Source organism: Chlorocebus sabaeus, chromosome 8 (genome assembly GCF_047675955.1).
Source record: "Chlorocebus sabaeus isolate Y175 chromosome 8, mChlSab1.0.hap1, whole genome shotgun sequence".
Taxonomy (NCBI): Eukaryota; Metazoa; Chordata; class Mammalia; order Primates; family Cercopithecidae; genus Chlorocebus; species Chlorocebus sabaeus.
This window is the reverse complement of record NC_132911.1, coordinates 148,829,247-149,117,604: the sequence shown is the minus strand read 5'-3', so window position 1 is coordinate 149,117,604 and position 288,358 is coordinate 148,829,247. Positions and strand designations below refer to the sequence as shown.

Below are 288,358 nucleotides of genomic sequence, written 5' to 3'. Positions count from 1 at the left end.
CACTTGCTGGTTTTTTTGTTTTGTTTTGTTTTGTTTTTAGATTATACAACTATCTCTAACAAGTGGTTGCTCCACAGCCTGCTTGAGTTCCGCTCTTATAAAAGCTTCTTACTTTTCTGCATGACTAGGCTGCAAAGTTTTCAAGCTTTTACACTATGCTTCCCTTGTAAGTAAAAATAAGTTATAACTTACTTTTTTTGCTCCAACATGTGAGCATAGGTTGTTAGAAGCAGCCAGGCCACATCTTAAATGCTTTGCTGCTTAGACATTTTTCCAACAGAAACCCTAAATCATCACTTTCAAACTCAAACTTTTATATATCCCTAGGGCATGACCAAAATTCAGCCAACCACTTTGCTAAGACAACATGCATGACCTTTGCTTCATTCCTAATACATTTCTAATTTCCATCTGAGACCTCCTCAGGCCAGCCTTCACTGTCCAGATCACTATCAGCATTTTGGTCACAACCATTCAACCAGTCTTTAAGAAAATCTCAACTTTCTCTCATTTTTCTGTCTTCTTCTGAGTCCTACAAACTCTTCCAACCTCTGCCTGTTTACCCAATTACAAAGCTGATTCCACATTTTCAGGTATTCTTATAACAATTTTCCACTCCTTTGTGCCAATTTTCTGTAGTAAGCTATTTTTGTATCACTATAAATACCTGAGACTGGGTAATTTATTTTTTATAAAGGAGGTTTAAGTGGCTCATGATTCTACAGGCTGTAGAGAAGACAGCACTGGCAGGCACTTCTGGGGAGGCCTCTGGAAGTTTACAGTCATGGCAGAAGTTGAAGCAGAATCTTGTACATCACAGAGAAAAAGCAGGAGTGAAAAACAGAGGGGCGAGTTGTTACATGCTTTTAAATGACCAGATCTTATGGGAGCTCACTCCCTGTCATGTGGATAGTTCCAAATGGTATGGTGCTAAGCCATTTATGAGTAATCCATCCCGATGGCTAAATCACCTTTCACCAGGCCCACTTCCAACATTGAGAATTACATTTAAATATGAGATTTGGGAGGGAACATACATTGAAACCCTATCAGAGGAGTCTTTATGTTTTTTCAAATATAAGATGATATCATCAACAAAAATGATAATTTGACTTCTTTTCCAGTTGGGATGCTTTTTATTGCTTTCTCTTGTCTGATTGCTCCAGATAGAACTTTCAGAATATGTTGAATAACAATGGTAAAAAGTGAATATTCTTGTCATCTTCCAGATTTTGGAGGAAAGATTTTTAGTTTTTCCCCACTTAGTATGAAACTAGCTGTGGGTCTGTCACATATGACTTATTATGTTGAAATATATTCATCCCATACCCAGTTTTCAAATGGTTTTTTATTATTAAAGAATATCAAATTTTATCAAATAATTTTTTAGCATAATGGAAATGATTATACAGATTTTTTCCTTCATTCTGGTTTTTTTGTTTTGTTTTGTTTTTTGAGACAAAGTCTTCCTCTGTCACCCAGGCTGGAGTGCAATGGCATGATCTCAGCTCACTGCAACCTCTGCCTCCTGGGTTCAAGTGATTCTCCTGCCTCAGCCTCCCAAGTAGCTGGAATTACAGATGCCCAGCACAGCGCCTGGCTAATTTTTGTATTTTTAATAGAGATGGGATTTCGCCACATTGGCCAGGCTGGTTTTAAACTCCTGACCTTAGGTGGTCCGCCCACCTCAGCTTCCCAAAGTGCCAGGATTTCAGGCATGAGTCACTGCACCTGGCCCCTTCATTCTGTTTATATGATATATCACATTGATTGATTTGCATGTTGAACCATCCTTGCATCCCTGGGATAAATTCCACTTGATCATTATGAATTACCTATTTATGTATTGTTTAATTCAGTTTGCTAGTTTTTTTGCAAATTTTTGCATCAATATTCTCAAATATGGGCCTGTAGTTTGCTTGTTAAATGTATCTTTGTCTTGTTTTGATATCAGTGTAATCCTAGCCTCAAGGAATGAGTTTGGAAATGTTCTTTCTCTATTTTTCAGTCTGGTCCTATAGACTTTTTTTATTATGACTTTAATTTTGTTACTTGTTATTGGTCTGTTCAGGTTTTGGATTTTTTTCTAATTCACTCTTGGTATGTTGTGTGTGTCTAAGAATTAATTTCCTCTAGGTTTTCTAATTTGTTGGCAAATAATTACTCATAGTAGCCACTAATGATCCTTTGATTTTCTGAAGCGTTACTTGTAATGTCTCCTTTTTCACTTCTGATTTTATTAATTTGTATCTTCTCTGTTTTTTAGTTAGCCTAAATATTTGTCAATTGTTTTACTTTTCAAAAATTCAACTTTTTGTTTCATTGATCTTTTGCATTTCTTCATTTTAGCTTTATTTATTTCCACTCTGATTTTTATTATTTCTTTTCTTTTAATTTTGAGTTTGGTTTCGCCTTTTTATTCTAGTTAATTAAGATGTATTGTTAGGTTATTTATTGGCAGCTTTTCTGCTTTTTATGTAGACACTTACAGTTATAAATTTTCCTTTTATAATAGTACCTGTTTTACTATATTCCATAGGTTTTGCTATGCTATGCTTCTATTATCATTTGTTTCAAGAAATTTTTCCATTTTCTTCTTAATATTTTTACTAACCTACTGATCATTCAAGAGCATATTGTTTAATGTCCACGTGTTTGTATAGTTTCTGAAATTCATTTTTAAATTGATTTCTAGTTTGTTCCATTGTGGTCAGAGAAAATGCTTAATAATACTTCAATTTTTTGAATGTTTTTAGACTTGTTACTTAACATATGGTCTATCCTTGAAAATAACCCATGTGCGGAGAAGAAGAATGTGTATTCTGCAGCTGTTGGATGAAATTTTCTGTAACTATCTATTAGGTTCATTTGTTATATGGTGCAGATTAAGTCTGATGTTTCTTTGTTGATTTTCTGTCTGGAAGGTCTATCCAATGACTAAAGCAGGGTGTTGAAGTGTCCAGCCAGCCATTATTGTATTGATGTCTCTTTCTTTAGCTCTTATTAATATTTGCTTCATTTATCTAGGTGCTTTAATGTTGGGTGGATATGTATTTCCAATTATATCCTCTTGCTGAATTGATCTCTTTATTATTATATAATGACCATCTTAATATCTTCCTACAGTCTTTTGTTGAACTCTATTTTTGTCTGATATAAGTAAGGCTACTTCTGCTCTTTTTTGGTTTCTATTGGCATGGGATAACTTTTTCCATCCTTTTATTTTCAGTCTAAATGTATCTTTATCTAAATGTATCTTTATAAGTAAAGTATTTCTTTTTTTATAGGTCACAGATCATTGTCTTCCTTCTTTATCCATTCATCCACTGTTTGTCTTCTGATTGGAGTATTTAGTTCATGTACATTCAATGTTATTATTGATAAGCACTTACTCCTACTATTGTTATTATTTTCTGATTGATTTTTGTCCTCTCATTGTTCTTTTCTTTCTTCCTGTCTTCCTTTTAGTGAAGGTGATTTCTGTAGCAATATTATCTAATTTCCTGCTTTTTACTTTTTGTACATCTGTGGTATGCTTTTTGATCTGAAATTACCATGAGGCTTGAATATAATATCTTATAACACATCATTTTAGACTATGGACAATTTAACATTGATAGTATAAACAAAGAAACAAGCAAAGCAGCTAATAAAAACTCTACAGTTTAACTCCATTACCATTCTTTTAAACTTTTTGTTGTTTCTCTTCCTTCCTTATTTTACTGTCTATGTCTTGGAAATATGTTGTAGTTATTTTTTATTGGTTTATTGTTTACTCTTTCTATTTGAGATTTTTGCACACCATAATTACCATGTTATAATATTCTGTGTTTTTCCATGTGCTATTACTAGTGAGTTTTGTATCTTCAGATGATTTCTTATTGCTCACTCACTTTTTTCTTTCAGGTTAAGAACTTTGTTTAGCATTTCTTGTAGGACAGGTTTGGTGTTAATTAAATAGCTCGGTTTTTGTTTGTCAGGAAGAGTTCTTATTTCTCCATCAAGTTTAAAGGACTTTTTACCAGATACATTATTCTTTTTTTTTCCTTCAGCTTTTTTAATATGTCATGCCACTCTCTCAGACTGTAAATTTTCCCCTGAAAAGTCTGCTGTCAGATGTATTGGAGTTCCACTGAATGTTATTTATGTCTCTTCTCTCGCTGCTTTTAGAATCATTTCTTTTTATTATTATTATTATACTTTAAGTTCTAGGGTACATGTGCACAATGTGCAGGTTTGTTACATATGTATACATGTGCCATGTTGGTGTGCTGCACCCATCAACTCATCAGCACCCATCAACTCATCATTTAGAATCATTTCTTTATCCTTAACCTTTGGGAGTTCAGTTAAGTGCCTTAAGGTGGTCTTCTTTGGGTTAAATCTGCTTGATGTTCCGTAACTTTCTTGTACTCGAATGTTGATATTGAATGTTGGGGAATTGTTTAATATTATTTAATATTATTTCTTTAAATAAATGTTTAACTGATTTCTTTTTCTATCATCTTTTAAGGCCAATAACTCTTAGATTTTGATTTTGAGGCTATTTTTTAGATTCTGTAGGCATGCTTTATTTTTTATTCTTTTTTGTCTCCTCTGACTTTGTCTTTTCAAATAGTCTGTCTTCAAGTTCACTAAATCTATCTTCTCCTTGATCAATTCCTTTAAGTAATTTTGATGAATTCTTCAGTATGACAATTGCATTTTAACTTCAGAATTTTGGCATTTTTTAAAGTTTCAATCTCATTGTTAAATTTATCTGACGGAATCTTGAATTTCTTCTCTGTGTTATATTACATTTCTTTGAATTACCTCAACCAGCTACTTTGGATTTCCTGTATGAAAGGTCACATATCTCTGTTTTCCCAGGATTGGTCCCTGGTGCCTTTTTTAGCTTGTTTGGTGGGGTCATGTTTTCCTGGATGGTCTTGATACTTGTAGATGTTCATCTATATCTGGGCATTGAAGAGTTCAGTCTTTATTGCAGTCTTCACAGTCTGGGCTTGTTTGTGCCCATTATTTTTGGGAACACTTTCCAGGTATTCAAAGAGACTTAGGTCCCAAACCCAATAACACAGTAGTTTATGCAAACACATAGGGGTACTGCGTTGGTGGCCTTGGATTAACATCAAGAAAAATTCTCTTGATTTATCAATTAGAGACTCTTGTTCTCTTCCCTTACTTTCTCTCAAACCAGCAGAGGCTCTTTCTGTGCTGAGGCATGTGGAGCTGGAGTTGGGGTAACAGCCCCCCTGTGGCCACTACCACTGAGACTGTGCTGGTTCACACCTGACGTAGGCACAGAACTTGGTCTCACCCAAGGCCCACTGTAGCCACTACTTGGCTACCATGTAAGTTTATTCAAAGCCCTAGGACTGTATGATTAGCAGATGGCAAAGCCAGCCAGGTTTGTGTCTCTGCCTATAGGGCGGCAAGTTCCCCTAGCCATGAGTGGGTCCATAGATGCTATCTGGCAGCCAGAGATTAAAGCACAGAATCTTCAAAATTTACCTGCTCTTCTATTTTACTGTAGCTAACCTGGCACTTAGGGTGTAAGACAAAGTATTTTCTACTCTTCCTTCCCCTGTCTGCAGGCAGAGGAGCCTCCTCCATGACTGCCAACACCACTGGCCCAGTGGGGGTTCTGCCAAATCATCATCAATTTCTCACTTAAAGCCCAAGGACTCTTTGGTTAGCTTGGGATAAATTCTGTAATGCCTGGAACTTGATCTTTGGCCCAGGACAAGTGCAGAAATGCTGTCCAAGCCCCTAGGCCTGGACTCAGGGACTCTAAGAACCTGCTTGGTGCTCTACGTCACTGTGGCTGAGCTGGTATATCAGGTGCAACGCAGAGTTCCCTTTACTTTCCCCGCTGCTTTTCTCAAACAGAAGAAGTCTTTCACCATAGCTACCACAGCTGGAAATGTGCTGGGTCACACCTGAAGTTGACAGTTCTCAGAGCCCAGTGCCCACGGTGTATTGCCTGGGTATCACTGTTTTTATTCTGGGTACAGGGGTTCTTCAGTCAGCAGGTGAGGAATTCTGCCAGGTCTTTACTGACATGGTAGCACTGACTTTAATGTTAAGTCCCTCAGTCCCTGTGCTCTCCGTCTCCCAAATTCACAGGTTTCTCTGTGTTGTGTGGCTGCTGCTGGGTGGGGAAGTGGTGTTGTGAGCACTCCCTTAGCTGTTCTGGCTGCTGTCTCAGGAGGCCACATTCTCCCCACCGTCCACATTCCACTGGCTCCGAGCTCAGTTCAGAGTATGACTTGCCTAACAATTGAAGCCTTTGTGGCCTATATTTCCCCTTCAGTTCTCTTAAGGTCCAATATCACGTCAACTCATGATGGCAAGGCTTGTAAAGTCTCAAGTGCCCAACACTGAGATGGAAGATTTTCCTCTTGTTAGGGCCAATCCAATTTCTCCCTCTATTGGCAGATGTCAGCTGAGTATAATCTGGTTCTGCTTTTTATTGTGACAAGGTAGTACTGAGTTTATTGCAAAGCCTCACAAACTGGGCTCTCCCTCCCCTAAACACACAGTCTCTGCACCATGTGGCCACTACTGGTGGTTGGAAAAGAGGTGGCATTGGTGCTTCTAGATTGTCGGTTTTTTGTCTTCTCCAATGTCTCTTTCAGTGATGTGAAGTTAATGCCAGGTACTGTGATTGTTTACCTAATTCTTGGTCCCTTTGACAGTGCTTCTTGAATGTAGTGAGTTGTGAAAATTTGGTGTTTTTGTGTGGGGGATGAGTGTTGTAGGCTTCTATTCTGCCTTCTTACTCTGTCTCTGCTTTAAATTTTTTAGATTCAGGGAGTACGTTTTCAGGTTTGTTACGTGGATATATTGTGTGATGCTGAACTATGTGGGATATAATTGATCCCATCACCAAGGTAGTGAGCATAGCACCTATAGTTTCTCACCCCCTGCCCTCCTCCTTCCCTCCTTCATCTAGTAGTTCTCAGTGTCTATTGTTGACATCTTTATATTCATGAGGACCGCAAGTTTAGATCCCGCTTATAGGCAAGAACACATGGTTATTTGGTTTTCTGTTCCTGTATTAATTTCTCTAGGATGATGGCCTCCAGACGTATCCATGGTGCTGCACAGGACATGATTGTATTCTTTTTAATGTGTGCATAGTATTCTATGGTGTTTATATAGCACATATTTCTATTCAGTTTATTGATTCACACATAAGTTAATTTCATGCCTTCCCTAATGTGAATAGCAATATGAGGAATATACAAGTGCATGTGGGTTTCTTTTTGTAGAATTTTAAATTTTCTTTTGGATATATACTCAGTAATGGAATTGCTGGTTGAATGGTACTTCTGTTTTAAATTCTTTGAAAAATCTCCAAACTGCTTTTCACAGTGGCTGAACTAATTTACATTCTCACCAACAGTGTATAAGCATTTGATTTTCTCTGAAGTCTAACCAGAATTTGTTATTTTTTAACTTTTTAGTAGTAGCCATACTGAATAATACTGATGGTATCTTACATTGATTTGCATTTTTCTGATGATTAGGGATGTTGAACATTAAGAAAACCATGTCACTAAAACACTGACAAGGGACGTAAGCAGACACTTCTCAAAAGAAGACATACAAGTGGGATTCTTATTCTATCACAATAAGCTGCCTTTCCTTTGAAAAATACAAAATCAGACCATTTGAAAATTCACTTTAATTTTAGGGATTGACCGCGATTTCCCCTTCTCTATCTCCTTTTCTCATTTGTGATTTTTTTTTCTGATCATTATGAACGCACTCAGCAGAGTAACCTCCATTCTTAATCTGAGTGAATTGTGCTGATGAGCTGGTCAGCTCTCTTAAAATCACCAACAAAAGAGTTTTAAATTTCCTAGTTGGTAATACATTTTCAGCATGCCACAGGATACTCTTAGAGCAATGACTTCTGGTCCAGGCATTATGGATTATGATGATTAGTCCTCTGGATTTCTATAAGCTTTGAAATTAAGAGGTATAAATCTAAAATAAATTGGACTTCATACTATTTACACATTTATTGGGTTTGTTAATTATTCCATAGGAAAACAAATGAAAGACTTTTGTAGAATTCAATGCTATGTTACCATATTTAGGGTTACAAGAAGGGAATTATATTGATGTAATTGACAGACTGAATTAACCTGAGTCATTACATGTGATATTTCTAGGTTTTCAGTGGTACTGACATTCTTTTCAATATGTTCATGCCTGGCTTGGGTTTCTGGGGGAGAGATGAGTAGCTAGTACTACCCATCTAAAACATAATGTCCATTAGCTGGAATAATGGTGTGATAAGATAGTCTTCAAGATGATGCCCTCAATTTCTTTCCTCCCTGCATGCTCATGCTGCTCTTTACATTGACAGGTAGAGTCTAGTCTCCCATTTCTTGAATCTGTGCTGCTCACAATGACTTGCTTTACCAACAGGACGCAGCAAAAGTCATACTCTAGGACCTCCAAGGCCAGGTCATAAGAAGCTGTGTAGTGTTTACCTGTGTGTCTTGGGACCAACTACCATGTCGTGAGGACTCCAGGTGACATGGAGAGTCAGACAGGACTACACACAGTAGCCAATGTGCACTGCCAGCCAGGTGAGTAACCACCACACACAGCAGCCAATGTGCACTGCCAGCCAGGTGAGTAACCCGTCCAGGCTCTTTAGCCTAGCTGAGCTTTCAGGGAACTTCAGCAGCAGCCAACCAACTGCAGCTGCAAGAAAGACTCCAAAAGAGAACTTTTGTAGCGCCTGTCAACCCACAAAACCATGAGAAATAATGTTATTTAAAATTACTAAACAAATAATGACAATAAACAATATTAAACAATAAATAATTCCTTAAGTTTTGCAATGGCTTACTATTCAGCAAGAGAGACCTAGAACAAGTACTAAATATTGCACAATACTGAATACGTGTAAGTTTAGTTGTGTAATATACTTCTATATTTTAAAGCCATTGACATTTCTGGACATATGTAAAAGTGAGCAGTGATTAAATGGTTCCCAAGAGAAGTTGTCTGTTGTATCTCAACATCATCATTTATCAATAGAAGCTGTATTTTGTTTTTGGAAAACATACATTTTAATGTTTATTTTTAAAAATATACTAACAATTGTTTAGAAAGGTATATGCTATTTTGAAAAAAAACTTGAGAGAACCAGAAAGGTGTAAACTTTAAGCCTCTAATCACACTTATATGCTATTTAACCCATAAATCCAAAGTCTGATGGCAAATATGTTTATGTAACACTGATATCTGGATAAATAAATTAAACAGTTTTATTTTTACATGATAGGCCTTATAATTGGTATGATGTTGAGATGGCTGCAGTGAATGGGCTCATCACCATAATAATATTTTCTCTTTAATACCTTTTTAGAACATTAAGTAACAACCAAAGTGTCTGAAACCAGGTTACACAGCAGGAATAAAATCAGAGTGTCTGAAACCGGGTTACACAGCAGGAATAAAATCAGAGTGTCTGGAACCAGGTTACACAGCAGGAATAAAATCAGAGTGTCTGGAACCGGGTTACACAGCAGGAATAAAATCAGAGTGACACTTAGGTTGCAGCAGCAGGACTGGAATTCTTGCTGTTGGGGTTGGTGGTAGCAAACTCAATCATGGGTGGCTTCTGCTTCATGCTTAGATGGTGCATTGGAACATTTCCTGTTTAGAACTTTCTAACACTTCCTGACTAGAGCTGTTTAAAATAGAAACAAACCCCTATGATTTTGAATTCAGCCAATTTATTGTTATAATTTGTTCATATGTTTCTACTTTTTAGAGTGTGGCTTTCTTGTAGACAGGAATTGTATCTTGTACCTCTTTTTCTTCAGCAGCTGTGTGCCTGGCACCTAGTTGAATTGTCAGGTTTGTTGAATAAGTGAAGTAAAATTATACCAGAGGTAAAGTATCAGTTTTACTCAGAAAACATATAGCTAAGTAAGATGTATGAATCAATTCACTCACTTCTTTAACAAACATTTATTAAGTGACTACAGTATGCTATCAGCTAGGAATATGGCAGTAAACAAGTCTCACCTTGTCTCAATGGATCCAGGAGTCTCTAGAAGCTTAATTCTTGCTCAATCAGCAATTCCTTTTCACTGAAGACTTGACAAGAAGGTTTCAGAAGGCAAGAGTGTGTGAACCCAGCAGATGTTTGTGATGCACCTACTGTGTGTCAGGAGCTGTAGTGTCACAGGGTCTGCCTGTGTCTCCTAGGAAAGGTGAAAACTGAGGACAATATTTTAAACAACAAATAATACCAAGTATGCCACGTGATGGAGAGGGAAAGTGCTGGGTCCCAAGAGTATAACAGGCACTGAGCCTAGCGTGGGGTCCAGGTGTCTCTGGCATGGTGCCCTCCTAGGTCGTGGTTGTCCCTCCTTGTTGCTTCTGCTGTCTTCTTCAGCTACATCTGTTTCTCTGCATTTCCTCATTTTACAGTGTGTGGGACGCAGTTATCTCTGAACAGGACTAGGCAACTGTACTCCTGTTATGCTGTGCTTGATGCTCTGCATTGATGTACACTGGGCCCAGGTTTCCCTGGTGGACTTCTTGGGCCATTCTTGTCATCTGGCTCTGAAGACTTTGTTCACAGAAGTGCACTTGCCTGATGGGGAAGCCAGAGATCTGGGGCCCTCTGCTGAGGCCACTCTCACCTGCGTATCTTCCCTGACATACCTAACAGATGAAGCTCAGGTGAGTGATGCACCTCAGGCCAGTGTGGACATGTACAATTCTTCAAGCTCCAGCTTCAACTCTCTTTCTTATTGCTCTCTTAGGACAGTGTATTTAGATGGAAAAAATGAAAATTCTGTTATTAGGGGATAAGATTAAAATTAATCCCATCTATAAAAAAGGAAATAGATCATTTGTGAACTGTAATACTTTATTTTTAGTGAGAAATCACCTTAAAACTTGGAACCTGGATACAAGATAATTACTTCATTCCGCAAACGTTTAGTAGCAAACTCTATGCCAGGACTGTGCTAGGTACTAGGGATACATGGTTGAATACAGAGTATAAGATGCCTTGGAGTGTCAGGTAGTTTCATATAAATGACTCATGCAGTCTACAGACAGTGTGGTAAAAAGAGACTTCTGAGATGCACAGAGGACAGACAATAAAGGGTCATGGAATGGTGGATAAATGTGTTTGGACGTTTCACTCAGGGCTGTTGAAGTTTTTGAAGGTCAGTGGCCTCAGGGTTTTGGCATTTTCAGGGCCCGCTAAGTACTTTGTTTCTAAGCTGGTTATTGGCCACCATTACTGATTATCAATTGGCTCTGTCTGATTCAGCAATCCCACTACTGGGTACACAAAGGAAAAGAAATCAGTGTATCAGAAAGATACCTGTACTTGTATGTTTGTTGCAACACTATTCACAGTAGCACAGATATAAAGTCAACCTAAATGTCCGTCAACAGGTGATTGGAGGAGAAAATGTAGAAAATATACACAATGAAATACTATTCAGGCATAAAAAATAATAAAATCATAATTTTTGCAGGCACATGGGTGGAACTGGAAGCCTTTATTATAAGTGAAGCAAGCCAGACACAGAGTAAACGTCCTATTTTATCACTCATAAGTGGGTGCTAAAAGATGTGTAGGTATTGATGTAGAGAGTGGAATGATAGCGGAGACTCAGCAGGGTGAGGGGATGGACGGGGTGAATAGTGAGAAGTTACTTAATGGGTACGATGTGCATTATTCCAGTGATGGATACCCTAAAGGCCCTGACTTCACTATGCCATCCATGCTGACAGCAAAATGGCACTTGTAACCCATAAATTTATACACAAAAATCTTAGACCTCTCTCTCTTCTCTCATAAGCCTCAGAGCTCAGTGATCCCCTTGGATCTCCTCAGCCTGCTGAGTTTTGACTTTCCTACCTGAGGTGGTTTTGGGTAGAGATAGGGGAGTGTTTCAGGAAGATGCTCTCCAGCATGCTGCTCATCTGTAACATAACTCTCAGATACTGTTCCCACAGCTGGAATCAGTACAATATTTTGACTGAGGTATTGGAAAAGCCTATGAGCATGTTATCATTTGAATATATGAGTAATGTAAAATTTAGACAGAATTTTATTTGAAAGGATTATTTATAAAATTTTTAGTTAACTGATTTATATTGTGGTTATTTCAAACAATAAAAAGCAGGTTGTTGTGTTGTAAGCTAGAAATATTTACAATAACACATGGTCTTGATTATCTCACATGATGAATTGAAGATTAAAGCAAAATAATTTTATCTTAGGGAACTTTGTGACAGTTTCTGTTTCACTGTGCCTAATAATGACTTCAAACTATTGTGCATATATAGAGAACTCTTGACTAAAGAGACTTATTTTGACTATTGCGCTATGTTGCTTTTTGTAACTTTTTAAGATCTAGAGGAACATACATTTAGTCTCAGTTGACCAACTAAATGTTATGGAGTCAGCTTCTGCATTATGTGCTGAGCGTTGAAGGAACAGTGGAGACAAGGCTGCTGCCCTCGCAGAGTCTCGGGGAGAAAACCTGATGGAGTGTGTCAGGGAACACACTGGGAGCATCCCAGGATACCAAAAGCGCACACAGATAGAACACCTGCCTCAGAACGGGGGAGGGTCAGACAAGGAGAGGTGTCAGGAAAAACGAGGAAAGTTTAATCTGCAGGAATAGAAACACACTTGAGAAATCCACCGGGAATGAAAAGAGAATGGTTGAGCAGCAGCAGATTGTCAAGAAGGAAATCAAGAAGGAGCAGTCAAAGAGGTTGATAGAGAACCGGGAGAAAGAAGGTGACACTGAAGCCAAGGGAAGGAAAGTGTTTCAACATTTCTGGGAAAAAATGACATGCTCTATCTTAACCTCGCTGTTTTATGAGTCATATAGCCACATTCCAGGTTCTGAGAAGCCCAGCACTAAGGATGTTTCTTTTGGTTTGCTTAACCCAGCATTTGCCAGAATAATCTGGGCTCAGTATGAGAGTGTGTGTGTGTGTGTGTGTGTGTGTGTGTGTGTGTGTGTGCCTGTGTGTTCCACTAATATCTCACTGGGGCTAGTGCTCTATACAACATAGTTTTTAAAACACTGGTTTTATCCATCCTATGTTCAGCTGCGGCAACACCTGCAAAGGTCAACTTTGATCATGTGTCTTAGATACTAAAGAAAACAAAACAAACCAATTATTAAAGCCCACCCTGCAGTGGCTCCTCCCTACCTGTACAATGGAGCCCACCTGGCTTGGCGTGGGTGCCTGTGCTGACCTGGCCGTGCTCCTTTGGCTCCCCTTTCCTCCTGGAGAAGGTAGGGATGCTCTGAGCCTTGGCCAGCATGGAACATGTGTCCTTCTCCTAAAGCAGACCATGTTTTCCTGAGTCCACTTTAATCCCTTTTAAGGGTATAGATCAAACAATGTATATTTTCAAGCCTCTCCTTGTCTCCCCTTCCAATCTCCATACAGAGATCTGACCTTTCGTTAAAGCTTTTGGTCAGGTATCACCCTGTATGCAGTTTTCCTGCCACTTCTGCAATGTACATACTTTACTGGTACATTAATTGTGGGGGAAAGGAAGAGAGATCCAACTGTTACTGTGTCTATGTAGAAAAAGGAAGACCTAAGAAACTCCATTTTGATCTGTACTAAGAAAAATTCTTGTTTTGAGATGCTGTTAATCTGTAACCTTAGCCCCAACCCTGTGCTCACAGAAACATGTGCTGTATTGACTCAAGGTTTAGGGAATATAGGGCTGTGCAGGATGTGCTTTGTTAAAAATGTGTGTGCAGGCAGTATGCTTGGTAAAAGTCATCGGCATTCTCCGTTCTCTATTAACCAGGGACACAATGCACTGCAGAAAGCCACAGGGACCTCTGCTCAAGAAAGCCTGGGTATTTCCCTGGTTTTCCACCCCAAGACAACCTGAGAAATGGCCTCGTGGGAAGGGAAAGACCTTACAGTCTCCCAGCCTGACACCCGTAAAGGGTCTGTGCTGAGGAGGATTAGTGCAAGAAGAAGGCCTCTTTGCAGTTGAGGTAAGAGGAAAGCATCTGTCTCCTGCTCATCACTGGGAATGGAATGTCTCAGTGTAAAACCCGACCATACATTCTATTTACTGAGATAGGAGAAAACTGCCCTATGACTGGAGGTGAGACATGCTGGTGGCAATACTGCTCTTTACTGCACTGAGATGTTTGTGTAAAGTTAAACATAAATGTGGCCTACGTGCACATCCAGGCACAGCACCTTTCCTTAAACTTATCTATGACCCAGATTCCTTTGCCCACACGTTTTCCTGCTGACCCTCCCCCACCATTACCCTATAGTCCTGCCACACCCCCTCGCTGAGATAGTAGAGACAGTGATCAATAAACACTGAGGGAACTCAGAGACCAGCGCCGGTGCAGGCCCTCACTTGCTGAGCGCCGGTCCCCTGGGCCCACTTTTCTTCCTCTATACTTTGCGTCTTATTTTTTTTCTCAGTCTCTCGTCTCCACTTTGTGAGAAATACCCACAGCTGTGGAGGGACAGGCCCCCTTCATTAATTATGCCATACCAGCTCAGGTTTTTCATTTATATATCATTTTATATCATCTTCTTTTTTTCTTAGAGCTTGGTTCATTTATTTATTCAGCCTTTCCACAATATAATTGTATGTCATATAACTTTATATTCATTTTCATTGGTATTTATATACCTTTCTTGTAAAAATGGAGACTTTCTAAGTAGATCTTCATTAATGTTGAAAGAACAAAGTTTTAAGTCTTGGTCTCAGCCAAAAGGAGTTCCCCGCATATCCAGGAGGGAATGAAACACCTGCATTGTTGCGTTAGACATTCTTACAGAGAAAGAGAACCATGTCAAACGGAAAATTGCTAACTTTGCCTCAGGGAGACCAGGTTGATTCACTGAGAAAGTTTGAATTGGTTTAGAAAGCATGGTTCTGAGTTTTCTAGGAGAAGGAGATAAGTTAGGGTAGGGCATAAGAAGTAATGCCCACATCAAAAAGTTAGAAAGATCTTAAATTAACAACCTAACATCACAACTGAAAGAATCAGAGAAGCAAGAAGAAATCAACCACAAAGCTTGCAGAAGACAATAAATAAATAAAATCAGAGGTGAACTGAAAAACATTGAGACATGAAAAACTGTTCAAAAGATCACTTAATCAAGGTTTTTTGAAAAAATTAAGATAGATAGGCGCTAGCTAGAATAATGAAGGAAACAGAATTCAAATAAACACAATCAGAAATGATAAAGGGAATGTTACCACTGATGCCACAGAAACAAAAATAACAATCAGCAACTACTATGAACACCTTTTTGTGTGTGTAGACACACAAACTATAAACCGTAGAAGAGATGGATAAATTCCTGGACACACACATCCTCTCAAGACTGAACCAGGAAGAAATTCAGTCTCTGAACAGACCAATTATGAGCTCCAAAAATTGAATCAGTAGTAAATAGCCTACCAACCCCCCAAAAAAGCCCAGGACCTGATAGATTCACAGTCAAATTTTAACAGATGTACAAAGAGGAGCCAGTACCACTCCTACTAAAACGATTTCAAGAAATAGAGGAGAAGGGACTCCTCCCCAACCTGTTCGACGAGGCCAGCATCATCCTCGTACCAACGCCTGGCAGTGATACAACAAAAAAAGAAAGCTTCAGGCCAGTATCCTTGATGAACATCCATTCAATAATCCACAACAAAATCCTTGCAAACCGAATCCAGCAGCACATAAAAGGGTAATTCACCACAGTGAAGCAGGCTTTTTCCCTGGAATGGAAGGTTGGTCCCTCGTGGGCAAATCAATAAAATGTGATTCATAACATAAATAAAACTAAGACAAGAACCATGTGATTGTCTCACTAGGTGCAGAAAAGGCTTTCAGTAAAATTCAATAATGCTTCATGTTAAAAACTCTCAACAAATGAGGTATTGAAGGAACATACCTCAAAATAATAAAAGCCACCTATGACAAACTCACAGCCAACATTATACTGAGTGAGCAAACCCTGGAAGCATTCTCCTTGAAACTGTCTCACCACTCCTGTAGGACACAGTATTAGAAGTCCTTGCTCGAGAAATCAGACAAGAGAAAGAAATAAAGGGTATTTAAATAGAAAGAGAAGTCCAACTACCTCTGTTTGCAGACAACATAATTCTCTTATCTAAACCCTATAGCTGTTACCCAAGAAGCTCCTTAAGCTGATAAACAACTTCCACAAAGTTTCAGGATAAAAAAATCAATATACAAAATTTGCTAGCATTCCTATACACCAGGAAAAGCCAAACTGAGAGCCAAATTGGAAAGGCAATTTTATTCACAATTTCCACAAAAAGAATAAAATACCTAGGAATACAGCTAATCAGGGAACTGAAAGATCTTTACATGAAAATTACAAAACACTGCTCAAAGAAGTCAGAGAAGACACAAAGAAATGAAAAATTATTCCATGTTAATGGAGAGAAGGAATTAATATCATTTAAATGGCCATACTGCCCAAAGCTATTCCTATTAAACTACCAATGACATGCTTCATGGAACTGGAAAAAGCTATTTAATAATTCATGTAGAACCAAGAAAGAATCTAAGCAGCCAAGGCAATCCTAAGCAAAAAGAACAAAGCTTGAGGCATCACATTACCTGACTTCAAACTATACTACAGCACTACAGTAACTAAAACAGCATGATACTGGTACAAAAACAGACACACTCACCAAGAGAATAGATATCAGAAATAAGATCACACACCTACAACTATCTAATCTTTGACAAAGCTGGCAAAAACAAACAACAGGGAAAAGACTCCCAATTCAATAAACCGTTCTCGGATAACTGGCTAGCCATATGAAGAAGATTGAAGCCGGACTTCTTCCTTACACCATATACAAAAATCATCTCAAGAAGGGTTAAAGACTTAAATGTAAAACCCAAAACTATAAAGTCCTGGAAGACAACCTAGGCAATACCATCCTGGACATAGAAACAGGCAAATATTTCATGATAAAGTCACCAAAAACAATTACAACAAATGCAAATATTGACAAGTGGGATCTAATTAAACTTAAAAGCTTCTGCTCAGCAAAAGAAATTATCGATAGAGTGAATAGACAACCTACAGAATGAAAAAACATTTACAAACTATGTATCTGATAAAGGTCTAGCATTCAACATAAGGAACTTAAATAAATTTACAAGAGAAAAACGCTATTAAAAAGTGGCCAAAGAATTGTCTATTCATGTCCTTAGCCTACTTTTTGATGGGATTTTTTGTTTGTTTGTTTGTTTTTCTTGCTAATTTGTTTGAGCTCATTGTAGATTCTGGATATTAGTCCTTTATCAGATATACAGATTGTGAAGATTTTCTACCATTCTGTGGATTGTCTGTTTACTCTGCTGACTGTTCCTTTTGCCGTGAAAAAGCTCTTTAGTTTAACTAAATGCCACCTATTTATCTTCGTTTTTCTTGCATTTGCTTTTGGGTTCTCAGTCATGAAATCCTCACCTAAGTCAATGTCTAGAAGGGTTTTTTCAATGTCATCGTCCAGAATTTTTATAGTATAGTCCTATAATCCTTTTTTTATTTCTGTAAAGTTGGTAGTAATGGTGCCACTTTCATTTATGATTTTATTACTGAGTCTTCCATCTTTTGTTCAGTCTATAGTGAAAGGTTTGATCTTTCAAAGAATCAACTTTTAGCTATGTTTATTTCTGCTGCTTTCCAACCTTCTAATTTATTGATTTATGCACTAATCTTTATTATTTCTTTCCTTCTTCTAGCTTTAGATTTAGTCTTTTTTGTTTGTTTGGTTTTTTTCTACTGCCCTTAGGTATAGAATGAGGTTACTGATTTGAGATTTTTTTCTTAAATGTAGTTGTTTATATTCATACATTTTCCTTTGAACTCTACTTTCACTGTATTCGATACATTTTGGTATATTTTGTTTTTATTTTGTCTCAAGATGTTTTATAACTTCACTTGTGATTTATTCCTTCACTCACTGGTAGTTTAAGAGTGTATTGTTTAATTTCCACATATTTGTGAATTTTCGAGTTTTCATTTTTTATGTATCTGTTGTTTCTTCCATTGTGGTTGTAAATTATATTTGGTATTATTTCAAGCTTTTTAAAATGATTTGAAAGTCATTTTAGGACCTATTTTGCGGACAGATATGGCCTATCCTAGAGAAAGTTCCATATCCGCCTGAAAAGAATGTATATTCTGCTGTTGTTGGGTGGACTGTTCTGTATATGTGTATTAGCTCTAAATGGCTTATACGGTTGCTCAAGTCTTCCATTTCTCATGAAGCTTCTATCTGGTTTTTCTATCCATTAATTAAGATGAGGTATTGAAGTGTCCAACTACTACTGTAGAACTGTTATCCTTTCAATCCTGTTAATTTTTTCAGCTTTGCTGAGGTATAATAGAGAAATAAAAATTGTACATATTCAAGGTGTAAAGTGTGATGTGTTTATATCTATATGCATATTCTGAAATGATTACCAAAATGTAGTCAATCAACGCGTTAATTACCTCAGATAATAGTTACTTTTTTGTGTGCATGCGTGGGATAAGAAAACTTAACTCCATCCCCGGTGACTGCAGAGTGGCCATTCCAGCCGCTCCAGGCTCCAGCAGAGGAGGAGCGGGGCGGGTCCAGTTGGGGGCCAACAGGCCTGGCGCGCGCGCATTCCGGAGCCCACCCAGACCATGTTCCGCAGCCTGGGCGCCCAAGCTGCAGTCCACTCTGTGTGCAGGCAGCAGCCGCCTGGCAACTCCCGAGCCTGCTCGCGCTCCCAGCATCGCAGAACCAGGGCCAGGTGTACCGGGGGCCGCGGCCAAGCCAGGCATTCTGCCCGGCGGCGGCGGCTGCACAGGGGCGAGAACTGAGAACCTGGCGCTCAACCCCATCGGGGTGACTGCCTAGTGCCCATGCCAGCAGCCCCGAACTCCCTGCGGTGGAGGAGTGGGGCGGGAGGCACATCCTGGGGACCCTCAGTCTGGGCGCGCTGGCTATCCGGGGCCTCCTAGGCCATGCCCCTCCAGCCCGCCCGAGCATCCAAGCTGCAGCCGCCTTCTGTGTGCAGGCAGCAGCCTCCAGGCAACCCCCGACATCTCAGCCCGCACTCCCAACATCTCAGAACCAGATGTCCCAGCGGCTGCGGCCAAGCGAGGCGGTCTGCCCTGGGGAGGCTGCACAGGGGCGGGAACCCGCCCTCAGCCCCATTCCCGGTGGCTGCAGAGGGCCCCTGACTAGCGGTCCCGAGCTCCGGCAGAGGAGGAGCCGGGCGGGGGCACCTGGCAGGCCCTCAGGACAGGCGCACTCGCGATCCAGAGGCCGCCCGGGCCATGCTCCGCCTCCCTGGCGCCCAAACTGCGGGCGCCCTCTGCCTGCTCGCAGCGGCCGCCTGGCCACTCCCAAGCTCGCTGGCGCTCCCGGCCTCGCAGAACCGGGGCCGGATGTCGCCGCGGCTGCGGCCAGATCTGCCCGGCGGCGGCTGCACCGGGGCGGGAACTGGCCCTCAGCCCCATCCCCGGTGGTTGCGGAGGGCCCCTGCCAGTAGCCCGGATCTCTCTTCAGAGGAGGAGCGGGGCGGGGGTCACGGCCAGGCGGGCCCTCAAGCCGCGCGGGCGGCGCGCGTGTGATTCCGGGACGTCTCGGGCGAGCCCAGGAGAACCCGCAAGCCCGCGGCGCCTGCGCCCGACCTGCACCCGCCCCCTGCCGGCCTCCCGCTGCGGGCCGCGCGGGCTTGGGAGCTGCTTCCGGCTTCCGCGCGGACTCTGAGCTGCAGGCGCGCGCCTAACGGCGTCGCGGGGCTCCCTCGGTCTGAGAGGTCGGAGGCTGCGTCTGAGAAGTCGCCCCATGAGGAAGCTCTTCAGCTTCGGGAGACGCCTGGGCCAGGCGGTCCTGGGCTCCGTCCACCACGAGTAGGCGGGTCCCGGGTCCCACACCAGGGACGCGGAACTGCGGAAGACCCACAGGGCGGCCATCAACTGCGACGCCGCGGAGGTGCAGCTGCCTGGCGCGCAGGAGCCGGGACGTGGATGCCCGCGACAGGAAGGACAGGTGGCGGGAGCTCAGCCCGGGGTGGGAGGGGGTCCCCAGGCCCGGCTTCCCCGCAGGTCCTGGGACGGGGGCCTTGGAGGGCGCGGGGCACCCTCTGAGCAGCGGAGCCAAACGGAGCCTCAGCTGCTTTCCATCGCTGGCGATTCCCTGCCTGGAGCTCTTGGTGGAGAATTTGAGTGATTTAATTCACAAAGTTGAGCATATACACGTTTAAAACATGGGGTCGTGGAGATGCCTAATGAGAACTCATTCCCATGTGAAAAATACCATGAGTCATGTTCAGTAGGCGAGAAGTTCTCAGATAAAAGCCTGGGTCGGTTTTACATCCGAATCCACCCATGTAGATAGGCTGTTTCCTGGGGCTTCTCAGAGGGACACTTGGAAGTGGGAGGTGGGTTCCTTGAATGGGAAGACTCCGTTTTCTCAAAACATGAGCTCTTTCTATGTTTATCAGTTTTACATAAACCGAATGAAAATATCAAGGATTTATCATTTTTGCATGACATCTGCTGTCTATCTTACTATTGTGATGACATTTAAAAATTTTTGTAACGGAGTGAAAAAGACTTGCTCCTCTAGATACCAAATGTGCTATTAATTCCCACAATTGTTTACTAACAGCTGAAAAGACATAAGTACATGGGACAGAATGGAAATCCAGAAACACTGAAATACATGTAAGATATAGCTGTAAGGACTGATAATGGTAACATTTCAGATGAGTAGAAAGGGTTGGGTTATTAAAATGCCTGCTCTTTGAGGAAAACTAATGAAATTTTATGTCACAAAAATGAGTTCCTGATGGAATACAGATTGAAATTTTTACACATGCAAAATGAGAAAAGCACCAGAAGAAAACACAAATGCTTATTTATACAGGTACATTTTACTTTGCCAAAGGCCTTCCTGAGAATGACCTCACAAGCAGGCATTCTGAAGGTTGATTTAGCAAACTAAAAATTAAAACCCCCAGACTGGGCGTGGTGGCTCACACCTGTAATCCCAGCACTTTGGGAGGCTAAGGTGGGCGGATCATGAGGTCAGGAGATAGAGACCATCCTTGCTAACACAGTGAAGCCCCGTCTCTACTAAAAATATTAAAAATTAGCCTGGCGTGGTGGCACGTGCCTGTAGTCCCAGCTACTCGGGAGGCTGAGGCAGGAGAATCACTTGAACCTGGGAGGTGGAGGTTGCAGTGAGCCGAGATGCTACCACTGCACTCCAGCCTGGGCTACACAGTGAGACTCCGTCTCAAATAATAATAATAATAATAATAATAAAACCCACCTATGTGTCAGAAAAAAATTAACAAAAGATAACATACTTGAAAAATATTTACTATGTATATGTTTTTACTAATATATATATAAATAGATATTCAGATGAAAAGTGTATCTTAATCCTACAGAGAATTTATTTTTTATTATATATTATTATATATAACAATATACATATAAAGAATTGTATATATTACTGATATAATATATATACACACAGATAAAAAGCACATCTTCATTTTACAGGGAATTGTTTCTAATCAAATCCACAAGAAAAGAACTCTAAAAGTGAGCAAAGTACTGTTTTGCAGCTCCACAAGTTACGTTTGTACATATGAAAAAATCCTTAGTGTTTCTCGTAAAAGAATTTAAGTTAGGCCGGGCGCGGTGGCTCAAGCCTGTAATCCCAGCACTTTGGGAGGCCGAGACGGGCGGATCACGAGGTCAGGAGATCGAGATCATCCTGGCTAACACGGTGAAACCCCGTCTCTACTAAAAAATACAAAAATCTAGCTGGGCGAGGTGGCGGGTGCCTGTAGTCCCAGCTACTCTGGAGGCTAAGGCAGGAGAATGGCGGGAACCCGGGAGGCAGAGCTTGCAGTGAGCCGAGATCCGGCCACTGCACTCCAGCCTGGGCGACAGAGCGAGACTCCATCTCAAAAAAAAAAAAAAAAAAAAGAATTTAAGTTAAAAGAGGAATGAGACTGTGTTCTCTTTATCCACAGACTGTGCTCTTTATACACATTGTGAGAATAAAGAGCAGTGGTACTTATACTGCTGCTTAAAGTTTAAGTTGCTGATGACTTTTCAAATAGAAAATTTGGTGGTAATTATATGCCCTTTACCTATCAATTCCATTGTATTAAAATACCTTTAGAAAATAGAGATACATGTACTTTGTTTTTTTCAGCATTTATGTCAACAAGAGCCCACAGAATGTGTCCTATAAATAAGTTTCAGTTGCATCCATAGGATGGAATAATATGTGACCATTGAAGGTGACAATAGATATAGAAGTATGGGAGGTTCCCTTGATGCCAGGAATTTGAGACCAGCCTGGGCAACAAAATGAGATTCTTTCTACAATTTTTTTTTTTTATAATTAGCTGAGCATGCTGGTGTGCTCCTGTGGTCCTAGCTACTCAGGAGGCTGAGGCAGGAGGATCACTTGAGCCTAGGAGTTCCAGGTTGCAGTGAGGTAATATATGAAATATATGTAATACACGATTACACTCCAGCCTGGGCGACAGAGCAAGACTGTCTCAAAAAAACAACAATCTAACAATTATTGAGTTGTTGAGTTGTTGCTTGTTCTAGAAATGGTCCTAAATACTTTACATAGATTCCCATTTAAGCATCACAGTGGTGTCCTGTGAGCTAGCTGCTATTGTCATCTTTATTTTATTAATGAGGAAAATGAAGCACAGAAAGGCTAAGCAATAGCTGGTAAGTGACCAAGTTCCAAGTAGAACTCAAGCCGTAGTTGAACTGAATCCAAACACCAAGCTCATTCTATCCAAATAAGCTGCTGTTTCATTAAGGTAGTGAGCAATAAGAGCTAATAAATATTGTACTTTCTTCAAAAGAAAATTATTTGTTTTGAAGGCAGAGGAATAACATGCTGTTCAATGTTTGCACTTACATAAACCAGTGTAGGTTTTGAGATATTGCATTATAATTTCCTGAAAACTCCTCTCGCTTTCATAGGACTGCTCTACATTTGGCCTGTGCGCATGACTGTGTGGAAGTGCTCACTCTCTTGCTGAGCAGAAAATGCCAGATTGACATCTGTGACAGACTAAACAGGATGCCTTTAATGAAGGTGTATAGTAGCCAAGTCTTTTGGCATGAAATAGATTTCACTAAATACATAGAATTAAAATGAATTTATCTCATTTAAATATAACAGGTTGGTGAAATCTGTGGAATATGTATTTTGAATTCTTAGAATTTATAGTCTAATTTTTCATCTAACACTGATAGGCTGTACATTGCCAGGAAGAGACGTGTTCCATTATTCTGCTGGAACATGGTGCCAATCTAAACATTAAGGATGTCTATGGCAACACTGTTCTTCATGATGTTAAACATTAAGGATGTCTACGGCAACACTGCTCTTCATGATGTTAAACATTAAGGATGTCTACGGCAACACTGCTCTTCATGATGTTAATCATTAAGGATGTCTACGGCAACACTGCTCTTCATGATGTTAAACATTAAGGATGTCTACGGCAACACTGCTCTTCATGATGTTAAACATTAAGGATGTCTACGGCAACACTGCTCTTCATGATGTTAATCATTAAGGATGTCTACGGCAACACTGCTCTTCATGATGTTAAACATTAAGGATGTCTACGGCAACACTGCTCTTCATGATGTTAAACATTAAGGATGTCTACGGCAACACTGCTCTTCATGATGTTAATCATTAAGGATGTCTACGGCAACACTGCTCTTCATGATGTTAATCATTAAGGATGTCTACGGCAACACTGCTCTTCATGATGTTAATCATTAAGGATGTCTACGGCAACACTGCTCTTCATGATGTTAATCATTAAGGATGTCTACGGCAACACTGCTCTTCATGATGTTAAACATTAAGGATGTCTACGGCAACACTGCTCTTCATGATGTTAAACATTAAGGATGTCTACGGCAACACTGCTCTTCATGATGTTAATCATTAAGGATGTCTACGGCAACACTGCTCTTCATGATGTTAATCATTAAGGATGTCTACGGCAACACTGCTCTTCATGATGTTAAACATTAAGGATGTCTACGGCAACACTGCTCTTCATGATGTTAAACATTAAGGATGTCTACGGCAACACTGCTCTTCATGATGTTAATCATTAAGGATGTCTACGGCAACACTGCTCTTCATGATGTTAAACATTAAGGATGTCTACGGCAACACTGCTCTTCATGATGTTAATCATTAAGGATGTCTACGGCAACACTGCTCTTCATGATGTTAATCATTAAGGATGTCTACGGCAACACTGCTCTTCATGATGTTAAACATTAAGGATGTCTACGGCAACACTGCTCTTCATGATGTTAATCATTAAGGATGTCTACGGCAACACTGCTCTTCATGATGTTAATCATTAAGGATGTCTACGGCAACACTGCTCTTCATGATGTTAAACATTAAGGATGTCTACGGCAACACTGCTCTTCATGATGTTAAACATTAAGGATGTCTACGGCAACACTGCTCTTCATGATGTTAATCATTAAGGATGTCTACGGCAACACTGCTCTTCATGATGTTAATCATTAAGGATGTCTACGGCAACACTGCTCTTCATGATGTTAAACATTAAGGATGTCTACGGCAACACTGCTCTTCATGATGTTAATCATTAAGGATGTCTACGGCAACACTGCTCTTCATGATATTAATCATTAAGGATGTCTACACAGCACTGTTCTTCATGATGATGTGTGTAATAAGGGGAGTTCACTGGCAGGAAAACTGCTTTCCCACCATGCAAATATTGAAGCACTAAACAAGGTATAGATCAGTCAACTTTCTTTTCAAAATATTTGTTTTAACATTGACATAGGTAAGAGTCAATTTTTCATATTTGGAAGATCAGGCATTTCTGAATGAATATATTTCAAAATAACTGAATTGTCTAAGATTTTACTTTAAATATTGATACTTTTAAAGAAGCATTAGCGGGCACAGCTTGTTTAGTGCACTTATGGGAAATATTTGTGAATTTTTCAAGGGAAGACTTCTTTAAGTATCTGTTTCCTACCCCAGGTGTATTTTTTTCTAATTATGTAAAACACACACACATGAAAAGAACTTACCCTGGAAATAGGCTTTATCTTAAAACTCAGAACAAAACTAAAGCAACTTGCTGCTGCTGACAGTTTTCTCAAAAAAAACTGATGTGCCTTTCAGTGCAAGGTTTAAGAGGGAAAAATGGGGAGGGAAAAGGAGAGCAATCAAAAACATGTAGGTCACTTGGAAATTAGGTAATGAGGAAAAATGCCAATAAGAGGTTTTGTTTTTTAGTTTGTTGTTTTTCCAGTTTATGTATAAAGTGCTCTTCAGCTTTGGGGTAATCATTTTTGGTTTGGTAAACACAGTAATTGAAACTTGCCTAAATGTTAATTTTTAGAGGACTCTGAGGAAACCAGATTGGCCATGGATAGATGGTGATGAAGTGAGAAACACTTCAGCAAAGGATGGAAAAAATTAGTGACTGACTTATTACCCATCCTAGCAAAAACAACCACTTAGCTAAGAGTCTAAGCTCTCCTCTCAAATCTAGAATGTCTTGGTGGGAAGGTGGGAGATACGGAACTTATAAATAACTAAATCAAGTGGGATTTTGAGTTTACTTGTCCCTGTTCTACCCATACCCAGGAAAATTAACTGGAGTATTAATAAATAACTCTACCTCATACTCTTTTCTCTTTTTGGCCACATCTCAAGCTGATAAAGGATATTGACGGTGTGGGTGAGTGATGAAACTGAAGTGATTGTCTACTGCAGTAATTCTCAGCTAGAATTGTGCATTACAGTGACCTGGGGGAATTTTGTTAAAAGTCTACATATGTAGGCTTTCCCCTGAAGATTTTGATGTAACTGAGCTAATAAAGTCTGAAAATGTATGGTTAAAAATATTTTCTTGAAGCCACACACAGTGGCATGTTTCTATAGTCCCAGCTACTCAGGAGGCTGAGGTGGGAGGATTGTTTGAGCCTAGGAGTTTGAGTCCAGCCTGAGAAACACAGTAAGACTCTTTTCTCTTACAACAGCAACAGCAAAAAAAAAAAAAAAAAAAAAAAAGAAAGAAAGAAAAAAATAAATACCTCAGGGTTTGAATGTACTCCTGATTAAGAACCACAGAATAGATAAGTGCAGTATATAAATTCCCGTATCTCAAAAACATAAGAAATCTCTAGAAGAGTTGGCATTTGATAGGTGCTACTTTCTTCACAGTTCTCCTTTCCAATGACGTTAGCCTGACTTATCTGTCTTTCTCTGCGTTTGTGACCAGAAAGTGAAAGAAAATATTGTTGGCAATATCTCTCAGCTTACAGAATAACACCTTTTCCTTCCCACCATGAATCATTCACTGCTGTTCAGAGAGTCTTTAGCAATTTTCTTGTGGATAGTCTTTCAACAGGTAAAGGCTGACCCTTTCACAATTTCATGTTCCTTTGTTACCATTCAAGTGATTATGTGTCAACAAATGTTCATTACAAGTGAAATTTTCTCATTTAGATTAGTAGCAAATCCTGAACCTTTTTTTTTTTCATTTGAAGTTGTATTATGGACTATCTCAGTATGTCTGTTAAGTTTATGGAGCTTTGGCATAATCAGGATGTCAGTTTTAAACACTGAAATCCATGAAGTCAATGAGAATACTATATAGGAATTCTTTTAATAAGTTCGTTTCAGCAGTCTTATGAACTAATTATCTATTTGGTTAACAATCTGGGAAAATGGTATACAAACAGATTTCAAATGAATAAATTTTGGGAAAATTCTTAAGGTGGGTATTATGAGTCTTAACAGCAACTTTTATTTTATATATATATATATATCAGGGGCTGATTTTTATATAAAACATGATACTAGAGAAAGAAAAAGTTTCACACGCAAATACTTGGTTTATACAAAGTCATTTAGTAACACATTCATAGAAAATATAAATACACAAAGGCTATAGTCTAACTAAATGTGGCACATAGATTTGTTTATTTGTCTCTTTAAATTGAGTCAACATGTAAAATTTAGCAGACTCATGCAGGAATCTGGACCTCAGGCTTGTCTTAAGAATCAAATCTGGTGTCCCCCAAACCCCATCACTGCTTGGTTTGCTGTGCAGAGGTTGCCCTGTGTAGGAGGCACATATTCTCCAGTTTGCCACTGTGCCCACCTGAGTACTTCACTTATGTAGGTAACCTCCTCCATCCTTATAAGTATTTGAGTTTACAGCTTCTGTTTTATATTATATTTTCATAAAGATTTCAAGATTTTCAAGATGGTGTATATTGGTTATATAGTCTATAGTTTATAAATCCCTCAATTGTGGGGTAGAATTTTAGAATTCAAAAGGTTTTTTTTAACTCTTTTTTTAAATATATATGCCACAAATAGTCATCTGCTTGTAAGAATGCCTAGAAGCCTTTTTAGGTTATTCCTGGTGAGAGTTGGCTAGTTTATGAATATTGCAGACACTATATCATTCTTCTCAGCAATGTCCCTTAAAAATGCAAGTGACTTATTGGCTTTTATTATGCTAGAAATAAGCCATATACATCAATATTAAAATTTTTATTGATAATCCATTGTAATTTCATTTCCGATTTATATTTTGCTTAAAGTAAAAAAATGTTAAATAGCAATTTAAATGGAAATCAATACAAATGGATTTAAAAAGTAAAGTTGCATTAGCATCCCAGGATTATCATTATAATTGACAATAAAATTTCTTACTGAGCTTTGCTTTTTTAATATTTGTTTTCAAACATTTTTAACCTGTCTCTCTTACACAGAATATACTGAGCTTTCTAACAATTAAGATAAAAATCTATCCTCTTGTATTAGGAGAAATCCCATGGACTATTTAATAATAATGAAAATAAGTGCATTTGAAGCCAGTCTCTTAATTCAGAGCTCATTTCCTTAGTGACCCATTTGAATCAGGAGTGCCTGACATTGGGATCTGGGATCCTGACACCATTGATAGACGTAAATCAAGCAAGTTTGTACCACCCAGAGGAAACCTCCACCTGAATTGGGAAGTTCTGGCAACTGTATCCCCGAAACTCTAGTTCCTAAAATGTTAATATTTGTCACAAAAAGTATTGTCAAATTGGGATTAGGCAAAGTTGAAGGGATTTCTTGATTGTTGGCCATATAGTACAGTTTTGTAATACTTGTCAAATGCAGATGATCATCTCATCTTTCTGTTGGGATACAGTTCTTCTGGTAAAACAAATATTCTTTGGTACATAGTTTAAGAAACACTGCTCTAAAGATAATAATTTACATCATTAATTTATTTTAAAAACCTAAAGCATTTGCTACTATGTATTAGGTTTTAGGGTTATAAAGAAAAAAGACACAGCTCTTGCCCTCAAGAAACTCTTGGTTTCAGTGGGAAACAGTGAAATAATTACAACATATTGTGCTAAAAGCTGTGATAGAATCAAGGATTTTGGGGACTTGTAAATAAAGTCAGGTTTGGAGATGATCTAAGTTAACGTGGGGAGGCAGAGGAGGGGTGTTTGCAAGGCAGTGTGTGGTAAAGCACAGAGGAGTGAAAAGGAAGGGACTGCTTTGCATTTACTTTCTTTCTATATTGTATGTTTAAATTCATAGCATCTTATAGGAGATTTTTAGTTCAGTTGAGAAATATGCAATTTTGTGAATTATAAATTGTTTTTGCTTTCTTACAGGAGGGAAATACACCACTTTTGCTTGCTATAATTTGTAAGAGACAGCAAATGGTGGAATTTTTAGTAAAGAACCAGGTAAATGTACATGCTGTTGATAATTAGTCCACTTTTTAGCCAGAAATCAAACAGAAAGCTAGACTAGTTAGAAGTAGCAATGAGTGTAAGATTCTTTCAGGACTTTTAAAGACCTTTATCCTTAGGGATCTCAGTGTTGTTCATTTTATTCCAAGTATAACCTTACATGTGAGATATAAATAGTGTCACATCTTTTACTTTTCTTTCTTTTTTTTTTTTTTTAAACAAGGTCTCACTATGTTGCCCACATTCCTGAGCTCAACAGATTCTCCTGCCTCAGCCTCCCAAACTGCTAGCCACCATGCCTGGCCTGGCTTTTCTAATTAGTTATTGGGTCTTGAAATGCCCAGTTTAGCAGAAAGTCTTGCATTGTCCCCTGGGGCTATCTCCTATGCCTTCATCCTTTGAATTTTTCAAAAAGCTAAGGGGTTCCCTAAGTCCAAGGAAGACAATCTTGCTTTACAAGTCAGAAAACTGGGGGAGAAAGGCCATTCTAAACATTCTGTGGTTTCCATTGATTCACTTGCTGTATTGCTGCCATGGTAACTGGTCCTGCAATCTGGTAATGATTGACCTTTGCCACCAGGATGGTTTTACTGATTCAGACCCCTCACTCTTCGTGGTGACTCACACACAGTTCACAGCTATGGTGTTGCCTTTATTGACTCAGATCCCTCAGTCTTTGTGGTGACTCACACACAGTTCACAGCTACAGTGATGCCTTTACTGTTTTTTTGTTTTTGTTTTTGTTTTTTTTTTTTTGAGACAGAGTCTTGCTCTATTGCCCAGGCTGGAGTGCAGTGGCGTGATCTCTGCTCACTGTAAACTCCGCCTCCTGGGTTCACGCTATTCTTCTGTCTCAGCCTCCTGAGTAGCTGGGACTACAGGTGCCCACCACAACGCCTGGCTAATTTTTTTGTATTTTTAGTAGAGACGAGGTTTCACCGTGTTTGCCAGGATGGTCTCGATCTCCTGACCTTGTAATCTGCCCGCCTCGGCCTCCCAAAGTGCTGGGATTACAGGCGTGAGCCACCGCGCGTGGCTTGTGATGCCTTTACTGACTCAGATCCCTCACTCTTCGTGTGACTCACACACAAAGCTCACAGCCACTGTGTTTTTTAGTTCCTGTACATACGTTCAGCCATTGTTCCCAGCACGCTGCTCTGCCAGCAAGGCCTCCTGGCTTTACCCACACACAGAGTAAGTAAAGCGACCCCTGCCGTAACACTAAAAACCTTATTTCTTGCCCACCTCTTAGCTAGGCTGAGCCTAGACCTTGATGGTAAGTTATCCTTTGAGACCTGTGTTCATCTTTTCTCTAGCAAATTCAGTTGGGCTTGTTCTCAGCAGTCAGGGACGTTCAAATAATGTTGCAGGAAGAGATCAGAGCTCCCTTTCCCTTTTGTTATCACATCTGTACCTTGAGGTTTTTTTCTGTCTGGTGTGGCAGCTTTTGTTAGATAGCAGAAGGCTCCACATTATCCTTCAATAGAGTTGTGGGCACCAACTTGCAGTTGGCCCCTCAAGTAATGTGTTTCCATAATAATGAAAATCTCTCAGGCTACTTGCATCTCTACTTCAAGTTTTTAAAATATTTTAAAATTCTACCTCACAGGAGGTCATTCAATAGAATTCTCTGTATCTAAAGTAGGTAATTTGGATTTAACAGAGCTAAGCTCATCCATGACTCATGAGTGTCCATGTATAAAACAGGGCTTTATACTTGTTTCAGCAGCACATATTCTAAGACTGGATCAATACAGAGCAGATAAGCATGGCTGCTGCCTAAGGATGGCACACAGATTCAGAAAGCATTCCACATTTTGCACAGTCCCAAGAAGGTCATTTGACTATTTGTTAACTAGCTCCAAGGAAACAGTGCAAGTCAGACCAAAACAGGAGACATCTAATATTGAAATTGTTGTTACTGTTATTATAAAAGTATTCATGTAAGGTGATCTGTGAAATGAGAACAGCGCTGAGTATGGGATGGTACATGCAAATATGTTGTTAGTCCAGGACTTGGAAATGAGGAAATGTTAACTTGCATCTCTTTCATGGAACCAAAAAACAAGACAAGCCAGGTTTTGTCTTGTATGTCAGTTGGAGAGGACCAAGAAGATGCAGCCTCTAACACAGACCTGCTGGCTCTGAGTTTGAGGAAGTAGAGAAGGAATGGTAGTTGTCCAAGTCAGGTTTTGACATTTATGAGTTTTCTGCCCTTGGTGTGATTGATGAGCTCAGGAATAGTGAACAATTAGGTAATTATTTTAATGAGATAATAATATATTTATATATAAATTTAGTTACAAGTTATGAATTAGCTAAAATGCCCTGAACTACAAGCCACAATGAATAGAACTGATAACCAAAATTAGCACTTAGTAACATTTTCTGAAAACTGTGACATTCAAATATTAGAACTGATGAAAAAACGCCCATCAGGTTTTGAGATTCCAAAATTGTTTCAGCAATACAGTTCAAGAATAAATTATTCCATTGCTTTACTATTTCTCTGAATATTTAAACACGTTATCTCATTACATTCTCCTAACAACCTAGTGAAGTAAGGTAGTAAAATCCTTATTTTTTTGAAAAAGCCATGGAGCCTAAGAGAAGCAACTGGTCTAAAAACAAAATACCTATGGGTTACAGAGTGAGGACTTACTCTGAGTGCAGGACACTTTCCAGGATATTAAGCTAACTAGAATTAATTTACTGAGCTACGCTTCTCTCAGTTTATGAGTACTTCATGTTTTTCTTCTTTAATCAGAAGCTTAGTAAGTTTATAGAGCCTAAAATTTTAAAGTGTATAGGACATTAGAGTTCTGATATTAGCTCTTATATTGTCTGAAATGCTTTAAGAATTTAATATATTTGGTAATTATTTTTCATATCACTATTAAAATAGTAATTTTATTTATTACATTTATTATGCATAGCATCCAACAACAAATTTTGGAACATAAAAATAAGATACTTTAAAATGATCTTCAAAACGACAGTCAAGGTAAGATTTCTTATAGTAAATTTCTCCTTTCTCTTGGTGGTCTTATTGATTTTAAAAAGTAAGATAGGCCAGGCACAATGGGTCACACCTGTAATCCCAGCACTTTGGGAGGCCAAGGCAGGTGGATCACCTGAGGTCAGGAGTTTGAGACCAGCCTGGCTAACATGGCAAAACCCGTCTCTACTAAAAATACAAAAATTAGCCAGGCGTGGTGGCAGGCACCTGTAATCCCAGCTATTCAGGAGGCTGAGGCAGGAGAATCACTTGAACCTGGGAGGTGGAGGTTGCAGTGAGCTGAGATCGCACCACTGCACTCCAACCTGGATAAAAGAGCCAAGACTCCATCTCCAAAAAAAAAAAAAAAGTAAGATTATATAGTTTTAATCATAAAAGAGCAGTTTTAAATATATATGTATATAAATTAATTTTTAAATTTAATTTCTTTAGTTTAGAATTCAGAATTAACAAGTTAGTTGTAGCTAATTCATAATCTCGCAGTATTGTCTGAAAACCATGCATTTACCTACTTATGTTCCCTGAAATTCTACATGATATTTTTGTGTAAATATAAAAAATTAGATTTTTAAGTTAGTATGTTTTATTTTCCTCTATAATCACATTATTACAAATTGGACTTGTGATGCAAATGGATCTTCTATTTAATTTTTATAATAAATGGTTTGTATTTTGTAAATAAATATTAATTATAGTTGATTCTTGAATAATAAGGTGGTTAGTGGCTCTGATCCCTGTGCAGTTGAAAATCTGAGTATAACTTTGACTCCTTCCAAACTTAACTAATAGCCTACCATTGACTGGCAGCCTTACTGATAACATGAACAGTCCATGAACACATATGTGGTGTGTGCTGCATTATTAGATACTATGTTTGTACAATAAAGTAAGCTAGAGAAATGAAGCTGTTATAAAGAAAATCATAGAAAAGGAAAAAATGCACTTACTGTTCATAAAGCAGAAGTGAATCCTCCCAAAGATCTTCATCTTCATCATCTTCAGGTTGATTAGGCTGAGGAAGAAGAAAAAAGGTTGGTTTTGCTGTCTCTGGGTTGCAGAGGCAGAAGGAAAATCTGCATCTCAGTGGGCCCCTGCAGTTCAAACTCTGTTGTTTGAGGGTCAACTGTATTACACAGGAGTCTGTGTCACTAAGAAAGTAACTCTCTTCAGAACTGGGAGCTCAACAATCCCTTTCTGATACCGTAAACAAATGGAAATAAGAACCATAAAACTGAGCCAGTGTGCACCCATACAAATAGGAGATTATTTTTGAAGATACCTACTGAATGCAGAAGATGGGAAAGTAACTCCTTTACAAGAAGCAGAAGTTATGCTACGTATGCTTATACAAACAAGGTCTATTTTTTTCCTCATTCTCCATAAGTTGGAACCTCATGAGGTATATTCACTTCTTAGAACAAGCTATTTTTAAAAATGTGCTGAACAATTAAAATATTAATTTTGTTGGAACAAGATAGTCTGTTACCAGGCTGGGCGCAGTGGCTCATGCTTGTAATCCCAGCACTTTGGGAGGCTGAGGCAGGCAGATCACTTGAGATCAGGAGTTTGAGACCAGCCTAACCAACATGGTGAAACCCCATGTCTACTAAAAATACAAAAATTAGCCAGGCACGGGGACAAGCACCTGTAATCCCAACTACTTGGGAGGCTAAGCCAAGAGAATTGCTTGAACCCAGGAGGTGGAGATTGTAGTGAGCCAAGATTGTGCCACTGCACTCCAGCCTGGGTGACAGAGCAAGACTCAAGACTCCATCTCAAAAAAAAAAAAAAAAAAAAAAAAAGTCTGTTACCATTAGGCAAAAGATGATCATAATAAATATTACATTAGCCAAACTCGAGGCTCAAAAAATATAATAAAATTATAAAAATGGTTCACAAAAACAAAAATATAACACCAAATGCATTGTACAATCTGAACTGTATAAAGACACCATTAATTTAGTACATATTTATCAAACTACTTCTATAAGTTAGGTTTGGCAAATCACAGCAGATAAGATGGAATTGAATAGTTTTTGTCTTTAAGGTACTCAGAATACAGATAACTATTTAATTTTTGTGTTTTTTTACCAGAATTTTTAAGAAAAAGTATTTTAATTCATTCATACACTTTTCCACTTAAAAAATAACTATCGTGTCTTTTGTGGACTAAGCATTTTTCCAATGTTACAAAATCCATTTAAAAAATACAGTTAGGAGACTGTGAATACCATTGTCATTTATTTACTACCTTATGTAGTGCTTACTGTGTGCCCAATGTCATCTGGGAGTTTATTGTTATAATTTATTATGTATGTATTATGTTCAGTATGTGCCAGGCACTTTTAGATTTGTGGTGATGAATGCAAGCTTCTAAAATCTGGGTCGAATTTAGGGTAAGCATGCAGAGTGAGTGGAACTTCACCAATAAGGAGGCAGAGGGATGATGCTTGGCAGAAGGAATATCTAACAAGTTGCATGTTTGACAGAAGAAGCAGCCGTGAAGAATGAAAGTTTTTTAAAAAGGAGGAGCAATTTTAAAACGTAGGATACCTGCGTGAACTTTGTAGAGTTTATGAGCAGTTCAAATTTACTAGTGCAAAAAAAATTATATGGGAGTGGTTGGTAATGAGGTGAAAATAGCTTATAGTTATTATTTATTATGTATTTATTATGTGCAGCATGTGCCGGTGAAGGCAAGCTTAGCAAAGATTTTGTTGTTGTTGTTTTACCTGTGTCTAGAAACAAGTTCAATAAAAGACTTTTAATAGTATAGAAATGAGTAGATCTTATCCTGTAGGCCAGGGGAAACTTCTCGGGTAGAATGCTTTTGGCTGCAAATACTAGAAGACCTAGCTAACAGTGGCCAAAACCATAAGAACCAGACTTCGTTTGGTTGTCCAGTGATATAATTGGATCCCACTTGTTCCTCTCTCAGCTATGATGTTGGCAGTATCTTGTTCATTTCTCCTTTCATGGTTGGCTACTTAGCAACAGCTCTAAACATGATGTTCTCACAAGATAGTATCTAAAGCTGGAAGGGCTGCTTTTCTTCACATGTGTCTATTAAATTGGGAGAAAACTCAGAAGTATGCAGGGGACTTTTTGTAATTTTTTTTTTTCTTTTTTTTTTTTGAGACAGAGTCTTGCTCTCTCATCAGGCTGGAGTGCAGTGACATGATCTTGGCTCACTGCATCCTTCACCTCCCAGGTTCAAGTGATTCTCCTGCCTCAACCTCCCAAGTAGCTGGGACTACAGGCGCCTGCCACCACACCCAGCTAATTTTTGTATTCTTCTTTTTTTTTTTTTTTTTTTTTGAGACGGAGTCTCGCTCTGTCGCCCAGGCTGGAGTGCAGTGGCCGGATCTCAGCTCACTGCAAGCTCCGCCTCCCGGGTTCCCGCCATTCTCCTGCCTCAGCCTCCCGAGTAGCTGGGACTACAGGCGCCCGCCACCTCGCCCGGCTAGTTTTTTGTATTTTTTTTTAGTAGAGACAGGGTTTCACCATGTTGGCCAGGATGGTCTTGATCTCTTGAAATCATGATCTGCCCACCTTGGCCTCCCAAAGTGCTGGGATTACAGGCATGAGCCACCATGCCTGGCCCTTTTTGTAATATTTTATTGGCTGGGTCACACCACATGCGCATTCCTAAACCAGGCACTGGGAAAGCAAATGTGATTAGCTTAGAATAATCATTTCTCTTTTGAAGCTGGGGAGGGGTATTGGGATAATAAATATCCAAATAGATTTGTGTTTCTCCAGCAAGCAACAATAAGGAACTGCTCCTGGATAGGGAGCCAGCAGTGTTTGGTCTAGAAATTCACTGGAAAATCATGAGTAGGGGAGGCATTAGATTAGATTTGAGATTTAGGGCACTCTGTTCAGGGTATAAAGCAGGGATTGGCAGGCTTTTTCTGTAAAGGGCCAAGTAGGAAATATTTTAGCCCATGTGGTCGGTCTCTCTCTCTTACTCTCTCTTTTCAAGAATGATTTAAGCAGCTGAAGGCCATGTGGTCTCTGTTGTAGCTACTCAACCCTGCCATTGTAGTGTGAAAGCAGTCATAGGTAGCATGTCAGTGAGCAGGCCCGACTGTACTCTCCTAAAACTTTATTAAGATAAAACATATGGTAGGCAGGATTTGGCCTGTGGTCTGTAGTGTGCTGACCCCTTATGTAGAGGATCAATGGAGGATAGATGTCACCTGGGAGCATATAGGTATTACTGACTAGGTATTTATTATGTTCATGAGATGACATCCACCTTTAAATGTGTGGTGATGAGTACAAGCTTCTGAAAAATGGATAGGATTTAGGGGAAGCATGCAGAGTGAGTGAAACTTTGCCAGGCAAGGAGGCAGAGGGATGATGTTTTGCAGAAGGAATATCTAACAAGCTTGCATGTTTCACAGAAACAACAGCTATGAAGCCTGCAAATTTGTAAAAAGAAGAAGGTGCAAAAGGTAACACACTGGCCGGGCACGGTGGCTCATGCCTGTAATCCCAGCACTTTGGGAGGCTGAGGTGGGCAGATTGCGAGGTCAAGAGATGGAGACCATCCTGGCTAACATGGTGAAACCCCGTCTCTACTAAAAATACAAAAAATTAGCCGGGCGCGGTGGCAGGCACCTGTAGTCTCAGCTACTCTACTCTTAACCATGTAAAGAGACTGGGAGACAAGGGAGGCTTCAGCCGCAGTTAATGCTATAGTTTCCTTGTCACAAATCCACGGAGTATACAAGCCTTATTACAAGGTTTTCACCCATCCATGATAAAATAAAATGATGGAGCTCCACTTTATTCATTTGAAAATATTGGTGTTGCTGGGGATGGTGGCTCCTGCCTGTAATCCCAATAGTGTTGGAGACTGAGATAGAAAGATCCCTTGAGGCCAGAAGGTCCAGCAGCCTGGGCAACATAGCGAGACCCCATGTCTGTTTTTTTTTAATGTAGCTGGGTGTGGTGTTCTGCACCTGTAATCCCAGCTACTTGGGAGGCTGAAGCAGGAGAACTGCTTGAGCCTAGAAGTTTGAGGCTGCAGTTAGCTATGATAGCGACATTACACTGGAGCCTGGGTGGCAGAGTGAGACCCCATCTCTGATAAAAATCAAGTCAAATAAGATAAGATAAAATAAAATGTAGGTCTTTTTCTTGGAATTATGCTTTTTAAATTTGTTTTGCTTTTTAAAAAAATTTAAGAAATGACAATAATAGTTGGTATATATAAGGCTTTCAGAAACTGGCTTCTGCCCAAATCTCCATCTGCAGCCCCTTCTCTCTCTGCCCTTTTTTCTGGCATTACTGAGCTGCTGGTAATGCCCCTGTCACCATCTCTCATGTAGACAAATACGCTCTGGGAGGCTTCTCTCCCTCTCTTGCCACTGCCTGGCATGCGCTACCTTTCCTGCCCTCTGCCTGCTTTAATCTGGTGAACCTCACTGTCTAAGTCTCCGCTCAGGCACGATCTCTAGAAAGGCCATCCCCGATGACTTTTATTCCCATTCTTTAAACCCCAGTGCTTACCACTTAGCAAGAACTCCATAAACATTTAGTAAAATAAAGACTGTGTATAAGAAGAAGATTCCTTCAGTCTAGCAGCAAGGGGGATAGACATGGAAAGACATGATGCACAGTTCAGATGGCGGAGTGACACTAGAAAACGACAAAGTACTAAGAGGTCCCCAAGGAAGGAGACACCTGTATATGTGCAGAAAGATAGCCGGATTCAAGGAGGACTTCACATAGCACTCTGAGCCTTTTTTTCTTTTTTCGTTTTTGGAAACAAGTTATTACTCTGTCACCCAGGGTGGAGTGCAATGGCATGATCGAGACTCACTGCAAACTCAAACTCCCGGACTTAAGGGATCCTCTCGCCTCAGCTTCTTAAGTAGCTGGGACTACAGGCACACACCACCATGCCCGCCAGAGTTTCTGTAGAGTCTGGGTTTCTCTGTGGTCTCCAGGCTGCGGGACTACAGGCACACACTGCCATGCCTGGCAGAGTTTCTGTGGAGTCCGGGTTTCTCTGTGGTCTCCAGGCTGCGGGACTACAGGCACACCCCGCCATGCCTGGCAAAGTTGCTGTAGAGTCAGGGTTTCTCTGTGGTCTCCAGACTGCTCTTAAACTCCTGGCTTCGAGCAGGTCTCCCTCCTAGGCCTTCCATAGTGCTGGGTTTATAGGTGTGAGCTACTGTGCCCAGCCTACATTCAGAGTCTTAAAACATGAAATAAATTTGTCAGAATAGTAGAGGAAAACATTTCAGATGTAAAAATCAGGATATACACTAATAAAGGTTTAATGGTAACAAAATTTTGCAAATTATTAGTAAATAACTCACTTAGCATATTGTTGAAAAGATACTATTATGAAGTAGAGAATAAAGTATTACTTTATATGTTTTTACTGTATTTTTAAATTTTGCTTTGTTTCCAGCAGTTTTGTTTATTTATGTTGGGTGGAATAATTTGTGGGTGACCCTGAGACTTTTGCATGGCTTGAACCTGCTGATATCTAGTGTCTCCCCAAGTGGTTTGTTGAAGTTTTAGATAATTAGAAGTATTTCTTAAAAATGTAAATATTCCAGTAAACATTAAGCTTCATTTAAACTCTCCATTTATGAAATAAAAGTATATGTTGTTTTATATCCATTTTTATAAAGATTATAGTCTTTAACTGTTCTAAGTCATTCATCTTAACATACGGATTTGTCAGCAGAACACGACTTAAAAGTGGCTTCAGAGGAAAACCAAGAAATGCTTGAAAGAAGTGAAAGTAAACAGCCACAGGTATGTATGTAGCAATTTAAATTCCTGGTTTGCTATTGGTTGGTTAGTTGGTTTTTCTTTAATAACATAGCATAGTCCAAATGAAGTGACCTTTTAAACTATCCTTTTAGAATCCAACAGATCGTAATTTCATATTTAATTTTAAAACATTTTAGCCAGTTATAAAATTTAAAATATTCTTACAGTCTGTAGTAACTCATAGCTATCTGTACCCTTGGACTTGAGGCCAGAAATTTCCAGAAGTCTCTTTGCTCTTTTATTTTTATAACCTTCCTCACGATAAAGAAAGTAACATCAAAAATGGAGTTGTATCACTAAGCTAGAGAAATTATGAACAATTGGACAGTGATGGCCACTGAGTTCAACTCCTGCTAAAGGAGGCATCATTCCCAGTGGTTCAAACTTTGCAGTTTTATGTTGCCGGTCACCAGTGCTGAGGTTAAAAACTTCTTCTGTTTTTTTTGGTCTCTGGTTGCCTTCAGTGTCTATGTTCAGGGAGAGGATGGGGTCATACAATCAACCCAACTGCCTGTTAAGAGAATTATGACTTCCAGAATGGGACTTTGGTGTCAGGGTACAAACAATAACTTTCTTATTTTAACATAAATAGTAAATGTTATTAAAATCTTTTATTCCACTGTCACTAGTGGAACTTAGAATACATTAGAACTGAATATAAGAAATAATCTATCCAGATAACACACACATTACAGTATAGCATTTGAAGTAGAATCTAAAAATTTTCTTCTCTTTCTGATTGGTGTTCATTTTGGCTTCTAATAATTTAGCATTTGCCTACTCTCCAGTTAATCTTCAGAAATATGAATTTACTGTAGGGGTTCACTATTTATGGTATGCTAAGGTCAAAATCCTTTTAAGAAAGAAAGCTTTTAGAATACTACATATCATCTGTGAACCCATTTCTGGAAGATTTCATAATGAATTAAGTTTAGTCCAAACTAACAGTGAGAGTTAAGCTTGCTGGTTCATGTTTTTCTCCTATGTTAAGCCAAGGCAAATTATTTTTTACTTCTTAGTTATAATCCAGTAACTTAGGGGTAGCAAAACATAGATTAAGTTTTACAGTTAAATTTTAATTATTTTCTATTTTTTGTTCATACTTAATTCAGAATAAAGTTAGTTTTAAAACATGCACCCTAACAGAAAAGACATCTGAGAAACAAAACAAGCAAATTAATTTTCCACTTTTGCACCTGCAAAAAAAAAAAAAAAAAAAAAAAAAAAAAAGTCTCAAGAACCAGAACTGAGTAAGAATTGTGATAAAGAGGGTATTATCTGTATATTCAAGACTTCTTTTAAAATTCATTACAAGGAAGTTCAACTGAAGATTGGTGAAAGTTTTGAAAAATCCAAAATTACTGTGTGTCCTGAGGAAGAGCTCTTACATAGCAACTCTGGAGAGGGACAAAGTTAAAGGGAGTGCCCTCTAATCTGATGAATCATATCCCTGACTGCAAGGAAGCAGATGCATCTTGGAGTGTCTAACTCTGTAGTATCCCAGGCATTGCCTAAACAGAAGGAGCCCATCACAAACATGTCTTTTCATTGCATTTATACTCTGGGTCCCTAAAACACACCTGTCAGTCATCTTCTAAGCTTTACACAAATGAAAATAAATCAGACTGTAAAAATTATAACAAACCAGACATGTAACCTGTTTCTCAGAGATGAAGAGAATTGTTGTAATGATACAGAAATTGAAAAATTAAGGAACCCAGTAGTTATGGTTGAAATGAAAGAAGATCAAGAGTTTGATATGCAAATGACAAAAAATACAAACCAAAATACCACTAATTGGAAATTAGACATTGGCCTCAGTCTAGAGATCCAAAAAGTCTTTTTGATTTGTGGTTTTCTCACTCCAAAGAAATGAGGCATGTGATACAGATAGAAAGCCACAGGATTTCTGCTGTTACAGACACTTACAAAAGCAAAAATCCAATACAGCACTTGTTCCACAAGCCATATGGAACTTAGAAGCTCTTCTAAAGCTTAGAAGATGACTGGCAAGTATGTTTCAGGGAGCCACATATGACAGTCCCACTGCTAATAGCTATAAAAGCATGAAACCTGAATGAGAAAATGTGAGTTATTATCCAATCCGTAGTGACAGAACATCAAAAGGATATCTAGAAGACTTACAGCAAGATATGCAAAGGCTTAAGAATGAGGTGGGCATGTTACAAGCAGAGTTCCTGGCTTTGAAGAAAGAAAGTTCAACTATAAAAAGAAAGAGGTTCACTTGCTACTTCTCTTTTTATAAATTATCTGATTCATTCTGGTTTTCTACTCAAGAAAATCTCATGTGTATAGTTACAGTGGGGGTTATCTAAATATGTAATTATGTGTCAAAGTAGATTAGTGCTGCTATTTAAATGACAGTTCTGGAAAACATTCTCATAATATTTGTTCATTAGTCAACCTAAGTCTCACTATCAGTCTTCCAAGTAGCACATGGCCTGGGAAAATAATTTAGCCATATACCATGTGACCTTCTGAATCAGCTAAACATCAAGAAAATTGCTAAAGAAATAAGCTCTAGATTCTTCTTCTTTTTTTTTTTTTTTTTTTTTTTTTTTTTTTTTTTTTTTGAGACGGAGTCTCGCTCTGTCGCCCAGGCTGGAGTGCAGTGGCGCGATCTCGGCTCACTGCAAGCTCCGCCTCCCGGGCCGATGCCATTCTCCTGCCTCAGCCTCCCGAGTAGCTGGGACCACAGGCGCCCACCTCTGCCCCCGGCTAATTTTTTGTATTTTTAGTAGAGACGGGGTTTCATCATGTTAGCCAGGATGGTCTCTATCTCCTGACCTTGTGATCCACCTGCCTCAGCCTCCCAAAGTGCTGGGATTACAGGCGTGAGCCACTGCGCCTGGCCTAGATTCTTCTTACTGTATTCATTTAAAGATGAATTACATTTATTTAAATGATAAAATGGTAACACAATGGGAGGGAAACAATGACTGAGAAGAGACTTGAAAATGTATCCAGGCTTGAGAGTTGCAACAAATATTATCAGCCAAAGATGTCTGTTTAATGTACTTTCATGCATGGAAGTTTATTTGTTTGACTCAAACTGTTTAAACTTATAACTCCGTCATGGTCATTTTAAATATTTTTGGAAACAAATACATATACTTTTGCATATTTTTAAAAAATCACCACTCTCCAATGTTTCTGTTGAATCACACTTTTTTTTAAATTTTTTTTTTGAGGCGGAGTCTCGCTCTGTCGCCCAGGTTGGAGTGCAGTGGCACAATCTCGGCTCACTGCAAGCTCCGCCTCCCAGGTTCACGCCATTCTCCTGTCTCAGCCTCCCGAGTAGCTGGGACTACAGGCGCCCACCACCGCACCCGGCTAGTTTATCGTATTTTTAGTAGAGACGGGGTTTCACTGTGTTAGCCAGGATGGTCTCGATCTCCTGACCTTGTGATCCACTCGCCTCAGCCTCCCAATGAATCACACTTTTATATTATGTTGTTTAATAAAATATGGTAAGTTTTGATGTGTATAATTTTATCATATAAGTAGCATAACTCCTTAGCCAAAAATTTATCATTTGACTCTATAGTAGAAAGCTGAGTTCTGTACATTGTATTCTAAAGACAAAAATCTAGAGATTTTCTTCTTTCAAAGTGAAAGCAGATGAGGCCTCCCGCTATCCTCTGAGGCATTAAATTGCTTTGCCAAAGTCACACTTTTAATTTATCTGACTAATTTGATATATTTATCTGGTAATTTATGTAATTCAGCAGTATTTAATTGTATCTTCCCTTTTGGTGCCATGAAATGCTAGGTAATGCCACCGTAGGAGCTTTGGGTGAATTATTTAATATTTCTTGGTTTTACTTCCATTATCAAGTAGATAATGGGGCTAGAGTATACAACTATACTGTAAATCTTCCAGCTATAAACTTTTGTGGTAACTGAATGTAAACTTGGGGAACATCTCATTTTCCAGGATTCTGCAGTAGCAACTCAGTAGTTTCACTCTGCTCCTTGTGTTGTGGTAAACTTTGGTCCCTCTGTTTCAGTGAGCACCTTCACTTTTTTTATATCCCAGGATCCAAATGAAAAAATAAGGATAAAAGGCAGTGGTGAAAATAATAGCTTAGTGCAGAAAAGGGAAAGCTTCTTTTCTGTTTCTGAAGCCCCACAAGGTCACATCCTCTTGATCTGGCTATTTCATGGAGAATCCAGGTGACAAAGACAGAAGACACATTTTATGCCTGTGTCTTTTTGTTTCTCTGTTTTTGTGTTGATATATTTACACCACAGAAGTAACTGTGATCTGGTGGAGAACTAGAAGTAGAGTCAGAAGCCCTGGGAAAATCCTGCAGCTTGCTTATATTTTTAACCTCTCTTTTTAAGAATTGTGATAACTAAATAAGTTCATCAATGTATGTTTGTAGAAGTGCTTAGTACAATGTCTAGATTTATGATTTAGTAAATGAAATTCTTATAACTGACTAAAAAAATTTTGAGTCAAATCACAATACAATATTATCAGGGAAACAGTACTTTTTTTTTTTTTTTTTTTTTTTTTTTTTGAGACAGAGTCTTGCTCTGTCGCCCGGGCTGGAGTACAGTGGCGCGATCCCAGCTCACTGCAAGCTCTGCCTGCTGGGTTTACACCATTCTCCTGCCTCAGCCTCCCGAGTAGCTGGGACTACAGGCGCCCGCCACCTCGCCCAGCTAGTTTTTTGTATTTTTTTAGTAGAGACGGGGTTTCACCGTGTTAGCCAGGATGATCTCGATCTCCTGACCTTGTGATCCGCCCGTCTCGGCCTCCCAAAGTGCTGGGATTACAGGCTTGAGCCACCGCGCCCGGCCAGAAACAGAACTTTTAAAACTTTGAGAAATTTTATCTGTCCAAATACACATGGAGGTAAAGCTTTTACTATAGGGTGGTGTCTGGGTTAGGTATCAGAATATAAATGCAATTTCCTTTTTCCAATATTTTAATTTAGTCAAATTACTTAATATTTTACTTTATGCTTTGAGTTTGTTCAGAGAAAGGCTTTTCCAATTCTGATATTCTTAAAAATTCTCCAGTGTGTATGCATGTGTTTTTAGTTTTATGGATTCATTGACTTCAAATAAATTTTTGAACTTTTTGAAATTTATGCTCTGTAAGGTTCAAGGTTTTGCTTCAACTTTTTCTCCAGTTGGATATCCACTTACAGCAACTTTTAATTGCATGAATGTACAGGTTGTTCTTTCACTTCAGAGATAACCATGATGTTATTTTATTGAGTGCTAGCTGAAAATTTCTTTTGTTTTATTTAGGATTTTCAAAGTTATGGAAAAAAGAAGGATGTGATATATACAAATTGCATGTTGAAGGGAGATATTGCCACACTCAGATGGGAATTATATGTAATAAAAAATGACAGTCTCAAAAAGGAAAAGGAATATATTCAGGAAATTAAAAGTATTAGAGAAATAAATGCTAACTTTGAAAAGAGTGCAAGACTCAATGAGAAAATAACAAAAAAAATGTCCCAGTGTTGTCAACAGCTTAATGACCTCAAAGCTGCGAATACAAGGCTGAATTCAAAATTGGAGAAGGAAAAACACCGCACAGACAGGCTGGAAGCTGAAGTTGAATTCCTCCATTCTAGACTGGCTGCTGCTATGGATGAGCACAATGAAAGTGTAGAAACAAAAAGCCTAGAATTCGTTTTACAGAGAGCATATAATTTTTCTGTACATAAAAAAATGAGTTCTACTATTTCTCAACTAAAAGATAAAAATGAGTTGCTTACTGGACAATTTTCTAAATCTGGGATGAAGTTAAATACCTTAAAAGGTAAGCTCCATGAGACAAGAGATGCTCTCAGGGAAAAGACATTGGCTTTAGAAAGTGTGCAGATGCACCAGAGGCAAGCACAGCATCGAATAAAGGAAATGGAGCAGGTGCATCCAAATGAGGAAGCTAAATGAGTCAATCCACCGGAAAGCACAACTGTGTAGAGGAGAGACTGTGTCAACTAGAATGTGAAAATCTCTTGCTTAAACGACAACTAGAGGGTGCTCATAAGGAAGGCAATGATAAAGAGATAGTAATTAATATCCAGGGAGGCTGTCTTGAGAGTGGAAAGAAAGATCTTCTAGAAGAGAAAAATAAGAAATTAATGAATGAATATAATTCTGTAAAAGAAAAACTGTTTCAGCATGTAAAAGAAGAAGCAGAGGAGAAGTAAGTATGAAGAAAGATAAATATTTTTAACCTTCCAGAAAGAAAATTTAAACATTTAATTGTGGCTATATGTTGAATCTAATTCAATATAAAAATAAATAGAGGAAAGTGTATTTATCATACTGTATAATTCTGTTTCATGAAACATCCAGAAAAGACATATATAGGGACAGAAAGAAGATGAATGTTTGTGTAGGGCTGGGGCTGGAAATGGGTCGTGACTGCTGATGGGCATGAGGGATTGTCCTGGAGTGATGAAAATGTTCTAAAGCTGGATTGTAGGGATGGTTGCACGACTAGTAAATTTACTAAAAATCTTTGAACTGTATGTTAAAACAGATAAATATGTAGTATGGAAATCATATTTTAACAAAGCTGTTTTAATAAAAAACTAAAAAAATATGTTTACTGTATCAGCTTGGAAACATACCTTGTTTCCAGGAAATAAAAGGTAGAGCTGACAGATGCTTTCTTTGAGTAAAGACATTGTCACCTATGAAATTGTAGTAGCTACAGAGTAATGTTCATAAGCTATGTAGTCTTATACTGCTGAGATAACAAATTTAATGTCTTTATGTTGCCACATTTTAAGACCACAATGAAGCAGATAAACGGAAATGCTTGTACCTGAAATTAGTATTTTGAAATTAAGATTCAATTAAGTGAGCCACTTTGACACTTAATTCTAGATTTCCCAGGTGAACTGAAGTATGTTGCTGTGTCTTGTGGTGCTTTTCCTTCAGTGGCTCTTTTATGTATTTTAGTTAGTATAACTTTATTTTGACTCATATTAATGTGACTTAAGTCTGAAAATATGTCAGTCTCACATTATGTATTTTTCTGACCACTTAATATTTGAAAGACATCTACTTGTTATAAAATCACAATTTGGAATAAATGTGGTAAATTTTAGCAAAAAATATTTGATTTAATGTTCCCACTGGTAGGTATTTATAATTTACTTTGAATATTTTTATTAATAATTAGCTCATAATTTACATTTTAAGTCTCAATGACTATCATTTGGATATAACTTTGTCCAGTACAAAGATACTTGTAGCGGTCTGTGATTTGTGAGTTTGACATTGAATCCCCATTTTCAGAGTAATGAGGGGTGGCAGAGTTCACGTAGAGTGGGAATGAAGTGAATACAGGACAGAGTTGTAGGAGCTGAGGTCAGGGAGGGAAGTAGAGGCCATGTTACCTAGGGCCTTGAAGGCCATTGGAATTTTACTTTTATTCTGAGATAGAAATCTGTTGGAAGGATTTGAACAGGCAACTGAATGTGTGAGGAACTCAGGTTGAGTTGGTCTGAGATGAATGAATAGCAGGCTGAATCAGTCTTGTAAGAGAATACCAATTTGGCAGGAAGATAACACCTCTGTGTTCCTCATGAATTCAGTAATAAAGGAGAATGTGTACAAATGAGGAAAAGAAAGTGAATCTATGTGTGTGGTAATAATTTTCAAAGTATGCATATTAGAGTTAAATATTAACAATTTAATAATAAAGCAATTTATAAAATTAGTAACAAAAATATTTTATCAGGTGACTCTAAGGCAACTTCAAGAACAACTGGCCAGTCACCTTAAAAATTTCGTATGTCAGAGTCTCTACTGGAAGATACATCACATTGTCATCTTAATTTGGATGAGACACGGGCTTCAAAGAAGAAATTATTTCAAGTAGGAAGTCAAGTATGTATGGAATTTAACATGTCTATAGTTTAGCTGGTTGAATAATATAAACTGTTTTAGGATACTAATTTCAGTGGACAGATTGATTTTGTATTTTCATTATAATTAATTATTACCATTTTACTACCTTTATAACGTACTAATTTCTTAAACTCTGGCTTTTATTCTGCCATTTTGAAAAATAATTGCATACCTCTTATAATATTTTCTCTTGGGAAAGTTAAGAATTATACATCATTCCTCACAGAAAATTGACTTTTTTCCTGTTAAACAGTATTTTTAGATAATTTCCTTATTGCCTTGGTGAGGCAAGCCAGATTAAGTCAGAGGAGAATGTTTAATGGAATGTTCCAGAAAGTTTTCTTATTTCTTCACTTTTGTGAATGGACACAGAAGCTGTTCCTATTCGTTTCATAGGTTCTAGGTTAACTTGTACAGAAAAGCCATCATACTGTTCTTTGAAATGCACATGCTTTAGGTTAATTTACAAACTACTTGAAAAGTTAGGCATTGCCTTCATCTCCCTTTCATTTAAAATATACTGCAATGGCATAGAAATATTCAGATCTGATAGAGTATGTACATCCAAAATAGAGAGTTGAGAAAATTATCTTGATCCTACCATTGGATTTTAAAAACAGTTTTACTGAGAGATAATTCACATGTCAGATTGTTCAGCCATCTAAAATGTACAACTCAGTGTCTGTTAGTATATTCACAGCATTGTGTAACCATCACCACATTCAATGCTAGAATATTTTCACCACTCTGAAAAGCAACCCCACATCTCTTAGCTATGATGGCAGTCCTTCTCCATGTCTCTCCACCTACCCCAGTTGCAGGCAACCACCATCTGCTTTTGTCTCCATAGATGTGTGTGGTCTGCATATTTTATATAAATAGAGTCATACAATGTGAAGTCCTTTCTGACTGGCTCTTTCACTTAGCATAATGTTTTCAGAATTTTATCCATGTTGTAGCCCATATCAATAGTTTATTTCTTCTTATTGTCAAATAATAGTCTATTTCATGACTACACCAGTTTTCCATTCATTCATCAGCTGATGGACCTTTAGGTTGTTTCCACTTTTTGGCTATTATGAAAACAGCTGCTGTGAACATTCATTTACAGGTTATTATATGGACATATGTTTTTAACTCCCTGCCATTGTACTTTATCCTCAGAGTTAATCGGGCAGATTGCAGCACCAGCACCGTTTTACCCGCTGCCCTTCCTGCCTTCTCAGTTCCTGCTCCTCTAGCCTTATCCATTCAGACCTGGCAGGCAATCTTCTCTTCATGAAGCCTTCCCTGACTGTTCCGACTCTCACTGACCTTATGACTCAGCACTTGTTGCCCAGTCTGCAGAACAACGTAGCCCTTAATTTCACATGGCTTTAATTTTAATGGAAGATAATTTTGTCTCATCATAAGTTTGCTTAAAGGGAAAATAATATATGACATACATGTCACCTATCCTTGTATAAATTAAAAACATTTTAGCTTGGCAGCTTTTAGCATAGAACAAAATACTTTATACTATGCAAATTATTTCTTGTTTTTCTTTTTCTTTTTTTTTTTTTTGAGACGGAGTCTCGCTCTGTCACCCAGGCTGGAGTGCAGTGACCGGATAGCAGCTCACTGCAAGCTCCGCCTCCCGGGTTTACGCCATTCTCCTGCCTCAGCCTCCCGAGTAGCTGGGACTACAGGCGCCCGCTACCTCGCCTGGCTAGTTTTTTGTATTTTTTAGTAGAGACGGGGTTCACCGTGTAGGCCAGGATGGTCTCGATCTCCTGACCTCGTGATCCGCCCATCTCGGCCTCCCAAAGTGCTGGGATTACAGGCTTGAGCCACCGCGCCCGGCCGCAAATTATTTCTTATTTGAGGCATTGACACAGTAAATCTTTTCTTCTAAGTGTACTTTTAGCACTTAAATATGAAATTAAAAATAATTAGTCTAATAGAGGAGAATTGTTCAATCAAATGCTCATGTTTTTCTCAGTATGAAAAAAGAATCTAAATTTGCCTTCCTTCACTATATAGCCAGAACTGTATTTCTGGATGGCTGCCAGTTTGTCAGCTGAACAGTTCTGGCTGCAGCTTGTCTTATGAATGACAGTCCAGGGTTTTCAGCTCCATGGCTCAGCGTGTCTCTGCTGGTCTTGTCGGTTATGTACTACCTACTCAATCCAGGAGGTGCTGTTTACATTGTAGTACATACCTGACTGTTGCCCACTGAGTCATACAGAGAGAAAAGTAAGCTACAAATTATACGCTCCCCCTCCCCATTTGCTGCCATTTTCAGTAGTGTGAGCTATAGACCACTTCCATTGGAATGCCACCTGCCTAACACAGTTGTCAAGATATAAAAAACAGTAAACATTATGCCAATAGCAAATATTATCTGTAGCTCACTATGTACCATGTACTCTTCTACGTGCTTCTAAGCAAATTTTATCTGTAGCTCTCTATGCACCATGTACTTTTCTAAGTGCTTCTTGTGCAGTCCCTGGTTTAATCTTCCCAATATCCCAATGAAGTAGATGGTATTATTCTACTTCATAGATAAAGAACCAGAGATACAGAAATTTAATAGTATCTGGTAGAGCTGGAATTCCGACACAGACCTTCTGGCTTCTGTGTAGATACTGCCTCTCAAACCATTCCATGGTTGGGTGAGATGGCTCATGCCAGTAATTCTAGCACTTTGGGAAGCTGAGGCGGGAACAGTGCTTGAGCCCAGGAATTTGAGACCAGCCAGCACAATATAAGTGAGACACTGCTTCTACCAAACAAAACAAAACAAAACAAAACAAAAATTAACAGTTATCTGAGGGTGCATGCCTATAGTCCTAGCTACATTGGGAAGCTGTGGTAGGAGAGTCGCTTGAGCTCGGGATATCAAGGCTGCAGTGAGCAGTGGTCAAGCCACTGCACTCCAGCCTGGGTAACAGAGTGAGACTCTGTCTCATAAATAAAACGTTTTGTATAGATTCCCATAGAAGTGAGTCAGACATCAGGCATGGAATTATTAGCCATTTTGATGTCTGCCTTGGAGTAAAACATTTAATAAGGGACAGCTTTAAACCATCTCAATCAGTAGCCTCTAACTTCTCTAGAAAGTTCTTATTTCATTAATTTCTAAGCAAGAGACTACCTGGATTAAGACGTTTGGTGGGCATCACTTTGAGATGAAGAATCTCGATTGGGAAGAAGGGAGACCTCTACTTGACTGGAGCCTTCCCAATGATATCATTGAGTGTCCCCTGGAAGAAACTTGAGAACAAGATGTGCATCATGCCATATCTCTATGGAAAGGAAATTCTTCACAAGGAAACAAAGGCAAACAATTGATCATCTGATTCTCATGGGAAAGTTTTCATTATAAAAGAAAAAAAAGGGCCAGGTGCAGTGGCTCATGCCTGTAATCCCAGCACTTTGGGAGGGCAAGGTAGGTTGATTACCTGAGGTCAGGAGTTCAAGAACAGCCTGGCCAATATGGTGAAACCTTGTCTCTACTAAAAATATAAAAATTAACCAGGAATGGTGGTGTGCACCTGTAGTCCCAGCTACTTGGGAAGCTGAGGCAGGAGAATTACTTGAACCCAGGAGGTGGAAGTTGCAATGAGCTAAGATGGTGCCACTGTGCTCCAGCCTGGATAACAGCGTGTGACTCCATCTCAAAAAAATAAAATAATAAAAAAAAAAAGGACAAAATATACTGGTCAATATCCTAAGGGCAAGACAAGCCCCCTTCGAGATTAGAAAATAATACTATATGCAAAGTAACATCAATAACAATCAAAATAGACATGATTCACTACAAAGGTAATCTGCACCAAGTAGCAACGTATGAGTGTGTGGTTGAGAATATTGTCTATAATATGTGTACTAGAAAGAAGAGGCCTCAAGAAGCAGTTCAGAGCTGGAAATGTAGATTAGGGAATCTGGGTCAAAATTTTGAGATTCTAGGAGTCCTAAGAGAATTTAAAAGAGGAATAGCAGCTGGGTGTGGTTGCTCACACCTGTAATTGCAGCACTCTGGGAGGCCGAGTTGGGCAGATCATGAGGTCAGGAGTTCAAGACCAGCCTGGCCAACATAGTGATACGTGTCTCTACGAAAAATACAAAAAGTTAGCCAAGTATCATGGCGGGCACCTGTAATCCCAGCTACTTAGGAGGCTGAGGCAGGAGAATCACTTGAACCCTGGAGGCAGAGGTTGCAGTGAGCGGAGATCACACCACTGCACTCCAGTCTAGATGACAGTGCGAGACTCCGTCTCGAAAAAACAAAACAAATAAACAGGAATAGAAAGGGATAGGACTGAACATCAGAGGTTGCTGCGTTTAGAAATAAAGTGGGGTCAGAGGAGCAGAGGGATCATTTGGTCACTACTCGCAGTTGCTACTGAGTAAAGCAGGATAGAGTCCTTCGTGACCCTTGGACTTTTTTATTGGAATTATTTAAAAATCAGATTTTGGTATAAAAAGTAAATGATGAAAAATAGATCTCTGGATGAGACCATGTGTCACAGAGTCCAATGGAAGGAGAGAAACAGGATAATAGAAAATCTGCAAAAAGTAGACAAAAGTTATGTTTTTATTATAGAAGAAAAACTTTATTTAAAGAGAAATGATTAAGGGAAAGGGAAAAACTGAAACCTGTGGGTGAATACTAACAGAGAATGAGAATATTTAGATCAGCCTGAAGACAGACGAGGATAAAAAATGTAATGGAAGCCTGTAATCCCAGCACTTTGGGAGGCCGAGACGGGTGGATCACGAGGTCAGGAGATCGAGACCATCCTGGCTAACACAGTGAAACCCCATCTCTACTAAAAAAATACAAAAAACTAGCCGGGCGAGGTGGTGGACACCTGTAGTCCCAGCTACTCGGGAAGCTGAGGCGGGAGAATGGTGTGAACCTGGGAGGCGCAGCTTGCAGTGAGCTGAGATCCGGCCACTGCACTCTAGCCTGGGCGACACAGCGAGACTCCGTCTCAAAAAAAAAAAAAAAAAAAAAAAAAAACAATGTAATGGGAACTAGATAAGAGTTTTCTAAAAATCATCTTAGTAAGATGTAATTTAACAAAACTTGGAATATCTTAAACTATTAATGACAATGTTTCTAAAGCGTCTTTAAAAACTCAAATGTAAATATAACTACTCTTAATTTTTTTTACTAATCCTTAGTATCTTATGTGTAAACACCCTCATTTTAACAAACATTTTTAGCAGTTTAAATTTCAGGAAAGATGATGAAAGTATGAATCATTTTTAGCTGTTTTACAAAAAGTGGCTATTTTTGAAATCTGTCCTTATTGGCATCAGGTTTACAAAATGTACTTTATACACCTGCCTAAATACATATTACTCATCAACTTATGAGAAATAACATTTTTAAGATAGAAGGTCTCTAGATTTTACAAAAATAATTTTAAACACTTTCTTTTTCAAGCCTGAAGAAGAAAATGAAGAATTAAGAAAATTTTTTGAGTTACTATCATCACTGGAGTATAATGTGGATCAAATAAGGAAGAAAAATCATGAATTAGAAGAGGCGGCAACTGGGTATGGTTTTCATATTGTAGAACATTTTAATAATTTATTAATTGATTTAACTCTAATTTTACTTGACTAAAACCTAGATACAAATTCATTTTATGTCTGCATTTTCATAATTAAACGAAATTATTTTAAAATGTATTTCAGAAACTCACAACACAACATTATAGGCATGCGAGTCATGGGGGCGGGAATCAGCTGAGCTGCTGGGGCAAGGTTGGGATGAAAAAATTTGTATTAAAAATATATGAAAAAAGAACACAATCTGAAATTTTTTTGAATGCGAAAATACTACACTTACTTTTTTTTTTTTTTTTTTTGAGACAGAGTCTGACTCTGTCATCCAGGCTGGAGTGCAATGGTGCATTCTCTGCTCACTGCAACCTCCATCCCCTGGGTTCAAGCGATTCTCTGACCTCAGCCTCCTGAGTAGCTGGGATTACAGGTATGCACCACCACACCTGGCTAATTTTTGTATTTTTAATAGAGACGGAGTTTCACCATGTTGTTCAGGCTGGTCTTGAACTCCTGACCTTGTGATCCACCCATCTTGGCCTTGCAAAGTTGGCATGAGCCACCGCACCCGGCCACTTATTCTTTAATGATTTTGAAAACAGTAATGACAAAGCCTTGGACATAAAATGTCAAAACTGCACTCTTCATTATCTAGTTTGAATTTTCATTTCTGAAGATATTTTTGCTGTCTTTGGTCATCTTCCTTTTGCAGTATCCTTCTCTGCTGCATTCAGATTCTTTAAAGAAGACCTATTCGTGTCATTCTTTAACATCGAAATTCATCTTGATATGTAGCTTGTATTTTGTTTCTGCTTCTTTTTCTTTCAGATATAAAACATATCACGGAAATTTTACATGGGTCTCTTTGTTGTATACATGAAGTATACATGTTATTAAACTTGTTTTACAGAAATAAATTATGTATATATAAATATATGTATAACTTAAGAGTAAAATGAGCATTCATGTTTTGATCACAGATTTTTTTTAAAAAATGGAATGTGTCTTTGAAGCCCTGAACACAGATACTTTTCTGTTTATTTACTGAGCACTTAAGTTGGTTTTCTGATTCTAATCAACATTTTTCTGTCATTGTCTTTCTCTATATGGTTCTGCCTATCTTTCATTTTGTTGACATTTTGTCAGGAAAGATCTCTAGATCTCTTCGTCAAAGTCTTTAACCCCGCCCCATTCCTTTTTTCTAAAACTACCTGTTTCCTTTTTCTCCTCAAATCAGATATTAAAGATGTTTTTCTTCTCTTTTTCTGCATTGAATGATCTCCTTGATGCTTTTTGGGTGTACTTTTTTTTTCTTCTTATAGACTGTGGTCAATGGGTATCAGAATGTATTTTTGTGTCTTTTTCAAACATATATGTGTTTTACTTTTTTATCTTGGTTACTCATCTCTGAGTTATGGCTTATATTTAGTAATAGATTATTTTATCTTAGCATACCAAAATGGATATGAATAGTTTATTTATAAAAAACTGTATGGTCAGGCCAGGCGTGGTGGCTCCTGCCAGTAATCCCTGAACTTTGGGAGGCCAAGATGGGCAGATCATTTGAGATCAGGAGTTTGAGACCAGCCTGAATAACATGGTGAAAATCCATCTCTACTAAAAATACAAAATTAGCCAGGTGTGCTGGTGCATGCCTGTAATCCCAGCTACTTGGGAGGCTGAGGCAGGATAATCATTTGAACCCAGGAGACAGAGGTTGCAGTGAGCCGAGATCGCACCACTGCACTTTGGCCTGGGCAATAAGAGTGAAATTCAATCTCAAAAAAAAAAAAAAAAAAAAGTATGGTTATAATGTCACTTTACCTGCCATATATGCCATAAAATTGTTCTTCATATTATTTATCTAAGATTATAATTTCATATAGAATGCTTTCAAACTGTGTTCAGCTGAAACTGAGAGGATCATAGTTTATAGATTTGTTTCATTGATATGCCATAACATAATATCTGTTTAAACATTAAATACTCTTAAAAATACTTGACTTACTAATTCTGTACATTTCTGCAGATGTAAGAAATGCCTAGAAATGACAATAAATATGTTTAATGTGTTTGTAAATGAAGACTTCAGTTTCCATGAAGACTTAAAAACAGCTCAACTGAAAATGGATATTCTGGTTAAGAAGGTAAAACATCAGGTAATTTTCTTTAAAAAAATTTTTTTATCTTAAGGTAAAGGTACCTAGATATTAAGCCCTGCATGCTTTTGCTATTAATCTTGATGCTTTCCCTTCCAACCCCAACAGGCCCCAGTGTTTGTTGTTTCTCTCCCCAAGTCCATGTGTTCTCATCATTCAGCTTCCACTTGTAAGTGAGAAGATGCAGTGTTTGGTTTTTTGTTCCTGCGTTAGCTTGCTGAGGATAGCAACTTCAAGTTCATTCATGTCCCTGCAAAGAGCAAGATCTCATTCATTTTTATGGCTCCATGGTATTCCAAGATGTATATATGCCACATTTTCTTTATCCTGTCTGTCATTGATGGACATCTGGGTTGATTCCATGTCTTTGCTGTTGTGAATAGTGCTGCAAAGAACATACAAATGCATGTATCTTTATAATAGAATAACTTATATTCCAACATAAGGTAATTTTAAATCAGTTTTGGAATTAAAAATTATGTAATTTTGGGAAATATTCATGATGGAAAAACCCAAATTCTGCCAAAATATGTTTAAGGAGGTTTATTCTGAGCCAATATGGTGACTGTGGCCCTGGGTTACACAGTCTCAAGAGATCCTGAGAATGTTTCATGAGACAATCACATTATAGTTTGGTTTTGTACATTTCCAGTGGACAGAAGTTGTAGGGAAAATCGTAAATCAATATGAGGAAGGCAGATATTGGTTCAGCCTGAAAGTGGGACATCAAAAAGGAGGGGCTAACAAGTCATAGGTGGGTTTTGGGGATTCTTTAGGTGACAATTGGTAAAGAAAATCTGTTGTCTAAAACTGGAAATAGGTAGAAAGGGAGGCCTTAATTAAGATAAGGTGGTTATGGAGGCCAAGGTTCTTATTATGTAGATGAAGCCTCATAGCTGGCAGCCCTCAGAGAAAACAGAGGGCAAATGTATCTTTTCAGAGAGTCAGATGAATGCATCAGGCTCATAGTCTTCCCTAAATCTGGAAAGATCTACAAGGGGAGAGATTGGGCTACATTAATGAAGACTTCTTACAGATGCAATTTCCCCCACAGAAGACAGCTTTGTATGGCCATTTCAATCTCTTGGCCCTGCAGCAGCCATTTCAAAACATGTCAAAAAATATATTTGGGGGTAAATATTTTGATTTCCTTCAGCTTCTGCTATCTGTGATGTTGTACCAGAATCAGGTTAGAAAGTAAGCCACATTATAAGAGTTAATAAAACCCATCTGATGAGATTTTATAGTTTGAAGGGTGTGATTCTCAGACCCTTTAGATAGAAATTGGGGCAAAAGAAAACAAGGTCTTATTCCTCAACATAAATCTCTCAGTGCTTTAAGCAGTGAAAGAAAGATTTTTCATTTAATTTTACAGATTTGATACTAATGAAAAGGATAGTTTTTAAAATATATTTTTCTATAAAAAGGACAGGTTTTTTATTCTCTTATGTCTTGAACCCTGGCCAGTGATCTGAAACCAAGCAGTACACGTCTCCAGATCACTAGTACCAAATAAATTTGGGGGCATAATAGGTTTATTGAGAAATAATTAACACACCATGAAATTCATTCATTTAAAATATACAATTCATTGACTTTTATTATTTTCAGAGTTACACAATCATCATTACAATCAAGTTTAGAACATTTTCATCACCCTAAAAAGAAACCTCACATCATTTAGCCATCTTTGCTGGTTTCCCCTTCCTCCCTCAGCCCTAGGGAACCACCCACCTTCTTTGTATAGATTTTCCTATGAGCCCCTGAAATAAAAAGCAAGTGGTCTACTGTGACTGGCTTATTTTACTTAGCATAATCTTTCATACTGTATCTGTGTTGTAGCAGGTATTAAAGCAGGGTTTTTGCTCCTTAGTTCAGCTAAGTCCGAGTTCTTGTCTCACGATCAGAAAAAAATTAGGCACATGAACACATTGAAGGATGAGGAGGACAAAATTTATTAAGTGAAAGGAAAGCTCTCAGCAAAAAGAGAGGTCCTGCAAACAGGTTTCCACCTCACAACTGAATACCAGGACCACCCACCACACATGAGCTAAAGAGGCCAGGTTCCTCTTCTGCATAAGGTGTGAATTCCTGGTGGCTCCACCCCATTCCCCCAGTGCCTGTGGGCCTCCATTCCACTGCTGGCATGTCCAGGCAAGACCCTGTGCAGGTTCCCTTAACTGCACAAAACATCTGGTGTAGACACTTGTGGGGCTGGTTGGAGATTCTCCAGGGACCCTTCCAAATTCGCCTAGGCATTTTGCTGTCTCCTGATTCTATCAGTATCAGTACTTAATTTCTTCTTATTGCTGAGTAATACTCCATTGTATGGATACATCAAACATTTTATTTATCCATTCATCAGATGAATGGACTTTGGGTTCTTTCCCACCCAAAGGTTATGGACCTTTGGGTTCTTTCCACTCTTTGACTCTTATTAATAATGCCACTGTAAATGTTTATGTATGAATTTCTGTGTTTGCATTTGTTTTTATTTTTCTGACTGGAATTTCTGGGTCATATGGTAACTTCATGCTTAACATTTTGAGGAGTTGCCAGTTTGTTTTCCAAAGTGACTGCACCACTTTACATCCCCAGCAGCACTGGATAAGAGTTTTAATGTCTTTACATTTTTCCTAACACTTACTTTCTCTTTTTTATTGAACAAATATTTCATCCTGTGTCATGAAGTGATACCACAAGGTGGTTTTGATTTACATTTTCCTAATGACTGATTATATTAAGCATCTATTAATGTGCTTATTATTCATCTTTATATCTTCTTTGCAGAAATATGTATTCAAAATCTTTGCCCATTTTAAAAATTTTATCTTATTTATGAATTGCAAGGGTTCTTCATATATCCTATATATGTAAGTCCCTTATCAGATATATACTTTTCAAATATTTTTTCTGTTCGGTGGCTTGCCTTTTCACTTCTTGATACTGTTTTCTCAGGCACAGGAGTTTTCAATTTTGAAGTCCATTGAATCCATTTTTTTTTTTTGGAGTCATATGCAGTCACAAAGATTTATGCCAATGTTTTCTTCTCAGAGTTTTATAGTTTTAGCTGTTACAGTTAATTGTTTTGAGTTTATTTTTAAATATGATATTTGGTAAGAGTCCAACTTTATTTTTTGCATATGGATACCCAGTTGTCTCAGCACCGTTTGTTGAAAGGACTATTCTTTTCCCATTTTGTTCTTTTGTTAGCCTTGTATAAAATCAATTGACTGTAAATGTGCAGGTTTATTTTTAGATTATCAATTCTTAGTTTATGTCTATTCTTATACCAGGCCAAATCAAATTTAATGAGAGGTTTTTTCCAATCATGTTGTACATTACCAGTTGTTTAATGTCATAATAAAAATTAAATGTAGTGGAGTATCTTTAATGTCACCCTTTGTGTCTCAAAGGGGTCTGTGGCCAGCTTATACCTTACTTATTCTAAGACATGATGGGAAGTCTGGCTTATAAGACAGTTTATATCTTTTTTTTCTCCATTCAAACCTTTAATCTCTTATCCAGTGCCTCCCTCTATAGTTTTATTTTCAGTAAATTTTGGTCCCAGAATGTGCTGACATAGTCTACTATATAGTGCATTATGTTTTACTAACTCATTATAATTCATGGAATCTTTCATAGATGTTTACCATCCAGGAAGTCTGAGCTCCCAGCTTTCCTCAGTGGAAACCAAGTGAAGTCATCATCTTTCAGCTCGCAGATCCTCTTTCCACCTGGTAGCTGGTTTTCTTGTGTAGCACTGTGGCTAATTATATTATTGGTGCAGATCTTGCATTCTCAGAAACCACAGTTCCCTGTGTTGACCTTTTGTCACTGAAACAGAGATGCACAGCTCTGCCTTCTAGCTCAGTAGAAGATTCTTGGAATAAACAGTTTAGTGCATTCCAAGAAAATCATCACCCACGTGTTTGATGTTGATGCTTGCCATTGGCTGGAACCTTGGTTGGGGCAGGCAGCATGAACACTGACAATGGCACTCTCGGGCTCTCTTTGAGGCCTGAGCTCTCTCACAATCTGGGGGCTGGGTTCAAAGGGAAAGTAACCTGAGATAGAAGAAGCTACATGGTATCCCTTTTACTGAATTCTGTTCATTAGAAGGAAGCCAGTAAGGTTGACCCATATTCTTTTTTTTTAATGGGATGAATATAGCTTCTCTTTTGTTTTAATTAACATGTATATACATAATTATGGGCTATAGAGTGATATTTTGTTTCATGTATATAGTGTGTAATGATCAAGCTAATTAGCATATTTACTACTTTAACCATTTTTCATTTCTTTGCATTGTGAACATTCAAAATCTTCTAGCTTGCTAAAAATATACAATAAATCATAGTTAACCATATTCATACTACAATGCCACAGAACACCACAACCTATTCCTCTCATCTAACTGTAATTCTGTAACCATTAACCAGCCTCCCCTTTCCTACTTCTATGAGCTTTTTTCTTCTTGTTAAGAGACAAGGTCTTGCTAGTGTAGTCTGGGCTCTGGGAACTGTAGTCACCCAGACTAGAGACAGTGGCTTGATCATAGCTCACTGCAGCCTCAAACTCTTGAGCTTATGTGATCCTCCCACCTCAGCCTCCCACCTCCACCTCAGCAGCTAGGATTATGGGCATGCGCCATTGCAACTGTCTGATTTTTTACTTTGTAGAGATGTCTGCCTATGTTGCTCAGGCTGCTCTAGAACTTTTGGCCTCAAGTGATTCTCCTGCCTTGGTCTTTCAAAGTGCTAGAAAATTACAGGCATCAGCCATGTTGCCCAGACCTCAATTTTTCTTTAGCTCCCACACATGAGAATATGCAGTATTTATCTTTCTGTGTCTGCACTTAACATAACATCCTCCAGACTGATCCACATGGCCACGGATAACAAGATTTCATTCCTTTATATGGTGAATAGTATTATTCCATTGTGTATGTGTACTACAATTTTTTGTTCATTAATTTGTTGATGGATATGTAGGTTGATTCCATACATTAGCTGTTGTGAATAGTGCTACAATAAACATACGAGTACAAATATTGTTTTGACCTATTATTTTCTTTTCTGTTGCCTGAATACCCAGTAGTGGGGTGGCTGGATCCCTCGGCAGTTCCATTATTAGTTTTTTGAGAAAACCTCATGTTGTTTTCTATAGTGGCTGCACTAATTTACCTTCCTACCAACAGCATATGAGTTTAGTGTTCTCTGAAACTTCCCAGCATTTGTTATTTTTTGTCTTTCCAATGATAGCCATTTATTCAAACTGGAGCAAGATTATATCACATTGTAGGTTATTACAATTATAATTGCTTACAACAGGCATGCTCTCACACATCTTCAGTGTTAACACACTGTTTAGTGGGTAATTTGGTCTACTCTCAGGACAACTTTTTAAAAAATACAAGTCATTAAGAGTTATTTAAGGAAAAGTGAAATACTAAGCATTTGTCTTTGCTATCTTTACAGATCAAATATGAAAATAGCAGTGATCAGCACCAAGCTCCTTATGGAGAAAGAGCATGTGAAATCTTTTCTTAGCACTCTTTCTATGAGGCCAGGACTCAACAGAAAATACATTCCTGAAACACCCATAAGAATTCCTACTTCAAACCCACAGACTTCAAATACCTGCAAGAACTATTTAACTGAGGTTAGTCATATTACTGTTTCTCTTTTGCGTTTCATTTCTCTAATAAAATTCTTGTTTTTAATTTGGTGAAATACTGAGTTCTTCTGTTGACTTATGCATGTTAAGTAAAGATCATAATTAGCTGTGTTAACACAGAAAGGAAATGGGAACTTCACATTTTTTAATTCCCTGGAGCTCCCATTTTCAACAGATACCCATTTGCTAACTTTGTTCAATAAATGTGACTAAACTAACACATTAAAATTTCTTTAAAAGCTGCATTTAAGTTTTAGAAATTGCATGTTATCGCCTAATAACTGAAGGTATGCTTTGAGATGCTTTGGTCTACTCTCTAATTCATTGTAATTTGGCTTTGGTTCATACCACTTCTTTTGTTCTGTTTTGTTTTTGTTTTTGAGACAGAGTCTCACTCTGTTGCCCAGCCTGGAGTGCAGTGGTGTGATCTTGGCTCACTGCAACCTCTGCCTCCCGGGTTCAAGCGATTCCTCTGACTCAGCCTCCAAAGTAGCTGGGGCTAGAGGCACCCATCACCACGCCCAGCTAATTTTTGTATTTTTACTAGAGATGGGGTTTCACCATACTGGCCAGGCTGGTCTCAAACTCCTGACCTTGTGATCCTCCGACCTCAGCCTCCCAAAGTGCTGACATTACAGGCATGAGCCACTGCTCCTGGTCCATACCACTTTTAAAGTTTCTTTGCACTAGCCGGGCACAGTGGCTCACACCTGTAATCCCAGCTCTTTGGGAGGCCAAGGCAGGTGGATCACGAGGTCAGGAGTTTAAGACCAGCCTGGCCAAGATGGTGAAACCTTGCCTCTACTAAAAACACACACACACAAAAAAAATAATAAAATTGGCCTGGTATGGTGGCAAGAGCCTGTAATGCCTGTTACTAGGGAGGCTGAGGCAGAGAACTGCTTGAACCCAGGAGGTGGAGGCTGCAGTGGGCCGAGATTGTGCCACTGCACTCCAGCCTGGGTGACAGGGTGAGACTCTGTCTCAAAAATAAAAAATAAAAAAGTTTCTTTGCACCATCTCAACTCTTCCTACCTATAATCACAAGTGAATGACTGGCATCCAAACACTTAACCGTATATGAATGTTTATTATTTAATAGAATCCAAAATAAGTGCACTTTATGAATTAAACAAAACACTAAAATATTCATTTCCATTTATATGTTAAAAACTTTGTACTTGGCCAGATGCAGTGGCTCACGCCTGTAATCTCAGCATTTTGGGAGGCCGGGGTGGGCGGATCATTTGAGGTCAGGAGCTTGAGACCAGCCTGGGCAACATGATGAAAACCTGTCTCTATTAAAAATACAAAAATTAGCAAGGCTTGGTGGCAGGCATGTGTAATTCCAGCTACTGGGGAGGCTGAGGCAGGAGAATCACTAGAACCCAGGAGGCAGAGGTTGCAGTGAGCCAAGATCATACCACTGCACTATAGCCTGCGTGACAGAGGGAGACTCCATCTCAGAAAAAGAAAAAAGTGTTTTGCTTTTCTTACATAAGAGTGCATCCTCTGACTATAAAAATTCTGGAAGAAAACCTAGGAAATACTCTTCTGGACATCACACTTGTCAATTAACTTATGGCTAAGTCCTCAAAAGCCATTGCAAGAATAACAAAAATTGACAAGTATGATCTAAATAAGCTAAAGAGCTTCTGCACAGCATGAGAAACTATCAAGGGATTAAACAGACAGCCTAAAGAATGGAAGAAAATATTCACAAACTATGCATACAGCAAAGTCCTATTATCCAAAATCCATAAGGGACCTAAATAAATCAACAAGCAAAAAATAAATAACACCATTAAAAATGGGCAAAGGACATGAACAAACACTTCTCAAAAGAACACATATAAGAGCATTAACAAATGCTCACTATTGCTAATCATCAGAGAAATACCAAACAAAACATCAATGAGATACCATCTCACACCAGTCAGAACGACTTTTGTTAAAAAGTCAAAAAAAAAAAAAATGTTGGAGAGGCTGTGGAGAAATGGAAACATACACCATTGGTGACAATGTAAATTAGTTCAGCTACTATGGAGAGCAGTTTGGAAATTAAGTACTAAGAATTGGATGCAGCAACCCCATTACTATAGTAGGGGTATACCTAAGGGAAAATAAGTCATTGTAACAAAAAGACACATGCACATGTATGTTCATTGCAGCACTATTCAAAATAGTAAAGACATGGAGTCAATCTAGGTGCATCCAAGGTAGATTGAAAACCCAAGGTAGACTGGAAAATTTTACATATACCATGGAATACTATGCAGCAATAAAAAGAACAAAATCATGTCCCTTACAGCAACATGGATACAGCTGGAATACACTATCATAAGCAAACTAACGTGGAAACAGAAACCAAATATCTCATGTTTTCACTCATATGTGGGAGCTACACATTGGGTGCACACTGTCATAAACATGGGAACAATAGACACTGGGAAATAAGAACAGGGAGGGACAGAGTGGGCCAGGGTTGAAAAACTACTTATTGGGTCCTGTGCTCACTACCTGTGTGATGGGTTCAATCGTACTCCAAACCTCAGCATCCCTCAATATACCTTTGGAAGAACCTGTGCAGCTACCACCTTAATTTAGAATACAAACTAGAAAAAAAAAATTACTATAAGAAAAAAAAGTTTACTATAAGTAGAGAATAGAAATTTCTTTTAAAGAAATAATTTATTGAAGTAAAAAATGGATTGAATTTTTTTATTATACTTTTAAGTTCTAGGGTACATGTGCACAAGGTGCAGGTTTGTTACATATGTATACATGTGCCATGTTGGTTTGCTGCACCCATTAACTCGTCATTTACATTAGGTATATCTCCTAATGCTATCCCTCCTCCCTATCCCCTCCCCACAATAGGCCCCGGTGTGTGATGTTCCCCTTCCTGTGTCTAAGTGATCTCATTGTTCAATTCCCACCTATGAGTGAGAACATGTGGTGTTTGGTTTTCTGTTCTTGCGACAGTTTGCTGAGAATGATGGTTTCCAGCTGCATCCACATCCCTACAAAGGACATGAACTCATCCTTTTTTATGGCTGCATAGCATTCCATGGTGTATATGTGCCGTATTTTCTTAATCCAGTCTGTCATTGATGGATATTTGGGTTGATTCCAAGTCTTTGCTATTGTGAATAGTGCTGCAATAAACATACATGTGCATGTGTCTTTATAGCAGCATGATTTATAATCCTTTGGGTATATACCCAGTAATGGATGGCTGGGTCAAATGGTATTTCCAGTTCTAGATCCTTGAGGAATCGCCACACTGTTTTCCACAATGGTTGAACTAGTTTACAGTCCCACCAACAATGTAAAAGTGTTCCTATTTCTCCACATCCTCTCCAGCACCTGTTGTTTCCTGATTTTTTAATGATTGCCATTCTAACTGGTGTGAGATGGTATCTCATTGTGGTTTTGATTTGCATTTCTCTGATGGCGAGTGATGATGAGCATTTTTTCATGTGCCTGTTGGCTGTATGAATGTCTTCTTTTGAGAAGTGTCTGTTCATATCCTTTGCCCACTTTTTGATGGGATTTTTTTTCTTGTAAATTTGTTTGAGTTCTTTGTAGGTTCCAGATATTAGCCCTTTGTCAGTTGAGTCGATTGCAAAAATTTTCTCCCATTCTGTAGGTTGCCTGTTCACTCTGATGGTAGTTTCTTTTGCTGTGCAAAAGCTCTTTAATTAGATCCCATTTGTCAATTTTAGCTTTTGTTGCCATTGCTTTTGGTGTTTTAGACATGAAGTCCTTGCCCATGCCTATGTCCTGAATGGTATTACCTAGGTTTTCTTCTAGGGTTTTCATGGTTTTAGGTCTAACATTTAAGTCTCTAATCCATCTTGAATTAATTTTCTTATAAGGAGTAAGGAAAGGATCCAGTTTCAGCTTTCTACTGATGGCTAGCCAATTTTCCCAGCACCATTTATTAAATAGGGAATCCTTTCCCCATTTCTTGTTTTTCTCAGGCTTGTCAAAGATCAAATGGCTGTAGATGTGTGGTATTATTTCTGAGGGCTCTGTTCTGTTCCATTGGTCTATATCTCTGTTTTGGTACCAGTACCATGCTGTTTTGGTTGCTATAGCCTTGTAGTACAGTTTGAAGTGAGATAGCGTGATGCTTCCAGCTTTGTTCTTTTGGCTTAGGATTGTCTTGGCAATGCGGGGTCTTTTTGGTTCCATATGAACTTTAGTTTTTTTCCAATTCTGTGAAGAAAGTCATTGGTAGCTTAATGGGGATGGCACTGAATCTATAAATTACCTTGTGCAGTATGGCCATTTTCACAATATTGATTCTTCCTATCCATGAGCATGGTATGTTCTTCCATTTGTTTGTATCCTCTTTTATTTCACTGAGCAGTGGTTTGTAGTTTTCCTTGAAGAGGTCCTTCACATCCCTTGTAAGTTGCATTCCTAGGTATTTTATTCTCTTTGAAGCTATTGTGAATGGGAGTTCATTCATGATTTGGCTGTTTGTCTGTTACTGGTGTATAAGAATGCTTGTGATTTTTGCACATTGATTTTGTATCCTGAGACTTTGTTGAAGTTGCTTATCGGCTTAGGGAGATCTTCGGCTGAGACGATAGGGTTTTCTAAATATACAATCATGCCATCTGCAAACAGGGGCAATTTGACTTCTTTTCCTAACTGAATACCCCTTATTTCTTCTCTTGCCTGATTGCCCTGGCCAGAACTTCCAACACTATGTTGAATAGGAGTGGTGAGAGAGGGCATCCCTGTCTTGTGCCAGTTTTCAAAGGGAATGCTTCCAGTTTTTGCCTATTCAGTATGATGTTGGCTGTGGGTTTGTCATAAATAGCTCTTACTATTTTGAGATACGTTCCATCAATACCGAATTTATTGAGAGTTTTTAGCATGAAGGGCTGTTGAATTTTGTCAAAGGTCTTTTCTGCATCTATTGAGATAATCATGTGGTTTTTGTCTTTGGTTCTGTTTATATGCTGGATGACGTTTATTGATTTGCATATGTTGAACCAGCCTTGCATCCCAGGGATGAAGCCCACTTGATCATGGTGGATAAGCTTTTTGATGTGCTGCTGGATTCGGTTTGCCAGTATTTTATTGAGGATTTTTGCATCGATGTTCATCAGGGATATTGGTCTAAAATTCTCTTTTTTTGTTGTGTCTCTGCCAGGCTTTGGTATCAGGATGATGTTGGCCTTATAAAATGAGTTAGGGAGGATTCCCTCTTTTTCTATTGATTGGGATAGTTTCAGAAGGAATGGTACCAGCTCCTCCTTGTACCTCCAGTAGAATTCAGCTGTGAATCTGTCTGGTCCTGGACTTTTTTTGGTTGGTAGGCTATTAATTATTGCCTCAATTTCAGAGCCTGCTATTGGTCTATTCAGGGATTCAACTTCTTCCTGGTTTAGTCTTGGGAGAGTGTAAGTGTCCAGGAAATTATCCATTTCTTCTAGATTTTCTAGTTTATTTGCATAGAGGTGTTTATAGTATTCTCTGATGGTAGTTTATATTTCTGTGGGGTCGGTGGTGATATCCTCTTTATCATTTTTTATTGCATCTATTTGATTCTTCTCTGTTTATTAGTCTTGCTAGCAGTCTATCAATTTTGTTGATCTTTTCAAAAAACCAGCTCCTGGATTCATTGATTTTTTGGAGAGTTTTTTGTGTCTCTATCTCCTTCAGTTCTGCTCTGATCTTAGTTATTTCTTGCCTTCTGCTAGCTTCTGAATGTGTTTGCTCTTGCTTTTCTAGTTCTTTTAATTGTGATGTTAGGTTGTCAATTTTAGATCTTTCCAGCTTTCTCTTGTGGGCATTTAGTGCTATAAATTTCCCTCTACACACTGCTTTAAATGTGTCCCAGAGATTCTGGTATGTTGTATCTTTTTTCTCATTGGTTTCAAAGAACATCTTTATTTCTGCCTTCATTTCGTTATGTACCCAGTAGTCATTCAGGAGCAGGTTGTTCAGTTTCCATGTAGTTCAGTGGTTTTGATTGATTTTCTTAGTCCTGAATTCTAGTTTGATTGCACTGTGGTCTGAGAGGCAGTTTGTTATAATTTCTGTTCTTTTACATTTGCTGAGGAGTGCTTTACTTCCAACCATGTGGTCAATTTTCGAATAAGTGCAATGTGGTGCTGAGAAGAATGTATATTCTGTTGATTTGGGGTGGAGAGTTCTGTAGATGTCTATTAGGTCTGCTTGGTGCAGAGTTGAGTTCAATTCCTGGATATCCTTGTTAACTTTCTGTCTCGTTGATCTGTCTAATGTTGACAGTGGGGTGTTGAAGTCTCCCATTATTATTGTATGGGAGTCTAAGTCTCTTTGTAAGTCTCTAAGGACTTGCTTTATGAATCTGGGTGCTCTTGTATTGGGTGCATATATATTTAGGATAGTTAGCTCTTCCTGTTGAATTGATCCCTTTACCATTACGTAATGGTCTTGTCTCTTTTGATCTTTGATGGCTTAAGGTCTGTTTTATCAGAGACTAGGATTGCAACCCCTGCTTTTTTTTGTTTTCCATTTGCTTGATAGATCTTCCTCCATCCCTTTATTTTGAGCCTGTGTGTGTCTCTGCATGTGAGATGGGTCTTGACTCTTTATCCAGTTTGCCAGTCTGTGTCTTTTAATTGGACCATTTAGTCCATTTACATTTAAGGTTAATATTGTTATGTGTGAACTTGATCCTGTCACTGTGATATTAGCTGGTTATTTTGCTCGTTAATTGATGCAGTTTCTTCCTAGCATCGATGGTCTTTACATTTTGGCATGTTTTTGCAATGGCTGGTACCAGTTGTTCCTTTCCATGTTTAGTACTTCCTTCAGGGTCTCTTGTAGGGCAGGCCTGGTGGTGACAAAATCTCTAAGCATTTGCTTATCTGTAAAGGATTTTATTTCTACTTCACTGATGAAACTTAGTTTGGCTGGATATGAAATTCTGGGTTGAAAATTCTTTTAAGAATGTTGAATATTGGCCCCCACTCTCTTCTGGCTTGTAGAGTTTCTGCCGAGAGATCTGCTATTAGTCTGATGGGCTTCCCTTTGTGGGTAACCCAACCTCTCTCTCTGGCTGCCCTTAACATTTTTTCCTTCATTTCAACTTTGGTGAATCTGACAATTATGTGTCTTGGAGTTACTCTTCTCGAGGAGTATCTTTGTGGCATTCTTTGTATTTCCTGAATTTGAACGTTGGCCTGCCTTACTAGGTTGGGGAAGTTCTCCTGGATGATATCCTGCAGTGTTTTCCAACTTGGTTCCATTTTCCCTGTCACTTTCAGGCGCACCAATCAGACGTAGATTTGGTCTTTTCACATAATCCCGTATTTCTTGGAGGCTTTGTTCATTTCTTTTTACTCTTTTTTCTCTACACTTCTCTTCTTGCTTCATTTCATTCATTTGATCTTAAATCACTGAAACTTTCTTCCAGTTGATCGAGTCAGTTACTGAAGCTTGTGCATTTGTCACATAGTTCTCGTGTTATGGTTTTCATCTCTATCAGTTCTTTTAAGGTCTTCTCTGCATTGATTATTCTAGTTATCCACTCATCCATTCTTTTTTGAAAGTTTTTACTTTTTTTTTTTTAAGGGGAAATGTTTTATTTTATTTTATTTTATTTATTATTATTATACTTTAAGTTCTAGGGTACATGTGCATAACGTGCAGGTTTGTTACATATGTATACTTGTGCCATGTTGGTGTGCTGCACCCATCAACTTGTCAGCACCCATCAACTCGTCATTTACATCAGGTATAACTCCCAATGTAATCCCTCCCCCTTCCCCCCTCTCCATGATAGGTCCCGGTGTGTGATGTTCCCCTTCCCGAGTCCAAGTGATCTCATTTTTCAGTTCCCACCTATGAGTGAGAACATGCGGTGTTTGGTTTTCTGTTTTTGTGATAGTTTGCTAAGAATGATGGTTTCCAGCTGCATCCATGTCCCTACAAAGGACATAAACTCATCCTTTTTTATGGCTGCATGGTATTCCATGGTGTATATGTGCCACATTTTCTTAATCCAGTCTGTCACTGATGGACATTTGGGTTGATTCCAAGTCTTTGCTATTGTGAATAGTGCCGCAATAAACATACATGTGCATGTGTCTTTATAGCAGCATGATTTATAATCCTTTGGGTATATACCCAGTAATGAGATGGCTGGGTCATATGGTACATCTAGTTCTAGATCCTTGAGGAATCGCCATACTGTTTTCCATTATGGTTGAACTAGTTTACAATCCCACCAACAGTGTAAAAGTGTTCCTATTTCTCCACATCCTCTCCAGCACCTGTTGTTTCCTGACTTTTGAATGATCGCCATTCTAACTGGTGTGAGATGGTATCTCATTGTGGTTTTGATTTGCATTTCTCTGATGGCCAGTGATGATGAGCATTTTTTCATGTGTCTGTTGGCTGTATGAATGTCTTCTTTTGAAAAATGTCTGTTCATATCCTTTGCCCACTTTTTGATGGGGTTGTTTTTTTTTTTGTAAATTTGAGTTCTTTGTAGGTTCTGGATATTAGCCCTTTGTCAGATGAGTCAATTGCAAAAAATTTTCTCCCATTCTGTAGGTTGCCTGTTCACTCTGATGGTAGTTTCTTTTGCTGTGCAGAAGCTCTTTAGTTTAATGAGATCCCGTTTGTCAGTTTTGGCTTTTGCTGCTGTTGCTTTTGGTGTTTTAGACATGAAGTCTTTGCCCATGCCTATGTCCTGAATGGTACTACCTAGGTTTTCCTCTAGGGTTTTTATGGTATTAGGTCTAACATTTAAGTCTCTAATCCATCTTGAATTAATTTTTGTATAAGGAGTAAGGAAAGGATCAAAGTTTTTAGTTTCTTTGTGCTGGTTACGTAGTTCCTCCTTTAGCTCTGAGAAGTTTGATTGACTGAAGCCTTCTTCTCTCAACTTGTCAAAGTCATTCTCCATCCAGCTTTGTTCCATTGCTGGCGATGAGCTGCATTCCTTTGGAGGAGGAGATGCACTCTGATTTTCTGAATTTCCAGCTTTTCTGCACTGCTTTTTCCCCATCTTTGTGGTTTTATCTGCCTTTGGTCTTTGATGATGGTCATGTACTGATGGGGTTTTGGTGTGAGTGTCCTTTCTGTTTGTTAGTTTTCCTTCTAACAGTCAGGACCCTCAGCTGCAGGTCTGTTGGAGTTTGCTTGAGGTCCACTCCAGATGCTATTTGCCCGGGTATCAGCAGCGGAGGCTGCAGAAGATAGAATATTGCTGAACAGTGAATGTTGCTGTCTGATTCTTGCTCTGGAAGCTTCGTCTCGGGGTGTACCCAGTCTTGCGAGGTGAGGTGTTGGTCTGCACCTAGTGGAGGATGTCTCCTAGTTAGGCTACTCAGGGGTCAGGGACCCACTTGAGCAGGCAGTCTGTCCATTCTCAGATCTCAACCTCTGTGCTGGGAGAACCACTGCTCTCTTCAAAGCTGTCAGACAGGGACTTTTACATCTGCAGAGGTTTCTGCTGCTTTTTGTTTAGCTATGCCCTGTCCCCAGAGGTGGAGTCTACAGAGGCAGGCAGGCCTCCTTGAGCTGCGGTGGGCTCCACCCAATTCGAGCTTCCTGGAGGCTTTGTTTACCTACTTAAGCCTCAGCAATGGCAGGCACACCTCCCCCAGCCTCACTGCCGCCTTGCAGTTGGATCTCAGACTACTGTGGTAGCAATGAGGGAGGCTCTGTGGGCGTGGAACCCTCTGGGCCAGGTGTGGGATATAATCTCCTGGTGTGCCATTTGCTAACACCCTTGGTAAACTGCAGTATTAGGGTGGGATTTTCCAGGTGTTGTGTGTCTCAATTTCCCTTGGTTAGGAAAAGGAATTCCCTTCCCCCTTGCACTTCCCAGGTGAGGCGATGCCTCGCCCTGCTTCAGCTCTCGCTGGTCGGGCTGCACCCATGGACCAGCATCGACTGTCCGACACGCCCCAGTGAGTTGAACCTGGTACCTCAGTTGAAAATGCAGAAATCACCCGTCTTCTGTGTTGCTCACACTGGGAGTTTGAGGCTGGAGCTGTTCCTATTCGGCCATCTTAGGTGCCCCCTCAGGACTGAACTTTTATAAAGAGTAGAGTTTTGCTAAGAATTTCAAAGCAATGCATTCATTGCAAAATTGCAAAATATGACTTTGTTTAACCTTTTTTTCTTTTTTTTTTTTTTTTTTTTTTTTTTTTGAGATGGAGTTTCACTCTATCAGGCTGGAGTGCAGTGGTGCGATCTTGGCTCACTGCAACCTCCACCTCCCAGGTTCAAGTGATTCTCCTGCCTCAGCCTCCTGAGTAGCTGGGACTACAGGCGTACACCACCACGACCAGCTAATTTTTGTATTTTTAGTAGAACTGGAGTTTCACCATGTTGGCCAGGATGGTCTCAATCTCTTGACCTTGTGATCTGCCCACCTTGACCTCCCAAAGTGCTGGGATTACAGGCATGAGTCACCACACCCAGCCATTGTTTAACGTTTGTACTAATAAAACACCACCTTTTGAGGCCGAGACGGGCAGATCACGAGGTCAGGAGATCGAGACCACCCTGGCTAACACGGTGAAACCCTGTCTCTACTAAAAAATACAAAAAACTAGCCGGGCGAGGTGGCGGGTGCGTGTAGTCCCAGCTACTCGGGAGGCTGAGGCAGGAGAATGGCGTAAACCCGGGAGGCGGAGCTTGCAGTGAGCTGAGATCCGGCCACTGCACTCCATCCAGCCTGGGCGACAGAGCAAGACTCTGTCTCAAAAATAAATAAATAAATAAATAAAAAATAAATAAAACACCACCTTTCTAAAATTATGTATATGCAATAGATCAATATTAACTGTATTTTTGTCAGATTAATCTAAACAGCATTACACAGGTATATCCTCTATTATCTAAACTTAAAATAAGTAGAAATTTTACTTTATTTATGTAATTATTTTTCTATTTAAGCAAACTTCAAGTTATGGCTAATCACTAAAAATACTAATGGCCATATTTTATAAGTGACATATTATTCTCATGATATTGTCTCTCATTTAACTTAAACATTATTATTATTTTTACTTATTTTAGATGGAGCCAGACTGCGTAGAACAAATAATTAGAGAAACAAAGAAAAGCATGTTGCCAAAATTTATTAAATTTAGGTTTATTTTAGAAATAAAGTGTACAGTAAATGCCATTCCTTTTTATTGCTGGGTTAGTAGATGCTACATTAAGTATGTTTTTTCTTACAAACATCTAATGAAAGATGTGAAAAAAACTTTCACAGTGAAGAGTAAGCTTATGCACCATTAATTCATCATGTTCCATAGCTTAAAAAACTTCCAAGAAGTCTATGCATCTCTTTTTTACTAGCTCTACACTTTCTTCACTTTTACCATCTTCATGGAACTGTCAGCCAGCACAGTGAAGCAATTTTCAGAAAACAAAGGCATCATCAAGTTCTCAGAGTTTTGGTAGAGATTGCAGGCCAACAGATCTCAGGCTTATTTAGAAATCCTTAGCCAAGTAATAACCATTTATAAGCAGTCACTTGACAGGTGACATTTTTAAATCTCCTGTCATTTACTGTCTCATTGGCTTACATTTGTTCTCAGGAAAAGTTCCAAATTTTTCACCATGGAATAAAAACACCCATGTCAATGTGATTCTTGTCAAGTTACTCAGCCTTGTCTCTCACCACTTACCAACACTCTGCCCTTTGCTCTAGCCCCAAACTGGAAGGAGTGGAATGCCGCAGGCTCTTCCTCTCCTCAGGCTCTTTGCCTTCTGTTGCAGGAAGTCAGGGACCCCAAAAGGAGGGACCGGCTGAAGCTGCGGCAGAAGAACATAAATTGTGAAGATTTCGTGGACATTTATTAGTTCCCCAAATTAATACTTTTATAATTTCTTACACCTGTCTTTACTGCAATCTCTGAACATAAATTGTGAAAATTTCATGGACATTTATCACTGCCCCAGTCAATACGCTTGTGATTTCCTATGCCTGTCTTTAATCTCTTAATCCCGTCATCTTCGTAAGCTGAGGATGTATGTCACCTCAGGACCCTGTGATGATTGTGTTAACTGCACAAATTGTAAAGCATGTTTAAACAATATGAAATCTGGGCATCTTGAAAAAAGAACAGGATAACAGCGATGTTCAGGGAACAAGGGAGATAACCATTAGGTCTGACTGCCTGAGAGCCAGGCAGAACAGAGCCATATTTCTCTTCTTACAAAAGCGAATGGGAGAAATATCACTGAATTCTTTTTCTTAGCGAGGCACAGCCCTGAGAAAGAGAATGCATTCCTAGGAGGAGGTCTCTACAATGGCCACTCTAGGAGTGTCTGTCTTTTACGGTTGTAGATAAGGGATGAAATAAGCCCCAGTCTCCTGTAGCGCCCCCGGGCCTGTTAGGATGAGGACATTCCTGCCTCGTAAATTTTAGTCAGGCCAGTTGTCTGCTCTCAAACCCTGTCTCCTGGTAAGATGTTATCAATGACAGTCGTGCCCAGTGGGACATGAAACCATCGGCAATTTTAATTTCACCATGGTCCTGTGATCTCGCTCTGCCCCCATTTGCCTTGTGATATTTTATTGCCTTGTGAAGCATGTGATCTCTGTGACCCACACCCTATTCATACACTCCCTTCCCTTTGAAATCCATAATAAAAACTTGCTGGTTTTGTGGCTTGGGGAGGCATCACAGAACCTGCCAACATGTGATGTCTCCCCTGGACACCCAGCTTTAAAATTTCTCTTTTGTACTCTTTCCCTTTATTTCTCAGACCAGCCGACACTTAGGGAAAATAGAAAAGAACCTACGTTGAAATATCGGGGGCTGGTTCCCCTGATGAAGAGAAGCCAGAAAGTATTTCCTTGCATCAGCCAGTAGACCAGAGGAGGAAGCCCAAGACCTCCTTGAGGAGGTTTTTCCCCCTACCCGGCCTGATTGGAATCCAAACTCCTTGGGTGGGAAGAGAGCTTTAGATTATTTTCACGTATCTCCTTGTGGGTATCAAGGGAGCCGCTCAAAAACCCATAAATTTGTCTAAGACGACTGAAGTTGTCCAGGGGCCTGATGAGTCACCTGGAGCATTTTTAGAATGCCTCCAAGAGGCCTATTGGACTTACGCCCCTTTCGACCTGGTGGCTCCCGAGAATAGCTGTGCTGTTGATTTGGCATTTGTGGCTCAGGCAGCCCCTGATACTAAAAGAAAATTACAAAGTCTGGAAGGATTTGCTGGAATGAACATCAGCCAAATTTTAGAGATAGCCCAGAAAGTTTTTGACAATCGAGAGTTTGAAAAGCAAAAACAGGCAGCTCAGGCAGCTGAAAGGGCTGCTGAGAAAGCATCAAAAAGACAGGCAAAGATCTTAGGGGCTGTCATCCAAGGAGCCAAGAAGGAAGGGCCCCCATCACAGAGCACCAACCAGGGGACCCCAGGTCTCTGCCAGAAAGGCCAAAAAGGTGAGCGGGCTCCCCTACGAAGAAAACAATGTGCTTTTTGCAAGCAAATGGGACATTGGGAAACTGAATGCCCATTAAAGCCAGAGGAGAAACCAGAAAAGAAAAAGGTCCTCACCCTCCCCGCAGTGGAGGAACCTGATAACTGATGGGGCCGGGGCTCCCTCTCCTTTGGCCCCTGGGAGCCCATGGTGACTGCCACAGTGCAGGACCAGCCTGTACATTTCCTGACACTGGGGCAGAACATTCAGTACTGCAAACACCCTTGGGCAGTGCCTCTAATAAAAAGGTGGCTGTGCAAGGGGCTACTGGAGCTATTGAGGAATATCCTGTCACCCACTCATGAGAGGTGAGTTTGGGACAGAAAAGAGTAACCCACTCATTCCTCATGGTCCCAGAATGCCCCTTACCCCCCCTCCTCGGATGAGATATGCTCCATAAGTTACAGGCTCCATCTCCTTCTCGGCCCAACAAGCTCACCTCACGTTAGGTGACACAATGCCCCCTACTGCTCAGCTCCTGCTAATCACCCCTCTGTCAGAGGAGTATCTTAGTTTCACCCTCACAGCCACCGGAGAATAAAACTAATCCTCTCCTACTGGATTTACAGACTCTCCTTCCTTGAGTCTAGGTCAAGTCAACCCCCCCCCCGGGACTGGCTAAGCACCGTCCGCCAGCGGTAGTAGAACTCCTGGCCACCACCTTGCCGGTCCAGGTAAAAAAAATCCTATGATTCAGTGGGCTAGAGAGGGAACCAATCCCCACATTCAGTGACTATTACAAGCTGGTATACTCACACCATGTCAGTCCGCCTGGAATACTCCACTTTTGCTGGTCCTGAAACCCAGAACAAATGATTACTGGCCTGTACAGGACTTGCGGGAAGTTAACAAGCAGACAGTCACCATCCATCCAACTGTCCCTAACTCTTACAATTTACTCAGCCTGCTCCCACCAGAACATACAGTGTACACTGTCCTTGACTTAAAGGATGCTTTCTTTGGTATTCCTCTGGCCCCCAAAAGCCAAACTGTCTTTGTTTTTGAATGGCCAGATCCTGGCTCAGGAGACACCACCCAATTAACCTGGACTCAGTTACCCCAGGGTTTAAAAAACTCCCCCATGCTTTTTGGGGAAGCCCTCCAACAGGATCCTATACCGTCCGAGCCAGTCACCCTAACTGCATACTTCTCCAGTAGGTAGATAACCTGTTATTGGCTACAGAAACTACTGACAGCCACCTGCAACATACTAGGGACCTACTTTACCTCCTTCAGGAATTCGGGTGTCGGGTCTCAGCCAAGCTTTGTCTTCCCAGTGTTTCTACCTGAGGTATGAGATAAACGAGGGGAAAAAAGCACTCACTAGTGCTCAAAACAAAGCCATCTTGCAAATCCTTACTCCACCACTGAGACAAGTACATGAATTCCTGGGGGCAGTAGGATACTGCTGCCTATAGATATCAGGGTCCTCAGAAATTGCCAAGCCCATGTACACTGCTACTGGAAGGAATGGCCTGCTAGTTTGGACTGACAAGAACAGGCTTTTCAAAATCTAAAGAAGGCATTAACTGAGGCACCTGCTCTTGCCCTCCCAAATATCTCAAAACCATTTCACCTTTTTGTTCATGAAAGCCAGGGAGTCGCTAAAGGGGTACTCACTCAGACTTTAGGGCCAAGGCAATGCCAGCCTATTTGTCTAAGAGACTGGACCCTGTGGCCTCCGGGTGGCCAAGTCATCTGCGAGCCCTAGTGGCAACAGCAAGCCTGGTCCAGGAGGCTGATAAACTCACTCTGGGCTAGAATGAAACTCTTATGGCTCCTCAGGCAGTAGAGACTTTGCTACGAAGTGCTTCTGGCAAATGGATGTCGAATGTGCGCATCCTACAGTATCAGAGTGTACTGTTAGATCAGCCTCGTTTAACTTTCTCTCCCACAAGGTGTTTAAATCCAGCTACCTTGCTCCCCAATCCAGACCTTACCACACCTGTCCATGACTGCCAAGAACTGTTAGAAACTGTGGAAACTGGCTGACCTGATCTCCGAGATGTTCCTCTAACAGGCAGATGCCACCGTGTTTACAGACGGTAGCAGCTTCCTTGAACAAGGAGTACAAAAGGCTGGTGCAGCCGTTACTATGGAGACAGACAGACTGTGGGCCCAGGCACTGCCGGCAGGGACCTCGGCACAGAGAGTTGAATTGGTTGCCCTCACTCAGGCCCTCCGATGGGGTGAGGACAAACGTATTAACATCTACGCTGACACCAGGTATGCTTTCGCTGCTGTACATGCACTTGGAGCCATCTATCAAGAGTGAGGGCTCCGCACCTCAGCAGGAAAGACTGTCAAAAACAAAGAAGCGATTTTGGCCCTGCTTGAAGCTGTCTGGCTCCCTCAACAGGTGGCTGTGATTCACTGCAAAGGACATCAAAGAGGCTGTGGTAACCAAAGAGCAGACGCTGCGGCTCGGCTCCCGGTCGTGCCTTTAACCCTGCTGCCCACTGTGTCCTTTCCGCAACCGGACTCGCCAGACCACCCAGAATACGCCCCTGAGGAAGAAAATCAAGCTTCAGATATTCAGGCCAGTAAAAATCAGGAAGGAGGAGTAAAATTGGCCCAGCTTCTAAGGAGCCATTTCAAGATCCCCCACCTTCAGGACTTAGCTAACCAAGCAGCTCTCCAGTGTACGGCTTGTGCTCAGGTAAACGCCAAGCAAGGTAAGCCCAGCCCAGGTCACCGCCTCCGGGGAGGCTCGCCAGGAGAAAGGGAGGAAATTTAATTTATGTAGATAAAACTGCACCGGGCAGGATATAAATACCTCCGGGTGCTAGTAGACACCTTTTCCGGATAGACTGAGGCATTTGCCACCAAAAACGAAACTGCCACCACGGTAGTTAAGCTGTTGCTCAATGAAACCATCCCTCGACATGGACTGCCTGTTGCCATAAGGTCTGATAATGGACCTGCCTTCACCTCGTCCATAGCTCAGTTGGTTAACAAGGCATTGAACATTCAATGGAAACTCCATTGTGCCTATGGACCCCAGAGCTCTGGAGAGGCAGAACGCATGAACCGCACCCTAAAAAGTACCCTTACTAAATTAATCCTAGCGACCGGTGAGAATTAGGTAAAGCTCCTTCCTTTAGCCCTCCTTAGAGTAAGATACACCCCTTACTGGGCTGGGTTTTCACCTTTTGAAATCATGTATGGAAGGGCTCCGCCTATCTTGCCTAAGCTAAGGGATACCCATTTAGCAGAAATCTCACAAGCTAATTTGTTACAGTACCTGCAGTCTCTCCAACAAGTACAAGACATCATCCAGCCGCTTGTCCGGGGAGCTCATCCCAATCCAGTTCCTGACCAGACGGGTGACCTGGTATATGTTAAAAAATTCCAGAAGGAAGGACTCACTCCTGCCTGGAAAGGACCTCATACTATCATCCTCACTACACCAATGGCTCTGAAGGTGGACGACATTCCTGCTTGGATTCATCACTCTCACATCAAAAAGGCCAACAAAGCCCAGTAAGAAACAAGGGTCCCCAAGCCTGGGCCCCTTAAAACTGCACCTAAGTTGAGTGAAGCCATCAGATTCTTTCCATTTACCTCTTCTGTCTGTTTCCACCTGTTACGTCCTCTGCCCCTTCCTACTCTTTTTCTCCTCACTTCCTTCACAACAGTACGTGTCTTTGCAAACACCACCTGGAAAGTGGGAACCTCCAAGGAAGTCTCTTTTGTAGTCGATTTATGTGCTTTGTTCCCAGAACCTGCTGTACCCACGAAGAACAGCGCGATCTGCCAATCATGGGAGCAGGAAACGTCGACATTGCTGCAGAGTTTGGACACACCAGAAGCCGGACTGGATGTCGAAGCTCTAAGGGTGCAGAAAAGGGCTCCAGAGCGTTGGCTTTCACCTTCGTCCTGGAAATCACCCTGACTCTAGCTGCTGAGATTCTTACCAGTTTTTCTGCCCTCACTGGACGTGTGTCACTTTGCCCACTTACTCTGGAGGATCAACCCCACCCTCAGTCCTTTCCATAGCTCGCACTTCCCGTCCTAGACCGTGTACTATAGGAAATTGCAATCCTCTTACTGTAACTGTCCGTAACTCTAGTTTAGCTCAATGGTATTATGGCATGTCACAGGGATTAAGGCTTTATATTCTGGGATTTGATGTTGGAACTAAGTTCACCATCCAGAAAAAGGTCCTGGTCCCACGGAGCCCTCCTAAGCCAATCGTACCTTTAACTGATTTGGTGACCCTGCGTTCCAAAAACACCCAGACACAATTTAACTGTCCCACCATCGTTCCTGCTTCCTAGACCTCAGCTGCAACGACAACACCTCCAACCCAGCCTGAAGTCCACTCTGGACAGTGTTCCTCACCTCCTGAGTCTCACCCAGCCTGAAGTCCATTCTGGACAGCGTTCCTCACTTACCTCCTGAATCTCACCCAGCCTGAAGTCCACTCTGGACAGTGTTCCTCACCTCCTGAATCTCACCAGCCTGAAGTCCATTCTGGACAGTGCTCCTCACTCACCTCCTGAATCTCACCCAGCCTGAAGTCCACTCTGGACAGTGTTCCTCACCTCCTGAATCTCACCAGCCTGAAGTCCATTCTGGTCAGTGCTCCTCACCTCCTGAATCTCACCCAGCCTAAACTAGCCCGAGATTGCTGGTTGTGCCTAAAGGCCAAACCCCCATATTATGTTGGATTAGGAGTAGAAGCCATGCTAAAAATTCTTTGTCATACGTGCCCCCATGCCCTTACACTAGGAGACGTGTCAGGAATGCCTCCTGTCTAACTAGCAGGGTATAATTTATCTGCTTCTCCCTCTCAGGCTACCTGGAATCAGTCCCTGCTTACCTCCTTAAACACCTCAGTCTTCTATCAGGCACCCAACAATACCTGGTTAGCCGGCACTTCAGGTCTCACTCACTGCATCAGTGGGACTGAACCCTGACCTCTCCTGTGTGTTGGTTCATGTACTCCCCCAGGTCTACCTGTACAGCAGGTCAGAAGAACAACTCCTCATCACTCCTCCTGAATTGCATCCCAGGTTTTGCCGAGTTGCCCCACTCCTTGTACCCCTTGTGGCCGGCCTTAGCATAGCTGGGTCAGCAGCCATCCGCACGACTGCCCTGATTCAAGGAGAAACTGGGCTAATGTCCCTATCTCAACAAGTAGATGATGATTTAAGCCATCTCCAATCAGCCATAAATATACTGCATGCCCAGGTAGAGCCTCTAGCGGATGTAGTTCTTCAAAACCGCCGAGGCTGAGATCTGCTATTTCTCTCCCAAGGAGGGTTACGTGCAGCTTTGGGAGAAAGTTGTTTCTATGCCAATCAGTCTGAAGTCATAAAAAATACTCTTCAAAAAGTTCGAGAAAATCTAGGCAAATGCCAGCAGGAACAGGAGAGTAACACCCCCTGGTACCAAAGCATGTTTAACTGGAATCCCTGGCTAACTAATTACCGGGCTGGCGGGAGCCCTTCTCCTCCTCTTAAGGTTCGTCTTCAGGCCTTGTCTATTAAATTGGTTGCTTAACTTTATAAAGTAGCGCATAGCTTCTGTCAAACTTGTGTATCTTGGAACCCAATATAACCCCTTTGTTATAACCGAGGAATCAATGATTTGATTCCCCAAAAACACGAGTGGGAATGTGATGCCCTCCCTTGTTTTTACCTGATTGACTCTCTCAGCTGAGAGAGCCGGACAGACTCCATTTTGGTTTCTCCGCTTGCAGCCCCTTGTCCCCCCTCCCTTAAGGACATAACTGGTGCATGCTGACTCCAGGCACACCCAGGAGTGCGCTGATAAGATACTGAGGCAAGCTGTGCCAGCGGCCCCTGGACACGCGCTCGCTTGGTGGTACCCAAAGCCCCTGCATTTGTCTCTTTGTGACAGTTTAAGCCCCTGAACCTGGAACTATTTTCCTGTAACTGTTTCTGTAACCATCTATCTTTTAACTTTTTGCCTGTTCTGCTTCTGTAAAAATTGCTTTAGACTCCCTCTCTCCTATTTAGACCAAGATATAAAAAGAAATCTAGCCCCTTCTTCAGGGCTAAATTTTGAGCTCTAGCAGTCCCTCAGTCACCAGCAATAAAGGACTCCTGAATTAGTCTCAGAGTGTGGCGTTTCTCTATAACTCGCTCGGTTACCACAACAGGAGCTTGTTTGTCCCCCAAAGTTCCACGCACCCCTCGCCACCAGCCTCTTTCTTCTTATCAGGTCCCTTCCCTGGGCATAGGCCTGAGTGTGCAGCCTGGGTAGCTGCTAGTCCCAGAGATGGGACCTGTCTGCACCCTGGGGAGCTCCCCGTGGCCAACTCCAGCTTTGTCAACCCCGGCAAGGGTGGGTGGCAGGCAGCACCTGGTCCTGTGGTTCAGGGTAGCTCTCTTGGGCTGAGTGCCCCTGCTCCCCTACTCCCCCCAACCACCTTCCCCTCAGCTGGCCGACTCTGGACATAGTGGTTGACTGAGTCTGAGCTAGCCTCGTCTTCGCAGCTCCCTCTCCTGCCTGCGAGGGCGACTTCACTTTGACTTCAAATCTCCAGAGTGATGTGCAGATCACAGATTCAGCCCTGAGCCCCACCAAGACACAGCAGGGACAGGGGCAGCTGGCCCAGGGGCGCCCCAGGCTCCAGTTCCTGCCCCCTCCCACCCCAAGGCCCCATGATCTTCCCTTCCTCCATCCCTCTGTGAATAGACGCAGGCCAGACCTCAAGAGGCAGCTAAGGGATGGGGAGAGAACAGAGGACTTTCCCCACAGACGCCCAGAACCCACATCCAACCTCAGCCCACAACTCCCCAGCGTGGGCCCCCTGGCTTCTCCTGCTGAGGTGAGTATGTTCGTGGCCATCATTTCTTTGGGGGAAATTAGATTCTTTGGGGCTCCCGTTGCTCTCTGCTGCTCGCTCTCCTCTGCTGCCAGTCCTAAGAGTGCCCCTGTGTAGAGGGGGAGAAGGACACCCACCCTTACAGCTCCCCGCATGAGGCTGGAAAGTGTCCAATTCTCCCCTAGACCCCATGTATACAGCTTCCTTGAATAAACGGAGAAATTGATCCCGCTAGTCTTAAAGGAAGTTACATTTGTTTCATCTGAGTTCCCTGAAACTTACCAGCCCAGGGTCTGACAATGAGAAGCCAGCCCTTCAGCCCCTATGATTGCCTAAGGCACCACCTGCTGCCTGGTAACCAACTTCTCTTCCTCACCCCTCCCCAATTCTTGTTTTTCCACACATGGTTACATTTCTTCGTGGCTAGCCCTGCAGGACCCCCAGTCTATCAACTAACCCGGATGTTGAGAGAGGCTCTCTCGGCCCCCTTCCCTGCCCAGTTCTTTCCCTCCTCCTGTCTCTACCCTGCCCCCACCCCTTCCGCAGAGGCCCAGTTGGGCCTCTGAAAAAACGCGGGGGTGGTGGGCTCTGCCTGGGGAACCTGGGGAGGAAGGGCGGTTCTCCAAGTCCCCTTGGTCGCACCCCAGTCATTCCGACCTTGCATTCGTGCGCGGCTTCCTTGCCCTCTCTGTGCAGCCAAAAGGCGCAAATTCAAGAACTGCAAGATGGCGCACCAGGTGAAACAAGCGGCTGCGCCTGCAGAGGTGCTGGGACCCAGACCACTGGTGGCCTTTCCAGCATCAGGTTCCGAACCAACCCGCCTCCTGCACCCTGTTCCTACCGAGAGGTGACAACGTGCTAGCAGCCCTCGCTCACTCTCGGCACCTCCTCCGCCTCGGCGTCTGCTCTAGCCGCGCTCCAGGAGCCCTTCAACCCGCAGCTGCGCTGCGAGGGCCCCTCTCTGGGGCTGGCCAGGGCCAGCGCCGGCTCCCTCTGCTCGCGGGGAGGTGTGGAGGGAGAGGCGCGGGCGGGAGGCCAGGCTGCGCGTGGGGCTCACGGGCCGGCGCGGGTTCCGGTGGGCGCGGGCTCTGTGGGCCGGGCCCTCGCTGTGGCCTGCTGGGCTTGATGGAGGGAGGAGCTCTCTCTGGGCCGCCGGAGTCCCCGGCCTGGGTGGCGACTGCTATTTAGAGGTGGAGCCGGCTGGGCTTCTGGGTCAGGTGGGGACCCGGAGAACTTTTCTGTCTAGCCAAAGGTTTGTGAACGCACCAATCAGCTCTCTGTCAAGATGGACCAATCAGCTCTGTCAAGACGGACCAATCAGCTCTCTGTAAAACGGACCAATCAGCTCTCTGTCAAGACGGACCAATCAGCTCTCTGTAAAACGGACCAATCAGCTCTGTCAAGATGGACCAATCAGCAGCATGTGGGTGGGGTCAGATAAGAATAAAAGCAGGCTGCCCGCCCCAACAGCAGCAACTCCTTGCGGTGCGTTTTCCACCCCGTGGTTGCTTTGTTCTTTTGCTGTTTGCAATAGATCTTGTTGCTGCTTACTCTCTGGGCCTGTGCCACCTTTATGAGCTGTAACACCTCGAAGGTCTGCAGCGTCACTCCTGAGGCCAGCAAGACCCCTAACCCACTGGAAGGAAGGAACAAGTCCAGATGTGCAGCCTTTAAGAGCTGTAACCCTCACCTCCAGGGTCCACAGCAGGAACCCACCAGAAGGAAGAAACTCCAGATACATCTGAACATCTGAAGGACAAACTCCTGATACACCATCTTTAAGAATTGTAACACTCACCGCGAGGGTCTGCAGCTTCATTCTGGAAGTCAGTGAGACCAAGAACCCACCAATTCTGGACACACTACTGGCACCCTGCTCCTACCAACGCCCTGCCCTGCCATCGCCCTCCACTTGCCCTCCACCTACCCGCACCTGGGTCCTAACCTGGGTGTCCCGCCCCACCAGCACCCTGCTCCTACCCACACGCTGCTCCACCCACATCGGGCTCTCAGCACCACATCATACCTGTGGCCCCACCCCACAATCACTCTGCCCCTCCCACACCCTGTCCCGCTCTCCAGCACCCCGATCCTACCTTCACCTTGCACCTATCCATGCTTCTCCCTGCCAGCACACTGCTCCATCAGCACCCTGCTCCACTCGCACCCGCTTCTACCTGTGCCCTGTGCCACCAGCACCCTGCTCCTACTGCACCCGGCTCCTACCAATGCCCTGTCATCACCCTCTACCCACCTGTGCCATGGTCCTAACTGTGCCCTGCCCCGCCAGCACCCTGCTCCTACCCACACTTTGCCCCTTCCTGGGCCTGGCCCAGCTGCCACCCTTCTCCTACTGTACCCCGCTTCTACCTGAGTCCGACCCTGCAGCACCTGGCACCTACCTGGACTTTTCTCCTACCTGCTGCCCTGCCCGGCAGCACCACATCCTACCCGTACCCCACCCCGCCAACAGCCAACTGCTACCCATCCTGCAGCACCCCCTCCTACCCGCGCTTCTCCCCACCAGCACCCCGCCCCGCCCCATCAGCATCCTGCTCCGTCCCCACCCCGCTTCTACCCGTGCCCTGCGCCGCCAGCACCCTGCTCCTAAGTGCGTCCTGTACCCTACTCCTACCGGCACCCCGCTCCTACCAGCACCCCGCTCCTACCGACGCCCTGCTCTGCCGTCACTCTCCACCCACCCGCGTCCCGGTCCTAACCACGCCCCGCCCCGCCAACACCCAACTGCTACCCGTCCTGCAGCACCCCATCCTACCCACGCGCGCCTCGCCAGAAGCCCAATCTTACACGCCCTCTGCTCCTACCCACGCCCTGCCGTGCCAGCACCTCAGTATTATCCACACCCTGCTCCTACTGTGCCCCACCCCACTCCTAGGAGCACCGTGCTCTGACGCCCCCCACACCTACCCCCACCCCTGCCCCACCAGCACCCCGTTCCTACTGGAGCCCAACCACACTGCACCCTGGTCCTGCCTGCATCGTGATCCTGCCCCTGCCCAGCTCCTGCCCACTTGAGGTCTTCAGACTCTTAACATTTAGACAACCACACAATCCATTAAAATCCATTAAAATCCAGCATTAAAATTCATGCTGGAATTTAATATGAAATTAAAGAGGTCTAGGAAATAAGAAGTCACCAAATTCTCAAAAATACCTTTATTAAAGTAACATGTAATTTTTAAAAGTAGTTTTAGACAAGACAACTTCATTTATGGCACATAAAATTCCATATCTTGTGCATAACACTTTACAATGAGAACTTTTGTTAACCAGGACATGTTATTTTCTATGTTCATTCTTTTGACACATAGATTTTTGTTTCCTTCCTAGACTTGTAAAAATGCCTGTTTCGGATTCCTTCAGAGTACAGATGAAAAGGAAATCTACCATCACCATACAGTAGATGTGAAAAATTCAAAGAGGTGCCGTGGCTTTAAGTAGACATTTCGGTGAGTGTGAAAAAGCGAGGTTCGGTGAAGATCAGAAAGGAAAGGAATCACCACTGCTATGCTTGTCACACAAAATGGACTTTAAGTCTACAAAGCACAAAAATAGAAAATCAAGGTCATTATAAAATGATAAAGGGATCAATTCAGCAAGAGGGTGGAACAGTTGTCAATGTAAACACAGCTGACACAGGAGCCCCAGTTATTAAAGTAAGAGTCATCGAAAAACAGAGACAGGCAACAATAGCTGGGGACTCCAACACCCACTTTTAGTAACAGACACACCCTCTAGGCAGAAAAGCAACGAAAACCAGACTTACACACCAAAATAGAAGTCAGAGGGACCTGACAGGTAATTACAGAACATTTCACCCACCAACTTCAGAACCTGCGTTCTTCTCATCAGCTCACAAAACATTCTCCAGGATAGACCACATTTTAGGCCACAAAACAAATCTCAAAAAAGCATTTAAAAAATGAAAATCATGGAGAAACTCCGTCTCTACTAAAAATACAGAAAATTAGCCGGGCGTGGTGGTGCATGCCTGTAATCCCAGCTACTCGAGAGCTTCCCAAAAGAAGTCAACCCAGGGGAGCTGTGGGCAAGCATTCCAAGAACAAGCATTCACACTGATGCAGGCCAGACACTTGCATAAAGGTCCTAAGAGCAGACTGAGCACACAGTCTGTAGCCAAGCAGGGGACACGCGGACAAGCCATGTGCAACTCGGAGGAGTTGTTTTTGTTTTTGTTTTTTTTGAGAAGGAGTTTTGCTCTTGTTGCTCAGGCTGGATTGCAATGCCATGATCTCCACTCACCGCAACCTCCACCTCTTGGGTTCAAGTGATTCTTCTACCTCAGCCTCCCGAGTAGCTGGGTTATGGGCATGTGCCACCACGCCTGGCTAATTTTGTATTTTTTCAGTAGAGACAGGGTTTCTCCATGTTGGCCAGGGATGGTCTCAATCTCCTGACCTTGTGATCTGCCCACTTTGGCCTCCCAAAATACTGAGATTACAGGCGTGAGCCAACATGCCCAGCCAAGATTGAAATCTTAATCAAAGAAAAGCAGTTGGGAAACTTACCTGTGTTTTATTCAAAGCCCATCCTCTCCTTCCTGTTCAGTCAGCAGGCATCCTGTGGTGACTAAAGAAGGGCCTACCAGCTAAGGGACTCCATCGGCCCGAGGAGCAGCTTCTGCAGGAGCTCGGGCAGGTTCCCTGGAAAACGTGACAGTGCCAGGCCATGGTGCCCTGTTCAGAAATACAAGACTCAGATTTAGTAAAGCCAGTAGTGTAATGTGAAATTTGTTCAAAAACTCCTTAACCAAATCTTTTCATTTCATAAGATGATGTATTCTATCAACAGATTTTTTTTTTTAACTGTATGTTCATACTTACAGCATTAAGAATCAGTGTGACTGGCCAGTGACACGCGTCTGGTTCATCAATCTTAGTGGCAGAGCTTTCCGGCGTCCACAACTCTAGTCACCAAAATCAAGAATGTATTTTTCTCTTTTTACCTAATTACATAAAAGGGGCTGATTTATGAAAAGCAGTAAATTAATAAATAGCACAACTTATGTTCATATCATTGCCACTTCTAGCCACAAATTAAGAGTCAGGATTAAGGAAAACTTACCTAAGTTTTCCCAGGCTACTTTAAAATTGCTTTTTTCCTACAAAAATCAATGTTAAATTCTTCTTTTGAGGTAGTCTGAATTAAGTTGCTGTTAATTGCAAAAGACTATTAGATCTTAAGATGAACTGACAATTTTATAAAATAGACTTCCTTTCTACTATTAGAAAGTTCTAATAATGAATTCTATTATTATAATAATGACTTCTCAATTCCATTTTAAAATATTAATATACTGGCATTTTCAGACTTAATCTGAAAATGTTTTAAATATCAAAATAGACATATCCAAAGTTTACAACAAGGGTGTAAAATCATGATGGGCACACTTCCTCGAACATGGTGGACCAACCCAACCCAGACCCATCACACCCTCAGCGTGTGGAAATGTTCAACTGTACAGGATCCATGGCTGGACACAAAAATCTGTAGGTGTCCCTGACATAAAATGCCATAGTACTTGCCTTCAGCCTGGACGCACCCTCCAATATCCTTCAAATGACCTCTAGATTACTCACAATACCTAATACAATGGAAATGCTACATAAATGGTTGTTATACTTTATTGCATAAAGAATAATGACGAGAAAAAAAGCTTGTACATGTTCAGTACAGATGCAACCATCCTTTTGTTCTGGAAGATTTTTGATCTGAGGTTGGCAGAAAGTGAGAATGCAGGACCCACAGATAAAGAGGGCTGACTGGATTTAACACACACACATTTTCTTTTGCCTGAGTAAAAAAAAAAGTACTCATAACACATAACACAGCTAAAGGACCTCAACAAAACTATTCTTCCCATTCAACCTCAAATTGATAGAGACGACCTTCAAAGTCCACGCAGAACCTTTTCTTTCCTTAATGCTCACTAGCTTTTAATCATCAGAACTAATAGTCAAATATGTTGCCCTTACTAATAAATCCAAATTAAAACAACACAGAAATGACATTTTATTTTTTCATTATTACTGAACACCTACTCTGTGTTACATACTGTTTAACCATCAGTGACATATTAATAAGCAAAAGATAAAAAACTCCTGCCTCCTAAAACTTACAGCATAACAGCACTTTATTTTACAGAATAAACACATCCTTGAAAATCCGTATTACAATTAGGGATGCTCCCACCAACTTGCATGAAAGTTTCAGGAAGGTTCGTGTTCAAGCAGCTTTGCTGAAGCAGAGGAGACTCCACTTGTCTTTCTTACAAACTGTCACAAGACACACCTACAATTTCAACTCAGGAAATACACTCAGCTTTTTATTAGTCTTCCCTAGATCCAGTAATGTGAATGCAAATAAAACTTTGTAACTTATACCAAAATAAAACTTCTGAATAACAGATCATTTTTCCATGATTCAGTCTTGTTCCTCTGTTTAATAAATAAGTCAGTTACTCTTCAACTTCAGTCATACTCTCAAAAGTCCTGAACAATCCAGAAAGGAAGATCCACCTCTCCTAAGTATTTTTATTTTTAAAAAATTCACTACACTGAACAAGATAACATTTCACTTCCAAAGTTAAGTCCAAAAAAAAAAAAAAATTAACTGTGACTTCTTACATCTGTATGTCAAAATCAGACTCTTAGTGAAATAGTTCTAATAAACACTCCCTCCAGTAACCCTCATTTCCTCCCCAGAATTTATGAACAATTCCTTTGGCTCCAGAGAATCAATCCTGAATTCTTGCTAAGATTGCACCACTGCATTCCAGCTTTGGTGAGAGAGCAAGACTCCGTCTCAAAACAAGGAAAACCTGGAGTAAAAGGAGAATCTGACTTCCTGAGTTATCACATTAAGTTTGAAACATCCAGTTTATAACAAAAACAAATCACAAGGCACACAAAGAAACTGGAAAGTATGGCCCATTCAAAGGAACTAAGTAAGTGAATATAAAATACACCTGAGGATACTCAGATATTAGACATACTTATTAGACAAAAACTTAACCACAACTCTTAAAGATGCCCAAAGAGCTAAAGAAAGACATGGATACTAAAGGAAAATTACCTGTGAGCAAAATAAGAACCTCAATAAAGAGATAATTATAAAAAGAAATCAAAAAGTATTTTGCAATTAAAAATTAAAATACCTGAAATAATAAAAAAAAAATTACTAGAAGGGGCCAGGCACGGTAGCTCACGCCTGTAATCCCAGCACTTTGGGAAGCTGAGGTGGGCAGATCATGAGGTCAGGAGATCAAGACCAGCCTGGGCAACACGGTGAAACCTCGTGTCTTACTAAAAATATGAAAATTAGCCAGGTGTGGTGGTGGCACCTGTAGTCCCAGTGACTTGGGAGGCTGAGGCAGGAGATTTGCTTGAACCTGGGAGGTGGAGGTTGCAGAGAGATTGCGCCACTGCACTCCAGCCTGGGCTACAGAGTGAGACTCCATATCAAAAAAAAAAAAAAATTAGTAGAAGGGATTGATTTGACCAAGCAGAGAAAGAATTAGCAAATCTGAAGACAAAACAATTGAAATAATCCTGTGTCAGAAACACAAGGAAAATGGTTGCAGGAACATCAACTGAGCTTAAGGGACCTGTGGGACAGCATCAAGTGGACCAAATCAGTTTATAAGAATCACAGAACAGACAGAGGCAAGAAAAGAACATCTGAAGAAATAATGAAAATCTAAGAAACTTCCCAAGTTTGATTTAAAATATTAAGACATCATAAATATCCAAGGCTTGGCATGGGGGCTCCCATCTGTACACTCAGTGCTCTGGGAGGCCAAGGTGGAAGGGTTGTTACAGGCCAGGAATTCAAGATCAGCCTGGGAAACACAGTGAGACTCTGTCTCTATGAAAAAAACCATAGTTAAAATGAAAAGCTGGTAGGGTGGTGTGCACATACAATCTCAGCTACTCAGGAGGCTCATGCGAAAGGACTGCTTGAGCCCTTTCAGCCTAGGTGACTGAGTGAGACCGTCTTTTTTTTTTTTTTTTTTTTTGAGATGGAGTTTCACTCTTGTTGCAAGGGCACAGTCTCAGCTCACTGCAGCCTCCGCCTCCCGAGTTCAAGCGATTCTCTTGCCTCAGCCTCCCAAGTAGCTGGGATTACAGTTACCCGCCACCACGCCTGGCTAATTTTGTATTTTTAGTAGAGATGGGGTTTCTCCATGTTGGTCAGGCTGGTCTCAACCGCCCGACCTCAGATGATCCGCCCGCCTCGGCCTCCCAAAGTGCTGGGATTACGGGCGTGAGCCCCTGCGCCCAGCCATGAGACCCTGCCTCTATTAAAACTTACTTTCACAAAAACCAAGAAGCTCAACAAACTCAAAATAGGATCAATTCAAAGTATCTCACCCAACACATTATAATTAAAGTATCAAAAGACAATCTTGAATGAAACAAGGGAGAAGCTACTTCTCACATACAAAGGAAGACAAAGAATCTTGAATGAAACAAGGGAGAAGCTACTTCTCACATACAAAGGATCCTCAGTCAGATTATCACTAGATTTCTTTTTTGTTTTTCTTTTCTGAGACAGAGTCTCCCTCTGTTGCCAGGCTGAAATTCAATGGCCAATCTTGGCTCACTGCAACCTCCGCCTCCTGGTTTCAAGCAATTCTCCCGCCTCAGCCTCCCAAGTAGCTGAGATTACAGGCACCTGCCACTACGCCCCACTAACTTTTCAGCCTGGGTTTCAGAGATGAGGTTTCACCATGTTGGCCAGGCTGGTCTCAAACTCCTGACCTCAGGTGATCCACCCACCTCAGCCTCCCAAAGTACTGGGATTACAGGCGTGAGCCACCGTGCCCGGCTATCAGTAGATTCCTTACCAGAAACCTTGGAGGCCAGAAGGCAGCAGGGTTGATTAAGTCGAAGTACTAAGTGGGGAAATCCTTTCAACTGGGAATCTTAGATCTGACTGCTAGGGTTGAAATGTGTCCACCAAAGCTCATGTCAAAACAAAATATGAGATGTATGCATAGAGCTTTTTTCTTTTTGAAGCTCATTAGCTATCATTAGTGTTAGTGTATTTTATGTGTGGTCCAGGACAATTCTTTCAATGTAGTCCAAAGAAGCCAAAACACAGAACAACCCTGAAAAATGTACTTAACATTACTGAACTGTACATTTAAAAATGATTAGCTGGTAAAGTTTACATTACATATACTTTACAATTTAAAATTAAAAATTTAATATGTGCAAAACAGAGATGTACAGAATAAAGCAAAAAAGTAAGAATTCTTTTAGTAAATACTGGAAAAGTGGGTCTGAGTGAGAAAAAAGTAACCCACATGCAAAACTCACAGCATAGTTAGTAAAACTATAACAGTATTAGAAGAAAATGCTGGATGGTGGGGAACCCATGGATGGTCCTGACCACTGAAGAAATGCAGCAGAGGACAATGACAGATTCTAATAAGTGAATAATGTTTATGAAATAATAGGTAGTAAGATATACATAAAAGAAAAAAAAAAACACACAATGGGAGAAGTCTGAAGCAGGCAAAACTCTTAAAATCCAACTCTATAATAACTTATACAAATATAAAGCTGATACCTACAATTCCCTTGATAATTTCATTTTTGAGATTTTTCCTTTTTAGGTAGGGAGCACTTTCAACACCTGATAGCACCAAGCACCAGAAACCCCCCCCAGCTGACGTCAGTTGGGGGGAAAACCCTCTATTTCATTTTTTTTCTTTTTTTTTTTTCCTGAGACAGAGTCTTGCTCTGTCACCAGGCTGGAGTCCAGTGGTGGCATCTGGCTGATTGCAACCTCTGCCTCCCAGGTTCAAGCAATTCTCCTGTCTCAGCCTCCCAAGTAGCTGCGATTCCAGGTGCATGCCACCAGGTCCTGCTAATTTTTGTATTTTTTTTAGTAGAGACGGAGTTTCACCATGTTGGTCAGGTTGGTCTCGAACTCCTGACCTTGTGATCTGCCCGCCTCAGCCTTCCAAAGTGCTGAGATTACAGACATGAGCCATAGCACCTGGTCACCTTTTTTTTTTTCTTTTTTTTTTTGAGACAGAGTCTTGCTCTGTCGCCCAGGCTGGAGTGCAGCAGCCAGATCTCAGCTCACTGCAAGCTCCGCCTCCCAGGTTCACGCCATTCTCCTGCCTCAGCCTCCCGAGTAGCTTGAACTATAGGTGCCTGTAGTTCTTGTATTTTTTTATACAATTTTTTGTATTTTTTTAGTAGAGACGGGGTTTCACCATGTTATCCAGGATGGTTTCGATCTCCTGACCTCGTGATCCACCCACCTCAGCCTCCCAAAGTGCTGGGATTACAGGTGTAAGCAACCGTGCCCAGCCCACCATCTCTATTTCTTATACACAGTAATATCATAACAAGTAAGATACAAATTCACTTAATATGTAGCTTCTGTTTCTGAGTTCTGTGGGTTCCTGAGTTCTGTGGATGTCATTCAGTAAGATAAGAAAGCTACTGATCTCATCAAATCAAGGACACAATACTGTTCCCTCAGGTAGCACCAATAGCATGGCCTCAAAATATGGGAAAGATAATATTTTATGGAAGGATATATTTTAAGGCTGATCTACAGATAGGAATTTTTTTTCCAATCCAAGCAATAAAGTTTGATGAAGATGTTCACTCCACATCCTGTCCTGATCCTCAGCGGCCAGAGGCCAGCCTGCACTTGCTTTCACACGCTGTCTTCCTTCATGGCTCCAGGCTAAGATTGCCAGGAGGCTCCTATAAATGTGGTCATCTTATGGATTAAACACTTTGTTAGTTTTGTCTGTCATCAAGCCTGGAGTGCAGTGGCATGATCACAGCTTTCTGTAACCTCCAACTCCTAAGCTCAAGTGATCCTCCCAGCTCAGCCTCCTGCACAGCTAATTTTTAAGTTTTCTGTGGAGATGGGGTCCTGCTTTTGTTGCCTAGGCTAGTGTCCAACTCCTGGTTTCAAGTAACCCTCATGCCTTGGTCTCCAAAAGTGCTGAGATTACAGGAGTGAGCCATCATGCCCAGCTCAGATTAAATACTTTGTTTGAGTTGGAGTCTCGCTCTGTCACCAGACTGGAGTGCCGTGGTGCAATCTTGGATCACTGCAACCTCCACCTCCCGGGTTCAAGGGATTCTCCTGCCTCAGCCTCCCAAGCAGCTGGGACTACAGACATGTGCCACCATGCCCAGCTAATTTTTGTTTTTGGTAGAGACGGGGTTTCACCATGTTGGCCAGGAGGGTTTTGATCTATTGACCTCGTGATCCACCTGCCTCAGCCTCCCAAAGTGTTGGGATTACAGGTGTGAGCCACCGCACCCGGCCCAGATTAAATACTTCTTTAGAAGATGGACTAGAAATGGGTCATCAGAAATTGTTTTTACTTACATATGAAGAATTCCAATCTTCAAAAAACTTTTAGAACTCAATCAGAACTTGAGAACTTCCTTCAGTAGGTGCTGTGATTCAATAACCAGAATTTTGCTTTACTTTATATACAAGTATTTCTGTTATTTTCCTACTAAATTACATGAAGGGAGTCGTCTGCACGTGAGCTGCACCACCGAGCAGCACGCTTATCAGTGAGAAGGTGCCTGACAATTCTCAGTTGAAATGTCCTGACCAAGTTTCCCCAGAAATATGTGAGTACTCAACTGTATTAAAACTAAATGTATTGTTTTCAATGACAAATAGTCACTAATTAGTAAAATGATTACTGTGCTGTAATAGAACAAGTCCTTAGTTCAAAATTAAATGGCCACAGACTGACATATTCATAAAGCTTATCAACCATCACATATCACATTTTACAAAAATCAAGAAGACTAACAGATGGTCTCCTTCTTCTTCTTTTGTGAAACAGGGTCTTGCTCTGTCATCCAGGCTGGAGTGCAGTGGCACAATCACGGTTCACTGCAGCCTCCACCTCCTGGGCCCAAATGATCCTCCAACATCAGCCTCCCAGGTAGCTGGGACCATAGTTGCATGCCACCACTTCCGGGGTGTGTGTGTGTGTGTGTGTGTGTGTGTGTGTGTGGTCTCCCTATGATGCCTCGGCTGGTCTCAAACTCCTGGGCTCAAGCAATTCTCCTTCTTTGGCCTCCCAAAATGCTAGGATTACAGGCATGAGCTTAATCATACCAAAGAAATTATATTTTAAAAGTAAAGTCAAAACTAAACTTTAAGAACAAAGGAATCCTATTTCTATACTTACTAGTCCCAGGTAGACAAACAACATGGCCTTCCTCAGGCTCTTCCTGAGTCGTTTCAGAAGAGTGTGAGCCATGAGCAACCAGCGCTGTTATTTTCTGGGTGAAACTGCCACTTTACTGTTTTCATTTGCCTGTTGAAATAACTTAGCTGTATTAATCATTTAAATTAAAATTAAACATTTTGAAGGGGAAAACATGGGGAGCAGACAACATCTACCTCATTGAAGGAGGCAGGTAATCAATGTAAAAGGAATGAGAAAAAATCACCATTGGAACCACAGGTGTAATCGATGTTTCCAAGAGGCTTCAGCAATGACACTGAAACCAGCTCATGAAGGTTGCCGGGGAATAAAACGTTCACAGTGCTTTGATGTCTCGTCCCACAGGACTAAGAACAAAGGGGAAAGCTCCCTTCACAAGGAGATGTCCAGTGGACACCACCTCAACCAAAATTACGAAACATAGCTTCATCAATCATGGGACAAACAGACTCAAACATCCCCCGGTGTGAGGCAATAAGTACCCAACACTGCCTAATCTGGATTAGGCATTATTCTCTGTTTAATCTGAATCCACTCATGAGAACACTGTTCAATCGGTATTCTTGCCAAAATGCTTAATCTATTCTAGTCAGGAGAAGAAGAAAACCATCAGATATATCAGATTATGGGTCACTGTACAAAACAAAGAGCCTAGATTTTCCAAAATGTTTCATGTATTGAAAGAACTACTCCAAAGTAAATGAAGAGAGGGACATGACAACCAAAGGCAAGGTTAATCTTTCATTACACTGTGGGTGTAAACCAAAAATAAAGAACATTTCGGAGACAATTAGGTAAACCTGAATATGGGTTGTACATTAAATTACTATATTATAGTTAGATGGTAGAATTGTAATTATGTAGAAATACGTCATTATTCGCAAGAGATAAATGCTGAAGTGTTGGGGTAAAACATCATGCTCTCTGCAACTTACTTTCAAATGATTCAGAGAAGAAAGTACTTACAGAAAGAGAAAGAAAATGCAGAGGTGGCAAATGCTAGCAACATGTTAATCTGAATGAAGAATATGTAGATGTCCGTTGTTTTACTTTTTAATTTTCTGTAGGCAAGGGAAAGATAGGAAGGAGGAAAGGTGCAGGTATTTCTTATCAATTCATACCTGTGAAAAACAGAGTTAAAAGAAAACCAAAGGCTTAAAATTCATGTAAACATCCAATGAGATCAATAGTAATTTTCTGTCAAATTTCTGAAAAGCCATTAAGACTGTAACATACCTGACTAGGATCACTTGTAGGTAACTTAAAGTATTTTTTTATGGAGGTTCCAGTCCTTCTACTTCATATGTTTTATTCCATCATTCCTGGAATTGCCAGTTGTTCAAAATAAACCTCTAAATGTTCATCATAAGACATTTCATCATCAATATCATCCTTTAATAAAATTCAGAAAAAATAAAACAGGCTGTAGTGAGTAAACAATAAATAATTTGTAATAAAAAGGGCTAAGACCTAAATGAGTCAATAAAATTCAGAAAAAATAAAACAGGCTCTAAGGTAGTGATTAAACAATAAATAATTTGTAATAAAAAACACTAAGACATAAATGAGTCAATAAAATTCAGAAAAAAATAAAGCAAGCTTTAAAGTAGTGGCTAAACAATTTGTAATCAAAAATACCGATCAGACATAAATGAGTCAATAAAGTGTACACATTTTTTTTTTGAGACAGAGTCTCATTCTGTTGCCTAGACTGAAGTGCAATGGTGTGATCTCAGCTCACTGCGACCTTCACCTCCCAGGCTCAAGCCATCCTCCCACCTCAGCCTCCTGAGTAACTGGGGCTACATGCCTGCAACACCACACCCGGATAATTTTTGTTTCATTTTTGTTTTGTAGAGATGGGGTTTCCCCATGTTGTCCAGGCTGGTCTCAAAACTCCTGGACTCAAGCGTTTCACCTGCCTTGGCCTCCCAAAGTGCTGGGATTACAGGGGTAAGCCACCGCACCCAGCCTATTTTTATATTTGACATTAGAAAACTATTATAACTTCAGTCAGTTATAAGTCATTATAAAAAATACTTAACCTCTTTGAGAGGACAGGACAGAAAGATCCTGACACATTATCAAAGCTTAGGGTAGGATAAATGTGCCGTCACCAATGAATGGGAAGACAGCAGGCCCTATGGAAAATGGTGTGACAAATGGTTACCTCTATCAAAAAAGTACAGAAGAGCCTATCCTAAGAGAAGTAAAAGAAAGAAAGGGATGAAGGGAGGAGACAGAGAGAGAAAGAAAGAAAACACTGCAGAAGGTTTCAATGTTGTAACACCCAGCTCAGCAGGACAAGATAAAACAAGAGCTCTCAGTCATGGTCTAAGTTGGCACTGCCTTTTTAGAGGTTCATTTTGCAATTAACATTAAGAGTCTCAAAAACACTCATCGCCTTTGACTTAGCCATTTCACCTCCAAAACACTCAAAGATCGGATACATTTAGGTCAATAATTCTTTACCCACCAACTACACAATCCAAAAAAGTTCAAAAACTCCTTTGGCAGCAAAAGCTGTCTTCAATAAATGTGATACTGTTTATAGTTTCTATTAATATCACTCAGCTGGCCTTCAAAGCCATATATACTTTTAATTTTAATTTAAGTGACCCCAGTCTACTTCGTGGGGCTTATTTACCAATGCAGCCTCCCACAGGTGCGGCAAACCTGACACACAAAGCCGCTGCTGTTCCCCAAACAAGGCCCACGTGCCCCACAGCAGCACTTTGGTGATGCTCTTTCTGCTTCCTGACACACCCTCCTTCTCCCACGTCTAAGGCCTGGCACAGACCCCATCTTTTTTCATAAAGCCTCAGCCATACCTGCCTCGAAATTTCTGACCCCCATGATTCCCAGGCACATTTTGGTGCTGCTGGGTGTACATAACACAACCTGAAATGCGGTTCTGCATCTCCTCTTTGCACCTGGCTGAGGTCTCAGAGAGCAGAGGCTCAATATTTCATGGCTCCCTCAATTTCTAAACACAGTGCTGTATACTGAGTGGCACCTCCCAGTGACTACTTTGTACCCTAAATGTTAAACAGAGGGATGAGTGAAACCGTATCAGGATTAATATACAGAAATACATTCCTGAATTCCATCACTTAATAGAAGTGGCCATTTGAATGCTGGCAGGTAGGAAGAAAAGAGGAGGACAAAGAAACCCCAAAAGTTGGCATCATAACTACTGCCACACAAAAAGAGAATAAAGCAGAGTGGCAAGGTAAAGACTAGGGAAACACAGGCCATTGCAGGACAGAAAAATCTTCCAAGCTTGTCAGTAATGTAAGTTTCTCATTTTCCAATAAACTAGCGTGGCATAGGCCACTGTTCAGAGTCTAGAGTCTTGTCTTCAAAATGTTTTCCAGTATCAAGGACAAAACTCTACAAGAAACAAAATGGTGAGAAAAAGCAGCACACTCACAGCTCTAAAGAGCACAGGGTAAGGCTACAAAAAGGACCAAGCACCTTCTCAACCTGCAGTGTGCTCAGTGTCTGTAAATCACAAGTTAGGCGACGAAGGGCTGGTAGTTTCACATGAATTAATAACTCTCCTTCTTGCTCCCTGTTATCTCCCTCACCTGACCCACCCGATAAAACATCCTCTCAAATTGCTTGCACGTGCTTGGAGAAGCTCATGGTACAGTCAGTGCACTCACACACAACTGAACGTGAGCAACACGAGGCTTACGAGACAGCAAAGACGACAGCAAGGCTGGGCCCAGCGGCTATCACCTAAAGAACTCTTCGCTTGTTACATTGGAGCGAGTGATTTCTCTGGGACCAGGAACCACAGAACCCTGAAGGACACACAGCTGCTGGCTAGGATTCAAGGCCTGGAGTGAAAACGTAACATTTCCCTCCCAGTGCTCATGTCTCCTATAAACTGGTTTGGTTCTGCAATGAACAACTAGATTTCTAACTGATATTAATAAACTTTTTTTTTTTTTTAAAGACAGGGTCTCGCTCTGTCACCAGGTTGGAGTGCAGTCATGGCTTACTGCAGCCTCAACCTCCCGGGTTCGAGCAATCCTCTTGCCTCAGCCTCCCAAGTAGCTGGGACTACAGACAGATGCCACCATGCCCAGCTAATTTAAAAAGTTCTATTTATAGGGATGAGGTCTCGCTATGTTACCCAGGCTGGTCTTAAACTCCTGGGATCAAGCAATCCTCCTACCTTGGTCTTCCAAACTGCTGAGATCACAGGCAGTAGCCACTGCACCAGACCATTAACACTTATATATGTAAAATACATCCAGAATATAAACCACTACAAAACAAAAATACTCCATCTTGATGTAACTTACCGTACTATGGATTTGTTTTAAAAATGAGGTAAAAGTAATTAAGAAAATGAAAGCACAAAAGTCGTCTATCAAAATTACAAAAACTCAAAACTGAGTGAACAAAACTTCAGAAAGAATGAAAACAATTGGAATATAACTTCAGAAAAAAATGTAAAATGGAAACAACAAAAGAACAATTTGTACCCTCTAAAAAACAGAGGTTAAAGTCAGAATTTTTTTTTTTTTTTTTTTTTGTCTCCAGCCTGGAGTGCAGTGGCATGATCTCCATTGGCTCACTGCAACCTCCGCCTCCCAGGTTCAAGCGATTCTCCTGCCTCAGCCTCTCGAGTAGCTGGGATTACACGCGCCCGCCAGCATGCCCAGCTAATTTTTGTGTTTTTAGTAGAGACGGGGTTTCACCTTGGCCAGGCTGGCCTCGAACTCCTGACCCCAGGTGATCCACCCGCCTCGGCCTCCCAAAGTGCTGGGATTACAGGCACGAGCCACCGTGCCCAGCCAGGAAAATATTTAAAAACAAATTAAGCAAAGATTATAAAAGTTTTCAGAGTAACATAGTTCCCAAAACAATCACGATCCACATCAAGTCTGAGCCAAGTTGACATCCCCACATCAGGCCCCTTCCTGGTGTTCGTGGAATCTGCAACACAGACAGAGGTGCAAGGGTCACTGGGGAGGCACAGAGGCGGAGGGAGGAGGGGCTCCCTGGGGTCGTGCAGGTCTCAGAGAGCTCCTCGGGCCCTGGAAGGTGACCTTGGGCCCCTGAGCTCCCCACAGTCAGGTCTACTCAGATGCCAAGACACTGAGGCCTGTGGGCTGCTCTCTGCTGAGGGGTTATCTGTCCACAGAGAGTGTCTGTAAGTGTCATGGAGGAAGAACTGAACCTGGGCGCTCACACAGGCACCTTCAGGGGGCTGGTTCCCTGGAGAGTAAAACAGACACAGAGAAACGGGGGGATTTTGAGGATTCCAGGATCAACAGGCAGAGCCCTGGGCCCTAAGGGGAGCAGGAGGTCTCATGACACAGGGTGGGGGTGGTGACCCTGCCTTGCCACCCAGATCCTCTGTGCCATCCAGACAGAAGAGCTGCACATTGAACATGCACAGCTGCCTGGAGCACGTCATTGGTATTGCCTAGTAAGACCTGGTCTTTCTAACATCCCCACCAGACCTGTCTTTGTATTGTAATTTTTAAAATTACGCTTTGGTAAGACAAATTTCTCACTTTAGTATATTCTATAATAATAGGGTTACAGAAGACATACATTTGAAAGAGTGAAAAACAGTGTATAGATACACACAAACAGACGTTTATATGTGTGCCTGATTTCAAGATTGGAAAATAGATTTAAAAAACAGAGGCTCCCTGAATCATGCCCTCAACCCTTCCCAAGTGAGCATGGCCCTGAAATGTCTTCAGGGGTTTGTTTTGTTGGCATTTGGAACAGATACAGAACCACTGACGCCCAAGCCAGTGCTTTCTACATACAGAAGCCTCCAACCTCATCTTGAAAAATGGGGCCATGAGGTCACTCCAGGTCCCCAGGCCCCCACAGAGGCCGAAGGACCCCTAGGACTGGGCACATTTCAGTGCTTCTTGGATCCTGCCATGTCCCCTGCTTGATGCCAGGACCTACTGAGTGCCCGCTGGCCTCAATACTGGGCAATACTGGGCCGTGTGGGCTGCGTGCTCGTGTGACAAGGAGCCTGGGGATGCTCCATCCTTCTCACCTTCTCACACCTTTCCCAGGAGGCCTGAACTGGGGGCGATTCATGGTCAACCCTAGAGTCTCCTCAGGATGAACTAGTGATACTCCCTGTTGGCCTCAAGAGGCTGGGGGGACAGAGCTGGGTCCCCCCAAATGAGATGCTGGTGAGCTGACGTGTCACTGCAGCAAATAACACAGTGCACAGCCCCTGGTATCCTGCACACGGTGGCCCGACCAGCACCCCAGTGTCTCCCTCACTAAGCAGCCTGTGGCAGGCTCAGCCCAGCTGGCTCAGGGGCTGCTCTGGGTGTGTTTCCTGGAGGATGTTCTCGGGGCATCTCTTCACTTACCTTCAGGGGTCTCTAAAATATATTAAAAATGTCCCAGCGGTTCAGGACATTCCGCCAGGTATTCTTCCTGGGCTTCTTGGTTTTCTTCCCGGTTTTCCTGATGGGACAACAAGAAAGTGAGCGTAGCCATAAAGAACACGGGCACGTGTCTGCTTCCCTCATCATTCTGCCCGCCGCACACTCACTCTTCCTCTTCCACTTTTGTCTTTTCTGTTGCTGCTTCTGCAGATGCAGAGGAGGAACATGCTGACACCTGTGAGAAGGAGAACAGTTGTGTATGTCCAGAGACGCCAGTGCAGGAAAAGTCCTATCTGGGCAGGGAGTGCCCAGAGCAGACCCAGATGTCACTGGGAGTCCCTCCAGCATGGTGGGGTCCAGCTCATCTGACCCCAGCCCAGCCCCTCCCTGGACCCTGAAGGGTTGTTCAGCAAGATTCAAAGCTGCAGCCTGGGGGCCAGTAAACAGGGCAATGCCAAGGCAGCGGGCAGGAGGGCTGGGGAGGGGTTTTATCGACACTGAAGACCCGAGGACCTCAACTGTGGGATAAGACCAGGTCCTTCAGAACAATCACAAGAGAGGAAAGAGGAAAAGGACCAGAGCTAAGAAAGGAGCTCAGGAGTCAGAAAGAGGATAAAAGAGAGAGAGCATATAAGAGGAGATCAATTACCTGCTGGTGGCCTGTAATGGTGGAGTCTTCCAGTTCTGGGAAGCAAGCATCAGAGTGTCCAGAGGAGAAGCGGTGATGGGGGCGGCCATAAGAAGGAAAAGGGAGAGTTATTGTCGAGAGAACCCCTCAGACTCCGCTGTCCCAGGGCTGTGGAGCCAACCCCAGAGCCTCTGATGTGCCCATTTCTGGAGACTTCTCCACAGCCCGTATCATTTCCTCTGTGCTACGAGGGAGGGACCTCCGACTTCCCACACACTTTCCCAGCCCTCATATTCCATAACAGCCAAGGGAGGGGAAGCCATGTCATTCTGTTCCTCCAAGAGGCGGCCGCCCTCTTCACAATGTCGTGCATGACGTGGAATCCCTCCCTCCTCCTCCTGTAGGGCCTGCTTCTGTTCCTTCACGAATCCCATTTCCTTCCTCCTTGTGGACCTCCACCAGTCCTACTGGTCTCCAATAGAAGAACATCGGAAAGAAGGCCAAGGCTGCACTGCCAGCCTCCAGTCAACACACGGATCACACCCTGGGTCGGCAGCACCTGCCCAGGCCTGGGGTTGTGTTGGGGCCTGTGGGAGGCAATGATGGCCAATGCCACAGATTCAGTCAGGCCTGGGGTTGTGTTGGGGCCCGTGGGAGGTGATCATAACCGATGTCCACAGGCCTGGGGTTGTGTTGGGGGCTGTGGGAGCTGATGATGAATGACGTCACAGATACAGTGACTGTTCTATGCCTGGAATGACCCTAGAGACTTGGAAAATATTCAGTCGTCAAACGAATCCCACCAGCTTCTGAGTATTTGGAAACAATGGAACAGAATTCAAGATAAAGCCTCTTGTCCCAGTTGCTTTAATCTGCAGGTGAGGCCAGCAGTTGTCAGCACAGAAATGAGGGGGCCTCCCAGGGTTTGCCTGAGCTGTGGGAAGACTAGGAGGGTGGGCACCTGGCAGGCCTGACACAGAGAACAAGCTGGGCCTGACTGGAGTGTGGGGAGCAGGACGAGGCTGTTGGGCCAGAGACGAGGGTGTCACAAGACAAGTGACCCAAGAGGCTCTGCCCTGGGCCCAGTGGATTCCAGGGACCAGGCTACAGGGAGGGCGAGAGCCACTGCCTACAGCAACACAGCAGCCCCTCCACACATATCCCCGAGGATTCCTGCCAGCCACAGAGGGCCTTGAGCCACAGCTGGACTCGGGCCTCTCCAATGAAAGCCAATGTAGGTTTCATTCAAAGCCCACGGATTTGGGATTGGATGGGATTGGGTGAGGAGTGGAGGCCAAAACTGTGCTCAGTCAAGTGTTCCGCCCTGAGGACTCCAGGATGCTGGGGCACACGCAGGAATCCCAGAGGAAGGACTCCCTGTGTCATCCCACCCAGGGAGCACCCTTAGAGCAGCAGCAGACGCTGAGGACAGAACAGGAAGATGCCGTTGCAGGTCCCAAGAGTGTAGAGAAAGAGGGTGGGCTCCTTTCAGCTCCTGGCACACGTATGAAAGACTTTGTCTTCAGGATCACGTAGCACCTGTGAGAGGCTGTGTCCCACCCCACACTCAGCGTTACACCTGCACACTCATCCTGTCATCTCCATTCACAACAAAACGCTGCCTCATCAAACCCAGGGCTCTGGTGCTTGCTGTGGCAAAGGCAGGACTGATCTGGTCTTTGCAAAATGTAATCTTTAAACACCAGAGCAAGAAATGATGGTGACAACACAACTCACACAAAGCTCATGAGAACAAAACTCTTACAATTTTCTCATTAAGATACATAAACCAAATCACACTTCTACACCTATTTCCTTTCATATTTAGTCACTTCACTGATCCCATCCTAGGCTCCAAAACAAGTGTCACCCAATCCCCAAGAACCCTCCTCACTGGTCAACCCTGGAGTGTTGGTCCCTACCTGACCAGTCTATTTCCTCCTGGATGGATCCAGAGGTGGTGCCCATGAGCCCAAGTACAGAGACACAAACATCAGCACTACTGCTCAGTCCACGGTGACTCTCCCTGGGCTCTGTGAACTCAGGGGCCATTAGGAAGGCCCTGGTCACAGTTGGGAGCCTTCAGGTGAGACAGAGAACCCGAATAATCCCTTTCAACTGTTCACCGACACTGGCTCAGAGGATCTCTTACCTCCAATCTGAGAACCCGAGATTCCAGCCTTGATGCACATGCACTGAGTCAGGTGAGTGCAGTGAACAGAATGTGGGCCAGACTCACAGCAGCTGCTTCCCAGGTGATTCAGGGAGAATGGAGATGCTCTCTTAAGAGCAGACATTTGGCAGCTGAGAACTTATAGTATGGCTCTTGTGAGAAGGTTATGAATTTTTCACTTATTTAAACATGAATGGGCTCATATGCCATGGAGGACCACAATGGAATGCACAGGTCTAAACCCAAAGGTGAGGGAGATGTGACTCTCCCCCCTTGCTGATTCCTGGCAGAGTGGTTTGCTCTGATCTGATCATTCATGGCTGGGTACTTCAGGGGCACAGGCACAAGCTCCAGGTCCCCTGTGATGTGAAGGGGATGCCACAACAAGAATGAAAACGCCTGGTCCAGCAGAGGAGGACTCATCAACAGAAAGAGAGCATCTTCTGCAAGGAGAAAAGCTGAACCAAGGCAGCCAGAGTAGAATGAGGGGAAACTTCAGTGACTTCAGGAGCCCCCCTATTCTCCTGTGACCTTGGATCAGAACCCACTCAGGTTTCCAGATTACCATGAGAAACAACAGATTGAAGGGGATGAGCAGAGAGCCTTTTCACACTGGCGCTGGATCTCAGCAAGGGGGTTGGAAGCACTGGATCATTACTGGGGCCCAAGATGGGCTGCCCAGGGCTGAGCTCTGAGCTCTGGGATGAGAAGGAACGAGGAGGACATAGTCCTTGCCCTCCCAGTGACCAGCCACGGCCAGGATTCCTCTACACATAAGTAAAACAAAACAGAGTTTGAGACTAATAATTCCAAGACTATCTCAGAGAAACAGGCGAAGTGATGTCTCAAGGGTCACACGGGAAAGCTGCAAGGACCACCTGGACTCCGCTCCTTTTGCTGAGCTCACCTTGCACTGAAGCAGGGTCCCTTCTCACCTCCCCTGCAACTACAGTGTGGGGCAGCCATCCTGCCTGAAAGCTGACACTCCCTTCAGTCACACAGGATTCTGGCCAAATCACACTTGGCTAACAGCAACTACACGAGGACCAGCTGTCAGGCCACGCCCAGAAGCAGGTGAAAAGTAAGAGCTGATCTCTGTCCCAGCCAGAGAGACCAGGCCTGGGAACTGCTCTGTGTCTGGCCTGACCCTGAAGTCCATCCCTGCCGATCATGTCCTCTCTGGGCCACACTGGCTATTTCGGGAACTCACTCCTGTTCTCTGCCTCTCATTAATTTCTGGTGGTGCCACTGCCATCAACATACAGAAAATAGAGAAGACAAGAAACAACAAAGTAGCTTCTCTCTTCAGGCTCTCAAGAAGACGGGCAGACAGTGCTAACGCCAGCTATGAAGTCGGAGCTCGACCCGTTCTCCCTCAGCTGGAATATGAACATCCCGGCCACGCCCAGGTGATGACGAAGAACTGACTTCCTGATGTTGCACCTCGGCTTCCCCCCGTGGCTCTGCTGCCCTCATGCCTTCCTTCTGCTCCTCAAAATTGTGTTCCTTTTCAGGCCCAGGCCAAGGCTGTACCTGCTGTCTCTCTCACAGAGCCCACTGGGCAGCTGTCGGGGAATTCTTAGAACCTCAGTGTTGGTAACGCTGATTTGTGCCTTTGATCACACACAGCAGAAGGCCCCGAATACCACACACAAAAAAACTGTATTCTGAAGATAAGAGATGACTGTGGAATTGGGTTATGAGGAGATAATTTCTGAGGTTAGTGAGGGACATTTTAAAATCACAGCAGCCTCATTCTTTTAAAATGTGGGTTAAGTATGGACATCTACAGAGCAATCAAATTCAACTCACATACAATGTATTTCCACCAAACGCGGGCTCCTAAAAGAAACTCAATCCAGAACTGGGTTAATTTTATTTTCATATGACCTTAAGCCAACCACCTTGACTTGTTTCTTGCAAAGGCCTTCAGGAGCAAACAAAAACCTTTGTCCACGGTGGGTTCAATGGGGACATCCTGGAGCCTCTGCTGTCCCACAGCCACATTTGTCTCTCCCCACCTCGTAATGCATGAGTCACCCTCCATCCTCCTAGGAAGGCAAGTGCTCATCCTGCCACTCACACCCTAGGGCAAGCCCTTTGGTTACCTTTTCATGTTGCTGTGTTTCCTGAGCACAGAACACGGAAACCAGGAGGAGGCTGCATGATAGAGGCTGGGCCTCTACATGACCTTGGCATTATGTATTTTGGACACTCACCACATGAATTCAAAAAGACACGCAGCAAATCAATGCGCACAAGCTCACCCCATGCTCAGAGAATGCAGTTGCTCCCAGGGACTGCAGAATGTGACCATCATGCTCTATCTACAACAACCATCCCTCCCTCCCATCACAGCCTAGGTCCTCATCCATGAGAGGAAGCTCCACTCAGGCTGCCTGTCCACAGGAAGGCCAGCGAGACCGTGGCACATTCCTCGTCATCTGGGTGACTCATCAGGATGGGAGGGCTTCTGCAATACGTACCCTTTTCTGTAACTCCTGAGGATCTCTGTAATGACAGAAAATAAATTGCTATGAGCATCAGACCCTGCTGTGTCCTGTGTGCACAGGACTTTTCTTCACTTAGTGACATTAGAAAACAAGATGGAAACCAGTGTTCAAAGGAACCCAAAAGAACAGAGCAAATCGAATCACAGTAAAGACACATTTTTCTCAGAGGACATTTCCTCTCAAGTCCATGTTGGTTGGCCAGTAAGTGATTTTCTTCGAAAGAGAACAAAGTTGGTAAAGGCACAAGCTCACTGCCCCACAATGTGTGGTGGATGCTGTCACTTTCTCCCTCTGTATTAAGTCAACCCTCAGTGAGGAACAGACTCTCACTTAAAGCCCCTCCCAAGGACATTGTGTAGGCTAATCTAAGATATATGTTGTCACATTCTCGTATCTTAATTTCATCCAAATAAAATAAAGCTAAGAAAGCAGTTTTTCTCAGACAAATCCAGGCGGCCTGACCTCCACATCCTCTGGGTCCTCCTCGTCTTCGCTGTCACTGGACCACGCCTGCAGATGTCCCGGCGGAACTAGGAGGACACAGAGTGACCGTCAGCACCTTGGTGGTGTTGCTCACGAACAATTCAGTAACATTGCTTGAGGTGGGTGGGGGAGGAGGACAGCAGAACAGGATAGAGGCAGGGAAGAGAGGGAATCAGGGCCTTTGGTTTTCTAGCTCCAGGCCACCTCGTAAACGTGAAATAGCCAATCTCAAACAGCGCACACCACATAGTGCAGCTGTGTGTCCCTGGCAGCCTCTTAGGGCTCCTCCTTCCTAATCTGACCTGAGCTCAAGTGCCCTCTTATTGATCCCTGCCAAAGTCATTTCCTCCTCAGAACGCACATGTGCTGCTGCTCTGTATATCACCACTTCTAGGTTTTGTACTGAATAAGAAGCAACCTTTCTTGAAAAAGATTTAAATCTAGCCAAAAGATTTCATTAACTAACTGTTTGTGATGAGGCAATTAAACCAAGATTTGAAAATACCCAATTATCCTACCATTTAAAGATGACCCCTACCTAGCCTGTGAGATTTGTCCTTCCACTCTTCCTTTTTAACGCAAAGTGTGTGCCCCGTGGGGTTCACTGCTGCTCATGCTCACACTGACTTCAGCACCGGGACAGCCTGTCATGGGAGCAGCGAGGGGGACGGGGGCGAGGCACTGACCCTCTCCAGCCCAGCTATGCAGGAGATTCCAGCAGGGAAAATGGGTGCCAGGCTAACACCCAGGTTGATCCTTGAGATTTTATGGGATGCCGTGTCTTGGGATTGGGTTCTACTGAATTTCTAAGATGTGCAGTGATAATTTCATTAAATACAATAGAATATGCCACTCATCACTGTCTGCTTTCCAACAGGAGCTGAGGAATGACCTCACTGCTATAGATCAAAAGCCTGTGGACTCTGTGTTTTATGTTAATGATCATACTGAAGCCCACTGTACAATGTACCTGCTCAAACCAACCCTGGGTGAGCTGACCACTGACACCACCCAGTCATGACAGTGTTTGGGATCCGAATAGGTTTTCATTCTCCCACACGCACACAGAAGTGCTGGAACAACCTGGCCCAGCAAGAAATTATACCAGGGCTTTGTGACAAATTCTGGGTAGTAGCCCATGGCATTAACCTTCCACTCATTCCCAAGGTCACATGTGCCTCTTCCATTTAAAAGAACAAGAGCTTGGGAAATTCGTCTCTGCACCATGCCCATCTGAGGACGGGGAATGGTAAATTTATCTTCAGGGACAGCTGTGGTGGAGGATGAACGGATTGATTTATGCAAACTGTGCAATGGTGATGGAATTTTCCTTGAACATTGATCCTTGTGTTGTGCTGTGAACATGGGAGTATGTTTTCTGGGGAAATGCACACACGCTCCCACACATACACAATCATTCCATATAGACTCGCTCCTCTGTCCCTCCAAACCCTGATGTAGCGCCGCACCTTATATGACACTGGTGCTTCCTGGGATGACAGTACCATGGTTAGAGTCGTTTACTGGACTCTACTGGAGTCCAGTTTACTGGAGTCCAGTTTACTGGAGTCGTTTTTTGTTTTTGTGTTTTTTGACACAGAGTTTCACTCTTGTTGCCAGGATGGATTTCAATGTCACAATCTTGGCTCATTACAACCTTCACCTCTTGGGCTCCACTGATTCTCCTGCCTCAGACTCCTGAATAGCTGGGATTACAGGCATGCGCAACCACGTCCGGCTAATTTTAAATTTTTAGCAGAGACAGGGTTTCTCAATGTTAGTGAGGCTGGTCTCAAACTCCCGACATCAGATGATCCACCCGTCTCGGCCTCTCAAAGTGCTGGGACTACACGCATAAGCCATTGCGCCCGGCCTGACTCTTTGTATTTTTTAAACCGAACTTCCCAAATCTCATTTCTACAGGAAGCTCAAACAAGAGAGACCCTTGAGCAAATGCAGGTGAAACAGAACCACCTTCACAACACTGAGGTTTCAAACCTCAACCAAGAGACGACCCCTGAATACGTACTCTTCGCCAGTGTGGCTGGGTCCACTCGCATCTAGAGAAAAAGAAAACACTATGAGGTCAGACCAGGCTGTCTCCTGGGTGCACAGGTCTTCACTTGCTGACATTAAAAAGACACACGGTAAACAGTGGTTGGGAAAATGTCCCCGATATCTAGAAGACATTCGTGGAAAGGCACAAGATTTTTCTACAAGATTTTCCATTGTTTTTGTTTGACAATTCCAAATACTTCTCAAGAAGAAGGCATTTCTCTTGAGGAAAATGCCTGCTGACACACAGTGTGTAAATGCGGATGCCATCTGAAACCACGTTTTAGTTGATAATGAACTCTGACATTTGCCCACCAAGAAATTCTGTAAGTCACCTATAATGTACATGGTAAGATGTATACATCTTAGTTCCATTGAAACAAGAGAGAAATCGAGAGAAATAAAATTTCCATTTCAGAGGATAAAAGAAGACTTTACCATGTGAACCCCTGAGGCTTCCTCCGAGGATGTCTGCTCTGGCACATCCTCCTCCAGATCTTCCAGGTTACCTGGGAAACAGAGTCACTATAAGCACATGAGCTCCACTGACTGAATCCCTCAGGTGGTCTTGGAGTTGTGGACCCGGGGCTGGCGTGTGTGGAAAGGTGTGTTCACAGCACAGGCTCAGCCTCTGCCGGTCCATCCTCCATGGTGGTGAGGGAAGGCAAGTGGTGAAGGAAGGCATCAGGAAGGCCACAGAAGACAGGGCCTTGGTCCTCTAGCTAAGGCAACCTCTTGCACATGAACTAACCCATCTCAAACAGGGCCCACCACACAGTGTTTCCCTGCAGCATCCAGGGCTCCTCCTTCCTAATCTGACCTGAGCTAACTTGTCCTGCCTTCTCGATCCCCTCGAGGTCATTTCCTCCCCAGGATCCACATGTCCTGCAGTGTGTGTTTTGTCCCTCCTAGAACTTTTTTCGTTTTTTTTTCTTTTTATGAGGAGTTTTGCTCTTCTTTCCCAGGCTGGAGTGCAATGCCATGATCTCGACTCACCACAACCTCAGCCTCCCAGGTTCAAGCGATTCTCCAGCCTCAGCCTCTTGAGTCACTGGGATTACAGACATGCATCACCACGCCAGGCTAATTTTGTATTTTTAGTAGAGACGGGTTTTCTCCATGTTGGTCACTCTGGTTTCGAACTCCCGACCTCAGGTGACCCACCCGTCTCGGCCTCCCACCATGCTGGGACTACAGGTGTCAGACACCGTGGCCGGACAGAACATTTTGTACTAGATAAAAAGCAACCTTTCTTCAAAGAGAAGACTCAATTCTAGCTAAAATATTCTCTATATTCACTAACCTTTTGTTTTAAAGAAGACCAAACCGAGATTTGAAAATACTCAATTATCCTACCATTTACAGACGACTCCTACTTGGCATGTGATGTTTATCCTTCGGCCTTTCCTTTTAACACAGTGTGTGTGTGCCGTGGGGCCTGCTGCTGCTCATGCTCACACTGGCTCCAGCCCTAGGACAGCCCACCCTGGGGGGCAGCAGGTGGGGGCGCTGACCCTCTCTAACCCAGCTCTGTAGAAGATTCCAGCGAGAAGATGAGTACCAGAGTAACACTCAAGTTGTTCCTTCCGTTCTTATTTGGTGCGGTGTCTTGGGTGTGCGTGCTGAACTGCAGCACATGTAAGGATTGTGGTGATTATCTCATTAAATACAATATAATATGTCTGATCATTTTCTGCTTTTCACCAGGAGATGAGAAAATTAACACAGCACTGCAGCCAAAAGCCTGACCTCTCAATGTCTGTTTCCCATTTGTGACCACACCAAAGTCCACTGTAAAATGTACTTATCCCTACACTGAGTTATGTGACCATTGAGACAATCCTATGTGAGAGACAGTATTTGGGATTTCTGAAGGCTATCCAGATTTCATCTGCACACCTAGGTGCTCAAGCTCTCTGCCATAATGACAAATTATACCAGAACCACGTGATTACTGCCGAGTAGTAGCCCATGGCATCACCTTCCACCGACTCCTGAGTGCACCTCTGCCTCCTCCACTGAGGAGACAAAGAGCTTGGCAAATTCATCTCTGCACTATCTCCACCTGAGTACTGGGGATCTCCAACTGCCCTTCAGCTACAGCCGTGGTGGAGGACCAATGGGCTGATTTACGCACGGTGCGCAGTGGTAATGGGATTTTTACTTACCACACTCATTTTTGTGTAGAGTTCTGCACATGGAAACATGCTTTCTGGAGAAATGTACACATCCTCCCAAAGACACTCATAATCATTCTACACAGACTCCTTACACCTCCCACCCTGATGCACCTCATTCGATGTCATAAAAACGACACTGCAGCTAACAGGCACCACGTAGGATGATCACCCCTCTTCAGTACACTCAGTAATTTCTGCCCTAACCTCATTTCCAGTACAAAGCTCCAACGAGAATGGTTCTCCCGAAAAACCAGGCAAGAATGTGTCACCTTTCTTAACATTAAGATTTTTCCTTACCAAATAGGTGATCCCAGAATACGTACCATTTGTCTCTGTGAATGCCTCCGCCTGAGTTTAGAGAAAGGAAAACACTGTGAGGGTAAGATCGTGCTGTCCTTGTACACAGGTCTTTTCTTAACGTAGTGCTATTAGAAAGCCAGATGGGAAATTCTGGTGGAGGCAACGGCCACAAAAATAAAGCCCAGAAAACACTTGTACAAAGTCACCAGGTTTTTGTGCAAGATTTTAAAGTTAATTTTGGTGGTAAATTCAGTATTTTCAAGAAGGTTTTCCTCCTGATGAAAATGCTTGCTGACATAGTTTGTAACTGAAGCTGTCATCCAAGAATGCCATCTTGAATTAGTTATTAGTTGGTAAAGAATTCTCATTTTACATTTTCCCACCAAGAAATTCTCTAAGGCATCTATAATGTACATGGTAGTAAAGTTTTCCTATCTTTATTCAAGTGAAATTGAAAGAAACCTAGGAAAATGAATTTCCCCTTTCAGATAAAGAAAGAAGAACTTACGCTGATAACAGAGAGGACCCTCTCAACGGGTGCCTCACGTGGATGTTCTGCTGCGAGGTCCTCTTGAGGATCTAGGAGACATAGGGTGTCACCACATGGATTCTGCTGAGAAAATTCCTCGGGTTGTATTGGGTGGTGTGGACATGAGGCTGGCATGTGTGAAGAAGGTGGGTTACCACAGACGGAGCTGTAGGCCCATCCTCCTTGGTGGTGAAGGCAGGCAAATGAGACCATGAGGAAAGCCATGGGAAACAGAGCCTTGGTCCTCTAGCTAAGGCAAGTTCAGCAATGAGACACAGCTGATCTCAAAGAGGGCACAGGACACGGGGCAGGCGACCCTCCCTACAGCGTGTCAGGTTCCTCCTTCCTAATCTGACCTGAGCTAACTTGCCCTCCCTTCATCATCCCTTCTGAGGTCATTTCCCCCACAGCATCCACAGGTGCTGCTGATCATCATTCTCCAACCCGAAACATTTTGTGCTGCATAAAAAGCCACCTTTCTTCAAAAACAATTTAATTCTAGTCAAAAAAGTTATGACTTCTCTGAACCTTTGATTCAAAGAGAATTAAACCAGGATTTTAAAATATTCAACTATCCTATCATTGAAAGATGGCACGCACTTAGCATATTTGCCCTTCCGCTCTTCCTTTTCAACACAATGTATGTGTCTGTGAAATCAGTTGCTGCTCATGCTCACGTTGGCTCCAACACCAGGACAACCCATCATGGGGGGCAGGAGGTGGGGACGCTAACACTCTCCAAACTAGCTATGCAGGAAATTCCACCGGGGGAGATGGACGTCAGAATAACACCCTAGTTCTTCCTTGAGTGCCTATTCTGCACTGAGTCTTGGTTGTGTGGGCTGAATTAGGGCATATGTGACACTTGTGGCAATCGTGTTATTAAATAGAATAGACTGTGTCCCGGAATGTCCTCCGTTTTTTCTTCTTGAGACAAAATTTCACTCTGTTGCCCAGGCTAGAGTGCAGTGGCATGATCTAGGCTCATTGCAAACTCCATCTCCCAGGTACAACTGATTCTCCTGCCTCAGCCTCCTGGGTAGCTGGGATTACTGGCAACTGCCACCACACTCAGTTAATTTTTGTGTTTTTAGTAGAGACAGTGTTAGCCAGGCTGGTCTCAAACCCCTGACCTCAAGTGATTCACCCGCCTTGGCCTCCCAAAGTGCTGGGATTACAGGCGTGAGCCACCACACCCAGCCTGTTCTCTGCTTTTAAATAGGATCTGAGGAATAACACAACCACCAAACGAAAAGCCTGTGACCTCGCCGTGTGTGTTTCACATTTCTGACCACACCAAAGTCCACTGTAAAACATCCCAACTCTAATCCCGGGTTATGCAACCACTGAGACCATCCTGTGAGGACAGACAGTGCTTAGAATTCTATACGCCATCAAACGTCCACATGCACACCCAGGTGCTCAAAGTCTGCCAGACTGATGAGTTATACCAGGGCTGTGAGATCCATACTGGACAGCAGCCCATAGAATCAACCTTCCACCCGCTGCTGATTTCCCATTTGCCTCCTCTACTGAGAAAGCCAGAGGTTGAGAAATTCATCCCTGCCCAACCAGTATCTGATGACTGGGGATATTAAACTTAACTTCAGACAACTGTGGTGGAGAATGAATGGGCTGATTTACGTAAAGTGTGCCGGGTGATGGATTAGTTAAAAAAACAAACAAACATTAATCCTTGTGTTGTGCTAGGAACATGCACAAAAACTCTGAAAGACACAATCACCACCCACAGACTCTCTCCTCCACACCTCCCAAACCTGATGCACACCACCCTCTTTCATGTACGGGACACCACTTCCTGCGGAGACTACAGAAAGATGGTCACAATTCTCTACCGAAGTCTTACTGTTTTTTATACCAAACTGCCTAAAACCTCATTTCTGTTAGGAAGCTCCAGAGAAATTCTCCACCGAATGCATGGTAAAAAGTGCCATTGTTCTGAAAAAATAAGGTATTTCCTTAGCAAAAAAGCAATTCCTGGAGCGTGGGGGGCAAGGCGAGGGAGAGCATTAGTATAAATATGTAATGCATGCTGAGCAGTAAACCTAGATGACGTGTTGATAGGTGCAGCAAACCACCACATTTATACCTATGAAACAAACGTGCCATTCTACACACGCATCCCAGACTTTCAAGTAAAATAAAAACAATTTTTAAAAAAGCTATCCCAGATTACATACCTTCTGTCTCTACGTCAAAGCTCTTCTGCAATTAGAGAAAAGAAAAACATTACAAGAGTCAGACCACACCGTGTCCTGTGTGCACAGGTCTCTACTGCACTTGTTGACATTAGAAAACCCAATGGAAATAGTGAAAACAGTCAACACAAGGGCCCCAAATAAAGCCTAGAGGACATGTGCAAAGGCACAAGATTTTTGTGCCCGATTTTCAAGTTTATTTTCACTGCATGTTCACCATTATTTTCAAGAATGAACTTCCATGGAAAATGCTTACTGCCATAGAGTTTTTAGGTGAACCTGTCACCTACAAATGTCATCTTGAATTCATTCTTCTGGGTAATACAGTCTCATCTTCAGCTGCCCATAAAGAAATTCTGTAAGTCATCCATACTGTACGTGGAAAGATTATCATATCTTACTTCAATTTATATGGAAACCAAGAGAAACAAAATTCCCACCTCAGATAAACAAAACAGACTTTACCTTAAAAAAGCCTCGTAACATCTCAGATAGTATCTTGAGCGGATGCTTACACAAGTCTTCGTCACGCTCTAGGAAACACGGAGTCATTGTCAGCACGTTGGGTGCACTGAAGGAACCCGTCAGGGAGACTCGGGTGCTAAAAACACGGGGCTGGCACATGTAGACAAGGGGGGTTAACTGCAAAAACGGAACTCCTGCCAGAACATCCTCCTTGGTGATGAAGAAAGGTCAGTGAGACCATCAGGAAAGCCATGGAAGACAGAGCCTTAGCAGCACAGACACGCACTGCCGATGCCGTGGCAGTGTCTCATCCTTCCCCTACGCATTTAGAGGCCTGGGAAATTTCCACTTTCCTGTTGAAATGTGACAATGTCATTTGTCTTTCCTGGGTCTACATATGCTTCTCCTTTACTTTCCATCGCTTTTATTGAACTTCAGACATTATTGTGGCAAAACATATACAAAATTTATCGTTGTAATCATTCCGTGCCCACTTCAGAAGACACGAGCAGAACCGCAGGAGCAGAGAAGAGAAAACCTCACTGTTTGAGGAGCACACACTCTTCTCCCCTGACCCTGGATTAGAACCCACGCAGGCCCCTGGGTAAGCGTGGGAACTCAGAGACTACAGAAAAAGAGCAGAAAGCCTTGCCACACTTGTGCTAGATTTCAGAACAGGAATGCAGGCATTGGAACATCACTGGGGCCCAAGATGGGCTGCCCAGGACTGAGCTCTGAGATGAGAAGGAATGAGGAGGACACAAGTCCCTGCCCTCCCGTGACCTGCCATGGCCAGGATTCCTCCACCTATGAGTAGGAGACAACAGACTTTTGCACTGATGATTGAAAGGCTGTCTCAGAGATACAGAGAAATTCACGTCTTATAGGTCACACATGAAAGGTGCAAGGACCACCTAACGCCAGGGCAGCCCCTCTCCCTTTCTTGGGCTCAGCCTGCCTCAGAGCAGGGTCTCCTCACCTCCTCTGACACCAGCACTGGGGCAGCTGCTCAGCCTGGGAGCTGAGGCTTCCCTCCAGTAAAACGGAACTCTGGGCCAGGCCACTGTTGGCCAATAATAGCTACACAAGGATCAGCTGTCCAGAGACTCCCAGAAGCTGTTCTTTGTCCCAGCCACAGGGAGATCAAGCATGGAAACTACTCCGTGTCTGGACTGACCCTCAATCCGTCCCTGCTGATCATGTTCTCTCTGGGCTAAGCTGAATATTTCAGGAACTCACTCCTGTTCTCTGTCTCTCACTAATCTCTGGTGGTGCCATTGCCATCAACACACAGGAAGATGGAGAAGACCAGAAACAAGGAAGGAGCTCCTATGACCAGGCTCTTAGGAAGACGGCCAATGTTCAGGCCAGCCATGAAGTTGGAGCTCAACGCCTCCTTCAGACGAGGCGTGAACATTCCGCCCACGCCCAGGTGATGATGTGGAACTGACTCTCCTGATGTTGCACCTCGGCGTCCCCCATGGCTTTGCTGCCCTCATGCCTGCCTTCTGCTCCTCCAAATCATGTTCCTCTGCAGGCCCAGGCCAAGGCTGTAGCCTGCTCTCTCCCTCATAGAGCCCAGTGGGCAGCTGCCTGTGAATTCCTAGGGCCTCAATGTTGGTAACACGGATTTCTACCTTTAATCACTCAGCAGGAAGCCCCCGAGTACCACACAGAAACTGTATTCTAGAGATTAAACATGACTAGGAGAATTCGGTTATGAAGAGATAAGTTTCTGAGGTTAGCAAGGGACATTTTAAAATCACACCAGCCTGATTGTTTTAAAATGTGGGGTAAGTATTGACACCTACACAGCAATTAAATTCAATATATACACATAAGTTTCCACCAAATGCATACTCCCAAGAAAAAACGCAGGCTGTACTTGGTTCAGGTTCTATTCCTATTGACCGAAATCAAATGCATTCACTTGTTTTGCAAAAGCCTTCAGAAACAGGCAGCCAACCAACCTTTGTCCACGGTGGGTTCAATGGGGACGTCCTGGAGCCTCTGCTGTCCCACAGCCACATTTGTCTCTCCCCACCTCGTAATACATGAGTCACCCTCCATCCTCCTAGAAAGGCAAGAGCTCGTCCTGCCACTCACACCCTAGGGCAAGCCCTTTGGTTACCTTTTCATGATGCTGTGTTTCCTGAGCACAGAACACGGAAACCAGACTAGGCTGAGGGATAGAGGCTGGGCCTCTACGTGACCTTGACATTATGTATTTTGGACACTCACCACGTGAATTCAAAAAGACACGCAGCAAATCAATGCGCACAAGCTCACCCCATGCTCAGAGAATGCAGTTGCTCCCAGGGACTGCAGAATGTGACCATCATGCTCTATCTGCAACAACCATCCCTCCCTCCCATCACAGCCTAGGTCCTCATCCATGAGAGGAAGCTCCACTCAGGCTGCCTGTCCACAGGAAGGCCAGCGAGACCGTGGCACATTCCTCGTCATCTGGGTGACTCATCAGGATGGGAGGGCTTCTGCAATACGTACCCTTTTCTGTAACTCCTGAGGATCTCTGTAAAGACAGAAAATAAATTGCTATGAGCATCAGACCCTGCTGTGTCCTGTGTGCACAGGACTTTTCTTCACTTAGTGACATTAGAAAACAAGATGGAAACCAGTGTTCAAAGGAACCCAAAAGAACAGAGCAAATCGAATCACAGTAAAGACACATTTTTCTCAGAGGACGTTTCCTCTCAAGTCCATGTTGGTTGGCCAGTAAGTGATTTTGTTCGAAAGAGAACAAAGTTGGTAAAGGCACAAGCTCACTGCCCCACAATGTGTGGTGGATGCTGTCACTTTCTCCCTCTGTATTAAGTCAACCCTCAGTGGGGAACAGACTCTCACTTAAAGCTCATCCCAAGGACATTGGGTAACTAATCTAAGATATATGTTGTCACATTCTCGTATCTTAATTTCATCCAAATAAAATAAAGCTAAGAAAGCAGCAGTTTTTCTCAGACAAATCCAGGCGGCCTGACCTCCACATCCTCTGGGTCCTCCTCGTCTTCGCTGTCACTGGACCACGCCTGCAGATGTCCCGGCGGAACTAGGAGGACACAGAGTGACCGTCAGCACCTTGGTGGTGTTGCTCACGAACAATTCAGTAACATTGCTTGAGGTGGGTGGGGGAGGAGGACAGCAGAACAGGATAGAGGCAGGGAAGAGAGGGAATCAGGGCCTTTGGCTTTCTAGCTCCAGGCCACCTCGTAAACGTGAAATAGCCAATCTCAAACAGCGCACACCACATAGTGCAGGCTGTGTGTCCCTGGCAGCCTCTTAGGGCTCCTCCTTCCTAATCTGACCTGAGCTCAAGTGCCCTCTTATTGATCCCTGCCAAAGTCATTTCCTCCTCAGAACGCACATGTGCTGCTGCTCTGTATATCACCACTTCCAGGTTTTGTACTGAATAAGAAGCAACCTTTCTTGAAAAAGATTTAAATCTAGCCAAAAGATTTCATTAACTAACTGTTTGTGATGAGGCAATTAAACCAAGATTTGAAAATACCCAATTATCCTACCATTTAAAGATGACCCCTACCTAGCCTGTGAGATTTGTCCTTCCACTCTTCCTTTTTAACGCAAAGTGTGTGCCCCGTGGGGTTCACTGCTGCTCATGCTCACACTGACTCCAGCACCGGGACAGCCTGTCATGGGAGCAGCGAGGGGGACGGGGGCGAGGCACTGACCCTCTCCAGCCCAGCTATGCAGGAGATTCCAGCAGGGAAAATGGGTGCCAGGCTAACACCCAGGTTGATCCTTGAGATTTTATGGGATGCCGTGTCTTGGGATTGGGTTCTACTGAATTTCTAAGATGTGCAGTGATAATTTCATTAAATACAATAGAATATGCCACTCATCACTGTCTGCTTTCCAACAGGAGCTGAGGAACGACCTCACCGCTGTAGACCAAAAGCCTGTGGACTCTGTTTTATGTTAATGATCATACTGAAGCCCACTGTACAATGTACCTGCTCAAACCAACCCTGGGTGAGCTGACCACTGACACCACCCAGTCATGACAGTGTTTGGGATCCAAATAGGTGTTCATTCTCCCACACGCACACAGAAGTGCTGGAACAACCTGGCCCAGCAAGAAATTATACCAGGGCTTTGTGACAAATTCCGGGTAGTAGCCCATGGCATTAACCTTCCACTCATTCCCAAGGTCACATGTGCCTCTTCCATTTAAAAGAACAAGAGCTTGGGAAATTCGTCTCTGCACCATGCCCATCTGAGGACGGGGGATGGTAAATTTATCTTCAGGGACAGCTGTGGTGGAGGATGAATGGGTTGATTTATGTAAACTGTGCAGTGGTGATGGAATTTTCCTTGAACACTGATGCTTGTGTTGTGCTGTGAACATGGGAGTATGTTTTCTGGGGAAATGCACACACGCTACCACACATCCACAATCATTCCATATAGACTCGCTCCTCTGTCCCTGCAAACCCTGATGTAGCGCCGCACCTTATATGACACTGGTGCTTCCTGGGATGACAGTACCATGGTTAGAGTCGTTTACTGGACTCTTAGTTTTTTGTTTTTGTGTTTTTTGACACAGAGTTTCACTCTTGTTGCCAGGATGGATTTCAATGTCACAATCTTGGCTCATTGCAACCTCCACCTCTTGGGCTCCATTGATTCTCCTGCCTCAGACTCCTGAGTAGCTGGGATTAGGGGCATGCACCACCACGCCCGGCTAATTTTAAATTTTTAGCAGAGACAGGGTTTCTCAATGTTAGTGAGGCTGGTCTCAAACTCCCGACATCAGATGATTCACCCGTCTCGGCCTCTCAAAGTGCTGGGACTACACGCATAAGCCATTGCGCCCAGCCTGACTCTTCGTATTTTTTAAACCGAACTTCCCAAATCTCATTTCTACAGGAAGCTCAAACAAGAGAGGCCCTTGAGCAAATGCAGGTGAAACAGAACCACCTTCGCAACACTGAGGTTTCAAACCTCAACAAAGAGACGACCCCCGAATACGTACTCTTCGCCAGTGTGGCTGGGTCCACTCGCATCTAGAGAAAAAGAAAACACTGTGAGGTCAGACCAGGCTGTCTCCTGGGTGCACAGGTCTTCACTTGCTGACATTAAAAAGACACATAGTAAACAGTGGTTGGGAAAATGTCCCCGATATCTAGAAGACATTCGTGGAAAGGCACAAGATTTTTCTACAAGATTTTCCAATGTTTTTGTTTGACAATTCCAAATACTTCTCAAGAAGAAGGCATTTCTCTTGAGGAAAATGCCTGCTGACACACAGTGTGTAAATGCGGATGCCATCTGAAACCACGTTTTAGTTGATAATGAACTCTGACATTTGCCCACCAAGAAATTCTGTAAGTCACCTATAATGTACATGGTAAGATGTATACATCTTAGTTCCATTGAAACAAGAGAGAAATCGAGAGAAATAAAATTTCCATTTCAGAGGATAAAAGAAGACTTTACCATGTGAACCCCTGAGGCTTCCTCCGAGGATGTCTGCTCTGGCACATCCTCCTCCAGATCTTCCAGGTTACCTGGGAAACAGAGTCACTATAAGCACATGAGCTCCACTGACTGAATCCCTCAGGTGGTCTTGGAGTTGTGGACCCGGGGCTGGCGTGTGTGGAAAGGTGTGTTCACAGCACAGGCTCAGCCTCTGCCGGTCCATCCTCCATGGTGGTGAGGGAAGGCAAGTGGTGAAGGAAGGCATCAGGAAGGCCACAGAAGACAGGGCCTTGGTCCTCTAGCTAAGGCAACCTCTTGCACATGAACTAACCCATCTCAAACAGGGCCCACCACACAGTGTTTCCCTGCAGCATCCAGGGCTCCTCCTTCCTAATCTGACCTGAGCTAACTTGTCCTGCCTTCTCGATCCCCTCGAGGTCATTTCCTCCCCAGGATCCACATGTCCTGCAGTGTGTGTTTTGTCCCTCCTAGAACCTTTTCCTTTTTTTCAGATGGAGTTTTACTCTTATTGCGCAGGCTGAAGTATAATGGCACGATCTCAACTCACCACAACCTCAGCCTCCCAGGTTCAAGCGATTCTCCAGCCTCAGCCTTCTGAGTCGCTGGGATTACAGACATGCATCACCACGCCAGGCCAATTTTGTATTTTTAGTAGAGACGGGTTTTCTCCATGTTGGTCACTCTGGTTTCGAACTCCCGACCTCAGGTGACCCACCCGTCTCGGCCTCCCACCATGCTGGGACTACAGGTGTCAAACACCGTGGCCGGACAGAACATTTTGTACTAGATAAAAAGCAACCTTTCTTCAAAGAGAAGACTCAATTCTAGCTAAAATATTCTCTATATTCACTAACCTTTTGTTTTAAAGAAGACCAAACCGAGATTTGAAAATACTCAATTATCCTACCATTTACAGACGACTCCTACTTGGCATGTGATGTTTATCCTTCGGCCTTTCCTTTTAACACAGTGTGTGTGTGCCGTGGGGCCTGCTGCTGCTCATGCTCACACTGGCTCCAGCCCTAGGACAGCCCACCCTGGGGGGCAGCAGGTGGGGGCGCTGACCCTCTCTAACCCAGCTCTGTAGAAGATTCCAGCGAGAAGATGAGTACCAGGGTAACACTCAAGTTGTTCCTTCCGTTCTTATTTGGTGCGGTGTCTTGGGTGTGCGTGCTGAACTGCAGCACATGTAAGGATTGTGGTGATTATCTCATTAAATACAATATAATATGTCTGATCATTTTCTGCTTTTCACCAGGAGATGAGAAAATTAACACAGCACTGCAGCCAAAAGCCTGACCTCTCAATGTCTGTTTCCCATTTGTGACCACACCAAAGTCCACTGTAAAATGTACTTATCCCTACACTGAGTTATGTGACCATTGAGACAATCCTATGTGAGAGACAGTATTTGGGATTTCTGAAGGCTATCCAGATTTCATCTGCACACCTAGGTGCTCAAGCTCTCTGCCATAATGACAAATTATACCAGAACCACGTGATTACTGCCGAGTAGTAGCCCATGGCATCACCTTCCACCGACTCCTGAGTGCACCTCTGCCTCCTCCACTGAGGAGACAAAGAGCTTGGCAAATTCATCTCTGCACTATCTCCACCTGAGTACTGGGGATCTCCAACTGCCCTTCAGCTACAGCCGTGGTGGAGGACCAATGGGCTGATTTACGCACGGTGCGCAGTGGTAATGGGATTTTTACTTACCACACTCATTTTTGTGTAGAGTTCTGCACATGGAAACATGCTTTCTGGAGAAATGTACACATCCTCCCAAAGACACTCATAATCATTCTACACAGACTCCTTACACCTCCCACCCTGATGCACCTCATTCGATGTCATAAAAACGACACTGCAGCTAACAGGCACCACGTAGGATGATCACCCCTCTTCAGTACACTCAGTAATTTCTGCCCTAACCTCATTTCCAGTACAAAGCTCCAACGAGAATGGTTCTCCCGAAAAACCAGGCAAGAATGTGTCACCTTTCTTAACATTAAGATTTTTCCTTACCAAATAGGTGATCCCAGAATACGTACCATTTGTCTCTGTGAATGCCTCCGCCTGAGTTTAGAGAAAGGAAAACACTGTGAGGGTAAGATCGTGCTGTCCTTGTACACAGGTCTTTTCTTAACGTAGTGCTATTAGAAAGCCAGATGGGAAATTCTGGTGGAGGCAACGGCCACAAAAATAAAGCCCAGAAAACACTTGTACAAAGTCACCAGGTTTTTGTGCAAGATTTTAAAGTTAATTTTGGTGGTAAATTCAGTATTTTCAAGAAGGTTTTCCTCCTGATGAAAATGCTTGCTGACATAGTTTGTAACTGAAGCTGTCATCCAAGAATGCCATCTTGAATTAGTTATTAGTTGGTAAAGAATTCTCATTTTACATTTTCCCACCAAGAAATTCTCTAAGGCATCTATAATGTACATGGTAGTAAAGTTTTCCTATCTTTATTCAAGTGAAATTGAAAGAAACCTAGGAAAATGAATTTCCCCTTTCAGATAAAGAAGAACTTACGCTGATAACAGAGAGGACCCTCTCAACGGGTGCCTCACGTGGATGTTCTGCTGCGAGGTCCTCTTGAGGATCTAGGAGACATAGGGTAAGTGTCACCACATGGATTCTGCTGAGAAAATTCCTCGGGTTGTATTGGGTGGTGTGGACATGAGGCTGGCATGTGTGAAGAAGGTGGGTTACCACAGACGGAGCTGTAGGCCCATCCTCCTTGGTGGTGAAGGCAGACAAATGAGACCATGAGGAAAGCCATGGGAAACAGAGCCTTGGTCCTCTAGCTAAGGCAAGTTCAGCAATGAGACACAGCTGATCTCAAAGAGGGCACAGGACACGGGGCAGGCGACCCTCCCTACAGCGTGTCAGGTTCCTCCTTCCTAATCTGACCTGAGCTAACTTGCCCTCCCTTCATCATCCCTTCTGAGGTCATTTCCCCCACAGCATCCACAGGTGCTGCTGATCATCATTCTCCAACCCGAAACATTTTGTGCTGCATAAAAAGCCACCTTTCTTCAAAAACAATTTAATTCTAGTCAAAAAAGTTATGACTTCTCTGAACCTTTGATTCAAAGAGAATTAAACCAGGATTTTAAAATATTCAACTATCCTATCATTGAAAGATGGCACGCACTTAGCATATTTGCCCTTCCGCTCTTCCTTTTCAACACAATGTATGTGTCTGTGAAATCAGTTGCTGCTCATGCTCACGTTGGCTCCAACACCAGGACAACCCATCATGGGGGGCAGGAGGTGGGGACGCTAACACTCTCCAAACTAGCTATGCAGGAAATTCCACCGGGGGAGATGGACGTCAGAATAACACCCTAGTTCTTCCTTGAGTGCCTATTCTGCACTGAGTCTTGGTTGTGTGGGCTGAATTAGGGCATATGTGACACTTGTGGCAATCGTGTTATTAAATAGAATAGACTGTGTCCCGGAATGTCCTCCGTTTTTTCTTCTTGAGACAAAATTTCACTCTGTTGCCCAGGCTAGAGTGCAGTGGCATGATCTAGGCTCACCGCAACCCCCATCTCCCAGGTACAAGTGATTCTCCTGCCTCAGCCTCCTGGGTAGCTGGGATTACTGGCAACTGCCACCACACTCAGTTAATTTTTGTGTTTTTAGTAGAGACAGTGTTAGCCAGGCTGGTCTCAAACCCCTGACCTCAAGTGATTCACCCGCCTTGGCCTCCCAAAGTGCTGGGATTACAGGCGTGAGCCACCACACCCAGCCTGTTCTCTGCTTTTAAATAGGATCTGAGGAATAACACAACCACCAAACGAAAAGCCTGTGACCTCGCCGTGTGTGTTTCACATTTCTGACCACACCAAAGTCCACTGTAAAACATCCCAACTCTAATCCCGGGTTATGCAACCACTGAGACCATCCTGTGAGGACAGACAGTGCTTAGAATTCTATACGCCATCAAACGTCCACATGCACACCCAGGTGCTCAAAGTCTGCCAGACTGATGAGTTATACCAGGGCTGTGAGATCCACACTGGACAGCAGCCCATAGAATCAACCTTCCACCCGCTCCTGATTTCCCATTTCCCTCCTCTACTGAGAAAGCCAGACGTTGAGAAATTCATCCCTGCCCAACCAGTATCTGATGACTGGGGATATTAAACTTAACTTCAGACAACTGTGGCGGAGAATGAATGGGCTGATTTATGTAAAGTGTGCAGGGTGATGGAATAGTTTTTTAAAAAAAAAATTTTTTTTAATTAATCCTTGTGTTGTGCTTTGATCATGCACAAAAAATCCCAAAGACACAATCACTGCCCACAGACTCTCTCCTCCACACCTCCCAAACCTGATGCACACCACCCTCTTTCATGTACGGGACACCACTTCCTGCAGAGACTACAGAAAGATGGTCACAATTCTGTACCGAAGTCTTACTGTTTTTTATACCAAACTGCCTAAAACCTCATTTCTGTTAGGAAGCTCCAGAGAAATTCTCCACCCAATGCATGGTAAAAAGTGCCATTGTTCTGAAAAAATAAGGTATTTCCTTAGCAAAAAAGCAATTCCTGGAGCGTGGGGGGCAAGGCGAGGGAGAGCATTAGTATAAATATGTAATGCATGCTGAGCAGTAAACCTAGATGACGTGTTGATAGGTGCAGCAAACCACCACAACACATTTATACCTATGTAACAAACGTGCCATTCTACACACGCATCCCAGACTTTCAAGTAAAATAAAAACCGTTTTTTAAAAAGCTATCCCAGATTACATACCTTCTGTCTCTACGTCAAAGCTCTTCTGCAATTAGAGAAAAGAAAAACATTACAAGAGTCAGACCACACCGTGTCCTGTGTGCACAGGTCTCTACTGCACTTGTTGACATTAGAAAATCCAATGGAAATAGTGAAAACAGTCAACACAAGGGCTCCAAATAGCGCCTAGAGGACACGTGCAAAGACACAAGATTTTTGTGCCCGATTTATGTTCACCATTTTTTTCAAGAAGAACGAACTTCCATGGAAAATGCTTACTGCCATAGAGTTTTTAGGTGAACCTGTCACCTACAAATGTCATCTTGAATTCATTCTTCTGGGTAATACAGTCTCATCTTCAGCTGCCCATAAAGAAATTCTGTAAGTCATCCATACTGTACGTGGAAAGATTATCATATCTTACTTCAATTTATATGGAAACCAAGAGAAACAAAATTCCCACCTCAGATAAACAAAACAGACTTTACCTCAAAAGAGCCTCGTAACATCTCAGATAGTATCTTGAGCGGATGCTCACACAACAAGTCTTCGTCGCGCTCTAGGAAACACGGAGTCATTGTCAGCACGTTGGGTGCACTGAAGGAACCCGTCAGGGAGACTCGGGTGCTAAAAACACGGGGCTGGCACATGTAGACAAGGGGGGTTAACTGCAAAAACGGAACTCCTGCCAGAACATCCTCCTTGGTGATGAAGAAAGGTCAGTGAGACCATCAGGAAAGCCATGGAAGACAGAGCCTTAGCAGCACAGACACGCACTGCCGATGCCGTGGCAGTGTCTCATCCTTCCCCTACGCATTTAGAGGCCTGGAAAATTTCCACTTTCCTGTTGAAATGTGACAATGTCATTTGTCTTTCCTGGGTCTACATATGCTTCTCCTTTACTTTCCATCGCTTTTATTGAACTTCAGACATTATTGTGGCAAAACATATACAAAATTTATCGTTGTAATCATTCCGTGCCCACTTCAGAAGACACGAGCAGAACCGCAGGAGCAGAGAAGAGAAAACCTCACTGTTTGAGGAGCACACACTCTTCTCCCCTGACCCTGGATTAGAACCCACGCAGGCCCCTGGGTAAGCGTGGGAACTCAGAGACTACAGAAAAAGAGCAGAAAGCCTTGCCACACTTGTGCTAGATTTCAGAACAGGAATGCAGGCATTGGAACATCACTGGGGCCCAAGATGGGCTGCCCAGGACTGAGCTCTGAGATGAGAAGGAATGAGGAGGACACAAGTCCCTGCCCTCCCGTGACCTGCCATGGCCAGGATTCCTCCACCTATGAGTAGGAGACAACAGACTTTTGCACTGATGATTGAAAGGCTGTCTCAGAGATACAGAGAAATTCACGTCTTATAGGTCACACATGAAAGGTGCAAGGACCACCTAACGCCAGGGCAGCCCCTCTCCCTTTCTTGGGCTCAGCCTGCCTCAGAGCAGGGTCTCCTCACCTCCTCTGACACCAGCACTGGGGCAGCTGCTCAGCCTGGGAGCTGAGGCTTCCCTCCAGTAAAACGGAACTCTGGGCCAGGCCACTGTTGGCCAATAATAGCTACACAAGGATCAGCTGTCCAGAGACTCCCAGAAGCTGTTCTTTGTCCCAGCCACAGGGAGATCAAGCATGGAAACTACTCCGTGTCTGGACTGACCCTCAATCCGTCCCTGCTGATCATGTTCTCTCTGGGCTAAGCTGAATATTTCAGGAACTCACTCCTGTTCTCTGTCTCTCACTAATCTCTGGTGGTGCCATTGCCATCAACACACAGGAAGATGGAGAAGACCAGAAACAAGGAAGGAGCTCCTATGACCAGGCTCTTAGGAAGACGGCCAATGTTCAGGCCAGCCATGAAGTTGGAGCTCAACGCCTCCTTCAGACGAGGCGTGAACATTCCGCCCACGCCCAGGTGATGATGTGGAACTGACTCTCCTGATGTTGCACCTCGGCGTCCCCCATGGCTTTGCTGCCCTCATGCCTGCCTTCTGCTCCTCCAAATCATGTTCCTCTGCAGGCCCAGGCCAAGGCTGTAGCCTGCTCTCTCCCTCATAGAGCCCAGTGGGCAGCTGCCTGTGAATTCCTAGGGCCTCAATGTTGGTAACACGGATTTCTACCTTTAATCACTCAGCAGGAAGCCCCCGAGTACCACACAGAAACTGTATTCTAGAGATTAAACATGACTAGGAGAATTCGGTTATGAAGAGATAAGTTTCTGAGGTTAGCAAGGGACATTTTAAAATCACACCAGCCTGATTGTTTTAAAATGTGGGGTAAGTATTGACACCTACACAGCAATTAAATTCAATATATACACATAAGTTTCCACCAAATGCATACTCCCAAGAAAAAACGCAGGCTGTACTTGGTTCAGGTTCTATTCCTATTGACCGAAACCAAATGCATTCACTTGTTTTGCAAAAGCCTTCAGAAACAGGCAGCCAACCAACCTTTTTCCACGGTGGGTTCAATGGGGACATCCTGGAGCCTCTGCTGTCCCACAGTCACATTTGTCTCTCCCCACCTCGTAATACATGAGTCACCCTCCATCCTCCTAGGAAGGCAAGTGCTCGTCCTGCCACTCACACCCTAGGGCAAACAGCGCCACCTTTGCAACACTAAGATTTCAAGCCTTAACAAAGAGATGACCCCAGAATACGTACCTTTTGCCAGTGTGGCTGGGTCCACCTGCATCTAGAGAAAAAGAAAACACTGTGAGGTCAGACCGTGCTGTCTCTTGCATGCATAGGTCTTTTCTTGACACTAAAAAAACCGATGGAAAATAGTGGTTGAGACAATGGCCCCAATATCTAGAAGACATTCATTGTAAGGCACAAGATTTTTCTACAAGATTTTCCAATGTTTTTGTTTGACAATTCCAAATACTTCTCAAGAAGAAGGCATTTCTCTTGAGGAAAATGCCTGCTGACATACAGTGTGTAAATGCGGATGCCATCTGAAACCATGTTTTAGTTGATAATGAACTCTTGACATTTGCCCACCAAGAAATTCTGTAAGTCACCTATAATGTACATGGTAAGATGTATACATCTTAATTCAATTGAAACAGAGAGAAATAAAATTTCCATTTCAGAGGAAAAAAGAAGACTTTACCATGTGAACCCCTGAGGCTTCCTCTGAGGATGTCTGTTCTGGCACATCCTCCTCCAGATCTTCTTCACCTGGGAAACAGAGTCACTATAAGCACATGAGCTCCACTGACTGAATCCCTCAGGTGGTCTTGGAGTTGTGGACCTGGGGCTGGCGTGTGTGGAAAGGTGTGTTCACAGCACAGGCTCAGCCTCTGCCGGTCCATCCTCCATGGTGGTGAGGGAAGGCAAATGGTGAAGGAAGGCATCAGGAAGGCCACAGAAGACAGGGCCTTGGTCCTCTAGCTAAGGCAACCTCTTGCACATGAACTAACCCATCTCAAACAGGGCCCACCACACAGTGTTTCCCTATAGGGCTCCTCCTTCCTAATCTGACCTGAGCTAATTTGCCCTCCCTTCTTGATCCCCTTGAGATCATTTTCTTCGCAGGATCCACATGTCCTGTTGCTGTGTTTTTCATCGCTTCTAGAAAAAAAAATTTTTTTTTTTTTGAGACGGACTTTTTCTCTTGTTGCCCAGGCTGGAGTGTAATGGTGTGATCTCGGCTCACTGCAACATCAGCCTCCCAGGTTCAAGCAATTCTCCTGCCTCAGCCTCCAGAGTAGCTGGGATTACAGGCATGTGCCACCATGTGCAGCTAGTTCTGTATTTTTAGTAGAGACTGGGTTTCTCCATGTTGGTCAGGCTGGTCTTGAACTGCTGACCTCAAGTGATTCGACTGCTTTGGCCACCCAAAATGCCCGGCCAGAACATTTTAAACAAGATAAAAAGGAACATTTCTTGAAAGAAGAGATTTAATTCTAGCCAAAATGTTCTATGCATTCAGTAACGTTTTGTTTTAAAGAAGACTAAATCAAGATGAAAACACTGAATTATCCTACCATTTAAACATGACCCCTCCTTGGCCTGTGATGTTTGTCCTTCTGCTCTTCCTGTCAATGTGTGTGTGTCATGGGGTCCGCTGCTGCTCATGCTCACACTGGCCCCAGGACTGGGACAGCACTTCCTGGGGGGCAGCAGGCGGGGGTGCTGACCCTTTCTAACCCAGTTGTGCAGAAGATTCCAGGAGCGGAGATGGGCACCGGAATAACAGCCAACAGGCTCCTTGAAATTTTGCTAGGTCCTGTGTCTTGGGTATGTGTGATACTGAATTGGAACATGTCTAATGTTTGTGGTGATGATCTCATTAAATACAATAGAATGTCCCTGAATGTTCCTTGCTTTTGACCAGGAGGTGAGGAATACCCCATCACTTAAGACCAAATGCCTGGCAACTCTCTCTGTATGTTTCATACTAACGACCGCACCAAAGTCCATTGTACAATGAACCTACTCAAACTCTGGGTCAGCTGACCATTGAGACCATTCTATTGTGGTACACAGTGCTTGAGATCTTTATAGGCCAACACACTTCCACATACACACACAGATGCTAAAGATTCTCTGACAGGGTGACAAGTTACACCAGGGCCACGTGATAACTTCAGACTAGTAGCCCACAGCATCAACCTTCCACCCATTCCTGAGTTCATCTATGCCATTTCCATTTAGGAGACCAAAAGCCTGAAAATTTATCTCTACATCATCTCCATGTGATGACTAGGGATATTAAACTTAACCTTCCACTACAGCTGTGGTGAGGAATGAATGGGTTGATTTTTGGAAAGTGCAGTGGTGATGAAATTTTGGTTTCAGAGTATCAATCTTTGTGTTGTGCTTTGCACATGGGAACATATTTTCTGGGGAAAAGCACACAAACTCGCAGAGATATTCACAATCACTCCACATTGACTCATTCCTCCATACTTCCCAACCCTGATGCCCAGCACACTCTTCTCTCCAAATGACACTGTGCCTTCCAGGCACTAGAGTCAATAGTCACATTTCTTGACCGGGTTCTTCACTTTTTAAGACAAAAGTGCTTGAATCACATTTCTGGCAGGAAGTTCAAACCAGAGTGGCTCTCCAGAAAAATGAGGCAAGAAAGTGTCACCTGTGTCAACACTAGAATTTTTCCTCGGCATAGGGGTGATCCCAGAATACGTACTGTTTGTCTGTGTGGCTTCGTTCACCTGCATTTAGAGAAAAATAAAACACTGTAAGGGTCAGACCGTGCCGTGTCCTGTGTGTACAGGTTTTTCTTTTCCTTTTTTTTTTTTTTTTTTTTTTTTTTGCTGGAATCTTACTGTCACCCAGGTTGGAGTGCAGTGTCATGATCTCGGCTTACTGCAACCTCCGTCTCCTGGGCTCAACTGTTCCTGCTCCCTCAGCCTCCCCAGTAGCTGAGATTACAGTTGCTGGTCACCATGCCTGGCTAATTTTTGTATTTTTAGTAGAGATGGGGTTTCACCATACAGGTCTTTTCTTTACTGGTGATATTAGAAAAGCAGATGGGAGACAGTGGTTGAGGCAATGGTCCCAAAATAAAGTCTAGAAGACACTTCTGGAAAGGCACAAGATTTTTATGCAAGACGTTTAAGACTGTTTTGGTTGTACAGTCACAATGTTATAAGAAGAAAGCTTTTTCCCTAAAAAAATTTATTTCTACCATATAGTTCGTAACTGAAGGTATCATCTAAGAGTGCTATCTGAGATCATTTTTCTTTCTTTTTTTTCTTTTTTTGAGACAGAGTCTCACTCTTGTCACCCATGTTGGAGTGCAGTGGCGCAATTCCCGCTCACTGCAAGCTCCACCTCCTGAGTTCACCCCATTCTCCTGCCTCAGCCTCCCGAGTAGCTGGGACTACAGGAGCCCGCCACCACGCCTGGCTAATTTTTTGTATTTTTAGTAGAGACGGGGTTTTACCATGTTAGCCAGGACGGTCTCGATCTCCTGACCTCGTGATCTGCCCGCCTCGGCTTCCCAAAGTGCTGGGATTACAGGCGTGAGCCACTGCACTCAACTGAGATCATTTCTTACCTGGTAATGAACGCTCACATTTTCCCACCAAAAAATTCCGTAAGTCATCTATGATGTACACAGCAAGATTTTCATATCTCATTTCAAATAAAATAAAAAGAACCAAGAGCAACAAAATTTCCATCTCAGAAACATAAAGAACTTACCACGCGAGCACCTGGGACATCCTCAGATGAAGGCTCCCGCGCCAGGTCCTCGTGATCTAGAAAACACAGAGTAGCTGTCAGCATGTTGGTTCCACAGAAGGAATCCCTTAGGCAGCGTTGGGTGCTGGGGACAGGGGGATGGCGTGTGTAAAGGAGGTGAGTTAAGGGGAGAAACTTGGCTGCCACTGGGATACCCTCCTTGGTGATGAGGGAAGGCAAATGAGACCATCAGGAAAGCCACAGAAGTCAGGGCCTGGTTCTCTGGCTCAGCCACCTCCCCACTGTGAAATAGGCAGTGTTCACACAGGGCGGCACACAGATGCACTGCTGATTCCATGACAGTGTCCCATCACACCTTGTGTGTTTTTGAGGCCTGGTAAATTTCCTTTTGTTGTTGAAATGTTATAATGTCATTTATCTTTCCTGGATATACACATGTTCCTCCTGCACTTATCATTCATTTTAGTGGCTTTAAAATCAATATGTGGCCAAAATACATCATATTTATTATTTTAATAATCAAGTGCACACTTCAGGGTCATCAGTGCCATTCACACTTCTGTGCAGTTAAGTTAAACATAATCCAAATCCAGATGTCTTACTTTCCACCTTAAGAAACTAGAGAAAAAAGTGTAGTGTAATGTAAACCAGACAACCCCCCTCCCCCAAAATATAATAATATTTGCAGAAATCAATGTGATAGAAATAACAAAATAAACAAAGAAACTCAACAAAACCAAAAGCTGCTTCTTAGAAAAGATCAATAGAATTGGTAAACCTCCAACCAGGCTAAACACAAAGAAAATATATATTAACACTGTTCGATGAAACCAATGGGCTATTGTTCACTGATAAGAATTATTAAGCTGTTAAGCTTCAAAAAGATACAAAAGATCTTACATGTATATTGCTAAGTAAAATAAGTTAGTCATAAGCAGCTACATACTACATGATTCCAACTCTATGAAATTCTGGAAAAGGAAACCTATAGAGGCAGTAAAATCATCCATGGTTGGCAGGAATCCTCAGAAAAGGAGAGAGGAATCAGTAGGTGCAGCTCAGGTCATGTTTAGGATGTGAAATTATTCTGTCAGGGTGACAAAGGACATTGTGAGTTTGTCAGAACCCATAGACTGGACGACACGGAGTGAACCTTGATGCTCACCCCAGACTTCTGTTCATAAGAATGTGTCACTATTGGCTCAGCCATTGTTATCACACTCACGTAAGATGGGATCACAAAACTGAGGAAGGTGGGTATATGGAAATTTTCGGTACCACTTCCTCCACTTTTAGGTTACTTCCAAACAGTATGAAGTGATGTCCATCACTTTACAAACCTGGCAACACTGTCTCAGAAAAAGATCCTTGTTAGTTAATGTTTAACAATCAGCAAAATGTCTACAATTTGCACTGAGATGTTCTTTACTATTAAAAGGAAACCCAAACCAGGAATGGAAATACACCTTTACTGCTATAGTTGCAGCACTAGTGACTAACTTATACATTTAAACATGTACACGTGAAACAAAGAATATAGTGTAGCAATTTTACAATTGTCTGAAATATGACACTGAAGAATCTAGAAATCCTATCGTGAATGAACTGAACGACTGAGTTTCCACGGTACCTTCCATTGGTTCAACTCTAGGGCGCACACAGCTGGGACACCAGCAACGGAGGCTTCGCTTCTTACGCCTGTGGCGGCGGACGGAGGACTCCCTGGGCACCCCAGGACCCGCTCTTGGATCTTTAACAGAACATGCTGGGAAGTGAATTAAAATAAAGACAGCTGTTGATATCTTGCTGCAGAAGATCAGAGAAATGAGTCATTATTTATTCACAGCTTAAATGTTTGATCCCATTGTTCGTCATCTGCAGAGCAAAGTCCCCTGAATCTGAGTTTGGCCTCAGAAAGGACTTGCACTGTGGGTTGCACTTACAACGGGGCAGGCAAATGCCTGTACTGAGATGAGACGTTACAGAAAGGCAGATTGGACTGACCGAGAGCGTAGGGTCTGGTGCAGAGAATCTGAGCTCCAGGACTTTTGAGAAGCTGCCAGAACCTGAGGAAGTTCTACAGACCCCTCTGTGCCTCCAATCCTTAGTCTGAATGTGGAAATGTTGATAATAGCCCATGTTATGTTAAAAGGGTAAAAACAGCTAAACGGACCAAAAGCCTTAAGACGGGTGCTTCCTAAGTGCCATAAAGTGTTGAATTCAATTATTTCATGTCTGCAAGAACAAGTCAGGCCCTTGGTAGTGGTTAACAGAGAAGGCACTTGGGGGACTCCAGGGCAGTGGAGGGTAAAATTCTCTTCATTCTTGACATGTGTCTCATGCTTTAGAACTCGTGAAAAGTTTCTGTTCGAATTTCCTGTGGGGCCCACATCAGCTCAGAGAGATGGGCATAGCAGGGGCTGCCACTCAGAGTTGACAGTTCAGAGAAGTGAAATGAAGAGATTTGAAGCGACCTGCCCAGAGTCCCAACACTGACCAATGATAGATCTGAGACAGGAATTTGGTTGATTTTCTGGGGATAGAGATCCCTGAACACCTGAGCCCTCTAAATCATGGCCCGGACCCTGGACCTGGAGCTCTTTCCACTCCCTTTCTCAATCCTCCTGCACCAACGGCTGTTCAGGAAGGTCGAGGTATTGGAAGAGGTGCTGAGTCCAGAAAAAGCTCAAATCATTAAACAAAACATAATTCCTGTCTCTATAGGTTTTAACACCTGGGCTAAAATATGGCACTTTCCTGCAAACGAAGCCTCTCTGAGGAACAAATGCAAACGTCTGGTCATCCTACCCAGCGCCCGTATTGTCAGCTGTCTGGCAGTGAGCACCCCTCCACGACCAACTGACCACACCAAGGGACCAAGTTCTGCTTGGCCCCCAAGCTGGTTCGGAACACAGGACATTCCAAACTAACTACCCTTGATAGCTGTGCCAAGAATGAACTTCCCTTCGACTGAATCACCCTCGACAAGCAGTTAGTGGGAATGAACTGAAAATGTGGCACCCCAGTTGAGTTTTCAGTGGTTTCTTCTGTATCTAGTCAATGGGAGAGTGTGTTAAAACAAAAAACAAAACAAAACACAAAGGCCGGGCGCGGTGGCTCACGCCTGCAATCCCAGCACTCTGTGAGGCCAAGGAGGGCAGATCACAAGGTCGGGAGTTCAAGACCAGCCTGGCCAATATTGTAAAACCCCGTACCTACTAAAAATACAAAAATTAGCTGGGCATGGTGGCAGGAACCCAAATCCCAGCTACTCAGGAGGCTGAGGCAGGAGAATTGCAAGAACCTGGGATGCGGAGGTTGCAGAGAGCGGAGATCATGCCACTGCAATCCAGTCTGGGTGACAGAACGAGACTCTCTCAAAATAAATAAATAAATAAATAAATAAATAAATAAATAAATAAAATAACATAAAAAGCCAGGTGCGGCAGCTCATGCCTGTAATCCCAGCACTTTGGGAGGCCACGGCAGGTAGATCAGGAGGTCAGGAGTTCAAGACCTGCCTCACCAACATGATGAAACCCTGTCTCTACAAAAAATACAAAAATTAGCCGGGTGTGGTGGTGGGCGCCTGTAGTCCCAGCTACTCAGGAGGCTGAGGCAGGAGAATCGCTTAAACCCAGGAGGGCGGAGGTTGCTGTGAGCCGCAATCATGCCACTGCACTCCAGCCTGGGCAACAAAGCAAGACTCTGTCAAAAAAAAAAAAAAAAAAACAATTGGCGTGGGAAACAGAAATTTTTCTAGAGAAAAATATTTGAGGCAAAAACCTTGATAGAAGAATAAAAAATATCAATTGAGTAATAAAACTCTAAAACATATTTATAAACATGTGGACAAATAGGAGCTGGGGAAATTTTTTAAAAAATCAGAATGACATTTAACATACAGGAAAACTGGCCCATCTGAAGAAACCGCAGTCAGAAGATAGAAATGAACATACATACCCCTGAGGCAGCCACTGGAACTATTACCCATCGTGAGGCCTGAGACAACTAAGCTGCTTTAACTGCCAACGTTCAGCTGCGAGAATGGCAGCGAAAATGAAGGCAAGACCTACATCATCAGGTCACCTCAGTGACAGGTCACAGTAGAATTTTTGCAAGCATACGTGTCACAATATGGGGCCCAACTGCTGTGACCTAGACCAGTCCATGGTCACTTTGACAAGGGGTCACTTAGACTCCATGTTTTGTTTCAAAACCTGAATCCCAGACATACCGTATTATTCTATGTGAATGAAACAAACATTAAAAGAGGAAAAAGATCTGCCTCTCCAATATATTTGATAGTGAAAATTTCAGGGTGAAGATAAGCTAATACATTGAGAATAAAGGCAGATTCCAGGATAGATGTGAAATGCCTTCCCCACCCATTTCTACTATTCCTGAGTCACTAGAGAGTACTAGCTTCAACAATTCTAAACTAGTTCCAAATTCAATTTAAAATGCATTCGTGTAAGTTCAATTTTAAAGCCAATCTCTAAGAATTCATAGTAATAAAAAAAGATATGAAATGATTCAGTACAAATTTCCATCACTGTTGATTTGTCACAAGTTTTAAGAACTATTAAATCAAATGGGTCATTGATGAGGAATAAAAACTGCATTAATATAGATGTTGCAATTTTTTCAGGGATTATCTAATTGACGGAGTGGTTAGCAGGATTTGGGAAAGAACACATATTACCTGTGTAAATGGAGAATTTTAATTCTCAACAACTGAAAATTGTGCAGGTGTGCACATATAAAGATACACATACATATCAGAGAGAGAGAGAAAACTTAGTTAAAAAACACTAGACCTCATTTGTCCATTTTGGCTTTTGCTAAAGCCAAAATGGACAAATGGGATCTAATTAAACTAAAAAGCTTCTGCACAGCAGAAGAAACTACCATCAGAGTGAACAGGCAACCTACAGAATGGGAGAAAATTTTTGCAATCTACTCATCTGACAAAGGGCTAATATCCAGAACCTACAAAGAACTCAAACAAATTTACAAGAAAAAAACACACAACCCCATCAAAAAGTGGGCAAAGGATATGAACAGACATTTCTCAAAAGAAGACATTCATACAGCCAACAGACACATGAAAAAATGCTCATCATCACTGGCCATCAGAGAAATGCAAATCAAAACCACAATGAGATACCATCTCACACCAGTTAGAATGGCGAACTAGTTCAACCATTATGGAAAACAGTATGGCGATTCCTCAAGGATCTAGAACTAGATGTACCATATGACCCAGCCATCCCATTACTGGGTATATACCCAAAGGATTATAAATCATGCTGCTATAAAGACACATGCACACATATGTTTATTGCGGCACTATTCACAATAGCAAAGACTTGGAATCAACCCAAATGTCCATCAGTGACAGACTGGATTAAGAAAATGTGGCACATATACACCATGGAATACTATGCAGCCATAAAAAAGGATGAGTTTGTGTCCTTTGTAGGGACATGGATGCAGCTGGAAACCATCATTCTGAGCAAACTATCACAAGAACAGAAAACCAAACACCGCATGTTCTCACTCATAGGTGGGAACTGAACAATGAGATCACTTGGACTCGGGAAGGGGAACATCACACACCGGGGCCTATCATGGGGAGGGGGGAGGGGGGAGGGATTGCATTGGGAGTTATACCTGATGTAAATGACGAGTTGATGGGTGCTGACGAGTTGATGGGTGCAGCACAGCAACATGGCACAAGTATACATATGTAACAAACCTGCACGTTATGCACATGTACCCTAGAACTTAAAGTATAATAAATAATAATAATAATAATAATAATAATAATAATAAAAACACTAGACCACAGATTTATATCTCTTAATGCTAAATTGGGACAGGCATTTTTAAAAACAGAATATATTAGGAACAATAAAAAGGAATGAGCCTAAGGCTTTCCTTCCTGGTGCCACCAAAGTGTTCACAGTAAAAGAAAATAAATGAGCCTTTTACCCTGGTAGCCAAAGCCCTTTTAAAAAGCTTTGTTGTGGTGTCACTGCTACATGATTGTTCAATTAATAAATCTGGTAAGATATGCAGAAACTTAACAGTTGTTACTTCCAGAGGCAGACGGTGGCAGGCCGCAGAAGAGGGAAAGACAAGTCCAGATGTCAGTGTGCAGTCTTCTGTGCCTTGTAAATGTTCTACTAGCATGTTATCCCCAAAAAATTAAACCCCCAAATGCTGGTAGAAAGCAAATATTTCAATTTGCTAATGCTTCACAGGGACAAGAATTCAGGCAGGACACAGAAAAGAGAACTTACTGGGGGTTGTTGATGTCTGGGGACTGCAGAGAAATCTTATGGAGTGGGATTAAATTCACAGCAGGAGGTTGGAATCTTCTGGATGTGCCGTCATGCACAGGTCTGCAGAGGTACTTGGGCTTGGCTGGAGAACACACAGGACTTCCCTGGGCTTCCAAGCAGCAGGCAGTCTCAGGACACTCAAGAGCTTTGAATTGGTGGCCAAGGGCTTCACTGGTGAGTGTCCCGAGTGAAGCAGGCAGACACTCATGGCGTTTCCAACATAACTTTGGAAGTTACACAACATCACTTCCACATCATCTGCCAGTGAAAAGCCAGCACTGGTGACAAGTCTGATTAACCAGTGAGGGTGGGCAGAGACGCCACCTCTTAAAAGGAGAATAGCAAAGAAACTGCAAACGTGTTAAAAGCCACGTGCATATTCCAGCTTAAACATTTCCAGTACAGAGATACCTCTCAGATATGTGAGACAGGGCCTGTCACTCTATGGCACCGACCAAGGGTAAGCTAAGTGTGGGTTTCACTTACGCATCAGCCACTGTGAATTGATTGACAAGTGAATACAAACATTCAGGGAAACTAACCAAAGCGCGTTACAGGGTAGCAGGTAACAAAAGGTAATGTAGACCTGATATGCTGCTCTACAAAGAAACCATTTCATCCACTCTGTTCACAAGATCTATGCATTTGGAAATGGAGAGGAGATTTTTTTCCTCCACTTTAGATTCAGGGGTACGTGTGCAGGCTTGTTACATGGGGAAACCGCGTGTTGCTGAGGCTTGGTATTGGACCTAAGAGCGTCTGCTCAGCAAAGAGACCTTATTTCTCATAAAAGGTTGCACACAGCCCACAAAGTGGCCATCCCGCAGGCTGGGAAGTGTGCCTCCCACCGAGGTAAGAGCCTGGCACGTGGAAGGAGGAAGAGTTGGGGCAGGAGCTTTACTCCGGACAAGCTAAACAAACTTTCAACAGGTTACAGGAGGAGCCATGGATATTCATGACGGTGGTCCTGATGCACGTGTACCGACCAAACACGCGTGTAACACACGACCCACGTTCACGACGGCGGTCCTGATGTATGTGTACCGACCAAACACGCGTGTAACACACGACCCATGTTCACGACGGCGGTCCTGATGCACGTGTACCGACCAAACACGCGTGTAACACACGACCCATGTTCACGACGGTGGTCCTGATGCACGTGTACCAACCAAACACGCGTGTAACACACGACCCATGTTCACGACGGCAGTCCTGATGCACGTGTACCGACCAAACGTGTAACACACGACCCATGTTCACTCTGGGGTGAAGACAATATGTAAATGTGTTACAATTAGGCTCTTTACCTCAAAAGGTCTTTTCAGGACACACAGGCACACAAGTGCACAGCCTCTGTAAACCGGCCACAATCAGTCCATGGTGGGTGGGCTCTTAATACAAGAAAGTTACTAAAAACAATCTCCTGTCCCATCAGAGCTGTAGTTACAGCTGCTAGAACAGGGGTTGGGGGCGAGTTAGTCCGTGCCTGGTGCTGAGCTACCATGGTTTTAACAGTGCTTATTTAGCTGCTAGAGAAAAAGAAAACCCTGTGGCAATCAGAACAGTTTATTCCTTAAGTCGAGGGGTGTGTGACTCCACCCTTGCCTGGCATGGCCTTAGTTGCTGTTTGTAATTTGGTACCTTGGTGTCACAAAGCTTCCGTTCTGTCAGTTGTACGATTTCTACTGCAGCAGGCAGGCTGGGCGGCTGCGTCTAAACATAAAAGGAAGGGGCATAACAAGGTATCAGATCGCCCAGCCCGTCATGGCCCAATGCCCGGCACTGAGCGGGTGAGGAGCAAAGGCCTGGAGCAGGCTGGACTGAGTGGTCCACAGGAGCCTCATTTGGGGAGCCAACTGCCTCAGTTCATGGCCCTACAGCCCAGGTGCACTCACTTACGAGTCAGTCCCTCCATCTGGAAACTCCGACAGCCTGTCCCGTTCCTAGTGCCCTCAGTTTAAGCATCTCTCTGTCAAGTCGTCAAGAAAACACTGGTCTCTGGAGATGCATGGACAGCCTAGTGCATACACTGGGCACTCAATAATGCCAAGGGCAGCTACCTCCCTGGTGTCCAATGAGGACGACTGTCATGATCATGGCAGTGCAGCCTGAGTCCCAGACTTCAATTCCTTCTTCCCAAAATGTAGAGCAGGGGACCCAGGGTGGGGTGCAGTGTCTCTTCAGACACCTCTCCTCCTGGGCCCCCAGCCGGGAGAGGGGTGGCCTGGAGGAGCAGCGGGAGGAGGAGCAGAGATGGGAGCTGGCCCTGGCCTTGAAGGTGCCACCATCTCTGCATCATCCTATCCTCCTGGAGGCTTCTTCCTCCAGGATTTCGCCTGAGCCACCCACTGGAGAACACAGACATCTCTCCCCGCATTCTGTGCCGAGAAACTGAGGCCCCGAATTTGCCTCTCACACTCATGTTGGAACTGTGACCAGGACCTGAGCCTCCTGACACCCTCAGAAGACACACAGCCCTCTGCCGCGGGTGGGAAGGGGTTAGGGCATGGCTGAGGTTTCATCAGCAACTGGGCACTGGGGGAGCCAGCACCCCAAGACTGCACACCGGCCCGGTCTTCTGCTCTGAGGGGCCTGGGCCCCGAGCAGTGCCACGGCACCACCCACACTTCCACACCCGCCAGCCCAGCTGCAGCAGCTTGGCCAAGATAACGGGCGCTCCTGCTCAAACCGCATTTCCCAGCTTTTGCGGAGTTCATCACCAGCCTCGCTAGCAGTGACTTCCCACTTCCACGCAAAGGAAACTGCCAACGAGGTAACCATCCATTTTTTTTTCCTAGAGTGAGGCCTGGCTGGAAAAGGACAGGCCACCCCAGTGGCCTGTGAACGACCTTGTGAGGGTCACCAGGCCCCCTCGGCTGCAAGGCTCGAGCCCACCCCTGGCCGACTACATCATGCACTGGCCCTTGCCAGGGTGATAAGGCCAAGGCATCACCAGCTTTGACCTGGTGCCTCTGGTCTGGGCAACTGTCCCCTGTGCTCTCAGCAAGGCACATGCTAATTTAACCCAATCTGTCAGCCCAGGTGCCTGGAGCTGAAATGGCCTGCCCACTTTTGCCCCACCCCAGCCCCTTCTCAACATGAACCTTGAGAGTCCGTGGTGCGTTCTTCAAGAGTGGGCGCGCTCCGGGTGCTTCACCCACATCATGCACTTCATCAAAACCACTGTCAGAGGGGGGACCTGTTAGGATCCCCGTCTCCCAGAGGAGGAAACTGAGGCAGAGACAGGGTGGGTACCCCACCTGAGGACACACAGAGAATAAGCTAGGACAGAGCCTAGTGGCAGGTCCAGGCTCCTCCACTCAGTGACAGGCATGCAGAGAAGCCGGGGCACCTTGAGCTGCCATCCCTGGGCCACTTACCCACCGGCTTGCAGCCCAGGCCAAAAACATCACCATAAATAACCATCCACAGCTGCCCTCAGCCTCCTCTAGAAGGCAGGTGCCCCAGAAGCTTCCTCACAAGCTCTTTGACATTTCAGTGACATGCGGGTGGCTGAGGAGCCCTGAAGCCAGGTGAAGGTCCGGGAAGGTGAGACGGGGATTTAGCTCAGGCAGTGCCCACCAGCAGGGACAGCACCGCCATGGGCGCCTGTTTGGGAGGAACACCTCAGGTGGCTTCCCCGACGCTCAGTGCTCAAGGCCTCACACCCATCCTTGCTGGACATAGAGAATTAACTGAGCTTCCAGGGGTCCCTCCGTCAGCCCTGCCGGGTCCTGGTGCCACCAAACACTTAAGGATGTGGAGGTGACAAAGTCAATTACAGAGCTGAGTGCCTGCGCACACCAGTGACGTGACGCGGGACTCACAGCTGACAGAGCTTAGTGCCTGTGCACAGCAGTGACGTGATGTGGGACTCACAGCTGACAGAGCTGAATGCCTGTGCACACCAGTGACGTGACACGGGACTTACAGCTGGGGATGGGTCAGGGCAGCCCTGGCCGAGCAGCTGCCACATGGGGCAACCCCTGCAGTGACAGTATCAGATGGGTCTCCACCTCCCCAGGGTAGCCCATGGGGCAGAGCTGGGCTCCTCTAAGACCCACTGCAGCTCTCAGGAAGGGAGGGGTCTGGACATATCCTCATCACAGACTAAGAGGAGCAATGGGGGTGAAGTGGCAGCCCAGGTCCCAGGTGGAGCTGCCTTGGACTCCAGAGCAGAATCCAAGGGGAGCTTGGGGGGTGAGCACAAAAAAGGCCTGAGGGTCTGCTAGGGTGGAGGGTGAAGGGAACAGAGCTGGGAACCTCTAGAGCAGGTTCCAGCCCAGCACAGACTGGGGTTCAGACAAGCCCAGGACACAGCCAGGCAGCCCAGCGCTGGGGCACAAGTCACCTGCATCTGGACACTGCTATCCAACCTCAGAACCTCAACTTCAAGAGCAAAAAGGAATCCAAGCCCAAGGTGGGGTGGCTGTGCCAGGAAGGGTGGTAGTACCAAGTTTCCAATGATGCTGCCCCCATGTGTGACAACTCATGCCTCCCTCTGGGCCGCAGTTTCCCCATGTGTAAAATGAGAGGTTTGTACCTGATACTGAGGCTCCTCTCAGCTGGGGTTCTGATGCCCTTTGAGCCCGTGTGATGTCTGCAGGATCATTCACCAAAGGAACTTCTGACCAGGGTCCAAGGAGCCTGTGGGCATGATGGCAATCAGAATGGATACTGGCCTAGGTGGCCCCCTGGGGGTGAGGGACAAGGGGCGAAAATAGGGCCAGAACCACAAGTGTCCTCCTAGGCCACTGACCACGAGGCAAGATGTGAGCCCAGTCCAAAGGAGCGATTTCAGTGACAGGAAGGAGCAGACAAGCAAGGCAGAGCAGCCCATCCCGTGCCTCTGCACCCCTTTGTTGTATGCCACGGCTGGACACAAGGCCTGCCTCTGTTCCCAGCTGTGAATGGGGACAGGAACTCCTCCCCGGGAGCACAGAGTGTCTGCCTATGGATGCCAGTTCTCCCACCCCAGCCATCAGATTTGTGGGAACCCACCCCTGTGCTGGCCTCCAGAGCTGTCTGGGTGCAAGCACCACTCCCCCAGGAAAGTGGCTCAGGGCTGGCGGCATGTCATCTCACCACAGCAGTTACAGTAACCAACTCACACCGGATCTGCCCGGTTATTGTCAGAGTCTGGATGGAGGGGGAGCAAGAGAAGGCAGCTCTGCTTTCCCACGCAGCTGAGCCCTGCCTCATCATGGAGTTGGTCCCTGGCACCTTCCCCAACCCCCATCCTTTCCAAGGTGGTTCCTGAGCAGCCCCTTCTCACACGAGTGGTAACATCACTGCTTCCAGGATGTTTGCACTCAATGTGTCCTCGGGGTCAGGTCTTCTGACAATGTCCTCAGGGTACCTGAGGGTGTGGTGACTCAATGCCCACATTAGGACACAGATATACCCACGTCCTTCCCACCAGGGACCTGGGGCTCAGGCACTGACAGGGATGCCCCTGGATGAAGCTGCTTCTGAGAAACCCGGGTGCCGCTGTGACAGCGAAGTCAGCTCCACTGCAGGACGGCCACCTGAGATGAAACCACTGCTCAGCAGCCCTGGGCGCAGATGTGATGTAAAGTCAGCCACACAACAGGAGACCCCTGAGACAGCCGGATCGAGGGCTCAGAAGGAAGCTTCTCCAAAGAGAGAGGCCACTGGCCAGCAAGCACAGGAGAAGATGCCCAGCCACACTGTCACCAGGGAAAGGCAAATTAAAGCCACAAAGAGATAGCACCGCGCACCCACTGGATGGCCAGGTGAGGCACACCAGAGAATAACACATGGTGCTGAGGACCCGATAAAGGAAGACCCTCTGTACCTCTGCTGGAAATGGAACATCATTCAACCACCGTGGAAAACAGTTTGGCAGCCAATTTCATACCTGTGACCCCAAAGTACTGAAAGCAGGGACCTGGATATTTCTAACAAGAGTGTGCCCAGCAGCATTTTTCATGACCATCAAAGGCTGGGAAGCACCCACGTGTCCACCCCGTGATGGACAATTCACCCCAACAGAAAGGGGGCCTGACACAGGCCACAGCAGGGAGGAACCCTAAAGATCTTATGCTGAGTGACAGAAGCCAGATAAAAGCCCATGCAGATGAAATGTCAAGAGGCCAAGCCACAGAGACGGAACTGCAGACTGGGGGTTATCAGGGTCCGGGGGAGGGGAGTGGCCAGCCACTGTTTAATGGGCATGGGCTTTCCTCTTGGGGTTATGGAAATGTCTTGGAACTATGTAGAGGTGATGGCTGTGCAAGGCTGAGAAGGGGCTAAATGCCACCAAATTTTTTAAAAAATTAGTTTTACATTATGTGAATTTCATCTAAATAAAAAAAGAACCCATAATTATTTGACACACTTTTTCTCCCTCTCTGCACCCCAGCTGCTGGGCCCATCGCCAGCTCCTGCTGTTCACATGCGGACAAGGACAGAAGAGCGCACGGGCAGAAGCGTGTGCAGGAGAACCCCTCCCCGAAGGCCCACCCCTGTGTCCTTTGTACTCCAAGCCTCCTTGGCAGTGAGAAGGGCCATGTGACAGGACCCCCTGAAACACAAAGTGATGGTGGCCCCCCTTCCAGGCCTCAAAGCTCCTCAAGCCTCAGCCTCCTCAAATTCTGTGCCCTTCTGCGCAAATGGCTGGTCACACGAGCTGGAAGGTGTGGCCACCAACCCCAGGGCCTGGAAGACATGCCAGGCTGTGCCGTTGTGCCAAGCAGGACACAGAGGACGGCGCTAAGCCCCTGAGACTGGGAGCGTTTCTGCCACCCAGTTCGGTCTCACCTACCCTTGCAGATGCAGGTGGTGGGGAGGCTGGGGAGTAAACAAGATGTGAGCCCTTCCTCAGTCACGATGTTCCAAGGCTCTGTGGGGCGTCCTGTGACCTGCCAGAGGAGTCTCCTGCAGAGATCACCTGTGGGCTGCCCACTGGTGCTGGGTCACACAGCCAGGCTGACCCCTCACGATGGCAGAGCATCGTGCCCCTGTCTCTGAGTGCCTGTGAACCCCGCTTCCCCAGGTGAGGAGGGCCATACCCAGAGTCCTGCCTCAGCTAAGTGACTGGAAGGGGGCTCAGGCTTCCCTGGGCACAGCAGATGCCCCACAGGCAATAGTGGAGCAGCAGGAAGGGGAGCAGACCAGGAAGCCCCCGGCCCTCCCAGGACCAGCCCCTGGCTGCTGAGTCTGTACTGGTTTTAGTGGCAAGAAACCCAGTGAGCCCTCTCCCTCCACTGGACGCCCACCCCAGGTCCTGCTGTACCCCAGCTCACTCACCCATGGGTCCTGGCACCTGGTGTACTCACCTGCCCCAGCATCTCCCAGTTCATTCATTACGTTCTAGGAAATAACATGGTTTATTTTTCTCTTTCTGAAACACAAGGGAGAGAATTTCCTGGAGTCACAGAGGCACAGGAGGGAATTGGAAGCAACTAGGATGGCCCTTGTCCTGCCTCCTGCTTGGGACCACATTGACCCTCAACCACTTCCCTGGAACCCTGGGCTTCTACAGGGCACAGACGTCAGCAGCCCAGGGCATAGAAGAGCCCAGAGCCAGGAATGGAAGTGCCACTGCCAGCAGCTGAATCTGAGAGGCAGCTCTAGGGCCCTGGGACCTAGTCCTGCACGCCAGAGACATCTCCCTGAGCTGGCCCCAGGCCTTCCGGGTATCCCCAGTATGAGGGAGAAAAGCATGCATCCACCATCCCGCCAGGTGGGCGCACACCTGTCCAGGGGCACAGGTGACCTTTCTGAGGTGGTGCCTGGGCTGCTGTACTTTGTGCTGCCACCTGAACTGCAGCCCTCAAGGTCCTGCCTGTGCCATCTCCCTGCCGCCGGCTCTCTAGGACGCAGAAGCCAAGCAGGGAGGAGCTGCGGGAACACAGACCTCGCTGCCCACTCTCACGCATTCCCTCCTTGCCTGGGGTCTCACAGGGAGGAGCCGCGGGAACATGGACACCTCGCTGCCCGCTCTCACGCATTCCCTCCTCGCCTGGGGTCTCAGAGAGGACAGCTCAGGGATCCACAGGATTCACAGCCTCCAGGCTCTAGGGAAGGGGAGAATGGGGTCCCTGAGGCCCCCAAGATCATACACCTATGAGGCTAGGGCTCCATGGAGGTCCAGGTCTGCTCAGAGTCATCCATGTGCCTGGGCCTCACCATAGGGAGGTAAGACCGAAGTGGGGAGGAAAGGCAGGACTTCAGGCACTGCCAAGTGTCCTGGAGCCTGGGTTGGGAGAGGGCCTGTCCTCCAAGGTCTCCTGGGGGAGGTGGAGCCCGCCTCGGGGGCACAGCATCACCTCCTTCAGCCCCAAGCCTGGGCCAGGCCACTCTGGTGGGGGAGCCAGGTGGGCTCTGGGAGGCCTGGGACTTTCTCACCCCTCCCAGCCCCCAAGGGCACAGTGCCTGGGTGAGAGACCCCAGGGGACCTGTGAGCTTGACCTTTCTGAGTCACACTGACCCACGGCCTCCCGGGGGCCAAAGACCCCACCCCACAGAGCACAGAAGACGGCACTGGCAGGCCCAGGCACAGATGGTCGGGGGGAGACAGTCCCACCGCTGTGGTCCCCTGTGGCCACGTTATGCTCCTTGTCCGGTAGCCAGCTCTCAATCTCCCGCACCTCACCACACAGGCGTGTGGAAGAAGTCACCGCACCGGGCCCTGACTGCTGCCTCTCCCTGCCAAGTGACAGCTTGTGAGGTCTCTGCTGCTGTCTCCCCAGGGTGAGCACAGACCGGCAGGAGCTGAGGCTACCCCAGGAGTGCTCCTGGGCTGCCCACAGGTGCTGCCGTAGATTCTCCTAAGTCACTCACAAGGAAAAAGCTGTGGAGAGGCGGGAAGTGGGGTGGACAGGGCACAACCAGGGTGGGGGCTGGGGGCACAGCTCTAGCACCAGGAAATGGTCTCCCGGCACCCCCTGGAGGGAGCTGTCACAATAGACACGCAGCCCCCTCCACTCCAAGAGATGGAGAGAAGCGTCAAGGTGAGGGCTGGGCTGTGCTCCACTCTGCCCCTGTTCCTTCTCCCAGGGTGAGCTGGGACGTGGGAAGGAGTCCTGTTCTGGACAAGGAAACACAGTTGACCCCTTGCCCCCTGCCACCCAGCCTCCACCCTGCACCCTCCACCCTCCACCCTATCCCCAGCACAGCAGCTTCAATCAGATGCCAGATCTCCAGGCAGGCAAACGCAGGTTGCAAGGGCCACAGCCTGACTTCCTCGCCACACACCTGCACCACCCCTGGCAGAGATGTCTTCCCGCCCCTCCCTCAGGCCTCCTCTGATGTGGCCATGCCTCGTCTGGTCCCCAGACCCACCACACTCCTTGACATCAGCTAAAGCAAGGGTCCTACCTGAGAAAGCAGCTGAGACCCCGGGGCTCCTATGTCAGCCTCTGAGCACAGTTCCACGTGTCACTCCTGTATCTGGGCCAGGCTGTCTCCAGGGCACTGGAGCCTGAGACAGATGCTTTACCTGTGAATGGGCAGGCTTGGGGCCACCTCCCTCATCTGGGAGCCCTACTCAGCCCCACCCCTGGACCCTCACCACTGGCCCAGAGAAGGGGCTGGAGCAAACCAGAGGACCCAGGCTGGGGAGCTCCTGCGTCCTTTCCCCCAGCACCAGAGTTCATTGACCATGGATACCTCAGTTCCCTCACTTGTGAAATGGACCAAGGTAAACCTGGTGAAGCTTCTGGCCAGAGAGAGGAGAGGAAAAAGAGGAAGGAGGACCGTGAGCAGGAAAGCGAGTGCCTCCGCCTGCTCGCAGGAGACAACCCAGATAGACCAAAAGCCAAGAGCACAAAACCATGTGACAGCTCAGACCAATGTTGGCTTTTTAGACCTTGAAGGCAAGCGTGTTGGTGTTACAGTGACAGAATTAGAACCTGGGGGATGGTGACAGAGCTGACGAAAATTTGAAGGCAGAGGTTGCAGTGAGCCAAGATTGTGCCACTGCACTCCAGCCTGGGCGACAGGGGGAGACCCCGTCTCAAAAAACAAACAAACAGAAAAAAAAAAAGAAAGAAAAGGAGAGTTCTCATCCCAGCCAAGTATAAAGATGCAACTTTTCCAAGAAAAAAGAAACAGAAGACAATGATGTGTGACCTGTAAATTACGTGTAAAGAACACAGTAAAGGTCGAACTTCTGAGGCATCAGTCTGAGAAGTTTTAAGAAGAAATAGATTTCAGAATGAAAAATTGTTACCTCTTGTATTCTCATTGAGAACAAATTCGTATCTTAAGAACAGCTTACTTTTCAACCAAAATTCTAGTTTGATATTAGCGTATGTTTAACATTGTAGCTAATTTTAATAAGACCTTATAAACAAATCTATCCCAGTTTTGATTGGGATTAGAAATTATGAGGTTATAAAACATTTGTTTCATAAGCCTTTTACCACCCCATAACTTTTTCTGTTTTATAACTGTTTACATTCATTCAGTTGTATTTATCTTTTAAATTTTTCTTTAAAACAATCCCCAAAACTGTTAAACGAGGCAATATTGTTTCAAATCATGAAATAACTCATCATTGTTTGTAGCAGTCTCTGCATTCAGCCTGCTCTAATATTTGGTTTCAGCTTTGGATGTCTCTATTCAGAAGACTGGCCTGTAATCTCCCTCTCATGGGCTGTCTCATACCGCACTTGGTATCAAGATTCTCCGGATCTGGTGAAGGCAGTGCTGCTGTGTTCCTTCCGGATCTATTCTAGCAAAATGCCTGCATAAACTTGGCATGGGAAACAGGACATTTTCCTAAATAGAGGAAAATGTTTACGGCAAAAATCTTGATAGAAAAATCAAGAATACAAATTGAGTTGTAAAACTCTAAAATTTGAACATCTATAGACAAACTGGAGTTGGGGAAATAAAAAAAAATCAGGGAGACATTTTAAGTACAAGTGGCTGATCCGAAGAAACTGCAGTGAGAAGAGGGAAATGAGCACACTTTGAGAAGAGCAGCAGAGGTCGCCTCCAGTCTTCATCACTGGTCTCCTGGCTCTGCACAGTGTCAAACGGCAGACTGGGACGGAGGCAGGACCTTCATCATGAGATGACAGCGGATGCACTCAGGGTGCTACGGCCATAGACAAGGGCTCCATCTTCAGACGACCTCCGTGGCAGGTCACCGTAGAATGTTCAAACACACACGTGCCACACTATGGGGTCCAGCTGCTTCCATCTAGACCAACGTCTTTTGGTTGCAAATTCTACATTCTTTTTAAAAACCAGCATTTCTCATGAGGAAAATGCTCTCTGCCATGCAGTCTGTCCCTGAAGCTGTCACCTGTGGGTGCCATCTTGAATCAGGGCTTAGTTGGTAATGGACTCTTACATTTGCTCACCAAGAAATTCTGCAATTCATCTATAATTTCCATGGTGAGATTTGCATATCATAATGCAAATAAAATGGAAAGAAACCAAGAGAAATAAAATTCCCATCTTAGACAAAGAAAGAAGACTTTACCTTGCGTCGAGCTACAACCGCTTCTGGGATGATCTGATTGGTCACCGTCGCTAGGAAACAGAGTCACTGTCAGCCGTGGGAGCTGCTGAAGGACCTCTGGCAGTCTTGGGTGCTGAGCACACAGGGCTGGTGTGTGTGGAGGAGGTGGGTGAGAGCACGAGCCAAGCTGCTGCTGGGCCACCCTCCCTGGTGGTGAAGGAGGCAGAGGAGACCATCAGGAGAGCCCTGGGAGACAGAGCCTTGGGTCTCTGGCTAAGCCACCCTCATCACTGTGAAGTAGGCAGTGTTCACACAGGCAGCACACAAATGCAGGACATCACTCCAGGACAGGGTCTCCTCACAGAAAGAGGCCTGGTAAATATCCTCTTTTTTGTAAAAATGTTACTACGTCATCTAACTTTCCTAAAAATACCTATGCTCCTACTGGAGTTATTTTAATGGACTTTAAAATATGGTGAGCTACACACAATATTTACTCTTTTAATCCTTAATTTCACGATCCAGGAGCAGACAGGACCATAACAGCAGACAGAGAGGGGAGCCCAGGCACTTCCCCCTGACCCTGAATCAGAATCCACACAGGAACCTGGAAATGTGTGGGGCTCAGCAGACTGCGGAGGGTGAGCAGGAAGCCTTTTCACACTTCTGGTCTATCTCAGCGCTCGGCTGTGTGTACTAGAACATCACTGGGGCCCCAAGATGAGCTGCCCGGGGCTGAGCTCTGGGATGAGAAAACAAGGAGGACACGACCCCTACCCTCACAGTGACCAGCCATGGCCAGGATCCCTCCACCCATGGGTGGCAGGTCACAGACTTTGGCACTGATGAGTCCAAGCCTATCTCAGAGAAACAAGCAAAGTGACATCTTATGGGTCACAAGGGAGATTTGCAAGAAACAACTGGCCTCTGGGGCAGCCCCTCCCTTTGCTTAGCTCATCCCGCACTGGAACTGGATCCTCTCCCACCTCTGCTGCAACCAGTGTGAAGCAGCTGCCCTGGCCAGGAGCTGTGAGGCTCCCTCCAGTTAAACAGGATTCTGGCCCACACACCAGCCCCATGCACACAACGCCACCCCACATAGAGAGAACGCAGCAGTTCCCAGGGACTGCAGAATGTGCCCGTCTCTCCTTACCTGGAGCAACCACTTCTCCCACCACAGCCTGGGTCCTCAGTCACAACAGGAAGCTCAGCTCCGGCTGCCTGTCTACAGGAAAGCCAGCGAGACAGTGGCACATTCCTCATCATCTGGATTATTCGTCCACACGGGAGGGATTGCCCCACATACACCGTTCTCCTTGACTCCTGAAACTTCCTGTAATAACAGAAAACATATTGCTGTGAGCATCAGGCTGTGCTGTGGCCTGTGTGCGCAGGTCTTTCCTTCACTTGGTGACATTAGAAAACCAGATGAAAAACTGTGTTTAAGGAACACAAAAGAACAGGACAAACCGCCTCACACTACAGACACAGTTTCCCTGGAGTATGTTTCCTTCAAGTCCATGTGGCTTGGCAACTAAGTAATTTTGTTCCAAGGAGAGAATCAAGCTGCTAAGGAAAAAGCTCACTCCACACAGTGCGTGGCTGATGCTGTCATTTTATCCTGCTATTTAAAATCAAGCCTCACTGGGGAACAGGCTCTCACTCAGAATTCACCCGACCAAGGACACGGTGTAAGTCGTCTATAATACATACGGTCAGATTCTCATCTCTTAGGCTCATTCAGAAAGATAAAGCTAGGAAAGCAACTGTATTCCTCAGACAAATGCAGGGGTCTGACCTTCAGTTTCCATGGGGCCTCCTTTTTCTTCTCCCTGAGGTGTTCCTCCATTGGGTCCTCGGTGGAATCTAGGAAGACAAAGTGTGACCATCAGCAGGTGCAGGGAGGAGCAGGAAAAACAGCTTTCTAGCCCCAGGCCGCCTCATCAGGTAAAACATCCCATCTTGAACAGGGCACAGCACCCAGGGCAGGCTGGGCGTCCCTGCAGCCTCTCAGGGCTCCTGCCTCCTAATCAGACCCAAGCTCACTTGCCCTCCCCTCCTGAGTCCTTCCAAGGTCATTTCCTCCCTAGAATCCACCTGTGGTGCTTCTGTGTGTATCTGTCATTCTAGAATGTTTTATACTTGGTAAAAAGAAACTGTTGTTTAAGAGAACATTTCATTCTAGCCAAAATATTCTATATATTCACTAATCTTTTGTTTTAAAGATAATAAAACAAAGCTTTGAAAATGCGAAGTTATCTTCTCATTTAAAGATAATTCCTACTTAGCAAGTGCTATCTGTCCTGGCACTCAGCCTTCTCAATGCAATGTCTGTGTGCGTCGGGAGTCCGTTGCTGCTCACACTCACAGGGGCTTTGACACTGGGACAGTCCATCATGGGGGCAGCAGGTGAGGGTGCGGACCCTCCCCAACCCAGCCGTGCAGGGGAGATGGGTGGTAGGCTAACACCCAAGTTGTTCCTTGAAACCATATTCGGTGCTGGGTCTTCACTGTGTTTACTCCTCAACTAAAGCATTTATTTTTCCTCTTTATATTTTTTTTTTGACAGACAGTCTCTGTCACCCAAGTTGGACTGTAGTAACATGATCTCTGCTCACTGGAACCTGCGCCTTCTGGGCTCAAGTGATCCTCCCCACTCAGCCTCCGAGGTAGCTGGGACTATAGGTGCACCACCACACACAACTAATTTTTTTTTTTAAATAGATACGGGGTCTCACCATGTTGCCTAGGCTGATCTCTACCTCCTGGACTCAAGCCATCCTCTTGCCTCAGCCTCCCAAAATGCTAGTATTACAGGCGTGAGCCACCCACCTGGCCAACTGGAGCATTTCTGAGGCTTGTGATGATCCTGTTATTAAACACAATAGAGCAGGTCCCTGATTATTCTCTGCTTTTGACCACAAACTGAGAAATGACCCCACCACTGCTACTGACAGCCTGTGAGCTCTCTATGTGTGTTTCACATTAATGATCACACCAAAGTCCAGTGGAAAATGTAACTATTCCTACCCTGGGTTAGGGAACCTTTGAGACCTCCCTACACCGACAGTGTTTGGGGCCTGTCTAGGCTCTCATCCTTCCACACGCAGACAGATGCCAGAATTCCCTGGCATGACGAGTTACACCAGGGCTGGCTGGTGAGTGCACAACAGTAGCCCATTGCATCAATCCTCCATCCATTCCTGAGTTCACATTCGCCTCTTCCATTTAGGAGATCGAGAGCCTGGGAAACTCATCTCTGTACCACCTCTGAGCAGTGTGGATGTACAATTTACCTTCAGGGACAGCTGTGGTGGAGGATCAATGGGTTAATTATGTGAAGTGTGCAGTGGTGATGCAATTTTTTAAGAAAAGTGCTCCCTGGGTTGTGCTCTGCATGGGGAAACATGCTTTCTGGGGAAATGCACATGCACTCCCCAGACATTCCCAATCACTCCTCCCCACCCCGATGCACACCACACTATTCTATCTACATGACAATCCTGCCTCCCTCCCCACCCCGATGCACACCACACTATTCCATCTACATGACAATCCTGCCTCCCTCCCCACCCCGATGCACACACCATTCCATCTACTTGACAATCCTGCCTCCCTAGACTCCAGTGGATGGTCACAGTTCTTTATTGGACTCAGTGTTTTCTACACCGAACTGTCCAAACCTCATTTCTGTCAGGAAGCTCAAACTGAAGTGGCTCTCTGCAAAAGCAGGCTAGGAAGTGCTACCTTTGGCAGCACTAAAGCTCTCTCCTTAGAAAGCAGTGCTTCCAGAACACACACCTTTTTCTTTGGCGCATTTGTTGGCCTGCATTTACAGAAAGAAAGACACTGTGAGCTTCAGACCATCCTGTGTCCTGTGTGCACACGTCTTTTCTTCACTTGGTGACATTAGAAAACCAGATGGGAAATCGTGTTCAAAGGAACACAGAAGAATAGAACGAACCGACTCATGCTAAAGTTTTTCCTGGAGGATGTTTCCTCTCAAGGACATGTTGCTTGGCAGTTAAGTGATTTTGCCCCAAGGGGAGAATCAAGCTGCTAAGGGAAAAGCTCACGGCCACTCAGTGTGTGGCCGATGCTGTCATTTTCTCCTGCTGCCTTAAGTCAAGCCTCAGTGTGGAACAGACGCTCATTCAGAATTTCCCCCACCAAGGACACCATACAAGTCACCTATGATACATATGATCATATCTTAATAAGAAAATAACTTTCTCTCAGATAAAACCAGGTGCTCTGACCTTCAAATGCCATGGGCATCCTCATCTGAGCTCACTGGCGAGGCCTTCCAGGGGATCCTCAGCAGGAACTGGGAGGACACAGAGTGGCCGTGAGCACCTTAGTGGTGTTGCCCATCAACAATTCAGAGCCACTGGTTGACATGGGTGTGGGCCACTCCACACTCCACTCGACCTGGGTGGAGAAACCAACTCCAGTGAAACAAATCTAACTTTCTTTGAGACTGGAAAGATCTATTTCTATGTTTACTCAAAGAAGAAGTAAACTTCTTCTAAGGGAGAATTTGGCTACTTTCAGCTTCATGGGAAAAGTGTGAAGGGGGTGCCCTTGCCCCCTCTACACAGGAGAAGTGTGATATGCTACTGGCAGCCTAGGAGAGCCAGCAGCAGAGAGGAACTGGAGCCCCAGAGAAATGATGCCCAGGATCACATTCACCTCTAACAAGGGGAAGTCATGGACCTGTGCTGGGAGGATGGCTATGAACACACACCTCAACGACCCCAATATGGATGACTCTTGACGGACATCTGGACTCACCCCAATGAAGACCGCTGGGAACTGGGCTAATCCCACTGAGGATGATTAACACCTGGGCTGAGCCCGCCCCCTGCCCCGGGGACATCAGCTGGACACAATGAGGATGTCTATGAAAACTTGAGTGTTCTCAGAAGAGGACGGCTATGAACACATGGCCTGGGCCCACTGAAAACTGCTGCTAGGCTGGGCCCAGGAGGCAGCTTTGAACAGATGGACTGATCAGGACAAGGATAGCTGTGAATACCTGAGCGTGCTGGCCCAGATGAAAAGGGTTATTAACTTCTGGGCTGGTCCCCAATTAGGACATATGAGAAAACCTGGACTTCCCCAAGTAATGATTGCAACGAACAACTGGGCTCAGTCCGATGAGGATAGTTGTGAACACCTGCGCTGTGCTCAATGGGGATGACTGTGTACAATGGGGTCTGGCCAACGACAGGTGTGTGTGTGTGTGTGTGTGTGTGTGTGTGTGTGAACAACAAGGCTGTTTATTTCACCTGGGTGCAGGCGGGCTGAGTCCGAAAAAAGGAGTCAGCAAAGGGTGGTGGGATTATCATTAGTTCTTACAGGTTTTGGGACAGGCAGTGGAGTTAAAAGCAATGTTTTAGGGGCAGGGGGTGGATCTCACAAAGTACATTCTCAAGTGTGGGGAGAATTACAAAGAACCTTCTTAAGGGTGGGGAAGATCATAAAGAACCTTCTTAAAGGTGGCGGAAATTGCAAAGTACATTGATCAGTTGTACTGCAGAAATAAATCACAACAGTGAAATGTCATCAGTTAAGGCTATTTTCACTTCTTTTGTGGATCTTCAGTTGCTTCAGGCCATCTGGATGTATACATGCAGGTCACAGGGGATATGATGGCTTAGCTTGGGCTCAGAGGACTGACATTCCTGTCTTCTCATATTAATAAGAAAAATAAAACAAAATAGCAGTAAAGGGTTGGGGCAGCGAAAATTTTGGGGGGTGGTATGGAGAGATAATGTGCGATGTTTCTCAGGGCTGCTTCCAGCGGGATTAGGGGTAGCACAGGAACCTACAGTGCGAGAGATTCAACTGAAGAAAGATTTTGGGGTAAGGGGCAATACTGTGGGGTTGTTAGAAGGAGCATTTGTTGTATAGAATTACTGGTGATGGCCTGGATGCGGTTTTTATGAACTGAGAAACTAAACGAAAGACACAAGTTCCGAATAAAGTAAGAGGAGGAGAAACATAGGTATTAAAGGACTAAGAATTGGGAGTACGCAGGACATCCAATTAGAGAGTGTCCAAGGGGGTTCAACGTTATTGTTTGCTTGACTGGTGAGTTTTTGGGCTCTATCCTTGGGTTTTATGTTGTCATGTAACAGGCCAGAATGATTTAGATAAAAACAACACTCTTCATTTAAAAATATATGGAGTCCTCTTTTTTCAGCAGTAAGTCAAGGCCTCAGCAATTTTGGAGGAAAGAGAAATGAAAAGCCAGCATTTTTTTGTTAAAGAAGGATTAGAAACGGCTAGGAAAGAGTAAGTTTGATAGTGTGGTGGAGATGGCTGGGGAAAGGTAGAGGGTGGCATTGGAAGGGGAACCAGAATAAGAGTAAGTATAAAAGTAAAGAATAGGACTTCATCAGGGTGAAAGTATTGGAGGGTACCTTGCCACTGAAGATCTATCCACTTCAAGAGAGACTTAAGGGTGGCAGATTGAGGTAAAACCAGGAGCCACTAAATACCAAGAGCCTGAGAAACTGCTTGGGTGATTTGACTAATAAAGGCCAGTCTGTTATTGGACTGTATAGAGGTGGGACGGCCAAACTGAGGAATTATGTCTGACGGAAGGGAAGAAATGACCACGGTGGCCTTCTCAGACCCTGTGGGAAAGGCCTCTACCCATTCAGTAAAAGTGTCTACCCACACCAAGAGGTATTTTAGTTTCCTGACTGGAGGCATGTGAGTAAAGTCAATTTGCCAGTACTGGGCAGGGACAAATCCCCAAACTTGACGTGTAGGGAAGGGAGGGGGCCTGAGTAATTCTTGAGAAGTAGAAGAATAGCAGATGGAACACTGAGAAGTTATTTCCTTGAGGACAGATTTCCACGATGGAAAGGAAATGAGAGGTTCTAAGAGGTGGGCCAGCGGCTTGTAACCTACATGGAAGAGGTTATGAAATGACGACAGAATAGAATGGGCCTGTGAGACTGGAAGATGATCTTTTCTTTGGTTCAAGAACTATTTGCCTTGTGCAGGAAGAGATAGGTGGAGTTTCAGTGAGGGAGTAGGTGGGAGTGGCCAAGTGAGGAGAAAAACTGCCCTGAGGGACAGAAGTTGGAAAGCTTGCTGCTGTTTTTGCTATCTTATCAGCATAAGCGTTGTCCTGAGTGACGGGATCTGATGCCTTTTGATGGCCTTTGCAATGAATGCCTCCAGCTTTCTTTGGAAATGAAGCGGCCTTGAAAAGAGTTTTTATTAAAGAGGCATTAATGATGAAGGACTCTTGTATAGTAAGGAAACTTCTTTCTGCCTATATAACAGCAGGGTGGTGCAGGATATGGAAGGCGTAGTCAGTATAAACATTGACGTGTAGTCCTTTTTCAAGAGTGAGGGCTCCAGTTAAGGCAATGAGTTCGGCTTGCTGAGAGGTAGTGGAGGGGGCAGAGCGGTGGCCTCAATGATAGATGTGGAAGATACTGTAGCATAGCCTGCCTTTGCTGGTGAGTGGCGATTAGGCCTGATGGAACTGCCATCAATAAACCAATTGTGATCAGGGTGAGGAACAGGAAAGAAGGAAACATGGGGAAACAGAGTGAACGCCAGGTGGATCAGACAGATACAGTCAAGGAGGTCAGGTGTGGTATCAGGAATAACGTGGGGGCCAGCCTAAAACAGCAAGGTCAAGTTGTTTGGACAGAAAGGCTACAGGGCACGGTCCCGGCTCTTGTGTAACAATTCCGACCGCACAGCCCTGCAGCTTCGGCTGTGTGTGATGGAAACGGGTTGGGATGAGTTAGGGAGAGCTAGTGTGGGGGCAGCTTCTAGGGCTGTTTTTAAGAAATGGAAAGAGGAGTGAGGAAAGGATTTAGGATCAATGGGGCCAGCTAGGTTTCCTTTTGTGAGTTTATATAATAGTTTTGTTAGGACAGCAAAACCAGGTATCCAAAGGTGAAAGTATCCAACCATGCCTAGGAAGAAAGGGAGTTGTTTTGTAGAAAAAAGGTGTTGGGGTTTAAGAGATTGGTCGGACATGATCGGCAGGGAGAGCACGGTGTTTTTATGTAGAATTATGCCAAGGTAGGTGACGGATGGAGAAGAAATTTGAGCTTTGGAGGGGGATACCCAATATCCCTTGGAGAATAAATGCTGAAGGAGCAGGAGGGTGTCTTGTTGAGAAGATTCAAAGGAGGAGCTACAAAGTACAAAGTCTTTGACTACAAAGTCATCAATATATTGAATAAGGTGAGAAGCAGAGGGGTGGAAAGAAAGTAAATCATGGGAAAGAGCTTGGAGGCTGAAGTAACGAGGGCTGTCCCTGAAGCTTTGCAGCAGTAGAGCCCAGGTAAGCTGCTGGGACTGATGGGTGTCAGGGTCAGTCTGGGGTAAAAGCAGAGAGGCTGGGACAAGGGGTGCACGGGAATAGTGAAAAAAGCATCTTTAAGATCAAGAACTGAATAGTGAGTTGTGGAGGAAGGTACTGAGGACCAAAGAGTGTACGAGTTGGGCACTACAGGGTGGATAAGCAAGACAATTTGGTTGAAAAGGCGCAGATCCTTAACTAACCTGTAAGACTTGCCTGGTTTTTAGACAGGTAAAATGGGAGAATTGTACGGAGAGTTTATAGGTTTTAGGTGGCCATGCTGTAACAGGCGAGTGATAACAGGCTTTAATCCTTTTAAAGCGTGTTGTGGGATGGGATATTGGCAACCAGCGGGCTAAGGGTAATTCGGTTTTAATGGGATGGTAAGGGGTGCACGATCGGTCACCAAGGAGGGAGTAGAGGTGTCCCATACCTGTGGGTTAAGGTGGGGAGATACAAGGGGAGGATGCGAAGGCGGCTTTGAACTGGGGGAAAAGGCAGCAATGAGGTGTGGCTGTAGCCCAGGAATAGTCAGGGAAGCAGATAATTTAGTTAAAATGCCTCGACCTAATAAGGGAGCTGGGCAGGTGGGATAACTAAAAAGGAGTGCTTAAAAGAGTATTGTCCAAGTTGGCACCAGAGTTGGGGAGTTTTAAGGGGTTTAGAAGCCTGGCCATCAATACCCACAACAGTTAGGGAGGCAAAGGAAACAGGCCCTTGAAAAGAAGGTAATATGGAGTGGCTAGCCTCCGTATTGATTAAGAAGGGGACGGACTTACCCTCCACTGTAAGAGTTATCCAAAGCGTCTGTGATGGTCCAGGAGGCTTCCAAGGCGATGGGGCAGCGTCAGTCTTCAGACACTAAGCGGAGAAGGTGTGGGAAGGAGTCAAAGCCTTGGGCCAGAGTCCAGGAGCTCTGGGAGGGGGTGCCGGGCAAGTTGGACAGTCCGATTTCCAGTGGGGTCCCGCACAGATGGGACACGGCTTAGGAGGAATCCCGGGCTGCGGGCATTCCTTGGCCCAGTGGCCAGATTTCTGGCACTTGTAGCAAGCTCCTGGGGGATGAGGTTCTGAAGGAACCCCTGGCAGCGGCCAATGACAGCTTTGACAAATTTAGTAGGCACCAGTGAGGAAGGGTGTGAAAGCATGAGCTACTCCCGGTAATTAAAGCACTGCAGACCTTGGCTGGGCCCAGTGAGATTGAATGTGAATATCTGGCCTGGGGCGAAGGAGGATAGCTGTGAACACCTGTGCCCGGACCAATGAGGATGGCTGTGAACACCTGGGCTGGGCCCAAGGGGACAGCCTGGAATAACTGGGATGGGCCCAGAACACATGGCTATCAACACCTGGACTGACCCCAATGTGGACAGCTAGAAACATCTGGTGTGTGCTCAGGAGGACAGTTCTGTTCATTTTGGCTGAGCTGAATGAGGACAGCTGTGAACATCTGCACCGCGCCTAATTAAGATGATGGTGAACGGATGGGCTGTCCTCATGGGGGACATCTGGGAAGCCCTGGCCTGGGACTATGGAAACTGCTGGAACCAACTGGGAGAAGTCCTGTGAGGAAAGCAATGAACACCAGGGCTGGGCCCAGTATGGATGGCTGTCATTACCTGGGATGGCCTCTATGAGGGTGGCTGGAACCAATTAGCACACATGTGAACAAACTAGCTGGCCCGATCAGGACGGCTGTGAACATCTGGGCTGGCTGTCATGTGAAGGACAGAGAACTCCGTGGCTGGTTTAGATGAGGACCACTGTGAACATCGGTTCAGGCCTGGATAAAGACAGCTGGGAAACCCTGGGCTGGACATAATGAAGATGGCGATGAACAGGTGGCCTCAGGCCAATGAAAATGGCTCTTACCCTGGGCTTCATGTCAGTGAGAGGAAGTGTGAACTCCTGGGCTTGCCTTCATACTGACAGCTATAAAAAACTGTTGCTATAAAGAGCTGAGCTCACACAAACGAGGGAGGCTGTGAACACCTGGGCTGACCTGGATGGGGATGACTGTGAACACGTAGCCTGGGCCCAGTGAGGACAAGTACTAACACCTGGGCTAGACACCGAGGAGGATGGCTGTGAATGCCTTGGCTGGGCTCTATAAGGACAACTTGGGAGTGTTTGGGCTCGGCCCTAAGTAAATAGCTGTGAACCCCTGAGCTGGGCCCAGTGAGAGTTGCCATGAAAACCTGGGCAGGGCCAGCGAGGACAGCTGTGAACACCTGGCCTGGGTCCAAAGAGAACAGCTGAGAACACTTGGGCTAAGCCAGTAAGGACAGCTGTGGCACCAGGGACGATTGCCATGTAGACAGCTGTAAACACTGTGGCTGGTCGCATGAGCACAGCTATGAATGTCTAGTCTGGATCCAGTAAAGACAGCCAAAAACACCTGCCCTGGTTTCAGTGAGAGCCACTGTGAGAGACCAAGCCTGCCCCCATGAGGATGCCTATGAACAGCTGGCTGGGCCCAAGATGAATGGCTCTCGACACCTAACCCCACCCCGAGAAAGATGCTGTGAACAACTGGGCTAACCCCACTGAGGACGACTATTAACACCTGGGCTGGGTCCAAGTGAGGGCGACTTCAGCTGCACCCAGAAAGGACAGTTGTGAACACCTTGGATTTCTCTGATGAAGACGGCTATGAACCCATGGCCTGGGCCCAATGTGCAAAGCTGTGAACACCTGCATTGGTCCCAGGAAGGGAAGCTGGGAAAACCCAGTGGAAGCAGCAGTGAACAACCAGGCTGGCCACAAGAGGACAGCGCACGGAAACGGATCACGATGAGGACGGCCGTGAATGCCTGGAAACAAAGCTACCTGAAGTCATTGCACTTCATTTTCATAAAGGGAGTACTATTTCATCTGTTCACAGCAAAAACTGGCAGAATCATCATGCTCTGGCTTTTATGAAGCTGATCCCCATGAGGAGAAAAATCCTACGAAGCTGAACTCAGAGAACTGTTTAAAAAGCTGACTCCAATGGTTCACATTAACGAGCTCTTGTAAAGAGCCTTCTAGATAGAGCGTTCCATCTGATGTCTTTCATGAAAAAACAAAAGGGGGCTCTGGGCAGAAAGGGCCAGAAGAAAGTGGAAGTCCACGCCTGGGCTCATGTGCCAGCTGTGGCTGACCCCTGGCTAGGGCACTGCAAAGCCAACCCAGCCTGTGCTTCCTTTCAGGCCTCAGCTCCCTGGCAGGCTGGCTCCTTCTCTGGAAGCTTCCTCCCTGCTCTGGGAGTGACACTTCATGGATTCATCTGTTTGCCATTTTCCAGATGACATCATATTCAATTTTTTTTTTTTTTTTTTTTTTTTTTGCCTTTCTCTCCCTTTGTTCACCTCTCACCTCTTAAAGTCCTGTTTGTCCCACTTCCCTGTCCTTTGGAAAAGTAGTAACACCTGCCGATGACCATCCTCTGCAGTCCCCAGACTCCCTCTCCCCGTCATCATTAATAAAGGTGACACTGCAGCTTGGCATGAATACAGGTCCTCCCCGACATGCCCTACCCCCCATCTCTTGGAGCGTTTAGTTCCCTGACTGCAAAACCCCTGCCTTTGAAGGTTTCTTCCTGCACCCAGCTCCCGTATCTATATTCTGAGCCACACTCAAAGAAAAATCAAGTGACACAGTGAAAAATGCCATTCGGAGTGCTGGCCTGGTGGAGCCCAGACATCAGATCAACTTATTAAAGCCCCATATCTACTAATTCCACCTAGAAAAAAAAAGATGTCAAAGTTGTTTAGACTGATTTGTTCCTCAAAATCTCCCGACTCTGTCGCCCTGGCAGGGCCAGAGAAATCCCAGCAAAAGTCTAATCAAAGTTAAAGCTCAGAGTTAGAGAGCTGACGGGGTGGATGCTTCTTGGGAACGATCCTGCAAGCCAGCCTCCCTGCCACACAGATGGGGAAACCCCGGATCACAGGGGTTGGGGGGTTTCCCCACAGTCACATTACAACCCAGGCATGCGATCACCGTGTTGAGTTGACTTTATCACCCTCCACCACCTTCAAACAGCAGTCCCCTGAACCTTCAAGTTTCCCACAAAGGGATTGTTTTCTCCCAGCCTTATTTTGCCAGAGGGCTGTCCAGGTGCCCAAGATGCATGAACCTTAAGGCTGATATTCGAAAAATACATTCTTATTTTTCTGACCAAATAGGTTTCCAGATTGGGGCAGAACAAGCCATTCAGCAATTATTTTATCTTTCAAAACAAATGGAATGCATGTCCCTATTACCACTATTCATTGCCGCTTTGTCCATCACATTCTGTGCACAGCATCCAAATCTGGTTAGGAACATCAAATTAAAAACCAAATGACTGATCACTGAAATCACTCTGCATAATGAAAATCGTCTGGATGTGGCTTTAAGGAGCCTCAGGGCAGGAACAGGGTGGGACATGCGAGGCTTCACTTTCATCACTGTAGCCAGAGATCTTCAAAAGGGCAGACTGCAGGCCTCACGCAGCCCACAGAAATGTTTGGTTTGGCCAGCATCATGTTTCTAAAACATTTGAATTTGCTGTCAACATTTAAAAACCAAAAGAATTTGCATTAAATTTTGGATATTCAGTTTCTCTTGGACATTTGGAAGATCCAGCAATCCCAGCCTTTCCAAGGAGCTGCCCCATGGAGAGAGCAGACCCTTTCTAGGTAGGCAAGGCCTGGCCTCATTCTAAGGTGACCAACTCATCTTGGTCGGCTGGCGGACGTTTCCTGGGAAACCCCTCAGTCCTAGGTACCAGGACAGTTGGTCACCCCACCTAGTTCTCTCACTGATGTTATCTGCCTGGAACCTGTGGACACTGCACGTGTGACCTCTTCCCTACAGCCTCCGCCACTCCCCTCCGGGGACTGCCTCTGCAGAACGACACGCAGAGCTGTCCGCTCTGAGAATTCTCCCCACTCTCCCACATACCACCTACTCTCAACTTCTCTTCACTCCTTGGCATCTGCAAAAGCCATGGATGCTGACACAAACGAAGTCCAACTCTTTTTTTTTTTTTTTTTTTTTTTTTGAGATGGAGTCTTACTCTGTCACCCAGGCTGGAGTGCAGCGGCGCGATCTCAGCTCGCTGCAACCTCCACCTTCTGGGTTCAAGAGAATCTCCTGCCTCAGCCTCCCAAGTAGCTAGTATTACAAGCCCAACACCACGTCCAGTTAATTTTGTATTTTTAGTAGAGATGACATTTCATCATGTTGGCCGGGCTGGTCTTGAGCTCCTGACCTCAAGTGATCCACCCGCCTCACCCTCCCAAAGTCCTGCAATTACAGGCTTGAGCCACCGTCTCCTGGCCATTTTTCTTTTCTGAAACGGAGCCTCGCTCTGATACCCAGGGTGAGTGCAGTGGCGTGATCATGGCTCACTGTACCCTGACTTGTTGGGCTCATGCAATCCTCTCACCTCAGCCTCCAGAGAAGCTGGGACCACAGGCACATGCCACCAGATCAAACTATTTTTTTAATGTTTTGTAGAGACACGGTCTCGCTGTTATCTAGGGTAGTCTCAAACTCCTGGACTCAAGTGACTCTCCTGCCTTGGCCTCCTAAAGTGCAGAATTCATTTTTAAAGACCCACACAAGTGCCATTTCTTCCCCTGGGAAGCCTTCTCTATTCTCCCGGTACCAGGTAGAACAGGGCAGTCTGTCTGTGTTCTAACCACACTCAATTCTTCCTTTTACTTTGCTCATCACCATTAACACAGCATCAAGTGAGCTGACCCAGGGAGCACCCTTCCCAATAACTAGAGGGAGTCAAAATTGTGATAAAATTGAAAAATGTGAAGATTTCGAAGCTGAAGTTGAAGTCTCAGTCTCTCTGCAGTTGTGAGCTTTGCACATCATTCACCAAAATGAAAAACGAAAACCATCCCACAATTATCTGCACCAACTCCATAGTGGTATTTACCACGCCAAAGTCGAAGAACACTTGGACCCGCTGAACACTGACCCCCAGTTTCTTCTGCCTGTAACGTGGTATCTTAATCCTACGCTGATGTGTCTGCCCCAGTGGCCCTGGAGACACTCAAGGGCAGCAACCTTCTTCCCAATCCTGTATCCTCGATGCCTGCAACATAGAAACCACTCAGTAAAAATATACCAAGGAGGGAGTGCTGGACTCCCATCAAAGAGGTTAAGAGGACTGCCTTATTTGCTGTGGTTTTAAAGGACAAAGATCTTCTCAGCTGTCCCAGTGCTCACAGGGATGCTGAAGCTCAGTCGAGTGCCCTGAGCCGTATGACAAGCTGAAACCACCAGTCTACAATTGGGGTCAAGCTCTAATTCTTTCAACCATTGATCATGAGATTACAAACTGTTGTCAGCGTTGGGGTCTTTTCTGATAAGTAAAGAGGATTCTAGGAAGGTTTTCTCTCCTTCAAGCTTCAGACGTACGCATCCAGCATCCAACTTCCTCCTGGACATTTCCACCCCACGGGCGGCTCGTATTAACATGTCAACATGATCCTTCCCCTCAGACCTTTCTTCCTCATTCTCGTGCTCCTCTCACACCCAGCCACTTTGGCCAGGGCAGTAATCCAGCCATAGTCCTTTGTTCCACCCTTTCTTTTGCTCCTCCCACTTTCAATAAATCACCAAGCCCTGGGGATTTAGAAATTTGTCTTGAAATTTAAAAAAAAAATTACCTAAATGCACCCCCTGCCTCCCACTCTGGTCCCTCTAATCGATTCTCCCTGTTGCAGTCAGTGTGAGCTCTCTATAATGGAAATGAGACTAAGTCTCACTCCTACTTAAATAGATCCCACTTACTCAGAGAGTCAAAATTCAAACCTCTTAGCACGGTGTTCAGTTCCCTGCATGACCTGGCCCCTCTTCCCTTTTCAGCCTCATTTCCTCCACTCTTCCTACTCTTCCCTTTAAACTTTACCATCCAGCCACACAGAACTTGTACTAATTCCCCTCCAATCTGCATATCCAAATCACATTCTGATCACCACTGACAGCCTGACCACATGCTGCTCCCTTTACCAGAAGCATTGTTCTCCATCTGAGCCAACACACACACCTACCTACCTTTTAACGATTGACCTAGTCACCTCTACTGAACTTCAGGGCCCGTATCTGAAATCACTTCATCTGGAAAAGCTTCTGGGATTTCCTCCATTCCTAGCAGGACGGGGGCCCTCCTCTGAGCTCTCGTGTCCCTGTGCATATCACTTTCAAGGCAATGATGGCAGTTTTCAGGAACTCACCTTATCTGTCGACCTCAGGACTGGGAAGGCAGAGACTGGCTCAGTGTCCTACTTTCTCCTTATCTCTTTATCCCCAGCACCTGCACAGTGCCTGGCACATAGGAGTTACTTCACCATTGCTTGCTCAATGAATGGATATATAGTATGATCTCAGATGGAAGATTCAGTGGGACATAGACTGGGAAAGTGTATCTACGTAGCATGTGTTCATTTAAGTCAATTTGATGGGCCATGGATTGGTGAAGGGCTCTCTTTAATCGAATAGGTTCCTCAAAAAAAATTAGACAAGCCTGGTCTGTACGGAAAGTAACTTCCTCACTGCATGATGGCTTGAGCCTGAGCAGAAAGGGGAACAGCATGTGGAGTACTGGCCATTCTTTCTTGCCGTATTTTCCACGGACGTAGTAGGAAACAACACTGGTCCCAGAGTGAGGAGACCACAGTCTCAGCTCCGTCCTGCCACCTGCTGTCCCTGTGTCCCAGGATGGGTTGCTTTTCCTGTCTGGTCCTCACCTGTAATGTAAGGGTATGGAACCAGCTCCTATGCTGAGTGTGCTGATTTGAATTCACCCACAGCTGAATTTGCATCCCAGCTCCTCCAATTACTACTGTGCAGGCCTCTGTAAGTAATGCTGACTTCATGGGGATCGTATATAGATTAAATGTGATTACATTCCTTAAGTGGATAATGCCACTCTGCTCACAGAATAAGTGCTCAACAAATGGTTACACTGAAGCATACCAGCTCACCATAGGACTAAGTTATCAATGGGTTACATGGTAAAGCTACACAGGCATAGCTAAGATTTGGGGCTATTTAACTCTGAGTCATGCCTTTCCCTTGACCCCCCCACAAAAAAAAAAAACCTTCTTGTGCACATTTGCAGCCCATTCTATCTTTGTAATGAAGCAACCCACCTGTGCGGAAAGCTGGTGAGTACTGGGAGAAGCTGAGGTAGGGCCTGAAGCAGGTGAGTACTGGGAGAAGCTGAGGTAGGGCCTGAAGCAGGTGAGTACTGGGAGAAGCTGAGGTAGGCCTGCACGTAAGACTCCCGGGCTCAGGGCACAAAACCCCTCGTGGCCTTTGGAATGTGTGTGGACTTGCTGGCTCCTTGCTGCTTGCCCTCCTAAGCTCCTAGATCGATTGTATTCCCATTATCTCAAGTAGCAGAACATGTTCCATATAAATGGGCAACTGCCACAGCTGTAGATCCTGCACCTGCCCTTTCAACCCCCACATTCTCACCACCTGTTTCTCTGTTTGATCACCAATAAATAGTCTGGGGTTCCTGAGCTCCGGATCTTCGCAGCCTCCACATCCGCGATGGCCGCCTGGTCCCACTGTCTCTCAAACTGTCTTTTCCTCAGTCCTTTGACTCCACCGGACTTCATCACCCCCATGACCTCGCGTTGGGTCTGATCCCCCCAACACAACCAATGTACATTATGTTATGATTAAAACAGTAAATCCTTATTGCACTCAATCAAGCCACCAATTATGCTACTACCAAAATGGGATTATATGTTTCATCTTGGAATTTTAAAGGCCTTAGAACTTCAAGGTATGTTCTGTTGCATACTGCCATTTCAAGATTGGCGGAATATTGCAAAGGAAACCTTCCTGCTCTTCTGAGGTCGGTGAATGTTTCCTGGTTTCATCCTAGGTCTCCTCTGAGTCTCCGAGGTCCCAGCTGGTGGAGAAGCATGGAGATGCCTTTCCAATGGATACTCTGTCCCTAGATTCCTCCTCCAGCAGAGGAACCACGTCAAAAGTGAGAGCCCAGAGGCCTGAGTTCTAGTCCTAACTTTGCCATCAATGAGTTAAGTGATTTTGGGTGCACCTTTTAACCACCATAGGCCTCAGTTTCCTCATCTGTAACATCATAAAAAGACCCAGACCTCCAAATTCTGGAAGTCTATAATTGGTACCTGAAATTCGATGTCAAAATTAATCTCCTTTCCTTTCTTGTTCCTCGGATGAGGTTGGGCGCTGAGGCCACGGTTCTAAAACTCTGCCACACATTAGAATTATCTGCCACCCAGCTCTCCTGACATCGGGATGTTGAATGCTCCCTGGGTGATCTTAATACGTGGCAACACTGGGAACCACTGCTCTTAAGGGTGAGTGAGCTCAGTAGACAAAAATGAGGCATGCTGACCTGACTCCAACACTAGTCAGCTGTGTGATCTTAAGCTATTTAATCTCTATAAACTCTCGTTTCTAAGCTCGTCTCGTAAGGTTCGGCGAGCAATAAGTAACATAATGCACGGCAGTCTCTATCCTGCTACTCAAAGTGTGGCCTGTAGACCAGCAGCATGAGCATCACCTGGCAGCTCCTTAGAACTGGAGAGTCGCAAGCCCCGGCCCACATCTAAGACTCAGAATCGGATTCTAAGATCTCCAGGTGGGTAGCAGGCCCATGGAAATTTAAGCAGCACTGTCTTAGCACGCAGTAGGTATTCAATAAAATCTATCTTCTGTTAGCCTTCTCCACAGTCGTCCCCTTCACTCATTAACCATCAAGTCACACACACTATGCGCAGCAGTGGATGATGGGCCCCGAGCACAGTAAGTGGCACACAGTAGGACCTCAACAGGTGTTTGGTGATGGAATGGCATGATTCAAAAGGGAATCAAACCTGGCTCCTCCTCTCAAGGAGCTCCTGGTCCATGAGGAAAACTAAGATACGAATGCCAACATCCAGAACAGAATAACAGTCATGAGTGATGGAGACGCACCTTTATTTGCGCATGTGCTGTGTGCCAGATACTAGCTAAGCAATTCACAAGCAGCTCCCCTTTGAATCCTCCAAGCAACATTGTGAAGTACATGCCATTATTATCCACCTTTTATAAATGAGAACACTTTGGCTCAGAGGGGAGAGGCAGCACATCTAAAACCACACTCAGCTAGTACATGGCACCAGTAAGATCTGAAGTCAGGACAGCTCCAGCCTGACCACACAGTAGTACTGGCTACAGGGAGATGAGGCAGAAGGGCTGACTTCTGGCTTACCATCTTTGACCACCGGCCCTTCAAGGGTGGCCCTGTCTCTGGGGACTGAGAAAAGAGACAAAAGGAAGCCCTGCAGGCAGAGATGCTGGGTTTCTATTCCCAGCAGAAGAGCTGGTCAGAGGGCTGCCAGCTCCTGTGGGCCACCTGTCTGACACAGTTCACCACATCTAGCTGCCCCTTCCCAGGCCTCTCCCTTGCTGCTTCAACATTTTACTTGCACATACATTCTGCAGATTCGAGTCTTCTCAGTGACAGGCCGGAGCAACAGAAAAGAAATCTACAGTCTGAGCTTGGGGATGGGGGTGGAACCATTTTCTGGAAACTGCCAGATGTGGGACAGTCTGGAAGCCCCAAATCGGAAGTCCTGTACTCCAGGCTAAGAAAAGGCGTATGGTCACCGGGGATAAAGCACAAAACATAATTCCCCCAGGTCTCCCTCTGCACACAGACGAGTTCCCCCAAATCCGCATCTGAATCATGTTGTGGTCAGCAGACTTTCATCATTCAACACATGGTGGTGGATGGCAGGGAAGCTGGTGGAAATATTGATTTGTAGCTCAACCTTCCTGTAATTCTCCTCCCCTTCTCCCCCATCTTATCCTGCCACTTCCACGGGGGTCGGACTTTTGTTCCTGCCCCTTGGAGCAGTGGTTCTCTCTGTGGGCCCTGGAGCAGCAGCAGCAGCAGGCAGCTTGTTTGAAATGCACATTCTCAGGCTCCACCCCACACCCACTGAATCAGAGCATCTGGGGGCAGACCCAGCAGTCTGTGTTTAACCAGCCTTCCCAGGGACTCTGCTGGGTGCTCAAAGGTAAGCGCCAGGGCCTTAGAGAGCATCTCTAGTGAGTGAATGATGCTAGGGTGAAGGAAGAGGAACAAATGCTGCTGGTAGGGAGGAAGAGGCAGAAACTGAAGCAAAGAAGGGGTGAAAAGAGACTCCCAAGACTGGGTGAGGGGGTGGGTTAAGATTCGGGGTAGCAAAGATCAGTAACTCCTGCCTTGATGTGACCTGGAGGGGAATGGCTGTGTAAGTGCCCCTTCGATGGCTGGCCCCTGGGCCCAGCACTACCAAACCAGCAAAGCCTCCAGCTCTAAGGGACATGCACAATTGTACAAGGAGAATATCAGCAGTGACCACAATGTGCCTAGGACCAGAGGAGTCACCATGAACGCACTGTTAAGCATAGGTCCCCAGGGACTTTTGTATGACTCTCTGGATCAGGAGGGAGCAGGGACGGACAGACGGAGGCCTAATCGAAGGTGAGTCTGAGTTCCTGTCAATGCCAGCCAAGTCAGGTCAGGGCTGCTGTGGGTTGGATTTAATTTGATTTAGAGAAAATAAGGGATCTGTCATCATCCATCTCATCAGTTCATGGACATAAACTTATACCCAGCCCAGCTGGACCTTTTAAAGAGGCACCATTACGAAGAGCATCCTCAGGCCCTCCCAGACTCTCTCGGTGACAGCACCTAACACACACAGAGCAGAGGAGCGGAAGGCGTTGTTTCCTGATACACATATTCCAGGGGAACCCAGTGGATATTTCAGGGATGGGAGCTGTAACTGTAAAGACAGTCCCAAAGCCCCACCTAAGCATCCAAATGTCAATTCTCCCACCCTTGGCCTTGGCCCAGCTAGAGCTTCCACCCTCACCCTTCCACTTCCCATCCGCACCTGGCCTAGAGGTATTTGCAGAATACAGCCAGGCAGGAACAGGGGAGCTAAGGCTTTCTCTGTTCTGGGCAAGGAGAATTCTGCCTCATCCCCAGTCTGGCCTCAATATGCTTTCTCATTTTGATGTCTATCTTGACATTTGCCATCTCGAAACAAAGAGCTTTCCTTCCCCTTTCAACTCCTATGGTAGGAGTTATTTCCTCCTCTCTCTCTCATGGTTTTTATCATTCCCTACTTTTTGTCTCCGTATTTCCAACAGGTCATTTCAAACAATAGACAGTTATGTTCCTAGAGGTTAGGAATCTTGTCTAACCTCTTCGTCTCACACCCACCACAGGGCCTGACACATATCAGGCTTTCAGCACATTCTTGCAGATGGAGTGACAGACACAACTACCTGTCTGACAACTCCAGGTGGCATGTCCGCAGGCATCTCAAACTCAAGATGCTCGGCTGGAGTTCACCTGCACGTCTTCACTCACCCCAAACCTGGTTTTCTTCTTGCTCTTGGGAAATGGCACCTTCATCCTCCCCTACTTTCCAGCTGCCTCTATGGAAACCTTTGACATCTTTACCACTTTCTCTGGCCACATCCAACTCTTGACCAAGTTCTTTCTGACTGCACCTATAACATGGCCAGACTCTCTCCTTTTCTCTCCACCCCAGGTCAGTCCACCATCATGTCTCCCTTAACCTACAGCAAGAGCCTCCTAACTGTCCTCCATTTCCAATCTTGCTCCCTCCCCTCCAGGGAGCAACCAGAGTAGACTTTCTAAAAACCCAGTCCTATCACTCACATCTCTACTCAGCCACAATAAAGCGTGAAGCTCTTAGCTCAGGTTCATCAGCCACCACTCCACTCCGACACACCGGCTTTCTCCAAGGTGGACAAACTGGTTTGTTCTAGTAGGTTCTGGCTTCTATTCTTCAGTCTTGCTTTTTCACTCAGGCTGGAGTGCAGTGGTGCAATCTCCGCTCACCGCAAGCTCCGCCTCTCAGGTTCAAGCAATTCTCCTGCTTCAGCCTCCTGAGAAGCTGGGATCACAGGCGCCCGCCACCACACCCAGCTAATGTTTTTTATTTTTTAGTACAGACAGGGTTTCACCATGTTGGCCAGGCTGGTCTTGAACTCCTGACCGCAAGTGATCTGCCCGCCTCGGCCTCCCAAAGTGCTGGGATTATAAAGGCGTGAGCCACTGCGCCTGGTCTTGCTTCTATTCTTCTTACAAAACTTTATTTAAAGTTTCCTTCTTAGCACTTGTCACAATTTTAAATAGATATTTATTTATGCAAGACTTGTTTAGTGCTTGTGTCCTTTCCTTAGGTGGAGCTCCTCGAGGCAGAGAAATGTCTGCTTAGTCCATCACATTTTCCCAGCATAAAACACAGTGCCTGGATGTAAAAGGTGCACAGTCAATACTTTTAAAATGAACACGTTTAGGCTGGGCGCAGTGGCTCACGCCTGTAATCCCAGCACTTTGGGAGGCCGAGGCAGGCGGATCATGAGGTCAGGAGATCGAGACCATCCTGGCTAACACGGTGAAACCCCATCTCTACTAAAAATACAAAAAATTAGCCAGGCGTGGTGGCGGGCGCCTGTAGTACCAGCTACTTGGGAGGTGAGGCAGAAGAATGGCTTGAACCCGGGAAGCGGAGCTTGCAGTGAGCTAAGATCGCGCCACTGCACTCTAGCATGCTATGCTTATTCTTGCTCTGTTGTTAGAGTTGATGAGCCAGCAAAGGTAAGACATTCCCTTGATGCAAGGCAAGACTAGGCAATTCAATTTAATTCTTTTCAGTGCAGTTCAAGTCACTTCAATTATATTCCATTCCTTTTAATTCCACAAACCTTCACAGATACCAGAACTCTGACAGCCTTTATCCTAGGTGTGGAAACATCAGAGATGATGATGATCTGTTAATTGCCCTTGGGGGGCTACTCATTTATGCCCCCTCATCTATGGCCAATGACAACTATAGGACATATGACTGATCTGCCTACATGCATGAAATTGCAAATGGGCACCAGGTTGACATAAACAGTGTCTCACGGCCATCACTCACTCATGTAATATACTGGGGTGTTTACCTTGACAGTTACAGTCATCTTTCTTAGTCCTCAGGGATATGTTCCAAGACTCCCAGTAGACGCCCGAATCCATGGAGAGTGAATCCATATAGACTACGGACCTTAGTATATATATTCAGTTCACAGCCTATACTGAACCCTCTATATACTATGATATTTCCTATACATGCATTCCTGTACAGTGTGAATATACTGGACAAAGGGGTGATTCACATCCCAGGTGGAGAGAGTAGGATTTTAGCACATGACTCGGAACAGTGCACAATTTACAACTTATGAATTATTTATCTGTGGGTTTTCCATTTAATATTTTTGGACCACAATTGACTGCAAGTAACAAACCATGGAAACTAAACCCACGGATTGTGCGAGGAATGGACAACAATATAGAGGCTCAAATACAGCACACCACCAGTAGCGGTGACTAATGAAGGCCAAGAATGTGGAGTCAGATGACTGGCCCTCCATTATTGATCATTTTAAGTGACAGAAATCCTCTAATCCACCTTGAAAACCTATCCTAGAGCCTCATGTTTCTTTCCAATCAATAAGTTTTTTTATTCCATATCATCTTGAGTATATGAGATTTGAGCTGACTCACTTCCCAAAAGATGTGAGATGAATGGCAGGCTGAAAAACAAGACATATTAATATTATTAATGGCCTGGAAAGAGTTCATCTGCTACAAGCAGCAGAAACAGCACCTTTCAGGCACCATAACTGAGCAGATATAAATACCCAAGGATCTGTTTCTGAATTCTCTAACACGTAAGAAAATAAAAGGTACCAATGTACACAGTTTTTACCTTTTGACATGGAAGGCATACATAGTTTTCTGTAGGAACCACATTATTTTCTTCTCTGGAAATATGCACTGGTGGAAATTTATCATGGGTCCTTATAAAAGAACTTAAGAAAGGCAGGGCAGACCTTGCCCTAATCAGTTTCACAAAAGCATAAAATGCTGCTCAACCTGACCCTTCCCTCATCTACCTTCGATAAAGACAATTCTTTGAGGGACTGATAGCCTGAGATCTGACACTCTGTCTCTGATGATCTAGCTTTACATTGGTTAAATTTCATTTAACCTATTTACTCTTATCTGGACCTCAACAGAGACCAAACAAGCTGTTTGCACTCCTTCCAACTATGCAGGCTCAGCTCTCTAAAATGCTTGTTCCTCTTTTCCTGGCCAAACTTTTCCATCCTACTGTATTTCCTATTTTGCCCTCTGAGCATTCTACCTGGTCTCCACAGAACCACTTCCAGATCGTTCTGTATCTACAGTTACTCTAAGGATGTGGAATAACTAGGATGGCACCTGTTAGTAAAGTATCTAGTCAAGGCCAAGTAACATACAGTCGGGGGCCTCAGAACTGGACAGACTCTCTAAGGTCCTTTAGTTCAACACTCACCCTTACGCATGATCCTCTCTGATGCATTCCCAATAAAAGATCCAGTGACCTCTGCTTGCAAGATTCCAGAGAGGGAGAAATCTCTACCTAATCAGAAATTCCCTCACCCTGTGGATTATCAGAATTGTTGGAAGGTTCTTCCTTATGTTGACCCATAAACTTGTTTTTAGTAACATAAAGCCATCGCACTAGTTCTGCTTCTGCAGAATGATCTTCTGATTCCCCTAACGTTGTTTGGATCTTCTGATTCCCCCAGAGTTGTTTGGAATAGTACGTGCTTTTTTTTTTTTTTTTTTTTTTTGAGATGAAGTCTCTCTCTGTCACCCAGGCTGGAGTGCAGTGGCGCGATCTCGGGTTCAAGCAATTTTCCTGCCTCAGCCTCCCAAGTAGCTGGGACTACAGGCACCCGCCACCATGCCTGGCTAATTTTTTCTATTTTTAGTAGAGACAGGGGTTTCACCATGTTAGCCAGGATGGTCTCGATCTCCTGACCTCATGGCCTGCCTGCCTCAGCCTCCCAAAGTGCTGGGATTACAGGCGTGAGCCACCGCACCCGGTCAGTTTGGGCTTTTTATACATGATTTCTACTCATCAGAATATTCTGCCATGCTACCTACATTTTCATATATTGTTTCTGCCCAGTCCTAGGCCTAAATATTTTATAAGTCAGTAATTTACTAATGGGAGCTGTTTGATTTGGATTCTAGGAATCTGCCTCATTCCTTAACCAACCATGAGTTGCTAAGGCTAATAAAACATTATCTTTCAGAGAAACAAAGCATACTAGATTTTTCCCCCATTATCTTAAGTATTTTTGGCAAAACAGAGAAGCATGAAAAGGTGAGACCCCTTTGCCCTCAACCAATTATGAGGGTGACCGGGCAGCCGATGAATGACAGCCTCTCCTGTCTGAAGGGCCTCTACTGCTGGACACTGCTGCACACCAGCTTCTTTCCTGGCACTAATTCTTTCTTAACAATCTTGTCTGAATGGCCTCTACTGCTGGACACTGCTGCACACCAGCTTCTTTCCTGGCACTAATTCTTTCTTAACAATCTTTAAGAGAGCTCCATGCCTAACACTGAATCTTAAAATGTGACATTGTTCCTATAAAATCAGTATTTAAACCACATTTTGTAAATTCATACCAAAAAAGAAACCCAGGAAAAATAAGCACCCCTTTGCCCTATTTTAATAAGAGGGAAAGGGGGCTGGGCTAAAGGGAATAGCTGCCCTGTGTATGGAAAGCTATAATTTAAAGATGCACACAAGCTTTTCAAGCAGAACACTCTAAACCATCGGCCCTGTTATTCGGATGATGGAATTTGCAGACTTTGTTTGCCCTCCTCTTGCTTTTCCCACCTTTGGGGCTTTTCACTGTCCCCAGAAATCCAAGCTTAGAATCATGAAAGGCAGCAAAGACCGTATCTAATAGATTCACAAGCTCCTTGCTATTAGTAGTGCAGTAAAGTGTCAATGGGGTAGATGCCTCTTTTTGCAAAACAGTTTCCAGGTTCCCTGTGTTCCATTCAGCCAGGCCCTCATTTCTCACCACAGGGCAGATAATCAAGTTGACAAAGACTGTGTTTTGTCCTTCTATGTCCATATGGACGTCATGTTCCACACCTGCACTCATGTCTGCTCGGTTCCACAAAGGGAGAATACCCACTGAGTGAATTTTAAATGTTCTTGCGCTGCTTGTGTTTTCCAAAGCACAGCATACGAGCATCTTGGTCAGGATGAGCTGGCAGGACCTCTCCTGACACCCTATTCCCTCACAGTGGACTTCCCACTGGAAACCTCCACTCTTGCGGCTTAGCTCAGTGTGTCTCTGCAAATAGGCATGTTTAAGGAAATCAGAAACGCGTAAGGCGATGCAGGTGAGGAGCAGGGGAGAGTCAAGGAGACAAAAGGAACAGTAGCACCACATGCAGCTCTGCCAGCTTTTGGGCTAACAGGGTCATGAACAGATCAGGAACCTGAGACAATGAAAGGACTTCACCCCATAAAGCCAGGGTACTCTCGGGAGCTGGAAAACCCAGGAGAATTTCCACATACTCCTCAGAGTTCCTCGTGCATTGCCTTTAGTGCCCCATTAGCAGGAATGAGTCCTTCTGTAGTTTCACCAGACTGCTGAGCAGTAGAAAGAGGACAGACCAAGGAGTCCCAGTCCCACCTGTGACCTCGGGCAGTCACTGACACCTCTGAGCCTCGGTTTTCTCATCTGTTCAGTGGGGATGGTATACTTCCCCTTACCGGGCTGTGGAAAGGACAACATAATCTTACATAGAAAAAGTAATACTAAGCTAACACTGGTTGAGTGCCTATTACGCTCTAAACAATGCGCTAAGTACTTTGTATATTTTGTCTCATTGAATCCTGATGACAATCCTGCGATGCAGGAACTCTTACTATCCCCCATGCTACAGATGCAGAAACTGGGACTCAGAGCAGTTAAGTACCCGGCCAAAGGCCAGAAAGTCAACTAGAATTGATGTGTCCATTTTCATTCATTCATTCATTCATCATCACTTATTGTGTACCCGTTCCGTGCCAAGCAATGAGAAGCAAATCACACAGTCCCTGCCCTCATGGTACTGACAGTCTTGTTACTGCAAAGTACAAGGTGCAGAGTAAATAGAAGTCAAATCAGATTCCAACTTCTACTCAACACCCAGTAGGCCCCAGACAAAACTCTTCAGAGCAGGGGTATTGCTCCTGTGGTTTGGCCTGGTGCTCACGATTGAGATACACGCAAGGAAGAGACGGCTGGTTCTGCAGGTCCTCCAGGGACAGAAACCAGGAATGTTGGACAATACAGAAACATCATAAGCATTTTCCTTATATTTGATGCATTCCTGGACCCACAGATCGGAAAGCAACCTTGAGAAAGAACTGAATTTATTTCTCAGCTTCTGAGAAAGATCACATTTGAACTTTTTGTGAGAGAGATCCAGCTAGGGAACCTTCACCTTAAAAACCGGGCTAAACAAAGCTGTATTTATAAACAGGTGAATTTAAGGGCAGCCCCATGCCTCTAAATAGTGAACACTCCGGTGCATTTTAGGCAGGACTGATTCAATCTATTTTCTTAGCACACAGCTTTTCAGGAATGCAAAATATACTTGTACCCAGCATCTTAAGGCTTCTAAAAAGTAGACGATGCCCTTCTCTCTGTTCACTTACAAGCTCATCCTTCAAAAGCATTTGTTTGGAAGTCCCTCCTTAAATCTAACCTGAATCCAACCTGTTGTGCTTAAGGTCACTTCAGTGATCTTTCTAATACAACCCAAGAGAGAAGGACTGGAGGGAAGAATTTAAGACCCCATGAGATCAGGGGCAGACTCTTAAGTTAGCAGTATCACTTGTGGCTAAATCTTGGCATCATTTCCCGAACTTTTTCTAGCTGCTCCCAGGCACTCCAAACGTCTCTGAGAATTTTCTTCTTGGACACACTTAAAGAAGCATCTGAAATTTGTGCCATGCAGCTTAGCACTTGCTTAACCAGGATGAATCTTAGAGACCATCAAGTTTTGCCCTTGCAGGAGAGAAGAGGAAACTGAGATTCAGAGAACTACTGTGACTTCATCAAGGATACTTAGCAAATTAGTGGCAAAGCCAGGAAGATAACCTAGACTCCAGAACTCAAGCCTGGTGCTCTTTTTTTTTTTTTTCCCTTCAAATCTATGTCTCCCCCACATCTGACTCTGTTTCCCTGAGGTCCAGAGCCACGCCTTGTTCCTTTTTAGGCCTCTCACGACTCAGGCTTAGGCACATTAGTTGCCCAAAGCACACTTGGCTTGCTCTGACTTGAACAGTACAAGGAGCTATGTCTTAGTTTCAGGCAAGACCACCTTGACCATGAGACATGAGAAGGAACTCTAATGGGCCTCTGCTACGATGTAGCAGGGACTGTGTTAGCACATTGCTAGAGCCCTGGGAAGCAGAAATTCTTAGTGCCCATTGCCCAGATGAAGAAACTCACTTTCAGAGAGGTTACAGAATGTCTCTGTGGTTCCACAGCTACACAGTGGCGAGGCTGGAATTCGAAACCAGGTTTGCCTGCCTTCTTCTCCTGCATGATACTGCTTCATACACAGTCCCCAGAACCTTAACAACCAGGTGGAACGAACCAACAAGGTCATACTGAAATTGTGCATCAGTGCCCTAATGACCAAGAGAAAATACATTTCGTCCAATTCAAAGGTATAAAGATGTAAGGTAGAAGCCACCAACTGTAGACATGGAGGAGCCTCAGAGTGACAGCACGTGCTGTCCAGGTGCTCCTACTCTTCCTTTCTTCCCTCGCAGTTTCTCTCTCCCTTCCTTTAACACTTACTGAATATGCCAGCCACACAGAGGCACTCAGTGTTTGGGCCCATAACCTTCCTATTGGAAAGGCCCTTCACTTTCTGAACATGGCCTGGCACTGTCCAGACACCTTTCTGTCCTGTGTGGTCCTGGGCAGGGGCATCTCCCCTTCTCCTCCAGGACCACTCTGAATCCTAACTTGATGGCAGCTGCCTGGCGATCTCTTCATCCTCCTGACACGGCCATGTAGCTCCTCAGCTTCCATCATTCCCAAATCTCTGCAAGGTTATGGGGTTGCCTTGCTCCAGAGGGCACAAAAGTGCTTAGCTCTCTGCTCGGATTTACTCTTGGCTGGTGGAGACCTGTGACTGCTCTTCCCCTCCCTTGAACCTTCCTCATGGAGGTTTGCCAAGTCACAGGAGGCACAGTTTGCGATTGATTCCTAATGCCCCTGCTAGGTTTTAACAGCTGGTGGAAACGTCTGCTCGTACTTCACCCACACTCCCCTGGCTGCGGGTTCAAGTCACTGTCGATTTGGTCATTGAGTTACACAGACGTGCAGCCCAGGTGGACCTGTACGAGCCTTCCCACATCAGCTACCTTCATCTCTCATGAGGTCACTCCCCTGGGCTTTGAGAGCCACTCCTTGAATATCATCTTGGAACGTGTAAAACAAACAAACAACAACAAGTATGAAAGGGCTCAGGACTCTGCATTTAAGAATCAAATTACACTATCTTCTGGGCAAGTCACTCCCCTTCTTGGACATGAGTTATTCCATTCATAAGACGGAAGAACAGGGGTGGATGAGGTTACAGGTCCCTTCTGCACCCAGGCGCTGCCTGGTTCTGCCGAACCACAGCTTCAGGAGGCTGGCCAAGAGGTCTTTCTGGTCCCTGGCTGACCACTTTCATCTATTCCCTTACCTGAGGTCTGAAACACATTTTTTTTTTTTTTTTTTTGGCTTCAAAATACAAAAAGAGAAAACTGAAAAATCGAAATAGTTAAAAGTTTAATTAAGCCGGGCGCAGTGGCTCACGCCTGTAATCCCAGCACTTTGGGAGGCTAAGATGGGTGGATCACGAGGTCAGGAGATCGAGACCATCCTGGCTAACACGGTGAAACCCCGTCTCTACTAAAAAAATACAAAAAACTAGCTGGGCAAGGTGGCGGGCGCCTGCAGTCCCAGCTACTCGGGAGGCTGAGGCAGGAGAATGGCATGAACCCAGGAGGCGGAGCTTGCAGTGAGCTGAGATCCAGCCACTGCACTCCAGCCTGGGCGACAGAGCAAGACTCCGTCTCAAAAAAAAAAAAAAAAAAAAAAAAAAAAAAGTTTAATTAAATGTCTACATAATGGAAAGTTATGTAAACATCATTAATTGTTAAGTTTGATGTTCATAGAAATTGTATTACACTTAAAAACAATTTGTTCCTTAGAATTACTCACTTTGAAAGGGATTTCAAACATGTCCAGCGATTGCTAAGGCCTCATAGCTATGAGTTAGTCACAGTCAACCACTTCCACAAGCAAAATCATTAAAACCTCTTTTAAACATACTACAGCAAATAATAATAATAATTAACATGAAATGTGGGTGACTTTCAGTATGTTTGATAAAATGTTGGGTGTTCAGGGTCTTCGAAAGTCTTAGGATTACTCTACAATCAGAGTATACAATATAAACTCATATTTACAAATCACTTGCTCTGTGCCAGGCTCTTCTGAGCCTTTCCCATGCATTAACTCACTTAATTGGTAAGACAACTCTTGAGGTAGATACAATTACCATTCCCATACTACAGGTGAGGAACCTGACTAAGAGCAAGTAAGTGGCACAGCTAGAATGGAAAACTAATGAAGCCAGGGCTCATGCTCTTAGCCACCTTACCGTATACAAAGCTTGCCATCCTGGGTGTTTCCCGAGGAGAAAACAAGTGCTGGCAGGTGGAGAAGGGAGGGAGGTGCATCTCCCTAATAAGGGGGCACTTGACACCGCATTAAATGGAACCCATTCCTTGCTCAGCTCTACTGCTACTAGCTACCTCCTCTGTGGTTCTCTTCTGCCCACAGAGGTCTCCTCTGTAGCTGACTCTCAGCCTCGCCTAATGCTATTAATAATTATAAAGAGCTGATGTTATTGACAGCTCCTTCAGCATTTTATACAGGACTTAATCTCATTCAATCCCCATGACCTCCATTTCATAAACAAGGGAATTGAGGGTATAGAGATCTGAAACAATCTGCCCACAGTCACATAGCTCTCAGAAATAGTGGAAGCCAGGCTTCACACTCCAGTCTTATTCTAAAGCCCAAACTCTCTTTTTTAGTTTTTTTGTTTGTTTGTTTTATTTTGTTTTTGAGACGGAGTCTCACTCTGTCGCCCAGGCTGGAGTCCAGTGGCGCTATCACAGCTCACTGCAAGCTCTGCCTCCCGGGTTCATGCCATTCTCCTGCCTCAGCCTCCCGGGTAGCTGGGACTACAGGTGCCCACCACCACACCTGGCTAGTTTTTTGTATTTTTTAAGTAGAGATGGGGTTTCACCGTGTTAGCCAGGATGGTCTCGATCTCCTGACCTTGTGATCTGCCCGTCTCGGCCTCTGAAAGTGCTGGGATTACAGGCTTAAGCCACCGCACCCAGCCCATTTTTTGTATTTTTAGTAGAGATGGTGTTTCACCATGCTGGCCAGGCTGGTCTCAAACTTCTGACCTCGTGATCCACCCACCTCGGCCTCCCAAAGTGCTGAGATTACAGGTGCGAGCCACCATGCCCGGCCCCAAATTCTCTTTTAATTATAAAGATATACATACTGTTTAAACAATTCAACAAGTATATTGAATAACACAGTGAAGCCTTCCCTTTACCACAATCAACCTACTGTTCTCTCCCTATCTGAGGTTCTCTTCCTACGTTCCACTGTCCCAGACTTCAGCAAAGTATCTATGTATCTATCTAGGCATCTGTCCATCTTTCCATTCCTTTCTCACTTATATATTCTGGTGGTTTCTCTCTCCATGTGGCAACTCTACACCCAGGATCAAAATGGCATCAAAGGGGAGCTTGGAACAGTGACAACCCCTGCCTGAGATGTCTCCATTCCAGGGGCAAGGCTGCCTGGTGCCTGATATCCATGAGATTAGGAAAATCTATCCACCCCTTCTATTCCCGAACGCTTGGCAGGGTTTCTGTGGCTAACATGCCAGTTTTATCGATTCCTGCACAGTCTCATGTGCTGAAGTGCCACACTACGTTCTCAGCCTGGGAGGTTTCTGGGCTCAGCTGGCTCAGATCCCATGTGTGGGGAGCATTAAGAAAAATAGGTCACCTGTATAAGACTAGTGGCAAAAATCTGACTCAGTGCTACTTCTCTGTCCTTTACTTAAAGGAGAAGCATAATTAAAATGATCCAGAAAAGAGAACCAAGCAGTAGATTGAGTTGCTTGGAGAAAGGACCATGCTACACTGATTTTTACATGCCCAATGCCAGCAGTGCATCGGGTACACAACAGGTTCTCAATAAATTGTTAAATGGGGAACTTGATAGAATAAAAAACAAGGTCTTTTCCCAGCGCTGCATGCAAAAGAGCTCAGTTACAGTGAATTCTTATTTGCGAAGATAAGAGATTTTTACTCTTCTGATGGCTGTTTCCTCCTGTTTTCTTTGTCACAGTTCAGGGGCAAAGAAAAGCTTCTCTCTCTCTGAAATGGTAGGAGAAACCCTTAGGGCTTAGGTAACACATCTCAAGGCTCCCTCTCTCACATGTTTTGAGAATAGAAATATTTAACCATAGGGAGTGACTTCCTGGCTGAGAGATGGTCAGAGTAACAGAGAGCCTAGGAGCGAAGGCAGTGAAGTCTGTGAGCCGAGGGCTCTGGTTCTGGTGTCTGCTTCTTTGCTGTGTGATCTTGGGCAAGTTTCCTAAATTTTCTGCTTCTCAGTTTTGTCATCCATAAAACAGTAATAATAGTACCTGCCTCAAACAGTGTGTGGAAGAGGCTTAAACAAGCTAATATAAGTCAAATCTTGAGCACAATCCCTGGTGTAGCTATACATATGCTTGTGTATATATCAGAAGCTCAAAATTATACCATTAGTATTAATAACATACTCTGGACCCTCATTATAATGCTATTCTCAATATCCCGACACTTGATTTCTATTGACAACTCCTAGGCTCAACTGTTCCTCCTACCTCAGCCTCCCGAGTAGCTGGGAATACAGCCACCACGCCTGGCTAATTTTTAATTTTTTTTGTAGAGACAGGGTCTTGCTGTGTTGCCCAGGTTGGTCTCAAACTCTTGGCCTCAAGAAATCCTCCCACCTGGGCCTCCCCAAGTGCTAGGATTTACAGGCATGAGGCACCATGCCCAGCTCCCTTCCTTTGCTCTCCTAACTCCATCTCAGCACCTGCCCCTGAGGACCAATGCAACAGGGCACTCAGTACATCTGTGAACCTCCCATCAGTCCCATGGTGGACTAACCCGGGGACAATGGTCACCATCCCCTCTGGTGCATTCTTTGTCCCCATCAGCCTGGAAAGCTCCAGGGGCTGGCAGCTGGCATAGAGTAGGAGGCTGCACTCCCTGACCTTTCTATGGTGCACACAGTCCTGTACCCATCCTGTCCTCAGAACTGCCAGGGCCATGACCAACCTGCCAAGGGCATGGGAATCTGTGTGTGAACCAGCTCAAGGAGGTGGAGCAAGAGGAATGTAGGGGAAGCTGCTGCCCCAGTAGGTTTAGAGGGAGGGTGGGGTGGGGGCGCGGCAGGGCCAGGCAGGTGAGGATGTGTGGGTGAGATTGTGTGAGTGTCTGGCTCTCCTGGGTGGGGCTGGATGTTTGGGCACAGGCAGCGGCTGTCACATGGCCTGGCTGCAGGTTTCGGACAGAAGCCAGGTAGGTGGGCTGTGTCAGGCACAGCTATAAACTGTGCCAAGGAAGCGGCCAGAGCAGGGGCCCAGGGAAACTTCTGCCTTGGCGGAAGATACTGGGGAGACAGGATGAATTGGGGAGGTCTTCCAAGGCCCATGGTGCTTCATGGAGCCAGGGCCCAGGGGAGGGAGGGCTATAACCTTGGCTTGCCTGATTGGCTGAGCACAGACACATAGAAGGGGGTGTGGGCAGCCTGCTAGGTGAGGGGGGAATGGGTGGCCAGGTTACTGAGACCCCCAAGACCAGGACCCACTGTCAGGCCTGTGGCTTCCAAACACCAGTGTGAAGTGTTCCCCTTTGGGCACTGAGGCCATCAGCTTCAGCTTCACACCCTTTTCCAGACAAAGTCCCTCAGGTCACCTCAAAAGTCACTTCTGGCCTTCCCCAGAGGGGAAAGGAGAGGGGTGCCTGTGGGCAAGTGGCCCTCAGCGCTGGTGGAGGGCGCAGCACAGAGACTGCCTGCATGTGGGAGGCCCGCAGCAGACCTTGCCCAGATGTCAGCCCTTGTTTGAGGCAAACTGTAAAATTATTACAATTCAGGCCAGGCGCAGTGGCCCATGCCTGTAATCCCAGCACTTTGGGAGGCCATGGCAAGAGGATCGTTTGAGCCTGCAGTGAGCTATGACTACACCACTGCACTTCAACCTGGTCAACAGAGGAAGACCCTGTATGTAAAATAGGCTGGGCGTGGTGGCTCATGCCTGCAATCCCAGCACTTTGGGAGGTCAAGGCAGGTGGATCACCTAAGGTCAGGAGTTCGAGACCAGCATGACCAATGTGGTAAAACCTCTTCTCTACCAAAAACACAAAAATTAGACAGTCGTGGTGCCCCATGCCTGTAATGCCAGCTACTCAGGAGGCTGAGGCAGGAGAAATCACTTGAACCCAGGAGGCAGAGGTTGTGGTGAGCCGAGGTCATGCCACTGCACTCCAGCCTGGGCGACAGAGTGAGACTCTACCTCGAAAAGATAAATAATATGGGAAAGCTATGTTCTTAACATTTTTCAAATAATAATTCATACTAAAAATAGTTACCAATACTAATGCACAAAGCATTTCATAAGTTTAGACTATTAATAAAAAGACATGAAAACTGAAGTATTTGTAATCACGCTTAATATTGGAAGTTCCTACACCTGCAATGTAGCAACTAATTATACAAAAATTTAATAAATGACAAAATAAAATTTTACAAACAGATTTGTAATAATCAGAAAAGAAATCTGAATTGGCAATTAATGTAACATAATTCAAATAATTTGTTATGGTCGTCTGCTAAATGCTAATTCATATAAAACATTAAAAGATTATCTTAATTATGACATCTTAATTTTTAATAGTTTTAAATATTATAAATATAAATAAGGGGTTTCTAAATTTAAAAGAAGAATGACTAAATTTTTCAGAATTATTTTGTATTTCTTGTCATACAATATAAAAATACCATTCCGTTTCCCTTTAGAGTAGGAACCCTCCCTTATTATCTCACTGAAAGGAGAATGCTGGACAGTGCTAGTAAGATGACAGTCTAAGGACTTCAGAACTGAAGGAATTGTTTCGTGATAATGCATGGCACTTCCCTAACTCAACTGGAAAAGGAGACAAAAACCTAGTGTTTCCAACCCTCAGGCTAGCAAGAAAACACAGCCCAGGTAAGCTCGTCTCTTCTCCAATGGAGCTGGAGTCTACCCAACAAGAGGCGACCATTCTGCCATGACCTTAGAATTGTTCAGAAGTTTGCTAACAATAAGCAGCCAACATAGACACATTCTCCATTAAATCTAAAATTCCCTTTTCCCCCAGAGGCACTAGGGTGTTTGAGGGGCATGTAGCAAAAGGGATCCCAACCACACCACGCAAACTAGCCAGGAAACCTTTTTGTCCTCACAGATCTGAGAGTCCCTGAGAACCCAGAGACAACACGGAGGTAGCAGGACACCAACAGGAGAGTCCCAGCATCAGTTCCTGGCCATAGAAGCCCTTCTGAGCAGCAGGCAGAACAGAATCCACTACAGCAATCAGCCTGCCAGAGAAGCCTCTGCCCCTGTGGCCTGAGGTTCCACTTTCCCAAGGTGACACCATGGGCAGGTGGGCTGAAGCAGCAGCAAGGTCAAATCAACTGGCCCAGCCACGATGCCTCTTTGACCATACAAGTGATACCGGTCTAAGCCTCGCCTCTTCCACAGGGAAAACCAGGTGACCCAAAGGGTGCCCAGAAGCAGGGAATGTGCCACAGCAGCCACCCTCCTGGAAGGTTCCCTTTCTTCCCTTTGGAGAACTCCCTCCAACACACACCTTGCCAGGAAAGCACCCTTTGTCTGACATGGGGGATCCCACCACACCGAAACCCAGCCAAAGCAGCCTTTTGTCCCTTAAGGGTTATCACAACAAAAAACAAAAAAATACACAAATAGTCGCCCCCTAAATTCTGTTAAGAATGAGACAATGCTGGCACTCACACCTGGCTCAGACACCAGCAGGAGGGCACCCTCCACAGACCGCAGGAGAAGGGGAACGACTCCTCCTTGCCCTGGCTGCACCTCCACCACTGTCATTGAGGCCTGTGGTACAGAACCAGCAGCTTCTTACCCACCCCAGGCCGGGCTGGGCCCCAAAGTTCTCCTACTCCCCCTTCCTGGCCCCTAGACTTGCTGCTGTTGCCACCATTAGCACTGATGCCAACGGAATCAGCTCTGCTGTCACCCTCTATGCACCCGTCCACCCTCCAAGGTTCCTACCACCTGGCCTCCATGGGTATCCTCCCACTGCTCCTGTTGAGCTGCAGTCTCCATCACCGTCACCGCCACAACCACAGATGAATTGCAGAGCTGTGCCATCTTCAGGCTCCAACCTCCAGCTCACCACAGGAGACTCCTCCTTCACCAGCCTGGCTTGGAGCAGCTGGGCAGGCAAAGCCAGAAAAACCTACAACAGGATGCAGAAAGTGGCAGTGTCAGAGCCTCACGTTGTCATGCTGGCCACTCGGTGGCAGGGGCCAGTTTCAGCGAAGGCACTCACACCCACCCTCCAAAGTCCAGCCTCTCCTCCTGGACCAAGCTGGCCGCCTGACCTGGGGTGGGGACTGGAGACACCACAGTGCCCGGGGCTCCTTGGGGAGCAAAAATAGCGGAAACTCAGACCCAGCCAGTCCTCCCCACCAAAGTACCAGTTCCCATTCCTGACTCCTCCATCCACAGGGCCCTGAGACCCCCTGGTGCCTACTACTCCATGACTGGGGCTCCCAGATGGTCTCCACAACACGGAGCAAGAGGGCAAGGGTCGGGGAATCACGGTGGGTGCGTGGGCCCTGCGGTGCTCAGGGGATTGCCGCGAAAACTCTGTGTGCCCTCTGCGCTCCAACACGAGCAGAAGTTCACCCTCTAGAGCCTTGAGTCCGGGAAGAGGAGAACGGCCCGGGCCCTTCCTCAGAGGCCACCACTGTCGCGGCCACCTCCACAGAGGTGGAGGCTGGCAGCAGCAGAGCAGCCCCCCTGATAGTACCCCTAACCTGCCCCGCCCAACAAGCGTAGCCCCCAGATTGTGCCCACAACACACCCAGAGACTGCTGCAGGCAGCGTAACCCTGAGAGCACCCCCAAACCACTCCTCTAAACCCGGCAGTGTAACACTTGATAGTGTCCACAACCCATCCCTGCCACCGGCGTTGCAGCACCAAATAGAGCCCCACCAAACCCGCCCCATGCCCCGACCACAAGCAACACAGTCCCAGATAGCACCCCAACCTGCTCCTGTCTCGGGCAGTCAACGCCCGGGTTAGTGCACGCAACCAACCCCTCACCCCACTTTCCCCTTTCCCCCAGGAGCAGTGCAGCATTTGACAGTTCCCCTAAAGTACCCCCAACTGCCTGCCAGTCGGCATGGCTGCTGGCATTGTAGCCCAGGATAGCTCACCCAACCCGCCCCCTGCATCAGCCAGTGCAGCAGCTAATAAGGCCCCTAACCCGAGCCCCGAGCCGCTGGCAGTGGACACAACCTGCCTCCAACCCCCCCACCTCAGGCAATGTAGACCCTAAGCACAGCCAACCTGCCCCACCGCCAGCCTGATGCAATGCCTGATAGCGCCACCCACCAGCCCCCCACAGCAGGCAGTGCAGCCCCAAAAGCACACCAAACCTGCTCCCCACCACCCCACAAGCGGGCAGTGCAGCTGCAAAGAGCGCACCCACCCTGCGCCTTTCTACCACTCTAACAGGGTTGCTGTCTCCGTCGCCACCACCAACCGCAGCCAGGCGAGCCGCAGTGGCCAAGGCTTCAGCCGCCAGCAACGGGCACGGGCCCCACCTTCTCCTAAACCTCTAGCGGATCAAGAGCAGCTCCCGCTGCCAGCCACCCTCCTACTGCTCCGGCCCCTCACTATGGCTCTGGACCCCCTCCTGAAGCTCACGAGGCGCTCCTACCCATCAAACCGCTCTGCCCCGCTCCTACCCCTCAGGCCGCCATCAAACCGCTCCGGCCCCCTCCTACCCCTCAGGCCGCCATCAAACCGCTCCGGGCCCCCTCCTCCTGCTCCGGCTGCCATCTTACTGCTCCGGGCCCCCTCCTCCTGCTCCAGCCGCCATCTTACCGCTCTGGCCCCCTCCTACCGCTCAGGCCGCACTAACACTCTGGCCGCCCTCCTAACGCTCCAGCCACGGTGCCATCTCTGTTGCCACCACCATCCCGAGCAAGACGAGCGGCGGTGTTGCAGACTCCAGCCTCCAGCTCCCCCTCCTCCTGGTCCTCTAAGCCGGGAACACAGGGCTGGGCGGGAGATCCAGGAGAGCCTAAACTGGCGGGAGGCCCCCTGAGCATGCGCAGGGAGTTATGCGCAGGGCTTCTGGACTACGTGTTCTGATTGGGTGAGAGAAACCTCTAGGTCTTCTCTCATTGGACTTTTTTTTTTTTTTTTTGAGACGGAGTCTCGCTCTGTCGCCCCCAGTGGCGGGATCTCGGCTCACTGCAAGCTCCGCTTCCCAGGTTCACGCCATTCTCCCACCTCAGCCTCCGGAGTAGCTGGGACTACAGGCGCCGCCACCACGCCTGGCTAATTTCTTTTTTTTGTATTTTTAGTAGAGACGGGGTTTCACCGTGTTAGCCAGGATGGTCTTGATCTCCTGACTTCGTGATCCGCCCGCCTCGGCCTCCCAAAGTGCTGGGATTACAGGCTTGAGCCACCGCACTGGGCTGGACTTTATTTTCATACTCTGATTGGTTGTCCTAAGACTTGCTCTATCCAATCAGAACATGATAATAAAGTGCAATCCCAGTAGGCCTCCGGGCTTTCTCTTATCCAATCCTGGAATGTGTAGTCCAGAAACCTCATATGCATAACCTCAGTATATAAATGGTGCTGAAGAGGAGTCAGGCCATTCCAGGCGCTGCTGTGTCTGCTCATCGAGCTGCTTCATGCCCGGCTTAGAGGACCAGGACGAGGGCTATCCCCTGCCACGTGCTGGAGACTGTAGTCTGCGGCACCGCGGCTCGCCTTGCTGTGGTTGGTGGTGACAGAGACTGCAGTGTGGCTGGAGCGGTAGGAAGGGGAAAATAGTTTTCGGATAGATGGAGGGGTAGAGGGAAGCAGGAGAAGGCATTGCTTAAAGATGGTGAGGAAAAGATGGGGGGAAAAAAATTGGGGGGTAGATGGAGGGGGAAAAACAAGGTGGTGACAGGAGGGAGAGAGGTTTCACGGAAAGAGTGGGGAAAAAGTTTTGGGGTAGATGGAAGGGGGAAACAAAGGGTGGCGATGAGGGAACAGGGGTGAGCAGGAGAAAGAGAAGGTTTGCAAAAATAAGGTTGGGAGAAAAGAAAGGGAAAAAAGACGGTTGGTAAAAATATTTTGAGTAGATGGGGGGGGGAAAAGGTTGACAAGTGGGAAGAGAAAAGAGGGTGCAGAGAGGGAGGGAGAGAAGGTTCTGTGAAAAGAAAGAGGAGAGAAGCTTTTAGGTAGATGGAGGGGGAAGAGAATGGCCAGCAGGAGAAGGATAAAGAGGGTGGCGAGCGGGAAGGAGAAAAGGTTTTGCAAGAAGACAATGGGCAGAAAAGAAAATGCAGAAAGAAAAGATAGTGGGTAAGAAGTGTTTAGGTAGATAGAAGGGGAAAAGAGGGTGGCAAATGGGAGGAGAATAGAGAGGGTGGCAGAGGGAGTGGGGAAAAAGGGTTGGGAAAAAGGCGATGGGGAAAATAGTTTGGGGTAGATGGAGGGCAAAAAGAGGGTGGCAAGCAGGGTAGAGGAAAGAAGAGGGCGAGCGGGAAGCAGGGAAGGCTTTGTGAAAAGACAGCGGGCAAAAATTGGGGAGGTAGATGGGTAAAAGAGGGTGGTGAGCAGGAGTAGGGAGGAGACTTTGTGAAAAGACGGCGGGGAAATGTTTTTGGGTAGATGGAGAAGGGAAAGAGGGTGACAAGGAGGAAGGGAAAAAAAGACGATGGGGAAACAGTTTTTGGGTAGATGGAGGGGGAAAGAGGGTGGCGAACAGCAGGAGTGGGGAGAAGGCTTTGGGAAAAGATGGGGGAAATGTTTTTGGGAAGGTGGAGGAGCAAAAGAGGGTGATGAGAGCAGGAGGGGGGGAAAAAGTGGCCAGGGAGAGGGAGAAAAGATGGTGGGGAGAAGTTTTTGAGTAGATGGGTCAGGAAAACGGTAGTGAGCGGGTGAGTATAGAAGGCTTTGCAAAAAGACAATGGGGAAAAAATGGTGGGGAAAAAGTTTTGGGGTAGATGGAGGAAGAAAAAGGTGGTGACAAGAGAGAGGGAGGGAGCCAAAGGCAGTCGGGAAAAAAATTCCTCCTGTACTGATTTTTTAATACTCTTTCACTTTGGTCAGAAAAAATAGTTGATATGATTTCAGATTTTGTTTTGCTTTGTTTTGTTTTGTTTTGTTTCGTTTTTTAGATGGAGTCTTGCTCTGTTGCCCAGGCTGGAGTGCAGTGGTGTGATCTCAGCTCACTGCAACCTCCACCTCCCGGGTTCAAGCCATTCTTTTGCCTCAGCCTCCTGAGTAGCTGGGATTACAGGCATACACCATGATGCCCTGCTAATTTTGCATTTTTAGTGGAAATGGGGTTTCTCCATGTTGGTCAGGCTGGTCCTGACCTCTGTTGATTCTCCCACCTCTGCCTTCCAAAGTGCTGGGATTACAGGTGTAAGCCACCGCACCTGGCAAGGATGTTGAATTGTATTGAATGTTTTTTCTGCATCTATTGAGATGATCATATGATTTTTGTTTTAAATTCTGTTTATGTGGTAAATCACATTTATTGATTCGCATATGGTAAGTAGTCCTTGCATCCCAGGAATAAAACCTATGTAATCATGATGAATTATATTTTTGATATGCTGATGGATTTGGTTTGCTAGCATTTCGTTGAGGATATTTGCATCTATGTTCATCAGATATTGGCCTGTAGTTTTTGTTGTTGCTGTTGTTTCCTTGCTAGATTTTAGTGTCAGGATGATACTGGTTTTGTAGAAGGAGTTAGAGAGGAATCCCTTCTCCTCAATGTTTTAGAATAGTTGCTGTAAGATTGATACCATCTATTTTTTTTGTATGTTTGGTAAAATTCAGCTGTGAATTCATCTAGTCCTAGGCTTCTGCTTGATAAACATTTGTATTACAAATTCAATTTCATAATTAACTACCGATCTGTTCAGATATTTTTTAATTTATAGAGACAAATTATTTGGTTTATAGTTGTGCAGGCAGTAGAAGCATGGGACCAGCACCTGCTCAGCTTTGGATGAGACCTCAGAAAGCATCCAATCACGGAGGAAGGCAAAGGGAAGGCCACTGTATCATATATCAGGAGAGAAATCAAGAGCCAAAAGGGGAACATGGCAGGTTGTTTTAAACAACCAGCTTTCATGTGAAACAACAGAGCAAGGACTCGCTCATCACCAAGGGGATGGAGCTAAGCAACTTATGAAGGATCCAACCCCATGATTCGACACCTTCCACTAGGCCCACCACCAACATTTGAGATCACATTCAACAAGAGATTTGGAGGGTAAACACGTCCAAACAATGTCATTTCACCCCATGACCCCCAAATCTCATGTTCTTCCCATATTGCAAAATATAATTACCCTCCCCCAATAGTCCCCAAAAATCTCAAGTTGTTTCAGCATCAACTCAGAAGTCTGAAATCTCATCTGAGCTTCAAGTTAGGTTCCTCCACCTATGAGCCTATAAGATCAAAACCAAGTTATTTGCTTCCAGTATTCAATGCAGTACAGGTGTTGGGTAAATATTCCCATTCCCAAATGGAGAAGTTGGGCAAAAGAAAGGGGTAACAGGTCTCAGGCAAATCTGAAACCCAGTAGGGCAGACATTAAACCTTAAAGCTCCAAAATAATTGTTGACTTCATGTCCCACATCCAGGGCACACTTGTGCAAGGGGTGGGTTCCCAAGACCTTACGCAGCTCTGCCTCTGGCTTTGCAGTGTACAGTCACCATGGCTGCTCTCTTGGGTCAGAGTTGAGTGCCTGTGGTATTTCTAGGCTCAGGATGGAAGCTTCCCATAGCTCTACCATTCAGGGATCTCGAGCTGGCAGCCCCGTTCCCACAGCTCCAGTAGGTAGTGCCCCAGTGGGGACTCTGTGGAGGCTTCAATCCCACATTTCCTGTTGGCACTGCTGTAGTGGACTTTTGGTTTCTTTGTGATTCAGTCTTGGAAGTTTGTGTGTTTCCAGAATTTATCCATTTTCTCTAGGTTTTCTAGTTTATGCACACACAGATATTCATAGCAGTCTCTGGGGATCATTTTTTATGTTGGTGTTATCCTTTGTAACGTCTCATTTGTCGTTTTTGATTGTGCTTATTTGAATCTTCTTTTTTCTTGCATAATCTAACTAGCAATCTATCAATTTTATGTATCCTTGCAAAGAACCGACTTTTTAATTTTGCTGATTCCTTGTACGGTTTTTTTGGTCCCAATTTCATTAACTTCTTCTCTAACATTTGTTACTTCCTTTCTTCTTCTAGATTTGGGTTTGGTTTGTTGTTTTCTAGTGTGTTTGGCTATTTTAGCTTGTTAATTTGAGATCTTTCTGTCTTTTTTATGTAGGCATTTAGTGTTATAAAACTCTCCACTTAACATTGTTTTTGCTGTATCCCAGACATTTTGGTATGTTGTGTTTCTATTTTCATTTGTTTCAGGAATTTTTTTTAAATTTCTGCCTTAATTCTGTTATTTACACAAAAGTCATTCAGGAGCAGATTGTTTAGTTTCCATGTACCTCTGTGGTTCTGAGAGTTCTTGATAAGGACTTCTAATTTTATTCCACAATGGTCTGAAAAGATAATATAGTTGTGATTTTAAAACATTTATTGAGGCTTATTTTATGACTGAGCATGTGGTCAGTTTTAGAGAATGTTCCATGTGCAAAAGAGAAAAATGTATATTTTATGGTTTCTGGGTGGAGTATTCTGTAGATGTCTATTAGGTCTGTTTGGTCAAGAGCCCAATTTGAGTCCACAGTTTCATTGTTAGTTTTCTGCCTAATAATCTGCCCAACTAATAATCTGCTTAATGCTGTCAGTGGGGTGTTGAAGTCCTCCACTGTTAGTGTACAGCTGTGTATCTCTTTTTCTTAGGTCTAGTAATACTTATTTTAAAAATCTGGGTGTTCCAATGTTAGCTGCATATATATTTAAGACAGTTAAGTCTTCTTGTTGAATTGAACGTTTATCATTATATAATGCCCTTCTTTGTATTCTTATTTTTACTGTTGTTGGTTTAATGTCTGCTTTATCTGATACAAGAATAGCAATACCTCTTTTTTGTTTTTCATTTATGTGATGAATCTTTTTCCATCCATTTACTTTGAGCCTATTGGTGTCATTACACATGAGATGGGTCTCAAAGGCAGCAGAAATGTCTTGTTTTTTTAATGCAATTTGCCACTCTGTGTCTTTTAAGTGGAGCATTTTGGCCATTTGCATTCAAGCTTAATATTGATATGTTAGGTTTTCTTCCTTTTATAGCCTTGTTGCATTGTAGTCTCAATTATTTAATTACTTTATAGGTTCTGTACCTTTTGTATTCATGTATGTTTTTATGGTAGCAAGTATCATTCTTTTATTTTCACTAGTGGAACTCCTTTAAACATTTCTTTTAGAGTCAGTCTGGTGGTAATGACTTCCCTTAGCATTTTCTTGTCTGGAAATACTTTATTTTCCTTTGTTTATGAAGCTCAGTCTGGCAGGTTATGAAATTCTTGCACGGCTGGGCGCATTGGCTCATGCCTGTAATCCTAGCACTTTGGGAGGCCGAGGCAGGCAAATCACCTGAGGTCAGGAGTTCGAGACCAGCCTGGCCAACATGGAGAAACTCCATCTCTATTAAAAATACCAAAATTTGCCAGGCCTGGTGGCAGGCGCCTGTAATCCCAGCTACTCGGGAGGCTGAGGCAGGAGAATTGCTTGAAGCAGGAAGTGGAGGTTGCAGTGAGCTGAGATCATGCCACTGCACTCCAGCCTGGGTGACAAAGTGAAGGGGTGGCCTGCCCCTCCACACCTGTGGGCATTTCTCGTTAGGTGGAACGAGAGACTTGAGAAAAGAAATGAGACACAGAGACAAAGTATAGAGAAAGAAAAAGTGGGCCCAGGGGACCGGTGCTCAGCATACAGAGGACCCACGCCGCACTGGTCTCTGAGTTCCCTTAGTATTTATTGATAATTATCTTTACCATCTTAGAAAAAGGGAAGTGAGAGGATAATAGGATCATCGTAGGGAGAAGGTCCGCAGTAAGACATATGAATAAAGATCTCTGTGACACAAGTTTAAGGAAAAGTGCTGTGCCTTGATATGCATATGCAAACATCTTCATAAACCTTTTTAGTGCATAAAGAGCAGCACTGTGCTAGCAAGTCCCACCTTTTGCCCTAAGGTGGTTTTCTCCTTTCTCAGTAAACAACATACAATCAGGTTTTACACCAAGATGTTCCCTTGCCCAGGGACGGGCAGGAGACAGATGCTTTTCTCTCTATCTCAACTGCCAAGAGGCTTCTTTCCTCTTACACTAGTCCTCCTCAGCACAGACCCTTCACGGGTGTCAGGCTGGGGGACAATCAGGTCTTTCCCTTCCCACGAGGCCATATTTCAGACTATCACATGGGCAGAAACCTTGGACAATACCTAGCTTTCCTAGGCAGAGGTCCTTGCGACCTTTGGCAGTGTACGTGTCCCTGGGTACTTGAGATTAAGAGAATGGTGATGACTTTTAACCAGCAAGCTGCCTTCAGGCACTTGTTTAACAAAGACACATCCTGCACAGCCCAAAATCCATTAAACCTTGAGTCACCACAGCACATGTCTCTTGCAAGGACAAGGTTGGGGGTAGGGTCACAGATTAACAGCATCTCAAATACAGAACAAAATGGAGTCTTTTATGTCTACTTCTTTCTATATAGACACAGTTACAGGCTGAGCTCTCTGTCTTTTCCCCACAACAAAGTGAGACTGTCTCAAAAAAAAAAAAAAAAAAGAAATTATTGGATGGCATTGTTTTTTTCTTTAAGAAGGCTAAAGCTAGGCCCCAATCTTTTCTAGGTTGCAGGGGTTCTGCTGAGAAATCTATTGTTAATCTAATTTACTTTATAGGTAATTTGGCCCTTTATTTGAGCTGCCTTTAATATATTTTCTTTTGCATTGACCAAGGCTATTCTAATGACTGTATGCCTTAGGAATGGGCATCTTGTTTACTATCCCACAGGTGTTCTCTGAATTTCTTATATCTGAATGTCAACCTTTCTAGCAAGACTAGAGAACTTTTCCTAAATTATTTCCTTAAATATACTTTCCCAGTTGGTTACTTTTTATTCTTCTGTTGTAGGAATGCCAATAAGTTGTAAGTTGGGTGACTTTACATAATCCCATATTTCTTAAGGGCTTTGTTTTTCAGTTCTTTTTTCTTTTATTTTTGTCTGACTGGGTTACTTTGAAAGACCAGTTTTCAAACTCTAAAATTATTTCTTCTGCTTGGTCTAGTTTATTGTTAAAGATTCCAACTGTGGTTTGAAATTCTGTTAGTGAATTTTGTAATTCCAGAAGCTCTATTTGTTTTTTTCTTAATATAGCTATTTATTTTTCCATATTTCCAATTGTATTTAATGACTGTTTCGCACATAAAATTAATGTATACGTGATTAGTGCTTTAAAGGAACTAAGCACCCACCAGACTCAAGAAAAAATGATGCCCTATGATACATCTGAAAAAAATGTAATCTTTTTATTAATTACACTTATGCAAATTAAAATAGTATGTATTTTTGTCTAGCAAAATAAAATATAAGTGTCAGTTTTGGTGAAGGGAAAGCATAATGGACATTAATTTGCTGATTGGTACTGAAAATATAAATTGATTCAACATTTTGTAGGGACGTTAGTCAATATGTGTGAAAATTCACTAATATCTTTTTATACAGTAATTAAAGTGGTAGGACTTTTTGAAAAGAAAACATGTCTCAATGTGCCCAAATTATGTTTCTGTGAAAATGTTTATAAAAAATGTTATTTGACCAGGCGTGGTGGCTCACGCCTATAATCCCAGCACTTTGGGAGGCCGGGGCGGGCAGATCACGAGGTCAGGAGATTGAGACCATCCTAGCTAACACAGTGAAACCCTGTCTCTACTAAAAATACAAAAAATTAGCTGGACATGGTAGCAGGCGCCTGTAGTCCCAGCTACTCGGGAGGCTGAGGCAGGAGAATGGCCTGAACCCAGGAGGCGGAGCTTGCAGTGAGCAGAGATTTCGCCACTGCACTCCAGCCTGGGCGACAAAGTGAGACTCCGTCTCAAAAAAAAAGTTATTCATTGGAACAATAAAATATTTAACAATAGAGAGAGTAGGCCTGTAAATCATGGAACTTACTCAACGAGGGATGCCTGAAGAGGGTCTAAAAATAATCTATATGTTTAAGTAAATTGAAAGCAATTTATTTTAAAATCCTACATTTAATTCTATTAACAATTATAAATTTAGGTGATAGGATTATTGGTAAATTTTAATTTTTTTAGCATTTTTGTTCCTTTATGTGCCAATTTCTCTATTATTATCTCTTACTCCTTTTGTAGATAAAATACACTGGTTTAACATAAAATAAATATCATTCATAATTTCTTAAACAGTAAGAACATTTTTTTTGAGACAGGTTCTTGCTGTTACCCATGCTGGAGAGCAGTCATAGCTCACTGCAGCCTCAACCTCCCAGGCTCAAGCTATCCTCCTGCCTCAGCCTCCCAAGTGTCTGGGACTACGGCTGTGCACCACCACACCTGGCTAACTTTTACAGAAAGGTTATTGTAGAGCCAGGGTCTCACTGTGTTTCCCAGGCCAGTCTCAAACTCCTGGGTTCAAACAATCCTCCTCCCTCAGCTTCCCCAAAGTGTTGGGATTACAGGCATAAGCCAATGACCCAGTCAGAGCTTTTTTTTAAAAATGTATGCAATATATTTGGTCTTTAAAAAATGTTTTTGTTTGAAGAGCAAGGTACTACGTGCAGGACAATAATCCAATTTATGGTGCAGTTTAATTTAAAATGAAATCACTTGGCATTATTAAAAAATAAAATTTTCCTCGGGCGCAGTGGCTCACGCTTGTAATCCCAGCATTTTGGGAGGCCAAGGCGGGTGGATCACCTGAGGTCAGGAGTATGCGACTAGCCTAACATGATGAAACCCTGTCTCTACTAAATACAAAAAAAAAAATGTGTGTATATATATATATATATCCGGGTGTGGTGGCGCATGCCTGTAATCCGAACTACTTGGGAGCCTGAGACGGGCAGTCACTTGTACCTGGGAGGCGGAGGTTGCAGTGACCCGAAATCGCGCCATTGCACTCCAGCCTGGGTAACAAGAGTGAAACTCTGTTTTAAAAGAATAATAATAATTAAATAAAATTTCGAGTGTCCATTTGTTGCCAAGAAAATAATTTTTAAAAGTTTTATTCTAATGCAATCTACAATTGTGTAGAATCGTTGTAGAATATACCACAGCACACTGTTGAGTTTTGTTTGCTATTAAGATTAAGTGGGGCCGCACGGCCAGACAGGCCCTCCTCCTGAGGCCGGGCGGGCTGCGCGCCTGCGATCCTGCGCCTGTGGTCCTCGGGCGGCCCGGACGAGCGCAGGAGAACCCGCGAGCCCAGCGGCGCCTGCCCCGGGCTGCAGCCCCACCTGCCGGCGCGCACCTCCTGGGAGCGGCTTCTGGGAGCCGGGCGGCCCCGCGGTGCAGGCGCGCGCCTAATGGCTTTGCGAGGCTCACTGGGTCTGAGAGGTCGGAGGCTGCGAGTGTCGCTGCTGAAGGCTGTGGTGGACCGGGCTGGATCGCGGATTGGGGGTTGGATCGGCGATTTGGGGTTAGATCGGGGATTTGGGGCTGGGTGGGGGGCGGTGAAAAGTTGACAGGGAGCTGCCCCGGCTCGGGAGCCGGTAGTTGGGTGTCTGAGAAGAAGATGACAGGTGCGTGCCACCACGCCCAGCTAATTTTTGTATTTTTAGTAAATACAGGGTTTCACCATGTTGGCCAGGCTGGTCTCAAACTCCTGACCTCAGGTGATCCGCCCGCCTCGGCCTCCCAAAGTACTGGGATTACAGGCGTGAGCCACCGTGCCCGGCCCTATCAGTACTATTATGTTTTGTAAATAATAACATATTTTACAAGAAAAATATTTATAGTCGAGTAGGTATAACTGAACTTTTCCCACTGCTTTTCTCACCAAGGGCTTCTGCATTTGTATTTTGCACAGGGCTTCTCAAAATATGTAGCCAGCCCTGCAGATGAGTAAAGTTTCCAGACTTCCTGCTTGACAGCTCTGGTAAGCAGCTCAGAGAGTGAGCCAGCAGGGGTGCCTCGTGTCCAGCCTCACAGAGTGCCACAGATTGACTCCAGCAGCTGAGAGGGTCCCTCCCTTGGCACTTCCTGCCAAGGACAGCATGGACCCAGGATCCGTGGTCATGACAGAGCAGGCCGCAACCAGCAGTGAGAAGGATCCACTATTCTCATTGTAGCCCTGGAGCTCAGGATGGAAGGCAAGGGGAGAGGTGGGTAACACAGAAGGTGACTTTCAAACCTGAGGTGCCTGAGAAATCCCAAAGTTTGACTAGATTATTTTTTCATCTAAGAAGTGGAAACTTGAAATATAAATTAGTGGAATTTATTGGAAAATGAAAGAAGATATTTTTTATGTTTACTTAGTTTAAAACTTTTTTAAAAAGTTAATTCAAAAATGTAAAAAAAAATTAATTAAAAACTGAAAAAATTACTTAAAAATTAGCTGGGTGGGCAATGCAGTGGCTCACACCTGTAATCCCAGCACTTTGGGAGGCTGAGGTGGGCAGATCATTTGAGATCAGGAGTTCAAGACCAGCCTGGTCAACAGGGTGAAACCCCATCTCTACTAAAAATTAGCTGGGTATGGTGATGGGCGCTTGTATTCTCAATTACTGTGGAGGTTGAGGCAGGAGAACTGCTTGAACCTGGGAGGCGGAGGTTGCAGTGGGCTGAAACCACACTGCTGCACTCCAGCCTGGGCACAGAGCAAGACCCTATCTCAAAGAAAAAAGAAAATTATTTTTTAAAATTTAAAAAATGAAAATTAGGTGGGTGTAGCTCACCCTGTGGTCCCCAGGTGTGAGCTATGGAACAACTGGGTGTGTGCTGTCCCCTTCCCACCTGGCCTAACCTGGGGTTACCTGCTCCCTCCTGTCTTCCCCACACCTGGGGAGAGCATGTGCATGCCTTTACCACCTCAGCTTCATGGAGGGTGCACCAGGGTGCCTCTGCCATTCTCCATCCCCTGGGCCTCTGTCTCGGTGGTGCCCAGAGATAGTGGGCTCACAAGCTCTGAGGCCGCCTTTCCTCCCAGACCAGGCCTCCTCCTCCCTGCCTGGCTCAGGGAGGGCCTGCAGCGCTCACAGGTTTGAAGTGGCCCTGGGACTCGCAGGATGCAGCAGGCCTTAGTCAGTAGGATGCGTGGTCATTTCACACCGCTGCTGTGGCAGATGACCATAGCATGCTGGCTTAAAACACCACACGCTGATTCTCCCACAGTGCTGGGGATCAGAAGTTCAAGGCGGGTTCCCCTAAGCAGAAACCAAGGTACGGGCACTCCCTCCGGAGCCGGGAAGGAGCCTTCTCTCCTGGCCTTTGCCAGCGCCACAGTGGCACTCCTGGGTTCAGGGTCCCTCCTTCTGCAGGGCAGTGGCAGGATCTCCCCAGCACTACACCTTCCCCCGGACAGTCATGGAGTTTCCCTCCGCCTCCCTCTTTTTGTTTTCTTTCTTTTTTTTTCTTTTTTCACTTTTCTTATTATTTTTAGATTAACGCCTAATAATTGCACATGTGTATGAGGTACATGTGATGTTTCAATTCATGCATGCAATGTGTAATAATCCAGTCAGTGTTATTAGCACATCTGACACCCATTTACCATTGCTTTGTGTTGAGAACATTCAGAATCTCCCCCCTAGTTATTTGACAATATACATTAAATTAGGGTTAATTACACTCACCTTACAGTGGTGCAGGACACTTGAACTTACTCCTCCTGTCTAGCCGTATTTTTGTGTCTGTGAGCCAACCTCTGGCTATCTCCCCACCCACCCATCCTTCCTAGCCTCTGGTAACCACTCTTCTACTCTGTTTCTATGAGATCAACTATTTTAGCTCCCATGTAGGAGTGACAACATGTGACATTTATCTTCCTGTCCCTGGCTTATGTCGCTTAACAAGGTGTCCTCCAAGCTCATCCATGTCACTGTGAATGACAGGACACCATTCTTTTTATAGCATAAAATAGTTTTCTGGTGGGTGTATGTACGATATTTTCTTTAACCGTTTATCTGTTGGTGTGAACTTAGGTAGATTCCATATCTTGGCTGTTTGGAATAGTGCTACAATAAACAGGGTTTTTTTTTTTTTTTTCCTGTGGATAAGTCTTCAGTAGTGGGATTGCTGGATCATACTGTAGCTCTGTTTTTAGTTTTTTGAGGAACCTCGATAGTGTTTTCCATAGCAGCTGCACTAATTTACCTTCCCTCCAACAGTGTATGAAAGCTCCCCTTTCTTTGCATCCTCACCATCATCTGTCATTTTCTGAAAGTCTTTTTGATAATAGTTGTTCTAACTGGGATAAAATGATATCTCATTGTGATTTTAATTTGCATTTTCCTAATGATTAGTGATGTTAAGCATTTTTTCACATACGTATTGGTTACTGGTATGTCTTCTTTTGAGAGATGTGTATTCGGCTCCTTTGCCTGTTTTAAAATCCGATTATTTGGAGTTTGTTTCTGTTGCACTGTTTGAGTTCCTTGTGTATTCTGGATACAAATCCTTTGTTGAATAAATACTTCACAAATATTTCCTCCTATTCTGCTGGTTGTCTCTTCACTTGATTTTTTGTTTTTGTTTTTGACACAGTCTCGCTCTGTCATCCAGGCTGGAGTGCAGTGGTGTGATCTCAACTCACTGCAAGCTCCGCCTCCTGGGTTCACACCATTCTCCTGCCTCAGCCTCCCGAGTAGCTGGGACCACAGGTGCCACCACCACGCCCGGCTAATTTTTTGTATTTTTAGTAGAGACGGGGTTTCACTCTGTTAGCCAGGATGGTCTCGATCTCCTGACCTCGTGATCTGCCCGCCTCGGCCTCCCAAAGTGCTGGGATTACAGGCGTGAGCCACCGCACCCGGCCCAGCAGAGCTGATTTTAAAGATATATGTAGATGGGAGAAGTGGGATGGCAGTGGCGCTAAGGTGCATGGAATAATGGTTAGCCTCGGTGCTCTGCAGGAAAGCCTGTCCCCACACCCACCTGACTGGGGAGGATGCTTGTGACTCCTGAATGCCCCTCACACTAATCTTGGCATGAATTACTGTGTCCGTTGCATGACAAGCTGTGTGACAACTGCATCCATTCCCCCAGGAACCATAAGCAATCTGAGGATAGGAAATGCTGCTTTATCTGTTTCCAGCCCCCAATGCAGGGTCTCGAGAGGAAAATCAGCACAGCAGCCTTTCCCTTTATCTGGTTTCCTTTTCTAAGGTTTCAGTTACCCGGGAACAACTGAAGTCCGAAAATGTTAAATGGAAAATCCCATAAAAAAGCAGTTCCTGAGTTGTACAGGGCGCTCCATCTTGAGGAGTGTGGCATCTGGCGCCATGCTGCTCCATCCCTGCGTCCGGGGTCTGAGGCGCCATGCTGCTCCATCCCTGCGTCCGGGGTCTGAGGCGCCATGCTGCTCCATCCCTGCGTCCGGGGTCTGAGGCGCCATGCTGCTCCATCCCTGCGTCCGGGGTCTGAGGCGCCATGCTGCTCCATCCCTGCGTCCGGGGTCTGAGGCGCCATGCTGCTCCATCCCTGCGTCCGGGGTCTGAGGCGCCATGCTGCTCCATCCCTGCGTCCGGGGTCTGAGGCGCCATGCTGCTCCATCCCTGCGTCCGGGGTCTGAGGCGCCATGCTGCTCCATCCCTGCGTCCGGGGTCTGAGGCGCCATGCTGCTCCATCCCTGCGTCCGGGGTCTGAGGCGCCATGCTGCTCCATCCCTGTGTCCGGGGTCTCCACACTGTCCACCCTCCCTGCTGTGGTCACTCAGCAGCCATCTCAGCTATCAAACTGCATATGGCAGAACGCCGCTCAAGTCACCCTTATTTTATTTAATAATACCCCAACGCACACAGTAGGGATGCTGGCAATTCGGGTGTGCCAAAGAGAAGCCATAAAGTACTCCTTTAAGTGAAAAGGGGAATGTTCTCAATAAGAAAAAAATTGTATATTGAGGTTGCAAAAATCTACAGTAAGAACAGACCTTCTGTCCTTCAAATTATAAAGAAAAAAGGGCTTTGTGTTAGTTTTGCTACCACGCCTCTAACAGCCAAAGTGATGCCACAGTACATGGCAAGTGCCCAGTTCAGATGGAAAAGGGATTCCATATGTGAGCAGGGACATGAACACAAACGTATTTCGATCGATGGCCGTCGGGTTCCATGTCATCTTAGGTTTCAGGCATCAGCTGGCGTTATGGACTACATCTCCCGAGGAGTAGGGGGGACTCCTGTACCAGAACAGCAGCACTCATTAATAACCCCAGTGTGCATCTACTTGCCGGCACAAGGGAGGGAGGGAATGCAGGATGACAACTGCGATCACGTTGGGGTCACCAACCCATGTCCCAGAACAAGACGACAGACATAAGGCTCAATCTCCACATCAGAGGCACTCAGGGGGCCTCTGCTCCAGCCTCCTAGCCTGGGGTGAGCAAACTTCTGTCAAGTGTCAGATACTAAAGATTTTAGACTTTTCTGGCCTGATATGGTCTCTGTCCACATCTTTTTGTTTTGTTTACAATTCCTCGTTTTCTTTCGTTACAACACTTTTGAAATTTAAGAACTGTTCTTAGTTCTTGGGCCTTACAGAAAGAAGCTGAGGGCCAGAGTTGGCCCTTGGCTGTGATTTGCCAATGTCCGTGTGACTCCGCCATGCTGCACAGCCTCTCTGCACCTCTGACAAACGGTCCCCAGGCTGTGTGCAAGGGCTCATCTCCCCACCATGACCTGGAATTGAACCGTCGCAAGTGGACTCTTGTGCAGGTTTCTCCAGCATAAGATGACTGGTGTGAGTTTCCACGGATGCGATTTCTGAAATTAGAGTCCTGAGAAATGCAGTGGCAGCAACACTGCGGAGGAAAGCCAGCCCTGAGTGCACCCGCTGCAGCTGCTCTTCCAGAACATTCTATCTCTGGACCAGGAGGTACCTGAGGCCTGTAAGCACCAGGTGGGCTCTAAGGGCCTGCTCCAAGGACCCCTTAGTCCCTCGGCACGGCTCTCAGCTGGGTTCAAGGGAAGGCTAGTAACTGGTGGTTTGAGACCAACTCCAGAGAGGTCAGCAGGAGAGGTGTGTGCCAAGCGGGGTGGATCTCAGGGCTGCCTGAAGCCTAGAAATCTGACTCAGCACTTCTGCAACGCGGAAGACGCCCTGGCCTCCCTGAGTGGGAATCCCTGGGACTGAGGTGAGGCTGCCTGGGTCTGGGTCAAGGGAGTGAATCCATTCCCAGGAGCGGGCTGTGGCAGCACCATCAGGACACAAAGCCAGTGACCTGTGGGGTGGAGACTGCTTTTCCCACTGTCTGTGATCTGGAGGAAGAAGTTCTGCCAAGCTGCCACCCTGACCTGCCGGATCTGTAAGCTGCTTCTCTGCGCCTGAGGGTGCTCAGAGCCCTCATCACGTGCCTGCTGCTTGGCCTACTCCCGAGACTGTGGCATGCACACCAGAGGCCACACTCACATCCTTGGCACTCACTCTAGGCTCACGGTCTGTCCCGTCACAGGAGCGGCTGAGGAAGGAGCCAAGGGAGAGGCAGGTGTCCAGGCTAGTCCAGCCGGGCCCAGAATGCCTGTGTTTGGCTGAGCTGACTGACCAGAAGGTGCCACACAGGGAGACAGTAGGGGTGGGAGCAAGGCCTGGGCAGGAGGATTTTCCTGCTTCCTGGGCCTGTTCATCCCTCCGTGGACTTAGACACACAATCCCTGGGTTCACCTCCTCACAGGCTGTGGGGTGCTGGTGGAATCACGTTCCTCCACCTTAATGTCTGGAGGAACAGATGACTTAGACCAGCATGTGCAAAGGCCGGGGTGGGAGTGAGGGGCTGGGTGATGCACTCTGCAGAGCCCAGGCTGAACAGAAGCTGGGTGGATGCACTCTGGAGAGCCCAGGCTGAACAGAAAGGACAGTCATGCAAGGAACACGGAGTCCTGTGGCAGGGAGGCCACCTTGGGGATGGCAGGGGGAGGAGTTGTCAGTTGTCCAGGTTGTCAGGGGCTTGTGGAGATGCTCTGGGGTCCCTTGGGTTCTCAAATGGATTTTGTGGTTCCATGGGCAGGACTCTGGGCTCGCCTCCAAAGGAAATCCGATTACAAGAAACAGGTGAAGTTACATGCAGTTGCCAGGAGCTCAGAATCCAGTGAAGGCACAGACAAGGCAAAGTTGGACAGCGGTGCCCTTGGCAACGGGAGGGACTGGCACTCTAAGCCTCATGTGTCTGACCACCCTTGGGGACAAGAAGTCAGGCCAAAGGCTGCTCCGGAAGGGAAGGGTTAGCAGGACTCAGGCAAGTGGAAGATGGTGCCCCAGGCCAGTGTGAGGTGTGGCAGCTGTCCCCTTGGCATGGGCAGCTGGCAGGTTGACCCCTGACCCCAGCTGTTTGCCTTGCGGGGAAGCTGTGTGGCTCCTGTGGATCTTACTGTTCGCTGGTGTGGCACTGCAGGGCAAGGAGAAGGTAAGAAGACGCAGGGAGGCAGCCTGGGCTGCAGTCACACTTCTGCTGCACCCAGATCTGTGAGCTTCTCCACAAAGAGGAGAAAGAAGACAAGCCCAGGGTTGGGACTTCCCCCTGGCTTTTTTTTTTTTTTTTTTTTTTTTTGAGACGGAGTCTCTCTCTGTTGCCCAGGCTGGAATGCAGTGATGCAATCTCAGCTCACTATAAGTTTCGCCTCCCGGGTTCATGCCATTCTCCTCCCTCGCTTCCTGAGTAGCTGGGACTACAGGCACCTGCCACCACGTCTGGCTAATTTTTTGTATTTTCAGTAGAGACAGGATGGTCTCGATCTCCTGACCTTGTGATCTGCCCGCCTTGGCCTCCCAAAGTGCTGGGATTACAAGCATGAGCCACTGCGCCTGGCCAGGATTTTTTTGTTGTTGTTGTTAAGATTGCGTCTTGCTCTGTTGCCCAGGCCGAGGGCAGTGGCACGATCACTGCTTACTGCAGCCTTGACCTCCTGGGCTCAAATGATCCTCCCAATTCAGCCTCCCAAGTAGCTGGAACTACAAGCACACACCGTCACACCCAGGTAATTTTTTAAAAATTTTTATTTATTTATTTTTGTTATTTTTGAGATGGAGTCTCACTCTGTTGCCCAGTCTGGAGTGCAGGCAGTAGCACGATCTTGGCTCACTGCAACCTCCACCTCCCAGGCTTAAGCAATTCTTCCTCCTCAGCCTCCCAAGTAGTTGGGATTACAGGCACCTGCCGCCCCACCTGGCTAATTTTTGTATCTTTAGGAGAGACGGGGTTTCACCATGTTGGCCAGGCTGGTCTCGAACTCCTGACCTCAAGTGATCCACCTGCCTCAGCCTCCAAAATTGCTAGGATTACAGGCGTGAGCCACCGCACCCAGCCAATTTTTTTTTTTTTTTTTTTTTTTTTAGAGACAGGGTCTCACTATGTTGCCCAGGCTGGCATCAAACACCTGGCTCAAGCAATCCTCCCATCTTGGCCTCTTAAAGCACTGGGATTACAGGAGTGAGCCACTGCACCTGGCCAAGAATTTCCTTAAAGCTTATGAAGTGTGAGCCTTTCATTTCATGTGGAAGGTTCTGGTGGCTGCAGGATGGCCTGAAATGAGAGGGCAAGTGATCCTTTAGAGAAATGGTTTCCTTTTATCCAGTCTGAAGCTGATGGGGGTGAGGCTGGAAGTAAGTAAGGCTGGCAGAAGTAAGGCTGGAATGGAGGAGAAACAAATCAGCAGGACTTGGCTGAAATGTGTTGGGTTTGTTCGTTTATTTACTCAGCAGATACACAGGGAGTGCTCACTGTGTGCTTGGCACTGTGGTCAATGAACTGAGTATGCAACAATGAACAGAATACATATGGTCCTTGCTCTGTGCCACTCACAGTTTGGTTCAGGTCCAGAGAGGAAGAGGAGGTGTTCTCAAGGTTCCACTGGTGGAACATTGATGTTCCTCCCCAAACCAGTGACCAGTTAGTGAGGGGTGCAGTCACGTCCGTGGGTCTTCAACAGCATTTTACTGAAATAAAATATCAGAGTGCCTTGGATGTCATAAGGGAAAGAAGAGTTTGCAGAAATTTTGTTTCTGTTATATATATGCAGGTCTGTATTGGATCAGTATGTGCAATATACTTATTACTGAAGGGCAGGTAAAAAAACAAACAAAAAAAAAAAAAACCTTGTATGGGGCTGAGCGTAGTGGCTCAGGTCTGTAATTCCCGCACTTTGTGAGGCTGAGACAGGACTGCTTAAACCAGGAGTTCAAGACTAGCCTGGGCAACATAGCAGGACCTCATCTCTACAAAAAAATAAAATAAAAATTAACCCAATGTGGTAATGCACACCTGTAGTCCCAGCTACTTGGGAGGCTGAGGCAGGAGGTTCACCTGAGCCCAGGGATCAAGGGTGCAATGAGCCATGATCACACCAGTGCATTTGGCCTGGGCAACAGAGCAAGACCCTGTCTCAAAAAAAAAAAAAAAATCTAAAAAAGAATGGTTAAGTCAAGCATGGTGCTGCATGCCTATAGTCCCAGCTACTCTGCAGGCTGAGGCAGGAGGATCACTTGAGCCCAGGAGTTTGAGGTGGTAGTGGGCAATAATTGTGACTATAGCCACGGCACTTTAGCCTGGGCAACATGACGAAACCCGGTCTCTACAAAAACTAAAGAAATTAGCCTGGAGTGGTGGTGCATGCCTGTGTTCCCAGCTATTCCAGAGGCTGAAGTGGGAGGATTGCTTGAGCCCAGGAGGTGGAGATTGCCGTGGGCTGAAATCTTGCCACTGCAGGGGGCTACAGGAGTCTAAAAGGGAGGGGACACAATTTCCCCAAATCTCCAACGTTGGGGAGTTCTGCCTACACTCCTTGCCCCAGGATGCCCCCAGCACCAAGGCCAAGGGGGCGTCAGCCCTCAGCACTGGGGTGGAACATTTATACACAGAACCAGGCCACAGAAGGCATACACAGAGCCCATGAACACCGGCCCCCATCTCCACCCTCTGTTCTCTGGGACTGCAAGTCCAGGCCTGACCTGGTTCTGTCCCTACCTGGAGGGACAGAAGACAGAAGGAGACAATCCCTGAGAAGCCTTTCCCGAAGGCCTCATTCCCCCTCAGCCCTCACTTTGTAAGATCTCTCAGCCCGCACTTTGGGAGGCCAAGGCGGGCAGATCACGACGTCAGGAGATCGAGACCATCCTGGCTAACACGGTGAAACCCCGTTTCTACTAAAAATACAAAAAAATTAGCCGGGCGTGGTGGCGGCGCCTGTAGTCCCAGCTACTCGGGAGGCTGAGGCAGGAGAATGGCGGGAACCCGGGAGGCGGAGCTTGCAGTGAGCTGAGATCGCGCCACTGCACTCCAGCCTGGGTGGCAGAGCGAGACTCCGTCTCAAAAAAAAAAAAAGAACAGAGCTAGGAATACCGTTTCCAGGGCCTAACAAACAAGCATAGCCGGAAGACAGAGACAGATTTCGAGAGGTCCTTATTCACCTCTACTTCCAGGGGTTCTATGAGGAAAACAGATTTTTCCCAAAATGGGATTTGTGGTGCCTTTTCTGTTTTTCCAAGGAGTCCCAGGCCACGAGAAGTTATTTTAGGGTCTTTTATATATGCACCAGGAGTGGTAAGAAAGAGTGGAGAAAAGTAATTTAGTTGACTGAGGAAAAACCTTTTCTAGGAAAACAAGATTTATGAAGAGAAAAATGTAAAGGCCTTTTGAGTATTCTTATAGCTTGGATATTTAATTTTAATTAAGCTGAGAGTTCTTTTTTGCTGAGCGCGAGGGCGGAGGTTAGAATTATATAAATGTTATGCCAAGTTAAATTGAAGGATTGGGTTATGTGCAGGAATTCCCTGCGATAGTGGGAGGGATTTCTGGGAACATCCCAGACACTGTTTGATTTGCAGCAAATCAGACCCGGAGAAGGGGACGTGAACATGAGCGATTCCTGAAAGCCCAGCCACTTCCTGGAGAGGGAGAATGGCAGAGGAGGTCTGACCGGTTGGAGTAGGTTTTGAACTGGTGGAGAAGGCGGGGGGGGGGGGGGGGGGGGCGGGGCTTGAGGTAGAAGAAAACCTGAATATAGGGAAACTTTTGCCATTTGCCGTTTCTGGTGATAAAATCGTCAAGGTTCCCGAGAATTTGAAAGGTAAAAGTGCTGTGTGGGCCACTGGCTGTTATTATCCAGTGTGTATTGGGACCAGGATGTTTTGCAACATAACATTAAACGCTTTAGCTTTAGGCTCCCCAGTAAGCCAAGTTTGATGAGGTTGTGAAGACACAGTTCAGTGGGGAGCACGCAGGAATGTGGGGTTGTTTGGCACCCACGTGGACTGGTGAGAGGAAGCCAGGGGTGTCTGTTTGGTTCTAGGCGCTCCCAGACAAAAGACAGAGACCCAGAGTCCTCTTTCTGAGAAGGAACTGGGCGTCCCCAAGACTTTCTCCAGCTTAGTCCCATGGGTCCCCTGAGGACCGGAACAGCAGGCTGGACTTTCTCTGGTACCGGGAGAAAGTCAGGGGGAGGCAGATTTTACCCCTCAGCTGAATTAGTGTCCAGCATTGGATGTTCCAGTTGCAGTCGGCAAAGGGCCTTCCAGACTGGAGCTGCGTGAGGAAGAGAGAGACAGAGAGAGAAGAGAAGGGAAGAGGGAGCAAGGGTTGGAGAGCAAAGTATCAGTTGCGAGGGGTTGGAGGTGGATTCCAAGCCCTGAGGGTTTTGAGAGTCCACAGGGGAGGAGCCCTGGCCACAGTCTCACAGTTCCCTTCGGGGTAGGTTTTCTCCTCATGCAAATTGCTTGAAAGGTGAAGGGAGAGGCTGGGAGAGCTGGGCCTGGTGGCGGGTGGGCCTAAGGCGGCGTGGCAGCAGCCAGGTGGCAACAGGACACCTGCCAATCGCATCTTTTCCTCCATCTCACCTCTGCAGAGGGAGCACTATGTCTGTGGAAGAACTGGGCGCAGCCTCCGCGGAGGAGCAGAAAGAAATGGAAGATAAAGTGACTAGTCCAGAGAAAGCTGAAGAAGCAAAATTAAGAGCAAGATATCTTCACCTGGGACAAAGGCCTGGAGGTTCAGATTTCTTAAGGAAACGATTGCAGAAAGGGCAAAAATATTTTGATTCTGGGAATTACACATGGCTAAAGCAAAAATGAAAAGCAAGCAACTTCCTACTGCAGCTCCGGAGAAGACGGAGGTCACTGGTGACCACATTCCTACCCCACAGGACCTTCCTCAGTGGAAACCATCCCCTGTTGCTAGCAAGCTGGCCGGCTGATTAAAAGAGCTGAACTGCATGAATCTGCTAATTCCCATGATTTCTCCTTAAAATATGTTACTTACCTACTTTTTATTTTCTTTCATTCACTCAGTCATTGGAGACTGACAGCTTTGCAGGTAGCAGTAGCGTGTGCTGCTATTGTGGAATATACTTGTGTAGCATTTTTGATTCATTTAACAGTGCACTGGAGAAGAGGACATGTTAGAGCAACATTAGTAAACTACTTGAAAATAACTGTTTGTATTACCTAACTCCAAGTGTAGTACTGGTTCTAACAAGTAACAAGCAGTTTTAAAATTTTAATGTTTTGGCTTTCATTACTTCATCTTAATTACAGCTTTGTATGTTACTCTTATTTAGTATAATCTCTATTGTATTGATTTCTTCTGTATTTACCTTAAACAGAAGTTTAGGACTACAAGTTAGAAGAAAGGTCACATATTTCAAACATAAGATTTGTGTTTGTCTCTGCTTGAACTTGAATGGCCTTAAACCTGTTTCAGCTTTAACAGTAGAATTTTACTTGGGCAATATTTGCCCCTTCTGGTGTAACTTATGTGTTTCTAGTGCTTAGCAGCTGCTGTTGAAGCTAATATTCTTATTCAGTTCTATAGAGTCAGAATACCTTTTGTTGTTGAAGATGTGAATGAAGTATGCATGTGCATTGACTGCTGAATTCACTTTTGTGCCATTTTTGTAAATACAATAGTTTTGCACAACCTCTCACAAATGTCTGTATTTATTTCACATATTTAAAAAGTAGATAATGTGCCAACCAGAAGCTCAAGAGTTCCTACACAAAACTCTGTAAGTCTTTATAGCTTTCATATCATAAGAGTAGTTTACAATCTCGGGCTTATAGAATACCAAACTGAAATCTTAGTTCAATCCGTCATAGACTTAAGCTTTTCATTTGTTACTAATATCCATGACATTCAGTGGCCTTGTGCATATATGATGTGTTGCTTAGGAATAGCTTTTGTCCTATGTAGAACCTTTCATTTTGATTTTTATGAAAGTTGCAATTCATATAATTTATATAAAATTTTTAAATGTAGAAACTTTTTACTTCCACACTCAACTTTGGAGACATTAGAGTAAAAGGCTTCAATACTCTGCATTCCATGCCCCCGCCACCTGCTTTTCTTCCCTTTTGTTCTTCGGCTCAAATGGTATTGGGTTGTTTGTTCTATACAGAAACATATATCCTTACTCTTTTATATAACACAGTAATGATGTTTTCCTTCTAATTTCTCAGTTGTTAATCTCTCTCTCTCTCTCTCTTTTTTTTTTTTTTTTTTTTTTTTTTTTGAGATTAGGGTCTTGCTCTGTCACCTGAGCTCTAGTGCAGTAGTGCAATCATGGCTCACTGCAACCTTACTCCTAGGCTCAAGTTAACTGTTCTTAATCCTTTATTATTACTAATATTATACAATTGTTTAAATAAAAGGAACTTTATGATGAAACAGCACAGAATGCTGGCTCAAGAACCTATGTCAAGATGAGCTGAATTTTGGTAAATTATTTTAGGAATTATGACAAGCTAATAGAATTGGGCTTGTGACAATGAGAGGAATTTACATGACGGGTAAAACTTACTCATATTAAAATTGTTTAGATATTTGCTTCTATAGGTGTCCACTTTAATGAAATACCAATTTAGTTTTACTTGTGGCTTATCTAGTTAGTAAGAACTTTAACGGACTTTATTGGGACAAGTGTACCGTTCTTGTAGGAGGTCCTATCACAAGCAGTTGTAATGCCATGCCATGATACTCAGGATCAGAAGCTTGAGATGTTACTATTTTTCTCTTCACCTCTGACTTGCAGAGAGCTTCTGCTTTTTGGATCCAGGCATCTTTTCTGAATCCTGTTCCCATTAGTATACCTGCTCTCCTATGATCCCAAATCGCAGTCAGTGGTGCCTCGAACACAGCACCTTCAGGTAAAGGCTGCCTAGTGCTCCGGGGAAAGCTGGCTGATTATCTCCCTGCTCTACTCACCCTAAAAGGCAGAAAAGCAACATAGTCACTCCTGTGCTCATTTGTAATTGTAAAGATCAGTTATATATAGATTTGTAATGAGAGCAAGTATATACTCATTATAGGATCAATTTAAGAAGTTTAAAATATCCCGAAGTAGAATTTCTATATCTAGTCTTCTGTCTTTTTTTTTGTTTTTTTTTCATGAATATTTGCAAGTGATTACCCTTAACTTCACACATGACAGATTAATCTGGAAGATCAGAGAGGCCACGTTATTCCTGATCGTGACAGACTTGCTCCTGTGGTTTGGGACAAGTAACAAAACATCTGCGTGAGTTTTGTTTGTAAAATACGCTATTAATATTTGACCTACCTCAAAACGTGTTGAGGATCTGTGAAATACTAAGTGCCCAAAATAAAATATTGCTGATTGTCTTTTTACTAAAAGTAAACTTTCTCATTAAGCCAACCTGCCTTCTGTAAGTCACAGTGCTTAAATCTCAGGATTTTTCATTAGGAGAGACCTGTCGTTAAGGATTTGCAGGTATAATTGCTTAGCCTCCATCACTGGTGATTGGGATAGAGGTTTTACATTTTTCTGTTTTCCATCCTGCCTCAAAGCTCAGTTTATTGGAGACATTTGTAAGCTATTGGATCATCACTTGAATCAAGATTTCGACTAGTGAGTTTAATTATCCATTTCTTATGATTTCAAAGCTATAGTCTGAGAAATGGCTAATTTTAATAACTGTCCTATCATAAATTAATGTTGGGATAAACTGAAGTTGGAGATAAATACTTCATGAAAACTAACTAAAGTCTGACACAAATTACCTGTTTTATGTCCAATAGCTACTACATTTGATATAACAGTTTTGAGAAATATTTCATTCTTGAAGGCAACATCTGACATGGTTCTCAGCAAGTTGGAATAGTAAGGATTGTTGGGTTGTTTTGATGAGTGGAAGCAGCACGTTTGTAGCATACAAGTTATTTAATAATCTTGTGCTGTTGACCTAAAAGTATGTCTTAACTCTTCATCAAGGCAAGCCTGGTGAAGCCTTTACTTGTTACTACTTCAACAGTTGGAATTAGTTGCTCTTTTTACTTGATGAAACAAAAGTCTACCTCTGAATATTTATGGATACTTTTTACAAAATCAGGCTTGTGTTCTTAATCCAAATTAGTAAAGTTTTATGGAAGCTGAAATATAATACAGTAGTCTCCCCTTATCTGCAGGAGATACATTCCAACACCCCTAGTGGATGCCTGAAACCTCAGATAGTACCAAACCCTTTACAGACGATGTTTTTTCAATCTGACAACCAAGGCGGCTACTAGGCGACTGAGGGGCAGGTTGTACACAACCTGTGTGGACAAGCAGGACAAAGGGATGATGCACACCCCGGGCAGGACAGAGCAGGAGGATCATGAGATTTCATCACTCCATGGCTTGTAATTTATTTTATTTTATTATTATTTTTTTTTTTTTTTTTTTTTGAGATGTAGTCTCACTCTATCACCCAGGCTGGAGTACAGTGGTGCGACCTTGGCTCACTGCAGCCTCTGCCTTCTGGGTTCAAGCAATTCTCCTGCCTTGGTCTCCGAGGTAGCTGGGAATGCAGGCGCCCACCACCATGCCCAGCTAATTTTTGTATTTTTAGTAGAGACAGGGTTTCACCATGTTGGCCAGGCCTGTCTTGAGCTCGTGACCTCAGGTGATCCATCCATCTTCCTCGGCCTCCCAAGGTGCTGAGATTACAGGCAGGAGCCACCGTGCCCAGCCGGCTTGTGCTTTAAAACATGAATTGTTTATTTCTGGAATTTTCCACATAATACGTTTGGACCAAGGTTGCCTCGGGTAACAAACTATGGAAAGTGAAATTGCAGATAAAGGGGGTTACTGCTCCTGTGCTCTAAAATTGGCGTTTGGGTGATCGGGAGCAGGTAGCCAATGGGAAGAGCACTTCTGAGTGATAACGAAAGCAGTTTCTTTGGTGGACTTTTCACATTCTCCAATGTTCAAGCATATTTTCTACTTTCCATTTCCTCTTTCACCTCATGTTGCCTCACCATCCCCCATCCCTGCTTATTTCTCAAGCCCATTGATGGCACTCATTAAATTGTGTTTCGGGCTAATGAATCATTGTTCCTTAATATCCTTTTCAACATGCCACAATTTAGAACCATTTAAAATTTTCTAAAACAATATCCTAATCTGAGTATTAACTAATTTGAGCCACATTCCCAGCACTAACTCAGCACACACTGCCAGTCTTCCCCAATATCTCCTCTCAATTCCCCACCACACTATAAAATTGGCATCAGAAATCTCACTCTCATTGTTCATCTAAGAATAAAAACACGGATTTTAACACTGTTTTACTAGTTTCAGCCTTCTAAGTATGTAGGCCTCTAGGTATTCTGCAGATCACCGGTGGTCTTGATAGTTATTAATATACATTCATATTATGTTATTTTTCAACCAAATCGCAGTTGGAAAAAAACCTCTTTAATATTATGCCCTTGGATCTTTTACTTCGTCACTAATACTTGTGATGCAATAGGACACTTTGCCTGTACTAAAAGGGCCAAGAGTAAATGCCTTGTTTTGTTGTCGTTGTTGTTAAACATGTCTATAGAGTTGGCAGTTAATGCTGAATTTGTCAAATAGCCCTTCCAAAATTATACTTGTATTTAAAAAATAAATGGATCTACCTAATTTCTATTGATTTAATTTGCAGTTTTGTCTTATTATTATTAAAGTGGCATGTTTTTCAGTGTATTTTTTCTAACGTTGATCTCTTTACATTTCAGCTCTTACTGTATGCAGAAAGAAATTGACTTGTAATCTTTGATTTTTTTGCATTTGTAAAGGCTTTGTACTTAAGGCAGGATTACATGTTTACAGATTGTGAAAAAAAAAAGAAAAAAAAGAAGAGTGAAGGGAAAGAAAAGATGGGGCGAGTGGCCCGAGAACTTCAGGATCCAAGAGTTAACTCGGATTAACTCAGATACTTTGTTCAGCCAATACTCAGACTTCTTTTTTCCTAATATAAGCACTTAAGGATAAGCCTTTCTGTAAGAACTGCCTTACATGCATCACACTGTTTTAAATGTAGTGTTTTCATTCTTCTTCTAGTCTAATTACCTTCAACTTCTATTAGTTCTCTTAGACCCATTAGTTATTTAAAATTGTGTTACTAGCAATTTCTGAGTTCATGGGGTTTCCTCTTTTTAAATTGCTCTTTACCTTCATTGCCCTTCGTAGTGCTCTCCGTGGAAACCTGCTTTCTGATCTAGTAAGTGCGTATTCTTCGTGCAGGTCCCCAGACTTGAAATCACTGCGTAATCTCTGTGTTTGTCCTGGCTTAGTGCATCTAATGAATGACTGAATGAATGCATCTTTGCCTTATCCCTGGGCCTGAAGCCTCATCTTGGTCTCTTTCTCAATACCTTGGATCCTTGGAGATCAAGGTCCTGGTTGTTCTGGCAAGTTCAACCCCATCTGGCCTCATGATCAGAGTCCTGTCCCTGAACTCAAGACAAGGGAGGGATGGGCAGAATTTCCTCACACTGTGCCAGGAAATATGAGTCTCATGGAGCATTGCCTATGCGCCTGGGCAAATTCACTGCCTCACTGCCCTGTGCTGAGATGATTTCTATCTTTTTTTTTTTTTTTTTTTTGAGATACAGTGTCACTCTGTCACCAGGCTGGAGGGCAGTGGTGTGATCTGGGCTCACTGCAAACTCCCCCTCCCCAGTTCAAGCGATTCTCCTGCCTCAGCCGCCCAAGTAGGTGGGACTACAGGTGTGTGCCACCACGCCTGGCTAATTTTTGTATTTTTAGTAGAGACGGGGTTTCATCATGTTGGCCAGGATGGTCTTGAGCTCTTGACCTCATGATTCACCTGCCTTGGCTTCCCAAAGTGCTGGGATTACAGGCCTGAGCCACTGCACCCGTCCAATCTCTCTTTCAGGGATAGATGCTCACTCTCTCTTGCAGCTCTGCCTGCCAGACTAAGCCTGAAAATATCTCTGCGTCTGGCATTCCTATGCCACCTATGTGGGGCACTATCTTGACCCAGAACAAAGTCCCTCCAAGTGTACCCTACTCTCTTTCCATGACCGTTTCTCTGGTCTGAGATAGATGTTTATGACCTGCCAATAAATGCAGTGATTCAAAGTCCAGGGCCCACACTCCTCATTCATACAGCCATGTTTAGGGAGGCTCTAGGGAGAAAAGCACAGCTTGACATCAGTTCATGAAGAGCCTCTCCATGGCTCCTGCATCTGAGACAGCTGGCCTGCCCTCCAAATCATCCGTCCACCCCTGCTGTCATCTGTTTTCACGACGTGAGATCAACTCACAGGAATATCCATGGCTTTCGTGCTCATTTTGGTTCTCAGTTTCTACAAGCTGGTGTCAGGTAAGTCTTTCAGTTTGGATGTTGTTTGTCTCCTTGTTGAATAATATTTTGAGTTCATTCGTGACAATGAACTCAGCACAGCGAGATGCAGGAATCTTTGGTGCTTGCATTCTCCAGCTTCCCCGGGCCTCAGGCTGGCAACTACCAATGCCAGGAGCTGTGGGAAGCACAGGGCAGCAGGAATTCAGGAGCAGACCCCGTGGGCTGTTTCTCAAGGACATGGGCACTGTGTGCACTATTATAGCAGCCCAGAATAATGGGAGCAGCCCTGGGAGTGGGGAGGGAACACACTGAGAATGCTAAGGTAAATATATTGTTTTCCCCAGTGGGCTGTGGGGCTTAGGCAGGGGAGGTCTCTAATAAAATCCCCAGGTTTTTGACTTGGGTGTCTGGGTGGAAGGTGACACTGTTTAGGATGTTTGGAGAAAAAGACAATGTGTCCAGTTATGTACATGCTGAGTTAGAAACACCTGTGGATATGGGGTAAAGCACCAGACCTTTAAGTGAGGAATAAGTTGGAACCTGGCATATTCTAGGCAGAAATCCACTCTTCTTTCTCCTTCTAGTAACCATCAACACAAAGCCTGGTGCATAGGATATTGAGTAATCCAATAAACTTTGCAGGGAGAGATGGGGACTGGAGTAGAACACTGGGCAGGGAGAGACAGGGACTGGAGTAGAACACTGGGCAGGGAGAGACGAGGACTGGAGTAGAACACTGGGCAGGGAGAGACGGGGACTGGAGTAGAACACTGGGCAGGGAGAGACGGGGACTGGAGTAGAACACTGGGCAGGGAGAGACGGGGACTGGAGTAGAACACTGGGCAGGGAGAGACGGGGACTGGAGTAGAACACTGGGCAGGGAGAGACGGGGACTGGAGTAGAACACTGGGCAGGGAGAGATGGGGACTGGAGTAGAACACTGGGCAGGGAGAGACGGGGACTGGAGTAGAACACTGGATTCTGGGTGGTCAGTGTCAAGCCATGAAAAGTTCATTTGACTGTGTTCACTTTCTGTCTGAAACAGTTCCATCCTGCTATTTGTCTACCTATGACTGTTTTGCTAAACAAAGCCAAGAAAACAGAAATAAGGGCATCAAAATCCATGTGTGTTGGCCGGGCGCAGTGGCTCACACCTGTAATCCCAGCACTTTGGGAGGCTGAGGTGGGTGGATCGCCTGAGGTCAGGAGTTTGAGACTAGCCTGGCCAACATGGTGAAAATCTGTCTCTACTGAAAACACAAAAATTAGCTGGGCGCGGTGGCGGGCACCTGTAGTCCTAGCTACTCGGGAGGCTGAGGCAGGAGAATTGCTTAAACCCAGGAGGTGGAGGCTGCAGTGAGCCGAGATCGTGCCACTGCACTCCAGCCTGGGTGACAGAGTGAGACTTTGACTCAAAAAAACAAAAACAAAAACAAAAAACCACAATCCATGTGTGTTACTCAAAAGAGAGCCTCCATTTAAGTACATTCTCAGCCATTTTCTGACGAGCTTTTCTGTCTGCTTTCTGTTTCTGCATGAGGCAACAGGGCATCCTGGAAATGACCTTGGAGGAAGTAAGACTGTTTTTTAAACTTTCTTTTTCTCTGCCTATGAGCTCGTGGCTGATAACCTCTATTAGCGTCAGTTTTTGCTTATGATGACATAGAGGTAATAATATCACATCCGTGACATCCTGTGGCTGAAGGGCTACTGTGTGGACTGCATGGACTTCTGCATGTAGAGCACGCAGCACAGAGCTCCACTGGTGCACAGTGTGTTGCAACCACACACAGTGTTATTCCTTGCTTCTCCCCCGGGGAAGGAGTAAAGGGAGATGCTGTCAGCAAGACAAATGACAGCAGCAAGGCTGGCCGGAGAAACAGACATGTACTAAAAACTGTTTGCCCAGCTTGAGAGTCTCACGCAGTCTTGAGGGCAGCACTCACAGCAGCCCAGCTGACAGGTTGGTTCCCAAAAACTGATCTAGAGCAACAGCCTTTCTGCAGATGGTTTGTTTAGCAGATCATTCTCAGAAACAAAAGTGACAAGGTGCAAAGAGTGAAGCCAGTGGGAGGAAAGCCATAGAGGGTGCACTAATGAGCAGCTTGCGGTGGTGGCAACTGGGACCCAGTCCCACTGTGTCCTTTGCAGGAACCGTATAGATGACGGCTCAGGATCTTCCCAACATCCACCGCTTCCTGTTCCCCACTGGGTGAGATGTGCCCCCTGGGACTATTAAAATCGCAAACCTTCTTGGCTGCCCTGTGCCTGGGCTGAGTAAGTTCCAAAGGTTGCAAGAAGCCATCAGCAGAGAGGCAGAGGCCAGGCTCCAAGGGCGGAGCTGTCAGCAGGCAGGGAAATGCCCATCCCACTTCAGGGGGACTCAGGGTTGGGCGGTGAGGAGCAGGGCCTCAACATCTGCTACACCAGGTCAGCAGCTGGTCAGACATCAGGCGGCAAAATCACACCTCATTTAATAATACTCTTAAAGGTGCACAAGTGAAATACATTTCAGCAAGATTTATAAAATGTACTTAAACTTAGACATAATTAGTGCTAAAATTAAAAACATCCACTTATCTGGAAATTCACACACGCGATCCACTTTGCCTCTGATGCACGTGCAGACAGCACACACAGGTAGATCCATATACCATAAATGGATACATGTGAATGAATCAAGAGACACTGCCAATCAAAGGGTTGGGTACTTGGAAGGTGAAGGGAGCGGGCCTCCATCATTTGTGATCTCGCTAAGAAGAACTCTAATCATACAGAGTTGTAAGTGTGATTTACACCAGGAAAATTACTTGGTCGACCACAAAACCGAGAAGCAAATGCACAAAGAAAGTAGCACTCACCATTCACGAGCATAATCCCTGTCTGCAGAGCCCATTCTCTGTGCTGGGCATGGGGAATCCTGTGCTGAGGAAAACACACACACTCTGTCCTCATGAAGCTGAGAGTTGTGCAGGGAAGACTTGCAGAAAACAAACAATTATGTCACTTGCAGCAAGATGAAAACAGTTTCAAGGGAAGATCAAGACAAAGCTGTACCAAGAAAATACAAACAAACAAACAAACAAAAAAACAGGTAAGCCATGTTGATAAAGCACTAGAGTCGGAGTGTCCAATCTTTTGGCTTCCCTGGGCCATGTTGAAAGAAGAAGAACACTAACAATAACTAATGAATGAAAAAATACCACGAAAAGTCTTATAATGTTTTAAGAAAGTTTACGAATTTGTATTGGACCCTATTCAAAGCTGTCCTGAGCCTCATGCAGCCCACAGGCTGTGGCTTGAACAAGCTTTTGCTAGATGAAGTACTATTCAAGTACGAAATAATAAAGTGGAAAAACATAAAATTATTACCTGGAGTAAAAGGTAGGTGTCATGGAAAAGATATGTCACAACATGAGTGCACTAAAGAGCAAATCTCTGAAACAAAAACTACAAAATCTCCTCACTGTGTCATACCATGTCCTTCAGAATGTGGCAGAAGTCTGCTTAAAAAAAGAAGCACAAATAAATGTGCTTCAGCAGAGAATATGTATTTCTCTCTTGTATCCATAAAACATTTACAAGACGTAATCATCTATTTGAAGGAAATAAATTTCCCCAAATTGGATATTTTATGGCCACTTACTCCCCTCCTGAGTCATTTAAAAAGGTTTTTAGCATAGAAAATGCAAAGGCGGTGGTGTGAGTGTTCATTAAGCAGCTGGGCAGAGAGCATGTGGAGGTAGATTCTCCTCTAGTCAGGGAGTCTGCATTTGGAAGGTGTCTCTCAGGCCTCTGAACAACTCAGCCCCAGAGACAGGGTTTCCTCATGTTGAATGTGGGAAATATTGATAGCACAGACCTCACCTCATCTCACACGAGATGTGTATGAGAACCGAGTGAAGTAACTGACACGGAAGCGTTCTCGCAAGTGTAAGAAGATGTGCAAATCCAAGTCATCAGGTTTAGAAAGAAGACTGATGGATCCCCCACCCCACACCCCACACATCTCCACCCACCAGAGCCCTGAGAAGGACTCAAGTAGATTTTGCTCAGTTATCTGTTGTGTTTCCTCCCATAGGACAGTGGCAAGTGACTGGACCGGGCAAGTTTGTCCAGGCCTCGGTGGGGGAGGACGCAGTGTTCTCCTGCTCCCTCTTTCCTGAGACCAGTGCAGAGGCCATGGAAGTGCGGTTCTTCAGGAATCAGCTCCATGCTGTGGTCCACCTCTACAGAGATGGGGAAGACCGGGAATCTATGCAGATGCCACAGTATCAAGGGAGAACTGAGCTTGTGAAGGACTCCATTGCATGGGGGCATGTCTCTCTAAGACTAAAAAATATCACTCCCCTGGACGTGGGCCTGTATGGGTGCTGGTTCAGTTCCCAGATTTACGATGAGGAGGCCACCTGGGAGCTGCAGGTGTCAGGTCAGTTGTTTATTTATGACTGAGTTGTCTTGTAAAGTCATGCTACCGTTATCAGCTCTTGAAAGTATTTCAGATAATGAAATAAAACAGGTTTTCCAGATTCTGACATGATGTAAAAAGGCTTCGGTGGGCATCCCTGACCTGAGGTTTCTGGAGATGAGCCTGGCCCTGCCATCACACAGGTGGGGTCATGACAGAGAGGACAGCCACCTGCACCTGCCACCACCTGACAGGATACGGAGGAAAGCCACTGCCACCCTGTTGGTGAAATGAGAGTGATGATGCCTGTCCTGTTTCAATTTCTTTTGTTTTCTTCTTCTTTTTTCTTGACTTCCTGTGTGTTACTAAATTTTTTTAGGATTCCATTACAACGTATTGTTAGTCTTTTTTTAGTATAACATTTTGTCGTGTTTTCTTAGGTGCTGTTCTAGTGTTATGATATTCATATATAATTTGTCACAATCTACTGTATCAACATTTTACCACTTTGAAGTATGGAAACTTCATTTTCATTTAGATCCCTTTAATCTCCACATTTTAAAAATAATACTGCCTTGAGTATTTCTTCTATATACATAAGCACTACATCAGAGAGTGACTTAATTTCTGTTTAAACCATCATATGTAATTTTTTTTAGTTTTTAGTTTTCTTTGAGACAGAGTCTTGCCCCGTCACCCAGGCTGGAGTGCAGTGGTATGATCTCAGCTCACTGCAACCACCACCTCCTGGGTTCAAGTGATTCTTGTACCTCAACCTCCTGAGTAGCTCAGATTACAGGCATGCACCACCACATCCAGCTAATTTTTTTTGTATTTTTAGTAGAGATGGGGTTCTGCCATGTTGGCCAGCTGGTCTCAAACTCCTCACCTCAAATGATCCCCAGCCTTGGCCTCTCAAAGTGCTGGGATGACAGGCGTGAGCCACAACACCCAGCCCGTATGTGATTGTTAAACACTAATAAAATGGAAAATCTATTGTAGTTTTCCTTATTCTTCTTTTTCTATTGCTTTTCTTCTTTCCTAATATTCCAAGATTCTTTCTTTTATCATTTCCTTTCTGTTTGAAGAATTTCCTCCAGCCATCCTTTTAGGATAGGTCTGCTAGTGACAAATTCTCTTAGTTTCTGTTTATCTGAGAATAAACATGCAAATGATTTCCTCTTTATTTGTGAATAATGGTTTTGCCAGATATAGAATTTGTGAAGTTTCCTGATGGTTATTTTCTTTCAGCAGTTGAAAAATGTGCTACTTCTTTCTGGCCTTGAATATTCCTCATGAAAAATCTGCTGTCATTGGTTTATATATAATGCATCATTTATCTCTGATTGCTTTCAAGATAGTTTTATTTATTTTCAGAAATTTAATTATGATCTATCAAGGCATGAGTTTCTTTGCACTTCTCCTATTTGGTTTGCTCTCAGCTTCTTGAAAGGACTTTCACCTCCTTTGATTAGATCGACAATCATTTCTTTAAATACTCTTTCAGCTCTCTCTCTTTCACCTCTCCTTCTGGGACAATGATGATACAAATGCTGATATTTTGTTATTGTCCCATAGGTCCTGGAGGATCTGTTTTTCCTTTTTAGAAAAAATATTTTCCTCTCTCTTCACACTGGTTAAGTTTCATTGTTGTATCCTGGAGTTCAATGATTTTATTTTCTGTCATCTCCACTCTAGTATTGAAGCTACCCAGTTAGTTTTTGTTTTTGTATTTTTTTCTGTTATATAACTCCCGATTTGCTTTTTATAACATCTATGATTTTTGTGAGTTTTAATTTTTTTGAGATAATTCATAATTGCTCTTTGAAACACTTTAATAATAGCTATTCATGTTGGTCTTGGCAATTACATGATTGTCTATTTTCATTCGTTGATATTTAATTGGTTCTTGGTGTGATGGGTAATTTTTAGTTGAAATCTAAGTGGTTTAGTTATTGTAAGACACTCTAGACCCTATGTAAAGCTTCTGTTTTGCAGGCAGTCACCATGTTTAGATTTATGACTCAGGTCCTAGTCTATTTTTGGTGGTTATGGCTCCAAATACAATTTAATTTTCAGAGACTTTACTGTATTATTTTGGTCTGCTTTGCTTATCTGATGTCCCTGGAGATTCTGATCATCTTTTCTAGTACCGACTGTGGCAGTAAAAGGTGTTTCCCCATGTTGCTCCCCAGTGTTTCTTGTGAGAGAGGTGATCATCTGGCATAGTGGGACAAAAAACTCTTCCCCTGGCCTCCAGTCAGTGTGGCTCATGGTCAATTCTTTTGCCAGCACCACTTTGCATATCATGTATTTTCAGCCATTTAGGGGTGGAAAGATTCCCGTTGGGCCACCTACTTCTGCTGGAGGTGGGAGTGGGGGAGTGGTCATAGGATGCTCAGCTGCTGTGGTTTTTCTCTAGTCCTGGGGTCCCTAGTCAGTCCTCCTTAGTCTTTCCACTTTTCACAATGCACCTATGCTTGCCTCATTTCCAGGGTTTATAATTTTACTTAGAGGAAGGAGCAAGGAAGATAAGTCTACATCATCTTACTTGAACCCCCTTCCTTGGTGCTTACACCATCATCATTCTTTCATTAATTTATTGACTAATAAACATTTATTACACTCCATGCATTGATCCAGACCCTGGGGAATGGCAGAGAACAGCACTCAGAGAGGAAGTTCTGTTTGGAGTGGTTAAAAGGCAATATTAAATCATCAAATTGAAGTCAACCACATAAGGGGTACTCTTCCACATTTCCCAAGTCACAAATCTGGATGTCACAATAAACCCTTCCTTGATGTTCAGTCCTATTGAATCAACCTCCAAATAGATTCTGCATCTGCAGTTCCCCTTCTCAAAGCCCTCCTCCTCCCCAGCCCTTCTTTTCTCTCACTGGAGTCACTTCAGTAGTTGCACAGCGGGTTACTCTCCTCCGGAGTGTTCTCTGTGGTCCCTCCTCCATGCTGCTGTCTGGAGACCTCTCTAAGATACAGGTCTTACCATAACTCCCACCTGCTGGAGACTGGTAAGAGCCCTACTGGTCTACAGTTCTCAAAGTGGCTGTGGGCAAGTCCACATTGCTCAGGTCAGTGAATGTATGACCTCCATGGCTTGCCTTGTGCCTTTTTCAGACCTTGTCTCACACCCCTACTCTCTTATACATCATTATCTGGAATATAAATACTCATGAGTCCTTGAAATCACTGTGGCATGTTAACTTTTCACATTGTGGTTTGCACTTGCCTCTTTTTGTCTAAAATGCTTCCCCTCTCCCGAACCTGACCACAACAAAACTCCTATTTTCTGACACAGAAGGGTGCAAATGCCATCTCCAGGAAGCTGTGACTTTCCCTGACAGTTAAGCACTCTTCTCTTTGCTAACCTGACTGTGCTTTCATAGTTGCATTTCACTATGAAATGTATTTTATACAGTTTCCTCACTATTTGGTCAATGAGTTTCTCATTAGAAGGGGCTGTGTCTTATGCACTGCATCCTATTTCATACTTAGGAATATCCAGGCATACATAGTGGTTCCTAAATAAATGCTGAATGAACATAGACCATGGAAAGTCTTGCAGTAGTATTATGAGTAGATGTGTGTGTAAGAGAGAGACAGAGAAGGATGTGTGTGTTGTTATGGGTACAGGCTTGATGAACCAGACTCAAAATAGCTATAAGCTTGAAATTTGGTCTTCACTTTCATCTTTCCCTGTTTTCTTCCCAGCACTGGGCTCACTTCCTCTTATTTCCGTCATGGGATATGTCGACGGAGGTATCCAGTTACTCTGCCTGTCCTCAGGCTGGTTCCCACAGCCCACAGTCAAGTGGAAAGGTCCACAAGGACAGCATTTGTCTTCAGACTCCAGAGTAAATGCAGATGGGCACAGCCTGTATGATGTGGAGACCTCCATTATAGTCCAGGAAAATACTGGGAGCATATTGTGTTCCATCCACCTTGCTGAGCAGAGTCATGAGGTGGAATCCAAGGTATTGATAGGAGGTGAGTGGGGAGAAGCAGGAGCAAGGAATGGGTGTGTGCATAGGTCACCCAGGGTAGAGTAGCAGCTTGTGTCTGGGATTGCTGTGTAGTACCACCCAGCTTCAGTGATTTGTTTTGAGAGTCAAAGATTGATGAGGTATAAAAAAAAAACCAAACATTTGATAAGGCAGAAGTAGAATTGTTTACAATTCCAAGGCAGTATAATTAAGTATTTCCTTCACCACATAATACCCCAATGGTGCAACACTCACAACTCAACACATACAAAACTTAAGGAAATTAACTCTAGGACTAAGAAAATAATTGTTTCTTCATTTTGAGAAAACGTCATTGCTCCTTCATGAAGCAGAATAAAAATGTAGAAAATTTCAGAAAGGATTTACAAATAGTAGGAAAATTTACATAAACTAAAATGTTTCCAGAATCACACTCAATGTAAAAGGATTTAATTTGCCAGTTAAAAGACAAAGAACCTCAGACTGGATTTAAAAATCTCATTACTTGAACCCAGGAGGCAGAGGTTGCAGTGAGTCGAGATGGCAACACTGTGCTCCAGCCTGGGCGGCAGAGCAAGACTCCATCTCAAAAACATAAAAATAAATAAATAATAAAAATCTCAATTGCAATTCATAAGAGGAAAAATGTAGCACATATGACCTATCCATTGAAAATAAAAAATACTAGAAAAATATTAATCAAGAAGAATCGAACAGATATATTAGTGTCAAGGAAAGGAAGACAAGGTTTTAAGAAAGAGGACATTAGGAATAGAGTTATTTCAAAAACATAAGTTCACTCAGTATAAGAATATGAAAATTTTAAATATGTATGTACCTGATACATGTAAAATATAAAAAGAAAATATCAACAGAAATGCAAGAAAAAAGATCATACTTCGAGTTCTAAAATTGATTAAATAAGTAGACAAAATGAGTAAGAATATATAATATTTGAAGTAAAAATTAATAAGCCTGAAATAACATATTTTGGAGAAGGATTCCAGGTTTGTAGAATACACTTGAATTTTTACCACACTTGGGACTTTTATAAAATTTTATCAGATATAAACACATAAAATGGTTTTCAGAAAATTTTCAAACATTGATATCATGCACACAAAATTCTCTAATCATAATTTAATAAAGTTAAATGACCATAGCAAATGATAGTTTAAATTCTTAAGTGTTTGAAAAATTTTTAAACATAAAAATAACTGAGAAATTGAAGAAAGCATAGTGATAGGTAGAAAATTCTTAAAACTGAATGATAATAAAATTACAATCTATCATAATGTGTAAAATGGAACTAATATGGTTTTCTGAGTCAAAATTTTATCCGGCCAGGTGTGGTGGCTCACGCCTGTAATCCCAGCGCTTTGGGAGGCCAAGGCGGGCGGATCACCTGAGGTCAAGAGTTCAAGACCAGCCTGGCCAAAATGGTGAAAGCCTGTCTCTACTAAAACTTCAAAAATTAGCCGGGTGTGGTGGCGGGCACCTGAAATCCCAGCTACCCGGGAAGCTGAGGCAGGAGAATCGCTTGAACCTGGGAAGTGGAGGTTGTAGTAAGTCGAGATCATGCCACTGCACTCCAGCCTGGGGGACAGAGCAAGACTCCATCTCAAAAAAAAATATATATATATATATCCTTAAATCCTTAAATGTTCTTATTAGCATAAAATAGCTGAATATTGATATTAGGCATCAATATATATTTCAGAAAACAGCAAAAGAAAGTGGAAGAAATCCTAAAGATATAGAAATATGGAAATATTAAGACAAATAGTGCAGATTAATACATCTAAAGTTAGATGGTTCAAAGTGTTATTAAAATAGATAAACTAGCAACATCAGTTAAGAATAAAAGAGAAACAGCACAATTAAATAATGCAGGAAATAACAAGAAGGTACAACTAAAGATTTAGTAGAGATTTATAAGATAAACTGCTTTGAATAACTTTTTCCTTTTCTACTGAATATGATGAAGAGAAAGTTTTCATAGAAAAATGTAAAATACAGACCAGGTGCAGTGGCTCATGCCTGTAGTCCCAGGACTTTGGAAGGCTGAAGCGGGCAAATTGCTTGAGGTCAGGAGTTCGAGACCAGCCTGCCCAACATTGCAAAACCCCATCTCTACTAAAAATACAAAAATTAGGTGGGCGTGGTGGTGTGTGTCTGTAATCCCAGCTACTCGGGAAGCTGAGGCATGAGAATCACTTGAATCCAGGAGGCAGAGATTGCAGAGAGCTGAGATCACCCCACTGCACTCCAGCCTGGGGGACAGAGTGAGACTCTGTCTCAAAAATTTTTTAAAAAGAAGACAAATGTAAAATACAAAATCAGAAGGAAAGATAGACTACCTCACTAATCTGTAACCACGAAAGAGGTAGAGTCAGCATTTAAAAGTCTTCCCACAAGGGCCACATTTTTTTATGTACAAAGTCTACCAAATATTCAAGAAAAGAGAAAATGTATCTTTCAGAAAGTCGTCCAGAAAGCAGAAAAAATAGGAAATATTAAACTAATTTTATTGAGTAAACATAATTTTGGCACCATAACAGAAATGGGCAACTCGAAAAGGGAAAAATTTTTACCAACATTATTCATAATTGAAAATGTAAAAATCTTACCAAAAATTTTGCAAGTAGAAAAGTCCACAAAAACATATCTCATGACCAAACTTATCCTGGAAAAAAATGTTAGGTCAACATGGGAACATATATTAATGTGATTATTACCATAATTAGTTAAAAGAGATAAACTATAATTTTCTTAGTAGACATAAATAAAACATAGATAACTTTCAACATCTATTCATCTATGATTTCAACACTTGCAAATCTAGAAATAGAAGAAAACTTTCTATCAATCTAGAAATAGGAGAGACCCTGCTTAATCGGATAAAAAGATATCTAAAGATACTTGCAGCAAACATCATACAAAATAGTAAGCCACTTAATTTTTTAAATACACACAGAAAACATACCTAATGTGTCATTTAAAATCATAACATAAGGAGATTGCATTAAACACTTCAGTTCCACATTATATTAGAGTACTGTTACTATTAGCAGTCACTTCAATAAGGGAAGAAAATGTAAAAGTTATAACTTTTAGAAAGAAAAAAATAAAATGGCCATTGTTCACAGTCTACATGATTATATAAATGGAAAATTTAGGAAAATTTACAGACAAATTCTTTCAACTCATAAAAGAACCCATCGTGTTCATGAAAAATGAGATGAATAAACAAAATCAATTGCATTAGTAAACATCAGCAAAGGAAGAAAATTACATGCCATGTACAATAAATAATAAAAAAAATGTTAACCAGGAATAAGTCTAATAAAACATTTACAAAATCTTATTGAAGGGTATTACAAAACTACATTAACAGACACTAATGAAAACTAAAATAAGAGAACAAATATAACACCTTTCAGATAAGAAGATGCGTATTTTTAAAGATACCAGTTCTCCTACAATTGCTATACAGATTCAATACAATTCCATAGAAAAATTTCAGCACATTTTTTTGTTTGTTTTTTGAGACGAGCTGTCACTCTGTCGCCCATGCTTGAGTAGAGTGTTGCAATCATGACTCACTGCAACCTCAACTTCCCATGCTCAAGCAATCCTCCCACCTCAGCCTCCCAAGTAGCTGGGACCACAGGTGTGCACCACCTTGCCTGGCTAATTTTTTTTAATTTTAAATATTTTTAGAGATGGGGATCTCACTTTGTTGCCTAGACTGGTCTTGAACTCCTGTCCTTAAGAAATCCTCCCACCTCGGCCTCCCAAACTGTTGGGATTATAAGCATGAGCCACCGCACTTGACCCAGAGTTTTCTTAAAGCCTAACAAGTCAATTCCAAAATTTATGTGGCAAAACAAATAGCCAAGAAGTGCTAAGATACAGTGGAATAAGAGCAAGCTAAGAAGCTTAGTCTTATCTCAGAGACATATCCCAAAGCTTTGAAGATTAAGCCAATTAAAATTATTGGCACAGAGATAACCCTGTGGATCAATGAGAAAGAACAGAAAGCCCAGAAACAAATCCAAGCTTGAACAGAAACTTGAGGTACACAGAGGTGACCTTGCATGTGTGGTAGTGTGTGAAGCAAGGTCCACTCAATAAACATTGCCAGCACAGTCAATACCTGCTTAGAAGAAGATGACATTGAACTTCTGCCTCATTACATACACACACACACGCAAACACACACACACACACACGTGAGTATATGTATAAAATCCAGATGGATCGAGACTTATACAAATGTAAAGCTTTAAATCTGTAGAAGAAATTGGAGAAAAATGTTTTCATCTTGGGGTACTGGGAGATTCCTTAAATGGGCGTAAAATTGTCTTACCTGCTTAGTAATCACTAAGGGGTCTGTGGGACTGCTTTTCAGATACTTTTTTCCAGCCCTCACCTTGGCGCCTGGCCTCTATTTTACCCGGATTACTCTGTGGTGGCCTATGTGGTGTTGTCGTGGGGATGACAATTGTTTTCTTCAAATCCAAAGGTAAGTGAGAGAGAGAAGTACGGGCCCATACCTTCCTGGTGGTTCCTGTGGAGCTGGTATCAGGCTGCCCTCACACACCTCCGGGCTCTGTTGTTCCAGCCCTAGGCCCCCAGGGTCCACCACCGGAGGCAGAGGGAACCCAGTCTTCAGCCTCCTCTGTGCTGGCCTGAAATGGCTCCTTCAGAAAATGCCAGCCTCTGCCAATCCCTTTCTACTTTACGTGGAGCACAGGATAAGCAGATCATTGATTTTCAGTACAAAAAGAGTTCACATAAATTCCTACAAACAGGCTGAGTGTGTTGGCTCGTGTCTGTAATCCCAGCACTTTGGGAGGCCAATGTGGGAGCAACACTTGAGCCCAGGAGTGTAAGACCATCCTGGGCCACATGGCGAGAACTCCTCTCTACAAAAAAAATTTTAAAAATAAAATAAAATAATTAGCCGGGTGTGGTGGTTCATGACAGTGGTCCCAGCTACTCAGGAGGTTGAGATGGAAGGCTGGCTTGAGCACAGGAAGTCAAGGCTTTAGTGAGCCATGTTCGCACCACTGCACGCCAGCCTGGGCAACAGAGTGAGACCCTGACTCAAAAAATAAATATATAAAAATAAATAAATTTCTACTAGCTACAACAAGAGTCTTATAAGAAAATTTCAGGGTAGTTGCAAAGACTTCATAAAAGAGGAAATAAAACTGACTGAGATAAAATGATAATCTCAGTAAGAGTCTTCACCCCAGAACAAATTTCCTCCTTGGGAGTGACACTTCCCACGGGGATGAGGCCGCCCCCGCCTCTCCTCCCAGCTGCCTTCTCCCACCTCCATCCCCCCGCCTCCCCTCCCAGCCGCCTTCTCCCATCTCCATCTCCACCTCCACAGCATCCCAGCTGTTGTCCCTCTCCTTAGCATGAACCTTCCTGATCTCTTGCTCCCCGCAGACAGCTACGCTCCGTGCGGGGGCTGCGGAGACGAGCACATGTAAGTGTTCTAGGAGAGGCCCTGCCCTTCACACCTGCAGCTTGTCCCACCTGTGCAAGCAGCCAGGGTCATGTTTGTACCTTGCACATTCCTGTGTCCACCACTGAATACACTGTTTCTGTTTCAGGGAAAATCCAGGCAGAATTGGGTAAGTGTGTGTCACGTCCTGAGCCTCCCACACATGGTTCTCCCGGGTCCCTCCCTGATCCACAGCGTGAGCCTCTGGAGACCCCGGCTCCAGGCTGGACAGGAAGTACCGGCAGGTGCAGGAGAGCAGCTGCCGCGCTCTCTCCATCCACTGCTAATGAGTTGCCCCTCAGATATCTGGAGGGCTTAGGATAGGCCTCAGGGCCTGGAAGTCCCCGTCTGTGCCTGTTGCCCGTTGGTCCGCTCTGTGTGTGGTGGGGGGAGGTGTTGATCACCAGCTCTGGGGGTGTGTGGACCACAGGGAGGAACCTGAGAAAAATTGGTGGGTGATCCTCAACCTCCCTGGCCTGATGCTTTGAGACTTTACCCAGTCCTGTATCAACCACCAAATCGTCTGCTTTTTGTTTGGTGGAAACTGCAGGATAAACTGGGTGAGAGTGTTATCACATGCAGGGCTTTCCTCCCACACTCTCCTTGGGCCCTGCTCTGTGATGTCAGCCTCTTCTGTGTGTTTTGTTTTTGTTTTTGTTTTTCAGACTGGAGAAGAAAGCACAGACAGGCAGGTAAAAGAAAATATTCCTCTTCCCACATTTATGACTCCTTTCCAAGTCTCTCGTTTATGGATTTTTATATCCTGAGGCCCATGGGTCCCTGCAGAGCCAAGCTTGTGATGGGAACTCTGAATTGTCTAGATTCTGGGGGAGGTGCATTTTGTAGAGAAGCCCCATAGCCGCCTTCAGATCTCTTGAGAGGGCCCATGACACTCACAAAGGGTCCTAATCCTTGGTCTCTCCCTTCTCCCTGTGTCCTGTTCCCCACGGGAGCGCTGAACTGCCTGTTCTGTCTGCTTGCTTTCAGAATTGAGAGAGGCCCGGAAACACGCAGGTACTGATGCCTGAGAGGGTGACAGTGGGCATGGAGTAGGAAGATGACTAGTGACAAATATGGAGCCCACCTGGCTTGCAGACGGCAAATCTGTGATGCCCCAATCCACCCCAGGGTGCCGCTGCCTCTAAATGCACTTCTTGGCCCAGGACTTGGAAGGAAAAGCATAGGGACTGGGTCAGCTCGGAGGGGTCACAGGCAGGACGCCAGGGAACTGAGGGCACCAGTAGCTGGCTTCTAGGAGTCTGTGCTAAGGGGAAAGAAGTGAAGTCAGCAGGAACGGGTGGGTGGAAGGAAGGTGAATCCTGGAGTCACTCAAGGTCTCACAAAGTCAAATATGGGCTTACCTGGGAGGGCAGTGGTCGGGCTGGGTGATACAGAGGAGTTGAACCTCTGGTGGTTGAGCATCTCCAAGCATCAGTGAGGCACAGGGGCTGCCCTGGAGAAGAGACATGGCTGAGGGGATAGTGGGACTGGCCGGATCCTACCCGGAGCCAGTCTGCAGTGGGAGGGTCGACCTCTTATTCTAGCCCAGATTTCCTCTTCAGTAACTCACGCTTCCTCTCTCCCCCACCGCACCCCAGTGGAGGTGACTCTGGACCCAGCGACGGCTCACTCGAAGCTCTGCGTTTCTGATCTGAAAACTGTAACCCATAGAAAAGCTCCCCAGAAGGTGCCTTACTCTACGAAGAGATTCACAAGGAAGAGTGTGGTGGCTTCTCAGGGTTTCCAGGCAGGGAAACATTACTGGGAGGTGGACGTGGGACAAAATGTAGGGTGGTGTGTGGGAGTGTGCCAGGATGACACAGACAGGAGGAAGGACTCTGTGACTTTGTCTCCCAACAATGGGTACTGGGTCTTCGGACTGACGACAGAATATTTGTATTTCACATTCAATCCCCATTTTATCAACCTCTCCCCCGAGACCCCTCCTACACGAGTAGGGGTCTTCCTGAACTATGAGGGTGGGAACATCTCCTTCTTCAACACAAATGACCAGTCCTACATTTGTATCCTGACATGTCAGTTTCAAGGCCTCTTGAGACCCTTTATCCAGCATGTGATCTATGAAGAGAAAAATGGGACTCCCATATTCATATGTCCAGTGTCCTGGGATCAGAGAGAGAAGAGCCTGCTTAAAGGGCCCCACACCGCAGACGCAGACACAGCCAAGGGAGAGTGCTCCCTGCAGGCGGCCCCAGCTTCCTCTCCGAAGCCTGCGCACAGGAAGTCGCGCCTCCCACTCTCCTTTAGGGTGCTGAGGTTCTTCTCTCCTAAGCCCGGCAGCAGCAGCAGCTTCCAGATGAGGGAGGATTGGCCTGTCCCTGTGGGAGTCAGAAGCCATGGCTGCCCTGAAGTGGGGATGCAATAGACTCACATAAGATTTACTTTGTGAAAACTCCATCCAGCTAAGTGATCTTGAACAAGTCACAACCTCCCAGGCTCCTCACTTGTTAGTCAGGAATAGTGATTCCCACCTCGCAGGTAAAGATTAAGGAGACGACGAATGTGAATCCTGCTTGCAGGTTTGATGGCACAGTGTTTGCTAATGATGTGTTTTTATATTATACATTTTCCCACCATAAACTCTGTTTGCTTATTCCACATTAATTTACTTTTCTCTATACCAAATCGCCCATGGGATAGTTATCGAACACCTGCTATGTGAGGCTCAAAGAATAAAGAGGAGGGAGGATTTTTCACTGATTCTATAAGCCCAGCATTACCTGATACCAAAACCAGGCAAAGAAAACAGAAGAAGAGGAAGGAAAACTACAGGTCCATATCCCTCATTAACATAGACACAAAAATTCTAAATAAAATTTTAGCAAATGAAACTAAACAATTTATTTAAAGATGACATATAACTACTCAATGTGGTTTGTCCCACAAATGCAGGGTTGGTTTAATATTTAAATATCAGCCAGTGTAATTCAGCACATTAATAAAGTAAAAAAGAAAACCATATGATCATTTCAATAGATACAGAGCAAAAGGTTTATAAAGCCACCATCATTACTGATAAAACCTGTCAACAAAGAAGATATACAGATGAAAAATAAGCACATGAAGAGATACTCAATGTCATTAAATATTAAGGAAATGCAAACTAAAACCACAACAACATACCATTACCATCTATTAGAGTGGCTAAAATTACAAAGACTGACCATAGCAAGCGCTGGTGAGGATGTGGAAGGAGGGAAACTCTCATGCACTGCTCATGGGAATGTCAAAAAACATAGTCACTTTGGAAAACAGTTCAGTAGTTTCCTTAAAAGTTAAACAGTCACTAACCATATGATCCAGCATGGCCTTCTCATTATTTTTCCAAGAGAAAAGGAAATATGTGAATGTTCATAGCAGCTTTATTTGTAACAGCCAAAATTTGAAAACAACACAAAGCTCACCAGTTGATGAACAAATTATGACATATCCATGCAAATAAAGTGCCACTCAGAAACAAAATTTTTATACACACAAAATCATGAAATCTCACAGCAATTATTCCAAGTAGTGCTTGCTTCGGCAGCACGTTTACTAAAATTGGAATGATACAGAGATTAGCATGGCCCCTGCACAAGGAGGACGTGCACATCCATGAAGTGTTCCACAGTTAAATTTAATTTTATGATAAAGAAAAACACTGGAAGGATCTGGCAAGATGTCTGAATAGGAACAGCTCCGGCTTGCAGCTCCCAGCGAGACCAATGCAGAAGGCAGGTGATTTCTGCATTTCCAACTGAGGTACCCTGTTCATGTCATGAGGACTGGTTAGGTGGTGAGTGCAACCCAGGGAGTGCAAGCAGAAGCAAGGTGGGGCGTTGCCTCACCTAGGAAGTGCAAGGAGTGGGGGACCTTCCTCCGGGCCTCCCTCCGCCAGCCAAGGGAAGCTGTGAGGGACTGTGCTATCTGGCCCAGACACTACGCTTTTCCCACAATTTTTGCAATCCACAGAACAGGAGAGTCCCTCATGTGCCTACACCACCAGGGCCCTGGGTTTCAAGCAAAAACTGGGTGGCTGTTTGGGCAGACACTGAGCTAGCTGCAGGCTTTTATTTTCGTACCCCAGTGGCACCTGGAACCACAGTGAGACAGAACTGTTCACCCCCTGGAAGGGGGGCTGAAGCCAGAGAGCCAAGTGGGCACACGCAACAGGTCCCACTCCCACAGATCCCAACAAGCTAAGAACCACTAGCTTGAAATTCTCGCTGCCAACACAGCAGTCTGGAGCTGACCTGGGACGATGGAGCTTGGTGCGGGGAGGGGCATCTGTCATTACTGAGGCTTGAGTAGGCAGTGTTCCTCTGACAGTGCTAAGGAGGCCTGGAAGTTCAGACTGGGCGGAACTCAATGCAGCACAGCAAAGAGGCTGTAGCCAGACTGTGTCTCTCGATTCCTCCTCACTGGGCAGGGCATCTCTGAAAGAAAGGCAGCAGTCCCAGTCAGGGGCTTAGAGACAAAACTCCCATCTCCCTTGGACAGAGCACCTGGGGGAAGGGGTGGCTGTGGGCGCAGTTTCAGTGGACGTAAACGTTCCTGCCTGCTGGCTCTGCAGACAGCAGCAGATGCTGACAAGGAGGGTTCTTCCAGCACAGTGCTCAAGCTCTGCTAAGGGACAGACTGCCTCCTCAAGTGGGTCCCTGACCCCTGTGCCACCTGACGGGGAGAGACCTCCCAACGGGGGTTGACGGACATCTCATACAGGGGAGCTCTGGTTGGCATCAGGCCAGTGGCCTTTAAGATGAAGCTTCCAGAGGAAGGAGCAGGCAGCAGTCTTTGCTGTTCTGCAGCCTCCACTGGTCATACCCAGGCAAATAGGTTCTGGAGTGAACCTCCAGCAAACTGCAGCACAACTGCAGAAAAGAGGCCTGACTGTTAGAAGAAAAACTAACAAACAGAAAGCAGTAACATCAACATCAACAAAAGGTCCCCCCCACAAAAACCCCATCCAAAGGTCATCAGCCTCAAAGATCAAAGGTAGGTAAATCCACAAAGCTGAGGAAAAACCAGCTCAAAATTGCTGGAAATTTCAAAAACCAGAATGTTTCTTCCCCAAATGACCATAACTCCTCTCCAGCAAGGGCACAAAATTGGACAGAAAATGAGTTTGACAGAATTGACGAATTGACAGAAGTAGGCGTCAGAAGATGGGTAATAACAAATTCCTCTGAGGTAAAGGAGCATGTTCTAACCCAATGCAATGAAGCTAAGAACATTGACAAAAGCTTATAGGAACTGCTAACTAGAATAATCAGTTTAAAGAAGAACATTAATGACCTGATGGAGCTGAAAATCACAGCACGAGAACTTCGTGAAGCATACACAAGTATCAATAGCCGAATAGATCAAGAGGAAGAAAGGCTATCAGAGACTGAAGAACAACTTACTGAAATAAGGCATTAAAACAAGATTAGAGAAAAAGAATGAAAAGGAACAAACAACGCCTCCAAGAAATAGGGGACTATGTGGAAAGACCAAACCTATGCTTGATCAGGGTCCCTGAAAGTGACAGGGAAAATGGAACCAAGTTGGAAAACACACTTCAGAATATTATTCAGGAGAACCTCCCCAACCTTGCAAGACAGGCCAACATTCAAATTCAGGAAATACAGAGAAAATCACTAAGATACTCCTCAAGAAGAACAACCCCAAGACACATAATTGTCAGATTCACCAAGGTTGAAATGAAGGAAAAAATATTAAGGGCAGCCAGAGAGAAGGGTCAGGTTACCTACAAAGGGAAGCCCATCAGACTAACAGTGGATCTCTCTGCAGAAACCCTACAAGCCAGAAGAGAGTGGGGGCCAATATTCAACATTCTTAAAAAAAATTTCAACCCAGAATTTCATATCCAGCCAAACTAACCTTCATAAGTGAAGAAGAAATATAGTCCTTTACAGACAAGTAAATGCTGAGGGATTTTGTCACCACCAATCCTGCCCTACAAGAGTTCCTGAAGGAAGCACTAAATATGGAAAGGAAAAACTGGTACCAGCCACTGCAAAAACACACCAGAACATAAAGACCAATGACACTGTGAAGAAACTGCATCAAGGAATGTGCAAAATAACCAGCTAGCGTCATGATGACAGGATCAAATTTACACATAACAATATTAACCTTAAATGTAAATGGGCTAATTAAAAGACACAGACTGGCAAACTGGATAGAGTCAAGACCCATCAGTGTGCTGTATTCAGGAGACCCAGCTCACATGCAAAGACACACATAGGCTCAAAATAGAGGGATAGAGGAATATTTACCAAGCAAATGGAAAGCAAAAAGAGCAGGGGTTGCAATCCTAGTCTCTGATATAACAGACTTTAAAGCAACGAAGACAAGGGAGGGCATTACATAACGGTAAAGGGATCAATGCAATAAGAAGAGCTAACTATCCTAAATATACATGCACCAAATACAGGAGCACTCAGATTCATAAAAGAAGTTCTTAGAGACCTACAAAGAGACTTAGACTCCCACATAATAATAGTGGGAGACTTTAACACCCCACTGTCAATATTAGATAGATCAACGAGACAGAAAATTAACATGGATATTCAGGACTTGAACTCAGCTCTGGACCAAACAGACCTAATAGACATCTACAGAACTCTTCACCCAAAATCAACAGAATACACATTCTTCCTAGCACCACATAGCACTTATTCTAAAATTGGCCACATAATTGGAAGTAAAACACTCCTCCACAAATGCAAAAGAATGGAAATCATAACAGTCTCTCAGACCATACTGCAGTCAAATTAGAACTAAGGATTAAGAAACTCACTCAAAATCACACAATTACACGGACACTGAACAGGCTACTCATGAATGACTACTGGGTAAATAACAAAATCAAGGTGGAAATAACAAAGTTATTTGAAACCAATGAGAACAAAGACACAACATACCAGAATCTCCAGGACACAGCCAAAGCAGTGTTAAGAGAAAAATTTATAGCACTAAATGCCCACATCAGAAAGTGGAAGAGATGTAAAATTGACACTCTAACTCACAATTAAAAGAACTAGAGAAGCAAGAGCAAACAAATTCAAAAGCTAGCAGCAGATAAGAAATAATTAATATCAGAGCAGAACTGAAGAAGATAGAGACATGAAAAACCCTTCAAAAAATCAATTAATCCAGGAGGTAATCTTTTGTGAAAAGATTAACAAAATAGACCACTAGCTAGACTAATATAGAAGAAAAGAGAGAAAAATCAAATAGACACAATAAAAAATAATAAAGGGGATATCACCACTGATCCCACAGAAATACAAACTACCATCCGAGAATACTATAAACACCTCTATGCAAATAAACTAGAAAATCTAGAAGAAATGGACAAATTTCTGGACACACACACCCTCCCAACACTAAACCAGGAAGAAATCGAATCCCTCAATAGACCAATAACAAGTTCTGAAGTTGAAGCAGTAATTAATAGTCTACCAACAACAACAAAAAAGCCCAGGACCAGACAGATTCACAGACCAATTCTACCAGAGGTACAAAGAGGAACTTGTACCATTCCTTCTGAAACTATTCCAAACAATAGAAAAAGAGGGAATCCTCCCTAACTCATTGTATGAGGCCAGCATCATCCTGATTCCAAAACAAGGCAGAGACACAATAAAAAAGGAAAATTTCAGGTCAATATGCCTGATGAACATCTATGTGAAAATCCTCAACAAAAACTGGCAAACAGAATCCAGCAGCACGTCAAAAAGCTTATCCACCACGATCGGGTGGGCTTCATCTCTGGAATGCAAGCCTGGTTCAATATATGCAAATCAATAAACGCAATCAACACATAAAGAGAACAAATGACAAAAACCACATGATAATCTAAATAGATGCAGAAAAGGCCTTCAATAAAATTCAACGCCCCTTCATGCTAAAAACTCTCAATAAACTAGGTATTGATGGAACATATCTCAAAATAATAAGAGCTATTTATGACAAACCCACAGCCAATATCATACTGAATGGGCAAAAGCTGGAAGTATTCCTTTTGAAAACCGGCACAAGACAAGGATGCCCTCTCTCACCACTCCTATTCACCATAGTATTGGAAGTTCTGGCCAGGGCAATCAGGCAAGAGAAAGAAATAATGGGTATTCAGATAGGAAGAGAGGAAATCAAATTGTCTCTGTTTGCAAATGACATTATTGTATATTTAGAAAACCCCATTGTCTCAGCCCAAAAATCTCCTTAAGCTGATAAGCAACTTCAGCGAAGTCTCAGGATACAAAATCAATGTGCAAAAATCACAAGCATTCCTATACACCAATAATAGACAAACAGCCAAATCATGAGTGAACTCCTATTCACAACTGCTACTAAGAGAATAAAATACCCAGGAATCCAAGTTACAAGGGATGTGAAGAACCTCTTCAAGGACAACTACAAACCACTGTTCAAGGAAATAAGAGAGGAAACAAATGGAAAAACATTCCATGCTCATGGATAGCAAGAATCAATATCGTGAAAATGGCCACACTGTCCAAAGTAATTTATAGATTCAATGCTATCCCCATCAAGCTACCACTGACTTTCTTCACAGAATTGGAAAGAACTACTTTAAACTTCATATGGAACCAAAAAAGAGCCTACATAGCCAAGACAATCCTGGGCAAGAAGAACAAAGCTGGAGGCATCATGCTACCTGACTTCAAACTATACTACAAGGCTACAGTAACAAAAGCAGCATGGTACTGTTACCAAAGCAGATACTTAGGCCAATGGAACAGAGAACAGAGAGGCCTGGGAGATAACATCACCCATATAAAACCAACTGATCTTTGACAAACCTGACACAAACAAGCAATGGAAAAAATATTCCCTGTTTAAAAAATGGTCTTAGGAAAACTGGCTAGCCATACGCAGAAGACTGAAACTGGACCCCTTCCTTACACCTTATACAAAAATTAACTCAAGATGGATCAAAGACTTAAACGTAAGACCTAGGACCATAAAAATCCCAGAAGAAAACCTGGGCAATAACATTCAGGATGTAGGCAAGGGCAAAGACTTTATCTCTAAAACACCAAAAGCAATGGCAACAAAAAACAAAATTTGCATTTCTCTGATGATCAGTTATGATGAGCATTTTTTTCATGTGTCTGTTGGCTGCATAAATGTCTTTTTTTCAGAAGTGTCTGTTTGTATCCTTTGCCCACTTTTTGATGGGGTTGCTTGTTTTCTTCTTGTAAATTTGTTTAAGTTCTTTGTAGATTCTGGATATTAGTCCTTTGTCTGATGACTAAATTGCAAAAATTTTCTACCATTCTGTAGGTCGCCTGTTCACTCTGATGATGGTTTCTTTTGCTATGCAGAAGCTCTTTTGTTTAATTAGATCCCATTTCTCAATTTTGACTTTTGTTGCCATTGCTTTTGGTGTTTTAGTCATCAAGTCTTTGCCCATGCTTATGTCCTGAATGATATTGCCTAGGTTTTCTTCTAGGATTTTTATGGTTTTAGGTCTAAAATTTAAGTCTTTAATCCATCTTGAATTAATTTTTGTATAAAGTGTAAGGAAGGGACCCAGTTTCAGATTTCTACATATGGCTAGCCAGTTTTTCCAGTACCATTTATTAAATAGGGAATCCTTTCCCCATTGCTTGTTTGTTGTCAAAAGTCAAGTGGTTGTAGATGTGTAGTGTTATTTCTGAGGCCTCTGTTCTGTTCCATTGGTCTATATATCTGTGTTGGTACCAGTACCATGCTGTTTTTGTTACTGTAGCCTTGTAGTATAGTTTGAAGTCAGGTAGCATGATGCCTCCAACTTTGTTCATTTTGCTTACGATTGTCTTGGCTATGCAGGCTTTTTTGTGGTTCCATATGAAGTTTAAAGTAGTTTTTTCCAACTCTGTGAAGAAAGTCATTGGATACTATCTCAGGCTGGTTAGAATTGTGATCATTAAAAAGTCAGGAAACAACAGATGCTAAAGAGGATGTGGAGAAATAGGAACACTTTTACACTGTTGGGAGTGTAAATTTGTTCAACCATTGTGGAAGACAGTGTGACGATTCCTCAAGGAGCTAGAACTAGAAATACCATTTGATTCAGCGATCCCATTACTGGGTATATACCCAAAGAATTGCAAGTCATGCTACTATAAAGACACATGCACACACTTTATGTTTATTGTGGCACTATTCACAACAGCAAAGACTTGGAACCCACCCAAATGTCCATCAATGATAGACTGGATAAAGAAAATGTGGCACATACACACCATGGAATACTATGCAGCCATAAAAAAGGATGAGTTCATGTCCTTTGCAGGGACATGGATGAAGCCGGAAACCACCATTCTCAGCAAACTATCACAAGGACGGAAAATCAAACACCACATATTCTCACTCATAGGTGGGAATTGAACAATGAGAACACTTGGACACAGGGCGGGGAACATCACACACTGGGGCCTGTCGGGGGGTAGGGAGCTGGGAGATGGATAGCATTAGGAGAAATACCTATGTAAATGACGAGTTGTTGGGTGCAGCAAACCACCATGGCACATGTATACCTATGTAACAAACCTACATGTTGTGCACATGTACCCTAGAATTTAAAATACAATTAAAAAAACAAACAAAAACAAAAACAAAATTGACAAATGGGATCTAATTACACTAAAAAGCTTCTGCACAGCAAAAGAAACTATCATCAGAGTGAACAGGCAACCTACAGAATGGGAGAAAAATTTTGCAATCTATCCATCTGACAAAGGGCTAATATCCAGAATCTACAAAGAACTTAAACAAACTTACAAGAAGAAAACAAACAACCCCATCAAAAAGTGGGCAAAGAATAGGAACAGACACGTCTGAAAAGAAGACTTTTATGCAGCCAACAGACATATGAAAAACTGCTTATCACTGGTCATTAGAGAAATACGTACCAAAACCACAATGAGATACTATCTCATGCCAGTTAGAATGGCGATCATTAAAAAGTCAGGAAACAACAGATGCTGGAGAGGATGTGGAGAAACAGAAACATTTTTACATTGTTGGTGAGAGTGTTAATTAGTTCAACCATTGTGGAAGAGAGTATGGTGATTCCTCAAGGATCTAGAACTAGAAATACCATTTGACCCAGCAATCCCATTACTCGGTATATACCCAAAGATTATAAATCATTCTACTATAAAGACACATGCACATGTATGTTTATTGCAGCACTATTCACAATAGCAAAGACTTGGAATCAACCCAAACGTCCATCAATAATAGACTGGATAAAGGAAATGTGGCACATATACACCATGGAATACTATGCAGCCATAAAAAAGAATGAGTTCATGTCCTTTGCAGAGACATGGATGAAGCTGGAAACCATCATTCTCAGCACACTATCAGAAGAACAGAAACCAAACACTGCATGTTCTCACTCATAAGTGGAAGTTGAACAATGAGAACACATGGAATAGGGAGGGGAACATCACACACCGGGACCTGTTGGGGGGTGGGGGGCTAAGGGAGGGATGACATTAGGAGTAATACTTAATGTAGGTGACGGGTTGATAGGTGCAGCAAACCACCATGGCATACCCATATGTATACCCATGTAACAAAACTGCACGTTCTGCACATGTAGCCCAGAACTTAAAGTATAATTTTAAAAAAAAACAATTCACCAGCATTCCTATACACCAAAAATAAGCAGAGAGCCAAATCAAGAGTGAACTATCATTCAAAACTGCTACAAAGAAAATAAAATACCTAGGAATACAACTTACCAGGGACATGAAGGACCTCTTCAAGGAGAACTACAAACCACTGCTCAAGGAAATAAGAGAGGACAAAAACAAATGGAAAAAACATTCCATGCTCATGGACAGGAAGAATCAATATCATGAAATGGCCATACTGCCCAAAGTAATTTATAGATTCAGTGCTACTCCCATCAAGCTACCATTGACTTTCCTCACAGAACTAGAAACAACTACTTTAAATTTCATATGGAACCTAATAAGAGCCTGTATGGCCAAGGCAATCCTAAGCAAAAAGAACAAAGTTGGAAGCATTGCATTACCTGACTTCAAACTGTACTACAAGGTTACAGTAACAAAAACAGCATGGTACTGGTACCAAAACAGATATATAGACCAATGGAACAGAACAGATGCCCCAGAAAAAAACACACATCTACAAACATCTGATCTTTGACAACTCTGACAAAAACAAGCAATAGGGAAAGGATTCCCTATTTAATAAATGGTTCTAGGAAAACTGGCTATCTATATTCGAAAACAAAAACTGGACCCCTTGCTTACATCTTATACAAAAATTAACTCAAGATGGATTAAAGACTTAAACTTAAAACCTAAAACCTTAAAAACCCTAGAAGAAAACCTAGGCAATATCATTCAGGACAAAGGCCTGGGCAAAGACTTTATGGCTAAAACACCAAAAGCAATTACAACAAAAGCCAGAATTGACAAATGAGATCTAATTAAACTAAAGAGCTTCTGCATAGCAAAAGAAACTATCATCAGAGTGAACAGGCAACCTACAGAACGGGAGAGAATTTTTGCCATCTATCCTTCTGACAAAGACCTAATACGCAGAATCTACAAGGAACTTAAACAAATTTACAAGGGAAAAAAAAAAACAACCCCATCAAAAAGTGGGCAAAAAGAAGACATTTATGCAGCCAACACATATATGAAAAAGAGTTCATCATCACTGGTCATTAGAAAAATGCAAATCAACACCACAATGAGATGCCATCTCATGCCAGTTAGAATGGCGATCATTAAAAAGTCAGGAAACAACAGATGCTAAAGAGGATCTGGGGAAATAGGAACGCTTTTACACTGTTGGTGGGAGTGTAAATTAATTCAACCATTATGTGAGATAGTGTGGTGATTCCTCAAGGATCTAGAACTAGAAATACCTTTTGACCTAGCAATCCCATTACTGAGTATATACCCAAAGGATTATAAATTATTCTACTATAAAGACACATGAACATGTATGTTTACTGCAGCACTATTTACAATAACAAAGACTTGGAACCAACCAAAATGTCCATCAATGATAGACTGAATAAAGAAAACATGGCAGCCATAAAAAGGAATGAATTAATGTCCTTTGCAGGGATATGGATGAAGTTGGAAACCATCATCTTCAGCAAACTAACACAGGAACCAAACACTGCATGTTCTCACTCATAAGTGGGAGTTGAACAATGAGAACACATGGACACAGGGAGGGGAACATCACACACCGGGGCCTTTCGGGGGATGGAGGAGGAAAGGGAAGGGAGAGCATTAGGGCAAATATCTAATGGATGCTGGGCTTAAAACCTAGATGATGGGTTGCTAGGTGCAGCAAACCACCATGGCACATGTATACCTATGTAACAAACCTGCATGTTCAGCACATGTATCCCAGAACTTAAAGTAAAATTTTTTTTAAAAAACAGTTTTTTAAATTACTCCAAGTAAAAAGAGACAGACTCCCTCCCAAGATATTGTCTGACTCAATTTACAATAAAACTCTAGAAAATGCAAACTAGTTTCACTTAAAAAGCAGCTTTAAGCGTACAATTATCTCAAAATGAAAAGTTTAATGAAAAACATGATTCATCTGAGTCTCAGTTCATTATATTGGCAGCTGAAATCAGGAAATGTGAAACAGTTTCAGAGATTCAACTAGTGTTAGCACACATCAAATAGTAATGAAACAAGGCTTTTAAAAAATCCCTCACTTCCAATATTAGAACAATTATCTTTAATCATAACTGAAGGATGTCATTCACTATACCTCCCAAAGTAAATAAGGACAAATATTATGAACAAGAAACAGTAAGTGAAAAAGTTAATACTACATAATAATGGTAGCCAAAATGGAATCAATGAGTGCCAATATAATGAACCTCTCCCCTCAAAAATTCCAACCACCATGTTGCTTTTCATTACAAAAAGGTGAATAAAACAAATCAAAGCAGCTATAGACAGGAACACAGGTCCTGGTGTCTGTTACTGAGACCCAGGATAGTGCCAGGGTCAAATCTCTGTAGAAACAAGCTATTGGAGGCTCTAAGGACCCTGCCTCCTGGGGCCTTCCTCTGAGTTTTCCCCTTAGGGTAGTGGGTAGGGAGCTGTGTCATAGGTCCCAAATCAGAAGTTAGGCCAGAGGGGGGTATCAGCAAGATGGCAGAACAGGAAGTCCCATGCTTCACTTCCTCCCCAACAGAAAGTTCAACTAGAAACCATCCACAGACAAGAACACCTCTGTGAAACTCCAAAACTTGGGAGCGAGCCTGAGACACCCATGTGGACCATAGGGCCAAATAAAAACCACATTAGAAGGGTAAGAGGTATGGTCTCGCTTTGACCACTTTGCTCCTTCCCCTCCCCCAAGTCCACACAGCACCACACAGAGAAGATTCATTTTGATGCGTAATTTCTACAGTGAGAAGAAGGCCAGAGGTGGACATCCAGCTTCCCTAGCATTCTAAAATGCTTCCCAGGAAGCCTACCACTGTGGCCCTTCCTCATGGGGAACATTGAAAGTATAGGCAAGACTAGACTGTCTTGGGTCAGGTGGAAACAAAGAAGTGAAGCAGAGGTCACAGTGATGATAACATGGATTGTTGGGATAGCTCTGTGTTCCTGCCAGTGGTGGTGCCCAGTCAGAAGTGCCAGCCAATGGCAGGATCCACCCACAAACCTCAGCTAGTTTCTCCCAGAAGTTGTTCAAACTGGCTTGAGTACCTAGATGGCCAGCCTCCATGACCAGCCTCACAGCCCATGCCAAGGCCATACTCGGGCATGAAAATTCCCACCACAGTGCGTTTAGGCAAAGCACAAGGGCCACATGTACTTGACATGAGAGGCCAAACAGACACTTGACCCAGATACAAAGCCCACCCAAGGCTCTGCCCAAGCAGGGAGATAGCCTGCCAGCACATATTTTTGCAGAGCACAGGGGCTGGACCTGCCCAACACAGGAGACCACATAGCAGTCTGAACCAACCCCAGAGTTCACCCCAAAGCTGGAGAGCAAGCCCGTATCATCCATTTTTACCGAGCACAGCCTCTAGTCTAGTTCATCCTGAGCAACATTCTGCCTCGCTTTTGGGTCCATCCTGCAGTCCTGTCCAACTGCAGAACTCAAATAGCAAAACTGCTTGGCCAGGGAATATATGCTGTGACCTGGCCTCATTAGTGGTAACTGCAGTGCCCAGTCAGCAGTTCCACATAATTGCAGAGCCCAGCCAGCAGCCCCACTCGACCTCAGAGAAAAAGCATCAGCCCACCCAGACAGAGAACTCAACAGCAAGCTCTGCCTGCCTGTGGTCACTACCAGTTGGCCCATCTAGAATCACAGGCTAAACTAAATAGTGAAGGTTAATTCCTGTGAATGAATAGAAACAATTTTTAAGAAACCAAATATAAATCCTAGAGATTAAGAATACAATGATTGAACTAAAAAAAAGTCACAGAAAACTTCAACAGCAGGCTCAATCAGGGCAAATAAAGAACTGATGAGCTCAAAGACAGAAATTTTTAAAATTATCCAGTCGGAAGAGCAAAAAGAAAAAGCATAAAAATGAAGAAAGACTACAAGAGTTACGTAACACCATCAAGAGAACTAATTTTTGCAAAATAGGAGTGTACCACCAGCACACTCACCAGCCAGGTGTTGCTTCCAAGAGATTCCAATCACAGGCAGCTTGGCCCCTGCACTTACTGGTGAGGCACACAACTCCCAGGTGATCCCCATTCAGATCTGGCAGGCCAGCTGCACAAACTTCTGCAGCCTAGACCACTACAGCTGAAAAACTGCAGACAGACTACTGTGTCCATTCAAAACCAAAGCCCATGAACCCTACCCAAATGACACTCTAAGATGTATCTGCAGGCGAAACTTTCCCTGCAAAAGCCACTCTATAATATCAGAGGAGGCAACCATTGCACCAGATCCACAGGTATTAATGCAGCGACACAAGAAACATGAAAAAGGAAACATGAAGTCAATGAAAGAGGACAATAATTCTCCAGTAACTGACCCCAAAGAAATGGAAAGTTATGAATTGCCTGAAAAGGAATTCAAAATAATGATCTTAAGAAATGCAGTGAGAAGCAACAGAATACAGACAGACAACAAAATGAAAAAATAAGCTATGACCTGAATAGTAAATTCAACAGAGATAGAAATCATAAAGAACCAAATAGAAATCTTGGAACTGAAGAATTCAATGACCAAAAACATGCAACTGAGAGCTTCACAACAGGCTATATCAAACAGAAGAAAGAATTTATAAACTCAAAGACAGGTCTTTTGAAGTAACCTAGTCAGAGGAATGAAAGAGGAAAAAAACGAAAAAGAACAAAGAAAGCCTACAGGACTTAAATGACTATTAAGCAAAGAAACTTTTGCATTATGAGAGTTCTAGAGGAAGAAGAGATGGTGAAAGGCACAGAAAGCTTATTTAACAAAATAATAGCTGAAATCTGCCCAAGCCTTGGAAGAGATATGAACGACTAGATCCATAAATCTTAAAGGACCCTTTATAGATTCAATCTAAATGGTCATCTTTGAGGTATATTATATTCAAACTGTCAGAAATCAACAACAAAGAGAGTTCTAAAATCAGCAAGAGAAAAGTAACAAATTACACACAAGGAAAGCTATAATAGATTGTTAGCGCATTTCTTAGCAGAAATATTGCAGAATAGGAGGGAAAGGGATGATTTATTCCAAGTGCTAAAAGAAAAATGTTAGCTAAGAATAATAGACCCAGCAGAGATACACCTCAGAAAGAAAGTATTTCCCAGATAAGCAAAAGCAGAGAGAATTCATCACCACAAGACTGGCCTTACAAGAAACATTTAAGAAAGTGTTTCATCGGCCTGGCACAGTGGCTCACGCCTGTAATCCCAGCACTCTGGGAGGGCAAGGCAGGCGGATCACGAGGTCGAGACCATCCTGACTAACACGGTGAAACCCCATCTCTACTAAAAATACAAAAAATTAGCCGGGCGAGGTGGCGGGCGCCTGTAGTCCCAGCTACTCGGGAGGCTGAGGCAGGAGAATGGCATGAACCCAGGAGGCGGAGCTTGCAGTGAGCTGAGATCGTGCCACTGCACTCCAGCCTGGGCAACAGAGCGAGACTCCATCTCAAAAATAAAAAATACAAATAAAGTGCTTCACCTGGAAGTGAACGGACAATAACTACTGACATGAAAACATACGAAGGTATTATCCTCACTGGTAGACATAAATTAATAATTAAATGCAGAATACTACATTACTGAAATGGAGGTATATAATCTTTCAGATCTCCAGTATAAAACGTCAAAACGATCAGTGATAACTATAAGTTGTTAAGGGACACACAGTATAGAAAGATCTAAATTGAAGCAACAAGATTATCAATTGTGAGAGAGGAAAAGTCTAGAGTATTCGTTTGTCACAAAAGTTAAGTTGGTATCAGTTTAAAAGTTTAAGTTTTTATATAAATCCCAGAGTAACCACAAAGAAAAAATTACAAAAGATACACAAATGAAAAGTAAAAGGAATCAAAGCTTATCACTAGAGAAAACCAACAAATCACAAATGGAACTAATAAAAAGAAACAAAGGATCTATAAAACAACCAGAAATTAACAAAATGACTGGGATAAGTTCTTACCTTTCAGTAATAACCTTGAATATAAATGGATTAAATGCTTCAATTAAAAGACACAGAGTGGCTGAAGGGAATTTTTTTTTTTTTTTTGAAGATCCAACTATATGCTGCCCACAAAAAACTCACATCACCTGTAAGGACACATATAAATGAAAAATGAAGGAATGGAAAATAATATTCCACCTAAGTGGGAAACAAGAATTGGAGTAGCTAAGTTCAGGTAAGATAAGTTAGACTTTTGTAAAAAGAGACAAAGTCATTATATAAAAATAAAGAGGTCAATTCAACAAGATATAACAATAATAAATACATGTATACCCAACATTGAAGCAAATATATAAACGATTATTAGATTTAAAAAGAGATGGCAATAAAATAATACGGCACCACAATACAATAATAGTGAAACGGGAAAAGTTCCCTTGTCCCCAAAGCAGGGCTTGCGGCTCACTCCTTCGGTGCCCCGCTGTTCACATCTCTGGGGGCGCATACAGACGGGCAGGCTGTGGGGCTCCGAGCCCAGGCAGGGTCTAGGGGTCAGTGTTCACCGCTCCGGAAGCCGCAGCGGACGTGTGTTACAGGGTGTTCTTTTAGTTTTGCAGTCTATATAGGCGGCTTGTGTTAACCAGCTCAACATGGAGTGGGAAGGTTTTCCCCTGGAGTCAGGCCGCTCAGCATCCTGGGCTCGTCTCCAACTGCCCCGCAAAACTCTGCATCGTGGTGCTTTGCCTGGTCGTCGGCCTTAGGTGCCAGCTTCTCCAGACGTCCAGCCCGCCTGTGTGTCTGCTCGCCAGGGCTGGGAGGTTTTTATAGGCACAGGATGGGGGCGTGGCCGGCCAGGGTGGTCTTGGGAAATGCAACGTTTGGGCGGGAAAGGCCTGTCCACACCTCGATCCCTGGGGGTGGAGCCCTAGCCACGCCCTCCTCTTCCGGTGCTTCCCTTCCCCTTCCCTATCATTTAAAGGGACCACGCTCTTCCCTTCCCAGCACTTCCCGTCAGTCTCAATAGCGGGAGACTTCAGCCTCACGCCCTTAGCAATGACCAGATCATCAGACAGGATATAAACAAAGAAACATCAGATCTAAACCACACGCTAGACTAAATGAACCTATCAGACATTTACAGAACATGCTGCTCAAGGCCGGCGCGGTGGTGCACGCCTATAATCCCAGCACTTTGGGAGGCTGAGGCAGGCGGATCACAGAGCCCAGGAGTTAGAGACCACCCTGGCCAACATGGCGAAACCCCGTCTCTACTAAAAATACAAAAATCTGCTGGGCGTGGTGGTGACTCCTGTAATCTCAGTTACTCGGGTGGCTGAGGCACGAGAATCGCTTGAACTTGAAAGGTGGAGGTTGCAGCGAGCCGAGATCGCACCACTGCACTCCACCCTGGACTACAAAGCAAGATTCTGTCTCAAAAACAAGCAAACAAACATGACAAAATCTGCAGAATACACGTCTGTCTCAATAGCACATGGAACAGTTTCCTGCACAGATCATGTTAGGTCACAAAACAAAGCTTTAACAAATTTAAGATCTAAATCATTTCAAGTATATTTTCTAACCACGATGGTATAAAACTAGAAGGAAATTTGTAAACTTTATAAATACATGGAAATTAAACAGCATGCTCCTCAACAACCAATGGATCAATTAAAAAATTAAAAGAGCAAATTTAAACTGTCTTAAAACAGGTAAAATTGAAAACACAACATACCAAAACCTCTGAGATGCAGTTCTAAGCAGTTCTAAGAGGGAAATTTACAGCAGCAAACATGTATATTAGCCATGTGTGGTGGCTCACGCCTATAATTGTAGCAGTTTGGGAGACAGAGGCAGATGGATCACCTGGGGCCAGGAGTCTGAGACCAGCACAGCCAACATGGCAAAACCCTATCTCTACTAAAAGTACAAAAATTAGCTGGGCATGGTGGCACACGCCTGTAATCCCAGCTATTTGGAAGGCTGAGACAGGAGAATCCTGGAAGGCAGAGGTTGCAGTGAGCCGAGATCCCGCCACTGCACTCCAGCCTGGACAACAGAGGGAGACTGACTCAAACAAACAAACAAACAAAAAACCTACATTAAAAAAAGAAGAAAGACCACAAATAAACAACCTAATATGCACCCTAAGGAACTAGAAAAATACAAAAAACTAAATCCAAAATTAGCAGCAGAAAAGAAATAATTGCTATTAGAGCAGAAATAAGTAAAATAGAGACTAAAAATACAAAAGGCCAATGAAACAAAGGCTTAGTTTTTTTGAAGACATAAACAAAATCAACATACCTTTAGCAAGACAAACTATAAAAAAAAGAGAGAAGACTAAAATAAATAAAATCAGGGATGAAAAAGGAGACATTACAATTGATACCACAGAAATACAAAGAATCATGAGAGACTGTTATAAAAAATTGTATGCTAAAAATTGAATAACCTAGAAAAAATGGATAAATTCCTGAACACACAACCATCCAAGACAGAATAATGAAAAAATAGAAAATCTGAGTAGGCCAATAATGAGTGAGGAAATTGAATCAGTAATAAAAAAAAATCTTCCATCCAAAAAAAAAAAGGCCCAAGACTAATGGCTTCATGGGAGAAATGTCTTTTTTTCACAGAAATAGAAAAAATATCCTAAAATGTATATGGAATCACAAAAGACAAAATCCAAGGCAATCTTGAGCAAATAGAACCAAGCTGAAGGCATCCCAATAATTGATTTCAAACTATATTACAAAATGATGGTAATTCACCATGGTCCTGGCATAAAAATAGACATGTAGACCAATGGAACAGAAGAGAGCCCAGAAATAAATCCACAATTTTATAGTCAATTTATTTTGGACAAAGGTGCCAAGAACACATAATTTTTAAAAAAAACTAGTCCCTTTAATAAAGGCTATTAGGATATCTGAATATCCATATGCAAAAAAAAAAATTTAGACCCCTGTCTCACATCATATATCAAAATTAACTCCAAATGGGTTAAAGACTTAATTATAAGATCTGAACCTATAAAACTATTAGAAGAAAACATAGGGGAAAACTCCACAACATTGGATATGACCTCAAAAGTACAGGATAACCCAATTTAAAAGTGGGAAAAGGACTTGAATCAATGTTTCTCAAAAGAAGACATACAAAAGGCCAAGAACGTGAAAAAATGCTAAACCTCGCTAATCATCAGATAAATGCAAATTAAGACAACAATGAGATATCACTTTATAGCTGTTTGAATGGTTATTTTCAAAGAGATGTTGGAGAAGATATAAAGTAAATGGAATTTTTCTACACTGTTGGTGGGGATATAAATTACTATAGCTATTATTAAAAACACTATAGAAATTCCTCAAAAAACTAAAAATAGGATTATCGTATGATCCAGCAATCAAGGAAATCGGTATGTTGAGGAGATATCTGTATCTGCGTTTATTGCAGTATTATTCACAATAACCAAAATATAGAATCAACCCAAGTGTCCATCAACAGATAAATTGATCAAGAAAATGTGGCATGTATGTATTATATATATAATATATAAGATGTATTTTATATGTAATATATATTATATATATAATGGAACATTATTCAGCCATAAGAAGGAAATTCTATCATTTGAAACAATTGGATGAACCTGGAATAAAATTGTGCTACATGAAATAAGCCAGGCACAAGGAGGACAAACATTGCATGGCCTCATTCACATGTGGAATCTAAAACAGTTTAACTCATAGAAGCAGAAGGTAGAAAATAGCAGTTACTAGGGACTGGGTGGGGGATGATGGGGGAGATGTGAGTCTAATAATACAAAATTTCAGTTAGATAGAAGGAGTATGTTCAAGGGGTCTATTGTACATAATGGTATTTGTAGTTAATAATATATTGTATATTTGAAAATTGCTAAAAGAGGAGTTTTTAAGTGTTCCCATCATGAAAAAGCAAGTATTTGAGATGATGGATATATTAATTAGCTTGATTTAATCATCCCATATTGTCTATGTGTATACCTATGCAATATATATACAATGATTATATGCATATGGTATATATTACGACCTCACTTTGTATTCCATAAATATAGAAAATTATAATGCCAATCTACAATAAAAATAAACTGAAAAAATAAAATATGATAACACAGAGTGTGGAATAATAGACATTGGAGACTCAGAAGGGTGCGCAGATGGGAGGGGGACGATGGATGAGAAATTCCTTCATGGATATGGTATACACTATTTGGGTGATGGCTACACTAAAAGCCTACACTTCACTGTGCAATATATCCATGTATCAAAACTGCACTTGCACCCCTAAGTTTATATAAATAAATTCTTTTAGTTGCAACAATTTTTCCAGAAGGAGTGAGGCCCACTTATTGTCCCTGGGGAAGGATGGAGGGCCCTGAGGAGCCTCAAGGAGAGGAAGCAGGGTGGGTTGTAGAGGCTGGGCTGAGTCCCGGGACCAGAGGGAGCAGAGAGTCTAGGAGCATGCGGTGAGTGGCAGAGGTGATGGCCGGCTCCCTGAGTGCCCTGCAGGGAGTAGTAAATATGAGTCCAAGAACTGGCAGGTGATAGTCATGAAGGACATGAGTGTAGGCTGGGCCAGGCAGGGGCATTGTGTGGGAACAAAATGGTCAGCTCAGGGAATGCTGCTGAAGGAGGCATCAGAAGCTTAGCTCCTGAGAGGAAAGGAGAAAAAAGTCAGGGAGGGTCCTGACCAGGGAAGGGGCTGGCTACACACACACACACACACACACACACACACACACACACACAGGTATTTGTGTGTTTGTGACATACGGGGCGGGGGTGGTTTGTGGTCTCTTCTGTGGTTTAATCTCTCTTAATACAGCCAACAAAAAGTCAGCTGAGTTACTCACACCTAAAACCTGACTTGATATCCTACATTGGCCAGGACTAAGAAGTCCCTTTGAGTTACTGGAAACTTATTCTTATGAAAGTAATGCAGGCTCACATTTCAAGAGTAAAATTTGACAAAAAGCACTGTAATAAAAAGCAACAATCTCCTAACCGTGTCCCTTCTGCATCTTTTCCCTATCCTTCCAGGTCTTGTTTCCCAGAGAAATAATTGTACGGCTTCTATTTGGGGTTTTTCAGGTACTTAACTTCCTTATCTTTAAGTTACCTGTTTATATCACCACTACCTGTCGATTGGCTTTCTGCTGTGAGGGGTCAGGGCTGTGAATCATCAACAGGGCTCTCTACCTCCTTACCCGGTCCTTACTTCCTCACTATTTACACTTCCTCACTACTTACACTTCCTCCAGGGTTACAGCTACATTTTTGAACAAATACCTTTCAACTAAGAAAGTTTTACAGAACTTCAGAGATAAACGGAAAAAAATATACTGCTCATTAACAATAGTGGAAATAAAATATTTGAGACATTTCAAGCAAAATGAGCCCGTAACAAAATAAAGTGAGGAGACATGTAACACAAGAAACGGTGGTGAACAAAACCACCAAAAGGAGTGATTATTGCTGTAGCAGCTGCAAGTGCATCTGTGATGCTTAATGCAATTTCTAGGACACAATTCCTACAATAGAAGGTGAAAAGATTCTATGTTAGAGCATCCGAAATTTAACTTCCACATGACTTCAACAAAACCTGGAAGTTTGGGTGGGGAAGAGTAGAAAGGAATGGAAGAGGAGTAAAAGCCTAATCAATATTTTGTCTCATTCAGGAATGACCAGCACTTCTAGACATTAAAGAAAAAATGTAAAAGTCTAGATATAGTTTACAGTCTGGGTGAGGTGGCTCACACCTGCAATCCCAACACTTTGGGAGGCCAAGGAGGGAGCATTGCTTGAGACCAAAAGTTCAAGGCCATCCTGGGCAACATAGTAAGGTCCTGGCTCTACAGAAAAATTTAAAAATTAGCCTAGCATGGTGCATGCCTGTAGTCTCAGCTGCTTGGGAGGCTGAGGTGGGAGGATCGCTTGAGCCCAACTTGAGGCCAGGAAGTTGAGGCTGCAGTGAGTCATGATTGTGCCACTGCACTCCAGCCTGAGTGACAGAGCTAGATCTTGTCTCAAAGTTTATATATACACATATATATATATGTATATATGGTTTATAAACGTTTAAGTGTATATAGAAATAGGTAATAGAATGTTCAAACCACTAGAGGGGACACAAAGAAAGAAAACTGCACCACCCAGTCGCAGAAGCAAATATAAAACAGAAAGCATATTCAATAGGAACATAAAACAAGAGAATAAAACTAAGTCAAAGCAAATTATTAACTGCTATAAATGTGACAAATTTAATTTCCCTTAAAAAATGGAGATTTTAACTTGAGGCAGAAAAGAAAGGTGACACTTCTTATAATAGTTCTTAATAACAACGAAAGCAGCAAACACTTATTACTTGTAATCCAGATACTGTTTTAAATGCTTTATTTATAGCAAGTTTTTTTTGCTTGTTATTGTTTTTGTTTTTGTTTTTGTTTTTTTTAGACAGGTTCTGGCTTTGTCACCCAGGATGGCGTGCAGTGGCACGATCTTAGCTCACTGCAACCTCCACCTCTGAGACTCAGGCCATCTTCCCACCTCAGCCTCCAAAGTAGCTGGGACTATAGGTATGCACCACCATGCCTGGCTAATTTTTTAAAATTTTTTGTAGAGACAGGGTTTCACCATGTTGCCCAGGCTGGTCTCGATCTCCTGGTCTCCTGCCTTGGCCTCCCACAGTGCCGGGATTACGGGTGTGAGCCACCACACCCGGCCTAGCAACTTATTTTTAGTAACTTATTTACAGATAAAATAAAACAAGACCACAGAAAAAGTTTGTAAACAAAGGAATGGGCAAAGACAGTCTAGCAGGAAAGCAAAAAGGAAGTTGAAATTACAATAGTAATATCACCTAAAAAATAATACCAGAAAAAAATTTAAACATAGCATAGATGTTTGACACTGGTAAAAGATACAGACCACTTAGAAAGTGAAATACCCAGGCCAGGTGTGGTGGCTCACACCTGTAGTCCCAGCACCTTGGGAGGCTGAGGCGGGCGGATCACTTGAGGTCAGGAGTTCAAGACCAGCCTGGCCAACATAGTGAAACCCCATCTCTACTAAAATTACAAAAATTAGCTGGGTGTGGTGGTGCACGTCTGTAGTCGCATCTACTCAGGAGGCTGAGGCAGGAGAATCGCTTGAACCCAGGAGATGGAGGTTGCAGTGAGCTGAGATCACACCACTGCACTCCAGCCTGGGTGACGGAGCGAGACTCCATCTAAAAAAAAAAAAGACAGCGAAATACCCACATAATACATTGCAGCAAAGAACAAATATCAAAGCTTGGGGGTCAGAGGGCCAGGACCTTGGGGAGGCCAGGCTGTTTGGGAGTAGAGGGTGTGTGTGGCTCCTGCAGCTCTCACATTCTCAGGAGCCAAAGATGAGCACCTGTGGCCCGCAGGGAGCCAGTGGGCTGCTCCTCTTCCAGCGCCTGTGCATGTCTCCATCTCTGTGACAAAGCACAATGGTGGGCACTGTGCCCGCTGACAGGCACCGAAAAGCCAATGTGAGCTCGCTGGAGAACCGCCAAGGAGAACATGTGCTAAGGAAGCTCAAGGGCCGTGTGTGGGCTGCCGGGGGAGGTGGATGGGGAACCGTCAGAAAAGGAGGAATTCACTCCTTGCGAGGCTGGCATGACTTTCATTCTGTCTCCTCTGGTAGCCCACGCCAGGCGTGAGAACAGCCTTTGCCCTGGGGATGAGGGTTCTCCCACTAGCCCTCCAGGATTCCCTCAGACGACCTCATGGCGAGGCTATGCAATGGGGCATGTTCTCCACTGTCCGAGTGATGGCTCCATACTGGCCTGGCTAGCCCCTGGCCTTTTCCTAGCCCACGCGTGCTAATTACCCCCCTCCACGTGGTGGCCGCTGCCTTCACACCAGCTGCAGCAGGGAGGCCTGGCTGGGGCCACACACTTCCGAGCGGGGCGGGCGCTCCCCGGGTGCCGCTGTAGCCACCCAAACTGTGACTGCAGACCCAGGCCGCCTGCTCTACAGATCAGGCAGGATCCCCACCCTCCTGTGTGGGCTACAGCCGCCCAAACTGCAGCTGTGGGTCCGAGCCTCCCTGAGCTCTTGGGTGGGAGCGGAGGACAGGCGGGATCTGCCCTTCCGCGTGCAGCTGCAGCCGCCCGACCCACAGCTGCAGACCTCGTCCGTCTGCTCCACGGAGGAGGCAGGAGCCAGGACAAGCAGGAGACCTGCCCTTCAAAACTGACGGGGCAGGAGCTCCCCGGGTGCGGCTTCGGCCATGCTCCCAGGAGCAGGACCCCAGCATCTGCGCAACCTGCACCTCCAGGGCCTGGGAAGAACCCACCCCCCCAACCCCCATCCCTGCAGGCTCCGGGGTTCTGGTCCTCACTGCCTGGGCTCTCTCTGCTCCCAATCTCGGAGCGGGGTTGGCCAGGGACCATGAATGGCAGTGGGAGGCAGACAGAGTCCCTGGAGGGAGAAGGCAGGTCCCCAGTAAGGCCAGGGAGGGTCTGAAGGTCGGGCCGCCAGTCCCTGGGGCCGGAGTGGGGACTTGTGGTGTCTCCCTCTGGCTGCCCATGGACCAGTCCGCATGCACTTCCTCCCCTCAGAGGTGCATAAAAGCGCCAGGCTCAGCCAGAGCAGGGCAGAGGATGGAGAAACAACAGGACGACCAGCTGCAGAGAGGAGCTACCCTCTCTGCTGAGAGCTTCAGAGACCTGCAGAGCCATTCCGAACAACCTGCCTGTGGAGAGGAGCCGCTCTCTCCAGGGGCTTCCGTCTGCTGACAGCAGTAGGTGGCAGGAGGACCAGCGGGCAGAGAGGAGCTGCCCTCTCCAGGGCCTTCTCTGCTGACAGCTGAACACTCAATGGGAGGGGAGGACTTACCTACATTGAGGAGCTCACTGCAGGTCACCTCTGAGCTGTTCCAACGTTCAATAAAGCTCCTCTACATCTTCTTCACCTTTACTTCTCTGTGTACCTCATGACTTCATTCTTCCTGGAGGCAGGACGAGAACTCAGGTGCCACAGAGGTTTCCAGGAAGAAAATTGACACCCCAAAGGTCCCACACAAGGACAGATGAGGGTCCGTTCTTTCCAGTGACACCTGTAGCCTGCCAGGGGTTCAGCACCCACCTTCCTTTTGGATCTGAGCCTTTATGCATTTACTGGGTCTTGGAATGGGAGGTGCGGCTGGAAGGGCGCAGCTGCTGTCTACATCTTTCCTGCCGCATGATGCACCTGATATGCAGGCGGTGGCAGGTGGTGTCCCCTCCTGCATCCCACCAGGGCTGTGTCTGGGAGTCACAGAAGCGGACTCTGCCCATTTCTCTCTCTTTGCATTTCTGCTGTGACAATCTCACCTTTCCCCAGGCAGCATGGAGGAACCCAACCTAAGGGCAATGGAAAGCTTAGGCCATGTCCTCGCTTTTGAGCAGCCCCTCTCTACAAGTGCAATTTCCCTTCTCTTTCACTCCCCTGTGTGGCATGCAAGGGCCTCTGCGATGTGGTCCCATCCATTTCTGTTCAGCCTTCCCTTCCACTAGTGAGCCACACACTGGCCTGGCTAGCCCCTAGCCTTTTCCTACCTCCCACGTGCTAATCACCTCCCTCCACGAAGAATGTCTGTCCTCCCAGGCTGCCCCGCTGCTTCCCCGAACCTACTGTTTATATAGCATCCATTTTCAGTATACCTTGTCCCTGAGCCCTCCTCTGTCTCCCCAGGCGTGGGGAACTGCACCCACTGTTTGAGCTCATTGTTCAGCCCCTTTGCTGTCCTAGGGACATCTTTCCACATTAATAAGCCTGGGTGCCCAGTCTTGCCAGCCTGTCTGAGCACGGACAGTCACCTCCAGGTCGATGACTGTAGCTCACTGGCTCCTGTCTCCCTCCCATATGGACCCCTGCCACCTGCACAGGCCCCTCTCCAAACACAGGCCCTTCTGGGAGTCCCCGCGGTGTCCTGCTGAGGCAGAAAAATTAAAAATACATATGCATTCATTCACTCCAAGAAAAGAAAACAGGTTTTCCTCTGCCTAGCAAGCTCACTTCAAGGACAGATAAGATAACGCTGTCCAGAAAACCAAGGCCAAAGGAATGGGCTCCAGACACCCCCCGCCCCACTTCCAGAGCAAGGTTAAAGGAAAAAGAAAGGCAAATTCTTTTACTGTTACTCTTTCCTCAGGCTTCTTCAGCGTGATCGTGTTTTACGAATGTCTGTATTTAGTCAGTTCTTGTTTTTCTTTCAATGCAGCTACAAGGCCACCGGCTATGCAAGGCCACAAGTTATGCTGTGCTATAGATTATGTGACCTATCATATGATTAACTGCTTTTGTTTTGTTTATCGTAAGTCCACGTACAAACACCCCACCCTGTCTTTGTTTAGGGCTCAGCTTTTTGGATGTGAGTCCACCGAGCCGGTGTGTACCTAAAATAAACAATCCTCCTGATTTTCACATCCATCTCTCTGCTCCTCAGTTTACCACAATACTGCATGTGTTTGAGCGGCTCGTGCCTCAGCTCTGGCCTGTTCCCTGGAGGGGATGTCAGTGTGGGCTGCAGCTGGGTGGCTAGTGCCTCAGTCCACTTATGCCCAAGTCGCACCGTGGCCTACAGTAAGATGGGGTGGGCTGGGGTGGGGTAGTGCTTGCTTCTTCTTTTTTGAGCTCTGCTCCACTAGAGAGATCCCAGTCCAGCACCCACTGCATTTCCAAGCTGCACGCGAACAGGTTTTGCAGGCTGCACTAACAGCAATGCCCCCAGGAGTTACTCCCCACTGACCTTGCCCTGAGGAGAAGGTTATGGTGGGTTAAAAACTGGGCATCAGCCCCTTCCTCATGCTTAGTTAGTGGAGATTGCAGTCGACTCTCTTTCACATTCGGGGACTGCCCCCCTGCCTCCCAGGAGTCCCAGCTTCACCGGCACAAAGACCCTGCACCCAGCTGGAGCCTTTTCTCCCCACTTTGAGCCTCTGCAGCTGTCACTCTCTACAAAGCTCTCAGATACCTTTCCCCTCCTTCTGTGACCCTAGAGAGATATTTTACATGGGAATTCAAGATTTTTCTCAGAGAGAGGATGTGACGACTTCCTTGTTTTGTTCTATCCACCTTGGTTTTCATAGCAAAGGGCGGAGCAAACAGCATATATCTCTGGGAGGAAGATGGATAAATAATTCTCACACATGTCCTGGCCTCTGGAGCTCAGCTGCCAGTCCACGTCTACCGAATCTTAGCATCTGGGACCAAGACACTTCCCAGCGATCATCACCCTTTGCAGAGGAGGTGAGATCACTGGGACTCATCTGCCATTGCAGACCTTTTGCTGCTACCTGACAGGTAAGTGGCTCATTCTCAACAGCTGCCTACACCTCCACTTTTCAGAAACAGCAATCAGAAAATGAAGGTGGGAGGCTTTGGGAGGGCGTACAATTAGTGGCAGCATTTTATTATCTGAGCTTGGCTGCAGCATGGGATGTTCTGAGTGTGGCCAAGAGGAGATGTCGACGCCCATTTAGGTACGCCCCATCTCAGGAGGCAGGATCCTGATACATCCCATTGCCCCTCACCAGATGAAAAGGATTGCAAGCCTCATGGCAGTTCCCTTCTTGGGGCAGTCTATCTTCCGTAGAGACTAAGAGGGTGGAAATCCTCCTGTGGACCTGTTGAAATCGAACCAGTGCAGGCAGTGGGCACTAGCTGGGGTCTGCCAGGGGCAAGGGCATTGCAGGGGTGCCAGGGAGGCCAGTGGGAGAGGGCCAAGGCCCCACTGACACCCGGGGACTTGCAGCTGGGCAGGTGGAGGATAGGAGACAGGCAAAATTCCCCAGTTCCACAGCTTACAGAAGTAGCAAAGCAAAGACTACACTTTCAGGGATAATTTCTATACTTTATTACTAGAGAAGTTTTCCGCTGTGGGACCCCATAGTCTCCTCACACACATGCAGGGCAAAACATGCCTCCTGTGTTTGGGAGAGCAAGTGACATGACATTTATTAATAAAAGTGGATTTTCCTGCCGGGTTTCCTAATGTGGTCATGTCAGTGTTAAACGTAGTCTTAAAATTATGTTAGGGAGATCCCCAAGGTTTTGCTCCGCCCCATGGAGACCCTGGGACCGCTCAGGGCAACACCAACAGCAGCACGGCAGGCGAGGCAGTCCTGTGGGAGGACGTGGCCTTTGGACACTGCCAGGTTCGGAGATGTCCTTGGGAGATTTACCTTTATGTCAGGAAGACAGTGTTAAGTTCAGGCAAATACTTGTATGTGTGGACAGAATCTGAAATACACCACTATAGTAAGTAAGAGTGAGAGACTGTGAATGTGTAATGCAAACGGAAAAGCAGGTTCTATTTTGTTAAGTTATTCACTAGGGAATCAGCTGAGGTTCCTTCTAATGCTCTTTTTCTCCAGTCTTGCTTTGCTGAAAGTTGCAGAAAAGGACGTGTAGAGAAAAATGGGACACTTTAGGGTGGATCGGAGGACATCAATCCTTAGTGATTCGCGTGAGTTTTTCAGGTGGAAGCAGTGATTTTTAAGAGTCACTGATTAAAAACAAACATTCCTAAGTGTATTAGGGAGATGCCGTTTATTTGTGAATCAAAAAGCTGTCTTCTCAGTCTCTTAAATTACGGTTTTCATGTAATAAGAATGATTTATATTTTTAGTGAAAAGTTGCTTTCCTTTCAAATACAGACCTTTTAAAAAGACTTAGCTTGAGTAAGTACCTTTCATTCGATGCTTTTCTTGTGCCTAATCTTAGGAAATCCGGAATAGTATTCGACAGAAATTATGTTTTCAACTTGCCTTTGACATCTGTCCCACTGCATTTTGCTTTAAAATTCTTCATTTAACAATAAATTATCTAAAAAAATAACAGTAGCAAAGCAAAAAGTACTCATCTTTAAAGACAGATTCAAGACTGAGGGACCGGAAATCAAAATAACGTCAGGGTTGTTTAGGAATTGCAGGTGCAGGAGGAGAGAACAGGAATGGGGTGGGCTGGGGGCAGTGAGAGAGCAAGAAGAAAAAAATAAAAAGAGAAGGAGAAGAAAGAAATGGGCTTTTGCTGGGTGCAGGCGGTGACATTTCCCAGGACACTTATTTCTCCCTGTACCTTCCGGAGGGAGCGGCCCGAGGCTCCTGGGAGGACGAGGAGCAGGTGCGCGCCACCAGAGCTCAGCTGCAGCTGGAGGATCCCTCGGCGGTCCTCGCGCACACCGGGTTTCAATCTTCCCCAAATATCCGATGCGTCCAGTCGCTTACTCCTTCCCCAGGCAAAACCTCCTCACCAGGAACAGAACCTGAAATCAATTTACACTGTAATCAAAATAGCAGAGAGTGGAAAGTGTTTCCTTCAAGGAGGGGACTTGAACTTCAAGTACGGATTGAGCACCCTCGATCCTTAACTGGAGAGTGAGGTCAGAAAGGGCGGACTCGCGGCAGCAAACGGGGAGGAGGGTGCTGTTCAGTAGCCGCTGATTTTTTCCTTCAGGAACTTGCCAGACCATCTGTCTCTGACTAAAGGCTTTCAAGATGATACCCTTGAGTGTTGGGAGCCAAGGGACCAGGTACATGTCCCTCCTGGCTGAGAAGATGCTCTTGACAAAGTCTTAGGGAGACCTCAGTTTTAAGTTGTTTTATCTGGCAGTGGGATTTTAAAGTTTTTATTCATTAGTTGGTTGGTTGGTTGGTTGGCTGGTTTTGTGGCTGGCACCCTGGGAGTCGGTCGCTTCTTCAGTGCCTCTGTGTGATGGCAGGTTAGGGTGAGTGTTTGGTCTGTGGCCAGCTGGTTCCTCAGACGTCATGGTTTTGGGTAACAGGAGTGACTGAAGGGTGTACCCAGACACACGACACAGCTGGTGAGGAATCTGAATTCGAGAAGCGCAGAGCGAGGCTCTGGAACCGGACAGTGGAGGTGGAACCCCCTCCACCTCTCACCCACTGTGGGCCAGAGCAAGTCACTCAGCTCCCGGGCCTCCGTTTCCTCAGCTATAATTTGGACCTATTAGTAATAATAATAATAAAAATACTAATAATACTTGAGGTATAGATAAGTGCCTGATAGATAGGAAGTACCCAGTGCATGTTCGTTTTTATTACTATGAGCACGTGTGTGTGTGTGTGTGTGTGTGTGTGTGTGTCTACAATCCTCCTCCTCTGAGGCATCCATGATGGAAATCACACGGGTGTCTCACAACAGAGAACGGAGGTCCCTCTAGCACTTCCACGGTTCTGGAACACCCTGCCCCAATCCCCTGTCCCCGGGAGGTGGCAGCCTGCCCCCAGCCCAGGCCATTGGAACGAGTGTTCCTTCTGCGAGGAGGCCAGCTGTGGGACCTGTCTCGCGCCCCATTACCACCTCATGAGGGGGCCTGTGTCACAGCCTAACACAACCCCGACTAATTCCCCAGAACCCAGCCCACCCAGATGGATGCACAAACGCTGAGCCCCGCTTGGTTTTGGAAGGCACTAGCTGGACACTGACGTGCCCTTCCTGGCTTTGCTGTCATGGGGCTCTAACCTGTGTCTAGAATCCAGAAGAAAAGACTGAAGCATAAAGAGAAGGGAACAGAAGAGAGGGTGAGAAGGTGCACAACCAGTGTAGACCCCTTTGCTAGAACCCTTCCTTGCAGCTTCCCCACCTGTCACAGAGAGGCTCGCACCAGTGGCCGCAGAGGGTGAGAGTCCGGACTGTCCAGCCAGAGCCTGGACCCTGCCCAAGGCCTCTCCCATGTCATTGTGTGAATCGGATTCCAATAACTGAGAGCTGTCAACACGGCCCTGCTTCAGGGGACCCCACCTCCTGTCCTTGAGACCTTCTTGAAACACACCTGGAGCTGTCCCAACCTGTCCTCTGTTTGTCCCCTCAATTTCAGCTCTAGGAGACAGGGCCATCAGCCCATGAGCCTCACGGGCCACCCCTCTTCCCTTGTATTCCTGCCTACCCGGGTCCCTCCCAGCCTAAGGGTCCCTGGGAAGCCTCTACCACCTCATTAACTCACCCTGCACACCCCTCTGATCCTTCGGCCACTGCACGGCCAGCAGCTTTGAGAGTCCTTCCTTCACACCTGCTGGTGGCGTTGCTGACAGCATGGCCCGTGTCTTGCGGCCACAGGACATCAGAAACACCTGCCATGCCAAGGTCTCAGAAGAAAAGCCAAGCCATGGGGGCAGACGGGGAGACAGAGAGGGCTGGACAGAGGAGCCTACCGCGGCCTTCCCCAACAAGGGCACTGTGATGCCGTGAAAGACAAGGGGTGCAGTCCCAGGATGAAGACAGTGTGGACGTTTGCAAGGCAGAGGGGAAGGGGGGTGCTGACTTTGATTTCAAGAGCTCCCAGCAACCCGTGGGAGTGGGCACGGGTCTCTTCCATGGTTCAGGCAGAGATTTAGGTCCAGCCAATTAAAAATCTGCCTAAAATCTTGCACAACTAAATGCAAGAGAAATGTGGAGAGTTTTGTGTGTCTCCAGACTCACTGGCTGCAACACACTCTGGCCTTGAGTCATTAGTGGCGCCCAAGGGAGCAGAGCATCAAGAGTGAGGGGGCAGCCCTTGTCTGGGCTGGGTCTGGGCCTCCTGGGTCACAGATGAGGAAGGGGTGGCTAGATGGGATGACTCCATCACTGTGGCCCCGAAGATACTCTCGACAGAGACAGTTACCAGCTGGCCTCCTGAAGGCACAACTCAAGGTCCCAGGCCTGGAGGAAAGTGTCCCAGGACGTCGTTGGGGCTGGCAGGCAGCCACCCACATGCACTCCACTTCTGAGAAAGCAGAACTCTGTGTTTGTTCCTGTGTTTTGTGGACCCAATGTTCCAGACCAAAGGGAAGTGGGACGAAGGTTGGGTTGGTGGCGGTGAGGCAGGGATAATGAAAATGCATCTGAGATCTTCAGAGACTGCCCTTTGTTCGAGCAAAGTCGCTAAGCCCAGAAAAGTGGGGGGGCACTGAGCCCCCACACATTGTGTGACTCTATTCCTGGCTCTAAACAATAAGCAGCACAGAAGCTGCTTCCTCTGGGACCCTTCAGCCTTGTCCCCTTGCAGCTCTGTGAACCTGAGCAAGGCCAGGGATGCCATTAACAGTGTCCCCTGGAAAAATTAGAAGCAGCTCTCACATCCAGCTAAAGAAGTCAAGCTCTGAGGCTTGTCAGGAATTTGAGAGCAAGACAAAAATAACTGAGGTCACAACTGACTTCAGGTCTGATGGAGTGAGTTCCAGCTCCCCCGACCTCTGCACATCGCTCCAGCATCCCTTTGTCCCTCTCCAGGTGGCCCCCACTGCTGAAAAGAGATGGTGGATTTCCCAGTCTCCCTGGACTCCTTGAAGCCAGTATCTCTGACCAGAAGTCTAGTCTTCCTCATGCACCTCCTCCTCCTTCAGCCTGGGGAGCCGAACTCAGGTATTGTGTCTGATCTGTAGCCCAGCCAGCCAGGACATGAACGCCACCCCTCCTGCCAGGTGCTCCCCAGGGATAAGATCTTAGAACAGTACGAGGGCGTGCCAGATGCTAAAATACAAAAAGGACTTCAATCCTGGTTGTTAAAGAAACACTACCCCTGGGCATTATCCAGCCTGCAGTGTTCCTCCACTATCTCTCCAGCTCCCACCGCCTCTTGCACACTTCCCAGCACTCCGAAATCCACAGGCATAGCAGGGAGCCAAGCAAGAGGGTGCCAGGAAACTCATTGGCCTGTGTTTGTGCTGAACCCATTGATACACGTTTTTAACTTTACCCCTTGCAAAGCTTCTCTCATGAAAGATGTAGCCAACAGAGGGTGTAAACTAATAATTCAAAGATGATTTCCTAATTTCCTGGGCTGGAAACCAGGAATACTGGGGTGACCGCGGCATAGCCCAGGTCTTCAGCGGTCTGTAGTCAAGGGAGGGATGTGGATGTGGCATAAATGGCTGTCCATTTATGTGACCATGGCTGAGAGAAAGAGAGAGAGAGAGAGGGAGAGAGAGAGAGACTTTGGGAGCACAGCTAAGAGTAATGATTTGTTCCCGGAAAGCTGAGGAGAGCCATAGAAAGGGAATATAGTTTGAGCAGAGGCTTGCAGGATGCACATTCTCCAGGAAGATGACAGGTAGGGGATAAGCTGAGGCAGGGTGTGCCCAGGGAAACAGCCAGACGTCAGTGTGTGGAGGGACAGCCGGAGAGAACCTGGAGAGGGAACCGTGTTGGAAGGGTATTGGATATTCACCCAGCCGCCAATGAGGGGCCTCAAATAGTGTGAACAAAGGAAGGTCCCTCCATTTCCTGTGGGCCAAGTGCGGGACAGGGGGGTCCATGACAGGAGAGCTTCGGGATGCTTTCAGCTGAACTTGGAAAGAAAGGAGAAGAGAGGTACAGAGGCCAGAGAGAAGAGTGAGTGCCTGTGGGGCGGCAGTGCACGCGGAAGACCAGCACAGGAGCAGCGACTCTCATGGGAACTGCAGACAACAGACCAGACCAAAGGGAGCAGAAAGGCCCCAGGAAGAAGCCTTCAAAGAGGAGGGTGATCAAATGAAAGAGCCCAACAAATAAGTCTCAACGGAAGGATTTGGTTGGCCTTTTGATAAGAAAACCTGTGGAGCAGGGAACCCTTGTAGATGATTTTTGATACCCTTTGTAGAACCTGTACATGTAAATTATTTTTTAAACTCGGAAAATCAGACAAGCAAAAATAAGAAAATATATATTCTCATCATGCAGAAATTACCACCATCAGCAATTTGGTGTCTCCTTTCAGATATTTTTCTCTGCACATTTATGCAAATATATATGTTTTTTACTTAAGATAATGTTGTACAGATTATTTTGAAACTTGCTTTTTTGATCAAAGATTCCATTTCACTTCATGCTTTGGTCATATTTACATAATTGTCCCCAAAATAACATTTGTACCTGGTTGGAGGAAACCAGTTACCAGCTGAGCACCACAAATCTGGTTGTGATGTCACCTGTGTGTTTAATTGTGCACTCACGTTTTTTCGTAAAAATTACTTGTTCAAGGATCCGGGCCAGTTGTCCTGCAGAGGATCTTACCTTTCTTGTTTGCATGGCTTGCTGTAGATTCTTCAGTTATAAAGGGGTGTGATAACTTTTTTTTAATTGGATGAGGGTTGCTTTTGCCTGTTCTGACTTGTCATCCTAGAGGTCAAGGTGCTAGGCCCTGAGTATCCCGTCCTGGCCCTCGTCGGGGAGGAGGTGGAGTTCTCGTGCCACCTATGGCCACAGCTGGATGCCCAGCACATGGAGATCCGCTGGTTCCGGAACCACACCTCAGCCGTGGTGCACCTGTACCAGGAGCAGCAGGAGCTCCCTGGCAGGCAGATGGAGGCGTTCCGGAACAGGACCAAGTTGGTCAAGGACAACATCGCCTATGGCAGTGTGATCCTGCAGCTTCACAGCATCGTCCCCTCCGACGAGGGCACATATGGCTGCCGCTTCCTCTCTAACAACTTCTCTGGCGAAGCTCTCTGGGAACTGGAGGTAGCAGGTGCGTGGACTGACCTAAGGCCCTGCAGGGGAGAGGGAGATACAAGTGCTTTGCCCAAGTAGAGGTAGAGTCACAGAGAATGGAAGAATGTTGGTAATTTTTAAAAAACATAAAAGCTGATGGATAGGTCCATTCTCAAATGAACAAACAAAACAAACAGTTCACCAAAACATACACAAACAGCCCTTAAACATATGAAAAGGCTGGGCACAGTGGCTCAAGCCTTAAGCTCAGGCTTAATCCCAGCACTTTGGGAGACCGAGGCAAGCAGGTCACTCGAGCCCCAGAGTTCGAGACCAGCCCGGGCAACAAAGGGGGACCCCATCTCTTAGCCAGGTGTGGTGGTGCATGCCTGTAGTCCCAGCTACTCAGGGGGGTGAGGTGGAGGGATCTGGCTGCAGTGAGCTTCACCTGCCACTGCACTCCAGCCTGGGCGACAACTCTGTCTCAAAAAATATATATATATGAGATATATGTTATATATCATATATATTTATATATAATATATCATATATTTATTTATATATAATATATTATATTATATAATATTTGTAAATTATAAAATTTATAAATATATAAAATATAAAAATGTTATATGTTATATATAATATATTATGAGTAACAAAGTTACTCGTAGGGAGAGAAAGGCAAATCAAAGCTACGTCAAAATGCAATTTATTTTTAACTGTCAGACTAGCAAAATTTCAAAAGCTCTTCCACGTGCTGTTGATGGAGCTATGGAGAAGCAAGCTCTCTTGTACCATGTTAGTGGAATTCAAAGTTGGAAAGCTCCAGGACAGGGGAATTTGGTAATACTTCAGAGGACTAGCTGTGTGTCTACCCTCTGACACAGCAATCCCACCTCCAGGAACTTACGCCACCTCCGACACCTCCAATATGAAAAAAACATATGTATGAGTTTAATCTTTGTAAAGCTTTTTAAAAACAATTGTAAAATAATGGAAACCACCTAAATGTCCAAGCATAAAAGCTGAATATGCTCTATCCACCCAATGGAGTAATCTATATTATGTATTATGCATCTGAAACAATGATGAGGTGGTCTCTGAATGGATGCAGAGTGATTTCTAGTATTGTTAAGAGAGAAAATTAAAATGCAAGGTTCAATAATACATACTTGCATGTGTAAGAAAGAAGGAGAAACATTGCCAAAAGGAACATAGGAAGGATAAACAAGAAATTAATGAAATTGGTTACCTAGGGTGAGGTGTGATGACATGGAAAGGATGGAGTTTTTTTCCTGGTATACATTTCTATACAGCATTGGCATTTAAACCACATTAATGTTTTGCATACTCAAAATACAATGCTAGTTCCACAAGGATGGAGAGATAAAGAAGCGTGTATGAGGCAGTGGAACTGGAGCTCTGGAGGGATTCAAGAAAAAGAGAAGAGTCACAACTCGAATGTATTAGAATTTAGGGTGGTGCTGTTCTTCATTCTAGGAAACTGTCCCTTGCCTGATATGATTAATTACCAGGAGCCCTTCCCCACCCAATGACCCCCTTCACATTTCCAAATGTCCCTCAGGGGTATTATTGTCCCCACATGCTACCACTGATTTAGAGTCATTTCCAGCATTTCCAAATGTCCCTCAGGGGTATCACTGTCCCCACATGCTACCACTAATTTAGACTGTCATTTCCAGTCCATGGGTGGGGAGCTGCAAGCCCACACCTGTCTTAATAGCAGCCACACTTCATGATGCTTTATGGTGACTACAAATGGTGAACAGTGGCATGAACTTTATGCGTGATTTCTCGGAAGGACCCTGATCTTTCCCACTCCTCCTGCCTCCGCCAGGGCTGGGCTCAGACCCTCACCTCTCCCTTGAGGGCTTCAAGGAAGGAGGCATTCAGCTGAGGCTGAGATCCAGTGGCTGGTACCCCAAGCCTAAGGCTCAGTGGAGAGACCACCAGGGACAGTGCCTGCCTCCAGAGTTTGAAGCCATCGTCTGGGATGCCCAGGGCCTGTTCAGTCTGGAAACATCCGTGGTTGTCCGAGAGGGAGCCTTCAGCAATGTGTCCCTCTCCATCCAGAATCTCCTCTTGAACCAGAAGAAAGAGTTCGTGGTCCAGATAGCAGGTCAGTGGTTGTCAGCTCACACCCGTCTTCCTAGTCCTCACGTCTCCATACACATTGGCCCAAAGGCAATCTATAAAGACACAGTGGTATTGCGTATGGGGTGTGTCTGTCTGCGTATAGGTGTGTTGGCCTTGACACCTGAAAAGTCAGTAACTTGGATATTAGGAACACACTAAGAACACTGCTGAGACCCCAAACAGTCAGTGAGGGAAGCCCCAGAGAGCCCACCTTTCTGTGCCTAAGGCCATACACTAAAACCCAAAACTCTACTCATCAGAGGCCATCATGGGAGCCAATAGATTCGTCGTGCTATCCCCCAAACAGTATTTATTGAGTTTCCGCAATGTGACCCCAGTCCCTACCCTCAGGTCCCCATGCCAGTGGGAGATACAGACAATAAGCAAAAGAAGTGCATCCTGTCACATCACGTTAGAAGGTGCAGCCGGGCACAGTGGCTCACACCTGTAATCCCAGCACTTTGGGAGGCCAAGGCGGGTGGATCACGAGGTCAGGAGTTCAAGACCAGCCTGGCCAAGATGGTGAAACCCCATCTCTACTGAAAATACAAAAATTAGCCGGGTGTGGTGGCAGGCGCCTGTAATTCCAGCTACTTGGGAGGCTGAAGCAGGAAAATCACTTGAACCCGAGGGGCAGAGGTTGCAGTGAGCCGAGATCTGGGCGACAGAGTAAGACTCTGTCTAAAGAAAAAAAAAAAAAAAGAAGGTGGTAGGCGCTGTAGAGAAAAATGAAGCAGGCCGAAAGTAGTGGGGCCTTACGCTTAGTGAGAGAAAGGCAAATCAAAGCTATATTAAAATGCAATTTTTTTAACTGTCAGACACAAAATTTCAAAAGCGCTTCCATGTGCTGTTGATGGAGCTACGGAGAAGCAAGCTCTCTTGTACCATATTACTGGAATTCAAAGTTGGAAAGCTCCAGAACAGGGGAATTTGGTAACACTTAAGAGGACTAGCTGTGTGTCTACCCTCTTACAGATGACGTCTGGGAAGTGGTTGTTTAGGCAGCGAGCTGAAGGCAGGGTCATGGTTAAAGTCTTATTACAAGGCAGCCACCAAAGGGTTTCCAGTTCATGGTTCTAATTGTTTTACATTTTCAGGACAAACCCAATCTACGGGCCATTTTTCACAGAGTCCAAATCAATAGCTATTTTATTATAACAGAAAAGAAATCTCACCCTTTGATATAGTCGGTCAGATACAAGCCAATGCATACATGTTCTCTAGATAAATGATAACTTGTCTGCAAGTAGGAGGACTTGGCAAACCACTTATCACACATGGTTCTAAATCTCCTGGGAACTGGGATGGCCATCTGTGTGAGCCAACTGTCTTTAACCAAAGGAAAAACAAAGCATGTGATATGTCTACGGCAAGCCTGTAGTTACGAGTTGGAGCCATGCAGCTAAGCTAAACTCCCATGAGACAGGGATCTCCGTGGCAGTGCTCTCCCTTTTTTTTTTTTTAATTTATTTATTTATTATTATTATTATACTTTAAGTTCTAGGGTACATGTGCATAACGTGCAGGTTTGTTACATATGTATACTTGTGCCATGTTGGTGTGCTGCACCCATCAACTCGTCATTTACATCAGGTATAACTCCCAATGCAATCCCTCCCCCCTCCCCCCTCCCCATGATAGGCCCCGTGTATGATGTTCCCCTTCCCGAGTCCAAGTGATCTCATTGTTCAGTTCCCACCTATGAGTGAGAACATGCGGTGTTTGGTTTTCTGTTCTTGTGATAGTTTGCTAAGAATGATGGTTTCTGGAAACCATCATTCTTAGTGCTCTCCCTTTTATGTTTGCATTTCAAATACGCCACCCTTAGAAAAAACATTCTTGGGTTGTAAAGAAAGAATTGATACATTTTCTAAGGAAAATGAACTAAGAGAGGGGAAGAGGAAAGTGTCTCTCTTTTTGCACCAGGAAAAACCCAATATTTTCTTTTTAGCTTTTAATATAAATCTTAATTTATATTATTTATATTTATTATGAAACTTAAGTTTATATACAAATTTTTAGATGGGTAAATGTTTGCATGCACGGACCCCTTTACAGAGGGCATGATTCACATGGATAACTTTGGGAAGGCATTCTGGTGGTGGGAAGGGCAAAGCCAGGGGCCTGAGAGGGAAACCTGCCGGCTGCTGGCAGAACAGCGAGGAAGCCAGAGGGTCGAGGGGGAGGGTCACAGGTCAGAGAGACAGTCGGCCCTGAGCCCTTGCTCTTGACCCCAGGCGATTGCTTCACACACCATCTGTTGTGAGGACCAATCCATTGTGACCCAGTGTTCTTGTACCATACTATAAAAATGCACTGCTAGAAAAACAAAATTAAAAGCCAAAGCCCATTAATGTCACTTATAAGCCAGACACAAAAGAACGAATGCTGTCTGATTCGGCTGATGTGGGATTACCTGGAGAAGTCAAGTCCACAGGGGTGGAGAGAGTGTATGGAGGGCGCCAGGGGCTGCGGGGTGAAGAGGAACTATTGTTTAATAAGCACAGAGGTTCAGTTTTGAAAGATGAAGAAACTTCTGGAGATGCGCGGTGGTGATGGTTGCACCACATGGTGAATACACTTACGCCCCTGAACTGTACACTTAAAAACGGTTAAGATGGGAAACGTTGTTCCGTATATTTTACTGCAACAAAAAAGAATATTTCTTAAAGATCTGAGATCAAAGCACCATTTTCCAGTAATTAGACGACACAGACAGAAAGTCACTCTGTTAAACTGCCACAGCGTTTGTGAAAGGCCGATGTGTTCTGCGCTGGCTGGTGCTGTGGGTGCTGCCCCGGGGCGGGTCCTGCCTGGGGAGCCGGGAGGGAGGTGGGAGCTGCCAGGCCACGCGCGCGTGGTTTCGTTCTCACGGCTTCCAAAAGCGCAGTAAGAACCGAGGTAGAAGCCGAATGTTTGCAAACAAGCAGGAGACGAGCTGTGGACTAGACAGCGCGGGCGCAGAGCGGGAGCCCCCTGGACGTCCAGCGCCTGCCAAGCCCCAGGGACCCTCCCACGTGGGGCAAGAGTGGGAAGGAGCGGAGCGAGGGCAGCGCGTGGTCGTGGCCGCAGAAGCCGCGAGCCGAGCCGGGCTGGGGCGCCGGTTCCCTCCCGCACACGCTGCAGCTCGCCCCGGCCCGTCCGCAGAGCGCGCTCGGCTCCCACCTCCGGAGCGCGTTTCACCCGCGGCTGCCGGCCGAAGGTCCCTCGGGCGGTTTTCCGGCGCGCAGCGGGCAGGCCGGGCTTGCGTCTGGGTGTTCAGTGGCGCCTGAATCGAGACCGCCCGGGGGGTGTTTTCCAGGCGTGTTTTCTCCCGGAGCCTCTCCGTGGAAGGGCGCTTTGGTCGGGGCCCTGGCGGCGCTGCTGGCGGCCCTCGCGGCGCTGGCGCTGGGCTTCCTCCGGCTGCGGCGGCGATGCCAAGGTACCGGCGCGGGGCAGTGGGGCGGGGAGGGGCGTCCGGCCGGTCCTGGACCCCGGGCCACGGGGCGCCTCCTCCCAGGACGCGGCGCGGGAAGGGGGCCTGGAGAGAGCGGGGGGCGCACACTCAGCCTCTCCCCTCCCGTTTTCCCTTCAGAAAAGCTGAAGAAGGAGGCGCAGAAGAGAGAAGGTGAGCGGGGACCGGGCGCTCTGCACCCACCTCCCGAGGTGCCGACCCGCAGTGCAGTAAATCAAAGGCTCTGGACCCCATGACGAGGGTTTGTTCCAGCGCAAGGTGTCAGGGCGGCCCCCGGGAGCGGCGATCAGCGCCCTCGGTGGGGAAAGGGAAGATTGTTCATAGGGACAAAAGCGGAGGTGCTGAACGGTTGCATCTTCCACGCAGAGGGTAGTGTGCGGTGCCAGGGTTGATTGGCTGCTGTTGATCACACCCTCGGAGCTCGCTTAACATTGCACCGTACAGAGGGAGCAGTGACCGGGGTCTCCGCTGCCAGCGTCATTGCGTCCAGGTTTTCGTGAAGCGCAGGGAGTCGGGCTGATGGGTGACACCTCAGCACAAGGTCAGGAAGCAGCGGTCAGGCACCAGAGCAAACAGCCGTGGTGTGTGAGGCAGTGTCCAGGGCTTAACGCTTCCCCTGGGCAGAGTAAATTTGGAAGGCTCCGACATTTATTTTCACACTAGCAGGAGGGAGGGCGCTGGGTCACCCTCCTATGGAGAAGGGGAGCCAAGCGTGAGCACTTCCCCATCCCCTGCCTGGAGCCTCACTGTCCAGCCCAGCCTGGGCCCCCAGACCACCGGGGGTGGGAGTGCCACATCGGAGGTGTGGCCTCAGCGTTCATCCATCTGTTCTGTCTGCCTCGTTCCCCAACCTGAGAGTCTTTCTTCTTTTTTTTTTTTTCTCTCTCTCTCTCTAGGGAAACTCACTGCAGAGCTGGGTAAGTTCTGGGTGCCGGGCCACAGTGCTGCCTGTCAGACAGTGGGGTGGACCCCTGTGCCTGTGCAGTGGGAGGAGAGGCTCCCTTTGGAGGGAGTCAGCTGGCAACTGTCTAATTCTAGACCATCCCTGTGAGCCTCCACCTCTTCTCTTGCTAAGGGGCTGAAAAGGTGGCTGCCTGCCACTGTCCAGCTGCCTGAGACCCTCCGGACAGACCCTGCCAGCTCCTCCCCTGCAAATTAGACAATTCAGTTAAAATTCCGTCATAAAACGTTTACTGTTTCTGGTTCATCTTCCTAAAATATCCTTCTCTTTGTAATGCAAATGGCACTAGGAAGGGTGACACCTTTAATGTGCACCAAAATGGGAGTAATTTCTCAGATTCCCTTTTCTCCCCAGAGACTCAGAGACGTGAAACCGTGGAATGTGTCTCTGCAGAGAGGAAGCCAGAGTGAACCCAAGGGAGGGGGATGGAGGAAAAGGCCATCATGGTGTTGGGGTTGGGGTGTGATTCAAATGAAACTGTAAGGTTGGGGAAGCTTGTCTTGCCATCTGCCTAGTCCTTCAAGGGGAATGAAAAAAAAATAGCCCTAATAAGTCATTAACACTATAGTCTGAATTGTAAGTCATAACACTATAGTACGAATGCCTCTACCAGGAGCATTTACCTTTGAAAGAGCTTGACACTGGATGGACAGATCAAAGGAATGCATTTTTAGTAGCAAAATGTTGGCGTCCTTGGTATTTGGTCAGGGGAAATAATTGGGTGTGATGTCCTTCCAGTCCTTTAAATAACGTACCCAGTAAGTGACCCTGAGGCTCACATAGGCTGCGCTCAGTGCCTGGACTTACGTAGGAGCTCTGCCCCCAGGAAGCTTGTGATTTCAGACAGAAGGAATAACCTGAACCCTGGGAAGAGGCATGTCAGTTCTAAGATCTGGTTCCCCTTCTAGGCCCTGTGCAGATTTCTACCTTTGAGCTAAGATAGGATGAGGCATAAGAGTCCTGCAGGTGGGCCTCCTTTTTGAGGGCAATGAAGGGGCAAAGATGAAGCTGCGGGAAAAAAAAAAAAAAATGAAGCTATGATTAGCAATGGCTTAAGACTGAGGAAGCTCTTCCCAGTGGCCTGTCTTGGGAAGATGGTTCCACCCATCTGCAGGCTGATGTTTTCTTTGTGTGTTCTGCTTGCAGAGAAGCTTCAGAAAGAGCTTGGTAAGTGACCCCTCTTAGAACTATTTCTCTTTATTCATCATTTTGCATCTGGTTCCCAATATATCTTCTCATCTCCCAACCAGGTATGGTGCCCAGGCAGGACCCCTGCTGGCGGTGTGGGTGGCGGGAGAGAGGGGAGGGGAGGGGACACAGTGGGTGCAAGATGTGATGTGTGAGCGGGGAAGCTTGGGGTCCTGATGTGCTAATTTCCTGCTTTTCCTTGGTTGCTTCAGACTGGAGACGGACTGAAGGCCAGGCTGGTGAGTGGAATCCGTCTCTCTCTGACTCTTCCTCATTTATGTCTGAGCACCCCGGTCCAACTCACCCTGATGAACCTATTGGGCTTCATTCTGGTTGCATTCCGCGGCCTCACACAGCATGTGTTAATCTGTGTCACTGGGTAGAGGTTATACTCCGTCCTGAGGACTAAGTGTACTGCAAACCACTAGTTCCAATCCTGGTTACATATCAGAGTTACCTTGACTCCTGGTGCCCATCCTCCAAGACAGACTCATGGTTCGGGCATGAATGTGTTGCTGTACATGGAAATACTTCTCTGTATACCTCCCTCTATTCACCCCTAATGCAGACCGTCTAATGTATATAGTTTGTATATATTCTTGCAAAATGTGAATATCGATTTACGCATATGCATCTTAGTTCATGTAAGTGACATTTATGGTTCTGTGCTGTTCCTTGCTTTTCTCATGCTCACCATGCTTTAATATCCATCGCTGCCACTCGTGTGTATTCAGTCTGTTTTTCCTCCTTACCGCAGAGTGCTTCATTTTAGCCAGCCACCCTCCTGGGGAAGGTATCCAGGCTGCCTGTAACTCCACAACAACACCGAATGCATAGTCTCAAACGCATTGCCTTACGGCCCTGTGTGGAGATCTCTCTGGGGTCTATAACTAGGAGGGGGATTGCTGGCCCATGGTGGGTGTGTCCCATGGGGTAAGGGGATACTGGGATGCGCTGAAGGCAGCGTCATCATCCTGCCACCAGCCAAGCAGGGACATTCCATGTGCCCACATCTCACGTGAGCCAGCTTTCTAAGTTTGCCAGTCAATGGGGATAAGTGATGGCTCATGGTTCTTTAGGTTTGCACACCTGTGAATGCTGAGAAGATTGAGCATCTCCGTATACGCTAGTTGGTTCGGGAGCTTCCTCTACTGAAAACTGCCAGTTCGTATCATTGACCCATTTTTCTTTTGGGATTGCTGTCTTTTATTATTAACAGGAATATTATATGTCTCTGTGTGTGTGTGTGTGTGTGTGTGTGTGTGTGTGTGTGTGTGTCTGTGTGTATGTGTGAGAGAGAGAGAGAGATTAATCCCTCGTGGGTAAACATTGTGAATTCCTTCTTCTGTTGTGCCATCTGCCATTAGCTGTGTCCATAGTTCCCCTTATTGAAAAGGAATTATTAATTTTGATAAAATGTAATCCATCACCTTTTTACCTACCTTATGGTTTGTGTTTTTGAAGTTTCATTGAAGAAAACTTTCCTCACACTTAGGTCACAAAGATATTCTCTTACACTTTCTTCTATTTCTTTTTCTTCATGTAACTACAAAAACCTTTCTACTATCTTTATATTTGCATCTTTAATCCATCTAAAATTTGCCATTTTATGAGGTGTTGGGTGAGAATCCTGTGATTTTTCTCCATATAGTGAGTTGGGCTTACCAATGCCATTTACTCCACCATTCCAGGGTTGCCACTGATGGGAACCACCTTTGATGCACGTTGGATTCCTGTCTCTATATGAGTGTGTCCATTGGCCACCTATTACATCATTGTTTTTACTGCTATGGCTTTTGTAGTATCTGAAAGTACAAGTTTTCCTTCTCCATTTCCAATTCCTTTTTTAAAGTGAATGAACCTTTTTAAAATATAAACTTTAGGATAAATTCATAAATCTCCACAAAAAATCCAAAAAGGAGTTTAACATAGGATTGCTTTGAACTTACAGATAAACTTAGGGAAAATCAATATCTTTGTAGAATTGAGATATTCCACACAAGAGCTATTGTGTTTAAAGCTTCACCAGTTATCCTGACACAAAACTGGGGCAACAAAGCCTTGCTGTAAATATCTGGAACTCTGAGAATGTCTTGTGTTGCTTTTGCTTTTGTGACTCGGTGATATCTTTGTTGCAAAACAAAACGAGATAAAACATAACAGAAATCCACTCAGATTGATTCACATTAAGAATGGAGGCATGTCACGAAAACACAGGACATCTGGAGGGCATCTTCGGGATCTGTCAGGCTCAGCTGGACCTCCTGGGCACAGCCTGGCCAGTCAGAGTCTGAGGCTCCACTTCCGTGTCTCAGGGCATCCAGGCTGCCTATAGAGTCTCTTCACCTACGTGCTCCATTCTCCGGCTTTTTCCAGCAGAATTTCAGCCTGCATGTAGCTCTGGTATCAATGACACAGGCCTCTACTCGATCGGAAATTTCTCAGGAAAATCCATGGTGAACCCCAAGACCAGTCTGAATTCAAACCCGTTGTCATGGTGGGAATGGGGTCGTTCTCGCTGCCTGCATCCCTCATGCATCTGGAGCCTTTGCTGAGGTTCCAGAGTTACCGACTGAGGTTTCTGACCTTTTTTTCTCCTCTGTTTGGTTTCAGAGTGGAGAGCAGCCCAAAAATACGCAGGTAACTGAAGCCAGGAAACTGATTTGTGTTTTGGGTTGGCTGGATCTTAAACAGAAGGGAGGTGGGGAGATCTGAGATTAGAGGTCGGGGCTTTCTGGGAGCCAAGTATGGGGCCGGCACACACAGACACACACGCACACTTGCAAACACGCCACACGACACATATGCCTGCATGTGTATGCACACACACGCGTGGTTCCATGCACACGCACATGCACACACACACGCACACGTGAGCTCCCACACACGTCGCTCCTCGGGGTTACACTACGTTTGTTTCCGTCTGGCTCGGGGCCATTTGCAGGCCAGAGTGCAGAGTTTATAAGGAACCTCCCGGATCCTCTGACAGAAGGGGTCCCCTAGGTTCCCATCTGTCAGATGGGATGGGGTGTTCAAATGTGGGGCACTGGATAGATGATCTCAAAGGTCCTTTTAAAATCCTTTTTAAAACTTTCTGAAGGACTGTATGTAAAAAAAAAAAAATCCAAAAACTTCTGTAAAATGACGCTCAGTGCTCTCCTGATTATGTCAAGGTCACACGGGGTGGTGCCACCAGCAGGAACTAGAGCCAGCCCGTAGGTCCTTCCCCTTGACCGGGACGTGGCTCCCTTCCCACCAGCCTGCTGCCTTGCTATCTCTGGTATGGAGTTCAAGCCAGGGCAGGATTCCTTGTCACTATCAAACACGCAGGAGGGACTTACAACATGTCACTTCAGTCCCGGGGAGGGAGTTTGCAGGGGCGAGGGTCGGAGTAAGGGGTTCATTTCACTGATTATTCCACCACGAGAAACTAGAGGTTTGTCCGTCTCGGGGAAGAGACGGACCGGCCCAGACCGTCCCGGGCGCGCACTAACGCTGCGGCTCTGCGCAGTGGACGTGACTCTGGATGCGGCCTCCGCGCACCCCAGCCTGGAAGTGTCCGAGGATGGCAAGAGCGTGTCTTCCCGCCGGGCGCCCCCAGACCCGGCGCCGAGCGACCCGCAGCGGTTCTCGGAGCAGACGTGCGCGCTGAGCCTGCAGCGGTTCTCCGCGGGCCGCCACTACTGGGAGGTGCACGTGGGCCGCCGCAGCCGCTGGTTCCTGGGCGCCTGCCTGGCCGCGGTGCCGCGCGCGGGGCCCGTGCGCCTGAGCCCGGCGACCGGCTACTGGGTGCTGGGGCTGTGGAACGGCTGCGAGTACTTCGTCCTGGCCCCGCACCGCGTGGCGCTCCCCCTGCGCGTGCCTCCGCGGCGCCTGGGCGTCTTCCTGGACTGCGAGGCGGGACAGCTGTCCTTCTTCAACGTGTCCGACGGCTCCCACATCTTCACCTTCCACGACACCTTCTCGGGCGCGCTGTGTGCCTACTTCAGGCCCCGGGCCCACGACGGCGGCGAACGTCCGGATCCCCTGACCATCTGCCCGCTGCGGGTTCGGACGCGCGTCCCCGAAGAGAACGACAGTGACACGTGGCTGCAGCCCTACGAGCCCGCGGACCCCGCGCCGGACTGGTGGTGAGGCGCCCTCGTGGCCGCAGGACTGGCCCGGGAGGCTCCCCGGACCCCAGGCCCGCGCTTTGCTCTCCTGATTCCAGGCCCGCGCTTTGCTCTCCTGCTCCGGTGAAGTGAGCAGGTGCACCAGCCAAAATGTCAGCCAGGGGGACAAAGAGGGGGACCTTTGCCTACGTAGATGCGTATGTGTAATGCGATTTTCTTCAAGGAAAGGAGACACGTCCAAAACTCATATGTGGATTGTGGGGCTGAGCGAATGAGTACAAAGACATCCACGTCGCTGAGAGCCGGGGTTGCCTGCGGTGGGCGGTGGGAAAGAAGCCAGCGTGGAAGAAAGAAAGGAGAAAGCTTTAGTGACTGCATTAGAGGGATCAGTTAATTTGTATCGTTTTATGTTTTTTGTATATGTTTGCTAGCTCTAAAACAGTCCAGACGCAATGACACTTCGTAAGCAACGAGTTCACCTAAGTAAGGCTCAGATCCTGGTTTCAAATAGCATTTCCCATTAAAATGAAGTTGAAGAAACAGCTGTTTCTGGGGCTGGGGCAAAAATTTCAAGGTGAGCCTGGAGCATTGTGTGTGGTAAAGTAAAATAAGTGCTCAAAACGTGACGGCAACATGGCAAAAGGGTAGGGGAGCCAGGCTGAAGGGACCTCACTGACCAATTGTGGGACAATTTGAATATCAGGATGAATAATGACAGGAGAGATGATAACACACTGAATAAAAACATAATCCATGAGTTCATGCTGATACTCAAATTTCTTTTTAAAAAGAAGAAACAGGAAGGTTTCTTTTAGAGGTGAAGTCTAATTATTGGTGAGAGTCTTTTGGAGAACAGGGTATTTTCAGTCTCAAAGCAGTGACCTTATACACTACTTATAAATTTGAAAGGGGAAATTTACAAATGGAAATTTACTTTACAATGGAGACATCTACCAGATCATCCAAGTGACTAAATTTAACACCATCAATGATGGCACCAAGGACATCATTAGTTTGACAATTGGGGAAAATGAAACACGAACAAGATATCACTGGAGAAGTGTTCTGCACCCCCTACCCCCAAGATAGTCTCTCTGTCGGCCAGGCTGGGGTGCAGCCTCAACCTCCTGGGCCCAAGTGATCCTCCCACCTCCGCACACAACACCATGCCCAGCTAATTTTAAATTTGTTATGGAGACGGGGTCTCACTTTGTTACCCAGGCTGGTCTCAAACTCCTCACTCAAGCAATCCTCCCACCTGGGCCTCCCCAAATGCTGGGTGTACAGGCATGGGCCACTGTGCCCGGCTTCATTTTCAGAGTGAGGCATTTGTATTATGGCTATGTAGGAGAATATTCTTGTTCTCAGCAAACATACTGAAGTTTTTTAGATATAAATTACCACAGTGTCTGCCACTGAATTTCCAGTGACTAAGTGGAAAAATATAAAACATATTAATATAGAGACAAGTCAAATGTAGCAAAATGACAACACTTGGTGAATCTAGGTGACTAGTTGACAGATATTCATTTACTATCAATGCAGCTTTGCTGTGGGTTTGAAATTTTGCAAACTAAAAGAGTTGGGTGGCGGGGAGAAGGATACACCAAAAAGCTTAGTGATTACCTTTGGATGGGAAAATGGTTGGTAATTGTATTTTTTAAATGTCTTCTTTGTATTTTTTAACATTCAATAATATATATGTATCAGTTCTGTAATAAAGGGGAAGAAGCTGTGTTTTTTTTTTAAATACTCATCTTTAAAATCATTCATTTGAAAGGAACTATAATGAAACTGCTGGACGATCTCCTAGGGTATTGTTTCAGAGTAAAATTCAGAGAAGTAATGCTCTCCTCCCCTTGCCCTTATTCCAGGCAGAGCTTTCCTTGCCCATCTTGCTTGAGAAGGAGAATGAGGAAGGGAGACTAGTCCGCAGCCAAGCTTTCTAACTGGTCTTTCCTCCTTCTTCCCTCTTTCCCTCTCCTTTTCTTTTCCTCTTCATGGGGACTGAGATTTCTACCAGGGCCTTCAGCACCGGGATGGGAATGGATGGGGCAGGGACACCTCTGGGGATAAGCTTTCGCCCCACAGGCCCAGGAGTTTGGTTATACACCAGAGGGGGGTGTGCAAATAAAAAAATTCATGAAGTGTGCTGAGAGTCAGGTTTCTGTATCAGTGAAGGGAAATACGGAAATACAGAAAGGAAAGCAGAGGATGAGAGTAAGTCTCAGGTGGACTGGAATGAGAGGTATCAATGTGAACACGTGGGCTTTACTGTATGTAGAGAGATGGAATGCACGCACACACGTGGACAGATACATAGATGTGTGTGCATGCAGCTCGTTCCCAGCTCTGTCTTGTTTGAAGGCTTAGCAACAACACCACCCCAGTACCAATGGGCACACCTAGACCCAGAACTTAGTTTTTAGTACTATTTTCAGCAAAAGGAATGAAGTCTCCTTGGAGAAATGGTTGAGTCCAAGGCTAGGGCAGGGAAAATACAAGAAGAGCCTACAATATCCTACACCAGAAAATAAGGAAGTAGATTGGACAGAAGAGCCAAGTCAAATGGATTTTGACGTCAGTATGGATTTTGAACCCCTGAATAAAATAGGAATCCATAAGTATTTCCCCACTGATATACATACATACATACATATATACATACATACATACATACATACATAAACAAATTCACGGAGAGAAGAGAAAGCTCTGCCCTACAATAGAAGTCTCAAAATATTACTTCTTAACTCGTAAGTACAAAACACGTACCAATTAACTTTACAGTGGAGGAGGCTGGCAGACGCCACCTTAGCCAAATGACAGAAGTTAACATCGCCAGATGGGAAAACAGTTTACATCACATTCTTCCTGATACAATGCAGTGGAGAATACAAACGGCATCACTTTTGAGGTATTCCTGCACCCAAAAATGCATAAATCAGGAGGAAACACTAGACAAACTGACGGGTACTCTTCAAAAATGTCAAGGTCCTGAAAGACAGGACACCACTAAGGAACTACTTCACGCTAAAGGAAACAGGAGAACTAAATGCAATAGGTGACCCGGGATGGGATCCTGGATCTATAAAAAAACAACACTGGGCCAGACAAGTTGGCTCAGGCCTGTAATCCCAGCACTTTCGGAGGCTGAGGTGGAATGATTGCTTGAGTCTAGAGAGAGAGAGGGAGATTATTAGGGGAAAAAAGGGCATTTTGAAAGAGGTGTGTGGATTAAATAATATTGGATAAAAGTTAATTTCCTGATTTTGATGTAAAAGAATGCTCTTAAGAAAATGCACACTTACGTATTAAGGGGTAAAGGATTATGATGTGTATACCTTATTTTCAAATGGCTCATTAAAACATATAGTAATATAAACAGAGAGAGAGAGTGATAAAGAAATGCAGTGGTGTCTGATAAATGTTTAATAACTGGCTTTCTGAAAAAAAAAATATTGAGCCGATTTCCCTGATGCAAGCACTCCCACTATGATTGACTTCAAGCTGAAGATGTGACACCACTGAGGACAGACTTGGGAAGTGCCTTAGTCAGCTCTGGCTGCTGTAACAAAATACCATACACTGAGTGGCTTGTAAACAACAGAAATGTATTTCTCACAGTTTTGGAGGCCGGAAGTCCAGGATCAGGGTGCCAGCATGGTCAGGGTTGGCGAGGGTTCTTTTCTTGGTTGCAAACTGCTGACTTTGCTTTGTATCCTCACATGGCAGAGACCAAGAGAGTTCTTCAGGGTCCGTTTATATTTTTGATTTTAAATTGAGACAGGGTCTTGCTATGTTGCCCAGGCTGGTCTTGAACTCCTGGCCTCAAGTGATCCACCTACCTCAGCGTCCCGAAGTACTGAGATTACAGGCATAAGCCACCGTACCCCGCCCCCAGCAGGGTCTGTTTCTTTTTTGGTTTTTTGTTTTGTTTTGTTTTGTTTTTGAGACAGAGTCTCACTCTATCCCCAGGCTGGAGTACAGTGGCATGATCTCAGCTCACAGCAACCTCCACCTTCTGGGTTCAAGCGATTCTCCTGCCTCAGCCTCCAGAGTAGCTGGGACTACAGGCACCCACCACCACACCCAGCTAATTTTTGTATTTTTAGTAGAGACAGGGTTTTACCATGTTGGCCAGGGTGGTCTCGATCTCTTGACCTCATGAACTGCCCGCCTCGGCCTCCCAAAGGACTGGGATTACAGGCGTGAGCCACCCAGTCCCTGACAGATCTGTTTTGATAGGTGCATTAATCCCATCGTAAGGGCTCCACCCTCATGACCTAATCCCCTCCCACAAGTCCCACCTCCTGCTACATTGCACTGGGTGTTGGGATTTCAACATGTGTGTAGGGTGTGGTGGAGAGGGACACATTCAGACCACAGCACGAAGAGACACCCATGACCAGCCCTCATGAGATGCCAGGTCCAGACACTGCTGTCTGTGAAATTCTAGAGGGAGATTTTAATTTGTTTCTCCATCAAGTCAGATAAGTACATTTTAAGCTTATGAAAATATCCTCGGTCACCTGTTGGGAGAAAGCTATTCCCCTTATTAACACATGATATTCAGAAAACGCAAGTTTTATTTTCTACAGTCATTTGCATTAGCGTGTAAATATTTGGGGTTCTTACTCATGAATGTTTTTGCGATAACATTAACAAGGTTATTATTGGATAAACGTTAATTTCCTGATTTTGATGTAGAAGAATGCTCTTAAGAAAATGCACACTTACGTATTAAGGGGTAAAGGATTATGATGTGATAATTAAAAATATGTTATAACATTAAAAATATGTTTCCTCTCCATCTGTAGTTATCATTCCTTTAGGACTGTATTTATGTGATAAATAAGAAAAGCAAACATATAGCTAATATAAAAAACAACATTAAACTGTGTTTAAATAATCAGTGGATCTGATCCGCCCACTTTCAATGATGGGAAGGCTGTTTTCCTGTGCAGGAGGACTGTGGGCAGCCAGAGGCCCCAGCTGGAATGGCAGGAAGTTCAAACCCCTCTCTCACAAGTGCTGGCAGCAGCACACAACCATGTGGTTCAACCAGCCAACCAAAGATCCCATCACCGCGACCCCCGCGCCTGGGCCCACCCAGCCCACAGTAAGGTGCCTCATGCTAACGCATCACACCAAAGTAGGCAGTGTCTGAAGCCTGGAGGAGCTAAGGGTAGCCGGCATTCACAAGAAGCTGGGCCAAACCACTGGCATCTCCATGGATCCAACACAACACAAGTCCACTGAGTCCCACAGGCCAATGTACAGCAGCTAAAGGTGCGCGGGACCAAACGCATCCTCTCCCCAGGAAGGTGCACGGGACCACACGCGTCCTCTCCCCAGGAAGGTGCGCGGGACCAAACGCGTCCTCTCCCCAGGAAGCCTTGGCCCCCAGAAAGGGAGACGGTTCAGTGCGCGGGACCACACGCATCCTCTCCCCAGGAAGCCTTGGCCCCCAGAAAGGGAGACGGTTCAGCAGAAGAACTGAAATTGGCCACCAGCTTGACAGGACCAGTCATGCCCATCAGGAACGGCTACGGGAAGGAGAAAGCCTAAATCATCACCGAGGAGGAGAACTTCAAAGCCTTTGCTAGTCTCTGCACGGCCTGTGCCAGGACCTGGCTCTTCAGCCTATGGAGAGCTGAGACAAGCTGCAGAACAGGATGTTGAAAAGAGAAAATAAATACCTGCTGGGGACTTTTAAAAAAAGGTGGAGGGGGGCATACCTTAAACTGAGAGAGACCCGAGACATTCAGGTATACATTTTGTGAACCAGGAAGGCCCCAGGGGAGGCCGCCCGGAAGGCTGGAGCATGCAGAGTAAAAACCCACGTTTCCCTCCTGCCAGTGGCCCCAGGCAAGTGCATACAAATAGCACATGGTGGATGTCCTTCTCCCTACCGCTCACGTTTTCCATGCAGCTAACCCTCAAAGTAGGAAAAGGGTGAACGCAACACTTTTGTGTGTATCCCTGTCCAGTCTACGGAATACACCAGTGCTGACCCTGCCTGGGAGGCTTCCGCTGCTTGAGCGTGCCTGAGGATGGGAAGCTCATTGGTGGCAGTGTTACGGGGTCTCTGCGGTGCTGATTTTGCTGGTCCCGGGACTTTTACAGACCTTAGAGGGGAGGAAGCGCATGCCGACGGATTCCATGGGTGGCATGGGTGGGTCCAGAAAAGGTACCACAAGTCCCCACTCAGGTCTGCAGGACTGGCAGCCCAGCCATCAGTCCCCACTCAGGTCCGCAGGACTGGCAGCCCAGCCATCAGTCCCCACTCAGGTCCGCAGGACTGGCAGCCCAGCCATCAGTCCCCACTCAGGTCCGCAGGACTGGCAGCCCAGCCATCAGTCCCCACTCAGGTCCGCAGGACTGGCAGCCCAGCCATCAGTCCCCACTCAGGTCTGCAGGACTGGCAGCCCAGCCATCAAGGCCCTCCCTGGCCTGAAATTGGGACCTTTCCACAAAAAGATATGTAACATTTTCAATTTTCTATGTCATCTGTAAATTGTTACAACAAATCCAGGTAGACTGCGGTATATGGAGACCGCATAGTGTGAATTCTAAAGTTAAGAAAAAAACAACAAAATAAAATAGCAAAAAACAAAGATTTATACTGAAAAAATCAATAGAGGTGATAAAATAAAATACAAAACAATTTTGATTAGTCCAATAGGATGCAACTAGGAGGAACTGTGTTTTTTGAAAAGGGTACAGATATGTGGAAAACAAAAAGCAAATGTTAGATTTAAATCTTACCAGAGAGATAGCTATAACAAATACAAATGGACTAAATACTTCAATTAAAAAGAAGAGATTGACAAACAACTCACTTTAAAAGTAAAGAATTGATAAGACAGTAAAGTAATAGAAAAAGATACACCTTGCAAAAAGATATTCCGTGTGCATGGATACACAAAGATAGCAGGGTTAGCTATACTTACATCAGACAAAATAGTCTTTAGGTCAAAAACTGTAAAAAAGAGATGAAGAAAGACATTATATAATAATATTTCAATACATTAAGAGGATATAACAATTGTAAATATATATGCACCCAAAATTAGAGCACTAAATATATAAAGCAAATTTAAAATAATTTAAAGGTAGAGATAAACTAAAAAGCATTCTAGGAGATGACTTTAATACATTTTTTAAAAATTTTTGTCTAGAAACAGGGTTTTGCTCTGCTGCCTGGGCTGGAGTGCAGTGACATAATCATAGCTCACTGTAACCTTGAACTACTGAGCTCAAGCAATCCTCCTGCCTCCAGCCTCTGAAGTAGCTAGGACTACAGGCATGTGCCACCACCATGCCTGGCATTTTTTTTTTGTCTTGTAGAGATGGGGTCTAGATACATTGTGCAGGCTGGTCAACTTGAACTCCTGGCCTCAAGGGATCCTCCCTCCTAGGCTTCCCAAAGTGTTGAAATTACAGGTGTGAGCCACCAGCATGAGCCAATATTTCACTTTCAACAAGGAATAGAACATCCAGACAGAAAATCAAAAAGGAAACATTGGCCTTTAAACCAAATGGACATAATGGATATATACAGAACATTTCATCCAATAGCAACAGAACGCACTCTTTTCTGGAGCACATGGAACATTGTGCAGGAGTCTATGTTACAGCACAACATAAGTTAAGAAGACTGAAGTTATATCAAGTGTCCCTTGTAATCACAATGGTATGAAACTAGAAAATAATAACAGGAGAAATCTTGGAAAATGCGCAAACATGTGGAAATTCAACGACCTGCTCCTGAATAACAATGAGCCAAAGACAAAATCACAGAGGAAATAGAAAATATCTTGGGACAAATAAAAATGAAAATATAACACAATATGAAAATGGAAAAATCTCAAGAAGCAACCTAACTTTACAGTTCAAGCAACTAGGGAAAGAACAAACGAAACCCCAAGTTAGCAGAATAAAAGAAACAATAAAGATCAGTGCAGAAATAAGTGGAATTGAGACTTGAAAAACAGCAGAAAAAAATCAATACAATTGAGAATTGGATTTTTTGAAAAGATAAGCAAAATTCACAACCTTTCCCTAAGCAATAAAAAAGACAGAAGACTCAAATAAAAACAGAAATGAAAGAGGAAACATTAAAACTGAGACCACAGAAATAAAAAAGATCATAAAAAACTACTATGTACAGCAACCAATCAGATAATCTAGAAGAAATGGATATATTCCTAGAAACATACCAAGTATGACTCATTAAGAAATAGAAAATATAGACTGGGCATGGTGGCTCACGCCTGTAATTCCAGCACTTTGGGAAGCCAAGGTGAGTGGATCCCTTGAGACCAGGAGTTCAAGACCAGCCTGACCAACATGGGGAAACCTCATCTCTACTAAAAATACAAAAAATAGCAGGGTATCAGGGCACATGCCTTAATCCCAGCTTCTTGGGAGGCCGAGGCATGAGAATTGCTTGAAGCCAGGAGGCAGAGGTTGCATAGCCAAGATTGTGCCACTGCACTCCAGCTTGGGCAACAGAGCAAGACTCTGTCTCAAAAAAGAAGAAAAGAAAAGAAAAACAAAGAAAATAAAAATAAGTATAAAAAAGGAGATTGAATTAGTAATAGAAAGTCTCCTACCAAAGACAAGCTCAAAAACTGATGGCTTCACTGATGAATTCTACAAAACATTTAAAGGAGAACTAATACCAGTATCTCTGAAGCTTTTCCAAAAAATTGAAGTGGAGCTAGGATTTCCAAACTGACTTGATGAGGCCAGCATTACTCTGATACCAAAGCCACACAAAGACACTATTTAAAAAACTACAGGCCAAGATCTCCAATGAACATAGATGCAACAATTCTCAATAAATACTAGCAAACCAAATTCAACAACACATCAAAAACATCATATGAACAAGTGGAAATTATCCCTGGGATAGGCAAAATAATCCATATGATACCCCACATTAACAGAAGGAAAGATAAAAACCACATGGTTATCCCCATTGATTCATAAAAACCATTCGACAAAATTTAACATTCATTATTTTTTTCAAAAAAGCTCTCAGCAAAATTGGTATAGACAAAAACTTCCTAAACATAGAAAGGCCATTCATGAAAAGCCTACAGCTAATATCATAATGGGAAAAACTGAAATCTTTTATTCTGAAATCCTGTGCAAGGGAAGGATGCCCCTCTCACCACTTCAACACAGAACTGAAAGTACTAGCAAGAGCAATCAGGAAAGAAAAAGAAATAAAAACATTTAAGTTAGAAGGGAAAAATTAAATTATCCCTATTTGCAGAGAGCATGATTCTCTATGTAGAAAACCTTAAAGACTCCAATAACAATTGTTAAAACCAATAAATTTAATAAAGTTGCAGGATAAAAAACCAACACACAAAAAGCGGCAGCATTTCCACACATTAACAACAAACTATCTGAAAAAGAAACCAAGGAAACAACCCCACTTGCAGTATCATTTAAAAAATTAAATACTTAAAAATAAATGTAACCAAGAAAGTGAAATATCTGTGCACTGACAACTCTAAAACAATGAAATAAAGCGAAGACACAAATAAGTGAAAAGATACCCCACGGAGAGCATGACGTGCCAAGGACGAAGAAGAGTTTTATTGAGTATTACAACAACTCAGAGGAGTGTGGCTCCTCCCTGCAGGCGGCTGCCCATGGAGTGGTCCAAGCAGACAGGAGGCCCTGGAGAGAGTAACTCCTCTCCACAGGCAGGTAATTCGGTGTCTCCGCAGGTCTCCGAGGCTCTCAGCAGAGAAAGCAGCTCCTCCCTGCCTGCAGCTCCTCCCTGCCTGCAGCTCCTCCCTGCCTGCAGGTCTCTACAGCTCTCTCCAGCCGGCCGTCTGTCCACCCACCTGCCTCCACTCTTGGCTCTGGTCGTTCTCCGGCCTGTGCTCTGCCTGGTCCCAGGACTTTCATGACCTCAGAGCGGAGGAAGCACAGGCCGACTGGCCCCTGCGTGGCCCCGGGCGGGCCTGGAGGAGGCACCGCGAGTCCCCACTCAGGTCCGCAGGACTGGCAGCGCAGCCTTCAAGGCCCGGCCTGACCTGAAAGTGGGACCTTTACTGGGGGGACCTTCCCCCTTCCACCGAGGACTCCGCCTGCCTCCTGTGGTCATTCAAGGCCCCCAGGGCTCGGCCCTAAACCCGCCCCGAGATCGGAGCAGAGAGAGGCCGGGTAACCGGAGCAGACGCCCCAGAGCCCGCGGGGACAGAGCGGGGAAGGGAGGGGTCCTTCGGGGCCCCCGAGGGTGCAGGCTGCGGAGATGCCCGGGTCCTGCAGGGAAGAGGGCAGCTGCGGCGCCCGGGAAGGCCGAGGCCGACCCTCCCTACGCCCGGCCGCCGTCCCGCTGGAGCCCAGGAGCGCTCGGAGCAGGTGCGGTTCGGGCTGCTCTAGCCCCGCCCCTCTGGGTGCGGCTCCTGCCGGCTCCGTAGAGCGCGAGGCCGGGTCTGCAGCGGCGGTTTGGGCGCGGGGGCTCCGGTCCCAGCTCAGAAGGGCGGGGCTCCACCAGCTCCGTGGACTGTGCAGCCCCAGCCGTGCTGCGTGTTGGCAACAGCTACTGCCATCAGCAGAGTGGGAGAAAGGCCTCAGCCAAGCGGGCGTCAGGTGATCCCCAGCCCCACAGGGAATCTTAATGGGACGACAATGATCCCAGGAACTGGGCATTCCTGCACGTTTTTGGTGGGCTTATAAATTGGTACAGCTACTTCGAGGTCAATTTTTGTAATATCTACCAGTTTATAAATGTGAACATCCTTTGACCCAACAATTCCACTCCCGGGAATCTGTTCTGCAGAAATGTTTGCATTAGCACCTAAAGACATAAGACACTCAGTTCGTCAGTATGTACGCAGAGGCTGAAAACCATCCACCTGCTACCAGGGGAACAGACAGTTTATTCGTACTATGGGGTACTATGGCGCTGTACATTTTTATGGTACACATAAATTTTTACAGGAAGCATGTATCGCTTTGCAATTAAAAAGGAAATGAGGCGGCCACACCCTCCCCAAGTCTCCCATTTTCCTCAGTTCCTCCAGCTGTGCTTTGGCTGAACCCCTAGCCTCTGCTCCACGCCATTTGTGCCAGGACACGCCCATACACTCCCCACCCGGCAGACGGCCTGGGAAGGAGGCAGCCAGATGGCTCAACACGCCTTGCTTCCCAGGTGACCTGACCCATGGGAAACACAAGCTGGCAGTGGGGAGGGTTGGGCGGGCTCTCTCCAAGGGCTTCATCTCCCAGTTTTCTCTTCCCCTGGGCAGGTCGTCCAGCCCATCAGAACAAGATACCAAGCTCCTCTTCTTGCAGGCATCCCCCAAAGTTCCATGTGATTCTTTTAGGGGCAGCTTGGAGAGTGGCAAGTACTCCTAACTCCATCCGCATGGAGGGCGGGGAATCCGCTCTTCCCATGAGCACCATGCCCAGGGCCATGGTGACTCCCTCTCCAGCCTACGTCCCACCCCCAGCCCCTCCCAAAGAAATGAGCTCCTCTTTGGACCACTTTTTTATTTCACACATTTCTTTTATTTTTATTTATATTTTATTTTATTTATATTTATTTTATGATCAGTGCAAACAATTCCATAACATAAAAACTTATGAAGAATCAAAGCATGATTATTTAAATTCAAAATAGACCGTCAATGCAAAATAATACAAGTATAAAAGTGGGTTCATTTGCACACACAGCAGCATGCGTTTCAACACATATGTCCAAGGATGGTGAATGGTTGTCTTTTTCTCTTGAAGACTGTGACAACATCAGATACTACAATGAATCTGTGTTCACATAAGCCAAAATTTGTTTCTAAAAATACATGTTCACATTTAAACTACTGTCAAGATATGCTTTCCAGAATTAAGCCTCTAGTTTCTAACATCTAAAAACTGATACAAAGCTGGGTTTAGTGGCTCATGCTATAATCCCAACACTTTGGGAGGCTGAGGTGGGAGGATCACTGGAGGCCAGGAGTTCAAGACCAACCTAGACAACAAAGCAAGACCCCATCTCTATAAAAATAAATAATATTTTTAAATAAATAAAAGCAGATATAGAAAGTGTTCCAAATGTAACTCTTCTCATTACCAAAGGTTAAAAAATAAGTATTTTCAAAAGTAATTTAAAATAATTGTTGCAAGTTTAATAATGCTGGTCTCTTCCACCCTAACTCCAGGATGGAAGCCTCTGGTTTGGAATCTGTATGCCAGGGCCAGGCCTCCCAACAACTCCACTTCCTTTCTTCTTCCTTCCCAGGATCTTTGTCTACCCCGGCTCCAGGTAGTGCAGTGTCTGGGAATTGTGCTGCTTCCAAAGCCCAGAATTCAGTCCGTCAGGGGCCAAGGCTCAGGGGGTCCTCCACACTGATGAGACTTAGGGGGCTCCTCCTCTAGCCAGCGGACCCCTGAGTACCGGCTGCCACAATCCACATCGGGCTGAGGACCTCTCACCTCCTTTCCCAGTAACAATTCAAAGATTTTGTAGAGAAAGGTCCAAAACCATGTCATTGCTGGGACTCCACGCAGCGGCTGCTGTGGCTGCCTCCCTGAGATGTTCTCCAGTCCTCCTGTGGAGTGTGGCCTTGGAAAAGAGCTGGTCGGCAGGCGCCCTGGGGGAGCCCTGAAACCGGGAAACAGGGAAGCAGCAGGTGGGTTGGGCAGCACTGGCACTGGCTGGGTCTTTCTTGGGCCCGAGGCTGTTTTCGGAAGGGTGAGCCCTGCACAAGCTGGAGCCCAACTGTCATCTATTACTAACCTGAGCACTCACTGGAGAGCCAGAGACTTAGTGCATCTGACCACAACTTTTTTTTTTTTTTAAAAAAAGATGGAGTCTTGCTCTGTGGCCCAGGCTGGAGTGCGGTGGCCGGATCTCGGCTCACTGCAAGCTCCGCCTGCGGGGTTCACGCCATTCTCCTGCCTCAGCCTCCTGAGTAGCTGGAACTACAGGCACCCGCCACAGCGCCCAGCTAATTTTTTTGTATTTTTAGTAGAAACGGGGTTTCACTGTGTTAGCCAGAATGGTCTCGATCTCCTGACCTTGTGATCCACCCGCCTCGGCCTCCCAAAGTGCTGGGATTACAGGCATGAGCCACTGCGCCCGGCTATCTGACCACAGCTTTTAACTGTCACCTTCTTGCTGAACAAGTTGCTCTCAGTGGGTCGGAGAAGCGGGATAATGGACAGAGATCGTGAAACTAAGCAAGGTCAGTGCAGAGAAAATGCTGGAGTGTAATTAGGTTTCTCTGTTGACCGTCATGGGGAGGGAACCTCTGGCACAGTAAAAAGGCATCCTAGACTTCTGATTTTTGATCTGCCATATGAAGAGCTCAGCAGCATCATTCCCACACTTACAGGGAAACAACTGAACAAACTAAAATACAAATAGCTCCTTGTAGATCACAGGGCAAACTACTGCCCTGAAAACTGGAGAGAGAGAGGCTGATACGAAAAATCACAACTCACCACGAGCAGAAGCCCAAGAGGAGAAGCCTGCCTGGAGCCAAAACAAGTAGGAACAACTAGACTGAAATAAACCAGCTGCTGGAGGCAGAGGCTGGACCAGTCAGAGTTAAAAACCCTAGCCTTGAGGGCTCCCACACTTTCTTGAGTTTTATCTCCAGGAGCCCCACAAGTCCCCACTGTGAAGACTGGAGGGAAATCTCATGCCTCCAGCAGGGGCAGAGGAAAAGCAACCATCTGCAAATGTAGCAGAGCATTCTTTTCTCCTCCAGTTTCCCTGCAACAAAGGCCAGCACACATGGGAGTCTAGATGAAAGCCTGACCTGACCCAGGGAGGGTCAATGACCCAGCGCTAGCCTCTCTAGCCACCCTGTCACATCTAAGTGGGAGCGGAGGTGAGCAGCACGTGCGGAGGTCATACAGCAAATGCAGAGACCACAGAACCACTGAGACCTAATCACAAGACGGGGGAATATTCCCCTCCCCACCTCCATGGCAGCAGGATTCCTGTACAGCAACAGCGGATCACAGTGAGAGACCTGCAAGGCTCAGACTGTTTCAGAAGGGCTTTCCAGAGGAGGCAAATGCAACACTAGAGGAAACTGCAGCCTCAGACCTCTACATCTACAGCTACAGCAAATAGTAAACACAGCATAATTCTCCTAGCGAGATAAACACCAACCATCTCCCTAAAGCCAATATATCTAAGTTCCTATTACCCAATACATCATGTCTGGTTTTCAACAAAACTTTACAAGGCATGCTCGAGGGC

At 44.7% G+C, this 288,358-nt stretch overlaps 4 protein-coding genes, 3 long non-coding RNA genes, 2 other non-coding genes and 1 pseudogene across 48 annotated transcripts; 7 read left to right on the top strand and 3 right to left on the bottom strand.

The window, feature by feature from the left end:
- Positions 1-19,150: 19,150 nt before the first annotated feature.
- On the top strand, positions 19,151-23,350 carry LOC119624820 (uncharacterized). Its single transcript, XR_012093813.1, has 2 exons — positions 19,151-20,089; positions 23,074-23,350. It is a non-coding gene; the product is annotated as an uncharacterized lncRNA (long non-coding RNA).
- Positions 23,351-24,664: 1,314 nt separating this feature from the next.
- On the top strand, positions 24,665-76,985 carry LOC103247844 (uncharacterized). The gene is made up of 10 exons (XM_073018624.1): positions 24,665-24,898; positions 28,813-28,887; positions 31,830-31,897; positions 38,625-38,695; positions 52,068-52,180; positions 54,219-54,348; positions 57,994-58,088; positions 59,829-60,012; positions 75,858-76,157; positions 76,740-76,985. Exons 8-10 carry the CDS (start codon positions 59,836-59,838, stop codon positions 76,983-76,985), a joined length of 723 nt encoding a protein of 240 aa, XP_072874725.1. The 5' UTR covers positions 24,665-24,898; positions 28,813-28,887; positions 31,830-31,897; positions 38,625-38,695; positions 52,068-52,180; positions 54,219-54,348; positions 57,994-58,088; positions 59,829-59,835.
- On the top strand, positions 30,611-30,713 carry LOC140712344 (U6 spliceosomal RNA). The gene has a single exon (XR_012093873.1). It is a non-coding gene; the product is annotated as a U6 spliceosomal RNA (small nuclear RNA).
- Positions 71,123-74,719, bottom strand: LOC103247842 (uncharacterized). Its single transcript, XR_503081.3, has 2 exons — positions 74,255-74,719; positions 71,123-71,820 (listed from the first exon to the last, which is right to left on the bottom strand). It is a non-coding gene; the product is annotated as an uncharacterized lncRNA (long non-coding RNA).
- Positions 76,986-83,459: 6,474 nt separating the features above from the next.
- Positions 83,460-184,534, bottom strand: LOC103247843 (protein FAM153A-like). Of its 37 annotated transcripts, none has more exons than XM_073018589.1 (46): positions 184,331-184,534; positions 182,469-182,652; positions 156,685-156,877; positions 155,845-155,926; positions 150,981-151,152; positions 149,554-149,590; positions 148,520-148,587; positions 147,875-148,054; positions 146,743-146,792; positions 144,627-146,562; positions 143,002-144,331; positions 142,583-142,647; positions 142,069-142,094; positions 139,825-139,928; positions 130,559-130,693; positions 128,929-128,984; positions 127,910-127,934; positions 125,867-125,934; positions 125,416-125,446; positions 123,230-123,300; positions 122,763-122,787; positions 120,525-120,595; positions 120,044-120,068; positions 117,987-118,057; positions 117,523-117,553; positions 115,511-115,578; positions 115,020-115,044; positions 112,512-112,579; positions 112,029-112,053; positions 109,807-109,877; positions 109,322-109,346; positions 107,257-107,327; positions 106,793-106,823; positions 104,743-104,810; positions 104,254-104,278; positions 99,616-99,650; positions 99,134-99,201; positions 98,949-99,045; positions 96,894-97,530; positions 93,814-93,969; positions 93,544-93,698; positions 92,539-92,667; positions 91,713-91,783; positions 85,163-85,284; positions 84,848-85,015; positions 83,460-83,854 (listed from the first exon to the last, which is right to left on the bottom strand). In XM_073018589.1, exons 12-38 carry the CDS (start codon positions 142,604-142,606, stop codon positions 98,961-98,963), a joined length of 1,428 nt encoding a protein of 475 aa, XP_072874690.1. In that variant the 5' UTR covers positions 142,607-142,647; positions 143,002-144,331; positions 144,627-146,562; positions 146,743-146,792; positions 147,875-148,054; positions 148,520-148,587; positions 149,554-149,590; positions 150,981-151,152; positions 155,845-155,926; positions 156,685-156,877; positions 182,469-182,652; positions 184,331-184,534; the 3' UTR covers positions 83,460-83,854; positions 84,848-85,015; positions 85,163-85,284; positions 91,713-91,783; positions 92,539-92,667; positions 93,544-93,698; positions 93,814-93,969; positions 96,894-97,530; positions 98,949-98,960. The 37 variants fall into 37 exon arrangements, with proteins under 37 accessions (XP_072874690.1, XP_072874696.1, XP_072874678.1 ...); XM_073018595.1 differs by having other exon boundaries at positions 150,981-151,048; XM_073018577.1 differs by lacking the exon at positions 149,554-149,590 and having other exon boundaries at positions 182,466-182,652.
- Positions 184,535-184,746: 212 nt separating this feature from the next.
- On the top strand, positions 184,747-205,819 carry LOC140712265 (cAMP-regulated phosphoprotein 19 pseudogene; annotated as a pseudogene).
- Positions 201,565-215,309, bottom strand: LOC140712266 (uncharacterized). The gene is made up of 3 exons (XR_012093812.1): positions 215,037-215,309; positions 205,841-207,782; positions 201,565-202,524 (listed from the first exon to the last, which is right to left on the bottom strand). It is a non-coding gene; the product is annotated as an uncharacterized lncRNA (long non-coding RNA).
- LOC140712264 (butyrophilin-like protein 3) lies at positions 211,349-230,365 on the top strand. The gene is made up of 8 exons (XM_073018575.1): positions 211,349-212,193; positions 216,257-216,604; positions 220,313-220,588; positions 224,999-225,112; positions 226,215-226,235; positions 226,771-226,797; positions 227,093-227,119; positions 227,704-230,365. Exons 1-8 carry the CDS (start codon positions 212,145-212,147, stop codon positions 228,489-228,491), a joined length of 1,650 nt encoding a protein of 549 aa, XP_072874676.1. The 5' UTR covers positions 211,349-212,144; the 3' UTR covers positions 228,492-230,365.
- On the top strand, positions 229,637-229,740 carry LOC140712343 (U6 spliceosomal RNA). Its single transcript, XR_012093872.1, has one exon. It is a non-coding gene; the product is annotated as a U6 spliceosomal RNA (small nuclear RNA).
- Positions 230,366-254,932: 24,567 nt separating the features above from the next.
- LOC140712263 (butyrophilin-like protein 9) lies at positions 254,933-274,235 on the top strand. 4 transcript variants are annotated; one of them, XM_073018571.1, is made up of 11 exons: positions 254,942-255,125; positions 260,058-260,189; positions 261,928-262,272; positions 264,097-264,378; positions 267,697-267,816; positions 267,970-268,002; positions 268,746-268,766; positions 269,957-269,977; positions 270,211-270,237; positions 272,612-272,638; positions 273,510-274,235. In XM_073018571.1, the coding sequence occupies exons 2-11, from the start codon at positions 260,081-260,083 to the stop codon at positions 274,130-274,132; spliced, it is 1,608 nt and encodes a 535-aa protein (XP_072874672.1). In that variant the 5' UTR covers positions 254,942-255,125; positions 260,058-260,080; the 3' UTR covers positions 274,133-274,235. The 4 variants fall into 4 exon arrangements, with proteins under 4 accessions (XP_072874675.1, XP_072874672.1, XP_072874674.1 ...); XM_073018574.1 differs by lacking the exons at positions 272,612-272,638; positions 273,510-274,235 and adding an exon at positions 271,078-271,954 and having other exon boundaries at positions 254,933-255,125; XM_073018573.1 differs by lacking the exon at positions 260,058-260,189 and having other exon boundaries at positions 255,031-255,125.
- Positions 274,236-288,358: the final 14,123 nt, after the last annotated feature.

Excerpts from the sequence above, each read along its gene's own strand:
- LOC103247844 (XM_073018624.1), top strand. The coding sequence starts at position 59,836 with ATGAAAATAGCAGTGATCAGCACCAAGCTCCTTATGGAGAAAGAGCAT. Across the intron at positions 60,013-75,857 it reads GCAAGAACTATTTAACTGAG|GTGGCTGTGATTCACTGCAA; the intron begins GTTAGTCATATT and ends CTCCCTCAACAG. Across the intron at positions 76,158-76,739 it reads AGTGTACGGCTTGTGCTCAG|TACCTGCAGTCTCTCCAACA; the intron begins GTAAACGCCAAG and ends AATTTGTTACAG.
- LOC103247843 (XM_073018577.1), bottom strand. The coding sequence starts at position 142,606 with ATGAACTGGGAGATGCTGGGGCAG. Across the intron at positions 125,447-125,866 it reads AAGCCTCAGGGGTTCACATG|ATGCAGGTGGACCCAGCCAC; the intron begins GTAAAGTCTTCT and ends CTTTTTCTCTAG. Across the intron at positions 107,328-109,321 it reads GGCATTCACAGAGACAAATG|GTAACCTGGAAGATCTGGAG; the intron begins GTACGTATTCTG and ends TCTGTTTCCCAG.
- LOC140712264 (XM_073018575.1), top strand. The coding sequence starts at position 212,145 with ATGGCTTTCGTGCTCATTTTGGTTCTCAGTTTCTACAAGCTGGTGTCA. Across the intron at positions 225,113-226,214 it reads TGTTTTCTTCAAATCCAAAG|GGAAAATCCAGGCAGAATTG; the intron begins GTAAGTGAGAGA and ends TTTCTGTTTCAG. Across the intron at positions 226,236-226,770 it reads GAAAATCCAGGCAGAATTGG|ACTGGAGAAGAAAGCACAGA; the intron begins GTAAGTGTGTGT and ends TTTGTTTTTCAG.
- LOC140712263 (XM_073018571.1), top strand. The coding sequence starts at position 260,081 with ATGGTGGATTTCCCAGTCTCCCTGGACTCCTTGAAGCCAGTATCTCTG. Across the intron at positions 268,003-268,745 it reads GGAGGCGCAGAAGAGAGAAG|GGAAACTCACTGCAGAGCTG; the intron begins GTGAGCGGGGAC and ends CTCTCTCTCTAG. Across the intron at positions 269,978-270,210 it reads GAAGCTTCAGAAAGAGCTTG|ACTGGAGACGGACTGAAGGC; the intron begins GTAAGTGACCCC and ends TGGTTGCTTCAG.